Source organism: Phyllostomus discolor, chromosome 13, assembly GCF_004126475.2.
Source record: "Phyllostomus discolor isolate MPI-MPIP mPhyDis1 chromosome 13, mPhyDis1.pri.v3, whole genome shotgun sequence".
NCBI classification, from domain to species: Eukaryota; Metazoa; Chordata; class Mammalia; order Chiroptera; family Phyllostomidae; genus Phyllostomus; species Phyllostomus discolor.
This window is the reverse complement of record NC_040915.2, coordinates 6,945,101-7,231,575: the sequence shown is the minus strand read 5'-3', so window position 1 is coordinate 7,231,575 and position 286,475 is coordinate 6,945,101. Positions and strand designations below refer to the sequence as shown.

General features: G+C 44.2%; 9 protein-coding genes, 2 non-coding genes and 3 pseudogenes across 15 annotated transcripts; 5 read left to right on the top strand and 9 right to left on the bottom strand.

Moving 5' to 3' along the window:
* Positions 1 to 10,838: 10,838 nt before the first annotated feature.
* On the bottom strand, positions 10,839 to 50,936 carry HSPA4 (heat shock protein family A (Hsp70) member 4). The gene is made up of 19 exons (XM_028527527.2): positions 50,494 to 50,936; positions 39,554 to 39,611; positions 37,413 to 37,553; positions 35,498 to 35,620; positions 31,717 to 31,816; positions 30,926 to 31,059; positions 28,365 to 28,609; positions 25,256 to 25,332; positions 23,941 to 24,092; positions 23,293 to 23,399; positions 22,693 to 22,826; positions 21,518 to 21,699; positions 20,242 to 20,331; positions 17,741 to 17,893; positions 16,663 to 16,788; positions 15,990 to 16,097; positions 14,403 to 14,522; positions 13,146 to 13,307; positions 10,839 to 12,950 (listed from the first exon to the last, which is right to left on the bottom strand). The coding sequence occupies exons 1-19, from the start codon at positions 50,598 to 50,600 to the stop codon at positions 12,747 to 12,749; spliced, it is 2,523 nt and encodes an 840-aa protein (XP_028383328.1). The 5' UTR covers positions 50,601 to 50,936; the 3' UTR covers positions 10,839 to 12,746.
* Positions 21,206 to 21,335, bottom strand: LOC114510482. Its single transcript, XR_003685660.1, has one exon. It is a non-coding gene; the product is annotated as a small nucleolar RNA SNORA30/SNORA37 family (small nucleolar RNA).
* A 657-nt stretch (positions 50,937 to 51,593) lies between the features above and the next one.
* On the bottom strand, positions 51,594 to 51,734 carry LOC114510480. The gene has a single exon (XR_003685658.1). It is a non-coding gene; the product is annotated as a small nucleolar RNA SNORA7 (small nucleolar RNA).
* A 1,942-nt stretch (positions 51,735 to 53,676) lies between these two features.
* LOC114510508 lies at positions 53,677 to 53,774 on the top strand (annotated as a pseudogene).
* Positions 53,775 to 77,669: 23,895 nt separating this feature from the next.
* ZCCHC10 (zinc finger CCHC-type containing 10) lies at positions 77,670 to 90,272 on the top strand. Of its 2 annotated transcripts, none has more exons than XM_028528067.2 (4): positions 77,670 to 77,758; positions 85,741 to 85,899; positions 88,819 to 88,860; positions 89,508 to 90,272. In XM_028528067.2, exons 1-4 carry the CDS (start codon positions 77,718 to 77,720, stop codon positions 89,779 to 89,781), a joined length of 516 nt encoding a protein of 171 aa, XP_028383868.1. In that variant the 5' UTR covers positions 77,670 to 77,717; the 3' UTR covers positions 89,782 to 90,272. The 2 variants fall into 2 exon arrangements, with proteins under 2 accessions (XP_028383868.1, XP_035869760.1); XM_036013867.1 differs by lacking the exon at positions 77,670 to 77,758 and adding an exon at positions 82,498 to 82,845.
* A 22,392-nt stretch (positions 90,273 to 112,664) lies between these two features.
* LOC114510339 lies at positions 112,665 to 116,483 on the bottom strand (annotated as a pseudogene).
* Positions 116,484 to 119,252: 2,769 nt separating this feature from the next.
* On the top strand, positions 119,253 to 211,548 carry AFF4 (AF4/FMR2 family member 4). Of its 3 annotated transcripts, XM_036014859.1 has the most exons (21): positions 119,253 to 119,698; positions 148,598 to 148,724; positions 150,418 to 151,212; positions 152,759 to 152,803; positions 156,594 to 156,680; positions 181,540 to 181,576; positions 183,287 to 183,335; positions 185,264 to 185,318; positions 185,775 to 185,812; positions 185,932 to 186,094; positions 186,750 to 187,667; positions 191,040 to 191,128; positions 191,731 to 191,971; positions 195,954 to 196,048; positions 196,667 to 196,730; positions 196,848 to 196,984; positions 197,796 to 197,867; positions 199,270 to 199,363; positions 200,384 to 200,427; positions 201,869 to 202,089; positions 205,958 to 211,548. In XM_036014859.1, the coding sequence occupies exons 2-21, from the start codon at positions 148,602 to 148,604 to the stop codon at positions 206,083 to 206,085; spliced, it is 3,495 nt and encodes a 1,164-aa protein (XP_035870752.1). In that variant the 5' UTR covers positions 119,253 to 119,698; positions 148,598 to 148,601; the 3' UTR covers positions 206,086 to 211,548. The 3 variants fall into 3 exon arrangements, with proteins under 3 accessions (XP_035870752.1, XP_035870753.1, XP_028383194.1); XM_036014860.1 differs by lacking the exon at positions 156,594 to 156,680; XM_028527393.2 differs by lacking the exon at positions 119,253 to 119,698 and having other exon boundaries at positions 148,407 to 148,724.
* On the bottom strand, positions 119,408 to 147,344 carry LOC114509330 (annotated as a pseudogene).
* Positions 203,491 to 204,000, bottom strand: LOC114509205 (guanine nucleotide-binding protein G(I)/G(S)/G(O) subunit gamma-5-like). The gene has a single exon (XM_036014861.1). It carries the CDS (start codon positions 203,911 to 203,913, stop codon positions 203,707 to 203,709), a length of 207 nt encoding a protein of 68 aa, XP_035870754.1. The 5' UTR covers positions 203,914 to 204,000; the 3' UTR covers positions 203,491 to 203,706.
* LEAP2 (liver enriched antimicrobial peptide 2) lies at positions 208,514 to 213,322 on the bottom strand. The gene is made up of 3 exons (XM_028529057.2): positions 213,191 to 213,322; positions 212,859 to 212,998; positions 208,514 to 212,580 (listed from the first exon to the last, which is right to left on the bottom strand). The coding sequence occupies exons 1-3, from the start codon at positions 213,245 to 213,247 to the stop codon at positions 212,544 to 212,546; spliced, it is 234 nt and encodes a 77-aa protein (XP_028384858.1). The 5' UTR covers positions 213,248 to 213,322; the 3' UTR covers positions 208,514 to 212,543.
* A 5,423-nt stretch (positions 213,323 to 218,745) lies between these two features.
* On the bottom strand, positions 218,746 to 220,069 carry LOC114509904 (cytochrome b-c1 complex subunit 8). Of its 2 annotated transcripts, none has more exons than XM_028528496.2 (3): positions 219,940 to 220,069; positions 219,622 to 219,789; positions 218,746 to 218,946 (listed from the first exon to the last, which is right to left on the bottom strand). In XM_028528496.2, the coding sequence occupies exons 2-3, from the start codon at positions 219,773 to 219,775 to the stop codon at positions 218,852 to 218,854; spliced, it is 249 nt and encodes an 82-aa protein (XP_028384297.1). In that variant the 5' UTR covers positions 219,776 to 219,789; positions 219,940 to 220,069; the 3' UTR covers positions 218,746 to 218,851. The 2 variants fall into 2 exon arrangements, with proteins under 2 accessions (XP_028384297.1, XP_028384296.1); XM_028528495.2 differs by having other exon boundaries at positions 219,931 to 220,020.
* Positions 220,070 to 222,039: 1,970 nt separating this feature from the next.
* GDF9 (growth differentiation factor 9) lies at positions 222,040 to 225,114 on the top strand. Its single transcript, XM_028528515.2, has 2 exons — positions 222,040 to 222,445; positions 223,767 to 225,114. Exons 1-2 carry the CDS (start codon positions 222,049 to 222,051, stop codon positions 224,711 to 224,713), a joined length of 1,344 nt encoding a protein of 447 aa, XP_028384316.1. The 5' UTR covers positions 222,040 to 222,048; the 3' UTR covers positions 224,714 to 225,114.
* A 16,890-nt stretch (positions 225,115 to 242,004) lies between these two features.
* On the top strand, positions 242,005 to 251,591 carry SHROOM1 (shroom family member 1). Its single transcript, XM_028527996.2, is given in 12 exon segments — positions 242,005 to 242,342; positions 242,671 to 242,911; positions 244,981 to 245,065; positions 245,658 to 245,738; positions 246,019 to 246,644; positions 246,646 to 247,026; positions 247,120 to 247,175; positions 247,338 to 247,550; positions 247,721 to 248,293; positions 248,397 to 248,523; positions 248,631 to 248,903; positions 248,983 to 251,591. Coding segments are annotated over 12 exon segments (3,042 nt in total). The 5' UTR covers positions 242,005 to 242,289; the 3' UTR covers positions 249,316 to 251,591.
* Positions 251,592 to 254,433: 2,842 nt separating this feature from the next.
* On the bottom strand, positions 254,434 to 258,343 carry SOWAHA (sosondowah ankyrin repeat domain family member A). The gene has a single exon (XM_028528625.2). It carries the CDS (start codon positions 257,915 to 257,917, stop codon positions 256,190 to 256,192), a length of 1,728 nt encoding a protein of 575 aa, XP_028384426.1. The 5' UTR covers positions 257,918 to 258,343; the 3' UTR covers positions 254,434 to 256,189.
* Positions 258,344 to 286,475: the final 28,132 nt, after the last annotated feature.

Sequence of the window (286,475 nt, the reverse complement as noted above, 5' to 3'; positions counted from 1 at the left end):
GCTCGGTCGCTCCCTCCTTCCCAGAACCCAAACCGGCCTGGCTCTTGGTGCACTTGCACAGGACAAGTATAAAGGTGAGCTCTTGCACATTCCGGGTGTGATCTGCATGCAAGGTTATACCCGGTGTTCTGGGGCTCCCCTGGGCCAGCCACCAGGGGGACTCCGAGAAGCCAGGGTGCAGCGAGCTCGGCCCTCGTGCCTTCTCACCCAGCCGCCCACAGAGGAAGTGGGACGGGTGGGGGTAGGGGGCCCGCAGAAAAGGGTGTCTGGGAAAGTGGAGCTCCCCTGCCGGGAATTCTCACCGAAGTATCTGGGCATCTTTGCTCAAGCCCAGCAGCCCTTTCCAAATGGCTACCCCCGGGGTCTGCTCTCGGGGCAGCTCAGCCCCGTCTGAGCACGTGTGCCTGGGGTTGAGGGAGACCCGCCCAGAATAGGGTGTGCCATGGTCTCAGTTGTGTCCCTCAGAAAAGGGGGATTGAAGGCCCCAGGTAGTTCAGAATGGGATCTTATTTGAAAATAGGGTCTTTACAAAATTAACCAAAGAAACATGAGCTCGTTAGGGTGGGTCCTAATCCAATATAACTGGTGTCCTTGTAAAAAGGGGAATTTGGACACAGGGACAGACCCAAGCAGAGGGCCGACGGTGGGGACATGGGGTGGCTGCCACCCACAGCTAAGGCAGCCTCGGGAGCGGACTCCCCCCAGCCCCTCAGGGGGGGCCGGCCCTGAGGCCCAACCGCAATCCCCCACTCTGGCCTCCAGAACCGAGACCAGAAATCCTGCTGGGGAAGCCCCCAGGGTGTGCAGCTGTGTCACAGCAGCTGCAGGAGAGGAGTGCTGCACAGTCGCTGGGGTGCCATCAGAGGTCCAGGGCAGAGGGGCTTCACCCGAACACCCGGTCCCACAGGGCCACAGACGTGTTACAGAACAAACAAGGGGGGGGCCTGGGACGATATACTATTATTGAAAGAAGGCCCCAGGTCCATTATGTCCGCCGCCAGAGGAAAGACGTCTCTCAATGCCAGAGATTCGTGAAAAGGAAAGGAAATGTTTATTTAATGCTATACTAACTTAAAGTAGTGACCTAATGTCTTTACCAAAATCCCAAAGTCCCTTAAAACACCCACAAACAGACACAGTCCTTCCTTCCTTCCCCCTTCGCCCAGTCCAGAGTACCGTATCTCAGGAAAGGAAATAGAAGTCCATGGTTCAGGTAGTCCTCTGGTTCTTCCCAGTTAGTACTCGATCTCGACTGGGAGACCTCCCTGGGTTCCCGGCACCCTCGGCTGAGTCACCGGGATCTCTGCTAAAACCAGGTGGTGGTTCCCCCTTCTAAAGCTGTGGGGGTCCCCACTCTGCCAGGCCGTGTGGTTCCCTCTCTCTGGGATGCGGGAATCTCCACTCTGCTAAAGACACGTGGTTCTCTCTCTCTCAGGGCTGCAGGAGTCTACACTCCATCAAGTCCACATGCTTCTCCTCCCTAAAGCAGCATGGTTCTCCTCCTCAATGGCCACCAAATCTGGGTTTTTAAATCCCCGCGGCCAATCTTCCTCTGCAGCCTCATTTCCGACTCCTCCCACACTTGGCTTCACATGCCAGAACTCGTATCCTTCCAGCTTTACTGGGCTGCCATCCTGAGTCTGGGCAGGTGTGGCCCCATGTCCTGGAGCCAATCCTCTCTGAGCTCCCATGCAGGCGCTGTAACTCAGGGGACCCGCCCCCCGCCAGTTACATCTGGGTGGGGAAGTTACTTCCATTCCCCTGGCTTAGAGCTGGTCACAGCTACTTAACTTATCTATGCAACCAGTCAAAGGTTATAGATATGCCAAACGACCACACCAGAGCTTAGCTGCAAGGCTGTTGCTATGCTAAACAGCTCTCAATGGCCCTGCTCCATTTGTCCCTTCCCCCAACCCACACCCTGGGTGGGGGGGGGGATGGAGACATCTTAAAATCTCCTGAACACCTTAAGTTCTGGGCCCCATTTCAAATGCCTATTTGGGGCCCCCCTCTTGGCTGCACCCTGTAACAGACGGGGCCCTGGCAAGGGGTTCACGAGGGCCCATGTTCGGAGTGAAGTTGTAAACTGGGTCATTTTAACCCAAAAAAGGCTGAAAAGAAAGTATGATCACCACCACGTCAGCCAATAAAATAGAAGAAAAAGGCCCCAAAAGAGCTTTCAGGGGGCATCACCAGAGCCTCCACACAATCTCCTGAAAACAGCACCCAGATTGCCCCCCAGGACTCAGGGTGAGAGGGAGGCCGGGACATTGACCCACACGTTCACCGGGAAGAGAAAACTGCCACGGACACAGCAAACGTGGGTCCACCGGGAACAGAGAGAGGGGCGGAAGAGACACGGAGGGCTGGCCCGCCCCGTGTCCTCTCACTAGGAAGGCAGCCCTGTGACCCTGCCACCACCGCTGTTTCCTTGGCGACCCAGGACAGGGAGACCCCTCTTCTCCACCTGCTGAGAGAAAAGATGACACTGCCGGAGAAACCGCAACCAAAGCCATTTCACAGCTGGCATCGGAAACGAGGGAGCCTGGCTGAGCAAGGACAGATGGCCAGAGTGTCTGTGAGGGGGGCTCACAGAGGCCAGGGGCCCACTGGCCCCGGTGTCCCGTCAAACCTCCTCCACCCTCAGGAAGGCTTCTGCTCCAACAAACCCCCACCCCTCCTCCCAACACCCCCAACCCCCCTGCCTCATCAAGGGCCAACAACTGGAGAGGGTGGGGCTGGGGGGAAAAGCCACTTCCCGAATGGCTTATTCTGCTTGGGGCTGTTGCACGTGGGTCACCGGCCAGCAGTGACCACAGAACGCTGCGGATGGCTCGCCGAAAAACACACGAGAAACAAACACACATGCACAGAGACAAACTAGTTTCTGTGGGGAAGTAGGGATGAAATAGCCACCCCCCCTAGTGGGGAGGGCCCTGATTTACCGTCCACACCTGCTTTTATTGGGCTCATTTGCATAATAATTCAGGTAAAGTACAGTACTTATCAGGGGGAAGTAAGGAACTATAGAAAACAAGGAACTCTGCTGGTCTATTGAGTCGGGGTCAAAGAGCTGTAAGACTTTGAGAAACAAACTTCCTCCTTGGACCCCTCTCATTCATTCAACTGAGAGCATTCTAAACAAAGCAGGTTTCACAGTAATTTATATGTTCTTTCTTAGGCCTGATCACCCGGGGAATCCGCCATTTCGGCACAGAGCTGCACCACCCTGTCATTGTTTCAGGCTTAGCACGGGAACTAAGGCAATAAGGAGATTTTCTCCCAGACGATGAGAATTCAGGCTATGTCAAAGCCGAGGAGCGAGGGTCCATCACCCTCTTTTGCTGCAGCCCCCCAAGTCCTTCTTTTGGGGGGCCTCCCAAAGTGATCGTGCCTGGCTTAGGTCGTTCCCCCCGTGGGGAATCTTACCCGTCTTTGGCTAACCGACCAAGCTTTTGGGGGTTCAGTTACGAATAAAGCAGCAGAAGCAGCATTCCTGCCAGGGAGATACGCTTTTGTCTCCTTGCTGGCTTACGGTTCCAAGGGCATTCCCTTAGCCTTAGCCTAGGCGGGGGTTTCAGCTTCTGATACCAGTCAGGGCGGTTCCCAACATGGGCCCCCTCTGAACGTGTGCCCTGCTTCACACGTGAAACTGTTCTCCCTAAAGAGCACACCCCCTTGGATTCTACTCCCAGCTCCTGTGAGCCCCACTGAACCTCGGAAACCTGGGGTGCCCCTGGCCATGCCCCCTTTTCCCACCTAGCCTCAGGATCACCTTCTCCTCCTCGCCTCACAAGCCCTCCCCTCCCCACAAACAGAGGATGGCTCTACAGGGCAACTCAGACCCTGTGCGAAGCAGATGTCCTAGCTTAACAGTTTATCGCGGCTTACGGCACCCTCAGCCAAGGCCTTGGACTTGGTAGAAGGCCACAAGTGTTCCAAGCCCCAGGTATTCCCTCCTCCCCAAGGACTTCGGCCCCTCCTACAGGTTGCTGCTTCTGTGAGTGATGTACCTGCCTGTCCTGTGTGTCCTTCCGGAAGACCAGGTCTCAGCCCTGGCAGCCGTACAGTCTCGGGGCACCTACTGGGCCAGCTGACCTTTTGTTCTGCCTGTTCAAACAAGCCACACTCGGGAAGCAGCGGCCCCTCCCCCCAGCACCCCCAGCAAAGGCATCCGGGGCCAGGGCACAGCAGACCTGGGCACCAGCTCTCTCCACACACTCTCAGGTGCCCTGGAGCCGCAGGGCTCAGGGTGAGGATGCGCTCCTCCTGCCTCCTGGACCACCAGGCCGGATTCCTCCCTCCTCTGCAGGGCCGCTCAGGGGTCCCTGTGGCCTTTCCCATGGTCGGCCGTGCTCACCACCACCCATATCTCTGATGGTGCTTATCATTAATTTCAAAGGCCTCCCCAATACCTATCTAAAATAATGGCTACAAAAAGGGGTATCAGGAGATGCATTTTATGTGACACCACACACCAGCCCCTGGCCCGTTTTCTCTGGCCACTCTGCCCCAGGCTCTCCACCCTGAGCCGCCTGCCAGTCCCCGCACACCTTTGGTCCAGCTGCCGTTCAGTGACCTCCCCGAACCCCCTCTGTACTTGCCTACAGCCCCACCTCGTCCTTTACTGCTCACCCCAGGCTGCTCCACAGCTCCCTGGGCGTCTCCCCAGGGCTGGCTGCCAAGCATCTGTCCCCCTGTAGGCACCACTAAGCTAAACTTTAGCTCGGTGAAGATGGCTGTGGGCCCAGTGGTGTTTGCACGCCCAGGCCTAGGCAGAGCCCCGGGGCTGCTCAGAGGATGTCTATGGACAGGACCAACAAGCCAGCTAATGAACCTGGACTCCCCATTTGTGGCAGCCGCCAGGCCCCCTCAGACAGCTGCTGTGGCTCCCAGGTGAAGTGCCCCATGGCTGCTCATGGCAGCACGTTCCTGGGAGGTGGGCACCGCCACAGCGACACCAGCATGTCGGGTACCATTTCTTTTTGCACTCAAATTAACGGGAAGCAATTTCATTAACAGATAGTGCTGCTTGATGAGTTTGTTCCAACTCGGCTTATTTTTAAAGTGTCCTTAAAAGCTGTGGGGACCCAGCTGGAGAGCTGAATCTGATAGAATGGAAATTGTGTGACACTATGGCTCACCTGGGGACACAGAAGCCTTTCCCATTGAGCTGTGGGGGACCCCTCCAAGCCTCAGCACCCTCCTCCAGGTTGCAGAGGGGGTGTACATTCTGGACGCTGGGCTCTGGAGGCTGTGGGCCCAATTAGAGCAGGAAACTCAACTCAGCAAATGCTTCTCCCCGAGAAGCTCCTGGCCTGACCAGGAGGGACACACTCAGAGCAAAAGGCCACAGACTCACCTACAGTGTGAGGGCCTGGACGGGGGCGCTCCATGGAGATGAGCCAAAGGCCGGTCCCCCAGAGAAAAGAAGCCCATGCACTCCTGCCAAGTGGGTGTAGTATTCAGAGACTCAGCCCATGGTCCAAAGAAATTCCAACTTGACTTGGTGTCACTTAAGGAATAGTTTGCATTTTCTTCTCTTCCTGCTCCCCACAAATGTGCTACAGTTTCTCCCGGTCCACCCCCCAGCCACCATCACCTTCACCCTCAGGTGTTTATCACATCAGTGGGGAGCCTCATTTATCCCCCCTTTACCCAGACTCTCCGTCCCCAGTACAAAAGCAGCAGATCCACACCACTTGGGAACTTGTTAGAAATGCAAATCTCCGACCCCACTGCAGACCCGCAGCCAATCTCCCAGGGGAGGTGGGGCCCAGCAACCCGTGTTTTAACAAGCCCTGCCCCTGCAGGGACTCAGAGGCACAGCTGAGCCACTGCCTGACCTCCAAGGGGTGGGGGCGGGCCAGGAGCTGACCCACAGCGACAGTCCGCTCTCCCCTGCTGCTTCAGTTCAGTCCCTGGGCCCCATTCTCCTGACTGGGCATTACAGAAATCTGGAAGGCAAGCTGGCCAGGACAGAACTTAGGGTGGGCCGTGGCCGGAGACAACCCTCTTTGAAGGGATAAGACCCTCCTACCCCGGGGAACCTTGTAACTTCCACACACCACTCAGAACTGGGATCACTGCCAGGAGAGGAGACTCAGTGGGGTGTCCGGGGGGCTCACGTTTACCCGTCGTTCCCAAGCTGGACTTCGTCCTCCGCAGCAGACGCCCAGGACTCAGAGTCGCTCAGTCGCCTCCTGGGAATCAGTATCCAGAGCGGGAGACGCCCACCCTCTACAGAGGTCAGGGTCAGCCCCCTGCTGAGACCATGCTGAGTCAAGGGCAGTGGCCCTAGTCCACGGGAACGGTGGCACCTCTGGCACCATGTAGAATGGGTTCACGTGTCACTCCAGGGACGGGGAAGCAACTCTTCCCCCCAAAACCACCGCCCCCTACCCAGGGGCTAGTGACCACACCCCCAGGAGGTCAGTCCTCTCTGCTCATTAGGCTGCCTATCCACATTGTTTTTCTGCAGCCTGGGTTCCTGGCAGGCAGCGGACAAGGAAGCAGGCTCCTCCCAGCCCTAGGACCTGCCTGGGCCTGAACCAGCTGCTCCTTGTACTGCTGGTGGGACTGCAAAAGGCAAGTTTCGTTCCTCGTGCTCATTAACACCTTTACTCTTCCTGCTTTTCTTGAGCATCTTCTACATCCATCCTCTGCTGGGACACATGGAACTGGTGTGGTAAAGGACCTGGAGCTCCTGGTGGGAGCCAACATGAGGCCCATGATCAGCACCACCCGGGGGCTTGTTAGAACCATGGACACTCAGGCCCACCTCTGACCTTTCCATCAGAATCTGCCTTTCCACAGGGTCCCCAGCTCAGTGGGACAAGCACTGGGGTCACACCAATGTGCTTTTGTAACAAGTGATGCCCCACGTTGGATGATAAGGGCCTAAGGGGTTACTCGCAAAGGCCCGTAGCAGAGCCCCTGCTCCCCAGCCCCAGGCCTCTGTTAAACCACGGTTCTGTTTTCAGCTGCCCTGAATAAGACAGGGCCGTCTGTATCCTCCAACCCCGGGGGGGGGGGGGGGGGGGGGGGACGCCGGCCAGCTCCTCTCATAGTGAAGTCTTCACCAGCCTGACCCAAGGCAAAGAAGAGCGACACCGCCCTCCCGTGGCAGCTTCGACAGTGACAGCCGCCTACACGAGGCTGAGTCACAACAGGCTGGAGGGCCATCCAGCTCAGAGAAGCCAGGGCTACAATCCAAAACACGCTGTATACATACTCAGAGTGAATTTTGGGGAGGGCAAAAGCCCCATAGTCCAGCCACGCACTTTCCAGATTAACGTTCCTCCCGACAACTGGAGTCGGGATCCCCAGCTCCGCCAGCCACTTGCTCTATGCGCTGTGCCCCCTTTGCCCCTTCTCTCACCCACAAGGTGGAGTCAGACACGATCTCCAGTGCAGCTTTGACGTCCCGAGGGGCGTCTTCATTGACAGTACTGCACGGACATCTCACCGAGCACCTGCTCGACGTTCCGCACACATGCACAAGGGCTGCGGGGGCGGCTGCAAACCAGGCAGGGTCCCTGCCTGTTGCAGGATGTAGAAAGGGTGAGGACAGGACTGCTCACGGAGGAGAGGCCCCTCGCCCAGCCTGGGCTTCCTTTCTGACCACGTGGACCCTCTCGACCTTCCGAGTCCTCTCATGGTGCTCATGGCCGCCTCCCTCCCCGCTGGCAGCGCTGTAAGGTACCCCCATCGCTTGGGCCACCGTGTCGGGAACACCTACTGATCCCGCTCATCCTCAGAAGTGCTTTGCCGGGATTTACATCCTGGAGGCTGAGCCATTGAGGAGCTTTTCCAGGTGTTTCCAGCTTCCTCTTCCCCAAGCATTAGCTGAGTCTTAATTGAATGGTAGACCAGTGTATTTTAACATTTGAAATGCGCATAGAAAAAAAAACACATGTGCGATGGGGAAGGGCCTGCTGTGTTGTGATAAGAAAAGCATTTTAGGTATCTCCCTCCCTTCATTGATCCAGGGTTCAAGTCTCTGAGGCCACCTGGCCTTGGAGGAACGGAAACCCAGACAAGACTAATGAATGAAACAAGCCCCAAACTCAGTCTCTGCATTCTTTATTTTCCTGCGTGTTGTGCTTGAACCTGGCAAACCACACAGAGGGCTTGGAAGTATTTTCCCCAGTTTCCCTCCTGTCCTTATAAAACTGTGCCAAACCCTCCCTCCCTGTACCAAAACTGCAGTGACAAGGTCAGGGTTAGCCTGGTCCTCTCCCTCGGTTGCTAGACAAACCTGGAAGGCATTAGAATTTTTTACACCCTCTGAGGCCTTCCCTTCCAAGACCCCCCAGAAATGCACCGCCCCCGTTGTCCTGACTGCTGGTCCTACCTAAACACGCCGCCTTTCTGTCTTGCCTCCTAGTCTGCTGCTTCAGCGGTCACCTCCTTCCCTTCCACACGGATGGCACCTGCTCCAAGTAGCAGAGCCCAGCACACAGAGGACCAAGGCACTGAGTGTCACATCTGAGGGCTGCCCCAGCCAGAGGTACAGAAGACCCACTCAGGAAAGGAAAGTGCTGGCAACTCCAAGGCTGGCTGGTGGGAGCCATCCCCATCTGCACGCCGGGCAGTGGGCCCAGGGTACTGCCCCACCTCCTTCCATCTGGGCCCATTCCTTGTTTCCACCACGCCGAGCTTCTTCGCTCAGGACCCTCCACCTGAGGCCTGCCCTTACAGCCTGAAGCCCGGGCTCCACCCTTCTTGAGGGTCCCCACAGGACAGAACCAGCCTGGCCTCCGCCACCTCTCGCTTCCCAAACTCCTGTCCTCCCTAACATGCCTCATGCGTGATCATACCTGGCAGCTCCCGATTTCCTTCCAACACCCACTTTCTCTTCCTGATACATCCAAACACGACCCGCCCTTCATGGGAATGCAGCCTGACTCCCGAGGCTTCCCTCCACACCCACCTGTAGGCTCGATCTCGCAAACCCCCCTGCAGGACTGCGTAACCTTGCCCAGACCCCCTCCGACACCTCCACTGCCTCCCACAGACTCCCACAGACTTGAAGCTTCACATGTCCGCCATGTCTTTTATTCCAGGTGGGGAACCGTGGGGCCATTCTTTTACAAAGACATTTCTAGTTTTTTTAAAACATTATACAATTCCAAAACGCTAATTATAGACATATTTCTAACCACCAGGCAAAAAATTTATTTACAAACGGAAACCACCCCCAATCCCACCTTGGGAGAAAGCCATTTCAATCTGAAACATCCACCATCCACTTTCAATTTTTATAGAAACATTTCATGGGAAAGTGTGCACACGTTTTATAACCTCCATCTCTCACATAAAAATAATCTGCTCAGGCCACTTAAAGCAAGATGACTGGATCGGTTCAGCTGCACCGCAGTGTGCTGTCAAGAGCCATGAACACCCTTGGGCCCCTGAGGCCTGCCCTGCCACCGTCATCACCCACAGAGGGCAACCACTTCCCCAACTTCTAACAGCGGAGCTTTGCCTGAAGTCACTTCTAACATTCCCTCTTCCTCCAGGTACCAACACCTACTATTGCCCCCTTCACCTGGCTCATCCCCTCAAATATGAGTTATTTTAGAAGTCCCGCTACCTCCAATCTATACACATCAGAGCTTCCCTAAAACACCGTCACCCTCAGGCTAGAAGCTCTGAATAGCCTAGTGCCCACAATGGAAACCGAACTCTCAGCCCTACCACCTGACACCTGCCTGCAAAAACCACTTGAGTTGCTTGAAAAGCCTGTCAAAGGCCACTGGTTGAATGCCTCTGTGTGAATGCCCATGAGCCCTATGGGAACCCTCCAAGTTCTCTTTTTCATCGTCTCCTGAGGGCATGCTTACTGATTTTAGAGAGGGGAACAGAGAAGTAGGGAAACGATCAGTTCTCTTGCAGGTGCCCTGACTGGGGAACAAACCCACAACCCAAGCATGTGCCCTGATCAGGAACCGAACCTGTGACCTTTAGGTTTACAGGATGACGCCCTAACCGAGCCACAGCAGCCTGGACTCCAAGTTCTTCACATGGAGCTGAAGCTGCCCCATTGTAAAACCTTCACGCTGACCCTGGCTTTGCCTGTAACACCCTCTTCCCCAAGGACACACAGGGGACACTGGTACCACTTCTGGATAACCAGGGCTGAAACTGTCCTGGTGACCCCAATACCCCTGTGAAGTAGCTATACTCTGGATGAGGGCTACCTGGCTGGTCCCCACTCCTTTCCCATGGCGGAGACCCCAGGGAAAACCAACCACTCTACACACACGTCTGTGAAGGTGGCCGGCACAGCCTCTGCTGGTCGAGGCCCTGGCAGGTGAGGTCCTAGCACCACCAGAACACAGCGACCACTCAGTGGCAGGACTCAGGAAAGAGGCCCTGGGGCCATCCCCCCTCCAGGTCCCAAGCCTTGTGCAGCTAAGGTCTGTCTGTTCTGAGTGCTTCATCCCCTTCCAACACTCACACCCCGTCTCACACCACACCCCAGTGGCGGCAACTGCTAGCAGCATGCTGCCCTCCCCCCAACAGGCAGGCATCCATCCTGGCACTGACTCTTATGGGGCTGCAACCCACCCTCTGCTCTTGTCCACACTCTCGAAGTAAGGTCCAGTCACAAGGTAATAAGGAGGCCTACATCGATCGGAGGAGTGCGCAGAAGGAGCTCCTCCCCACCTGAGGGCCATGTGCCGAGCACCGAGCACCGCCCACCCCCAGACTCAAGGCTTGGGGGTGAGGACCAGGGCGGGGCCAGGACTCCCGGCCCAGCAGAGGTTTTCACTGAACACACATGCACCCCCACGCCCCCTCTCCAAAATTAAGGAAACCATTCCTTTGAGTGTAAGACAGGTTTCTTTTATTAATTTTTCCTAAACTCGTGTCATGTTTACTGAATGTTTTTCGTAGTGTAAGAATGTGACCTGGGACTTTAACAAACCAGTCTGGATAATGCAACCTGGATAAACGCTTGTCTGCACGAAGTCACCGATTATGATTATCACACTCTCTGGCCTGGCCTCCGAGTAAATCCAACTGGTCTTAATAGACAGCAAGCAGACCATATCACCTTATTTCTAGTTTAAATTTGAACCTTCAAATTCACCCCCATCCCAACACCCACGCCCTCCCCCCACAAAAAAAAAATGTATTAGAAATGGCTGTTAAGGACTGAGTCAGTTGCGTAAGAATTGGCTTGATCCTACAGCCAGCACTCCAAAGCAGCTATTGGCCTCCCTGCGGGCCAGCTGGAACTCTCGAAGTATGACAGGCAGAGAGCGGGTGGCGGCGGCTCTACGGGGCCAGCTCCTGGCTGCCACGCATGCGTATGCACCAGCATAAACACACTTGCACCTTCCTTTTCTCTAAGCAGTGTTTCTCTGTAGCACTTCAGAGGTTGTAACACCCTAAAATTTTTCAGTGTGCAGATGGGCAGAAACTTATTCTAAATGCACAAGGTATGATCATGTTTCTAACAACATAAGCCAAAATTAACAGAGAGGCACTCTGTTATACAGAAAATAATTATTGCAAAGATCAAAAACATAGCCAACAAAGCTTATAACAGTTTCTAAGGCAAGTACCAGCTCTGGCCTCTTAATATTGCTTCCCTTGGAGTTTCCAAACCGCCTCACTCCTGCCAACGCTGCCCCTACAGGCAGTCACCGGAAGTGCTTCGGTGCCCCCGACGCTGGCTGCACTGGAGGGAGGTGTTGCCCAAGTCCAGCACCACACTCGTTAACACTAATTTCAGACACATCCAGTACAACCCAGTGTATCTTAGTTTTCTGTATGATCTGTCAGCTGTTAACACATACAAAATTGGCAGATTCATGACAGATATTAACACAACACACAAGTGATTGTGAATGAGCTTTAAAAAAAGAAACAAACAAACAAAAAACTCTGGTCCTGGGACTACAAGATATACCTCAAATTTACAGAACATCTCTCAGCCGAACGCGCAGGCCAGGATACAAATCTTTACACCATAATGAACAAGAATCAACTCCTCGGGTAAATCTATCATGCCTGTAATCAATGAAACATACTTTCAGGAACGTGCTTCCCCAGGAAGGGCATCCAGGTCTAAGATCCTCAGTCAACAGCTCGCTCCAGTGAGGGCCTGTTTTCCCGGGGGGGCGGCACATGGCACCTGTAATGGGAGCCCCTTTACTGGGAGTGGGGGCTAAGAACAGGGTGGGAGTGGAAGTGAAGCAGAAACGCACTGGGACTGGAAAGTGGCTCAGAACACACCTGTGTTGTGCTGTTAGCCCATGCCATGCCACGCTCCGGCCCCCAGGAAGAAGGAGGCCCCACCCCAGGCCAGGCGGGGGACTCCATGGCGATCCCCACCATAAACTTCTGGGGCACAGTTACAGGTCCTGTCGCTTACATCCTAATAAGCGGTCTGCCTGGTGGCCAGTCATTGTTTCTGCTAGAGCTCAACTTCCCTGAACAAGCTTGTCTTTGTAGAAGCATGATTTAAACACAAAAGGAGTGAAGCATAAGCTCAGTAAGACTAACTGGACTTCTAAATAGTACCATTATGAAAAAGATAGAATGCACTTAATTTCTGTACCTAACTATTTAGAAGTCAAAATGCTCCATACATTACCTATATCCCTTCCCCCAAAATCCCCTAAAAACTAAGAAATGTCCAGTATTAGATTGCTCTAGTTGATGTTCAGAACAAAGTTGACAACTTAAAGCTTTATAATAGTCTGTTTTAATATAAACAACTGTTGGAATCAATCAATGTCCATCTCAGGAAGCTTCTTGTCTGAATCCGATGGCACAGCAGAGTCTGGGCCCTGCCCGGCGGCCTGCGTGCCGGGGCTGTCTCCTTGTCCGTCCACTGGTCCGTTCTGCTCGGCATTACTCTGCTCCTCCTTTGGAGGTTCCACTTTGGGTTTGGGCTTTGAAATTATAGGGTTACAGATACTCATCAGCTCCTACAATGGTAGAAGAGAAAATTGTGCTTTCTTATAAAATAACAAATTTTACATGTTACACAAAATCCAAGTCCACCCTCTCCCACCTAAGATGCAGTAATGAAGTTCCCTCCAAAATATCCCTTTAAGGACTATTAGTAATAAATAATAAGGCTGACAAGAAAGCACTATTTAAAAGGTAAAGCCATTAAATACCTTAATTTTAGCTTCAATGTCCTTTGTCTTGACAACCGGATCCAGGGCCAGACTCTGCTTGTTCTGCAGGTTCAGCTTCTTGTTCATCCACTCCATGGCCTCGTTCGTGCTCTTCTCCACCTTCGTCACGTCAGCAGCGTCCAGGTGGTCGTACTGGTCCTCCTGCAAGCAGCCGTCACAACGAGATGGTGTCAAAGGATGGCTTCCCTACCCGAGTGTCGCCTAGTGCTTCAGCCTTCCAAAAGTCACAATCTTTCCAAAATAGAGCACACCTTCACCCTCACGATCTAAATATTCAATTCCTTAGAAATCCAAGGAAAGGTAAACTCAATTTTTAAAACTTAAATAGATTTAAAGGTCAAAACCTTACATTAAGGCTGCAATGAGAAGGCCTCAGCGGTATAAACTGCACATACTTTACACAGAGATCTTAAGGAAACACTGCGTGTCCTCAGACACGAGAGCTAGGGTTTACACATGCCTGTCAGGAACCCAACGGCAGTTAAACACAACTCTTTATAGGAACCCTTCGGGAGGCAAAACTTAAAAACCAAAATCAAGGTGCCTTGTTAGCACAGTAGGCAGCGTGTCAGTCTCCTAAAAAACAAAAACAGAAAACCAAAAAACGAGTTCTATTTCTCCCTTTCAAAGTTTCTTACACAAACAATGCACATCAGGAAGCGAGAGCACAGTGGAGTGGGGTTAAGAATCCGAACTCTGGGGTCAGACCTCCAGCCAGGTCCCGGCACCCCTAAGTAATCTGGGGTGTTGCTTACGGACACTGAGGCTTGAAGAGCGGGACGTCACCCAGAACTGCTGGTACCACCATCTGCTCCATAGGGTGCTCGTGTGGACTCAATGAGCAATGTGTGCACGAGGCGACCCCACGCAGTGCTAGAACACTGGTCAGCAGCAGTTTCCTGCTGAGACAGTCCTGCATCTGCAGACCAAGCCAAATCACACGCCTAGTGTGTTCTCAGAAGGACCGGGCCCAAGCAGGCTAAGTCACCGAGGAAGCATGCACAGCGAGGAATGGAAATAAACAATACTGCTCAGTCCCAGCCAGATCCTACCTATTAAAGTGGCAAATCCCAAGGTTCTTAGTAAGATTTGATAAAATATGTACTACATTAACATCTAAAAAGAAAACAATATTAAAGAACACTCCAAGAGAACAAGAGAATAAATAACTCTACAAATGTCTTAAAGCTTTAAGTCTACCAAAACAGTAGTAGGGAAGAGGAAAAACAAAGATACCTTGTTTTTGAATGAGCTGATTACTTTCATATACTGCTGGATTTGTTTCCCTAGTTCTTCAAACAATTTTGGTCTTTCTTCGGATTCCTGGAATCTTATCTTAATAGGCTGACCTAGATTCTTAACAAAAGAGAGAACATACAAATTCTTCACAGGGCAGCTTAAACTATCAGAGTAGCACTGTTTCTACAATTACTAAAATTGATTATGGATTAAAGTACATTTAACCTCAATGAGCAATCTAAGAAATTAAATACTTCCCACGGCCCATTGAAAAGCACATACAGATTGGGCAAGGGTAGGTTTAGAGCTGTGAATACACACAGCGGAGTTTATTCTTTTATCATTCTTTCTTAATCAGTGTATTATTTCCCATGCGGACTGTAAACCCACTCCTGCTCCACCCTGTGTCCTCCCTCGGGTTAGAGGTACCAGTGTTTCTCCGTACTGTTCCCTGTGCAGCCAACACAACTGTCGCCTGAGTCCCCATTCTCAAAACCCCGTGAGAGACAACCAAATACCAGGTGCCTGCTGACAGTGACCCCAACACTAAATACGAAGTACCGCTGCCAAGAAGAATTTTAAGCCTGAATCTTAGGAAGCCTCTAGATCTATCCATCAATTACCAGATGTTAAACACCACAAAGATGAAAATCAGCAAAATCCAGACTGGGGCAAAGCCAATGGGACAGTGATCTTTCTTTCACGGAGTGACGGTGGAAGGAGAACCACACAGGCCGTGTTAGGAGACTCACTGTGCCAACAAAACATATGGACCTCACCTGCATCCTGAGTCAAACCTAACAAAATAATGCGAAATACCTGGAACCTGAAAATTGACTGTAGATATGGTGATGTTAAGGAATGTTTTAGGTGGGTTATGGCAGAGTTTAAGGTTACATCTTCTTTTAAATACCTACTGAGATATTTTTGGATTAAATATAATATGCAGAACTTGCTTCAAGTAACCAAGAGCAGAAATGAAACAAAATTGGCCACGAGGTGACAGCAGCTGAAACTATTCTTCTCTCTCCGTCCATGAGTTTGACATCAATGAAAAGTAAAGCAAAACCCTCAGCGGAAGAGCTCACTAGAGGCTCCTGTTTTAGTCACCACGGCCTAGTCTGACAAAAAACTAAGTAACCTGAAGAAACGGGGAAAGTCTTGTGCATTTGCATCCTCTCCCAGACACCTTGACTTCAGACAGCTCTTTGTTCTTGAACTCTCAGGCTGAACGATCGGATTCTTCAAGTAAAAACCTGATGCTTTGCTTTGCTGAGAACCGCAGCCACACCCACCGCCCTGCCCGAGTTCAGGACAGGGACACGTCTGGCACATCTTTGCATCTCTAGACACCAAGAAAGCACTCAACTCCAATACAGTAACATTTTAAGTCTAAATGTTCAGATAAATTCTTTTGTTACTCTAAGGTGAGAAAGTTAATGAACCTAAGCAATAAAACATACAGTTCTTCAATCACCTTCAGCCTCTCTTCATTACTTGACGTAAGAATTCCTCCCAACTCTGAGATGCTCTCCTTGGCAATTATAGCACCAGTTCAGGACATTGTTTTCAAAAGCCACTTACTTTTAACTCAGCCAATTTGTCGACGTAAACTTGCTTTGGCTGGTCTTCTCCGTCCTCATACAACCAGTTTTCGGTATCTTCTAGTTTCAAGGTAAAACTGTTACGATCCTAAAGATGAAGAAATATCGCAGTTAGGTCAGCTGTGATTCGCCCACCTAGCAGACACCATCGCTTCTGAAACAGCCGGTTCACTCGTGGAGTCACTCGTGGAGTCACAGGCGCAGGCTGCGATGCAGCGGCATTTCCTTTAAAATGTGAGGGGCATGTAGGAGATCAGAAAACAAGACTGGCCAAATGCTGTTCTGCTTGACAGGTCCAGTCTAGGGAAGTTTATGATACTCTCTGCTGTAAGCAACATTTGGGTATTTTTGAAAATTTCAGAATTAGAAACTCCATTTACAAATAAGTTAAAATAAATACCAGGGAAAAGTTAGCTGATTTAAAGAAAGACACCAGGTAGGTAACAGCATGCACATGTATCTAACAGCGATACACACAGACTAACCTTTAGGAAACAGAACACTCCACTAACAGACATGAAACGGTACTTCTGAAAACAGTGCACTTGAATCATTTCACTGTAGACCTACAAACGCACGCTCCCCTACTAACACATTCAGGGACGGTCCCAGAGACATGTAACAGGTGGAGCCACACTGTGGCCCTTACTTACATCCTCACTCACAAACTTCTCGTATTCACCGCTGAGCTTGTCTCGCATTTCATACACATACTCTTCCACTGCGTTCTTAGCGTCGTTTCGCTCCTTCTCCAGTTTATCCTGCATGATCATCTTACCCTGCGGACAGCAGCGATCCGTTAAACGTGCACGTAATTGTAAGACCACATCCCCTTAAATACTAAATAATGTAATTATTAAAACAGGAAATCCTTCTGCCCCAAACCCTTTCTATTCTGCAAACCATCCAAGAAAGCAGACCTGGAAGCATCAGGCCTCAGTGCAACATGAAGACCCAGCGAGAGTCTGTGGGTGTGCTTAGAGAAAAGGAGCCGCACAGGCGGTGGGGGCTGAAGGAAGGTGGAAACAGGTACAGGGAGGATAATTGGTGAAGGAAAAATACAAATTAAAAAAATAAATCAATACTCTTTAAAAAGAGCAACACAAATATCAAGATGTAGAAACTCAAAAGCAGAACTAGTAAGAAAAAGGATTTGCGGCGAGCACTGTTATGAGCTCAAGGGCACAGCGGTGCCTCCGCTGTGTGTCGCTCTGATGGAGCACCAAGAAAAACCAAACGATTCACACGGCGCAGATGCTGGAGGCCTGTAAAATAAAACCGTTCTAAGATCTAGTGAACAGATGATAAGAAACCTCGCAGGCAATAATTAATTCAATAGAAATGCTCCAGGGTCCCGAACCCTGCATCACTTATATCATTGACTGGCAACAGGGGAAGGAAGTGACCACCAACCAGAGCTACCGTCAGTGCTGCACAGAATTCCTCCCACCATCCACTTCCAGGGCCCACAACCGGACACGCCCCAACCCCTGGCGAGCAAACACACTCACACACCCAAACGTGACCGCCATGTTCCCTAAACCAAAGCCATAATGTCAAAATCTCGTAACAAAAATTCTAGCAACACACACATACTTTTGCCAAAATTCTAACATTTTTCTCAAACTCCAAACAACCAAAAATGCCTAACCTAGAGTTACTAGACACAGAGCTTAAACATTCTACCGTGTTAATTTGTTAGCTTATTGTTCTGAGACTTGAAATTATCACCTCATTTTCAATATACAAGTTGAGCATCTCTCTGTCTATCTGCCATAACAGCTGGTTCTCAATTGGCAGGTCCACGGTGCTGGTCTTCACTTTTGCCTTCTTGGCTTGAGGTGGCTGATCCATCTTCTTGTCTTTTGATCCAGCTTGGGAGGTCTAAAGAAAGAAAAATCATTAAGAATGAACACATAAACAGACTACATTAAATTTCTGAGTGGGTCCCATTTCCAAAGCTGTTCTTGCTTTTGTAGTAACCTTGTTGTTGTTGTTGTTTTTAAGATTTTTATTTATTTATTTATTTTTAGAGAGGGAAGGGAGGGAGAAAGAGAGAGAAAAACATCAATGTGCGGTTGCTGGGGGTCATGGCCTGCAACCCAGACATGTGCCCTGACTGGGAATAGAACCTGCAATGCTTTGGTTCACAGCGTAACTTTGTTTTTTGATGATTTAAGTAACCCAGGACTATTCTTGTAATATTTGGGGAAGTTAAAATTACAGTCAACTCCACAGGGACAGAAAGGCATGGTGACCGCCAGGGCCAGGAGAGGAGGCACGTGGAAGTCAGAAGAGGCTGTTCAGAAGGCACAGCGTTTCAGGTTGGCAGAACAGGAAAGCTCTGGAGAGGGTTGCACCACAGTGTGAGTGTGCTTAATTAACAATGCTGAACTATACACACACACACGCATGCACCCTCCCGTAATGCCGCCATCAACACATCACTGCCTCCTCTCTACCCTTCACTCTCATCTAAACATACAGACATGCACATGGAGTTAGTGGGGAGAGGGTACAGATTTTTATCGGTGTCTCCAGAACAGCTGTCCCCATTCACAGTGTCACAAGGAAGGGGAGAACCCACCCCACTGCGCCCCCGCCACAAGCAGGGATCTGTCACCCTCCTGTCACTACAATGCACTCTGGGTCAGTGACCTTCGTTTCCAACTGCCTGGTCATGTTCCACCCACCCTTCTTTCGGGATTTTAGTGGGGTTTTCCCAAGTGATGGACTCTTCTGGCTTTCTAAATTTTTTATTATTTATCTATGCAAGTTTTCATTGTTCAATCATCCCTCTCTTCCTCTTGCATTGCCTTTATGCTTTGTAAGCCCTTCCTGGCCCACAGATCAGAAAAATATTCATTCAACTTGTTTTTTTGGTTTAATTTTCAAATTCATCTAGAATTCAATCTGCTCTATATATGAGTCAAGATTTCAAAGTCAGCCCTGACCAGTGGTGTACCTCAGTGGGTTGGGCATTGTCCTGCAAAGCAAGGGGTCGCCAGCTCGAGTCCTGGTCAGAGCACCTGCCTGGGCTAGAGGCCAGGTCCCTGGTTGGGGACATGTGAGAGGCAACCAGTTGATGTTTCCCCCGCACACTGATGTTTCTCTCCCTCTTTTTCCTTCCCTTCCCCTCTCTCTAAAAATAAATAAAATCTTTAAAACAATAAAAGTAAAATTTAAAAAGTGGTATCAAAGTCACTTCCCCACCTCCTATCCAGGTAACTTAAGCCAGCTGCTGAAATGCAGGCGTCGTTGGCATCTCGTTCCCCTCAGGAACAGCACACACTCTGACCTGAAAGGCTCCAGTTCCCGAGCCACCTCATGGAAGAAGACTCAGCAACAACCCCACGAGACATCCCACAGCCCCTCGGCATGTGGAGGCAGAAGCAGTGAGGACGGCGGGTGGTGACTCTCCTTCCCCCTCCGACCTTCCCAGCCACACAGGACGAGGAGCACCTCTCCCTCCCACTGCCCCTAACCCCGCCACCAACAGGAAGGTTTTCCACCTTGGAAAATGCCTGTTAACAGACTAAAGCATCTGTGAGCATAATTTCCCCTGTCCGTTATTTTCTTTTTTATAATATTTACATAGCTAAAGGAAAGTAATTAAAATTTTTAAACTGGTATGACTATGGGTAACAGGTTTAAGCCACCTTAAGGCTCTGTCAGACTTTTTACAAGTGTCCCGATGAGAATACCAAGGGTAAGAGCATACACTGCAATATTATAAACAGCTGGAAAGAAAAGGTGTTTTCAATGCTGACAATAAATTGGACCATGAAAACTCAACTCAAGTTAGAATATTCATCTAAATAAACACTTAGGTAAATACATTATTTACAAAATATATTTAAATATATTATTTAATTTTTTTTGGACAAAAAAGACAAGCTTCATTCAGAGAGTTGACAAAAGTTGAAAGGTTTCACATATAGGTCAAGAATGGGCAAGTTGGCTTAGCAGCGGCCATTCAGAGCCCAGCACTGGACCATCACCAGTCCACTACAACGAGGGCTTCTGGGAACTTTCTCCTCATACAGCGGCCAGGACAGATTTCAAAGACCAGCTTGCCAAATGTACTTTCCAAACGCACTACAATACTTTGCTTAAGAACTCTTCAAATATACAAAGAATTCCTGACATAACTACTTTCCAAAACACAGTAAAAACACAGGCAGCAGCACACGTGACAACACTGGAACACACCCTCCACCACACAGTCATACCTCCATTTCTTCTGACTCGGCCTTATTTTCTGCTGGCATCTGCTGCGGCTGCTCTTCGACATGCGGTTCCTCTTGGTCCACTTGCATCTTCTGGAAAACAGGTCACAGTAGTTCATACTCGCGAACAACTAAGTGATCTCTGTGACACTCGGGCAAGATGACACGGTATCAAGTCCCCTCTGAGTGACCAGCCCTCAGAAGACCGAGACTCCACTCCAGCCAGGACACACGTCACCTACAACACAGACTGCTCTGCTCCCAGCTCTCAGCACCGCACCTGCCCACCGGAGGGAAGGCCAGGCCTGCTCTGCCCTCCCGTGCACAAGAGCAGCTGTGGAACTGTTCTACGAGCCACAAAGTGCTCAGCACACAGAAGGGTAAGATTCAACACAACACAATGGGAAGACAGCATGAGTTTCTACAAGCTTCCTTCATGAGCTAATTTCTCTCAAAAGCCTTCGCTTTTTCAAGAAGTTTTTTTTTCTTTTAATCAGCCTTTTCATCCTCAAAGTGCAACCACTGCATATATTAGGGCAAGTGAACACCTTGAGAATTCCGTTACAAGATGAACGATTAACCATAATAAAAAAAAAGGGACAACTTTTGTGAAGGCCCCGACTAAGCATCTTTCAATGCCCACAGCACCCGAGAATGACCTCGGGGGGCTTTAAAACTACTGACCCTGGGCCCTGGCACACCCAGGTGAGCTCAGACAAACCTCTGGGGACAAGACCCCAACATCTGCAGCTCAATAAAACCTTGACTGTAATGCACAATAAGGACGAGACAATGCACGATTCCAGCAAACGAATGTCAAATATATTCTACTTGAGAAGAGTAATCAACTGATGAGGCTCATGGCATTCTTCAATAATCAGAACAAATCGCAAACTCAAACTGACAAGGGCACAGGCTGAAGAAAGGAGCCGGTCAGTTACACTTTTCTTTTTTTTTCTCTCTTTTCTTCTGTGCCACTGAGTGACAGCTGCCACTGGCACAGTCCCAGGACAAGGATGCACCCAAGGGTTTTTCTTTCAGCACCAGCTACCAAATCCTGGCCCCACTGCCCAGGGGAGGACCTGTGAAAGTGCTGTAAGTGACACTTCTGTATGAATTCTGTGCAGACTTGCTGCTAGTTCACCTCTGCTGAGCGAAGGGGACACACGCAGACCCACGCTCAGCAGCTCAGTCACAATGCCCCACCCCCCCACCCCGTCACTCAGTCTATTTGCTGGAACCTCTGGCCCATCATAAATGGTCAAAATGTCCAAATTACCTCTTCCTCCTTTGCATTCTGATCAGTTTCCATTGGCTCCTCGTTTTCCTCAAACTTGTGCACTTCCACCAGGGATGCACTGGACACACTGAAAATGCCATGGACATTGACTCGAACCTTGACTTTGACTTTTGAGCTGGAGCCATCGGACTGAGGAGTGACTTTCTGAACGGAAAACTGAGCTGTGGACATACAAGCCAAAGGAGAACAGATAGAGTGAAGAGGAATTCAAACAGGAACGTGCACCCCCAAGGCCAGGTTGTATCCACTTCTCAGGAACAGGACATCTCAGAGAAACGAAGTGGGTGCTCAGAGTTGCACCACATCACCATGTTTCCTTCTCTTTCATGTACAGTCCAACTCTTCCCTTGTCCCAATCCAGGACTCAAGCATCTCTAAGCTCTCCAAACATTTCTCTGCCTCCAGCCCCTATTCTGACCCACCTTTTTATGCTACTGCCAGACAAACTCGGAGAACAATTCTGACACATTGTCCTCTACTAAAAAACCCCTAGTGATTCCAAAGTGCTTCCTTCTGTGGTTTATCAAGAACTTGTTGTTTCTAGATTAAGTTACCAAACCAACAATTTGCTTGTGTTCTTTAACTCACAACTCTGCAAAGTATGAATTATCATCTTTATTTATTTTACAAATGAGAAAAATAGTAGGTTAGCTTTCCACAGCCTCCAAGAGCCATTCAGGACAGTCCTAACCCTTCACCCAGGTCTGTAATTATCATGTAATTCATAGTTTCTCTCTCCTCAACTACTCCCAGATTATGAATTTCTAGAAGTCTATGAAGACTAAACAATATGGCCGGTGATACTGGTCTCTCAATTTCCTAGTAACTTTCTATGCTCATCTCTTAACTCCATATCAGGGTCAAAGAACTGAGTTTCTTCAGCTCCTTTCAACATCAAGCACCACGTCACACACAAGGTACAATGATAACACACATCAGCCAGGAACATGCTCCTACGGTAGGAGATCCAACCAAAGAAGGGCCACCTTACTGGTTCCGACCCTGGCAGAAAGGTTACAGAGGGCATTTTGTGATCTGAAATACCCAAATTTCATAACTGTGCTTGCTGTGCACTTCCCAGTGCGGAGGGGGGCGAGGGGGGGCAGGGAGAGGGAGAGAGGGAGAGAGAATTTAGTCCCCAACCCATCGCTCACCTATAGCAGGGTCTGGATAGGGCAGATCCTGAGGACAGCTGTAATAGGCCTCAAGAGTGAAAGGCTCCTTTCTATAAAACGTGAGTACTTTAGAGAATGGAGCAGAGTGATTTTTTGAAAAGACTTCACAGTCACTGAATGGAGAAAAAAAGACAAAAACAACTTTAGGATATTCCTAACACTTGTGCCCATGTTCTCTAGTTTTGTAATTATTGTATACTTTTATTCTTCTCAACTGGCCTCATTTCTAGCCCCTATTCTATTTATGAACACCACCTCCAATATCCATTTTAAAACAAAAGTTTCAGAGAACAAACAAGTTTCGAAGAACAAAAAATACACACACATTATGTGTGTCAGTTTTTCGAAGAGAAATATACTTTAATCAGCACAAAAAGGCAGCAATTATTTCCACATGATCAAATATAAAAAAATAAAGACATATATGTATTCTGATGACTAAAATAAGTAATCGCTTTGATTCACACACTGTAACAAAATGTTACAGATTTGGAGAAGTTGAAATGGAATGCATTATTTTACTCAGACTTAATATTGAATTTAACTTTAAGCACAAAAATAATTAATAAATGCTATTACCTTGACCCTTCTTCAGCTGGAGAATTCCATCTCAGAGATATTGGATATGGTACTACGTCAGTGATAGAAAATTCTCTGACTTTGAAAGCAGGCGATAAGATTGCACACTAGAATAATAATTTTTTAAAATTTCCATTTGACAAATATAAACATTATGAACTAATATCACAAGATATTAAAAAAAAGACCAGAAAACCATCATCAATGGTTCTTAAATATTTACATTAATAATTTAATAGAGTCTGAATAAGCAGTTTTATAAACTTCTAACACTTGTCAGATTACCAGTGGTCTAGCTGTTCCTTACCGTTTTTCCATTAACATCATTTATTTAATTGACGTACAATGCTACTTCATATGTAAACAATAGATAACATGTCAAGCCCAACAGTATTCCAGGCTTACCTATGTTTCTAGTAAGTTGATACATCTTCTTACATGTTATAGAGTTCAAATCTTTCCATGCTACAGAGTCCTAGTCTATTTATGACCACCACCTCTGATGCCCATTGTAAAACAGAAGTTTCAGACTGTTCCACCCCGAGGTCACCCCACGCTACCCTCAGGTTATTGATTGGAGAGAGAAAACCACTGCTAAACTGCTACCACACCCTGGAGGCGGCCTCCAAAGGAAGCAGGGAGACCCACCTGCAGCGCACAGCCTCGAGTGACGGCTTCGTCAGCATTCAAAGTTGTGCTGAGCTCTTTACCGAAGAATTTGCTGATCTTCTCTTTTACCGCGGGGATTCGAGTTGCACCGCCAACTATCTCCACTGCATAAATATCTTCTTTCTTTAACTCTGTTTTAAAGCAATTAGATGTTTAGATTTAAAGAATCTTTAAGTTAGTTATTTTACAGTGAAATAAAAAGTGAGACAGCATCTTATCACGACAAAACTCAGACGTATAACAAAACCCACTCCTTCACCCCCTCCACAAGAGCCGGCACACAATGCGTGCTCACACACAGGTGCACAGCACCTGGAAACACGTGGGTGTTTTGATCTCAAAAATACGGGGGCAGGGTGGCACAGAAATAGTGGGATTTAGGAGCTGAGAGCCAGGAATACTCAATACCCTACAATCGCTGAAGGAGTGCCCCACAGAGATGTGTTACAACATGAATAGTTAAGCTAGCCGTAAGGACGATAAGGCAGCCTTGAAATACTGGATCGCCCCTGATGTGACATGGGGGAGAAAAAGAGGTGCTGCAGCATTCCACCCAGAGTACACACACAGTCCAATCACAGCACACGTACGACCCCCTCACCAAGGCTCTGCTGTCACCCACACAGCAACTCTGAACACCACCTGAGTTTCTGGCCACAGTTCATGTAACAAACACTGACGACTGTTGAGAAGGGCTATACAGAACAGCAGGCGGACACAGTGTGGGAGACCACGCCCACCTGCCGTAGGTGACTACGGAGCCAAACCTGCCAGCCGACAGTACTTTTCAGCCCTTGGAAACAGCTAGCAGCCAAGATAACGGTGGGCTCTACGTGAAAGTCTGTCATTCAATTTGGGAAAATTAGTAATCTATTCGTAAAGCACACTTCCACCTTTTAGCCCAAGATAAGAAAGCACCCTGTGGAAGTAAATATGTGGCCATCACACCCTCCCTCTGCTCTGTCTTTGGCAAACGAAGACTCACTGACAGAAGAGCCCCGAGGCTGCCGCGGCAGCACCACAGAGGCAGTTGTCACCAACAGGAAAGAACTGAAGGGTTTACGGCCAGTTCCAAGTCTGAGGCAGGTTTCCTGGGGAACCGTTAGACTTCCCTGGACACTATTATCAAAAGGCTGCTTGGGGGAAATGGGAGTTCCAGAGGAAACATATAAAGAAGCCTAATACAGCACTAAAGTCATCTACACAATGAAAATTTGTGTAGCTGAAAAAAGTAACAAAGAATATTTGCAAAGAGTGGGAGACATACAAATAATTCAATCACAAGAACACTTACTGGCTTGTTCCAAAACACTACGAAGTGGCGGCTCCACTCTGGCTAAGAGATCATCACACATCTCCAGAAATTTGCCTCTATAAAGTAAACAACAGGTCAAATCACACACTCCACTTACGAGGAATAGACACACAGCTATGAACAAGAAGACATAACAACAAGCATTGGCAAAGAGTAGAGAAACTGGATCCCTCACACATTTCTGGTAGGAATATAAAGTGATACACCCACTTTGGAAAACAGTTTGGCAGTTCTTCAAAATGTTAAACATAGGATTCCCTATGACCCAGTAATTCTACTCTGAGTATATAATAAAATAAATTAAAAACATATGACCACACAAAAATCTGCACATGAATGTATGTTCATAGTAGCATTATTCATAAACAGCCAAAAAAGTAAGTATATCAAGTATACTCACAGCAAGAGAAAGAAATGAATACAAGAAAAGGGACTAACACATGTCAGAACACAGATGAACTTGGCAAACATTGGACTAGGTAAAAGAAACCAATCAGAAAAATCCACATTATATGACTCCATTTACATGAAAAGTTCAGGACAGATAAATTCAGAAAGAGAGTAGATTTATGGCTACCTAGGGCTAGGGGGAGAAAGAAGAGATGGAGAAAGAAGAGATGGAGAAAGACAGCTAATAGCTACAGTTCTTTTTTTTCCTTTTCCTTTGTTTTTTAATTTAATATATTTTATTTTGTAGATCAGTTTTAGGTTTACAGGGAAATAAACAAGAAGTATAGAGCATTCCCATATGCCCCTCGACCCCTCACAGTTCCCCTACTGACACCCTGCATGAGTGTGACCCACCGCTACCAACTAGTGAGCCAATACTGCTGCGTGATGGTGCGCCTTAGGGTTCTACGGGTTTTGACAAGAGTATAATAATAAGCACCCAGCATTACAGTATCATACAGAGTAACACCACTGTCCTAAAAATTAGGGGAGCTCCATTCATTCATCTGCCCCCCGCCAGAACCCTTGCCAACCACCCACACCTTTCTCCTGTCTCCAGTCTTGACTTTTCCAGAAAGTCATATAGTTGAACCATACAGGATTTATTTAGCCTTTTCAAATTGGCTCCTTTTACTTAGAAATATGCATTTAAGGTTCCTGCCTGTCTGTTCAAGGTTTTATAGCTCATTTAGGAGTTCTTTATGAGGCAGTTAATATATTCTAAAACTGGGCCGTGGTGACGGCTGCACAGTTCTGTGCATACACTAAAACCCACTAAAATAATACATTTTAAAAGAGTTACTTTTATTAATTACACCTCAACAAAAAAAAATTATAGAGATGCAGAAAATACCCATCAGAATGGCAAAAATTCAGGACCACTAATACAGTATCAGTGAGGATGTGCAGCCAACACAAACTCCTATGCGCTGGCAGTCATTTAAATGACAGTTGTATTACTAATAGCAAGCGATTCCTCATAAAGCTAAGCACAGAATTACCAGAGGACTCAGCAACTCCACTCCTAAGTGTATATCCAGAAGAACTGAAGGCAAAATAGTCAAATACTTGTTTGTGCCTCATTCACAACAGACAAAAGGTGAAACCACCACCAGTGCCCATCACTGGTCAATGGAGAAACGAAAGAGCACCATAAAAAGCTGCCATAAGAAGCGATGAAGTGCTGACCCGTGCTACAGGGAACTTAGAAAACATTATGTTAAGTGAAATAAGCTGGACACAAAAAGAAGCCAACACAAACGGGGAGGGGGACAAAAGGTAGGTTTACAGGTGAGTACACAAAACACAGAGCTCGTTACTGCATTATTATTATTATTATATCATTTTCCACACAAACAGCTGTAAACCTACTTTTGCCCACCTCTGCCTTGCATGACTTCAATTACGTGAAATGTCCAGAAGAGGAAAACCCAGAAATAAAAGCAGACTGGCGTGGCCAGGGGCAGCGGTAAGAGAAATGGGAAATGACTCCTTACTGGGTACAAGGATTTCTTTAGAGGTGGTGCAAACGGTTTGTCACTAGGCCGGCACAACACCACGGATGAACTGAATGACACTAAGTTGTGCATTCTAAAGTGGTGTAAGAATTTCACCTCACTTTTTAAAAAAAGTTAATTAGAAGAAATACTGTAATATCGGAAATAAATCATCTGGTTTCATTAGTTAAAAAGACAACAAGAGCACCAGTGAGCATTAACAATGATGAGAAGGCTCCAGGGTAGGGTAGTGGGGGCAAGGTGGGGAGCGGAATGGCTATGCCTGGACCTGGACCCTGACCACGCAGCAGGTGCAATACAACTACTTTTCTTCTCCAGTGGCGCACAAGCTACTTAGTGGTTTCCAACTTTTAAAAGTGTAACAAATATCTGCTTAGCTCTCATAGTTACATAACAGTCCACTTACAATTTCTGAAACAACACAGTATGGCCCCCACACCCCAGCCCCACTCCCAACACACATAAAACTGCTACTTGATACAAATGAAAACAATCACGTTCAAGCACAGGGGAAAAGCAACTACAAATCTTTTTACTAGGCACAATAATCTAACTCTAGCACATCAGGGGCAATTTAAATCCCACCTCAATTTTTTAAGGCCCCATTTCCCCAAATAAGCGTCAGTCTTGCCTGAACTCTCCAATACAGTCAGCATCCTAGAGAACGTCTCAGTCTTGCTACCCAAGCAACCCAACAGTCCCAGTCCCGAGGACAGCCCTGAAACCCAGTCACCCAGAATTCCTGTCACACTATACAAGAGCTGCTGTCCCAAGTGACCCTGAACTGTCCCAAAACACCAATTTCAGAATCGATGATTAAATCAAATTCAGCACAATTCTGCATTACAGCACTCTGCCTTGATTTTATGAAAACTGGTAATCATGTATAATTCATGCACGTGTAAAGAACTACTTCCTGCAATATTCCATTACTCAGAACTATTAGAATAACCAAACCCAACCTTCACATACAAAGCAGGATCCTGAATGGCCTCTAATTTTTACCTATAGAACTGAAGTGATACAATAACCATGATGATTTCAACAATTAGCTAATTAAGGCTAACAAAAGTAGAGAAAAATTACAGTTCAGCATAACGTCAAAATATTAATATCATTACCTATTCATAGTTCCTGACACGTCGACATCATTCATAAAACACTCAATGCTCAAAGGGAGGTCGGACGCATTTGCGCTCATCAATTTCTTGAGCTTCTCACACTCCTGAGACAGTCGCAACAATGCACGGATTTTGGACTTTATGTCTAGTTTGTACTTCTTTCCGAATTCTTCACAGAAGTGATTTACTAACACCTCATCAAATTTCCTGCCTCCCAGAGTTGTATCAAATGCAGTGGCGAGAACCTTGGAATAAAGATGATAATTAATTAAAAAATAAGGCAATTTTAAATGTTATTATGGTATGAATTTAACAGGTAAACTGTATTAATGGGGAACGTTAAGGCTAAAACAGGGCTATGAGTGCGTGTCACTTAGCACTGTGGCGAGAGACACTGTAACCCCCAGTTCACAGATGATGCTACAAACCCAGAAAGACCAGATAACCTGCAGGCCACACAGGTAACAAGTGGTGGACGTGGACTTCAAAACACAATCTCATTATTTTCAATGCCCACGCCCCTCCACTATACCAACAGCAATTACATAACCCAGGACCAAAAACACTAACATGCCACATACACAGTTCTAGTCCTCTTGCTGTCACAAAAACTGAGAACACCAAAGGCTTAGTTCTGTACAGTTTACCACCCAAAAGGATGCTAGAGCCCTAACTGCCAGCAATTTATTTCTACTGAACACAGGAGTCTCATTAGCTTGGGTGGGTTACCCATCCCCCAGATCCCTAGCAAATTAGAAGGGAATGAGATCTAACACTCAGTAATTTACAAGACAGGTTAAGTAAGCGATGACATCCTTATGAGGGAATAAACAGCCTCTTCGAGGAATGTTAAACATCATGGGAAAATTTCCTACATATGTTAATGAAGAGAAAGAAAAACAAGACACAGAACTGAAACAGTGTGATTCCAATTTTGTCTTAGATTGAAACACACTAAACTGTTAAGACTTTGAGCATTTTTTTTTTATTTAAATTTGTTTTAAATCCTCCCTGGAGGATTTGTTTGACTTTAGAGAGACAGGGAAAGAGAAAAACGTCGACTGGCTGCCGCCCACCCATGCCCCCACAGGGGTTGAACCCACAACCTTGCTGTGTACAGGATAAGGTTCCAACAGCTGAGTCACACAGCCAGAACTTGAGTGTTTTTTTTCTTTACACATAAATGTTTTCCAGGTTTGGAGAAGCTTTTATAGTTAAGTATTTTTATAACTAAACTTTAATTGTAATTGGAAAACTGACGAGTTGACACAGAGCAGTGAAAGACAATATGGGAAAAAAGAGCAGATGACCACTAACGCACATCACTTTGTCCCAAAGCCGAAGCTAAATATAACCATTATCTTCTGTTTAAAATGTTGAAGTATAGAATTTTAGAAATAATTCTACTAGTAATCCAAGTAAAGTTTAAACACCGATAATTACAATTTGATTCGGCATTTGTATCCATTAAAATCGCCAACTTCTTATTTCCCAACTATCCCAAAGGTTTGCTTTAATTTTATTAAAAAAAAAAAAAAAAAAAAAAAAAAACACACGACCCTAGCCCTGACTGGTGTGGCTCAGTAGGTTGGGCTTTGTCCCACAAGCCAAAGGTCACTTGGATTCCTGGCCAGGGCACATGCCTGGATTGTGGGGCAGGTTCCCCAGTGTGGGGTGTACGAGAGGCAACCAAACATCAATGTTTCTCTCCCTCTCTTTCTCCCTCCCTTCTGCTCTATGTAAAAATAAATATTTTTTTTAAAAAAGATTTTATATCCACCTGGCTGGCGTAGCTCAGTGGATTGAGCATGGGCTACGAACCAAAGTGTCACAGGTTCGATTCCCAGTCAGGGTGCATGCCTGGGTTGCAGGCCATGACCCCTAGCAACCGCACATTGATGTTTCTCTCTCTCTCTCTCCCTCCCTACCCTCTCTAAAAAATAAAAACTAAAAAAAAAATTTTTTTAAAAAGATTTTATATCCCACTGCGGAACTAATATAGGTAGCAGTAAATTTAACTGTGATTGTAATCATCTTCTGGTCCTTCCTCATCTTTAACACTGCTAGATTTCTCTGTATACAAAACTGTCTTCTCCAGAGGTCTATGCTTCCCAGAAATCTACAGTATCACTCCTAGTCTGGTTTCTTTGAGCCACCAAGTTCTAGTCCCTCCACTCTTTTCCCAGACCATGCAAAACCTTAAGAGCAAATAGAGAATACCTTCATCATAATCTCCTCAATCCTCAGTGTAAAACACCAAGGGACTACACACTAAAGAATCCTCCTAATAAGCCTGCAAGTAAGCCTTATTTTCTCTCATTACAGATAAGAAAAATAAGGCTCAGCAATTGCAGGTGCTTTTTCCCCACACCATGCCAGCTCTTAATTACTCCAGGCTCGCAACTCCCACCCCGCCCCATATCCCTAGCTTCTAGTTCAGATGGCTCACAGCGAGTTTTCATCAGTGCAACAACATCCTTCAACCATGTATCTAAATTGTCTCTCACAAGTTCCTAATTACCATACACTTATAGTCTTCCAGAAAAAAAAAAAATACTTACTTTAAGCTTTCCTCTATTAAATGCACATACAGAAACTTGATAAGAAGAATGCCCCATGTCTACAAAAACTACATTTCTTGGTTTCTCTTCTAATGCAGGGAGATCTTGCTTATAGATTCCATACGCAAGAGCAACTACATAAGAAAAAAATAAATAAATTCAACATATTATTGTCTAAGAGTAAACTTAAAATTTAAGTAGAAACATCTTGTATATATTGAATGGAGCTGCATCATATGCCGTTCTACAAAGAAATCCTTTACAAGCTTTATGCAGTAATTCATGAAAAACATTAACTTCAAAGAATTAAAGACTGCCATTCATTAGAGTTCCTTAATGTCTCCAAACCCAATTCCCAATTCCCATGACTTTGGCAACTGTTACCAAACCCCTTCCCCACTTCCCCTGACATATCCTGTAGGATTTCTTCTACCCTTGTGCCCCCTCAACCTTCCCACACTATCCTGTCCCTGAGAAGCGGCTTCCCGTTCCTCCGACTCCGCCAGTCCAACCATCGCAGAACAGGCCAACATTTAAGTCTGAGCACTGCTACGATCAAACAACAAATGTATCCCTTTCCAAACAACCCCGTGATTAAATACCCAGCGGGTGCTACAAAGATACAGAAAAAGTACTGGTCAGATGAATTCTTTGTAAGTGACAGTCACCAAAAATACTGTGACACATAGGTGGTAAGTGCTCCAAGCCAAATAAACAAGAAAGCCTAGGATTTTAAGGTTTCACAACCTTCATGATTAACGCATCAAAACTTCAGTTAAGGCTCCTCTTACCTGCAGTTGTGTCATTCATCAATCGCAGGCAGTTGAGACCAGCGATCTGTGTTGCATCCATCACCGACCGTCTTTCTGCGTCAGTATAGAAACCAGGAACCTACAAAAGAATTGAAGGTTTACTGTATTATGGAGATCCCTCATTTAAGACGCACCTGCCAGGGATAAATAAATGAAGTCTGGAAACGCCCTCAAACCCCTACAGCAATGTATGCCGCACGTGATCGAGGGAGCACTTCAGACCCGTGAGGAAAAGGGAGGACACGCAAGTAATACTGGGAGAAACGGACAGACAGCCACACAGAAAATAAAGCTGCATCCCTACTGCAAGCCTTATACCAAAATATAGGTCAAATCAAAGACTTAAATGTTAAAAAAAAAATAAAAATCAAGAGCACCAGAATTAAAGGAATTTTACCCTGAGTAGGAAAGGATTTTCTAAATATAACACAAAACCTACAAGAAAAAAAATTTTGACTCATAGAAAATTCTAATGACCAAATGGGAAAAATAGTTGCAGCTCATATCATAAAAGTGCAAAGAACTAATCTAATACATGAAGAACTACAGATCAAAATGAAAATCATAAACTCAAAATGAGCAAAGAACAGGAACATTTCACAAAGAGGGCAATACAAAATGGCTTTTCAAGTTTAAAATGTTCATCTCCACCTAAAGAGTAAAATATTAAAATCACATACACTTTGATACCATCCATTATTCACCTACTTAGAATTAGTTAAGACACCAATGAACTGTGCTAGTGAGGCTGTGGTCAGATAAGCCCGCTCTACATTTCAAGTGGATGTGTGAACTAGCACAAATTCTTTGAAGGACAATAGCTGTTAAAATTACAAATACAGCCCTGACCGGTGTGGCTCAGCTGGTCACCATCCTACAATGCAAAAGGTCACTGGTTCGATTCCCAGTCAGGGCACATGCCTGGGATGTGGGCCTAGTCCCCAATTAGGGAGCATACAAGAGGCAACCAATCAATGTGCTTGCACACTGATGTTTCCTCTGCACCCCTCTTCCCCTCTAAAAATAAGATCCTTTTTTGGAATTACAAATACAGAAGTCCTCCTAAGTGGGTATGTTCCAAGAGCTCCCATGGATACCTAAAGCTAAGGATAGTATTAAACTCTAATATACTATATTTTTTCTATACATATGTACCTCTAATATACTGTATTTTTCTATACATACATACCTGTGATAAAGTTTATAAACTAGGTACAGTAAGAGATTAACAGCACCTAATAATAAAATAGAACAATCACACAATATACTATAATAAAGAGTTAAGTGAATATGGTCTCTCTCTCAAAATATCTTTTTAAAAAAAGGTAAATAATGCCTTTTTAAAAAGATTTTAATTATTTATTTTTAGGGAGTGAAGGGAGAAATAGAGGGAGAGAAACATCAATGTGTGGTCGCCGTACCGCCTACTGGGGACCTGGCCCACAACCCAGGCATATGCCCTGACTGGGAATCAAACCAGCAGCCTTTCGGTTTGCAGAATGATGTTCAATCCACTAGGCCACACAAATCAGGGTTCTCTGAAAGTATCTTACAGTACTGTACACGTATCATGGATACGCTAGACAAAGGGATGATTCACAATCCAGGCAGGACAGAGACAGCAAAGCAGGACTCACAACAGCATGCAACTTATATAACTTCAAAATCATTTATTTCTGGAACTTTCCATTTAACATATCCCTGCATGTTAACTGAAAGCCATGGAAAGCGAAACCGCGAATAAAGGGGAGACTATTGCACACACACCTCTTGTCCCAGCAACTGCACTTCTAAAAATTTAGCCTATAAATCCCACAAACTTACAAGAGTGAAATAGTATTTGTTGAGGTTTACTCATTGCAGCATTCTTCACAATAAAAAAAGCAACAGATGTCTAACGAAAAGAGACCGGTTAAGTACATACCACATAAACTGGAGTACCCCACAGCCACTGAAAAGAATGAGGCACTTCCTTACTGCTACAGACCAAGTAGAAGACAAACTGTCCAAAATTTGTTAACAGAAAGATCAAAGTAAAAAGGACCTGCCCATATGTGCTCCATTGCATAACCCCCGGGAAGGTCTGTAACAGAGCGGTGGCAATGGTAACCCCGGAAGGAAAACCTCCGTGCTAGGCAGTGAGGTGCTGAAGCTTCCCTTACACCCTCCTTTCTACACAACTGAATTTTGAACAGTGGCTATTATCGGCTTTCTAAAGCAAAATTAAGTTTATGTTTAACAATAATCAATTTCTGTGTGAAGCAAACACACCCGGGCTCCATTTCCACAGCAGTCAGACGGGCCATCGGCACCAGGAGCCATAGGTGCTGGAGTGCGCATCCTCAGACAAGTCTAATGACCAGAACGGTTTTCTGAGTTAGTAAGAGATTTCCCCTAATGTTGAGAGCGGCTTGCTGTGCCTGCACTGTCTCTACAACTTAGTCTATGCGGAATATGTACTTTCCTTCCAGAAGTCTGTAATTTTGGCGCATGCTAGGCAAAGGGTACCTACATAACTAAACCCCAGGAGAAACCCTGGACTCTCAGGCTACAGACAGAACAGAACTTCCCTGGTGCATGACATTTTCACGTACGTTGTCACAACTTGTGGTTGGGAGTATTAAGCACAGCCAGCTCGACTTCATTAAAGGAGACTCCTGGAGGCTTGCGCCCCGTTTCCTCCAAACACTGACCACATGCCCTTCCCTTGTTGACTTTGCTTCATGTCCTTTCGCTGTCATCAACCTTGGCCGTCAGCACAGCTACATGCCGAGTCCTATGAATCCTCCTAGCAAACCACCGGAACTGAGGGTGGTCTTGAGGACCCCCAACATGTGACTTAACACACCACCTTCAAACTTGTTCAAAAGCTGACAAAGCCACTTAGGCAGTCCATCCTTTTACATAAACTTTACTTCTACAATGAGCATAATTAGGATTGATGTCAAAGGCACCACATGGGGAAGTGAGGACCAATGACAGACCAACGGAGGGCACAGGAAAGACAGAAGCATCTACAAAACAGTGTCTGTATGGAATAGTGTCTGTACAGAAGTAGCATCTTTACTCTCTGCACCCCCAGACTGTGGCCCAACAGCCACAATCCAGTCCCTCCTGACAAACGTCGGCCCTCCTTTGCTAGATGGGCAAGAACTAAGGAAAGGGCCAGACAACAGACTGTGGGGTGAAGAAGCCACCAAACACAGTCCCTGTTTTGCCAACCATTGCACCAAAACAAGAGACCACAGAGACAAAATGTAAGACAGCTGCAGAATGACAAGGTTCGGTGACAAAGCCAACAGGGCTGCCCAAGTTCCAACAGCTGCGAGGGACTCCCTCACACCACAAGCACAAAGCTACCAACAGCCAGGCTTCCACCTGATGAGGGGTATGGACAAGATAAAGTCGAGCCCTGCCTTGCCTTCAGTGCCAGAAACAGTGACAGCAAAGACACAGAGACAGGAATGGAGGAAGAGTGCGTTAATTATTGCGAGTAGTCACCTAATTTAACAAAGGAGTGGCTAGCAGAGACCAGCCGCAGGACTAGAAGAAATCCAGGAAGAAGTGGGCCCTGAGGTGGGCCTTTGAACAGGAAGAAAAACAGAGGCCTGAGCAAAATCTAGGGGCCAGAAAATAAAATTCAAGAAAACGAAAACTAGTTTGATAATAATCATACAACCTAAAGCAAAAACAGTAATTTGCAGTTAAAATGCAAATGCTTCCTCACATAACCCCAGTAGTGAGCGGGGCCCGCACTCACCGAGACCACACAGTCCACAACAGGCTTTTTGAGGACGCTCTCTGCTGTCTCCTTCAGTTTGGACAGGAGCATAGCGGTCACCTGCTCCGTGGTAAAACTCCGCTCTTCCTCCATGTATCTCACCTGCAATAAAGTAACAAAAGGATCTCGGCTTACAATTGTTCATGTCCTAAGTCTAAAATCCTCACATCATCAATGGAACACTATCTCAAGAAGGATGAGAAGAAAGCTGGTTTTGAAAGCAAAAGTAACATGAAGGTCACTTTTAGCTTTACAACACGCACCTGATAGTGGAAGATAAGGACCGCTGTGTAAACAGTGCCGTGACCACCAGTAACCCTGAAACAACCTACCTGCGCAGACATGCACTGATGGAGCTCACCGTGAGCCACTTCACCCCTGTTAAGAGGGATGGTGGTGAAACTATTTTAGCGCCTGACACAGACTATTTGTGTTTTACTTTGTTTACTGTGCTGTGTTATCATTGTCCCAGTTAAGATCCAGTCTAACCTGAGGGCATGGTCTTAGTCAGACTCATTCACTGCTGTAGCCCCCCCGCACCTGACAGACCTGACAGCACAAATACTTGGTGGATTAAAGAATAAAGAACAAATCTTCCAACTATCCTGCCCTGGATAAAAGTCTTCAAGTTTGACAAGAGCTGCAAAACTTTAAATGCTGAAAGGTTACTACCTAGGATAAGCCCCATTCCACATACACCCAGTCCCCAACAACAATCCAGACCAGAAAATGTCACTCTCTCCTTTTATGTACTGTTCTGGCTCAGCCTAAAAGCTACCAGCTCCTCACCTCCTCACTCCCCAGCCCAATCACAATGCGTTCTGGTTCACAACGTACCAGTTTCTCACTTTACTGCATGATAAAAATGGGAAAATACCCTCTCAATGAGTTTCACATCCCTGCTATTTGTCTAATCTTCGTCAACCCCTCTGCCCTTGTACTTGGCTACACTTAACGCCCAGGTCTTCTCCCTGGTCTCTCGCTCCTTTTCTTGCAATGCTTAGGACTAAATCGGCCGATGTCTGTCCTATTTCTTTCTCAACTACGAGCGTTGCCCCTCATTTCCTCAGCTCCCCTTTCCTTCTTTCCTCCTCTGCACTCCAGCTTTACCCCTCACTAGGTCATTCACACTGTTCCAACACTACTGCCACAGGTGTCCTCAGTAAGTAAGCCCAGAGATCATCCTTCAGTTATCAGAATTCTTCACTTCTAAAATCAACCGAATCCTGGGCTACAATGGTACAACTGATTACCTTTTTCTCCCAATTCCCATCATCTCTTGGATTTGAGCCTGTTACCATAGTCTTATTTCTCCAGTCAGAATGTCTAAAACACCAAATCTACTCTCTCTAAACTCACCTGCCTGGAAAGTTCAACCACCCTCCTGGATTCTTAGAGCCTCTGCAGGCTAGAGAGGCAGTGGCATGCACATGCCCAACCCCGGGTCTCTCACCTCCTTTGTCTGATCCGTTCACTGCATGCTTCACAAATAGACTCTTCTAGGTGTCCCAGAGATATCAAAGACTCAGCTCCCCTTTCCTCCCCTTCAAGAGTATAACTACCTATCTGCCTAGTGACCTAAAAACACTGATTTCTTTGCCTGACTTCTACAAGTCACACCCTAAAATCACACAGCAAACAAGACAAGCAGCAACGGCAGCATTAGCTTCATCACTACTTATCCATCCAAGCCGTATTAACAATGCTACCTATGGTTCTCGATCAAAATCCAAATCACTAAAAAAAATGCCAACTGGACTCTACTAGCAAGAGCTTTTCCTAAGCATTTATAAGCATTTTCATTCCAACAGGAAATCAGAACTGTATTGATATACACCGGTCCAATAAAAATAAAATGCTGTTTTGATCATAAGGCATTATCTTGAGACCTTACCTTTAAACCTGTTAATCCAGTAGGTAACTGCACGATATCATATGCAAGGCCAGACCTTTCTGCCTCCACAAACGGGTCAGAGAATGCCCGGCCATGGAATCTTTTGAACCCCTGGACTGTGTTCTTCGCATTGGAAATGATCTACGAGAAAGGATATCAGAGTCAGAGTAGAAAGACTGACAGCAATTAAAAGAGGGGGAAAAAAATTCAACAGCACCCGATTGAATTAACATCATTTTAATGCTACAAAGTTTCCTTCTGAGTTCCAGTTTCCTTCCACACTAAGCCTTTCAGAGTGACACCTGTGAGCAGCACGTGAGGCGAGGCTCAAGGGGTGATGGCCTCGAACAGGTAACGGAGACCACAGCCCCATGTGTCCTGCTTCTCCACAGACAAGTTGTGATACCTGTAAGAGTATTTTCTGTCTTAAACTTCTCATAAACATTTAGACATAATTCTTAGCCTTTAAAAATTCCCATAGTTTGTGATTCAATCTTCCCAGGCATCGGTTTGGAAGTTTGTGTCAATTCACAAACTCCAGTCAAAGAAACCTACCATAAAGGACAAACAGATGGCACCACGCACACAAAGATGAGCACAAAATGATACTGACAGAGTGCTGTTCACAATGCCAGGAAACTGGAGACAGCCTGAGTGTGCACAGGTAAACTCAGCACGGTGCAGCCACATGGGGCGAGATTATTTTAGGAGCCTGAAAGATGAGTACCTATACACTATGACCTCACTTTTGTAGAAGAGGAAATATTTATATGCTTAGAAAGAGTACAATAGGTTAACATTAAGATTCAAACTCACTTTTGTATAATGGTAGTACAATAAAACTTCCAAATGCCCTATCATATTATATCTGTATTTTTTAATTTCTTTCAATAAAGTATTATAATTTATGGAAAAAACAGTGGCAAAGACATTCAAAAAATTCCAGAATGAACTTGTTTTAAGATTCACAGGCTCCTCCTCCTGGTGCAGGAGTGCAGTGTGCCAAGCCCCAAGGAAAAGCTGCAGAGCTCCTCTGCACCAAGCATGTCAAAGGCACACAGAGAAGCCTTTTGAAAACAGCGAGGCCTCCCCAGCCAGGCCCTGCTTCAGCAAGCAGCCAAGAAGAAACTCAGTAGCACAATGACCCTGTCGACCTAGACTCAGCAGCCAGTGCAGTACAGTAACTATTCTCAACGATGACAGCAAATTTAAAACCAGGAAGAATTCACTGAAATTTCAGAAGGAAAGGCATTTCAATACAGCTGTGTATTTGCTATCTACTGCCTCCTAGATTGTAAAACACCCAGTTTTATTAATAATCAACTGGCCAAGCATCACTTTCTTGGGCTTATGAATTTTAGGCCCTTCCCAGTCCAGAAAAAGAGACAAGTATTCATTCTATACTTTGTTCCAGATTGAACCATAAAAAGGTCAAGCACGCAACTCCTCAATTTCACAGTAACCTCAGACACTCAGAATAACAGAACTCTTGGGATTCTGCTGCTTTGGTTACTCAGAAACCAGCAGATATGTCAGACTCCTAGTTTGCAGAGTAAACTAACGATAAGTTAATGTGCTTCTAGTGTTTTCCTTCCTTGAGAACCTTGATTGACAAGATCAAATCTAGAGACAACACTGACCTTTAATATTAGTAAGCAGAAAAGCCCATGCCTTGGCTGGTGTGGCTCAGTGGATTGAGCGCCAGCCTTCAAACCAAAGGGCTGCTGGTTCGATTCCCAGTCAGGGCACATGCCCAGTCAGGGTTGCAGGCCAGGTCCCTGGTAGGGGGCACCCAAGAGGCAACCACACATTGATGTTTTTCTCTCCCCCTCTTTCTCCTTCCCTTCCCCTCTCTAAAAATAAATAAATAAAACCTTAAAAAAAAAAAAAAAGAAAGAAAGAAAGCCCTAAGAGAAGTCTTTAGGGGCATTTAAAATATGTACTTCCTAGTAGTTTGTATTAAACAGATTACACCATTCACGCTTTTCACACAACCACCCATGAGCAGGGATCAGGTCTGTCTCTCAGCTGCATGGCCAAGGCCTACCAGTGCTGGGCACACAAGGGGCACTCAAACAGTTGAACAGAGGTCGGACAAACCGGAAAAATAGGTCGTTTTAGGGAAAAACAAAACCACCTACCTGGCTTTTAGCTGCTGCTCCAATTGAACGATTCTTAGGACCAAAAGAAATGCAGGCCCTAGAAAATATAACAAACATTTTACAATATAACCTTATTCCAACTTTATACCCCAAACCACACCAGGCAAGATTTCTCAGTCTTCACAAAAAAGCCATGTATTTTAGCAACACAAAGTCAGTCTCTAATTTTAACCTTTACATTGAGTAAAACTGTCCATGGGAGCCCAGGCTTTAGATGTTCAAGTTTTATGTGCTAACCGTCTGTCTAAAATACTGCAGAGAGACAGGCTGGCCAGTCTCCACTACCCTCTAATTCTTCAAGTCTGGTGTTCAGAATCCCAACATAAAATAATGTTCCCTCATCAATTCATCAATTAAATGTTCTTTTCTAAAATAGCTTACAACTGCACCAAGAGAACAGTCTATAAACCCCGAAAACTACTCCTGTCCTACTGCATATAAAAAGTAAATTTTCTAGAACTAGCTTCTGAGGACTCATTTTCTGACAAGGAACTTCATTCCCACTTCTGAACACATCTTTCCAAATCACCGATTCATATACTGCCTGCTGGGCTGACCTATTTGCTGCTTCTTTCAGAAAGCAAAACTAAAACCAGGTTCAAGGTACGACCACTTTAAAATACTGTGCTTAATTTAAGCTTAAAGTCATATCCACGTTGACGCCCCAATGCCTCACCCTACAATCTTCAGTCTAATTAATCCCTCTGGAACCTTGCCCATGTTACCTTTACCCTCACACATCTGTCACCTCCCTTCCCAAATAGTTGCTTTCTCTCAAGCTTCAATAAGATCAAATTCACCCAAAAGACAAAGCTCTTCCCTGAGTCCACTTCCCCCTCAAGCTAGTAAAGCCCTCTTCCTCATGCTTTAATCATAAATTCTGCATAGATTGTTTATGGGTAGTATCTCATTCGATCCTCATAATCACCCTGTCTTACCCCCATTTGATAGGAAGCTGAGACCAAAAAGGTATTAAGAAAATTTACCTAGGGTCACGTAATCTGAAAGCAAGAAAGTCAGATCATTTCTTCAAACTTTAAGTTCTAGCTTTGACCTTGACCTTCTCTATCCTACCCAGAACCATAGTTCTTTCCACTTTATAGCAGACTAAGAAACAGGGCTCTGGAGCCACACTGCCTTGGTCCAAATCAGACTACATTAGATGACCTATTAATTGAGTCAAACTGGACTAAAGTTTACTAGCCCCATGTACACTAACAGAATGCTGGGCCTCTCTGCACCTCCACGGCCCTTTGCACCCACTGGGGTAAGAACCCCTGTGAGCCAGTCTCTCCGAGCAGTTTGCAGGCAGTTAGCTGTGCCCTGACTGTGGTTTAGCTTGAGATCTCATTAGCCTTCCTGCAAATATGCCAATCACTAAACTGCTTCAGAATGTTCTGAGTACGGCTTAAATCTCTCAGGCTTAAATCTCTCCGTCAGTGCTTTTAGGAAATTGCCCAAGGCAATCTTACCCACTCCATTCACTCCACTAAGTCTATCCATTGGTAAAACTACCAGATCTATGGGGGCACAAAGGGGAGAAATGTGGGACAACTATAACAGCATAATCAACAAATTATAAAAATTAAAAAATAAAAACTACCAGATCTGCTTTTCTAAGGTATGTACCACCAATACCTCCATCTGCATAACTAGCAGGTAATATTAATTACGTTCCTTGTTTTCTGCAGCCCTTTTTCAAAACCTACATCTCAAAACAATTACTAGGTCTAAGAATAAAAAACATGCTCCTAACTTTTTTGTATGTCCTGTTAAAGGGTTAATTTCCTACTCTGTCTAGATAACTCTAGAAGCAAGAGCTTCTAATTACCTTCCCAAGAAAACCAATTACCAACAAATAGAGCCCAGATTCCTCACTGCCCCAACCCCATCCCCACCTTACAGCCGCCCCTCATGCACACAGTGACCCAACCCGAGCTCAACAGTCTTCCAACCTTCCTGCTTCACTCACACCACTTCTGCCACCTGAAAATGCTCCGGTCCCTAATGAATACCAGTGTTCTCCAGAAATATCACCCACTTGTCTGTGAAGCTTTCCCAATCCCCCCTCAAGTAAAAAGTAATCATTCCTACTTCTTAAAATCGGTTGGGCTTTGGGCAACTCGCATGTAGAGTATTTCCACTGTCACAGAATATACTGTACAGAGCTGCTCTAAGTAGTATTTTCCTTGAAATCAATTAACATTTTTACTCACTTTTAAAATCCACATCTGCCTTAACAGTAACAGGCAGTGTTTCATACATCTTGAAAAGCTAAATTAAAGTTTGTATCAATTCAAATTTTTCATGCTTTTTTTGGTCTGTGTACACACATACAACAAACAGGTCCCAACTCCTTACAAAGCAATCAAATGTCACTAACGGAACATCGATCTTCACCCCGTAGCACAGCAGCAACCCCTCAAACAAGGTATGTAACTTGCAAAATACAGAGCAAGTCCACATTTTCTTATCGTATCATAAGAAATTATCAATACAGTATCACTTCACAATATTTACATTCTGAAAAAGTTCTATAACAATGAGCCCACTACTGCACCAAAGAGACCCTTTGGAGTGGGGGAGAACTAGAGAAATCCTTGGCTTTTCCACTCTGCCGTCAACCTGACTGACCCGAACACACACAGTGAGAAGAGCCAAGGCCCTACAATCACACAGTCAGGGTCTGACCACATTCCTTCTCTGTCTTCCTAGCTGTGCGATCTCTCTGGTGCTTAATTTCTCTTGCAATTCAACTGTTCATCTATAAATTGGAACAATTACAGCACCACCCTCAACTGATTACTATAAAGATTAAATTTTGTTCATCCACTTTTAAAGTGCTCATAAGAAATAAAACATAGCTAAAATATAGCTCTTACTCTAGCTCCAATGAAGCCCTGGTCCCAGTTTCATACAAAAACAAGCCAACCAGTTTGCTCTGTAAATTCTGCTTCATACCCTGGCTGGTGTGGCAGAGTGGATTAAGCACCTGCCTGTGAACTAAAACACTGCTGTTTCGATTCCCAGTCAGGACACATGCCTGGGTTATAGGCCAAGTCCCCAGCTGACGGCATGATGTATCTCTTGTACATCAATGTTTCTCTCCCTCTCTTTCGCCCTCCCTTCCCATCTCTCTAAAAGTAAATAAAATATATTAATTAATTAATTAATTCTGCTTCACTTTCTCAAACCACCCAATAAATTTAGTCAGCCATCCTAAAATCACCTACCCCCAGAAAGGTAAAGAAATTTATTATTAATTTATGTCCCTGGCATTAATTAATCTCTTAAGTTTTTGCAAAGTATTCTGGCAATCTGTACTGAAACTCTAAGCATATATATATCTTTACCCTAGCAATTTCACATCTGGAAATCCATCCAACAAAAATAAAAGCATTAACATGTAAACATAAATATAAAAAACTACTTGCTGAAGAACTATTTGTAATAACAAAATATTAGAAATAACCTGAGCATTTGGAGAAAACATGTTACAGTCCTAATACAGAATTACATATTTAAGGAGGTAAATCCATATTTGACTCTGAAAGATGTCTAAAATACAGGGTGGGGCAAAAGCAGGTTTACACTTGTGAGTGCTTGAAATACAGTTTATTCTTGTATTATTTATTAACTACTGTATTTTTCATACACACAACAGTAAACCTACTTTTGCCCCACCCTGCATAAGTGGAAAAAGTCACAAAACAGAGTATGATCCTATTTGTTCAAACACACAATCTAGAAAAAGGTATGCAAGGGTAGAGAACAAACTAGAGTGAGAGGAACCTTAATTTTAACATTCCAGTGTTTTTACTGTTGCAGCAAACAAGTATTCTGTTAAGTCAGTTAGAAAAAAAAGTCTCAGGAAACAATTTAGACTCTAATGACAAAGTTCCTACCAATTTTACATGAGAGGCTGCTGTTCAGTTCCTCAATGATTTTAAGAAACTGCTTTCATAACCTTTCCCATGAGACATATGAGAGGAATGGTGTAAGCAGTCTGAAGCATTAGTTAACAAATCAGCCTCCTTCTTCTTTAAACCCAAGTCACCCCGCAGCTCTTTTTGGAACTACGTGACATGTAAAGACATTCACTTCATAGAGAAATAATTTTCTTGCACAAATAAAGTATCAGATATTTATTTGCCAGTCACCCAAAAATTATACTTTAAGCTTTTGCTCTGATGGGTGGTTATTAATAGTTTCATCTCTTCAAATTCCTAACATATTGCTTTATTAGGAACTAAATCCATCAAAATGATACTGTAAACAATTCATGCCTTACAACCCAGCAATTCCACTCCTGAGAATATATCCAAACAAACCCAGTTAACAGCAGCCAACCTATAGAAGCAACCCAAGGCCCATCAATAGTCAAGTGGATAAAAAAGCTGTGGCACAGCCCTGGCCAGGTGGCTCATTTTGTTGGGGGCGTCATCCCACTCACCAAGGGGTTACAGGTTCAACTCCAGTCAGGACACATACCTAGGTTGCAGGCTGCATCCCCAGTTAGGGTGCATATGGGAGGCAACCAATCAATGTTTGTTTGTTTCTTTCTCTTTCTCCCCACACCCCCCTCCCACCACCAAAAACATCAGTGAACATGTCCTCCAGTGAGGATTTGGAAAAAAAAAAAAAAAAAGGTGTGGTACAGTGGTAATACTCCACTGTATATATATACACGCACACATAAAAAACATAGATCTCACCATTTGCAACAGCACGGATGGACCTAGAGGATGTTATTATGCTAAGTGAAGTAACTCCATCAGAGAAAGACACATACCATATGACTTCACTTTATGTGGAATCTAAGGAACAAAATAAACTCATAAAACGTAAACAGACTCAGAGATACAGAGAATGGACTGAGGGCTGACAGCGGGAAAGGGAGCTGGGGTCTGGGTGAAAAAGGGTCAGGATTAAGAAGTCCAAACTGCTGGTTACAAAACAGTTGCAGGGATGCAAAATACAAAATAGAGCATATAGTGGATGATACTTAGTAACTCTGTGGTGCCAGGGTGGGTACTGGAAATACTGGGGGACAGGCTGCGCTGTACACCGGAAACTAATATAAAATAACATTAAATGCAAACTGGAATAAAGATACAATTCATACAAAGAATTATTTTCTTTTCTTTTTAATTCTCACTAGATATACTTATTGATTTTAGAGAGGGTGGGGGTGAGGGAGAAAGAGTGAGAAACAGGAAGAGAAAGAATGAACATCAATTGGTTGCCTCCCATATGCACCCAGACCAGGGATTGAACTGGCACCTTAGATACTGGGTTGGCCAAAAAGTCTGTATAGTTTTTTCCATAAAAGACACATTTTTCCTTTTCACCAATAACTTTACTGATTTGGATATTTTGAGTATGTTGACCATCTCCCCCTATTGGCTTCTAATGGGTAGAGGCCAGGGGTGTTGCTATACGTCTCCCAATGCATAAGACAGCCCTACAGCAAAGAATTATGGTATCTGGCCAAAATGTCAATAGTACCAAGAAACTTTGCAAATAACTTTTGACATGTTCAATCACTCACAGTACCTTCTCCATACACTGCACATCTTTTTTTAAGTTTCAACTGCATTTTTACCTTTCTTGAAATAATCATAATACACCAAAAATGTTGCATATTTTCTTCCATTTTCATTATTAAAATAGCTCCACAAAAGTTCACCAATTTGGTTAAGTTTTTTTAATGCACGCTGTTACCGCAGCTATCACAATACAATCTAACGAAATTGTTTCGAATGAAGTTAAAGACAACTAAGCACTACTATAGCCATAGTACCAAAAAAAAAAAAAAAAACAAACAAACAAAAAAAAACAACCCTAACAGACTTTTTAGCCAACCCAGTATGTGCCCTAACCAGGAATCAACCCACAACCTTTTGGTGTACAGCATCACACTCCAACTGAGCCACCCAGCCACGGCCACAGAATTACTTTCATAATTCATTTCTACACTACAAATTATTCATTTTGGAAAGCATAACTCAATTAACTTGCTTGACAGTCCAAAAGCATTCTTACTGCAAAAAAGCTTTATGGTTGTACACTTTCTACTGTAATAATCCAACTAAATATAAAAATAGACTTGCCAAGCCTATAGTCAAAAAACATCAACAAACAGCCCTAGCTGGTATGGCTCAGCAGACTGAGTGCCAGCCTGTGAACCAAAAGATTGCAGGCTCCATTTCTGGTCAGAGCACATGCCTGGGTTGCAGGTGCGTCAGAGGTACCCAATCCATGTTTCTCTCCCTGTCTTTTTTCCCCTCCCTTCCCTCTCTGGAAATAAGATCTTAAAAAAAAAAAAAAAAAAAAAAAAAAACACCAGGTACACTCATTTATAACTCCTCAAAGTTTATCTCAAATCCACCCACACATCTCCCCCTTCTACTACCCGCACTAATGGAGAGCTATTAAGAGCAATGTCCACACCCACATGGACTGAATATCGCACTAGCCTCCTAGTCATCACCCTGCTTCTTCTCTCGCCTGTCTCACATAAATCCTTGCTCCACCAAAAAGTCTCATATTTAAGATGGTAGATCGTCCCCACAGCATCTAAATAAAGCCCATCATTCACAAAGCTCGCCACACTCTAGTCTGCCCTGCTTAACTCCTCTCCACATTCATCGCCCACCAGCCTCTCCAGTGGCTCAAGAGAGGCTGTCGCCCTCTGAGTCTGTCATCTGTCAGGTCAGCCAAGCTCTTCCTGCAGCAGTGTTCCTCACCTGCTGTCCTTCTGCCCGGAACAGCTCTTCTTCAGGCCCCTCACCTGCCACGATAACTGCCATAATAAATTCCTACTCATCCCCCAGCTATCAGCCTAAATGACTTTTCTTTTTATTGGATTTATTGAGGTGGCACTGGTACTAAGATTACCTACATGTCAGTGTACAATCTATAACACACCATCTGTGTATTGTACTGTGTTCACCACCCCCAGTCACGTCTCCTTCCATCACCTTTTACCCGCCCCCCACCCGCTTCCTACCTCCTCCCACCCATTCCCTCTGGTAATCACCAGATGTCTGTGTTTGTAAGTTGGGTTGAGGTTTTTTTGTTTTGTTTTTGCCCAATCCCTTCACCTTTTTTCACCCAGCCCTGCAACACCCCTCCCCTCTGACAGCTGTCAGTCTGTTCTCCATGGGTCTGTTTTCTATTCTGTTGGTTTATTTTGTTCATTGGGTTCCACACATGGTGAAACCATACAGTATTTGTCTTTCCGTGACTGGCTTACCTCACTTAAGCATAATGCTCTTCAAGGTCATCACGCTGTCACCCGAGGTAAGATTTCCTTCTTTTTATGGCTGAGTAGTGTTCCATTGTGGTAAGTGTACCACAGCTTTTTTTATCTACTCTTCTACTGAGTCTTGGGCTGCTTCCAAATCTTAACTATTGTGATTAATGCCACAAGGAACATAGGGGTGCATAAATGGCACTTTTAAAAAGATTCTATTTATTTTTAGAGCAGAGGGGGAGGGAGGGGGAAGAGGGAGTGAGAAAATCAACGTGGGAGAGAATCATCAGCCAGGTGGTTGCCTCTTGTATACACTGGAGACTGAACCTGCAACTCAGATGTGTACTCTGACTGGAATCGAACCCATGACCTCTTACCTTGTGGGCCAACACCCAACCAAGCCACACCAGTCAGGGCAATAAATAAAATCTTAAGAAAAAAAAAAAGAGCACCTTCCATCACCTCTACCCCACACACAACTTAAATTAGGCCCCTGTGTTGTCGTGCCTCCACTTTCCCACCGGGGCCTTCCCCCCAGTTAGCATTCACATATGTGTTTGTTTAGCATCTGGCTTTTCCTCTTAGCCATGTCCATGATTGGGTGATCTTGTTTATTCAACATCAGGGCACGTCCAGTGGTTAGCACAATGGTTGGCATATTTGCTAACATAAAAGAAACCTAAATTTGGTGGAAAAGCAAGTGTCTCTTCTGGGTAAGAATCAATTAGCTCCTCAAAAACTGAATCCAGCCCCAGCTGGTGTGGCTCAGTGGACTGAGTGCCAGCCTGTGAACCAAAGGGTTGCCAGTTCTATTCCCAATGAGGGCATATGCCTAGGTTGTGGGCCAGGTCTCCACAAGGGGATGCTCAAGAGTCCAACCACGCATTGATGTTTCTCTTCCTCTTTCTCCCTCCCTTCCCCTCTCTCTAAAAAATAAATACAATCTTAAAAAAAAAAGAATGAAGTTACTCCCATCACAGCCAACCCTTGGAACCTACTCCACTCTCACAGTAAAACAAACATACATCACACACAGTCCTCTGTCTACCTGAGGTATGAAACCACTGTTCTATATTTTAATATTACTAGTTCAACTTCTGTGGGTGTGAAAATTTTCAAAATAAAAGTTGGGGAAATGTTAAAAATGGTGGTATACAGCCTATTTTATCAGTTATCAAAAATAAAAAATATTTAAAACCACACACACACAAAAAAAACACTGTTCCATAACCACTACAAAAGATCAACCTTTCTCACTCTCATGGTTACTTAGCTAGACGGACTCCACCACAGGAATCTCAGCTAATAAAAATCAGTTCAAAAAATTATTTGGCCCTGGCTGCTGTGGCTCAGTTGGTTGGAACATCAGCCTATAAACCAAAGGTCCCAGTTTCAATCCCTGGTCAGGGATCATATGAGAAGGCAACCAATCATGTTTCTCTCTCACACTGATGTTCCCTTCCTTCCCTCTCTGAAAGCAATGAAAATTGTCCTCTGCTGAGAATATTTAAAAAAAAAAAACAACTATTTGGTATATGGCATTCCTATAAATTCCTGAAGAATATAAAAGGAAATATAAGGAAAACACACAAGAAAACATACAAGTTAATATATCACTTAAAGAATTTAAAAAGCATTCTTATCACAATTACATAGTGTATCTGGTCACTTAGTCTGTGACACATATTTAGTTGTGAAATGGAAACATTAAGTTTTTTTCCTTAAAGAAAGCAGTTTAAAATAATGGAATTTATGTCAAAATCGTGGCAATTGCTGTTTGTCTTTAAAAAATTTAGAGCCTAAGGTAACAGCCTAAAGGAAAGGACAGGAAAACGCTCCATTATCTGGCATTCTCTTCCTCTGGCGGAGTCTGTTCAACTCTAGGCAGGAAAACACCCAGATGGTTCCACAACGAACTCAAGCACTCCAGCTCTTTACCAATGAGAAAACTAGGACCCAGAGAGGAAGAACGGCATCAAATAGGAAATTAATGCTTAAATACTTAAAAAACAAACTTTAATGCTTCAAAAAAAAAAACTTCAATATACAATACACTTCCCTGGGAATACAAATCAGAACATACCCCTTGTTAAAAACTATAAAAATAGCTAGGGGCACGAGGGAATGGGATATATTCTAACAAGTAGAGCTTTCCTTTGCGGAGTGATGAAAATCTTTTAAAATTGTTGTACAAATTTGTGACTACACTTCAATTTTTAAAACTGCACACTTTAAATTATATCTCAACAAAGCTGTTTAAAAAATAAAATTACCAGGGGCCATCAAAGTTCATTTTGAGATCTGGAGTGGTTTTTAGGGGAAGCCACCTGGGTTAGCTCTAAATAAGGGGCAGAAATTTGATAAGTGGAAGGGAGAATGTTGTGATCCTTCTAAGCAGCAAAGATCAGGCTCGTAGAAGGGATACTAGTTTGACTAAGTTGACTAGCAATCTGCTTAAGAAGTGTAACAAAAGTCGGGGTGAAAACCACATTTAGAACAGACGCTGGTGAACCACCATGCTGAGAACCTAGCAATAGTATAAAGCTTCAATATTTTGTTCAAGAGGAAGACAGTGGGCTGAAAGGTTTCTCTATGTACTCAAAAAGTAGATTATTTTACTCTAACCAAGTAAAGACCTGGGTGGGTCATGATTTTTAGAACCTGTGTCTGTACTGATCCCATATTTACTACAGGTTCTAGAAGTCAAAGTGAGCCCCTGAGTCATTCATTAACTGTGGCCTAGTCCTGGGCCGGGTACTCAGAGGGCAATCTTAGGTTGCAGTTCATCGCTGATAGGGCACATACAAAAATCAACCAATGAATGCATGAATCAGTGGAACAAACAAATCTATGTTTCTGTTTCCCTCCTTCCTCCCTCCCTCCCTCTCAAAAGTACGTATGTAAGTAAATAAATACATAGCAATTGCAGCCACACCCCGGTTGGAATATATTACTATGTAAGTGGATGCGCACAGAATAGCAGGGAATGACCCAACATAGTTCAATATACTGAAAGAATGTGAGAAAAGAAAGTGAATGCAAAGGTATCGACACAGCATCGATTTTATTAAGTCCTTTCCCGGCATCTGTTATACCACCACTCCAACCTAAGAACCCTGGTCGACCCGCAGCCGAGACTCAGGTTCTCCTGCTCCCCAGCTTCCGGGCGCCGCCCCGCCCCCACTCACGTGGGACTCCGGTCGCTTCACGTCCATGCCGCCGGCAGACGACAGAACCCGTTCAACTTTTAAGTGCCTGCTGTGTGCAAAGCTACGAACTCTGTGTTAAGTTCAAGAAACGTCAGTATGCCCTGTGCCTGATCTCTGCCTGCTGAAAGAGGATCTCGGTCCACCATACATCCCAGGCCTGCCTTCCCTCCAGCTCCCACCCCGGCTCTCCGCTGGTCCGAGTACCCCACTCACAGTCTTCCCTTTACCCACGAGCCACCAGCAAAAAGCCTCACTCCTGGCGCAGACCCACACGGCAGGCCGTGACAATTAGTAACCTGGCACCCAGCCGGGGTCCCCTATCCCCCCGAGCCTTTGGCTCGGAACGGAGATGACTCCCCGGCTCGTGTTCCCCAGCCGCGAGGGTCGCAGACCCGAGCAACTGGTACCTCCCCAAACCCCCAGCTCACGCGGCCGGCCTGGCCCACACTTACGGCGTGCAGCGATCGCTGTACTCATTAGCTATGGTCTCGATGCCGCCGGCGCGTGCCACAGCAACGTAGCAGCTCTGGAAGCCGAGGTCTATGCCTACCACCGACATGGCGCCAGCTAAAGCTCGGGCTCGAGCCCGGGTCCGGCCGGCGAGACAAGACACAGACCGCGGTGGGCTTGGAGCGCGGAGAGCGGGCCGCGTAGGCCAGGGAACCGGTGCTAGTGGGGACGTGGGAGTGCCCACGCGAGGGCCTAGGGCCTCTTAAATGGATCCGCTGCAGAGCGTGCTGCCCAGGCCGGCTCCGGCAGAGCGGCCACACTGGAGGAGCCGGGTAGCGGGGGCGGAGAAGATCTCGAAAGATCTCGTTGCGACGAGAATGAAGCTGCTGAGCGAGAACTGCGAAGGAAAGAAATGTTCTCGCGAGACCTCGGCTCAAACGTTTTTCCTTTTGAGGTCCCGCCCGCCAGTTACGTACAAACATACGTCATGTTCAGGCAAGAGAACCTTGGAGGATGGAAAATGGTTGAGAGGAGGAGCTAACCAACTGAACCTGCGCACGGGATCTGCCGCAGCTGCTTTTCATGAGGGCAAAGAGCAATAGAACTCCTCTACTTCCAAAAGAAAGGATAGTGGGTAGCCGGCTTGGAAGCAAAATAGTGAGGAAGTGCCGTTGGCCTACTTCCGCCGTTTTTCTGTATGTCCAAAGAAACATCCGGTGGTGGTACCTTCTGCGCCTCAGCCTGTTTTGGGACCCGAAAATGGGAGCGAGGTTGGCCCGTTGAGGCTAGGGCAACTGTAAGAACACGGCCCGGAGTAGGGCCTTAAGTCAAGCAATATCAAGGTTAAAGACAGCGCCCTTCCCGGCAGAGGGAAGGAATCCACTCTATCCCACTGCCTTGTGTGGGGTTTTTTTTTCCCCTTCAGCATATCAGGGTTCTTTAAACCACTCCCGTCCTTAGATAAGACTGAGGGGTCTACAAGACTTAAACCTTTTAATCCCTAGTATGTTCCAAGTACCTGTCCTGAACTGGATGCAAGAGACAGATGATGAGCTACCAGCCAGTAAAGTTTTAGGATTACACGAAGCTAATGAATTTTTTTTAACGTTGTAGAGTGTCTTCCAATCCCCAGCTACTAAGCAAGCGGGGAATGGAACGGGTACCTCTGCCAGGCTTGCTTTCCCTCCAGGTTTCAAAGCTGGCAGAATATTACCCACTCTCCAGACCGTGGTCCTGGGAAGTTGAAACTAATGAATCTAAACTTAAGATGCACCTGGGAGAGCAGGCGTGGCTTAGAGTTACAGTGTTCCAGGTGCCTAGGGGAAGCCAGCTTGCTATTAGGAAGCAATTCTGTGTAATAAACATATCTGATAAATTGCTTAATGAGGTTTCAGAAGAAGGGGAATCTGAATCTCCAAGTCTCCAGTAATTTGTTGTAATTTCTTGTTCTAAATATTTTCTTTGTGATTCTTTTAAGGGCCCCCAACACACAAAGTTGTATTTTTTAAAGATTTTATTTATTTATTTTTAGAGAGAGGGAAAGAAGGAGAAAAACATCAATGTGTGGTTGCCGCTCACGGTGGCCCCTACTGGGAACCTGGCCCACAACCCAGGCATGTGCTCTTGAAACCAGAAAAGACACGAGTTTGGGCTGCCTGTCACTACCAAACCCAATAAGCAGAGACAGGGATTGAATCTTTAAAGGGCGCTTTATTCAGATTGCCAGCGATCTGAGAAGATGGCAGGTTCATGCCCTCACAGGACATCTTGTCTTTTCTTTCCAGGCCAACGTTTTTACAGCAGGGAATAAACAAGGTGGGTGAGGGGTTTTGAAATTCTGGGAAATGTTAATTGGATTAAGAAAGGACGTCAGCATTCTGTCTTGGGCGGTGGTCATTTCACCCTGGAGCACAATGGCTCAGATACCATCTTGAGTTGCTTGTGGTCCACCTGAGGAACAAGGTGGAGCTGCTTATGGTCTCCTGGAGTCAGGGTGGGTCATACCCTCAGTTCCTGGAATAACAGTTTTTACATGCATTGATTACTAAGCTTATTAGCTATTACTTAAACTAAAAATTTCCAACTCTTAGGTCGGCTATCACCCTGACTGGGAATCAAACCAGCGACCCTTTGGTTCGCAGCCCATGCTCAATCCACTGACCTATACTGGCCAGGGCCAAAGTTGTATTTTTTTATAAGTTAGGTTGACTTTGACCTTCCTGTTTTTCTCCTACCTAAAGGGATATCAATAACAACAAGGAAAGTATTGACCTTAGTTATGACAGTCTGTATCCATTAGTCTGATCTGGGTTATTCAACACTGAGCAGAGGTCAGGCACCCTAGCTGCAGTGCCTAATCCTCCTAAAAGATCACTAAGTGGCTTACAGGCTCTGTCTCTGCCTTCCTTCTTGCAGGAGGCCTCCCCAGCCTTTAGCTAAACTGGCAAAAAGCACACCGATATCTCTTTATGTTCCAGTTTCATATCCACTTGCCATAATTGCCTTGGCACAGCTTTCAGTTTAAAATACCATCAACCCTATCAATCTTTTTAAGGATTTGTCCTTCTCAAAATAAAACATTAACATCAGTCACAGAGAGTACTCATCCTGCTATAAATAGTTTCCTGGATGTCAAACTTATAGCTCAGGAGGCTATTCCGGGGTATTTAAATAAATGAAGTCAGAAAAAAGTTATTTAAGAATTCTGAAGAATTTTTACGACAAGTTTCCAAGAATCACAACTGTGAAGCAACAAAGTTGCCAGAGTAATAAGGGAGGCACTATGGCTGAAACACAAGTTCTTTCCATTCAGCAGAGTTATTCCAAGTACATAAGAAGAAGGAGATTGTTAAATGCCTTTCTCTGGTACAATGGTTAAATTCAGTTCCAAGCAATCCAGAAGGTGTATGAAGGTGTGTGTGTGTGTTTGTTTTAAAAACTCAGTATTCGTAGGCTGCTCACCATGAGACAGAAGATGCCCAGATGAGAATTGATAATCATCCCTGCCAAGTGGTCTGTGGAATATTGTCCCACACTCTGGAGCAACTTCTGCAGGTCTTTTCTTCAGGGGGAAGCTAAATGCTCCGATAATGGTGTTTCCTGGTCTCCCAGATGTCAAAGTGAGTGGACTGGCGCCCTCAGTCAAGCCAGCACCCTTACCTTACCCTCTAAAACTCTAATTGTTCATTGCTTCTCAGCCTCTTGGCTAAGATCAAGTGTAGTATCTGTTCTTATCAGTTTAAAGCTCTAATCACTCAATAATAATTACCATATCCTACCTCCCTAGCCTTCAGCTAAGCTAGCAAAAAGCAGACCCATATCTCTTTATGTTCCAATTTCTTATCTACAGTATGTGCTATAGATATGCAGACATTGTGCTGAGCGATGTAGATGCTGTAATTCATTTAATCTTCATAGCAAACCCATTGGGTAGGCATTTTCCAATGTTATAGATGAGAATACTGGGACTTCTTGAGGTGGAGGAAACTGTTCAAGGTCACACAGCTTTTAAAGCTCTGACTTCAACGTGAGTTTCCTACAACTACACCACTGCTGTTTTTAAATTCATGTTCCTTATAGAGGTTCATTAAAGTAAATAATGAGAAAGAAGTAAAAGAAATAATTCAACTAGAAACATTCACTATTAACATTTTGGAACACTTTCCACCCTTTCAGTGTTTTCATCGTATATGATGGTTGAATTTGGTCATGCCTCTTTCAACATTTGGTTAAACCAGCCTTTCCCAATGTGCATTCCCCAGGACAGCATGCCATGAAACATTGACAGGTTCATGTTACCATTTTAAAGGCTCCAAACATCCTATAGAAAACCTGTTTCACTTTGTTTCATCATAAACACAAGTACGAATATAAACAATACTACTTACAGAACAGTGGAGCACAGGTTAGCCTCCTGCCTTTCCCCCTCAAGCACTTGTCTATCATATGCTGTTCTGATACAGAAACTGCTGTTACAGTTCACTTGTGACTCCAAATTGGCTGAGATCCTAGGGTCGGTCTTTCTTTACCCTATCACACTGTCTGTTTACATAGTGCCACTATGATCTCATTCTGAGGTTCTTCTCCAAAGCCCACGTTTTGCCCTTATTCAGGCTGATCACACCAATACATATGGTCTCCATCATTATCAGTCTGAACTCTTTCCCTCTTTCTAATCTTAAAATGTTGGGTAAGCCCTAGCTGGTGTGGCTCAATGGAGACAGTGCTGGCCTGCGAACTGAAAGGTTGCTGGTTCAATTCCAGGTCAGGGCCCATTCCCGGGTTGTGGCAGGGTTCCCAGTTGGGGGTGTGCAAGAGGCAACAGATCAATGTGTCCCTTACACATTGATATTTCTCCCTCTACTTCTCCCTCCCTTCCCCTCAGTCTAAAAACAAATAAATAAATATAATCTAAAGTAACATGATGGATACTTTTTTAAAAATGCTGGATGAACTTCCCCCAGATTTCTCCAAGCCACACAAGCTGATATGATCATGAAAATTTAACCCTTTCATCTAGGTCCCTTGATCACTCCAAATTTTCCTGGCCTGACTCACAACCTCCTTTCCATCAGCTCCACCCTCCATTCAGCCAGTCCCAGACACAGCTTTCCTCCACCTCAAGCAGCTGGCATTTCAGCTCCACCCCGAAGTCCTGCCTGTTGGTCTGGTCTGTTGAGAGCAGAAAGATGACTCTGGCCTGTTCAGCAGTGTTGTTGCTCTGGCTTGTCCTGTCTAAAGCACAAAGGGACTCCCAACCTGCCCCCACAACATCCACCCCACCCCCAGGGAGTTATCCTGCCATAGTAGCAGTTGCCATCTTGTTTGTACAAATTACAAAGCTTTCTCTCTACCGTCTTTTGTTTTAATTATCAAACCCATCAGAACTCGGAATATCCTAATGCTGGTTTCTCTTCAGATGTGTCATTTGTCTCAGGACAGAATGCTCTTTACTTTGTGCTCTAAGACTCAAAGACAATGACTTCAAAAGCCCCTGTGGCCTCTGATAATAATTGACTTTTCCTGGTTAAAAAGGAATCTGGAGCATGAATGTCTGTAATCTGATGCAGAATCAGTGTTACTATGAACAGTGTTACTATGAACAAGTTGATGTGGCATTCCACCCGAACACTGCTTCCCAAACAAACGAGGGCCATTTACTTTCTTGTTCACGTGTATTTAATGTTCAAATGCAATGTGAGCTAAAAATCTAAATATATCACTGGTGATTACAGCTCGATACCTGAATGCCAGCAGTAGAAGCCCTGACTCGGAGGAGCATGACTAACATGTTTTCCGGGCAGTGGAACAGGAATCCACCCCTAGTGCGAAAGGTGGCAGAAGCAGGCTGAAACAGGAGAAGAGGGCATCTGAGCTCACTGGAAGCATCAGAGTTTCTTTTCTAGACAAGACAAAGGCGAGCCTGGAAAAGGCGACCGAAAGAAGTTTCCACTATGAAGATATTGGAAAGACAGTTACCCCTTGGTAACCAAGGGGTTAGTTCCAAGGCCCCCACGGATACCTAAATCCACAAATACTTGAAGTCTTGTGTAATATTTGCCTATCACCTATGTACATACTCCCATATACTTTAAATCATCTCTAGATTACTTATAATGTCGAGTACAAAGAAATGCTGTGTCAATAGTTGTTATACTGTATTATTTAAGTGATAATGACAAGAAACAAAGGCTGTACACATTCAGTACAGACTCAGTGACAGTAGGCCTAACTACCTAGTATGTGTCATCAACAACATAACTTTTTAAAAAATATTTTTAGTCTGGGTTGGTTGACTCCATGGATGCTGCACCTGTGGACACAGAGGGCTGAATGTGCTCAGCAGAGGGTAGCAATGTAGTTAGTAAGGCATTTTTCAAGACTGTGTGACTGGCCCTTTAAGAATACTATTAAATATGAATATATTTGATGCCATTTCCACTAAAGGCAAAAGTTTATTTTTGGAGAAAGAGCAGTGACCCTAGAGATTCCAGCTAAAGAGGCTCACTGGGTTCTGTAGCCAGCACAAGTGAGGATGTCTGTTTTGATTGCAATAGTGTTGCATTAGCAGCTATCGAGAGTAGTGGGAGGAAGTAGCACAATCCTATTGGGCATGTCTACCTTACCTCTAAGTGAGAGGAGATCCAGGGGCCCAAAAGGACCCCCTGCACTAACAGATCTCTTCCAGTCCTTTAAAATGCCAGTAGAGTGCCAAAAATGTCCCCCTAGGCCTTCTTTCTCATATATTTTCACAGGGCTTCTTCTCTAAAAGTAAAATCCCTTCCAAAGTTGGGGACTGCTGCAACAATCTTCCATCTCCATGTAAATGAACAGAAAACATAACCACAGGATTGAGAGGAAGTCCATGACTGAATGAGCTTACCCACCCATTCTCCCACTTTCAGGTTGCATAGGTGAGTGTCCTCTACTTTTAAGATTTTCAATGGGATTTCCTAAATGTAACAGAGTTTCACTGCAACAGCAGAGAGTTACAGCTACTGGTGAAATTAGGCTGGTGGCCACTTACCCCACTTCTGTGAGGACTAACTCTTTGACCCAAGGCGTGGTTACTAATAGCAGAACCATCCTATCAGAACTGCAAGAGGAGCACAGTATAATTAAGCAGTAATAATTACAGCTGTGATACTGGTGCTATAAAGCACAAAGACAAAAATAAAAGTCCAGAAACAAATCCAAGTATGAACATTTAGTATATGATATATGGCATTTCAGTCTAGTGGGGGAGGAGGTGATGTTGAGACATTAGCTAATCAATTTGGAAATTTTTTCATATTTTTTAAAAATTTAATCTTTATTATATTTTTACATATACCATTTAGCTGCCTTATACCTCCTCTCCCCAGCAATCACCACATTATGAGTCCTTTTTCTTTGCTCAATCCCTCCACACCCTAACCTCCCCGCCTCCACTGGCTGTCATCTGTTCTCCATCTATGAGTCTGTCTCTGTTTTGCTTCTTGGTTCAGTTTGTTCATTAGATTCCACATATAAGTGAGATTATATGGTAGTTATCTTTCTCTGACTGGCTTATTTCACTCAACAGAATATTCTCCAGGTCCATCCATACTGTTGCAAAGGGTAAGATTTTCTTCTTTTTTACAGCCAAGTAGAATTGCACTATGTAAATGTCCCATAGTTATTTTATCCACTCATCTATTGATGGCCACTTGGGCTGCTTCCTTATTTTGGCAATTGTAAATAATGCTGCAATGAACACAGAGGTGCTTATGTTCTTTTGAATTAGTGTTTTGGGTCCCTTCAGATATATTTCCAGAAGTGGGCTTCTGGGTCAAAAGGCAGACCCATTTTTAATTTTTTGAGGTATCTCCATCCTGCTTTCCACAGTGGCTGCACCAGTCTGCATTCCCACACACAGTACAGAAGGGTTCCATTTCTCCACATCCTTGCCAGCACTTGTTACTTGTTGATTTCTTGATTATAGCCATTCTGACAGGTGTGAGGTGATATCTCATTGTGGTTTTCATTTGCATTTCTCTGTTGATTAGTGACACTGAGCATCTTTTCACATATCTCTTGGCCCTCTGTATGTCCTCTTTGGAGAAGTGTCTATTCAGGTCCTTTGACAATTTTTAATTGGAATGGTTTTTTGGGGGCTGTTATGTTTTGTAAGTACTTTATAAATTTTGAATATTAACCCCTTATCAGATGTGTCGGCAAATATGTTCTCCCATTCTGTGGGTTGTCTTTATTCTGTTAATGATTTCCTTTGTTGTGAAAAATTTTTTTAGTTTGATGAAGTCCCATTTGTTTATTTTTTCTTTTGTTTCCCTTACCTAGGGAAATATATCCAACAAAAAATTTCTATATCCAGTGTCCAAGATTTTGCTGCCTATGTTTCTTTCTAGATTTTTATGGTTTCAGGTCTAATATTTAAGTCTTTGATCCATTTTGAATTTATTCTTGTGTGTGGTGAAGAAGGTGGTCTAGTTTCATTTTTCTGCACATATCTGTCCAATTTTCCCAACTCCACTAATTGAATAAGCTATCTTTAGCCCATTTTATGTGCTCGTTTCCTCTGCCGAATATTAATTGACTATAAAGGTGTAGGTTTATTTCTGGGCTCTCTGTTCTGTTCCATTGATCTGCTCTCTGCCCTCAATACTGCAAATGGTTTTTGTACAGGAGAGGTGCAAATGATTTCTGTCTGGTAGAAAAGATACTACCAAGTATTATGCTTTTTTTTTTGCCCTGCGTAACAGTAAAAGTTTATATTTAATTTAACAATCTAATTTCAGCATTCTTTCATTTCAGTCTCTTAAGTTCTCCATTAAATTAGCTTTACTGTCCTGCTGGTCCCTTATTAATGAGTTAAATAAATCACTGACATGTCCTCATTATACATATTTATATGTTTTTAACATTTTTAAAAAAGATTTTATTTATTTTTAGAGAGGGGAAGGGAGGGAGAAAGAGAGGGAGAGAACCATCAATGTGTGGTTGCCTCTTGCACACCCCCTACTAGGGACCTGGCCTGCAACCCAGGCATGTGCCCTGACTGGGAATTAAACCAGTGACCCTAGGGTTCGCAGGCCAGCACTCAATCCAGTGAGCCACATCAGCCAGGGCACATTTTTGTTTCATTTTTAACTCTTTAAAAATTAAACTTTTTCTTTAAAAAGTTAAGCATAGAATTAGCATATGATTGATAAATTCCACCCCTATGTATGTACCCAAAGAAATTGAAAGCATAGCCCTGGCCGGGGTGGCTCAGTGGATTGAGTGCTGGCCTGCAAACCTAATTCCCCATCAGGGCACATGCCTGAGTTGCAGGCCAGGTCCCCAGTAAGGGGAGCATGAGAGGCAACCACACATTGATGTTTACCTTTCTTTCTCCCCGCTTTCCCTCTCTAAAAGTAAATAAGATAAAATCAGCCCTGGCTGGCGTAGCTCAGTGGATTGAGCACAGGCTGGGAAACAAAGTGTCCCAGGTTCGATTCCCAGCCAGGGTACATTCCTGGGTTGCAGGCCATAACCCCCAGCAACTGCACATTGATGTTTCTCTCTCTCTCTCTCTTTCTCTCTCCCTCCCACCCTTCCCTCTCTAAAAATAAATAAATAAAATCTTTAAAAAAAAAGTGAAACAACTGAAGATTTAAAACAAAATAAAACAGCATTTTTAAAAGTAAATAAGATAAAATCTTTAAAAGAGAAAGAAAGAAATTGAAAGCAAAGACCCAAATAGATAATTATACACCAATGCTCACAGCAGCATTATTCCCAATGGCCAAACAGTGGAAACATGACAAGTGCTCATCAAGAGATGAGTGGGCAAAGGAGATGCGGCATGGAAACACATGAGCATGTAAACACATGGGTGTGTAAACCCATGGGCGTGTAAACACAATGGAACATTATTCAGCCATAAAAGGATGAAATTCTGATACATGCTACAATATGAATAAACCTTAAAGCCATTATGCTAAGTGAAAAAGTCAGACACAGAAGGACAACTACTGTTTGATTCCACACATGTGAGATATCTAGAATAAGCAAATTCATAGAATGTAAAACAGAGTTTGCCCTGGGCTGTGGGGAGGGATGAATCTGGAGTCATTTTTTAAATGGGTACAAAGCTTCTGTTTGGCATGATGAAAAAGGTCCAGAAATTGATAATGGTGATGGTTGCACAACGTTGTGAATATACTTAATGCCACTCAAATGTACACTTAAAATGGTTAAAGTGATAAATTTGTATTATGTACAGTTTTTACCACAATAAAAAAGTTATTTTTTGACAACCTGGGAAGAAATATTCTTAATATATATGTCATCAAAAAGGTAACATTATTAATATACACGGAGTTATCATAAGTCAATCAGAAAAAAAGTACCAAAGATCAAAAGACAAAGGTCACTAAAGGATAATTACAGCCCTGGCTGCTGTGGCTCAGTGGACGGAGCACCACCCTATTAACAGAAAAGTCGCCGGTTTGATTCCCAATCAGGGCACATCCCTGCTTGTGGGCCAGGTTCCCCCTTGGGGGCATGTGAGAGGCAACTGATCAATATATCTCTCACACATCGATGTTTCTCTCCCCATCTTTCTCCCTCCCTTCTTCTTTCTCTAAAAATAAATACATAAAATCTTTTTAAAAAATAAATATCACCCTGGCTGGTGTGGCTCAGTGGACTGAGCATGGGCCTGTGAACCAAGGGGTTGCCAGTTCGATGCTCAGTCAGGGCACATGCCTGGGTTGCAGGCTGGTCCCCCAGTAGGGGGTGCATGAAAAGCAACCACACATTGATGTTTCTCTCCCCTCTTTCTCCTTCCCTTTGCTTCTCTCTAAAAATAAAAATAAAATCTTTAAAAATAAAATCTTTAAAATCTTAAAATCTTTAATAAATATCAACAACAAATAAATATGTAATGTTCAAACTCAGTTGGAATATTTTTAAATGCTAATTAAAATAACAATAAAATTCCATTTTCATACCATATCGGAAAAAATAAAACAAACCACAATACCCACTACTGACTAAGGTATAAGGGACATTATGATCTGGTTCAGTCTTTCTAGAAAGCATTTTGGGGAAAGTGTGCATCCATACCTTGTGGTAGTCATTCTACTCAAGGAATATAACCTTGAAAGAGCAATGGGCACGCACACCTCCCCTGTGTGTACAGGAGACGGAGGACAGTACACAGCTTACAGCTCTGCATCACTAGAGCCTGGTCTTGAACACCAGTTCCAGCATGCATTGTCTGAGTGACTAGGCAAGTGGATAATAGGCTACAAGCCTCAGTTTCCTCCACTGAAAATGAGGGGCATACAGGACCTACCACATAGGATCAATGTGATGATTAAATTAAATAAGACAGTAATATATATATTTATATATAGGGCAATATATAAAATGCCCTTTGCCTGATATACAGACATTGTTCAAGAAATATTAGAGATGGTTATTATTGTTGTTGCTCTAACAAGATATTGCATGAGATTTTCCCCAGTTGTCCCAGAATGAATGATTAGAACCCACAGGTGAGAACAAAAAAGTGTTAACTAGCCCTGGCTGGCGTAGCTCAGTGGATTGAGCGTGGGCTGCAAACCAAAGTGTCCCAGGTTTGATTCCCAGTCAGGGCACATGCCTGGGTTGCAGGCCATGGCCCCCAGCAACCGCACATTGATGTTTCTCTCTCTCTCTTTCTCCCTCCCTTCCCTCTCTAAAAGTAAATAAATAAAATCTTTTTTTTAAATATATTTTATTGATTATGCTATTACAGTTGTCCCATTTCCCCCCTTCTCTCCCCTCCACCCTGTACCCCCCTCCCACCCACATTTCCCCCTTTAGTTCATGTCCATGTGTCATACTTATGAGTTCTTTAGTTTCTACATTTCCCATACTATTCTTGCCCTCCCCCTATCTATTTTCAACCTACATTCTATGCTACTTATTCTCTATACCTTTCCCCCCTCTCTCCTCCTCCCACCCCCCTGCTGCTAACCCTCCATGTGCCCTCCATTTCTGTGGTTCTGTTCCTGTTCTAATTGTTTACTTAGTTTCTTTTGGTTTTGCTTTAGGTGTGGTTGTTAATATTTGTGAGTTTGCTGTCCTTTTACTATACATGTTTTTTCTTTATCTTCTTTTCTTAGATAAGTCCCTTTAGCATTTCATAAAATAAGGGCTTGGTGATGATGAACTCCTTTAACTTGACCTTATCTGAGAAGCACTTTATCTGCCCTTCCATTCTAAATGAAAGCTTTGCTGGATAGAGCAATCTGGGTCGTAGGTCCTTGTCTTTCATGACTTGGAATATTTCTTTCCAGCCCCTTCTTGCCTGTAAGGTCTCTTTGGAGAAATCAGCTGACAGTCTGATGGGAACTCCTTTGTAGGTGACTGTCCCCTTACCTCTTGCTGCTTCTAGGATTCTCTCCTTCGTTTTTACCTTGGCTAATGTAATTATGATGTGCCTTGGCGTGTTTCTTCTTGGGTCCAACTTCTTTGGGGCTCTCTGAGCTTCTTGGATTTCTTGGAAGACTGTTCCCTTTGCCAGATTGGGGAAGTTCTCCTTTATTATTTGTTCAAATATGTGCTCAATCTGTTGCTTTTCCCCTTCCGATTCTGGTACCCCTATAATTCGGATATTGGAACGTTTAAAGGTGTCTTGGATGCTCTTAATCTTTTCCTCAATTTTTTGAATTCTTATTTCATCATGCTTTCCTGCTTGGTTGATTCTATCTTCCTTCTGGTCCACTGTATTGTTTTGAGACTCATATTCCTTCCTTTCACTATTGGCTCTCCTCCGCGTGTCTTCCTGCATCTGTTTTATGGTAATCTGCATTCTTTCATCTAAATTTTGTCCAGAATCAACCAGTTCCGTGAGCTTTCTGATCACCAGTGTTTTGAACTGCGCATCTGATAGATTGGCTAGTTCTTGGTCGCTCAAAAGGATGAGTCCTGGGGGACTGATCTGCTCTGTTGAAAACATAGTTTTTTGGTTTTTGTTTTTTGTTTTTTCCCCGTCTCTCCTTTTTTTTTTCCGGTCTGGTTGCTCTTGTTACAGTGGGGGGCGGAGCCTTAGGTGCTCACCGGGGCTGGGCACTCCAGTCGCTAGATTGTGACGTTATATGTGGGGGCGGGGTGGGCGGGGGAAAACAATGGCGGTAGTTCCGTTCCCCTGGACTCAGACCCTTGTCTGGGCTTCTGGGCCGCGAGTTCTGCCCTGGTCCACAGTCGCTACCCCTCTGGGTCTGCCAGCCGCAGCTTGCGTACTCAGGGATCACCGCTGCCTTCTTGTGCGCCGGATGGCTTTTGCGCCAATTTCGCGCCAAACCTTCCCCCGACCTCCGTGCGCCGCCGACCCAAGCCAGCCCCGCGCCCACCCGGCTCGTCTTCTCCTACCGGTCCGGATGAACGCGTCTACTTCAACTTCTTGGCTGCCTGACTTCCATTCAGATAAATCCTCTGCCGGATCTGGGTGTTATTCTGATAGTAAATTATTGTTGTAAATTATTGGTTTTCTAATCTTGGTTGTGCGAGGAGGCACGGTGCGTCCACCTATTCCTCCATCTTGCCAGAAGTCTAAAATCTTTTTTTTTTAAAAAGTGCTAACTAACCCACGCCCTTAAGAAATTGCCAGTAATTGGAGCCAGCCAATCCCTGGAAGAGAGGAGGCAGAAGTGGCCTCGGGTTGGCAGCCTCCTCCCCACTTCGCCTGCCCTCCAGTCTCTGTGGAAGTGGTGAATGTAGGATGGCTTCAAGGTGAGAAGAGACTTCCTCCTCCATTAGGAGCAGGGTGGAAGTTGCTGTCCCTCCGAGGTAGACAGTTGAGAAGGAAGGCACTTGTAAAAACTAGAGAGAGATGCATGTGGGAAGGGGAGACCTGCATTCTGCATTTTGGGTTTCCATCTGCCAAGGCAACGTGCTTGCCAATTTCCCCCCTTGATGAAGGAGGGACAAATATGAACAGAGGAGTGGACTGGAGTGAGCTGGCTCTAAGAAAAGACCAAGAACAGAAAGTGGTCTGATGTGACAGGGAATATGTGTTTTCCCCAGGTCCCCTGGGCAATGGAACAGGTGGCTGGATTTGGGCCATTTCACCAGTCCCTACTCAAGACGGCCGCTGGCGAGGGGAGGGGACCCCTGCAACAAGGGGCAGAATTGAGAAGAAATGGTCAGGCTGGAGCTGGGCTCTTCCTTATCAGGGAACTGTGAAGTGGGAGGCCTGGACGGGCCCTCTGAGGGCACCTGTACTGGACACCTGTCATACAGTGGGCATTAACACAAAGGCCCATCAGCATAGACTAGGGAAGCAGGGATACCAACAAAGAGAGCTTTACAGACACACTCAGGCAAGCATGAAACCTCTTGAGTCAAGGGTTCTATGACCTTCAGCTAAAAGTTTCTTAACATACTTCTTTCTCCGTAGAAGAGATTTCTCTCTCCATTCTGGCCACTCCTCAGCTCAGAATGAACAGGCTTCAGTCCCAGCCCTCTACAGGGATAAAAATCCTGATTGGTCCAGCATGACTGGGAACACAGGGTCATGAGCACCCCGTCTCAAAGGACTGTCACCATGAGCTGGAAGCACATCCCAAAAGTTGTCTTACAGTGTCAATGTGATGACAGAAAAATGTTATGCCTCAGAATACTCAGAATTCCTAGAGAGCTAGGAATCCAGATAGGCTTGGGTGGGCTTTGAAATAAATGTTGTCTATGAGGATATATGGTGGGGGGAGCATTTGGGAGATCATTGATCACCAGAGAGAGGGAGAGAAAGGAAGAGAGAGAAAGAGAAAGACAGGTCATGCCATTTACAACATGGTTACCTTCCACTGCCCCCCACAAATCTTCAATAAAATCATGAGATTCTAGGTACGCTGACAGGATTTCTAATTGACACCTGCACGGTGGGGTGCAGCTTCACACCCAGCTAGGACCTAGGGCAAGAACAGGGATAGAGATGCCTGGGTGCATGTCAACCACTGAAAGTATAGAATGGTCTTTGAATTACCACAGACCCTGGGTATTGGAGCCAAGTTTTACCCTGTTCTTCAAGTTCACTGAAACCCCTAGTTGATATCTGATTACAATATTAATGGCAAAAAAAAAAAGAAACAACAAAGATTACACAAATAGCAACTTGATTAAAGAACATGTGGTTTAATTAAATCCCACAAACTACAAGTTGGAATCTGATGCTTCACAGCATGGAGTTTCTGGGCTCTGTTCCCTTCTGTCGTTGGACCAGTACAATGGACACATGAAGAGTGTCTCAACTCCTTTTTGCAAAAATAATAAATAAATTAGGAAAGTTCCAGCCAAGATGGAGGTGTAGGCAGAAATGCTTCACTTCCTCGCACAACCAAAAGAAAGATAACAATCAATTTAAAAACAAAGAACGGCTAGAGCTGCCAAAAAAACCCCCAAACATTTGCATGGAAGGCCAACAACCAAGGAGTTAAAGAAATATTCACCCATAGGGTAGGAGGGGCGGAGAAGGGCAGCTGGACAGAGAAGACCACCGCAAGGCGGTGCCTGGAGGACCACACAGGTGATCCTACATTCACACACAAACAAGCCCAGGGGAACAACGGGGGAGCGAGACAGACCATGAAACCCAGGGTTTCAGTGCTGAAAACTAAAGACTCAAAACACCAGACTGTAAAAAAATTTGTGGGGGTTGTGGCAACGAGAGAAACTCCCAGCCTCACAGGACAGTTTGTTGGAAAGACCTACAGAGTCCTAAAATGTACACAAACCCACTCACCTGTGAATCAGCACTTGAAATGGCACAAGCCTCTTGTGGGAAGCGAGGAAAGTGACAGAAAGTGGGACAACAGTGGAGCAAGCAGCATTATGCCCTCTCTGGCCCCTCCCCCACAGACAACACCCCAATGCACCAGTTGCCCCACCTGGTGAATACCTAAGACTCTGCCCCCTACCCCATTATAGGTGCACTGAGACAAAGAACTATGGCCCAAATGGAAGAACAGATCAAAACTCCGTAAAAAGAACTAAGTGATGAGGAGATAGACAACCTGTCTGATGCAGAGTTCAAAACACTGGTAATCAGGATGCTCACAGAACTGATGGAGCTCAGTTGCAAAATGAGGGAAGAAATGAAAGCTACACAAGTGAAATAAAGCAAAATATATGGGGAACCAACAGTGAAGGGAAGGAAACTGGGACTCAAATCAATGATTTGGAACAAACGGAAGATATAAGCATGCAACCAGAACAGAATGAAGAAACGAGAATGCAAAAAAACAAGAGGCTTAGGAACCTCTGCAACAACTTTAAACATTCTAACATCTGAATCACAGGGGTGCCAGAAGGAGAAGAACAAGAGCAAGATATTGAAAACTTATTTGAACAAATAATGAAAGAAAACGTCCCCAATCTGGCAAAGGAAATAGAGGTCCAGGAAGTCCAGGAAGCCCAGAGAGTCCCAAACAAATTGGATCCAATGAGGAGCACACCAAGACACATCATAATTAAGTTGCCCAAGATTAAGAATAAGAAGAGAATCTTAAAAGCAGCAAGAGTAAAGGAGAGAGTTACCTACAAAGGAGTTCCCATAAGGCTATCAGCTGATTTCCCAAAAGAAACCTTGCAGGGGCTGGAAAGAAGTATTTGAAGTCATGAGAGGCAGGGACCTACATCCAAGACTACTCTATCCAGCAAAGCTGTCATTTAGAATGGAAGGGCAGATAAAGTGCTTCCCAGATAAGGTCAAGTTAAAGGAGTTCATCATCACCAAGCTCTTATTATATGAAGTGTTAAAAGGACTTATACAAGAAATAGAAGATCAAAACTATGAAAAGTAAAATGGCAAGAAACAACTATCTACAACTGAACCTAAAAAAAACAAAAACAAAAACAAGGCAAACTACAACAGGAACGGAATCACAGAAATGGAGATCACATGGAGGGTTATCAGTGGGGAAGGGGAAGGGGAGAATGTGGGAAAAGGTGCAGGGGATAAGAAGCATAAATGGTAGGTACAAAAAAGACAGGGGGAGGTTAAGAATAGTATAGGAAATGGAGAAGCCAAAGAACTTATATGTACGACCCATGGACATAAACTGTGGGGAGGGTGGGGTGAGTGCTTGAGGGTGAGGCAGGCAGTGCAGGGAGGAGGGAGATAAAGGAGAGGAAAAATTTGGGACAACTATAATAGCATAATCAATTAAATATACTTAAAAAATAAATTATATGTAATTGGCACACAATATCCTATTCGTTTCATGCATAAAGGGTTTCAAAATTGTAAGCATTTCTTAGACCCTAAGACCTCCAGTCTGTACTTGCTTCTCTGGGCACCAGCTGGCACAAAGAATCAGATTGCCTGGAACCCCACGGCAGGGGGCCACTTTCTCACCATGCAGATTCACACACCTGAGGCCTTAAAACTCTTAAGCAGTGAATGAGGGGGTCTCTGGGTAAAGCATCTGAACATTTGCTGTTTCAATTTTATACAGTAAGATTGAAAAGAGCGAGGGGCAATTTTTCTGAAGGAGGAAACATAGGGTATCACGTGAGACTCCATGGAATGTTTCAAGGTCTAAAAACAATTCATGGCAATTTACCGGTGTCGTCCCTATTAAAGTGTCACTATTCCAATTTGAGTACAGGCTTGTGTTTTCTTCTGCTTTAAGGAAAAGTTCTCAGATTTAGGTCCATTGGAATTAAGCTGTGACGATGCTATAGAGCTGTTTTCTTTATCAGCCCGGTATCTCTTCTCCTCTCCATGCTGACAGTAGGAGGGAGTCATTCCCAGGCCCTCCCCCCACACCGGACCGGAGTCAGGCCAGGGAGCAGGTGACCAAGCACATGGTGCTCTTCCCAGAGATGTGTCTGCCGCCACTGGCGGGGCGCTGTCTTTCTTCTCTGTCTTCACAGTGTTGAACTCAACCTAAGCCCTGTGTTCTTGGAAAACTAAGATGGTTAAGAAGTTGCCCCCACCCTCTCATGTTCCAGCTTTCTGCAGAGGACTGCTCTTCTTCCTTTGACTTAGACGAGACTCACAGATGACCCCCTTGTTCACCTGTGATAAGGCCAGACACAGACACTCAAAATTCCATGCCTTCTTCTCGTAAATGCTTGTCTGAACTGTTTGTCCTGCCGAAGCTAGCTAGATACAAACATCTCCTGTGCAGCTGACTGAGACACCCAATTACAAAAACAATTCCCACTGTAAAATCACCCCACCTAAAGGTTGTCTTCAGTTCTGGGGGTGCTCTACCTGTTGCAATAGCCTAAGTGAAACCAGTTTGCTTGTTTGGTTTTCGCCTTTGATTCTTTGATAGGCTATGGAATTGTAAAAGGATGTGTTCCCGAGGTTCCAGTGGCCATATTCCCACCCACAGAGAGAAGTAAGAGGGAATGAGGGCTACTACTCAGAAGAAGGTAGAGGCTAGCTTGTCATGGTAGAAGATGTCACAACCTTGTTTTGGGCCAAGGTGCCCTGCTCTGGCGTCCACCAGTATCCATCCTTCAAAACCCCTTTTCTACAAGGGCTATTTTGATTTTGGTGTCTCTCACTTGCTACCTGAGTAGCCCTGACTAATAAATTCACCACATTTAAAACTCATCTTGCAATTGCAGTAAGTATCTTCATGTAAAAATGCTGGAGATTAAAATGTATTTTCAAGATTGATCAATGATCAGCTCTTCGTATGGTTGTTCAGTAGACTTATTGTGGTGACCATTTTGCTGTGTATAATGTTAACGAACAAAATTCAACTGAGTAAATTTGGAGATCCAATATTGTCTGTGATATTTTAAAATGGGTTACAATTAATTAAGATTCAGTTACCCATATAGGAAATATCTACATTTCCTAAAAGAGAATCTCAAAAATCTCTTTCTGTAGACAGTGGAAAATAACATGCATGATTTTTTTTTCTTAAGCTCTATTTTAATAATACAAGTTTTTCCATAATGAAAATGGATTACCTGGGTTGAAAAAAATGTAGGCGGGGGGGGGGGGGGGCGCGGTCTGGATTATTGAAGCTCAAACTGGAATTAAGTCATTTTAGCCTCAGGACCCATATCACTGGCAAAAGTGCAGTGCAGGGGGTGGGCAACCGGAGAAGTTTGATGAAAGGGATTTTGTGTGGAAGAAATAGAGCATCTTTCCAAATTTCACATGAACTTTAATAAAATAATCATCATAGATTTGGTAATTAAACTTGGATCTAGAGCACGGAGGTTTAACTTCAACAGAAAAAAGAGAAAGCTGAGAGGGGAACTTTCATTTCAGCTGATTTCTTTTCTTTTAATTATACTTAATTCATTATGCTATTACAGTTGCCCTGATGTTTTCCCCCTTTGCCCCTCTTCAGCCAGAACCCCACTCCTTCAGGCAGTCCCCACACCCTTGTTCATGTCCTTTAGTGATATGTATAAGTTCTTTGGCTACTCCATTTCTTATACTGTACTTTATATCCCCATGGCTATTCTGTAACTATCTACTGTATTTCTTAATCCCCTAACCCTCCTCATCCATTCTCTCTCACACCCTTCCCATCTGGCAATCATCAACACACTCTCCATATCCATGATGCTGTCTCTGTTCTTTTTGTTTGCTTAGTTTGTTTTTTAGATTCAATTGTTGATAGATTTGTATTTTTTGTCATTTTATTGTCCATAGTTTTGATCTTCCTTTTATTAAATAAATCCCTTTAACACTTCAAATAGTAATGGTTTGGTGATGATGAATTCCTTTAGTTTTTCCTTGTCTGGAAAGCTCTTTATTTGCCCTTTGATTCTAAATGGTAGCTTTGCTGGGTTGAGCAATCTTGGCTGAAGATTCCTGCTTTTCATGACTGAATATTTCTTATCATTCCTTCCTGGCCTACAAAGTTCCTTTTGAGAAATCAGCTGACAGTCATGGGAACTCCCTTGTATGTAACTAACTTCTTTTCTCTTGCTGCTTTTAAGATTCTCTATCTTTAACCTTTGGCATTTTAATTATGATGTGTGTTGGAGTGCGCCATCTTGTTTGGGACTTCCTGTTCTTCCTGGACTTATATGTCTATTTCCTTCACCAGATTAAGGAAATTTTCTTTCACTATTTTTTTTTTCAAATAGATTTCCAATTTCTTGCTTTCTCTTCTTCTTCTGGCATCCCTATGATGTGAACGTTGGATATCTTGAAGTGGTCCCAGAGGCTGTTTACACTATTCTAATTTTTTTTAATTCTTTTTTCCTCTTGTTTTTCTGATTGGTCATTTTTTTGTTTGCTTCTTATGTTCCAAATCATTGATTTGATTCTTGGCTTCATCCACTCTGCTGCTGTTTCCCTGCAAATTGTTCTTTATTTCAATGAGTGTATCCTTTGGTTCTGACTGGATGGGTCTTTTTTATGCTGCTGAGGTCCTCATTAAGTTCCTTGAGCATCCTTATAATCAGTATTTTGAACTCTGCATCTGTTAGATTGCTTATCTCCATTTTGTTTAGCTCTTTTTCTGGAGTTTTTATCTGTTCTTTCATTTGGGCTATGTTTCTCTGTCTCCTTGTTTTGAAAGCTTTCCTGTGTTTGTTTCTGTGTATGAGGTAGAGCTGCTTTGACTCCATGTCTTGGTAGCATGGCCTAATGTAGTAGGTGTCCTGTACGGTCCAGTGGCACAGCCTCCCCTATCACCAAAGCTGGGTACTTGATGTGTGTGTGCCATTTGTGTGGGCTGAGTACACCATCCTCTTGTAGTTGAGCCTTGGTTGCTGTTGGCAGACCAATGGGAGGGATTTGCCCATGCCATGCCATGCCATGCCTTGTAGCTCCATGCCAGTGAGCTACAAGAACTGGCTATGACCACTGACCACCAACCTTCCCACTCCATGGAGGATCAGCTGTGCAGGGACAGGGTGGTGGTGCTCTGATGTAGTCTGTTGCTGTCCACTGTCCACTGGGTATACAGGCCCTGGGGTATCCTGGGTGGTATAGGCAAGTGTCAGCCCCACCTGTGTTTTGCCTGGGGCATTCTGCCTGAGTTATAAAGAAACCTGAGATGGCTGCTACTTGTGCTGGGCTTGGAGATTCCCACATGAAGCCAAGCTGTGAATCTAAGCTGGCTGCTGCTAGTGCCAGGCCTGGGCCTCACTGAGGCCAGCTGTTACTTGTTTGATAGGATTTAGGAAGTTGTGAAACAGGAGCCAAGAGCAGCCATTCATATGGAAAAGCAGCTGGGTGGGCCTGTAATTTGGGTGGGGCAGAGTCTCTGGTGATCTCCAAAGAGGATCAAACAGTGTAAGCCAGGTTAATGGAGCCTCAGATATGGCACCAGCTTCCTGGCTCTGTGGGTGGAGTGTTTAGCAAAGAGACAACGGCCTCTACTTACCTTGATGCCAGACACTTCAGTTTCTCCCAGTATGCCATTGGTGCCTTTCAAGTAGCTACCACAGTGCTGGACCCAGAGGGAGTGCGTCTGAATAGGTGAGTGCATGTGTGGTTCTATAAGAGGAACTGCTTTGTACTCCAGAAGTTTCTTCCACCAAGTCAATCCCTACTGATTTTGCAGCCAGAAGTTATGGTGACTTATCTTCCAAGCACTGGAAGGAACCCTAGGCCGAGGGGCCTGGTGTGGGGCTGGGACTCCTCACTCTAGAGATATCCCTCCTGAATGTTTTTCCACCGCACGTTGATCTGGGACCAGCCCATTCTGTGTCTGGGCTCCTCCTACTGTCTAGATGGATGTGGTTTCTTTAATTCCATAGTCGTCAGACTTCCATTCAACTCGATTTCCAAGGGTTCTGAGTGATGGTGGTTCTATATTTTAGTTGTAATTTTGATGTGGTTGTGTGAACAGGTGAGCCATGTCTCCCTGCGCCACCATCTTGCCATTTCCTTTGCACATGTTCTGTGCCCTTTCTAAATGTTTGGCCACTTGTAGACCTTTGCAAAAACACTATGTTACCTTTACCATTGTATCTAGATGTGATAAATTTACATGGAAAGATCTTATAGAACAGTCCCACTACAGGAGATAATGTACATCTTTTGTTTTTTAATGCTCACCATTCATTCCTTGAGATATTGCACTAGTCTTCCTCACTCTGATGTGCTACTGATTGTGAGATACCAAGATCCTTACAGCTGTCATTAGCATCTAAAAAAGTTGTCACTTTCCCTGTGACTAGAGGGATGGGTACACTTTGAGAAGTCAAGTAAACTCTTACTGGGAAACGTGGCTATTGAGTTGAGGCAGGGGTAGTGCAGGGGTTCGGGCCCAACTGCCTGCTGGCAGAAGTCTAAAGACGAAGCACAAAGGTTCTCAGTACTAAGATCTGGACTTTTCTGGTTCAAGACCTTCTCAAGACTGAATGTGCAACTCCTCCTTCTAGATGTCCAAGAGACTGCCAATCAATTCTTTGTTTATTTAGCCAAAGTTTTGTTTTGTGTTTCTTGTGATTAAATCCTAAATGATAAAAGGGAACTAGTTCTGTAGTATCTCAAAATAAACAAAACCAGTTGGGAGGAGAGGGAGCTGTGTAATGGGAAGAGCTCCAGGATGCAGCTCTTGAATAAATTATTTAGCAAAGATGGCTGAGTCTCAGTAGAGACTTCTAGTAGGGGCTTCCATGGACTTACAGAACCGGGTAAACTTGGCTCCAATAACCAGGGTCTGATTCTCAGTCTCTTCTTTTGTAAAACAGAAGTAAATCCTACTCCCAAGGATTCTTTGGACCAACCTGCACCATCTTAATCTTAAAAGGGATTTACTGAAGGGAAGTTCTGATAACCCGAAGAATGCAAGGAGAAAACAATCGGATCTAGGTAGGTCTTTTTCTCTCTGTCTCTCATCTCTGCTTCTCTCAGCATGTCAACTTCCTCCACTGCTTATTGCAGTTCAGTTTAAACCACCAGAGAGGGAACCGGCAAATCCTGGACACACAACCACACAGCTTTACAATCATTTTATGATGCTAGGTCATCATAAAGTATTGCATCAGGTCCCAACGACTCCACAGGGCCCAAGTAGCTGTGTCTAAAGATAAGCGAATGTGACATAGCTTTCGAGTATTTAGTTGTCAAGCCCACTTAGAAAGTGGCAATAATTGAGGATGGCAGCTCTCAGCCCATTCCAGGGAACGTCAGGCACCACTCTCAGCCTGACACCCAGAGGCAGTTGAAAAAGCCACCCGTTTTTCACTCAGAGAAACAGCCTCATACCCACATAGGCCCAAGTGCCTTTCCGCCAGACCCCATGTGTGGCCACCGCACTTCACAAAACTGTGTTCTCCCTGTTTGGAACCTCTCCCTTATTCAGCCAAGTTAGTCCATTTTTTTTTTTTTTTTTTTTTACAATACTAGAAGGAGAGCTATTTTTGTTATTGTTGTATGCAAAGGCATGTGAAGGAAGAACCCACGTCCGATTTTGCACCAGGGTGAAAACAAATTTTTTTCAATAATGGCTACTGATCTTCAAAGAAAAGACTGATTCCAAATTCCAGGACAAAAGGGAGGATCATTTCTCTCTTCTCTTCTGATTCTGATGGAGCTAGTTTTTACTGAGCTCAGCGTCAGTGCCTTGTTAAAACACCTTTATTTATGGAGCAAGATCAGCTCCCTAACATATAGGGCCCAGTGCAAAATTCAACTACGGGGCTTCTCATTCAAAAGATATTAAGAATTTCAATGGCAACAGGAGAGCATTAAACCAAGTGTGGGACTTTACTAAGCACAGGGCCCTTTGTACTGCAGTTTGCCGGCCCACAAAGTGGGCCCTGGTCTGTGCTCAGCTCTCAACCACGGGTGCTCATAAACAGGTCAGGGTCAGGGTGGGGAACAAGCCCCTGATGAAAAGCAGCCCAGTCCAGAGAGATGCAACTCTCCCTTCAACGCGTGCCTTTTACATCCATCCCTATGTGAGTTCTTTGAGGCATTTTACAGAACTGGAAGACACTTGGACATTTTCCTAGAATTGAAGAATAGTCTTCTTAAAGATTAGTAAAGTGTTCATTCCTGCCAGATAAAAATTACTCTCAGCTTTCACAGTTTTTCATTTTTTTTAGCTTCTACCCATTAAGGTTTACAAAACAGTACCTGAATTTTAGCCAGGGCCCTCTGGACAAAACTGATCCCTCAAGCCCGTGGGCCTTAATGGGAAACAGCTACACCAGCTTGGTGTTGCCACTAAAAAAGCAAGTTGTTCTGTGTATGTGTGTGTCCCCGATGTTGAAGTCTCCTGAAGCCTTTTTTTTTTTTTCAGGTTTCCATATACGTTTATTGGGAGGTTTTGTTTTCTGTGAAATACACTAGAGATTGGGGAAGTCGAAGCTTTTAATTAATTCTTTTTTTTTTAATTTATTGGTTCTAGGGAGAGGGGGAGGGAGGAAGAAAAAGAGGGAGAGAAATATGTATGTGAGAGAGGGAGGTCGATTGGTTGCTTCTTGCACATGCCCTGACTGGGGACCAAACTCAAAACCTAGGCATATGCCCTGACCCGGAATCAAACCAGTGACCTTTTGCTTTACAGGATGTTGCTCAACTGAGCAACACTGGCCAGAACTTCTAATTAATTCTTGTAGGCTTTCCAGGTGCGCAACCAAATCATCACAAAAAAATCATCATTTGCCTCCTCCTTTTGATTTGTTATTATCTCATTCTTATCCTACCTTTTCACATTTACTATAATGCAGTTTTTTTTAATTAGCTAACAAAAAAAATTAATATTGTTTTGTGGGAAACTTAAAAACTTGAGAATAAAGTTCAGCTAGGAAAGTAAATGCCTAGGAGCAACTTAAAGATTGAAGGGGAAAAAGGACTAATTAGGAAAGACTTGCTTTAACAGGTATCAAATATCTTATAATTACCGCATGGAAATTAACACAATGACAGAAATCCCAGCGCAGATAGGTCTTTGGAAGAAAATACAATGACTAAACAAAATGTGTACTTATGGTATATGAGAGAGTGGCATTTCAAATCAGTAAAGAAGTGATAGATTGGGTGGGTGGGCTGGGATGGGAGTAAAGGACAGAAAACTGTACTTGAACAATGATTAAAATAAAATTTAAAAAAATACACAGGAGAAAAAAAAGAAGTGATAGATTATTTAGTAAATGGTGTTTCAAAAACTCAAAATTAGGATTAAGAATATAACAATTGTAATGAAAAGAATTACAATAAAATAAAATATTGTAATAATCTTGGGACATAGAAGTCTATTCTAAGCATGAGCCAAATCTAGGAACCCATAAAGAAAAAGACTGTTAAAAATGCCTATATAACAATTTAATGTCTCTGTACAGGGTAAATGATCACAAAGTTAAAAGACAACGAACAAAATAGGATGATATTTGTAAAATATAAAGCAAAGGGTTTATATGTAAATTATTAAAAGTTTTACAAGTCAATATTAAAAAGATAAAAATCCAGTAGAAAAATAGGCAAAGAATTTGAGCAGACAATTCATGAAAGATAGTCTTCAATGATACTATGAAAGGTATTTAACCTCATCAATAACATATCATACTGGCTTATTCGATAGGCAAAAGTAAAAGTTTGACCATTCCCAAGTCTCATGAGGAAGCAGTTCTGAGTACAATGTGTTAAAAGGGTAATAGATAATAATATCTTTCAAAATTCAAAGTGCTCATATCCTTTCATCCAGTGATTCTACTTCTAGGAAGTCATCATACAGAAACACAGTACATGCTTAAAAATCTGTTTATTCCATCTTTGTAATGAACGATGTAATTGTTCAACAATAGGATACTGGTTGGATAAATTGTGGAATAACCAGGTAATCCATATGACATAATCATAAAAAGAATGAATTAGATCTGTATGTGCTGATATGGAAAAAGATGTCCCTGAGTACACGGAGGAATAAACAAAGCAAGGTGAAGAGAAGAGCAAATACTAAGATTGCTTTTTTTTTTTTTTTTTGCAAACAAGATGTGCTCAAAGGTCACACAATATCACCTCCTGGATCTACCAATGCTAAATCAGTTTTCATCCCCTTACACGTAACTATAATACTTTGGTTTTGTTTTTAAAGATTTTATTTATTTATTTTTAGACAGAGAGGAAGGGAGGGAGAAAGAGAGGAAGAGAAACATCAATGTGTGGTTGCCTCTCAGGCATTCCCCACTGGGGACCTGGCCCCCGCAATGCAGGTATGTGCCCTGACTGGCAATCGAACTGGTGACCCTTTGGTTTGAAGGCCGGTGCTCAAGCCACTGAACCACACCAGCCAGGGCTTGTTTTGTTTTTAAAGACTTTATTTATTTATTTTTAGAGAGAGGAGAAGGGAGGGAAAAACAGGGCGAGAAACATCAATGTGCAAGAGATACATCGATTGGTTACCTGGCCAGCAACTCAAGCACGTGCTCTGACTGGGAGTCGAACTAGTGACCTTTTGGTTCACAGGCCAGCACTTAATCCACTGAACCACACCGGCCAGGGTTACAATATTTTTCTTTAGCGTATTGATGTTCATTGGACGTTGCCTTTGTTTAGTTTCTGATGAAAGCTCCATGTGCACAAGAAGTTTGTTCAATGCTTTATCCTCAGTTCCTAAAATATTTTAAAGTCTGTCAAAGTCCAGCTATTGTTACTATAACAAGAACATTTTGCACAACATCGATATAACCCAGCAGTTAAGGAGAGTAGACTGGACTGGACTGGACCTGTACTAGTCAGTTGGGGTAGTAGATGCCATTGAATGAGCATTCAAAATGCCTGAGGGAGTAGAACAAGTATCTACGTCACATTTTGCATTAAGCTTGAACAATCAATGTGGAAACTATTCAGATGATTCAAAAGGCCACAGCTATGGGCAACTGGTGACTGACAGCTACATCAGACAATGTGCCTACCTGCTGGTATATCACGTCTTATACAGAGTTTTTTGGTGAAACATCAAATCACCCAGGTGACTCCGCCCCTCTACAGCCCAGATTTGGTGCCCTGCAACTTCTGGCTTTTCCAAAAACTAAAATCACCTTTGAAAGGAGATTTCAGACTGTCGATGAGATTGAAGAAAATACGATGGGGTAGCTGACGGCAATTGGGAAAACTGTGTGAGGTTCCCAAGGTGCCTACTCTGAAGGGGACTGAGGCATCATTGTCCTATGTAGAATGTTTCCTTTATCTTGTATCTTCTTTAGTAAATGTCTCTGTTTTTCATATTACATGGCTGGATAACTTCTGGACAGATATATGTTATATCTTTCAAAGAATGTGGATTTAAAGCAATAAAATTTCTATAATCTGACACAAAATAGTTAAAATATCCTAAAATAATTATTTTTGTAATCTTTTACCCATTGGCAAAGAAGCTCTACTTATATAGTATCACTTGCCCTTTATAATGTCCAAATGAAATACATAAAAATAGAAAGTTAACATATATTTTCACTTAATAATTTGCTATAGTCAATCTTTCAACTGATTGTCTCCATTCAAGGTTGGTTGAAACTGCGCATACAAAGCCGATGGATAGGGAAGGAAACTGTATTTATCCGGGGGAAAAAATCCTTGTATAAGTGTATCCGCACAGTTGGAATTGGTGTTGTTCAAGGGTCAATTGTACGTCAGTCCTCATCCTTTAAAACCCTGTTCAAGACAGACCACCAGCCTCAACCTTCTGCAAACTAAAGACACACCCCAGACACTACAGCCACCGCTAGCCCCCAGAAGCCGAGGCTAAACTAGCTCCGCCCACGCCTGCGTCCTCCCGCCCAGGGAGTTTTCCCAAAACCCAGCGCGGCAGGCCTTAGCCGCACTAAGATGGCGACTCCCATGCATCGGCTCATAGCCAGGAGACAAGCGTAAGTGAGGGCCCTGGTCGGGTGGCGGGCCGGCGGCGGGGGGCGGGGAGAAGCGCGTCAGCGAGTGTCGGATCCTCAGTGGGGACCAGCAGAGCGCAGCCGTTTTTTTTTTTTTTTTTAATATGTTGCGTGCTCCTGGCTTGGGCGCAGGCAATAAATTTGGTGTCCCAGGGCTTGCGATTTCGTGGAAGACGGCTGCACAGGGTGCCCGGGGCGGAACCTGGGGGGGGCGGGGTCTAAAGGGAGCCTCGAGTTTGGTTTCTCAGAAGGGGACGCAGAGGAGTTAGTCACTATGTGGTTTGTGCCCCTCTGCTCAGCAAGCCGGCCAGCCCACTTGTGGCCAAGGGAAGCCTGAAGCCCTGATACCGGTTCCTTACTCTCGCTGCCACGTAAACCTTCAGCCTTGTATATGTAGCCGGGAGGCTTGCTGGCGTTTCCTCCTCCTTCCTGCCGCCTGCCCTAGGAACGCCTGAGTAAAATGCTGACTTTTCCCAAGCTATCGAATCACTTTGAGCCATTTATACTCTTATATACAACATTAATAATATCCATTATCTGCCACTTGGTGCCAGAATTTGTGTATAAAGAAAAAGATTTAAACAGACAAAACCCGCTTTGGGGGAGCTTACATTCTGGTAGTAGGGAGAGTCGATAAACTAAACATTTTTAATAAATAAATACAGTGGTGATGAGAACTTTGAAGAAACTAAGGTGGTGGAGAGAGAAAAAGCCTCGGTTAAGTTGTTTGGACAGGACTATTCCTGAAGAAGTGACGTTTGAACACAAATTGGGAGTGTGAGAAAGGAGCGAGTCATGCGTGGATTTGGGGAAAGAGCACCCAGACAGTGGGATAGGAACGAAGTTAGTTTTTAAGAACTCAAAGGTGGTCATTGTGGCCGCAGAGTGAAAGAGCTGGCAGAAGAGATTGGCGGTAGACAGATAACGCTGGAGTCATCCCAGATACCCCTTTCACAGAAAGCCGCCTTTCTTCTACCAACCTGCACACCCAATGTCTACTTCTTTTTCATTCTCAGCATTTCATGCCGTCATTTGCACATCAATAATACATTGCTTACATTCTGCTAACATGTATGTGTTTATATTTCTTTAATATTTATATTGTTTTATTCCAAGAGCCCTGTTCATTCTCATTTTCCCTCCACCAGACTGTCTCGCATGCCAGCTGAGAAGAGTTCCTTGAGCAGAGGGGTTAAAGACTTACAGAGTCAGAGCATGTGGTATGCTTGGCAGAGGAAGAAGGCTTTGAAGTCAGTTGTGAGATCAGGAATGCAGTGATAACAATAATAAGCATCCCAAATGACATCACTGGGGTCTACTCTCTCACTCTCAGGCTTGTTCTTTTAGGGCATTGGTCCCATACGTGTATAGGTTCGGTCCTTTGGTGTCAGCATGATTGCTGTATCAGAGTCCTTTGTATCCTCTCAGCTTCCAGTTGATGGCATCTCGTTAGTCTCAATTGGGTTAATTGCCCAGCCTGGAACCAAGCCTATGGAAGCTCGGATTGACTTATGCTCTTCCCACTACAGTTGATTGGATCTCTACAAATCAGTGGGAAGCTAGATGGGTAGGTCAGAGGAAGTGATAAGTGCTAGATTGGCAAAATGTCCACTCTGAATATGAGAGGGAAGTAAGACTTTTGGCACCTAAAAGATATTGCTATTTCTTGTTTCAGAAGTATCAAAGTTACATAGATGTTCTGTTTCTATAGTATACTTGTATTTGGTACACATCTACACAGAAGTAAGGGACAAATTTGACCTTGAGCACTCCTGGTCTTTTGGAGAAGTAAACACATGGTGTACTGAACCGTGAGTCCACAGGCAGTCGAAGGAGGGCCTTTAGAGGCTGGGGTGGGGGGCTGAGAGAATTTGGGGAATGTTTTTTGGGGAAAAGCAGAAAAGAGGCCTTTGCTTTTAATTTTATATATGTCAAACTGTTTTAATTTTAGTTATAAACCACATATATTATTTCTGTAAAAACAAGTTTTAAACTGCTTTTAAGTTAGCCAAGAGAAGTGAGGAAGTACTGTTGTTTCTTTTAAAGTCTTCGGACTATCAGGGAAAAATAAGGGGAAAAAAAGAGCCTAAATCTGAATGCCCTATGTGGCAGATCTTTCAGGGCGTTAACTTTAAATTGTTGGAAATTGGCTTATTTTCACTTTTTAAGTTATAATCACATGTACTCATATTCACGTAAGTAGATTATGGAATCTCGGCATTAGTGACATCATCTCTTCTGCTAAACCTTTTGCTGGATTCTACTGCTGCCTTTTCAGGGTAGTCATCTCGCTTTGGCCAAAAGACCTCTGGTAAGGATGTACATGCCTCCTAAAGTGGCCTGTTACATTTTTCAAATCTATCAAAAAGTTTATGCTGAGCTGAAATGAAAATAATATTTATGAAGCTAAACCCTGCCCCCTTCTAACGTCCCAGCTTATGACCTAACTGATTTCAGTTGGCTTCTTCCATTTGAATTGCAGTCAGATCAGACTTCCCCTGTCTTGTATTTCTACTGATTTTTCTGAACTTGAATATCAAATTTACTTTTACCCTTGTTAAATTTCATCTTGTTAGATCCAGCACAGAGTTCCAGCCTGTCAAGACCTTTTTGGATCCTGATTCGGTCACCCATTGTATTAGATATCCCTCCCAGCTTTGTGTCAACTGTAGAGTTGATAAATATGCACATCTGTGTCGTATATAACAAAGGTGAACAAGACCACACAGAGGACCAAGCCCTGCAGGCCATCCCTGGATACCTACCTATGTATAATTTATTTCAGCCTGTTAAAGCAGTATTCTTTGTTCATGATGTTTAACTGATCTGCTTAATTGTTCTGTTTTTTAATATATTTTATTGATTATGCTATTACAGTTATGCCATTCCCCCCGCCTTATCCCCCTTCACCCTGCACACTCCCTCCCATCCCCTTTAGTTCATGTCCCTGGGTCATACATATTAGTCCTTTGGCTTCTACATTTCCCATACTATTCTTAACCTCCCCCTCTCTATTTTCTACCTACCATCTATGCCACTTATCTCTGTACCTTTTCCTCCTCTCTCCCCCTCACACTCCCCTGCTGATAACCCTCCATGTGATCTCCATTTCTGTGGTTCTGTCCCTGTTCTAGTCGTTCTCTTGTGTTTTGTGTTTTTTTTAGGTTTGGTTGTTAATAGTTGTGAGCTTGTTGGCATTTTACTGTTCTTATTCTTTATCTTTTTCTTAGATAAGTCCCTTTAACATTTCATAAAATAAGGGCTTGGTGATGATGACCTTATCTGAGAAGCACTTTATCTGCCCTTCCATTCTAAATGAAAGCTTTGCTGGATAGAGCAATATTGGATATATAGGTCCTTGCCTTTCATGACTTGGATACTTCTTTCCAGTCCCTCCTTGCCTGGAAGGTTTCTTTTGAGAAATCAGCTTACAGTTTGATGGGAACTCCTTTGTGGATAACTGCCTCCTTATCTCTTGCTGCTTCTAGGATTCTCTCCTTATCTTTAATCTTGGGTAATGTAATTAAGATGTGCCTTGGTGTGTTCCTCCTTGGGCCCAGCTTCTTTGGGACTTCCAAGCTTCCTGGATTTCCTGGAAGTCTATTTCGTTTGCTAGATTGGGGAAGTTCTCCTTTATTATTTGTTCAAATAGATGTTCAATCTGTTGCTTTTCCTCCTCCCCTTCTGGTACCCCTATAATTCGTATGTTGGAACGTTTAAAGATGTCCTGGAGGTTCCTAAACTGCTCCTCATTTTTTTTACATTCTTGTTTCTTCATTCTTTTCTGTTTGGTTGTTTCTTTCTTCCTTTTGGTCCACTCCATTGATTTGAGTCCCAATTTCCTTCCCATCACAATTGGTTCCCTGTACATTTTCCTTTATTTCACTTAGCGTAGCCTTCATTTTTTTCATTTAATTTGCAACCAAATTCAACCAGTCCTGTGAGCATCCTGATTACCAGTGTTTTGAACTGTGCATCTGATAGGTTGGCTATCTCTTTGTCGCTTGGTTGTATTTTTTTCTGGAGTTTTGATCTGTTCTTTCATTTGGGCTTTTTTTTTTTTTTTGTCTTAATGTGCCTGTTATGCAGTGAGGGGCAGAGCCTTAGGTATTCACCAGGGCGAGGCAACCCACATTGCTGGATTGTGATGCTGTATGTGGGGGAGGGGTCCGAGAGGGAACAATGGCTCTTGCTCCACTCTCTGCTGGATTTTAGTCACTTCCCTTCCTTCCCACGAGCAAAGTAGACCCTTCTGGTGCTGATTCCCGGGTGGGTGGGCTTGCATGCATCCTGGGACCCCGTGGGCCTCTCCAACAAACTCTCCTGTGAGGCTGGGAGTTTTTCCCATTGCGGCCTCAACCCCCACAGGTGTTTTCAGTCCGTGTTTTGAGGCTTTATTTCCCTGCGCTGGAACCGTGGTTGCATGGTCTGTCTCGCTCCCCAGTTGTTCCTCCTGGTTTATCTGTATGTGAATGTGGGACTACCCACTCCACCAGCTGCTGCCTAGCTGGATCTGCCAGCTGCCAACTTTCTGTGAGCTGTCTCTGCACGCCTGTCTCCACTCCTCCTACCTGTCTGGATGGATGTTTCTTCTTTAATTCCTTGGTTGTTGGGCTTCCATACAGTTCGATTTTCTGTCAGTTCTGGTTGGTTTTTGTTTTTAAATTTTTGTTGTCCTTCTCTTGGTTGTGCGAGGAGGCAGTGTGTCTACCTATGCCTCCATCTTGGTCTGAAGTCTAATTATTCTGTTTTGTTCACAAGGATACTGTGACTTTCCAGGATGCCCTACTGAAATACAGTCACCCAAAAGGTGATACGGCATTAGTCTATAAAATTTCAATACCTAGTGGCCATGGCTTTTCTTTCTGAATCAATTTAATAAACCCAGCCAGAATTTTGGCTGGGATGGATGCTAAGTTCACTGGTCTAGTTTGTGGAATCTACCCCTTTCCCCACTTCTAAAATCAAAATGGCATTTGCCTACTTCCGGTCTTTCAACACCACTCCTGTATGCTAGAGTTCCTCAGGTTACCAGCAGTGGCCCAGCAGCCTCACCTGGAAAATCTCTGGTATGTCAAGGAGCAATCACCCGGACACGTGACTTAAACACATTCAGAATGCATAGGGGGCCTGTGTTACTTCCTCTTCAAATATCTTGGACTTCAGTTGTACTCTTTTCATTCTATGTATAATTGTATCTGGGTTCCAACTGAAGCAAAATAAAATAGTCCTGCTCATTCTCTTAGCCCATTAATGTGATATCGGTGGCCTGTTTGCCTAGTATGCTGAGTAGCAAACCTATCCCTTTTTTGATTCTTTGTGCTTTCAATATAACTAAGACACAAAGTGAAACAGTTTCTGGTGTTCTTGATATTTTTCACTAGTCTCAGCTCATTTTGGCAGGCTTTCAGATATTTCTCTTATAGGCCTTTTCCAACCAACAAACAAACCTGTTGAAATTTTATTGGCATTACTTTGAATCTGTAGGTCAGTTTGGGGAGAAAGGACATTTTTACAGTATTGAATCTTCCAATCTGTGAACAAGGTATGTCCCTCTATTAGCTGTTTGTCTGAATAAGTAATGTTTGTTTCTTTTCTACATAAAAGACTTGCATGTATTTTCTTCAATTTATTTCTAGGTATTTGGTATTTTTTAGGATATTATAAATATCACCTTTTAAAATTTCGTTTTAACTTTGTTTTTTAGATTTTATTTATTTATTTTTAGAGAGGGAAGGGAGGGAGAGAGAGAGAGAGAGAGAAACATCAATGTGCAGTTGCTGGGGGTTATGGCCTGCAACCCAGGCATGTACCCTGGCTGGGAATCGAACCTGGGACGCTTTGGTTCCCAGCCAGTGCTCAATCCACTGAGCTATGCCAGCCAGGGTTTCATTTTAAATTTTTATTATATAGAAACAATACATTTTCACACATTGACCTTGTATCTTTCACAGTGTTTGGCAGACTGAATCCTGCCTGCTGCATGTTCTTGTATGTGTACAAGCTAAGACTGTTACCTATGTGTGTACGTTGGTGTATGTGATCAATTTGATAATAGGGAACACTGACTTTGACATTCAGTTGATGAAATGTGATCCTTCAGAGAGGAACTCCATTTTCTTCCCATTAGTAAACATCTTCTACCTGAAATATTTTTATTAACAAAACATTTCTGGAATTTTGTTTGTCTCCTATTATATGTCTACATGTTACAGAACAGAACAAGGGGGGCCTGGGGTGATATACTATTATTGAAAGAAGGCCCCGGGTCCGTTATGTCCACCGCCAGAGGAAAGACGTCTCCCAATGCCAGAGATTGGTGAAAAGGAAAGGAAATGTTTATTTAATGCTATACTAACTTAAAGTAGTGACCTAATGTCTTTATGAAAATCCCAAAGTCCCTAAAAACACCCACAAACACACAGTCCTTCCTTCCTTCCCCCTTTGCCCAGTCCAGAGTACCGTATCTCAGGAAAGGAAAGAGAAGTCCATGGCTTAGGTAGTCTTCTGGTTCTTCCCAGTTAGTACTCAATCTCGACTGGGAGACCTCCCTGGGTTCCCGGCACCCTCAGCTGAGTCGCCGGGATCTCTGCTAAAACCAGGTGGTGGTTCCCCCTTCTAAAGCTGCGGGGGTCCCCACTCTGCCAGGCTGCGTGATTCTCTCCTCAGGGTTGCGCATGGTTCTTCTTCCTAAAGCAGCATAGTTCTCCCTCCTAAAGCAGCATGGTTCTCCCTAAAGCAGAAAGGTTCTCTTCCTCCTAATGGCCGCCAAGTCTGGGTTTTAAATCCCCGCGGCCAATCTTCTGCAGCCTCATTTCCAACTCCTCCCACACTCGGCTTCACATGCCAGAACTCGTATCCTTCCAGCTTTACTGGGCTGCCATCCTGAGTCTGGGCAGGCATGGCCCCATGTCCTGGAGCCAGTCCTCTCTGAGCTCCCACTCGGGCGCTGTAACTCAGGGGACCCACCCCCCCAGTTACATCTGGGTAGGGAAGTTACTTCTGGATGGGGAAGTTACTTCCATTCCCCTGGCTTAGAGCTGATCACAGCTACTTAACATATCTATGCAACCAGTCAAAGGTTATAGATATGCCAAACAACCACGCCAGAGTAAAATCTCCTGGACACCTTAAGTTCTGGACCCCATTTCAAATGCCCACTTGGGGCCCTCCTCTTGGCTGCACCCTGTAACATACATATTATCCTCACTCTTTCTTCTTGGTCTGCAAAGCCTAAAATATTTACTACATGACTCTTTACAGTTTGTGGACCCTAGTCCAAAGCCTTGCTAAACTTACTTCTGAATTCAAATTATTTCATAAATTTTAACCGTAGATTCTTTCGGATTTACTGTGTACGTAATATGTCACCAGCGAGGAATGACAATTTTATTTCTTCCTTTCCAATTCTTTCATTTATTGTATGTATGTATTTATTTTTGCTTTCTGCATCTTAATCCAATTGCAGGAACTGGGATTTTCCTCAGTCTCTAGATGTCTAGAAACTGGGCTGTGCTCTGTATGTGGCTGGTCCGTTCTCCTCAGAGACGGCCCCTCGGAGCCCTGACACTGGATACGGACTACGGGCCGATCTCCTGGGTTTCCATCTTCTTCCACATCTCGGCTTGGTTATTCTTTACCTTCTCCATAGCTCTCTGATGCCTCAGGCAAATGGTTTTCAATGTTTTGACTGTCTTTTCTAGCTCTCAGCCTCAGGGCTGTCTGAGTTCCCCAGCCTGCCTTGCTGCGGTGGAGCTGAGGAATAAAGGTTTGACCTCAGTTCTGTGTGAACCTCCTGGTCCTGTGCTGCCTTGTGATTAAATCTAACATAAGCCATTTAAAGTGTGAAATGACGTTTGTTTCTATTTAAAACTAAATCATTTTATACTTTCTGTTGTTGATTTTCAGGGCAGACTATGCCAAGTCAAAATTTTAAGGCCTATATTCTGATTTTTGTTCTGTAGTGAAGCAAATAAGCAACATGTAAGGTGTCAGAAATGCTTGGAATTTGGACATTGGACTTACGAATGCACAGGAAAAAGAAAATACCTACATAGGCCTTCAAGAACAGCAGAACTAAAGAAAGCTTTAAAAGAAAAAGAAAACAGATTATTACAACAAAGGTAAGTTTATACATGGTATCCAAAGGAATATTTTAATTTATATTTATAGAATTTATCAAGGGCCTAAAAAGTAGTAGTATACTTAAGTGTCAGTGTCAGAGCTATCACGTAAAGGTAAGTACTGTTATTAATCCGCATTTTACAGGTGAGGAAACTAAGGCATGGAGAGGTTCAGTAACTTATTCAGTGTCACATAGCTAGTAAGTGGAGACGTTAGGTGTTCAGTCAACCAGTCTCTTCAGAACACATGCACTTCATCATTTTGCTTTGCTGTCTTAACTACCAATGATGTGACAACAGAGTACTATGAGGTAGATTTTGTGAGCTAATAGGAAAAGATAACCAAGATAAGTATCCAAGATACTTACATTAAGTATGTAGGCCAAGTAAAGAACAGTATATATAATATGGTATCATTTATGTTAAAGAATTAAAAAGGAATAGTGGAATTTTTTTGAAGACATAAATGACCTGTAATAGTAGTTCCTTTCTAAAAGGAGAACTGGGTAGGAAAGAAGTGGAAATTTGTTATTTACCCTTTGATGTCCCTTGAATAGAGCCTTTAAAATCCCTATGAAGTAAGGGAGTGTACACATTCTAGAGAAACCGAGATAGGAAGGGGTTGGGTTGGCATAGGGCTACAGGTTAGAAGCTTCATCTTCAAGATCATTAGCTCTCTGACATTGTGATGAACATCTGGATTTATTAGAACGTCTGGATCCATTAGCTCTCTGACAGTGTGGTGAATGTTGGACTTTCAAGGCAGCAGCCTTCTAATTTGTGGGCATGAGGCTCTTCAAGGATTATGTAGGAATTAATCAGTGTCTAGATTATCAATATGCATATATACTTTTTCCAAAAATAAATCTGTACGAGAACTTCCCTCCTGGTTCTCCATGTCCATGTTCCGAACACCCTGATTTTCACAAGAGAAAGGCATACCTCACACCTATCTCTACTCTTTTCTTGGTGTATTGTCCTCATGTAAAAAAACCTAGAGATTTATCAAAATACTACTGGAACTTGTACTGAGAAAATGAATGGTCCTGATTATTGGGCATAAATTATTTTGTAAATTTTTTTTCCCAGCAAAATTGAAATAGGACCTAATTAAGTTGTCAATTTTTATAAGTATATTTTAATGACACATCATTATGTTACATGGGAAGAGGTCAGAGAATTGACTGGCATTACTACAATAAAACTCTATTTCCACCTACCTATTTAGGTTAACAAGGTTTATCAGGATTAAATCTATAAAAATTAACTATAGGAATTGAATAGATGCTGAACCTTGTCATAGTCTAGCAATAAGATTCATAGATACATAAACTGGAAAAAATCCATCCATGTCATTAAGAGATGTAATTTCAATAAATTATTTTATGTGATAGTTATTAAAATTTATATTTTTACATTATTTTAATCAATTTTATAGTAATGGTAATTCAGTTCAGAAATTTTAAACACTTTTAAAGCTTTATGATCACAGATAATTAAAAGATATAATTTCAGGTTATATCTATTTTTATTACAAAGAAGTTTCATAAGTGATCAGTAAAATTTTCAGGCATAAAAATATTTAGGATACATTCTATGGGAAAAGCAAAAAGAAGTTCAAAAGGAAAAAAAGGACAGTGTAAAAGTACCAACTGTTAAAGATAAGCTTGTTCTTGTGTTTTTTAAGTGAATTATGGTAGGTATCAAATTTTTGTGACATTTATTTTTCATTGGATACAATTATCAATGTCCTATAACAATTTTCTTCTTAAAAATAGCAATATATAATATGCCAGTGATTTAACCCTTTACAAATATTGAAACTTAGAATTAAAATACTATAAGGAGAAAACAGTTTTCCAACTTTTTTATTAGGAATGTAAGGAAAAAAGTTTTTCCCTAAAAAATAAAATATAAGAGTTATAAATAACTTCATTGCAACATTTACTTTTACTTGTGCTTTTCTAGTTGTATTACACAAGTGTCTTGATCTTAAAAATACATAGACTTACATGAATTTTAGATACGGCTCTGTTACATAAAGATTACTGATGTTTGGTTTAACGATAAAACTATGGAAGTGTATGAATTTCAGTGATCATGGATTCTTGTGGTGTGGTTTAGTAAATGTACTTCTCCCACTCATTTTAACCCCAAGATGACAGTTCAGTAATTCCATTGTGTAAAACAACTTTACATACGTATGTATTTATATTTGAAGACTCACGAAATAAGGTTAGAGGCATTATCTTGGAAATATAGAGAAGTCCAGAATGTAGAAATGTTAAATTTACATGATAGTGCTCTAATAATAGAAGAAATTTTGTAATTCGAAAGCCTGATTTAGTGTACATGCTGTTTGGCAGGAATACAACAGCAAGCCATTTGTATATTTTATTCAAAAGTCACCATACTTTATTCTTTGTAAATAATGTGGGGGGCATGTGGAAAAAGAAATGGCTATTTAAATTAAAGATTGCTTCTCTTTTTATATGAAATGGCCATTTATAATACACTCGGGAAACTCCAGTTATAAGTTATACCTGTTGTGCTGTGGTTCACTTCATCTTGTTATTCAGGATGTAGTTGATTTAGCCATATCAGCCTAAGTTCAAAACTGAAAAAGAATCCAGTTGGCACATTCAGTTGTCCTAACTACTAACTTACCTGGCTTCTGAGTTACAGGTGGTAGATGGCATGTCTTATGTCAGCGCTGGTTGACTCTTTGTACCACATATGGCCTGCAATAAGCAGGAAACTTTCCATTTGGTTGTGACAAGGAATACTGGACTCTGAGTCCATGTTATAATAGACAAAGTGTCTCTCCGATGTAAAATAGTATTGGGAGTGACAGGTTTGGTCTGAGCTGTGCATAATCACTCTACTAACAGGAATTTCTCTCCCCCATGTGTTTAACAGCCTTGAAGAAGCTAATGTAGAAAGAAAGGCCAAGAAAAAAAGGTAGGTGTGACTTCAAGAGTATCATATAGTCAGTATGTAATACTAGTTGGAGGTGGGAAGAGTGATTTTAAAATAGTAGTTATAAGATTTGGATCTGAAGTTTCTTGTTTGCAATTTATGATTAAACATCGTCCTATTTTCTGTGTTCTTCCCTTAACCTATTGGAATTTATTGCCTTTAGAATCTAGATGTCTCCTTTTTCTCTTACTTTTCAGAGTCCTTCTGCCTGGAAATAGTAAATAATTCCTCCTAGCTTAGAATAGGAAATGTTATTGAACTGATAAGAAATTGTTGACCAGCTGTATCTGTGTAAAGTATTTAAGATTATGAAACATTTACCACTCTTCATGAGGTTTAAATAAACCCAATTGTTATAATGCAACTTTATTCTAACATTATTTGCTGTGGAGCATATTAGGTACAATTAACTTGGATTCCATCCAAGAGAGCTGAATTGCCGAAGTAAAAGACCTTGCTAAGTGAGGGGAGCGTCTATGGTTACAATAGCCAGGCAGTCCCCGAAGCGTCCAATGTAGGAACAACATGCTAACAGAGCTTCACTATGTATGTGTACACAATGTTCCTAGGACATGAACATTCTATTAAACGTCAGCTTCCCATGCACGTAACTGTTGATTTTCTAACAGGTCTAAGAGCGTAACCAGTTCCAGTAGCAGCAGCAGTGACAGTTCAGCCAGTGATTCTTCATCAGAGAGTGAAGAAACATCTACCTCGTCCTCCTCTTCCTCCGAAGACAGCGACACCGATGAAAGCTCCTCTGGGTCCTCATCTTCGGCCTCCTCCACAAGCTCGTCCTCGTCATCGGATTCAGACTCGGATTCCAGCTCTTCCAGCAGCAGCAGCACCAGCACTGAAAGCAGCTCCGAAGAGGAACCCCCGAAGAAGAAGAAAATGAAGTAGAATCTCTGCACCCGTATTGGACTGATGGACAGAAAACTTTCCTCCGATTCTCAAAAGGGAATTTAGGATACGTCAAAGCCAAATAGGTTAACTGGCCAAAATTTTGAGAGCTCAAAAGTTTCTAAATGTTTTACATTGTAAGAGCATAAAAGTATTAATAAATGGATTATATATATATATACACTTTTTTATTTTAAGGGTAAATCCTGTTTTTCTTTTTTATCTTTAAAATATATCTCTAACCTTTAATCAAAAGCTGAAATCCAGTAAATCTGTTTTTTGTGATAAAGCTTTTCTCCCTGTGAAATAAATGCTGTACTTTGTTATGTTAGTGTTATGTATGAAACATATTTTTAGGATAATGCATCAGATTATCTGGCAGAGAATTCCTAATGCTTTCGTCTCTATGTTGTTACGTCAGGTTTAATACATTGTTATATAAGCTTAGGAGTTTTCCTACTGTTAATAAATGTGCTCTATTTTTATGTTTATGTTCAGAAGGTTATTTTGACTTGTCCTAAATGAAAAGGTCAAGGAATCTGTTAATATATTTCTACCTTTTCAGTGGTAAAAGTTTCAAGTCACTGTGTTGTATCATTTATTTTCTTCTGGTCCTGAAAGTTGCACTTTTCTGAGGAACATTATTCTAGAGGAACTGAAAAAGGAACAAAAATTCTGAAACAATTTAGGAATCTAATCTTGGTGCCTTCTGATACATTTGATGTATCAGAAAAGAAAACAGTCTTTTAAGGTTAGCAAGTAAAAGTGATATAAATATCTTTGTGCATTAATATGCTGTAAAGGTACCATTCAAAGGGGAAAGGAAAGTGGGAGGGAAAAAGATAATTTCTACAGAAAATTAGGGTGATGGTTGCCTTTCATTAAATTTTTTAAGCTTTCATAAAGATAGCCTTTTACCATTTTTGCAATTGCAGTAGGACAGTTTATGTGGTAACTGGCCATATACAGTAGTTTATTGCATAAATGTGAAAGACATGGATTAATCTGGTGTGGTAATGTAGCACATACACACTCGAAATCTACCACAATAGTTTAAAAAATACTACACTGTATTGCTTAAAAGGAAATTACTCTGCTGTGGTGAGATTCTTTTCTTTTCTTTTTTTCATATTGAGGTGGGGTTTATTTTAACTTTTTTAAGATTTTATTTATTTTTAGAGAGGGAAGGGAGGGAGAAAGAGAGAGAGAGAGAAACATCAATGTGCGGTTGCTGGGGGTCGTGGCCTGCAACTCAGGCATGTACCCTGACTGGGAATTGAGCCTGCGACACTTTGGTTTGCAGCCCGCGCTCAATCCACTGAGCTACACCAGCCAGGGCTGGAGATTCTTTTCTTTAACATCACACACTATTCTGTGATGCTTTTAAACTTTTTGGAAAGACATTTGTAGAAAAACCTTGATTTGTGTTCAATACAGGTTTTTAAAACTATAAATGTCCTTTTTACACTTTTACGAGAAAGTGGGAGAAAATTACTTTGGAAGAAAAGGCTACTATTTCAATGTTGAAATCTATACATTGTACGTTTAAGGAGCCTGCGACTACCTGTAAGTTTTACAGAGCCATCTGCTTTCAGTGCTTGCCAGTGAACTCTCCAAACACCCTTCAAAGGCTCCATACAGGATATATTAGTTGACAGGAAAATTTAATAAATTAGTAATTAAACACATTTTACAGTGTAGTCAGTCTCTTTAAGGGCAATTTCAGATGTTAAAGGGGAAGAGAAAAAATTGTGTACATAGGTTACATCACTTGCAATGAAATAAAACTCAGTTCGTGCTCACAGGCTTACACTTCTGTTACCTGTTTGCTGTTTTACTTAGTGTCAGTCTAGGAAATGTTTTCTTTTTCAGCTGCAACATTTTAAAAGGAGCCATTAGATCCTAGGCTTCCATCCCCAACATTTGTTGGTATGACTGTACAAAATGAAAATTTTGTCCTGGAATCAAAATACTGCATTAGGCCATAAGTTAGCACTGGATGTAGAAGTAAGTGCACAGAAGATGTACTTCATATTCATGGTTTTATTTATTGTTTTCACTTTTTATTTAGAGTTGCTTTTAGGTTTACAGAAAAGTTGTAAAAATATTATAATTTTCATGTGTACTTCAACTAGCTTCCCCTAATATTTGTATCTTATGTAACCATGGTACAATGATCAGAACCAAGAAATTAATGTGGTAAAACAATTTTAAGAAAACCTTATTCATATTTCACCAGTTTTCCCACTAATGCCCTTTTTCTGTTCCAGAATATTACTCAGGAAATGCATTTACTTATTTCTAAGTCTGCTACTGTTAGTAACAGCTCCTCCCTCTGTCTTTCAGACCCAAATCACTTTCGAACAGGATTTATGAGTTATTTTGTCTAATGTTTCTCAGTTTTGGTTTGTCTGTTATTTTCTTGTGATCAAACTGAAATTATAAAATGAAGTGTCCCTAGTCCATTATATCACAGAATTCCTAATATGTCATATATATTATTGGTGATACTGACCTTGATCACTTGGTCAAGGGGGCTCGCCCATTGTACAGTTCCTGTCTTTCCCTTTTAGTTAATAGATCTCTTGGGGGCGGTACTTGGAGACTGTGCAGACTTGCTCCTCATGCCTGCCAGTTTCAGTGGGTGTTGTCTCTGACAGTCATTTGTGGGGCGAGGCTGTTGTTCATTTTTTAAATAATTTTTTATTTTTCTGTTACAGTTGACATTCAACATTGTATTAGTTTCAGGTGTACAACCCAGTGGTTAGACACTTACATAACCTACAAAGCAGTCCTCTCAATAAGTCTAGTACCATCCACAGTTAGGACACCATCCATAGTTAGTACAGTATTATTGACTATATTCCCTATGCTGTATTGTACATCCCTGTGACACTTTTGTGACTACCAATTTGTACTTCTTTTTTTTTAAGAGTTTATTTATTTATTTTTAGAGAGGGAAGGGAGGGAAAAAGAGAGAGAGAGAAACATCAATGTGTGGTTGCTGGGGGCCATGGCCTGCAACCCAGGCATGTGCCTTGACTGGGAATCGAACATGCAATGCTTTGGTTCACAGCCCGCACTCATCCACTGAGCTACGCCAGCCAGAGCTCCAATTTGTACTTCTTAATCCCTTCACTTCCTTCATCTAACCCAAACCCCCTCCCCTGGGAAAACCATCAAAATGTCTTCTGTATCCATGAGTATGACAGGTATTACGATGGTGTTTTATCAGTGGTGAGTTTCTATTTCCTTCTACACTGATTGGAATTTTATACAGAAGAGCTGTCTCGTCTCCCCCACTTATTTAATCAATTCTTTTTAAAATATATTTTATTGATTATGCTATTACAGTTGTCCCATTTCCCCCCTTCTCTCCCCTCCACCCTGTACCCCCTCTCCCACCCATGTTCCCACCTTTAGTTCATGTCCATGTGTCATACTTATGAGTTCTTTAGCTTCTACATTTCCCGTACTATTCTTGCCCTCCCCCTGTCTATTTTCAACCTACATTCTATGCTACTTATTCTCTATACCTTTTCCCCCTCTCTCCTCCTCCCACCCCCCTGCTGCTAGCCCTCTATGTGCCCTCCATTTCTGTGGTTCTGTTCCTGTTCTAGTTGTTTACTTAGTGTCTTTTGGTTTTGCTTTATGTGTGGTTGTTAATAATTGTGTGTTTGCTGTCCTTTTACTATACATGTCTTTTCTTTATCTTCTTTTCTTAGATAAGTCCCTTTAGCATTTCATAAAATAAGGGCTTGATGATGATGAACTCCTTTAACTTGACCTTATCTGAAAAGCACTTTATCTGCCCTTCCATTCTAAACGAGAGCTTTGCTGGATAGAGCAATCTGGGATGTAGGTCCTTGTCTTTCATGACTTGGAATATTTCTTACCAGCCCCTTCTTGCCTGTAAGGTCTCTTTGGAGAAATCAGCTGACAGTCTGATGGGAACTCCTTTGTAGGTTACTGTCCCCTTACCTCTTGCTGCTTCTAGGATTCTCTCCTTCGTTTTTACCTTGGCTAATGTAATTATGATGTGCCTTGGTGTGTTTCTTCTTGGGTCCAACTTCTTTGGGGCTCTCTGAGCTTCTTGGATTTCTTGGAAGACTGTTCCCTTTGCCAGATTGGGGAAGTTCTCCTTTATTATTTGTTCAAATACGTGCTCAATCTGTTGCTTTTCTCCTTCCCATTCTGGTACCCCTATAATTCGGATGTTGGAATGTTTGAAAGTGTCCTGGATGCTCTTAAACTTTTCCTCGATTTTTTGAATTCTTATTTCATCATGCTTTCCTGCTTGGTTGATTCTATCTTCCTTCTGGTCCACTGTATTGTTTTGAGACTCAGATTCCTTCCTTTCACTATTGGCTCTCCTCCGCCTATCTTCCTACATCTCTTTTATGGTAACCTGCATCCTTTCATCTAAATTGCACCCAAAGTCAACCAGTTCTGTGAGCTTTCTGATCACCAGTGTTTTGAACTGCACATCTGATAGATTGGCTATTTCTTGGTCGCTCAAAAGGGTGAGTCCTAGGGGACTGATCTGTTCTGTTGGAAACATATCTTATGTCGCTCTTGATATGGTGGGGGGCGGAGCCTTAGGTGTTCACCGGGGCTGGGCACCCCAGTGGCTAGATTGTGATGTTATATGAGGGGGCAGGAGCGGGGACGGGAGCAGGGGCGGGAGAGAACAATGGCGGTAGTTCCGTTCTCCTGGGCTCAGACCCTTCCTTGGGATCCTGGGCTGCAAGCTCTGCCCTGGTCCACAATCGCTGCCTCACTGGGTCCCCCAGCCACAGCTTGCATACTCAGGGATCACTGCTGCGTTCTTGCACCCCAGATGGCTGTCATACTGATTTTGCACCCAATTTTCCCTGACCTCCGCGCGCCACCGACCCGCGCCAGCCCCACGCCCACCCGGCTCGTCGTCTCCTACCAGCCTGGATGTACAGGTCTACTTCAACTTCTTGGCTGTCCGACTTCCATTCAGATAAATCCTCTATCAGTTCTGAGTGTTATTCTATCTGTAAATTATTGTTGTTCTATTCTTGGTTGTGCGAGAAGGTACGGTGCGTCCACCTATTCCTCCATCTTGCCAGAAGTCCTTAATCAATTCTTTATAGTATGGACTCATGGATATTTTATTTTGTTATGTGGCTTAATATCCAATAATGCCATTATTTATTCTGTTGCTCAGATTGTCCCACTGTTGGCTCTCGGGAGAACTCCATCAGATTGGCTCTTTTGTTCTTTCAAGAAATCCTTTTTTTTTCTTTTTTAGGATTTTCTTACTTACTGGGACAAGACATTCCAGATTCATCTTGCCTCCCTGCCCCATCTTTGGAACCAACCATTTGTCCAAGGGATCTGGCCTGGTTTTAAATTGGAGAATAGTGTTTAGAATCCAAAGGGTTTTCTTGTTTGTTTTTCATGGATTTTGAATGAGAGTGTTCTCACGTAGGTAGATAAGGTGTGGAGTTTTGCCATTAGCTGGAAGAAATAAGGTGTCACCACCTTCAACATTTCTCATCTTTGCTTTCTTTACTTTCCTATCACAGGACTCTTCCTCAGGAGCAACACTTCTTTGACCAAAGATGGAAGAGTGAAAGTTTTCAACTAAAAATTGTTGTTATTGCCTCCCTTCCCCCACTCTACAATATATGTAAATTCAGACATAGGGCAAATATTCATTTTCTGACACCAGGGCATGTTCTTTCTTTTAAAATTAATTTATTTTTAGAGAGAGGGGAAGGGAGGAAGAAAGGGAGAGAGAAACATCAATCAGTTGCCTCTTGCACGCAACATGACTGGTGACTAAACCCGCAACCCAGGCATGTGCCCTGACAGGAATCGAACCAGTGGCCATTTGCTTTATGGGATAACACCCACCAGCAAGCCGCATTGCTCAGGGCTCCAGGTGTGTTCTCAACAGAAAAAAAAAATGTATAGATGAGAGATGGGGAGAGACAGAGAGAGAAGATGGGAGGCAGACCTTGGATCATGGTGCCTTAATTGAAAAAAGTTGACCCAAAGCAACATCTCAATTTCATTTCTGTGTACTGCCCTGCAGATTTTTACACAGGGAAAAATGGTGCCATAGAAAGATTGTGTGTGCGTGTGTGTACATAGTAAAGATTGAGAAAGACATTGTGAAAGAGTGAGAGAGCAAGGACAGCCAGTGTGATACCTGGGCTGTAGGCATTCTCAGTTGAATGTAAGGAGAGGGCACTGATGGAAGGTGAAGGCCTGGAAATTGCTGATGTTCCTGAAAAGTCTTTCAGGTACCCCCAAGGGTTCCCTGTGCATGCGAGTCAAGGCCATCTGGTAACAACCACAGACATTAGAACTCCCATTTGAAAAGTACCATACCAATATGTAAATAACATGACAACAGTGGTTTTCTTGAAATTAGCTCACACTCTCGTTGAGACCAGACAAACAATAAAACATAAAGAACAAGGAAAAGAGGACTTCCAGTTAAACTTGCCAAATTGAATTCATGTTTATTACCATTCCTGAAATCTAACTAAAATGGCAGAAAAGAAACAAAAAGCATAAATCCGTAAGGCAAAGAGAAAAAGAGGAGATGGAACAGATGAGAAATGACAGCTCTTTTAGAAGCTGGGAAGCTGATGGAAGAACGGATGCCAACTTCAACAACCAAACAAAGCCACACTGTAGGCTTGCAGTGCGGAAAAGCCAACAGAAAACAAGCCAGTTTATGCCACAGAACTCTGAAGAGGCTCCAAACTTCATGGCACCACCCACTTGCCAGCCAAGGTGCAGGGAGGGCTTGAAGATGGAAAGGCTGATGGAAAGTTTATGTAAGAAGCTGTGTCCCGCCCTGACTGATGTGGCTCAGTTGGCTGAGCAACGACCTGCAAAGCAAAAGGTTGCCAGTTCAATTCCCGGTCAGGGCATGCGCCTGGCTTGCAGGCTGTCCCTGGTTGGGGTGTGCTCGAGAGGCAACCAATCAATGTTTCTCTCACTCTCTTTCTCCCCTCACCTCTCTCTAAAACTAAATAAATAAAATCTAAAATAAGAAAAGAAGCCGAGTCCCTGTGTACCTTTCTCCTGTTCATGCTGTCTTTGTGGGTTTGTTTTTATTATTTTTACCCCTTTACTGTGATATTTTGTGGGTGAACACCTGTGTTCAACTTGCCACAATTAATAAGTATTATGTTCATTTAAAATCAAGTAAGACACAATGCAAGTTGCCATGTGCCTCTAGGGGTACAGATAATACAAGTTATTAGACCACATTGATGAATCCCCAGCACTAGATCTTCCTCTCCCAAAAATTCTGGACAAAATCGAATGTGAAAAACCACAGAATGGCTGGGTAACTACTCATTTATTTTGTTCGTTCTAGCCTCACCTGAGGACATGTTTATTGATTTTTAGAGAGAGGGGAAGGGAGGGAGAAAAAGTGGGAGAGAAATATCAGTGTGAAAGACAAACACTGATTTGCTGCCTCTTGTATGCACCCTGGTCCGCTATGACTGGGACCTAGCCCTCAACCTGGGTACGTGCCCTGACTGGGCATCAAACCTGCTGCCTTTCCATTTATAGGACAATGCTCCGACGAGCTAAGCCACCTTGGACAGGGCAACTTTTTTTTTAATGTGGACATTGTACTGTACACTTGATAAAATAATTCCCTTCCTTAAGAAGTTGTGAGAGCACTCTGAAAAGATGACTTCCATACGAGGCAAATCCATAAGAAAGTCTGGGGTCACTAAACTTGGACGCCAATACAGCCAGCTATTCGTGCAAAGAAAATCATCGCTAACCGGGTAACCATCTTTAAGGGAATCAGAATGCAAACAAAAGAGAAGACATTCATGCAAAATCCAACAGCTGTTACTAAGTACCTGTTTTTCCTCGGAGAATTCACTGGCTATTAATAAGCAATTATAGATATGCCTTAAGTGCTGCAAACAAGTCACCAGAGAGCTTCTTAAACAATCACTTGAAGAGTTTTCAAGGGTTTGCCTTTCAACGGAGGTGGATTTGGCTGAGCAGGAGTTGATGAGCATGGCTGGAAGCCTGTTTGTGCGGGAAACTGGTAGGGGGTGAGGCTTCCCAAGACCTGGGCAAGAAGATCGCTATATTACCAAGGGTATTGTATATCAGGCTAAGGAATTGGCATTCTATTTGGAAGATGACAGGACAGCCTCACATTCCAGGGACATTTAAAATCTTTTTAGGAGTGTCAAGACTAGAAGCCAGTAAACCAATGAAGTGACTTGAGCAGCCAAGCCCCTGACTCCACTAAGAATAAAATTGTGGCCCTGGCTGGCATAGCTCAGTGGATTGAGTGCGGGCTGTGAACCAAAGCATCGCAGGTTCGATTCCCAGTCAGGGCACATGCTTGGGTTGCAGACCAAGGCCCCCAGCAACTGCACATTGATGTTTCTCTCTCTCTCTCTCTTTCTCCCTCCCTTCCCTCTCAATAAATAAATAAAATCTTAAAAAAAAAAGAATAAAATTGCTTGTGACCCAAATTCTATGATCTCAGTTTGTCTGAAATGGTGTAACTTCTTAACTTTTCTTTTGGGTCTGCCAATATTAATGTGATTCAGGAAGAAATCAAAATAATCATACTAGATCCTTCAGCAATATCAAAAAAGAGAAAATAGCAGTGACAGTAGGAAGACACAAAGGTTAGTATAGAAATAATGAAAAAATTAATAAAACCCATGATGTTAATGGTGTTTAAACCCATGGTGTTAATAAAACCCATGATGTTAAAAATTAATTAAACCCATGATGTTAATAAGTGTGTGGTGTGATTCATACTCAGTTACAAAAAATACATAGCTATTTAATTAATTGAATAGCTTGTAGTCAACATTTAAATGCTCAAGGAAAATTATTTTTCCATATTTTATTAGATTTAGTTTGGTTTAGTATCCTTAGCATGCAGATAAAAGAGCAAAGACATTGTTGCAACTGTCTGGAAGAGAAATGAGGGCCAGTCCTGGTCATCAGAGCCTGGGGCACAGTGGGACACACCCCTGACCACAGGAGAGTCCCTGTTGTATGATTTTAAGACTCTTGTTTATAATTTATGCAAACCCAACATATTCGTGCTAACCTATCACATTGACAATGAGAATGAAAGGAGGTGGCAGACATAAGAGATACTGAGGAGGCAGAAATTGAGAGAACTTAGTGGTCAGTTGGTTACGCCAGTGAGAGAAATGTGCCTAGGAAGGTTTCAAGATCTGCTGTTTGGATGTCTGGATAAATAGTGAAATAAAAATACCCATTTTGTACAATCATAACAATAATAACAACTGCTCCCTTGACAAGCATAAACTGACCCTAGCAATGGAAGAAAGGTCAAATTATTTTTATTAACATAGTGGAGTACTACAGTTTTTGAAAAATGTCAGATACCACTTGAGTATCTGAAAAGGTAATGATGAAGTTCAATAATGACCAAATTGCTAACAGTCCTTCTATTTAGGTGATAACACTATAGACCTCATTTTTTCCCCTTACTTTTCCATTTTCTTTTTAAAACTTCGTTGGGGTCCAGTTTTCTCACAGTAATCTGCACATGTTCAAAGTGTATAATCTGGCAAGTGTCGCTCTGTGTGTACACTCACGAAATCACCACAAGCAAGATAATCAAACCACCTCCCTCCAAGCTTCCTTGTGCTCCATTGTAACCCTCTCCCATTGCTCTCTGCTTGTCTTAATCCCCACCCATCCCTAACCATAAACACAGTTTCTTAACCGTAGAAGAATTTGCATTTTTTAATTTTGTGTAAAAAGAATCACAGCATAGCATGCACTCTTTTTGGTCCACCTTCTTACTCTCAGCATAATTATCCCAAGAGTCGTTCTTGTCCCTACGTGTGTGCACGGTTCCTTCCGCTTCATTGCTGGGTGGTATCCCAGCATATGGACGTGTCAGAGGTGTGTATCCATTCATGTACTGATAAGCATTTAGATTGTTTCCAGCTTTTCGCTATTACAAATAAAGCTGCTATAAACATTCCTGTCCGAGTCTTTGTGTGGATATATACATTTATTTCTCTTGGGAAGAGCCCTAGGGGGAATGACCAAATATACTATGAACCCTAAAGCAACCAACAAAGTAGCAAAACAAAGGGTTATAGCTAATTATCCAACAGAAGAGATAAATGGAATCAAAAAAGGAAAGTAAAAAAGGGAAAAGACAACAAAAATCAATTAGGAAAAATAGATAATAAATATCAAGCTGATAGATTTAAACCTGATTATGTTAATAATGTTATTAGTTATAAATGGTCTAAACCAGCAGTCCCCCACCTTTTTGGCACCAGGGACCAGTTTTGTGGAAGACGATTTTTCCACAGTTTAGGGGATGTGGGGGAGATGGCTTTATAAACTGCTACCAGATGCAGCTTCATTGTCACTTGCCACTCATTGATACAGTTTTGATATGAGTCTGCAAGCAATGGATTTATGATGGTCCCTCTGCAGTCAAGCCTCTCTGCTAATGATAATCTGTATTTGCAGCTGCTCCCCAGCACTAGCATCACCGCCTCAGCTCCACATCAGACCATCAGGCATTAGATTCTCATAGGGAGCTTGCAACCTAGGTCCTTAGCAAGCCCAATTCACAGTGGGGTTTGTGCTCCTATGAGGATCTAATGCTGCAGCTGATCTGACAGAAAGTGGAGCTCAGGTGGTAATACGAGCATGGCATGGCAAGTGGCTCTAAATACAAGTGAAGTTATCTGTGCTCCCCTACTGCTCACCTCCTGCTATGCAGCCTGGTTCTTAATAGGTCACAGACTGCTACCCGCCTGTGGCCTAGGGATTGGGGGCCCTGGGTCCAAACACTCCAATTAGAAGGTAGGGGTTATCAGATTGGATAAAAGAGCAAGACATGCTGCCAACCAGAAATGCACTTTAAATATAAGCACACAAATATATATGCTAACAGTAATAAAAAGTAAACTAGAGAGGCTATGTCAGTATCTGGCAAAGTAGATTTCAGCAGAAAGAATATTACCAGGGCTAACGAAGATCATTTTGTATGATAATGTAGTTAATTCATCAGGAGGACACAATAATCCTAAACACTTATGGGACAACTGTAATAGCATAATCAATAAAATATATTTAAAAAATAATAATCCTAAACACTATACACCGAATAACTGATCCTCAAAATATATGAAGTAAAACTGACAGGAATAAAATGAAGAATAAAGAAGCCCACAGGTATGATCAGAGATTCCAATAATTGATAGAACAAGTGGACAGAAAATAAGTAAAGGTATAGAAGACTTGAAGAATACTACCAACTAGTTTGAAATAATGAACATTTATATAACAATCCACCTAACAATAACAGAATTCTTTTCTTTTCTTTAAAGATTTTATTTATTTATTTTTAGAGAGGGAAGGGAGGGAGATAAAGAGAGAGAGAAACATCAATGTGCAGTTGCTGGGGGTCATGGCCTGCAACCCAGGCATGTACCCTGGCTGGGAATCAAACCTGAGACACTTTGGTTCACAGCCCACACTCAATCCACTGAGCTATGCCAGCCAGGGTCACAGAATTCTTTTCAAATGCACATTCTTTCCGAAGTGCTCCCAGAACATTTACCAAGGCATATTTACCAGGGTACCGATGTTCCAGGTCATAAAACAGTCTCATTACAATTGTAAAAGAATTCAAGTCGTGCAAGGTATGTATGTGCAAAATATACCTGACCAAGTATAACCAACCAAGTACAGTACAATTAAACTAGGAACACTAACCAAAACCTCTGGAAAACCCCACATCATATAGAAACTGAATTTTATTCCCTTTTGAATTATTCCCAGTTTAAATTTTATTTCCCTTAATTTATAAATTTAAATGTTTATAAAAAGTACAAAAACACTTTTTAAAAATGGAGTTCTCTTCATCAGAAGGTTTTTAAGTACAAATTCGATTTCTTTAAAAAATACATGGGTATTTAGGTCATCTCTTCTTGAGTGAAACTTGTTAGTTTGTCTTTCAAGAATATTTTACACTCTGTCTAATGTTTTAAATGCGTAAAGTCAACTATTCCCTTGGTGCCTTTGTAATATCTGTGGAATTTGTAGTGATGTCATCTCTCTCCTTCCTCATATTGGTAATTTGTTGTTGTTTTTTCTTTTATCCTGAGCAGTCTGGCTAGAGGTTTATCAATTTTGTTAATCTCCTCAGCTTACCACATAGGAACCAGCCCTGAGTGGGTCTTCCTCTGGCCGGCCAGCAGTGTATGGGTGCTTGACTTCCTGCAGGAAAGATTTCGCAACACAAGTCTGGGGATTTTGAGAGCACGTTTATTAAAGCTGGGGATGGTGAAGCAAAGGCAGAACTTAGGGTAGAGGAAGCAGCAGGAGAGAGCCCGGGCGCCGCTCTGCTGCGGCTCCCTAGAAAAGGTATAGGAAAGGAGTGAGCCAGGGTGGGGCTGCTGTCGGCTCACCTGGAAGTCAGAGAAAGGGGGGCCCCAGGACAGGATCAGGGGTGAGCCCCATTCAGCTGCCACTGCCCACTGCTCGCCTGGTTACGAGTCTCCTAGAGCCCTTAGAGTTTAGGAGGAAGTAAAGGTTCGTGTCCCAGAAGCAGCATGAGCGTGCTATAGAGTGAGCCCACCTGAGGCTTTGTGCTGAGGGCTTTTTATCTTTTCTTTTCCGGGTGAGAATCTTATGGGAGGGTTTTAACAGAATATTCACGTGCTTTCCAAGTGCAATTTTAATATGCTGATGTGTCAGAGTGAGTGCACGGGCGGGTTGGAAATATTCTTTGGTCTGCTTTACAGTTTTATCTTGAGCCTGTCTGGTTTTAACGGGGTTTTCCTTATTTGTTCCCCTGACTTCATCTGTCCTTGGGGTAGCTGGCACAGATGACATTAACTGGGTCTCTGTTCTCTATTTCCCAGGCCAGGGAGATTTAAGCTCTGTATTCCCTGGTCAGGGAGGAGAGATATGACCCATTTGCTCACAAGTGTCCTTGGTTGGGGGAGATAAGGTCTTGCGATTCACCAGCTGGCTGGAAGTTGCTCAAACTGTTTGGCTTTGTTTAATTTTCTTGTCTCAGTTTTCCCATCCCACTTGCCCAGGAATTTTCCTAGCTTCTCACCATCCTGTCTGACTCATAGAACTACCTTTTGGATTCATCGACTTTCTCTGTTGTTTGTCCATTTTCTATTCTATTGATCTCTGCTCTGGTCTTTATTATCTCCTTTCTTCTGCTATATTTTGGGATTTATTTGCTATTCTTTTCCTGTTTTTTTTTTTTTAAGGTGCAAGCTGCAGTTATTGATTTGAGACATTTGGTTTTTTCTTAATATTCAGTACTATAAGTTCTCCTTATGCACTGCTTGCTAGAGAGGCACCCCATAAATAGTAATGTTTTGTTTTTATCTTTGTTTAGTTAAAAACACTTTCTAATTTTCCTTTTGAATTCTTCTTCTACCCATAGTGTATTATTTAGTCTCTGTGTGTTACAGAACACAACAAGGGGGGCCTGGGATGATATACTATTATTGAAAGAAGGCCCCGGGTCCGTTATGTCCGCCGCCAGAGGAAAGACATCTCTCAATGCCAGAGATTTGTGAAAAGGAAAGGAAACGTTTATTTAATGCTATACAAACTTAAAGTAGTGACCTAATGTCTTCACCAAAATCCCAAAGTCCCTTAAAACATCCACAAACAGACACAGTCCTTCCCTCCTTCCCCCTTTGCCCAGTCCAGAGTACCGTATCTCAGGGAAGGAAATAGAAGTCCATGGCTCAGGCAGTCCTCTGGTTCTTCCCAGTTAGTACTCCCTCTCGACTGGGAGACCTCCCTGGGTTCCCGGCACCCTCAGCTGAGTTGCCAGGATCTCTGCTAAGACCAGGTGGTGGTTCCCCCTTCTAAAGCTGTGGGGGCCCCACTCTGCCAGGCCGCGTGGTTCTCTCCTCAGGGCTGCCGCGTGGTTCTCTTCTCAGGGCTGCAGGAGTCTACACTCCCTCAAGTCCGCGTGCTTCTCCTTCTCAGGGCTGCACATGGCTCTTCTTCTAAAGCAGCATGGTTCTCCTCCTCAATGGCCGCCAAATCTGGGTTTTTAAATCCCCGCGGCCAATCTTCCTCTGCAGCCCCATTTCCGACTCCTCCCACACTTGGCTTCACATGTCGGAACTCGTATCCTTCCAGCTTTACTGGGCTGCCATCATGAGTCTGGGCAGGCGTGGCCCCATGTCCTGGAGCCAATCCTCTCTGAGCTCCCATGCAGGCGCTGAAACTCAGGGGACCGCCCCCCCAGTTACATCTGGGTGGGGAAGTTACTTCCATTCCCCTGGCTTAGAGCTGATCACAGCTACCGAACTTATCTATGCAACCAGTCAAAGGTTATAGATATGCCAAACAACCACGCCAGAGTTTAGCTGCAAGGCTGTTGCTATGATAAACAGCTCTCAATGGCCCTGCTCCATTTGTCCCTTCCCCCAACCCACACCCTGGGGGGGGGGGGCGCGGATGGAGACATCCCAAAATCTCCTGGACACCTTAAGTTCTGGACCTCATTTCAAATGCCTATTTGGGCCCCCCCCTCTTGGCTGTACCCTGTAACATGTGTATTGGGGATTTTCTGGAGATGTTTCTGTTAGCATTTCCTAATCTAATCCATTGTGATCGGGTATACCTAATCCATACCTTGTATGGCTTGAATCCTTTTACATTTCTTGAGTTTTGTTTTTATGATCTGGAATATAGGCTACCTTGATAAACATACCTTACCGAAGTATATTCTTTACAGGTATGTTCTGGGTGCACTTCAAAAAGAATGGTATTTTGCTATTGTGAGGTGAAATATTCTATAAATGCTAATGTAAACAGGCTAGGCATGTGGATAAAGACTGGAATGAAATCGAACCAATATTAAAAAATTAGACTTTAGTGTTCATTAGTGGGTTTTTTTCCCCATAGAGTAAATTGCTTAAAATCATTACAGCCATACGAGAGAAAATTATGTTTTGGATAGTGATTATTGTTAGACCACCAGCCTCCAAAGTGGTTCCCAAGGACCCTCATTTACTATTCTGTGCTTGTGCAGTCCCTCCCCACACTGAATCTGGACTAATCTATGTGACCAGTAGAATAGTACAAAAGTGGTAGTGTGTGACTTCAGAGGCTAGGTCATAAAAGGCATTACAGCTTCTGCCTCACCTCCTGAAACACTCGCTGTGGGGTAGACAAGCCTCAGTGCCATGAGGATACTCCAGCAGCCTGATGGAGAGGCCCCTCTGGAGAGGAACTGCATCCTCTGACCAACGACCAGCAACGGCCTGCCAGCCACCTGGGGAGCAGCGCCTCCACCCCCAGCGAAGTCTCCAAATGACTAGACCCTCCCGAGAGACCCCAAGCTGGAACTGCCTGGCAACACCACACCTGAATTCCTGACCCACAGAGATTGTGAGAAACAATAGTTATTGTTGTTTTAAGCCACTAAGTTTTGAGTTATGTGTCCTGTAACAATTTAAAAACTACTCAAGCTCCTGTGTTTTAAAGGAAAGAATTATTAAAAGGCCCCGTTCAAGTTTCTGCTCAAAGTTCATCTCCTTTGAGAGGCTCTTCCTAGCAACCTAGCTAAAATAGCGCCTGCGCTCATTCTATCCCTGTGCCCTGCTGTTTCCACTTTGTGTTTACAGCTGAAAGTTTAGTGTGTGTGTGTTTCTTTGCCACAAAAATGGAAGCCCTGTGAGGACAAGGACTATTTTACTCACTACTGCCTCTAAAGCCTAGAGTGCTTATAAAATATTAGCTGATATATGATAAGTACTCTATAGATAATGCTGAAAGAATGAATAAACAAATGATAAAGTCATAATATTCACATTTGCCTTAATAATATACTTGGATTTCATTTGGGGGGGTGGGGTGGGCAATACACGTGAATACCATGAGCCCTGTGTGAATTTGATCTCCTTAATGTTTCCATTAGAATCATGACAACAAAACTTTTTATTCTTTCTTAAATTAATTTTTATGAACACAAAACTTTTTAAAAGAAGTAATCATGTTCACATTTGTGCTTTTTGTTGATTCATGTTTCCTCAAAGGGCATTGCCGTAGGCAGCTCTAAAACGGCCCCAGGGACTCCTGAGCCCATCACTCCTGTTCTGTAGGGTCCCCTCCCACCCTTCGGAGGCCTGCCTCGTGCTGTCAATAGGATATTGCAGAAATGGGTGTGACTCCGGAGGCTAGATCATAAAAGACATTAAAAATGTTAAATGGCATATCATATTACAGCTTTATTTCTCCACAAAAAATAAAAAATGGAAAAGAGGCTGCAGCCAAAGTTTCTGAGTGATCCATTTGTTATTCAAGAAAGGAAAGCCATTTACTGATGGTTACTTCATTAAATCATGTTTGATTGTAGCAGCCAAAGAAATCTATCCAGAGAAAATTAACTTGCTTGAGATTAATAGCTGTTCCAGTTGCTTAGAGTTGAAGACACTGAGAGCAACATCAATAGTCAATTAAGAAACAAGGTAAATGATAGCAACCAGTTTTCTTTGACTCTTTTATTTTTTTAGAATAGCTTCCTGAGATATAATTAACATACCACACAATTCACACGTGCAACTATTATGAGAATTGATTTTAGAACATTTTTATTATCCCCAAAAGAAACCCTACATCATTAGCAATCATTACTGGTTTCCCCCACAACCACCCAGCCATAGGTAACCACTAATCTCTTTCTGTCTCTATAGGTTTGCCCACTGTGGACATTTCATAGAAATGGAAGCATTCATTATATTGGATTTTGTGACTCCCTTCTTTCATTTAGCTTAATGTTTTCAAGATTAATCTATAGTATAGCATGTATTAGTATTTCATTTTCTTTTCGCCAAATAATATTCTTTTGTATGGACATACCACTTTCTTTATCCATTTATCAGTCAGGCATTTGGGTTGTTTTCCAGCTTTTGGCTATTATGATAAATAATGTTGCTATAAATATTTTTGATAAAGTTTTTTAAAGTTGATTTTAGAGACAGGAAGAAACAGAGAGAGAGAGAGAGAGAGAAGGAGAGAGAGAGAGATCAGTTTGTTCTGCTTATTTATACATTCATTGGCTGATTCTTGTATGTGTCCTGACCAGGGTTAGAACCCACAACCTTGGCATATCAAGAGGACTCTCTAAACAACTAAGCTACCTGACCCAGGCTTGTACAAGTTTTTGTGTGGACACGTGTTTCAAGTTTCCTGGGATATATATATACACACCTAGGAATGGGATTTCTAAGTCACACAGTAACTTTATGTCTAACCTTTTGAGAAACTAACAGACCATTTTCCAAAGCAGCCATTTCACAATCCCACCAGCAATCTATGTGTTCCAATGTCTTCACATCTTATCAACACTTGTAGTTATCTGTCATTTTGATTTTAGCCATTGCAGGGGATGTGAAGCAGCATTTCATTGTGGTTTTGATTTGCATTTCCCTGATGGCTAATGCTGAGTGTCTTCACATGTGCCTCTTGACTGGCCATTTGTATATCTTTAGAGAAGAGTCTATTCAGATCCTCTGTCCATTTTTCTTAAACCTGAGTATTTGTCTTTTGTCTTTTCACTTTTTAATGGTGTCCTCTGAAGCACACAAGTTTTTAATTTTGATAAAGTCTACTTTATTTTTTGTTGTTGTTGCTTCTACTCTTGGTGCTATATCTACTAAGTCATTGCCTGATCTAGATCTTACCTAGATTCTCTTCTAAGAGTTTTGTAGATTTAACTCTTACGATTAGACCTTTGGTTCATTTTGAGTTGATTTTTGTATAGTGTAAAGAAGCATTCCAACTTCATTCTTTTTCATAGGGTATCCAGTTGTCCCAGCACCACTGGGGGAAAAGACTATTATTTTCTCATTGAATTGTATTGGAATCCTTGTTAAAAGTCACTGACCAGGCGGTTTGATGGCTTATAGTGGTGAAGGGTTACTGTGATTGTTTGAGCTTAGGGTTGAGCTAGAAATTTTTGCAATTGTGGTAAGATACATATACCATAAACTTTAGCATCTTATTTTTCAAATGTACAGTTTACTTGGTATTAAGTACATGCACATAACTGTGCAACCATCACCACATCACCACAATCTGTTTCCAAAACTTATTTCATCTTGCAAAACTGAAACACTATAGCCATTAAACAATAATTCCCAATCCCTCCCTTCCCCAGCCCCTAGAACCATCATTGTACTTTCTGTTTCTGTGAATTTGACTACTCTTGATGCCTCGTATAAATTAAATTATACAATATTCATCTTTTTTGTGACTAGCATGTTTCACTTAGCATTATGTCCCCAAGCTTCATCCATATTGTAGCATATATCAAGATTTTCTTCCATTTTAAGGTTAAATAATATTCTTTTGTATGAATGTACTACATTTGCTTCTTCATTCATCCATGGATGGACAGTTGGGTTGCTTCCACCTTTTCACTATAATGAATGATATTGTAAGATGGACGTTTTTATTGAGAACTTCCCTCAACCACTGTTGAACACTAAATGGTTTGGAAATTAGCTTTCGCTGAACACTCAATAATGCTTCTTAATGAGCTCAACCTAAAATTACAAGGTGAGCTGTTTATATGTGGAACTTTTATTGCAGTAAAGTTGTTTCAGTAACAATAACTTTTTTGAATCACAATTTCAAGTTGCTTTAAATACTTCCTGTGCAGTTAAAAGTTACAGCAAGAACTAAAATGTCCATTACAAGTAGGAGCATAAAATAGAGTAAAAATAGCCTCTTCTACGAATGGTGTTGGCAGATCTGGATAGCTACATGCAAAAAAATGAAACTTGACTACCAGCTTACACCATACACAAAAATAAACTCAAGATGGATAAAAGACTTAAAATATAAGACGTGACACCATAAAAGTCCTAGAGGAGAACATAGGTAGGAAAATTTCAGATATTTCACAAAGTAATATTTTCACCAGTATGTCTCCTAGAGCAAGAACTATACAGGAAAGAATAAACAAATGGGACTATATCAAATTAAAAGGCTTCTGCATGGCTAAAGAAAACATCAGCAAAATGCAAAGGAAACCAACCATATAGGAACATATATTTGCCAATGATACCTCTGACAAGTGTTTGATCTCCAAAATATATAAAGAACTAACATGACTCCACACCAGGAAGACAAAAAATCCAATGAAAAAAATGGACAAAGGACCTGAATAGACACTTCTCCAAGGAGGACATACAGAGGGCCTGCAGACATATGAAAGGATGCTCAGCATCACTTGCCATCAGAGAGATGCAAATTAAAACCACAACGAGATACCACTTCACACTGGTCAGAATGGCCATCATAAACAATTCAACAAACAAGTGCTGGCGAGGCTGTGGAGAAAAGGGAACCTGAGTGCACTGTTGGTGGAAAGGCAGACTAGTGCAGCCACTGTGGAAAACAGTATGGAAATTCCTCAAAAATCTAAAAATAGAAATACCTTTTGATCCAGTGATTCCCTGCTGGGATTATACCCTAAGAATCTTGAAACACCAATTCAAAAGAACCTATGCACCCCAATGTTCATGGCAGCACAATTTATAATAGCCAAGTACTGGAAACAGCCTAAGTGCCCATTAGTAAAATGAGTGGATCAAAAAACTGTGATACATTTACACAATGGAATACTATTCAGCAGAAAGAAAGAACTCCTACCCTTTAAGACAACATGGATGGAACTGGAGAGTATTATGATAAGTGAAATAAGCCAGGCAGTGAAAGATAAATACCATATGATCTCACCTGTAAGTGGAACCTAATCAACAGAACAAACAAGCGAGCAAAACAGAACCAAAGACATGGAAATAAAGAACAAACTGACAGTGACCAGAAGGGGGGAGGGGGATAACAGGGGAAAGGAGGAGGAAAGTCAAGTCAAGGAACATGTATAAAGGACCCATGGACAAGGACAATGGGGCGGTGTGGGGAGGGAGAATTGAATGTGGGAGGGCAGGTGGGCAGGGCAGGTGAGAGTAATGGGGGAAAAATGGGACAACTGTAATTGAACAACAATAAAAAATAAAAAAATGTCCATTGCAACACAAATTTGTAGCATATACCTTTTTTGAGGTTAAACTACTGGGCCTACAGTGTCGTTTCACTTCAAATGTAAAAAAACTTCATTTTTCAAATCCATTGAACCGTACAATTGAGTACCTCTCATTCCATCTTCAATTGGAGGTGATTAAACGTCAATGTAACGATATGTTCTCAGGCATGTGTCAAGAGAATAATTGAATAAAATTGTACACATTTCTTCAAAGCAATGAATTTTTTTTTTTTGCACAAAGCTATTTGAGTTTTATTTTCCTCAGGTCGGAGATTCATCTTAACGTGCATGTGTTTTTAAAAGCGTACCAAGGTCTTGAACTGTTCAGAGCAGACATTAGACAAGCACAGGGGGCTGAAAATTCCTATTTAAAAAGTGGGAATTGAGGTGGGAAGTGGGGAAGAGCACAGATGATGGGGTGACAGTTGATCCTGCTCCTCCCAAAATTGAATCTATACTTAATTCACATTATGGGACCCGGCGGTTGGGTGTGCTGAGCCGCATGCACTGGGTCCTCCCTCAAGGTTGTTGGTTCCCAGTTCCTTACCACGCGGCTCTGAGCAAGGGGAAAGGGCTCCTCCGGAAGACTCCTCTCCAGCCTCTGAAGGGTCTCAGCACAGCCCACAGGGAAAGCTGAGTCTCCTCTTCCCTTCGGAGGCACGTTGTAAGTGGCACATGTCAGAGGAAGGCTGGGCCACGTCATGGCCCCGGGGCAGAGGACTGGTATATTTAAGAACAGTTATTCGAATGTGTTTTCCCTTTGATGCCTGTGCTCAGAGTGGACTCGCCGCCCCCCCCACCCCCCCATACACATTTCCGCCAGAAAGAGGTGAGGCCCGGAGACTGGAAGCCACAGGTCTAAGGCCAGAGCTCTATCAGTTATTTACACACTTCCGGTCCCTAGCACTTGAGTAGCTCAAATGCGGGGGAGTGCTGAAGTTTTTCTCTCTCCCAGCTGGAACTGGTAAAAGGCAGCTGGGGGATGGGATTGGCTACAGAGAAAAGTCCTGGGTCTTTGGACCCCATACCCCGGGCAGGCTCTGGCAGACTGTGAAGAGCAGAAGGTCACTAGGGCAGCAATCTGTAGTCCCGAGGTCTGAGTGCCAGCAGGGGACCTGCTTGAGGCTAAAGCTCACGCAAGAGAAACAAGCAAAGTAGGAAGAGGTGCCTGTGGTGGGAATTTAGGGGGGCGCCACTGCGGACAGCCACAGACCAGTAACCCTTGAGCAGAGATGGAGCACTGTTTCTGTTTGTGCTCCTGGAACTGCTGGCTCCCCAGCCCTTTCTCGTACCCCCACCTGGGACACAGGGAGGATAAGACTCAGTGGTTCAAGAACAGGAACAAGGGCCAGAGGCCTTCATCTAGTGGTCTCGGTGGAGTTTGCAGACAGTCCCTCACTTTGGCTGGGAAACCTGGGAGACTGCAGTTTTATACCTGCACGCTTTCAGAAGGAGGGGCTGCAAGGGAGAAGCTGTGAGTGGTTAGGTGGTAGATGGAGGGGCTGGGAGGCAATCCTGCTCTCATCCCCCTCCATTCCTCACTGGGTCATCTAGATCCTGTTCTTACACCTTTGTTCTCCAGAGACCCAGAATTAGGCGAGGATGACATAAGGCTGTTGAGTTTCATGTCTCCGAAGAGTGAGGTCAAGGGCAGTTCCTTCCCTTCAGATGCTTTCCACTGCTCAGAAAGGGAATGGTGGGATTTGGCGAGCGGGGGGAGGGACAGTAGGGGCAGAGGAAAGCTTGGGGATCAGTTCACTTTCTCTACACTCAGACCGGAAACCAAATATAATATCTTCATCATTATAAAAGAGGAAGAAAACCTGTATAAACCAAGATAAATAAATAGTTTTTAACCACTCCAATGATGAAAGCATTAGAGGGCCAAACCTAAGGTTTTGAAAATAGCACAGAGAAAGACTTTAAAAAATATATAAAATTTACCAAATCACAGCTCAAGTGTTCCAACCCAATAAAAAACTATCAGAAACACAAAAGAACTTTTGAAATAGGATGCTACCTCTCGAAATGTGAACAATATACAAAACAACACAGAAACACAAAAATGCAAAGTTAAAGAAAGTAGGTACCCAGTGGCTCATCTTCAACTGACAGGAGTGTGTCACGCATTTCATATCCATTATGGCAACAGGATCGGCTGACCAAATAAGTGCAGGAAGCTAGAGGCAGCCTGAGGCTGCCACCAGAGGACACCTGCCCAGCTTTGGAGACTCTGGGTCTGCCTGTGAACCAATCTAAAATTTTATTCTTCATTGGAAGGGAGGAGAACCAAGTTCAAACATAATTCCTATATAATCCCTTCCTAAATCGATTTTGGTTTTTTTCCACGAGCAACTTGATTTCTACTCCTTTCCCAAGCTACCTCGTGATCTTACTGCTGATGTTCAGAGCTACCGATGGCCCTTTCTTGGGGCCAGGGAAGTTGTTTGATTCATCTGCCTCTTCCAGAAGGGTCCCAGCAGTCCCAGAGGTGTCCAAGAATGCTGTTTCCATTCCTTCCTGACCCAAACATTGTGAGGAGGGCACAGGGGCCGTGCTGGTTCCTGTTCCGAAGCTGAACTTGGCTGGGTTTGGAGGGAGCCATAGGAAACCCATCCACTCATTCAAACAAACTGTTCCGCCTCTGTGGAGTTACCAACAGCATGTTTCACCATATCTCATCCAAAATCCCAGTCCCCGGTGAGGAGTTGAGAAGATACAGGCATGTACCTCCCCCAGCGCAGGGTTGTCTTCTCTCCAGCCAGACCAGACTGCTCTGGTGTCTGATGTCATCCGAGAATGACACACAGCCCAAATCTTAGGGCGGGACAGCCAGGCTCAGAAGGGGGTGGAGGTCCTGAAGGAAGCTGCAGGATGCCACACCTGAGGTGGCGGAGGCACTAGAAGTCCAGAAGGGGACATTGAGGAAAACCAGCCCCAAGGTTGGGGCCAGGTCCAATCCCATATCAAGCCTCCAAATTGGATTTCCTGGGTCACACCCTCAAGTGACCCAGAAACAGCCTCAGGCTTGGGTGCCTCACTCCAAGGTGGGAGGCAACACTCCCTGTTGGCCCTAAATCCAAGTCCAAGTAACAAACCACAGGTGCAAGGAGTCAGACCACCTCCATGTGAGCTCCAGGGTGCAAAGAGGAATCTCTGTGAGGAGCACCCCAGGTGCCCCCAGCTAAAAGCTCACCTACAGGAGAGGGTGCCTGAGAGGCCAGAAGGGGGTCAATGGATGGAGGGCACAAACCCTCATTTGATATTCATTGGCTTCTGGGGTCTTCCAAGAGCGAGAAAACCTTCCAAGCACAAGTGGTCTTTCTAGTTCCTTGCGGTCAAGTGAGAAGCAGGCTTTATAGAGAAGAAGACATTTGAACTCCAGGGGCCGAGAGAGCCCGGGTCTTGAGTGATAATCAGGGGTTCTCTGAGAACCAGCTGTCCAGAGCCCCAAGGCAACCCCCACCCTTCATCATCCTGTGAGGGCCAGCTTGCTCCCCTCTGAGCTCTGTGATTCTGCTCCAAGATGACTGATGTTGATCTGGAGTAACACTTCAGGAGAATCGCATTCAGATGAAGAATCACTTGGATCCGAGGAGAAAAGGTGAAGGAAGTTGTGCACAATACTTCATAAAACTACAGTTACTCCAGCAGGAATGAGGTGTCTGACCTCTCCTCTGGGCACGTGGCTGTGAGAGGACCCTTGGCTGGGTCTGTAGGGTGTCTGCGTAATTGAAGGGAACTCAGGGCAGGGATGGGGAAGGTGGGCAGGGGGACATACATCATTATAAACAGCAAACCTGGAGCAATGAAATTTCAGAAAAACCCGAATAAGCCCACCGTCACCTCTAGCCCTAAGATATTTTTAAAAGTCACATGGCAACAAAAAAGGAAACCCCTTTACCCCTTTTAAACCTGGTCAAGTGGGGGGAAATCAAAGGTAAGCAGAAGAAGAGGCTACGTCCTGTGAGCACACACAGCACATCCCGTCCTCCCTAGAATCTCTTTCAGTGTCACAGGCTGCAGTCTCACTGCTAAAGCCCTCCCCACCTGGCACTCTGCTCCCTCCCCTCCCATGCAGCCCAAATACACCCTCTCCCCCTTCAGATCCTCAACACCAAATCTCATTCTGACTCTGGCTGAAAGTAGGAGGCCACCACATTCAGACGTGGGACCTGACCTTGAAGTGTCTGGAGTACTGCTCTGGGTTCACAGTCAAGACCTCAGCTGCTGCCCCAAGCTTCGCAGTCCTGGCAGCACGTGCAGCTTTCTTCTCAGCATCATATACGTTGTGAGGGAGGGGGTCCATGATGGCCATGAAGTAAACCTCCTTCTGGGGACACTTCCTTGGTTTTTCATGGCATAAACATCCACAGAAGGCTTGAATGCCCGAGGACCAAAGGACCGAGGAAAGCTGGGGAGGTTGCCGGGCCATCCAGAGGTGTGCCCCGAGAGCAAAGCAGGTTGCCGCCCACCTCATCATCCTCATACTCCCTGTCCTCTGCCCGCTCCTGCACCTCCACCTCCACCTCTTCCTGCTCTGCCTGGTCCACGTTGCGGATGCCTGCTGGCAGACTGTAGTCCATGATCTTCAGCTGGGCCAGAAATTCTATGTCCTGTTTCAGCTCTTCCAGGAAGTTTTTTTGTACTCTCCTCTCCCATGCGCAGCTTCTGCCCTTCATTGAGGAAGTCATGAGTCATTACCTTTAAATTCTGACAAGTCCTTGGCCTTCTCCTTGTCACTCGCTTCTCTGGGAACAGCAGAATGCTTGAGATCATACTTGCAGTGTACAGTGAACCCATGGCTGGATACCTTCCTGGTGACTGCCATGTAGGTTTCCACTCCATCCACCATCAGGCGGTACACACCCAGGAACTGTGGCACAAGGGTATGCCCGAGACACTCTGCTATGAACTAGTGGTACTTCTGTAAGGTGCTGTGCATCTCAGTCAATCCTCACCTGACATAGTCTTGATGACAAAGTGCCACCTCAGCCCTGGCTGTCCCTATTGATATGGGCACTGGGCATCCTGGTAATCCTGAGGCAATGCCAAACCTCTCCGGAAGATTTCGCAACACCACGGGCTGTACTCTTCAAAGTGACTGGGAAGGTTCTCCTTTTCTGAAGAGGTGATTGTCCACCTTGATCTTCCTGTATGCTTTGGAGTCATCTGGCATCATCATGACAGGGGCAGAGATGTCGCTCAACTTGTTGATTATGTGGCTCACTCCCCACATCAGGACACTGAGGATCTGCTCGCTGACCCGGAATTGCTTCACTTTCTAGTGCACGAAATGCTTCTTCTCCGGCTGGGTCTTGCTGGCGCTGCCTGGTGGTGCTAGTGCTGCTGGACCTGTGCAGGGATGACGGTGGCCACCATGTGGGGGCGGCCAAGACCACACTCCTGCCAGTGGCCCCAGGCCTCCTCCGCCTGGTCTCCGTGCTCCGTCACCACAGTCGCACCTGTCCCATTCACAATGAATATTATTAATTAATGTCACATGGCAGTGGATAGCAGTGTTTCCCATTATCAATCTGTGTGAAAACATGTTTTCAAAACTGAAATACATAAAACTGCGTTACAGATCAGCACTAACAGGAATATTTGAAATCACTTTTGATGATAGGAAATGCTAACTTTGAATCCCAGTTAAGTGAAATGTTACCCCCATTCTCCACTAAAAAAGAAAATGTATTATTCTCTTTAGTGGACTTGAGTTATAAATCAATAACTATATTTGGATTTCATTAAAAATTTTCAGAAAAAAGTAAAATCTATTACTATGTACCTGCATAAAAATAATTGTTTTTGACACTTGTCCTACAAAGCCTAAGATATTTACCATCTGGCTTTTGCAGAAAAAAGTTTGTCAACCTCAAAGAGAGAAAGAGAAAGAGCTGAAGATCAAGTCTTAGGACACCCCTATTCAGAAGTCAGGAAAAGGTAAAGGATCTCCAGCAATTGAGACTGGAAAGCAGCAGCCAGGGCAGTAGGAGGGAAACTCTGAGAGTGCGGCGGTGTCTCACAAACAAAGAGAAGAAAGTGTTTTCAAGTAAGGGACAGTGGCCCAGTGTGCTAAATGCTGCTAAGGTAAGGATAAAGGTTCAACTTTTGGGTTTGACAGCGTGGGAATGCTTGGTGATCTCGGTGAGTGGTCTTGGTGGCACGATGGTCGAGGACAAGAAGATCGAGAGGAAAGGGTCGAGAGGTTGAGAAGACTAAATAACACAGCCGAAGTGTTTAGTGTTGAGCTCAGCACACAGCATGCGCAGTAGTTATCACCGAAGCAGACACGTTTGGTGCTCCGCCCACTCCCCCTTGCCGCTACCATTTCAGGAACATCAGCCTGGCTTCTGACGGTGCGGATGTTTTTTATTTTATTTGCTGGAGAACTTTCTCTGGCCTCTGGAGCCTGCACTGCTCACAGGGAACAGGCTGGAGCTGTTGGGGAATTAACAACCCCAGGAGCAGCCAGTTGTATAAATACTCTTGCCCCTTGCTTCTCAGATAGGGTAACTAAGTTATGTGTTCTGCAGATCTCCCTAGCAGAATTAAGAATGGCACAATCTGGATTGTAGAATCACACACCTGAAACCTATATAATTTCATTAACCAATATCACCCCAATAATTCAATTAAAAAAAGAATGGCAAAGCTTGGCACTTGTGCAAGTTGAAACCCCCCCTCCCGAAGTTTGATTCATAATTATGACACCCCAGGTCACGGTGGAGATTTCAATTGAGCACGGCCCCAAATGTTAATGGCCCTCAGCTCAGGCTGAAGAATGACGACAGAATGGGACACTGAGAACTGAGACCCTCTACATCCACACAGATTACAACTGTGGTAGCTAAAAAAAGATATTAATACTTTCCCTCCCACCTTCTAAGTTCTTCTGGCTGGGCTAATAACACAACTTAGCAGAGACAGAGGAAAATCAAAGTTTAATACATGTGAATGGTGAACTCACATAGGCACAAGAATTCCATGAAAATTCCAAAGACAGTGAGGTGACATCAGTTATATAAGACATACTTGGATGAAGGAGAGAGTGGGGAACAGGGTATTAGATTTCAGAAGTAAGAATAGTTGATTTATAGGTGGTTGAGGAAGAACAGGGCACACGTGGCCACAGAACCCTTGCTAAGTGACTCAGAAACAATTCGATATACACGGGCACCTGCCTGGACACCTCATGTTGACCATGCTTAGTTCCAATTCATCTATGGCTGTCTCCTAAAATGTCCTTCCTGAAGCAGGTTTCTGTCTTGTGGGCAGGAAAAGTGGAAGGTCAAAGAGTCTTTCTGAGTCTCTTGTTTCTTAATAAATGGCTTATAATCAATACGCCCCCCCCCCCCCCCAAATATCAATATCCCCAAAGCAGCTTCAGGGTGGCAGGATTTTGGTTCCTCCATAGTCAACAATGGCATAATTTTATTGTGGTGTTGTCATCTTCAACATGATACAATTCCAGAAACATTTTAGCCAGGAAGAGAAAAATTGGAAGTAGCTTTATTGTTCATTTCAGGAATTTCTCAGAATCCCACTTAAATGAACATTGAACTCCTCAACTCTTCAGCTAATTTTAAATGACTGCTCATGCTGTGTGGTGAGCAGAAAAGCGCCCCCCCCCCCCCCAAGAAGTCCATGTACTAACCCTTGGAACCTCTGAATATGTTGTGTTATATGGCAAAGGGGAATTAAAGTGGCAGATGGAATTAAGGTTGCTAATTTATTTGACCTTAAAATAGGGAGATTATCCTGGACTATCTAAATTGGCACACAGTAATCACAAGGGTCCTCAAAATTAGGAGAGGGAGGCAGAATAGAAAGTCAGAGTATCTTATTTAAGACGCAAACAGTCACTGCTGTCTTTGAAGATGGAGGACGCAGCCAAGGACCTTGGGGCACCCTCTGCAACGTGGAAAAGCCAAAGAAAGGGATTCTTCCCTAGACCCTAGAAAGGAGTAGCCTTGCCAACACCTTGACCTTTACCCAGGGAGACCTGATCAGACTTCCGATTTATAGAATTGTAAGATCATAAATTTGTGTTGTTTTAAGCCCCTAAATTTGTGATAATTTGTTACTGCGGCCATAGGAAGCCAATATACTCTCCAGTGTTACGGGTACCAGGTTTGTGTGCCCAATGCTTCAAACGAAAAGTCCAATATTCAATAGGTCAGAGTCTAGAGCAAGGAAAGGTTTGTTGATCTAGAAGGCCTAGCTTGAGAAGAGGGGAGAACTAATTCTCAAACCCATTTTAGGAGAGCTCAAAATTCAGACGTGTTGTGGAGGGAGGATGAGCGAGGAAGAGCTGGGTGGGAACTGTAGACAGGAGCTGAACAGGATTAGGGATGGGAGCAGCAATTATTTCTCACTGTTTTGAGTTTGCTTTAATACTTTCTTTATATACAGATATATAGATAAAATCTATGTAGATTTACATAAGAGTGACGCTTAAAAGAAATAATAGGCGGTTAGTTAAGAATCTTAAAACAGAAAAACATATACTTAGACATGCCGGTTGAATTATCAGCTTTTAGGGCTGACAGGAACTTTTTCATATGCACACTCTTTGTAATTTTCACTTTTATTAAAAACAATCAAAATGTTTGCTTCAAATTTACTAGTTAGAAAGAAGCTTCAAAGTTTAAAAAAAAGCAGCTTCATGGAAAGAAAACAGGTGAGAGGCAGGGGATTATAAAGTGTTTTCCAAATGATGAACCAGAGGTAGTGTCTCTGGACAATTACTGTACAGGCTTGGATGAGACCCTTTGAAAATCCCGCCTAGTCTGTAACTATTATTTGACCTTCGATTAAGTTACAGCTTGCCCTGACTAGTAGGATGTTAAGCGGTGAAGGAAAGTGTTCAAATGATACCCTGAAGACGGGGATTAGTGGCGGAAACTGTTCCGATGACCAAAAAAAAAAAAGAGGGGGATTCGCTTGGCTTCCCGGGAGTTCAGGCGAGGTTGTGAGCACCCTCCCGCAGGAAGTGCCCGGAGGCGGCTCGACTACCTTTTCGGCCGGACCTGCGGAGGGCCCTGGACTCAGGGCTCCAAGTCAGCACTGGCAACAGGTCTCAGGGCTTCGGAGGCGCGGACGGCCTGAGCCCTTCCCCTGAGCCCCACAACCGGTGGATCCGGCTGGGCCCGGCACCGCCCCCCGCTAGCGGCTACGCGCAGGCCCCAATCTGCCCGTCCCGCCCTCCGAACGCGGCCGCCGGGCCCAGGAGTTGGGCCCCGGTATCCGGGGCCGGCGCGGGGCCCGGCCGGGGTCCTGGGCCCCGACAGCCCAGCACACCAGCAGCTCCACCGCAGCTCCGCGCACTGCGGCCGTGGCGGCCCACCGCCCCCGGCTTTTCCGGCGGGGAGGGGCGCGTCGTCGTCACGTGACGCCTCGCCAGCCCAGCCCAGGTCACATGGGCGGTGCGGCCGCTGCGTCAGTCACAGTCCTGGCTGCGGGAGTCGAGCCGTCGTCGTCGCCGCCGCCAGCTGACGGGGCGGAGATACGGGCGCCAGGTCCCGGTCAGCCCGCCCCCGCCGCCTCCGTCGGCCGTTCCCGGCCCGGCCCGACCGTCATGGAGCGGGGCGGGACCCCCGCCTGTTCCGTGTGAGGTGCGTCGTCGCCGCCGCCTGCGCTCCCCGAGACCTCGCCAGCCCCCGCCGCCGCCGCCGCCCGGAGTCCCTCGCCCTTGGCAGCTTGTCGCCGCCCCCCGGGCGGCATCGAGTGCGCGTCCGGTGAAGTGCAGGCCCGGCGCCGCCGCCGCCGCCGCCGCCGCCGGGAGATGGTTCGGGCCTAGCGGAGCCGGGACTGGAGGTGAGAGGGCCGACCGAGGGCCGGGCCGCGCCGCGGGGCCGCGGGCGGGCTTGCGAGGGGGAGGACAGGCTCCGCCTGGTGCTCGGGAGCACCCTCTGGGCCCGGGCCGCTCGATCCGCCTTCGTCTCCCACCTTGGCGTTCCACCCCTCCCCCCAAATAAATAAGCTAACCCAATCCTAACAAAAAATCCCAGAAATCCGTCTTTTCGCCGTCTCTCCCCTTCTGACCCTTCCCTCAGAAATTCCGTTCACTGTTTCGTGACTTCTTAATACCCAATTTCGAGTCATTTCTAGTTAAAAAATAGGCCTAGGTTTTGGCTATCATAACCCAACTAGTTCTCGCTTCTCGCGATCCTGCGCACCGTCACCCCCACCCTGCAAAAAAAAGGGGGGGCAGATTCCTCCTGTGAGCAGCGGAGGGGGCTAACTAAAAACGGGAATGGGGGGCGTAGTGCCCGAGTCCCCCGTAACTTCTGAGTCGGCCTGGTGGCCGGTCGCCCGGAGCGCGGACGTGGATGTTGATGTTCGCAGGCCTTTCCTCCAGCTGCCTGTCGGGGCCCGGGGTTAATCTCGTAATTGACGTCAGTGCTTTGTTCCTTCCACTTTGCTGCTCCTTCCACTCTTTGAGGATGGATCGGGGGCTATAGGAGTTGAAGGAGTGTCTTCACTGCCTTTTCTTTCACGAACGGTGTCGTTGATACTGGGTTGAAAGGTCAGATGCGAAATGCTTCGGGATGGCGTTCACACTAAGACGAGGAGTTCGACGCAGGGATCTTCGACTTTAGTTGCAATTCAGAATCGTAGGATCTCTCTCCTGCTGGCCGATCTCTCTCCTGCTGGCCGTAGGGTTTTAAAACTTAGGCCAAACCCCATTTCCCGTGACCGGTCTTTTTCTGGACGAAATCTAAGCTGTGTGCCTGAGTGAAGGGGAGGCTTGCAAACGTGACGTTTGAAATGGGTGTTACTTTTTAAGGCCCCGGTGTTAAAAGCTCAAACCTTTGTTTCATTCTACAAAGCTTTATGAAGTGCTTGTTGTATTTAACTGTTCTTTAACTTATCAAGATTGAAATATTTATGAGAACGTTCTTAATTTGGCATTTGATGAAGATCCTTTGTGGCCTCTGCTTCTGCCTGGAATCATCTTTGGTCGTCTGTGCATAAAGAGGTGTTGGCAAGTGGCCACTTGGTTTTTAACAAAGCTGGCTTCTTTAAATTTCTCAGGGTTTTTTTTTTTCCTTATTCATCATTGCGTTTTTCAGTCTCCAAACATTAAAATTTTTTTTCAAGAAGTTGTTTTTATTATATTTTAGAGTTAACTTAATCTGGAAGCAATCAGTGTATTTTTATTGTTATTTTTTAATACCAGCAGTTTCATTCAGTCTGTGGTGGCTTGCAGGCCGATGGACTGGTTTTCATTAGCTCTATAGGAACAGTAGGCAAATTTTACTTTCAGTAACATTTTGCATCAAGTGGGACAAGATAGGATGTCAGTGAATGACCCAACTTTTACTGTTTGATTACCAAAAAAAAAAAAAAAAGAGCTTAGCTGTGTTAATTGGAAAGTGGTCTGCAATTTTGGGGGTATCAAGGTAATTATTACAATGCTTTGGTGAAGCTATGCAATTAACAATTCTTAAAGATAAGAATATTTTCATTCAGATTCACTTTCTACTTGTCAGATGACATACATTCTCTTCTGTGCTCTTGAGTTACTCTATTACTTTTGTAACAGGTTATACTTTCTGCTTCGTGTTGCAGTTTTCTTATAGGTCTTTTGTAGTGTCTTTAGAGCAAGAGCCTCTCTGAATCCTCCCTGGTATTTTATACAATTATTAGATTGAATTTGAATATGATATCCAACCTAAGATTCCACTAAAAGGTAAGCTAAAGAAAACTAGATGAGCCAGTGACCAGTATTTGGAAAGTGACTGTCAGGTACAGAAGATGGCAAAAGATGAGACCTTCGGGAAGTTTTTTATCTGAACCCATTTTGAAGAGTTAAAGTAAATTTCATGGTTTTATATATACCTGAGAGGAACAAAGAAAACAAGTATTTCTTCTTTTGTGGCCATCTACTGGTTTAGAATGGAGTCCAAAATATATGAGCTCTCTTAGTAATATTTTTCATAAAACCAAAGAGGCACTGTTTAAGTATTAAAGGTACATGTGGTCAATGACCCAGAAGTACAATGTGAATTACAAAAATTGATGCCTTAAATTTTATTTTTGCTCTATTTTACGGATATCTTACCATAAAAATTTTCTTGTATAATGTAAAGGTTTCCCAGCTTTCGAATGCCCAGTCCTTATGTCTTAACCATTTCCTTTTTCATTTCTTCTGACAAGTTGGAACCATTATATTTTATTTCTGGGAGGGTGTATTCCAGTCTCGGTTATTGTGAAATAAGGTGTAGTCAGTGACTTAAAGACTGCTTAAAGCTAACCTGACTTGTTACCTTGCCGCTTTTTCCTTTGGTTTAAGAAAAGCACTCCTACTTGTAGTATCTTCCTACACTCAGTCACGTTGGTTATTTGAAGCGATATTCTCATATGTGGAAGAGGGCAGTAATAAACATTCCAGTTACTAAGTTTTGGCTGATCATGTGCATTCCTGTTTGTCTTGATGTTCATTTTCACTGGCATCATATCCTGAGACTTTTAATGGTACTGGCACATAGAAAATGTTAGAACCTCTGAACTCATTTCCAAAATATTCCAAAAACATTTTAATATTGGAACTACTCATTCCATTTGTGTAAAATCTACCTGTTTCATCAGCTATACTTTATTTTAAAAATCTGTAACCTGAGGAAAGGCATTTCATGTAATTTTATCTCTCTTGGAGTGCCTGATGAGCCATGGTGGTGGCTTTGAGACAGGTAGACAAAGCTTCTTAGTGGGTGCTATTTTAAATTAATTATTTTGATCATTTTCTAGGATAGGTAAAATAACTTCATGCATTCTTTTTCCAAAGTGTGTGTGTGGGGGCGGGATGGGGCTGAGGAATCAGGGGTTGATTGATATGAATAGATTGTCCTGGAAAGCCAGTATGGTTTCACTGTTCAGATATGGTCATGGTCTGTCCTGGGACTGGGCTTGCTGGGACTGCTTGGGGCCCGAATGAGTCTCCTTTGATACTGTCTGTTTGGAGCTGCGTGGTGGGTTGTGACTTTTCACTTTGTGTTTTTTTTCCTCCTGTCATTATTAGGGTAGGGACAGTTTTATGGAGAGTTGAGTACAGGTGAATACTTTGCATAGACAGGTTTTCCTACCTCTTTGCAATTGCTTTGATTCTTCCATCAGGAATATCACTTTTCTTCTCTTGTTCTTTACCTGTTAAAAATTACCATCTTTTTAAGACCCAGTGCAAGTACCATTGCTTTCCTAGGGTTTTACTTGATTTGATTTCTTCACCCTACTCCACTTGTGACCTACTTCCTTGGAATACCTGTATCACTTTGTATCTCATTTATTTGTTAGGCAGCCAACTCTGGGTCTGTAGCCTGCAGTGACACAGAACACAATGTATCAGGGAATACACACTAGTAAAATAAGGATCGTTACACTGTTTCATTATGTTATCTCTAAAAAAGTAACACATTCCTCAATATCATTACATATCTAGTCATTGTTCAAATTTCCCAGATTACGATTTTAGCTTTAACAGTTTGAATAAGGATCCAAATAAAGGGGCATATATTACACTGTATATGTGTCTCAATCCTTTTTTTCCTTCATTCTACAGGCTGCTGTCTTGTCTTTTTGTTCATGTTCCGGTACAGGTGGTTTGTTAAAGAAACCAGGTCTTTGCCCAATGACAGCAATGTCAAACTCATTTTCACCGGGGGCCACATCAGCCTTGCGGTTGCCTTCAAAGGGCTGAATGTAATTTTAGGACTGTATAAATGTAACTACTCCTTAACAGTTAATTGAGAGCTCGGCACTGCTGCTGGGTAGAAACAAGGTGGTGGGCGGATGAAACAAGATGGAGGCCTGAATTCAACCTGAGGACCTTGTGTTTGCCACTTGTGCCCTGTGAGATTTCTCAGAGTCTGGATTGTGTTGACTGCATCCCTGTGATTTGGTGTAACATGTTCCTTTGCCCCCTGTTTTTCCTTTATTAGTAGTTTATATCTAGAAGCTTGGTCCAATTCAGGGTTGAAATTTTTTAATGGCAAGAATGCTTCAGAGGTAGTGTTGTGTGTACCTCCTGTGCACTGTTTTTTAAAAACAATTTTATTTGTTTTTAGAGAGAGGGAGAGAAGAGTGTATCAGTTTGCAGGAGGACGCTCAACTCACTGAGCCACACCAGTCAGGGTTCTGTGCACTCTTAAACCTTCAGCTTGGCCTCTCATCCTACCATGCCAGTGAAATTGCTCTTACCAAGGCCACCCGTGACTTTTATATTGCCCGCTTGTATAATCATTGCTTACTCCCACCTCTTTTGGTACTTGTATTGTTAATCATTTTCTCCTTGATGTTTTTCTTCTCTTTGATATTTCTTGCGTTTCTATCTACTAGCTGCTGCTTTGCAGACTCTTTTTTTTTTTTAAATTTAATCTTTATTGTATTTTTTCATTACCAGTTAGTCCCATTACACCCCCTCCCCCCAGCAATCACCACACGGTTGTCCATGAGTCCTTTCTCCTTTTTGCTCAATCCCTCCACCCCTAAGTGCCCCTCCCCACTAGCTGTCATCTGCTCTCCGTCTGCGTCTGTCTCTGTTTTGCTTGTTAGATCGGTTTGTTCATTAGATCCCACATATGGATGAGATCATATGGTATTTGTCTTTCTCTAACTGGTTTATTTCACTTATTTTTTTTTTTTACAGCCAAGTAGTATTCCATTGTGTAAATGTCCCATAATTGTTTTATCCACTCATCTTCTGATGGATACTTGGGCTACTTCCATATCTTGGTGATTGTAAATAACACTGCAACGAACATAGGTGCTTATGTTTTTTTCAAATTGGTGTTTTGGGTTCCTTCAAATATATTCCCAGAAGTGGGATTGCTGGGTCAAAAGCCAGATCCCTTTTTAATTTTTTGAGGTATCTCCATACTGCTTTCCACAGTGGCAGCACAAGAGTGCATTCCCACCAACAGTGCAAAAGGGTTCCCCTTTCTCTACACCGTCAGCATTTGTTTGCTGATTTATTGATGACAGCCACTCTGATAGGTGTGAGATGGTAGCTGGCAGACTTTTAATTCTTGCCAATTCTTTGCTATATTGATAGTTTTGGATTTTAGTCTTAGCATTCCCTTTTCACTCCTCTGTGTGATCCTGTCCATCTGTGTTGCTTTCGCTATCATATCTAAGTGTTTTGTGGGCATAAGAACTCTTTCATCCAACTGAATACCCTCCCCCCCTTTAAATAGTCTAAGAGGCAATTTGTTTTATTTAGGAAAGAAGAATTTGTTGGGAACATGCTAGGTATCCCGTGAATTCTAAGAAAGGCAATCAAACCATAGGAGGACAAGTAGAACTCGGGAATAGCTTGGATCCAGGGGCTCCAAATATGGTTAGGAGTGCCTGTCTCTCATAAGATGCTCTTAGTATATTCAGTTAGTTTTCTTGCAGCAGACCAACTTTAACATTTACTGCTATTCTGAGTTTGAAATCTTGTATCTTCTGGTATCAGAGAGACTGACCTGAATCTCAGTCCCAAGCCCCAGAAAGGGGAGTCATTAGGTTATGTGTCCACCTCTAGGCTACAACTTTGGCTAGGGGACTACATTGTAATATGTAGTCCCCTAGCCAAAGTTGCACCATCCCAGAGACAAATGGAGTAAAGGGCACTCTTAAAATGTAGTTGGTCTGCCTCATTCCTCCATGACTATTCAGTGCACACACACCCAGTCCCACTTTTTCCCGTATGTATATTAAATATGTTAAAAACAAATTTTATTACAAGAATAGAGAGAGGGGAAGGGAAGGAGAAAGATAGGGAGAGAAACATTGATGTACAAGAGAAACATCAATACACAAAAGAAACATCGATCAGTTGCCCTTCTCACGTGCCCCCAACTGGGGAACCAGCCCATAACCCAGGCATGTGCCCTGACTGGGAATCAAACTGGCAACCTTCAGTTCACAGGCTGGCAATCAAACCATTCAGCCACACCAGCCAGGGCTAAACATAATTTACATATGCCAGCAAAAAACCCTCATCTCTTCTATGGATACAACCCAAGTTCACATCTAGCTATATCATCCAGAGGTCATTGTTCTCTGAGTCCAGATTCTGAAGGTGATATATCCTCTGTCCATCAGCCTAGATATCTTTTGTCATGTCTGAAAATTGTGGGCTAAAGACTAAATTTAACCATCCTTAGCATAACTTATACACAGTGGTTAGGAACTAAAGTAACTAAAGCTGATCCGATAGTCTCTGTGTAGACATCTACAATTGTAGGAGTTCATTATGTGTAGGTTAACTATTCTACCACCTCTCAAACCACTCACCCCCAATCCTGCCCTTTTCCTGCCTTGGAGAGTGTATGGCTATCATCACTTTTCCCAGAAACCTGCATGTTGTCCTTGATTCCACTGTTTTACTTCTCACATATGATTTGTCCCAAGATTCTACTTCCTTAATATCTTTGAATCCAAACCATTTCTCTACATTATCTACATTCCTACTATTACTACCTTAATCCAAGCTTTCATTTGTCACCTGGACTATTCCAACAAGTCTTCTCATCTGTTTGTTATTGCCATTCTGATCTACAGTACACCCTGTACCACAATGATTTTTCCCTGGAAACTGCAAATCTGATTTCATTAGTTCTCTGCTTTAAACTTCTTAGTGGTGGTCCATTTTTTATAGTATTCTTCTAACTGGGGATTCTTAGACATTAATGAGTTTTATGTTACTTTCTAAAGGACTGCTTTATAGCCAAATACTCCCTTGGGAGTTTTGTTGCTGGGTTTAGATTTTGTTTATTGTTATGTTTGTGCCAAACTATAGTGCCTTTACTAAGATGATATTGCAGTGGCTTAGGAGGGAAAGATGGTAAGTAAAATTGGATCGTGTCACAGTATGTGTTAGTGTGGGCAGGCCAAATCCAAAAGAGCCCTGGCATTGTAGGTGGTATCATAATTTCACTGAGAGATGTTTCTGGTGAATACCATCTTTATAATTGATCAACATGAAACAGTTTGAAGTATGGGTATGTGTTACCAACTTCAGCAGTGGTACTTTGTATGCAATTAATGTAGATTTCAGTAAGGTAGGAAATCACAAATGAACAAGATTGCCAGAGTTAACAAGTGAGGCCTCTTTAAAATTGACATTTAAGGACTGCTAGCTGGTCTGGTGTATAAAGTTGTATTTTCCAAACTAACAAATAAACACAGTTATCGAGTCCATTTTGTTTAACATATTTATAAGCATTTTCTGTATTAGTATTATTGAAGTCAAGTTAAAGAAGTGGTTTAAAAATATAGAACCAGACCTGAGATAATGTATTCCCAGGGTTTAATACATCATTGGTCTAGTTCCTGTAAACCAATGTAATCTGTCACGTTCATGTTATTTTAAATTTTGTTTTATGTTTAATATGTAAAATTCTAGTTTTGTAGTTACATAAGAGCTATAAACATAATGAGTTCATACCTAGTTTTATACTTCTGCTTTTTTATTAACATTATAATAAGTCAGAAGACTCTTGGAGTGTTTCTCGGAAAAAGTGGGTTATGTGGTAAGCTTTAAAAAGGATGTAATTAGAAATGGATGTAATTAGAAATGGGGAAAGTGTGGTACTTACTAAGTAAAGGGGCCAGTCTGAGTAAAAACCGGGATCTGAATGTGTGTAGGTTATTTTCAGGCTCAGATAAATACTGAAGGCTTTATAAAAGTAGGTAAGAATTGAACTGTAGACAGCTTTAAATCCTGTTATTAATGACTTAAGCATAAGAATATCTTCATTAGACCTATTTTTTATAAAGCTATAAAAGTAATTATCAGTGCATAAACCAGAGTTTCCAGTAAGATGTCTTGTGTTTTAGATCTTTGTATGCTTTTAAAATAAAAAAACTGAATCAAACTATTTTCTTTATTAAAGGAACTGTACATTTTGACCTTTAACCATTCTGTCTGCCTATTTATTCATCTTGGAAGATGATTGGGAGCAACAATTTTTGAAATAAGTTTAGACTAGTTAAATTTGGTTTACACAGTTCTCAAATATTAGTGAAAGGAATATAATTTGATTTGGTTTTGGTTCTGAAACATACATAGTATATGTAACTGCTTCTGAAACAGATACATTGTATGTAACTGCAGGGACAGCGTGGGAAGAGCATGTGCTATTACTGAGATACCCATTGTCTTGAGGGAGGCAGCTGGTTACATGTAATAAAAAACATATTCTTAGATTTACCCTTAATTTGTGAGCATACTTGTGTATGTAATAAACATTTCTTCTCTTGAATTGAGGTTTTACATTGTCTTGTATTTTTAAAAGAACATCAGTTCATTAGTAATCAGTCTGGCAAATATTGTTTAAAATTATTTATTGAACAGTTGAATGCCTAATTAGATAATAAGCATTGCTTGTGATACTGTTTGGTCCCTAAGATGAGGAAGTAAAGTTTTGCTTTACTAAAAAAGCTTCATGGAGAAAGCGAATTGAGTTATAGTTAAAGGATAAGAATTGTAGAGTTTAACAGATGAACAAATAAATGTTTCAATACTGGTTTGTCTGAAGTAATTAAATGCAAATGTTAGAGTGCTAAATTAAAATTGCAGAATAGTTTCTGATTTTAGTGTAATATGAAGTACTAATTATTTCAATTGTGAAATATTAGTATTTTTTTTAAATTTTATTTATTTATTTTTAGAAAATGGGGAAGGGAGGGAGAGAAACATCAATGTGTGGTTGCGTCTCGCAAGCCCCCTACTAGGGACCTGGCTGGCAACCCAGGTATGTGCCCTGACTGGGAATCGAACTGGTGATCCTTTAGTTCACAGGCTGGCACTCAATCCACTAAGCCATACCTGCCAGGGCAGTATTTTGTAATGTTAGGTACCTAATGTCATGATGTTTGTGTATTATTCCCTAGTAAGTGAGACAATGTCTCCTTTCTAACCAGGCTGTGAATTTCATTAGATTACTCATTCAAGTGATTGTCTATTGGGTTATGTTATAGACATACAGTGCTAAATAAAACAAACACATTCCCTGATTGTTGTCTAGTGGGAAAGGAAATATTAATGAACATCAAAATAAATATATACTTGTGATCGAGTACTCTGAAGGAAAAGGGAATTGTCTGCATGAATCTTCTGAAGCTGGAAGAGCACCACAAGTTCAGTAAGCCCCCTAAGAGGCCCCTGGTGGGAACCAGGGGAGGGTTGTAAGATATAAAATGAATCTGATGAGCTAGGCAGGAGTCAGATCAGATAGGCCAGATCAAGGCTCTGTAGGCCCTGTTAAAGACCTTAAAGTTTATCTTAAGGTAAGTGGAAAGCTTATTAAAATTTTATAAAGCTGGGGGTTGGATATCATGATCTGGTTTGTGGTTTAAAAACATCACTTTGGCTGTTGTATGAAATGTGGACTACAGAGAGACCAGGGGAACCAGGAGTCTAATTAGAAGGCTGTCACATTTGTCCAAGTTGGAGACAAAAATGATGGCTTTTTTTTTTTTTTTGAACAGTGGAAGTAGAGAAAGAAGTGAACAGATTAACTCAAAATATATTTTGGAGGCTGTGGTTATGGACTGGATATGGAGAGAGGTTGAAAGGAGGATTCAGCAGTAGAGGTTGGTAGGAGAGGATCACTGGAATGGGAGATGGTGGAGGCAGGGGAAAACAGATCAAGAAATCAATTTTGGATGTATGAAGATTGAGATTCCTCAGACCAAGAACATGATCAAACAGGTCTTTAGGTGCTTGGCTCTTTATCTCAGAAGAGAAAGGTCTAGTCTGGAGCACATTTGGATATTTGGATTGTAGGCATTTAGATGCCATTTTAAGCCATGAAATTGTAGGGAGAAAATGTAGACTAAAGCAGAATAAGACCCATGGCTGAGCACAGAGGAGCGAGCAAGAGGTACTGGGAAAACTGGGAGGGCCATGGTTACAGAAGCCAGAAGTATATTAAGGAACTTAGTACCTGAATGTGTTGAATGGTAGGTCAACTAAAGCAATAAAATGTTTTTTGGCTTTAGCAACATGGAAATCTCTAGAGATCTTGGCAGAGGGATAGAGTATGGGAAGTTGGAAAGAATAGTGTGAATAGTGATTGGATAAATTTTGGGAAGCAGTTTATATATATCTACTAAATTTGAAGATGCTCCTATCCTGAAATCTAGCATTGTTACTGAGAGAAGCTATGTATAAAAATAATCATTATAGCATTGTTTGTAATAGCAGAAAAAGGGAAAACTACCCTAAATATCTATTAGCTGGAGAATGGACAAGTAAATTGTATGGATACACAATAATGAAAATAGATGAACGTGGATTAACCTCATAACATAATGCTGAGAATTAAAAGGCTCAGTGTTTTGAGTATACCATTTTTATCAGTTGAAAAACATGCAAGACAATTCAGTGTCTTATTTAGGGGATACATACATACCATATTTTTTGGACCATAAGACACACCTAGGTTTAAGAGGAAAATAGGAAAAAAAAATTTGAAGCAAAAAATGTGGTAAAATAGTTAATAACATAAATAACATAATATTTCACCAACATAAATATAAACAGAACTCAATAGCAGCATTAACAACCATTATTTCTCCCAAATTGGGGGGTGCATCTTATAGTCCAAAAAATACGGTATAAAGTAAAAGTACAAATAATCTTATGGGAGAATACAAGGGATTTGTCCACTCTAATGGCAATGCTATATTTTCTAAGGTGCTTTCAGAGAAAGTAGAGAATCACCAAGAGTACTTTTGAGAAGCTTGACTGTGACCAAGAATAGAGAAGATAAAGAGTAGTGGTAGCTGGAGAGAAGTACAGGGTGAAGTCTGTCTTAACTTTTTTTTTCTTTTTAAGAGGAATATGTTTGAATGCTGATGAAAAAGATTCACTAGAGGCAGAAGTTGACGTTGCTGGAGAGAAGTCAGGAACTAATGAAAGTCTAGAAAAAGACAGGAAAGTGGGCACCATTGTTCTCTGGTAGAAAGAGATGCTTTTTCTTTCTTACCCAGGGGAAAGAGAATGGATGCAGATGCTAGTGCTTCAAAAGTTGATGGTTGGCGAATGAGAGGATTTCTCTTTTTACTTTTATTTTTAATCTTTGGTAAAACAAGGTTGTTTGTGGAATGGAACTTAGGAGGGAGAATCACAGAATCCATGAAATATTTGTGAGGAATAGAAGAGAGCACTCATTAGAGATAGTAAAATTTCTTGGAAGCTTTGAGGGCTTAGTTGAGAGTGATTATGAGAAATTGAGATAATATATAAAGATATCTTTTGGGCAAAGGTCCTTGTGTGCAAAGTGCTGAGTTGGGAGCTGATGTTTTGTTACTGTTGGCTTGACCTCCAGGTGTTGTACACCTCTGTCTCCCTGCCTTGTGGAAAGTGACCTCCTCAGACTCTCATGGGTAGAGAAATTATACCAAATGAGGCCAAGAGGGGTTTCTTTCTGCTTGGGGCCTTTGGCTTTAACAAATTGTGCCTTATGTTAGAGTCACAGCTTAATAGCAGTTGTAAGAAACTGGATTCTAAAATAATCAATCTTAGCTCAAATCTCATTTTGACTTTTGAAGTTTAAATGATTTAATAATCTGGTAATTGAAGGGCTTCATTTGCAGTAGGATAGTTTTAAGGCATTCACTGAAAAAATCATAATAGGTTCTGAGCACTTTAAACTGCTTTTGAGTTTTCTTTTTTCTTCCCCCTTGGTCATTGCAACTAGATTGTCAATTTTTTTTTTTAATAGAAAGAGGAAAACATCAGTGTGTGGTTGCCTTTTGTGTGCCCACTTCTGGAGATATGGCTGGCAATCCAGGCATGTGCCCTGACTGGGAATTGAAACAGTGACCCTTTGGTTTGCAGATTGGCACTCAGTCTACTGAGTCACAGCAGCCAGGGTTTAAGGTTTGTCAATTTTCTTGATCTTTCAAAGAATCCATTTTTGGTTTTCTTCATTTTCTCTATTATTGGGTTGGCCAAAAAGCCTGTTTAATTTTTTTCTGTAAAAGACACATTTTTTCATTTTCACCAATTACTTTATTGATTTGGATATTTTGAGTATGTCAGCTATCTCCCACCATTGGGTTTCTAGTGGTAGAGGCTGGGGTGCTGCTAAACATCTTCCAGTGCATATGACAGCTCCACAGCAAAGAATTATTTGGCCAAATGTCAGTAGTACCAAGAAACTTCACAAATCACTTTTGACACATTTGATCAGTCACAGCCCCTTCTCCATACACTGCACCAATCTTTTTTTTTTTTTGCATTTCAGCTGCGTTTTTAACCTTTCTTGAAACACTAAAGCATAATATGCTGAAAATGTGTATTTTCTTTCACCATTAATATTAAAATGGATGCACAAAAATTCACTAATTCTGATGTTTTTAAAAAATGCACACTGGTCTGACAGCTGTCACAATACATTCTAACAAAGTTGTTTTGAATGAAGTAAAAAAAACTAAGCATTACTAGAGCCATATTACAGAAAAAAAATGAACTTTTTGACCAACCCACCATGTGCTATTCTCTATTTTATTTATTTCTACTTTAATCTTTATTATTTCAGATCTTTCTCCTCACTTAATATCAGTGTTTAAAGTGAGAAATTTCCCTGTAAGCACTGCTTTAACTGCGTCTGATAAGATTTAGTATTGGGTTTTGTTTTCATTATCTCAAAGGATTTCCTAATTCCCCTTGTGATTGCTTCTTTGACTAATTGGTTCTTTAGGAGTTTATCTGTTAATTCCCAATTGTCTTTCTCTTCTTGATTTGTAATTTCATCCCAGCATGATCTGAGAACATACTTTGTATGATTTTAATCCTTCTAAATTTATTTAGATTTGTTTTGTGCCCTAACATAATCTATCCTGGAGAATGTTCCATGTGCACTTGAGAAGAATGTGTATTCCACTTGTTACCAAAAGGAATGGTTACCAAAAAATTCCCCCTTTGGGGACCCAGAGACCTCCCGGCCTATATCCTGTTACAAATCCCCCCTTTCAAATACACCCCTTTGTAATCATATAAAGGACAATGGGGGAAGGTCTCTTCTTCTTGTAGGTATTTCCTGCTGGACATGGCTGCCATCCTACCCACCCTTGGTTCCGGGAGTCTCTAAAAGAGTTGGGGGGGGGTGGCATAGAGGGTGGCCTTCCCATGAGGGGAAGGACCTTGCAGGGTCCAGGTCAATTGGCTATTATTCGGGAGAAGCAGGCTCGATGTCCAAAGGCTGGCATTACTGGATATCATATTATGGAGGTGACGGATTTGGCAAGAGGTTAGAAGGCACAATTAAACCATAATCACTAAATCACAAAGGCAGGGGCCAATTCTTCAATGCCCCACATTAGGAAAAGAAAAGTTTATCTGGGGGAAGGTATGCAAGGCATGCTACACTTGTCCAAAGAAAGCCCTTTGCCCACTATCCTTAGCTCAGGGTGAGAGGAATATTTTAGGATTTCCCCCCTTTTCAGATTTCTGGGCCCTTTCTGTCCAAGCCATTAGGGCAGAAAGGGAAAATCAGTTTTAAAGTGGAGTCCACAGACTGCCCCAACACTTCACTGACCCAGCCACTTAGTTCAGCCAAACTGTTGAGTCTCGGGTTGGTGATGAGGATGGGCTCCTTAAGGGAGGTCTATATTGCAACTAGCCACTAAGGTAATGAGGTCATAGGCATACGGCCTATGAGAACAGAAGATAGAATGCACATGTTAATTCATACAACAACCCGCAAGCCAGTCTCTGTGCCTATGAGACTGTCTTTTGGGAAGACATCCAGTTTAAAGTCTTTGCTGAAATGACATTTAACAGCAGCAATTTGACCTGTCCTTCATGCCTGTAAATTAAACATCTTTGGTGATATTACAAACTCAGTTTCAACTTCCAAATGAAAAAATATTTTCAAGACCGCCGAGCTATTCTGATGTCCAATATTGAGCATTGTGATTGTCCCTGAACGATGATTTTTCTCAAGGTCACCCTCATTATCATTAAAAAGAATACACTGAGTCTAGTTTTTAATTTTGCCTGTTTGTTAGCATAAACATGCCAAGGGCAGCCTGAATCACCTATGATACTTTAAGTTCACTTTGCTGGAACTTAAAGCAGGGAACCAACCTGTAGATTGACCATTTAGTTCACCCTTCAGGGTACAGAAGCTGAGCCACACACCTGCCATCTGGCTTCACCTGTACCAGTTGTTTCAGTGAAGTCCTTGAGGCTTCTACTGTGTCTACAGGTTCCTTTTCAGCCATCTTTCAGGAAAGCAGCCTTCGTTCCTTCCCTGGAAAGACTGCCACGAACCACATAACTGACCATGGTACCAGGCTTTTTCTCGTGGGCTTTTACTAGCTTCTCAAGTCAACCCCAGTTCCTCAGGGCTTTCTGGTGACAACCAGAAATGCCTCCTTTCGGCATGACATTCCAGTCAAAATCTTGGTTAACAAAACCACCATTTAATGACTGGTCTAATTAATTTTATGCAAAGAAACCTTATGTCATCACTCATTCCTTCAGAATGCCAAATTCTGAGGGGATCAGGTAGAGAGAAAAAATACAAAGCATGAAGGAAAATCCTCGTCCTGATATCCACCAAGATTGCACCTCCATGCTTTATGTCTTCCACTACTAACACCACATAATTTCTTTCCAAAACTTTCAAACTTCTGTAACCTTCCTCATTTCCCTATCTTGCACTTTCTTATGTAGTGTGAAGTTTTAACTTTCCCTGGGAAACCTCAGTTTCCTTTTCAGAGCAGATACAGAGCAAAATTCAAAACACAGAGTTCCAGAAGATCAATACACAGGTAGAGGCATTCTCTTGCACCAGTACGTCCACCGGTTCCCTGGCAGAAACATGCTTCTTTGTCTCAGGCTGAAATACTCATCAGCCCTGAGTGACCCTTCCTGGGTCCTCAGTCACAAAGGCATTCTCCCTAACTGTTTACAGGTGACCTTTCCCAGGTCTTTAGATACAGAGGATTTCCAGTCAGAACCAGAGCAAAATTCAAACCACATTCCCATAAAATCAGAAAACAAGTAGTTGAGGTTTCTTTTCCTCCAGGTTTAAAACTGTGACAACCTTCATACATATTTTTACCCATCCAAATTTAACCATAATTCACTTTTAATTCCTGTTCCTTTCCACATTGGGAAGGACTTTACTTAAACTCAGTACCTGGCAGCTAAGAGTCCCTAGCAATACAAGCATCTTCCACTAAAAGTGCCTAGATTTGCAGGGACATCCTGCAGCTTTCTGAAGCTTAGACCTTCCAAACACCCTATAATACATATGGTCACCCTTGGACCCTGGTTCATGACCTTCAGAACCAGAGCCATCCCTATCAGAACCAGTTGCACAGAGAACCCGACTGGTGCAATGCCCACACAGCACCTAATCTAAAGAGAACACTTAGCCCACCACCATGCTGGATTCCAAGATGATGGAACTCTCACGTGACCCATGATCCACAACAGCAGAGTGGCCAGGTGCCACATCCAAAATGGCGGCACCCAACACAAACTGGGTCGTCCAGGATGCCGACACCCATGCATGGCCCATCTGCCACAGTGGGACACTCACGTGACTCATTCTCCATTTTACCCAAAATGGCGGGGTGCCCACATGGCTTGCTATCTGATCCCCAACATGAATACAGGCTTGACTTACAGAGCCTGTGGGTTCCTTTCCTTTCCAAACTTGCTCCTTTACACCATTCTGGCATTCCTGGCAACCAGTGCCTTGAGCTGGGGTGCTGGGCAGTTACCTGAGACTGGGAAGTCCCCACAGCCATGCTCCAGGGGTGGGTCTGCCCCAGGTGGCTAGAACCTGAGTACGGGTTCCCTTAGTCCCATCAGGGCTCACCAAAACTGTAAGCGAGCAGACAGGGCAGCCTGGAAGCAGCATATTAGCCAAACCATATCTATAATCCATTATTCCAAAACAGTGTCAGAAACAAGTTTTCAGCTAAACCACCACACTTCTCTGATGCCTTCCCAGATCCATTTCCTTTTTACTTTTCCGGGCGTGATTAGGTGGCCAATGCCCTCAAGAAGGGTGCAAAGAAATTCTCAGAGACTGGGATAATTCTGCAGCCTCATTTTCCTACACCTGAGGGGGTTGGTCTCCCACGCGCAATTCTCAGCCACGTGTCAGGCACCAAAAACTGTTACCAAAACGGGGAGCTCAGATACTATTATCAAAATAAGTCCCCTCCCCTGGGGTCTTTCTAGACAGGTTCTTCTTGCCCACCACCAGGGTGTTACGAATTGTGGCTCTCAGTGCCAGAGTTTGGTAAAAAGGAAAGGAATTATTTATTCAAAAGTTATACAGGTTTAAAGTAATGGCGGAGTGTCGCCATTAAAATCCCAAAGTCCCTTTAAAACACCCTCACGCACACAGTCCTGCCTTCCCTGCTTTGCCTAGTCAGGCCAGCCAGGCGTCCCGAGTCTCAGGAAAAGAAATAGAAGTCCGTAGCTCAGCTAGACTCCTGGTTCCTCTGAGTAATCCGTGCTGGGTTGGGCAGGTCTCCCGCAGTCCCCAGCAGCATCAGCCGTGTTGCTGCCATGATTGCCATTTCTTAGCCCAAAACCACGTGGCACCTTCTTTTGTTCCTTTCACCCCTTTCCTTCCCAGATGATCTCGTCCTCTGGTCTATTCCTGCATTGTCTCCCTCATGGAGGGCCTGCCTTTCATTTAAATCTCAGCCTGGAACCTCCTCCTTAACTCCATTTCTGACTCCTCCCACAATCGGCTACACCTGCCAACACTCCTGCAGTTTCTGCGCTTCTTGGCCATAGTTAGTCTGGGCAGGTGTGGCCCTATGGTGTGGAGAGAACCATTTCAAGTTCTTGTGCAGGTGCTCTAGCCAGGGGAAGCTGCCTCCCAGCTACATTATGGGTTAAAGTCCCACCCACCTCCTCACCTAGGCTGCTGTTGATATGCAAAATAACTTCCCACAGATAGGTGTGAAGCTAGTTTGTTACTGATATGCATAATAACTCAACAGCTCTGTTCCATCTCTCCCATCCCCCAGCCAGGTCTATGGGAGATATCCTGCATTCCTGGACACCCTAAGTTCTGGACCCCATTACAGATCCTCCCTTTGGGGGACCCTGGGGACTCCCAGCCTACACCCCATTACATGCTGACGATGAGTGGAGTGTTCTGTACTTAATCGGTTAGGTCTGTTTATTTTAGTATTATTCAAGTTCAATGTATCAAATCCTGAGAGACTGTAATATTTGTTCCATTCATATTTACCTGTTTTAAAATCCTCACCTGAAGATATGTTTATTGATTTTAGAGGAAGAAAGAGGAAGGGAGAGAGAAGGGGGAGAGAGAGATTGAGGGAAACATTGATGTGAGAAACATCGACTGGTTGTCTCCTATATGCACCCCAGCCAGGGATCAAACCTGCAACCTAGGTATGTGCTCTGACCAGGAATTGAGATACTGTTACTGAATGGACCACCATTTCTCCCGGGGTCCTCCTGGTCTAGGTTCGCCTTGCCCACTGCCAGGGAATTATAGCTCTCAATGCCAGAGATTGGTGAAAAGGGAAGGAACTATTTATTCAGAGGTTATACAGACTTAGAGTAATGATTTAATGTCTTCATTAAAATCCCAAAGTCCCTTAAAACACCCACAAACACCCACAGTCCTTCCTTCCCCCCTTTGCCTAGTCTGGGGTACCGCATCTCAGGAAAAGAAATAGAAGTCCTTGGCTCAGGTAGTCCCCGGCTCTTCCCAGTACCGTGCTCAGCTGGCAGGCCTCCCGAGGTTCCTAGCACCATCAGCTGTGTTGTTGGGATCTCCAGTTCCTAATCCAAACCCACATGGCACCTTCTCACGGCCCACCACCAGCATGAGTTCTTTCACCCCTTTCCTTCCCGCAGCATCCCTCTGCATTATTCCAAACTGCTAGGAGAGAGCTCTGCATTGTTGCTACATCTTGCCTTCTGGCTTCCTAAGCTGCATGGCAGAGGGAGCCCCAAAGCCGAGTGGTTCTCCCTTGCATGGCTGCGTGCTGGGTGTGTAGATCTCAGTGCCAGTCTTCTTCTGCATCACCATTTCCGACTCCTCCCACAATCAGCTACACCTGCCAGCATTCCTGTATTTTTCCAGCTTTTGGGCTGCCTTAGTGAGTCTGGGCAGGCGTGGCCCTGTGGTGTGAAGCCAGTCACCTGCAAGCTCTGGAGCAGGCACTATAACCAGGGGGGTTGCCTCCCAGTTATGTCATGGGTCGAAGTCACTCCCATCTCCCTGGCTCAGAGCATGGGCACAGCTATTTAACATATCCACAAAACCAGTTAAAAGTTATAGATATGTTAAATGACCATTTCTGAGGTTATTTGCAAAACTGTTGCTATGCAAAACAGCTCTCAATGGCTCTGCTCGGTGTGTCCAATTTCCCAGTTCAGACTTGTCAGGGTGAGGACATCCTATATTTTTAATATTTCCTGGACTCCCTGAGTTCTGCACCCCATTACCCCTCCCTTTTTGGGGGGGCCCTGGCTGCCCCCTGTTACAAACCATCAACCTTTTGATAGATGGGACAGTGCTCAACCAGCTGAGCCACCCAGCCAGGGCCATATCCTTTATCTTTTGAATAACATCATATTATTTAAATGATGTGAGACCTCAGTTGTTTCTGATAAGAAAACAGATGGTTTAAGCAGAAGGTTGGGAGCCTCAATTATTTAAGGGAATGTACTGGTATGAAGCCCATCGGGAAGGTAGAGGGAGAGTTGACAAATGATAGCAATCAAGGATCCTTTTCAGTCTGATAACATTCCTTTAAAAAACCCCAGCTCTGTTGAGGTATAATTTGCAGTCCATAAAATTCCCTTCTTTTTAAATGTACAAAGTAGTGATTTTTCATCAGTTCATAGAGTATGTAACTATCCCCACAATTTAATTGTACATTTCCATCACCCCAAAAAGATTTGTGCTCATTCGCAGTAACATTTCATTCTTTGTTTTACACTCTATTCTTGTACAGTGTTAAATAATCAGATACATTCAGGCACTTCTCTCGTCTAATCCTTATCGTCACATTAATATGGACAGTTTACACAAAATAAAACTGAGGTTCAGGGAGGTTACTTACATAAGTCATGTATCTATTATGTTACATAACCGAAACTAAAAGTCAGCTATCCTTAATTGCCCCATTTACTAAATTGTAGTGCCTCTGTTACAGAACATGGGGGAGCCAAAGGCAATGTACTGTTACCTGAAAGGAACCCCACCAGGTTTGTTATGTCTGCCGCCTTATAGGAAAGACATCTCTCAATGCCAGAGATTCGTGAAAAGGGAAGGAAATGTTTATTTAATGTGATACAAACTTAAAGTAGTGACCTAATGTCTTCATCAAAATCTCAGAGTCCCTTAAAACACCCACAAACACACATAGTCCTTCCTTCCCCCCTTTGCCCAGTCTGGGGTACTGTATCTCAGGAAAAGAAATAGAAGTCTGTGGCTCAGGCAGCCCCCAGTTCTTCCCAGTAATCCGTCTCGGCTAGTAGGCCTCCCTTGGTTCCCAGCACCATCAGCTGTGTCTCCGGGATCTCTGCTAAAGCCAGGTGGTGGTTCCCCCTTCTAAAGCTGCGTGGGTCCCCACTCTGGCAAAGCCGTGTGGTTCTCTCCTTTCTATTGCCACAGCCACATGGTTCTCTCACATGTCCACAGCCGCGTGGTCCTCCTGGCACAATAGCTGTGGAAGTCCCCACTCTGCCAAAGCTGCATGCTTCTCTCCTCCAATGGCTGCCGTGTCTAGGTTTTAAATCCCTGCGCCAATCTTCCTCTGCAGCCCCATTTCCGACTCCTCCCACAATTGGCTACACTTACCAACACTCTCATACCCTTCTGGGTTTACTGGGCTGCCATAAAGCAGTCTGGGCAGGCGTGGCCCCATGTCATGGAGCCAGTCATCTCCAAGCTCTCGCAGGTGCTGTAACTCAGGGAACCTGCCCCCCAGTTACATCTTGGTGGGGAAGTTACTTCCATTCCCCTGGCTCAAAGCATGGCTACAGCTATTTAACATATCTATGTAAGCAGTTAAAGGTTATAGAAATGTTAAATGACCACACTAGAGGTTAGCTGCAAAGTTGTTGCTATGCAAAACAGCTTTCAATGGCCCTGCTTCATTTGTCCCTTCCCCCAATCCACACCTTTGGCGGGGTTGGGGGGGGGGGCGGTGAGGACATCCTAATATTTTCTGAACACCTTGAGTTCTGGACCCCGTTCCAAATCCATATCTGGTGACCCCCTCTTGGCTGCACACTGTCACACCTCTACTGTTTACAGTTCAATCGAAGTTACATTAGTAACTTCTAATGTAATAGAACTTACATTACTTTGTTATGATATTTCAGAAGTTAATTAAGAGATGATTGCCTGTGTTGGTTTTTGGTTACTAGATATTTTATGTTTGAGAGTTTTTATTAGCAAGGTTACCACTCCACATGTGGCTTATCAAATAGTCCTTATACTAAATCAGCTGAATCACCTGTGACTTGAGGAACTGGGTTTTGGGAAACAAGGGGTCATCTTCAGAATTAATACCTTAGCCTCTCAGATACTTACTATGGACAAATGAGGGAGGACCTCTCTTCCCCCAAATATTCATCTGGTAGATAATTACTGCACATGTACCATATGCTCTGAACTATTCCTGATGTTCTGAGGTTGCCCTTCTTAACCCCTCTCTCATCACCTTCCTTTTGTCCCTGAGAGTTCCGAAGGCTCTTCAGAGAAGTATAGATGACTGAGAAGTGACCTCTTGTAATTTGTCTAGCTCCCTGTAAGTGCAGTTCCACTCAGATGGAGCTACTGTTAGTAAGTGGATGGGATTTACAATAGCAATGGTGGCAGAGACTGCCTGTCAAAGGCAGCTTCTCCTTCTTTCAGAACAGTGGTTATTTTTCAGCTGGCGTGCTGCAAGAATTTTTAAAGCACACAATACTTGACTATTTATTTAGTTAGGGGCACTGATCTCTTTTCCCTGAGATTGCCAAATCAAAGAATGACAGCAGGCTACACAACAATAGCCATCCAGTGTGAATGAATCAAAATTATACCTCTTTTTTGGGTTAGATCAGCAAATAATATATTTTTTGATGTGGCACAGAATTTTAGTGATTTTTTAATGTGTGCCATGTGATGAAAAATGTTGAAAATTGCAGCCTTAGTACCCTAATCTCATGTTGTCCGTAGTAAAATTCGCTTCTGATCTTTTTGGATACTAGATAACTGAGAAAGATATAGATAGCATCATGTCTGTAGTATAGAAATTTATTATTATTTATTTTTAATAGTTATAGTTATTTCACAGAAATAAAGAATGTAATGCTCTAGAGAGGCTGTGCAGACGCAGATCACAGTCTAGGGAAAGACAGACAAAGAGAGACTTGGAGAGATGGGGACAGATGTCAGCAGTGCCATGAGGCTTGTATCTTACCAGGAAGCCATTGAGGAGAGTTTAGGCGTGGCCTGCAGGCAGAGTTCGGGAGTGCATTGACAGGAGGAGGCAGAGGATTCCAAGAGGCTGTCAGTGTAGCTAACATAACAGTTTAATATACGATTTAATGCTAACCTTGTGTTTCTCAGTTAAGATATGTGACAAACTGGGAAAAGCATAGTTATTACATAATCAAAAACTATTGCTTCAGTAGAAAAATGGGCAAAAGATATGAAATGGCATTTCACAAAAGAAGAAATTTGAATAAATGACACATAAAATGATGTGCTATTTAATCGTCAGAGAAATTCAGTAGGATGCAGTTGATCGTGAGTTCTGTAAGGTCAGGGCCCTCTGTGTGTGTCTTTCTCTTCCATGTTACCCCTAGCTTCTAGTGTGGTGTGTAGCAATAGTAGATGAGCTCACATATTTGTTGAGTAAATGAAATAAACAAGTGACATTGGAATAATTTTCTTTTTTACCTCTTCATTGGTGGTACAATTTAAAAAGACTCAGGTTGATTAGGAGTAAAAGTGGCATGGTTGAAGGGCAATCTCATACTCTCTTGGTGGGGCTGTCAGCTGACAATCTTTTTGGAAAGCAATGTAGTGATATGTACTAAAATAGCACAGCAGATACCCTTTGACTCACCAATTCACATCTAGGAATTTATCTGAAGCTAAAATAGAGGGCATACATACACACCGTAACATTAGTAATACTAAATTCCTGATACAACCCGATCATCAGGGGAACTAGTTTATTGTTTATTAAATGAAATAAGAATTGCGTATATAATTTGTACATGTATGGCTATATGTGACTCCTCACAGTGTTGTTTATTTCAGGGGAGTAAAATTATTGGTGCCAGGTTAGAGTTTTTGAGCGCAGAGAGCCAGTATTATTTTTATAATTGGAACACCAAAACCATCAAGGTTTCTCTCTTTTGGAAAGTAAATAGGTGGAAAAATACCTTTTATTCGTATTTACAGGAACAGTCAAAACATTTACTGAGGGCCAAGAAAAAAGATTTAGCTAAATCGGGAGACCTTCTGCAATCTTGTGTATGAAATTGGACATTCAGAGTTCAGTTTCCTTGTGTTTAGCATGTGAGGTTGTTAGTTGGCACATTCTGATGTTGGTGGAGTTAGTTGTATCTAATTCTTACTAATATATTCAACACCTGACAATTCTACTTCTGAGTTTATTGTAAAGAGATAGGTGATCAGTCATATCACATACATATTGCATCTACTTTTTTTTCACAAAACAACAATTATGGAAATTCCTCCAAGTTAATTGGCAAAGATCTACCTCATTTATTCTAATAAGCCATAGTTTAACCATTTACTTATCCATTTCTCTGTTCTTGAGCACTCAGTTATTTTCGGTTGTTTCATCCCTAAAAACAGTGCTGCCTGTACGTGTCTTTGTAGCTCTTGACTGTGCTTTATTCCTATGGTACATAAACTCCTTCGAGTGAGGCTGCTAGGCTGGATGATTTATTTTTTCTGGCTGAGTTTGAAACATGGCTTCACCATTTTAAAAACTCTGCTCTTAGAAAGTACTTGGTTTTTAATTATTGTTATTAAATAAAACATTCCTTTCTCATTGAATTGGATTTGTTAACTATTAAAATCTTATGTATCTCTGGATTGATTTCTGGTCTCTATTTTACTGATTGGTTTGTTCATTTCTGTGCACTGTCATGCTATTTTGATGGCTTTGTGGTAAGTTTAGTACTTAGGGTGGCAAATTCTTGTTCTCTCCCCAGTACTAAGTATATAATAGGTGTTTTTGCATATTGGTTAATAAGTACACTTAGTAAATGATAAATATTAAATGAATTTGGGATGCCTATTTACTTCTCTGGAAACTGAAGTTGGCATGTCGATGGTGTCTCCTCCTAGCCAAGAATGGCATTGCACTTTCTCAAGTGTAAATAGTGACAAAGGAGGAGTTGAAGAGTATTGGATGATCAGTGTGAATTTGAAGGTGCAAGGGGGCACACTTTAGGGATGAGAGGAGTATGTGAAGCCCTAGAGAAGAGAATCTCCATAGTAAATCCCAAGGCTGAAAAATGCTGGACAGCACCCATATGCTCTTTTCCTTCCATCTTTTATCTCAAAAAAATTTCAAAACTACAGGAAAGGTATAATATATTGAGTTGGCCAAAAAGTTCATTTGTTTTTTTTTTCTGTAAGATGGTTCTAGCAGCACTTAGTTGTCTTTAATGTTATTCAAAACAATTTTGTTAGGTTGTGTTGTGATGGCTGTCATATCCGTGTGCATTAAAAAACTTACCAAATTGGTGAATTTTTGTGCAGCCATTTTAATATTGATGATGGAAGAAGATACACAATATTTTTGGCATATTATGCTTTATTATTTCAAGAAAGTTTAAAAATGCAACTGAAATGCAAAAAAATGGGTGCAGTGTATGGAGAAGTACTGTGATTGATCAGATGTATCAAAAACAGTTTGCAAAGTTTGGTTCTGGAGAGTTCTTGCTGGATGGTGCTCCACGGTTGGGTAGACCAGTAGAAGTTGATAGCAATGAAATGGAGACATTAATTGAGAACAATCAATGTTATACCACGTGGGAGATGGTTGACACACTCAAAATATCCAAATCAATAGTAATTGGTGAAAATGAAACATATGTATTTTATTTTTGGCCAACTGAATACATCCATATATCCTTTACCTAGATGTACCAGTTGTTAACATTTTTACTATAACTGCTGTTGGTACTCCTCCTGCTCTTGTCTCTCTCTCCTGTCTCCCTTGCAGTATACACACACACACACACACAAATATATGTAGATGTATATTCAGATAGATGCTGAACCATTTACGAGTTGCAGGCATGATAATATTTCAACCGTGTATGTCCTAAGAATCAAGGACATTCTCCCATATAACCAAATGCAGTTATCACAGTTGGGAAATGTAACATTAACATGATTTTCTGAAATACTGTCAACATTCATATTTCCCAGTAATGTTGTTCACAACCATTTTTTCCTCCCCAGATCCCGGATCTGGGAAATGAAGGATACGTGCATGTAGCTGTGTCTTGTTCATTGTAGAAGGATGTAAAAGTGATCTGTAGCCTGTTCTGTTTGTGCAGGGTATCTCGTAATACTGATACTTTTGAAGAGTACAGGCCAGTTTTACAGTATGTTCCTCAACTTACATTTACCCATATGCTCTTTACTCATGATTAAATTCAGATTAAATATTTTAAGCAGGAGGAATACCTAGTTGGTGATGTATGTGTCTTATGTGTATTACATTGGAAGGCACACGATGTCAGTTTGTTCTCTTATTGGTGATGTTAAATCCGATCACTTGATTTAAGGTAGCGTTTACTGTACTTCTATATTTTAAAGGGTTTTTTTTTTGCAATTACTCTGCTGGGGAGTGATACTGAATAACTTCCCGTACCCCCTGTATTTCCCACCCAAAGCTTTTAGCATCCATTGATGATTCTTGCCTCTTTAATTACTTTAGCATCTGCAAAAAGGCAATTTTGTAATTCTTTTGTTTCTTCTACATTTATTGCTGGCATTCTTCTATAAAGAGGGACTTTTGTTCCCAGCTTTATTTCATTCTCTGATATTATTGCTCTGGACTCAGGAATTCTATTTTTATTCAACTGGTTGTATTCCGTTCTTGTCTTCATTCATTTTGATGTTCATGTTTCTAAATATGACCAATGGGAGCCCTTTCAGGCTGGTTCCTGTGCCCTTATGATGTCTTCATCTGTTTTTGAGCATTTTCGTGCTGTTACAACAATATGTTTTAGGCACTCTTTGTGTTTTTCCTGCTACAGCTGTGGAATTAGCTATGCACCAAATAGTTCCATTCCATTTTTACGGGGAGTGATGTTAGACATACAAAACTGGGTGTTGATAGTACTTCTTTTTGCTGGGGCATCACTCTTTCAATGGGCAGAGCTAGAGACTCTATGCATTTTTTTAATATAAGCATGAATTCACAATACTACTATTAACTTCTAATCTAATCCCTAGAGGTTCTTTTTCTTATTCCATTCTATATTTGTATCTCTCGTTTCTCATGATAAGATCCCTGATTCCCTAAAAAATCTAAATATATCTACTCATTTGCAGTCTTGTAGTAATGAAATTGCTACATGATTATCACTACCAACAACAAACCAAAGTTGAAGATTTTTTGCATTTCTTTCTGTTCATGAACTGTTGTTTATAATTGTTTATAATTAATGTATAAACGTAACATACATAGTTGATGGGTACTTAAAACAATTTACCTTAAGTGATCAAAAATTTTAGATGGAGAACCCTCCTTTCTCCTTGACAGTTTTCTTTGTTTTTTCCCCAGAAAAATGTAGTTTGATATTTATTTGTTAAAAAAAGGTTTGCACAGTGTAATAAATACAGTTTTTTTATAAATCTATTTTGAAAAGGTGGGTGTTTATTTGGGTTTCATACTCTTTAATTATTGGGTTGGCTAAAAAGTCTTTAATTTTTCCATGAAATAAAAAATACACTTTTTCATTTTCACCAATTACTTTATTGATTTGGATATTCTGAGTATGTCAGCTATATCCCACTATTGGCTTCTAGTGGGTAGAGGCTGGGGTGCTGTTAAACATCTTCCAGTGCATATGACAGTCCCTCAGTAAAGAATTATTTGCCCTAAATGTCAGTAGTACCAAGAAACTTCGCAAATCACTTTTGACACATTTGATCAGTTGCAGCCCTTTCTCCATACACTGCACCAATCTTTTTTTTTTTTTAGTTTCAGATGCCTTTTTACCTTTCTTGAAATAATAAACCATAATACACTAAAAATGATGTGTATCTTCTTTCATCTTCTATATGAAAATGGCTGCCCCCAAATTCGCCAATTTTGATAAGTTTTTAAAAAATGCACATTGATCTGACAGCTGTCACAATACAGTCTAACAAAGTTGTTTTGAATGAAGTAAAGACAACTAAGCACTACTAGAGCCATCTTATGGAAAAAACTAAACAAACTTTTTGGCCAACCCAATACTTCATCCATCAGTTGTTTTACTTCTTTGTGTCTTGTAATTGCTAGGCTTATACAGTCCTGAAGCTTAGCCCTAGTCAGCCCACTTCCACCTGGTTTGTGAAGACAGCATAGCTTGCCTTCCTCATCCACTAATTCTGTTAGGGTTCTAGTTGCCAGATGTTCCTCCTCTCTGGCAGGGTCAACTGTAAGCAGAGTGTTACCAAACACTGTAGAGGAAAGAGCAACGGGATGAGTTTTAATGTTCAAATAACTTTTCTTTTTTAAATTAACTTCTACTCAAGCAGTTTCTTCATTTGTAGTAATTTCAGACAACTGTACATTTTTAAAAAGCTGTTAACAAAGCAAATGTACAGGCATCTGAAATATTTCCATCATAGTCTAGGCAAACGAGACCACAGTGTAGAACCGAAGTGTGCTGTTCCGGAGAGATGCGCAAGTCCTCTTTCCAAATTATCCGTGAATTTTTGATGACATCTGCAATGAACTGGTAGCCACTTGCATCTCTTCTTCAGGTGGTCCAGGCTGAAATCTTGAGAACACAGAGGTAGTAGATCCATATTAGGAACAACATATCCTTTATTAGGGGCATCTTTGATGGTGCTGCAAATTCTGCAAATTACTGAAGTATTTCCCAGCTTCACTAAAGCAGAACCATCTGCAGTACTAATTGAACCTATATTGACAGTGTGGTTCCAAATTCACTAAGTTCTTCTCCATTGGGATGGCAGTTCTCTTTAAAATTCTTCTGTAATACTCCAGAGGTTCTACAGTTTTGAACCCAGCCGCCATCTTCCATCCTGCATGCCTGCCCCTGACAGTTTTTTAAAATTAATTTATCTGATAGTCCCATAGGTTTTGTTGTAATATAGCAATTTGCTAATTTTAAAAACAATCCTATTTTAGCACAATAGTTTTACATACCCTGAGGGATATGTTATAAAATAGTTTTGCCTGTACTGCAAAGATACACTTCAAATTGACTCATTTAAATTTTATGTTACTTTCAGGGGAGCTCAGATTACTGGAATGATTGCTTTTTGGGAAACTTTATTTTACCTTAGGCAGAGATATTGATGTTCAAAGAAACAGGAGGTAAAAAGTGGAGCCTATGAATTAGATGCAAAAATAAGTCAGACCAGAAAAAAATTAGAAAATAAGAGCTACAACTGGGATATTTGTTCCTCTAAAGAATCAGTTAATTTAATTCTGATTAATGACAGTCTTGTTAAAAGAGGAAATATTCAGTTGGATGACTTTCATTGTATAAGAAAAGAAAACAGAGTTTTTGTAATTGTCTAGAAATGCTGCACAAGTATAACCTATTTATTCCCTTTGGCCTCCAGCAGGAGTTTTGTTGTTGTTTTTTTAATCAAAACTAGGACATATTGTTTAATCTATCTCTAGGGAAGAGTGTTGTGCAGTCCCTGGTAATTCCTTGTCCAGGGTTTGAAAACCTTTTGCAAAACATTATTATCTTTTTAACCAAAATCCCTGCTGCTGTAAATAAACTATTTTCCTTAGTTTATTCTTAGCGAAAGCACAACGTACTGTTGTGATTATAGAAATGATATCCTCGTTTTTTGTTTATCCTAGAAGACTTTTCAACACAATTTTGACTACTATTACTAACCCAAGTTAATTTTAGATTCTATTGCTAAAAGCCTCAGTTTTGCCATTTATTGGTGTTAATTTAAACATTAATGTATTTAGAGCAGAAGTGTCATATTTTAGAGAATCTAGAGCAACAGCAAAGCTGAGGTCAAACTGCTATAAGGATGGACACCAGGGAAGCTGTGTTTGGGACAACATAGATGGCAAGATAGATGACAAGGAGGGAAAAGCACTGGACCCCGGTATGGAGGGGTTGGTAGGTAGGAGTAGGTTGTTTGCCTCTATTGGCACAGAACAGTTAGATTTTTGAAGAGGAAGCCACAGAGAGCTTACAGGAAATATTAAGCATTTGGGTTGAAGTACTTACCTTTCCTCTGCATGTATACGTTTTGGCTGACTTTTAGCTAATAGGGTAGTTTAAAAGTTTATAAGGTTAAGTGTTTCAGTGAAGTGGTGTTAGTTGATAAAACCATTGCCAAAACTCAGTTTCAGCACTAATGCCTGTTATTGCTTGGAAGTCAAAAGGAAATCTCTGTTTGAAACATTAAATTGACAAAATCAGTACAGAAGACTTAATATTTCCTTTTTTGTTTTGTGGTGTAAAGACTGTGTTTCTCTCCATAGCAACATGAACCGTGAAGACCGGAATGTGCTGCGTATGAAAGAACGGGAAAGGCGGAATCAGGAGATACAGCAGGGTGAAGACCCCTTCCCGCCTAGCTCTCCTCTCTTTGCTGAGCCATACAAAGTCGTAAGTGCTTCTTCTCTGAATGTTGTTTTTCCCTGATAGCATGGCATTTTTGCTTTAAAATATTTAAACTTAAGTTTTTATATTAGAAAAGAGTTGTTGTACATACCATTTAACATTTTTTTTCTTTCCTCTAAGTACACTGTACTTTGTTGGAGACTTTTACTGGATATAACATGCATACAGAAAAATACACAAACTGTATTATATATATATAGCTAGAAGAATTTTCACAACATGAACAACCTGATGTAATCAGTACCTAGATCAAGAAATAGAGTATTACTAGGGCCCTAAAGTCATCCTCATTGCCCCCAGTCCCGACGGCTGTCCTATAATTTTGAGAATGTGTTCCGGAGTAGCACAGACAATTATGTCTGTGCTCCTGGCTCTGCTACGGACTCTGAGCAGGCACTTCACCTTCCCAAGCCTTGAATTAAATTAAAGTTGTGTGAAGCAGTCTGCATTGTCTTCTGTTTTCTAGGTTCTTCAGGTATAGCATCAATCAAAGAGAAATATATTTCCTAGAGTCTTGTTTTTCCCTATTTGCTTATTCAGTGAACTAAGTTTCAGTGACTTATTAGTGTGTTTGAATAAATATATCTTCAGTATCTATTTCCTGTTATCATATGCTAAACTCTCTGGTTTTCTTTCTAGTGTATTTAATGCTTAATTAACAATATCAGAGTTAGATGAAAGCATGCTGTTAGAAGTGTTCAATAAACGGAACCAGTTGCTTTCTTCGTAACTGCCATTGTGCTTGGTACAGGATTACACGAAACACTGAACAGTGCCACTTCCAGTGACTCTGATGTATATTCATCTCTTGTTTAATAGGGGTCAGATTGATTTTCAAATAATTTAAAGTCATTATTGATTTATGCCAACCTCAGAATAAAATAGTTGTGGCTCGGTCTGGATTTCCTTTTAACATAATTGGTAAGCTTTCTTCCGTGTGTGAATATGAAAGAGTGCTCAAGCTTGTAGATATCTTAGACTTTCTCATTATTCAAGAGTAATTCTTGAAGTTTAAAGTAGGTACTGTTAACTTCAAATGTTAGAGCATTTATTGGCTAGAATTAATAGTCAGGATTTAAAAGTTATTTATTTTTTAAATTGAATTTATTGGGGAGGATTTAAAACTTTGATTAGTGGATTTTCCATGTTTAATTTGTTGCTGGGACTTTTAGCTTAATGAATCAAAGTAAAGAGGAATTAAAATTTAAAAAACAATCAGTTGGGTATAACTTGTTTCACTAAATTTTTGTTTTTGCTTCTGACTACAGATTGGATCATAAGGAATGTGTAATGTCTTCCTAGACTGCCAGTGTATGAACACTGACTAGTTTGCTGTCCTGACACCTAATTACATAAAAGACAGATTGCTTTTCCTGCTCTTCAAAAGATTTTCACTACTGTTTCAGTATATTGATTGGTGAAATATGGGTTTTCTCCCTCTTGGAATCTATTATATATACATATTTCTCAGTGTTCTACAGAATATTTGTTTCGGTGTGAATGTTTTTCATCAGTGCTTTTTTTTTTCCACTATAAAAATTACGTATTTGGAGTTTGCTTTGAGATATTAACTGGAAGATATGAGGAAAGACCATATCCATTTGAAATTTGGAAAATCAGTGTAGAAACATCTTTTATTTGCAGTTATGCTAATTGTATATTTTACATTTTTTTGTAGACTAGCAAAGAAGATAAGCTATCAAGTCGTATTCAGAGTATGCTTGGAAACTACGATGAAATGAAGGATTTCATAGGTGACAGATCTATACCAAAGCTTGTTGCAATTCCCAAGCCTACTGTACCACCGACAGCAGATGAAAAATCTAACCCAAATTTCTTTGAGCAGAGACATGGGAGCTCTCATCAGAGTAGCAAATGGACTCCGGTAGGACCTGCACCCAGCACTTCTCAGTCTCAGAAACGGTCCTCGGGTTTGCAGAGTGGACACAGTAGCCAGCGGACCACTGCAGGTGGCAGTGGTAGCACTAACAGTAGTAGCCAGAGGCATGACCGTGACTCATACAGCAGTGGTGGAAGCAGTAGCCGAAAAAAAGGCCAGCATGGATCAGAACACTCCAAATCACGCTCTTCCAGTCCTGGAAAACCCCAGGCTGTTTCTTCTTTAAGCTCCAGTCATTCCAGGTCTCATGGGAATGATCACCATAGCAAGGAACATCAGCGTTCCAAATCACCTCGGGATGCTGATGCAAGCTGGGATTCTCCTTCCCGTGTACCTTTTTCCAGTGGGCAGCACTCAAGTCAGTCTTTCCCACCTTCATTGATGTCGAAGTCCAGTTCAATGTTACAGAAACCCACTGCCTACGTGCGGCCCATGGACGGACAGGAGTCCGTGGAACCAAAGCTGTCTTCTGAGCACTACAGCAGCCAGTCTCATGGCAACAGTGTGGCTGAACTGAAGCCCAGCAGCAAAGCACATCTCACCAAGCTGAAAATCCCTTCCCAGCCACTGGATGTAAGTCACACAGTTAGAGCTCTAAACATTGTGAAGCAATTTACTATGAAATAATGGTTGAGCTTAAACTGTGTCTTTGTTTTAATACTAAGGAGTATAAAAGTTTGAAGGAAGGCTTGGGATTGAACCCCAGGTGGGTCCGTAGAGCTGGTGGCTTCCCCTCCTGGGCGGTGGGGGAAATGTCATTCACTGTTTCAGACATGAAAATGGTGAGTTGTAGAACAAAAGTATGATTTATGAATATCTTCGATTTCTTCCTTTTGATTTTATGGAATAATACATCTTGTGTACTTTTGTTTAAAAAATTATAAATTGTATTTTCGTAGTAATACCATGAATGATATGTGGGCCATGATTCATTATGATAGATGCTGGAAGTGTTTGGGTCCTTGGAGATGGTAATGTTACATGATTTGGATCCCAGCATTCTTTTCTGTGGTTATACTTAAGGTTTGAGGCAGCTTCTCCAGACTCATAGTAGTGGTTTGAAATTTACAGTGTTTATAACTACATGCCAAAGCATGGTATTTAGAATACAGAAGTGAAATAGCTGAATTTTTCTTTTGATGAAGTTTTTGCAGTAAAAAAAAAAACTTTAAAGGTAATGTTAGTGGCTGAAAAATCATAACTCATAGCTTAAAACGGGGAGGGGGGATCAGGTATGGGTAAAATGCTATTTTGAGAACATTTAAAAATTTTCCTGTGGACTGGGGAAACTCATTGTTCATGGCATTTGTCATCTGAGTACTCCTCTCAAGAGAATAAAGTGGTAATTAGTTTTTTCTTCAAACAACAGGATCCTTAGAGTTAGACTTGAGTTGAGACTCCAGTTCTTTATTCTGTTTTTGCCTTTAAATATACAACTTCCACATTTAAGAAAGGCTAAAATGTCCATCATGTTCCAAACAAGTAATCTTGGATAATACTGGTTTTATTCTGCTGGTTTATGTGAAATGAAGAATCTCAATATTGTGGGTATATTTTGTATGTAAATCTTTAAATTTTTTGATAAGCTGCTCACCTGAAAAATTACATTTAAAAAATTATTTCTAATCTAAGTATAAGAAAGTTTAAGCCCTGGCTGGCGTAGCTCAGTGGATTGAGCACGGGCTGGGAACCAAAGTGTCCCAGGTTCGATTCCCAGCCAGGGTACATTCCTGGGTTGCAGGCCATAACCCCCAGCAACCGCACATTGTTGTTTCTCTCTCTCTCTCTCCCTCCCTCCCTTCCATCCCTAAAAATAAATAAATAAAATCTTAAAAAAAATTAAAAAAAAAAAAAGTTTAAAACTTCTGAAAAATAATACACTTTTAAAGTCCTACATAGTTTAGTGATTACAGTATTTTAGTTTTTGAAAAATCTGTATTTAAGAAAATTAATCCAAAGATTCCAATTAGTGTTCTGATGTGGAATTGTGGGATCATAAGTACTTTTTTAAATTGAATTTCATTTCTAATAATGTTGAATTTGTGCAACAAATGGTAAAAGTCTAATAATAAAGGAATGACTTAAAATCTAATATGTGTTTCTTTCCCTCTTTCTTAAGGCATCTGCTTCTGGTGATGTGAGCTGTGTGGATGAAATTCTTAAAGTAAGTTGTGTGTTTTCTTTTTAATAGGTTCAGCTCTCTTACGTAATTACACTCTACTATCCTCTTATCCTCCCCCCATTTCACAAAGGTTCTGAAGCAACAGATTGCTCACATGTCTAACTTGTGTTCATCAAAAATAATTAGTTCTATTATGCTTATATTCATACATGGGTTCTAAATCACTTGGTTTATTATTTTTTCTCAAAGAGCAGTTTTTGTTTGTAAGTTAAAAAATTCATCTTAACTGTTTGCCTTAAAAAGAGGAAGAAGCCAAATATAACTGTACTTTCTCAGGTTTACCTGTTAATTTGAAGGGCTAAAAACTCAATAGTTTTATCAGTCAAAGCATCACATTGAAAATGACTTGCTTTATAATTCAGCTGTACATACTGATCAAATCCTACACTGATAGACCTCCTCTGAATACTGCATATTTTGAGTGTTTAATGGAATATGTTTAAAATTAAGACAGGACCAAAAAGTATATTCCTCTGTTGGGAAAAGAAAAAGAGAAAGTCCAGTAAATTGATGAGTGACAATAACTACTTTGGACTCAGTAGAGGAAAACCATCAGAAACATGTTACATATGCTTTGTGCAAAAGCTCCTAAATTTTTGTGTCTGTACATTTTGGATACCTTTGAAAAACTGCTTGTGTTGACTGCTTTCGCTTTATTCTCTCCTTTCCTTTAGCCCAGTATTTCTCTTTTACCTCTACCATTCTGCTGAGTCTGTTCTGCAAGGTCATCAGGGATTTCGTTTGAGTTCTCTGCTCTTTCTGCTATTTTAAAAAAATGTTATTTTTTTTCCTTTTGGAAAAATCATTTTTCCTTCCTTTACTGTTGTTGTGCTTCATTGTTTTTATTTCCCACCCACTTTTCTTACCTCTCATTCTTTGTCTTTGGGGAACCCTCGTGTCTTCTCATATCTCTGAAATATGGGCGCATTTTCTAGCCCCTCCTCTTTTTGTTCTTTTACTGCCTTTTTTCTCCATTTTTTGTTCTTTTACTGCCTTTTTTCTCCATTTTTTGGCTTTGTCTATTAGATAGCTATTCACTCCTCTCTTCTGCCTGGGTCTCCTTCGGATTTTGGTTTATGTCACCTAATTGCTTGTTAGCTGGGCCTCCATTTGGATTTCTCCCTGCTTCTTCATTTCCTACCATTTCCCCATGCTTGTAAGTGTAGAACCCTAATTATCTCTTATTTTTTCCTCTCATGTTCTATTTAATCACAAAGCTACATGTAGAGTTTGAAAATTCCTTGAAAATATTCATCCCTTTATTTCCATTTCTGCCACCCTGAGCTTCGGTAATAGCAATGTACAGTCCTCACTCTTCCCTTCTGCCTTTGGTTTCCTTGCTCATCCCTCTTCCGTATCGCTGCCCTATTCTTCACCTCAGTCCTTTATCTTCATAACTTAACGTGCTTCCTGGAAATTTTCAGTGGCTCTCTAAGGCCCATACAGAGAATAGTGTCCAAACCTAACATTCCAGACCTTCTACTGGCCCATGCTAGCCTCTCTCCCTACTGATTGACCAAACTGGTTTCCCTAAGTCATACACTTTTTTGCTGTTTTACCTTTTTTTAAAGAAAACTTCCCATGGAATGTGTTTCTTCTTCCTCTTCAGTTACATATAGATTCTGTTTTTTTCCTAGAATCCTAATGAAATTCCTCTTCTCCCTATATCAGACTATCAGAAACCACAGTAATAAACTCTTTCCTTTGATTTTCATATGGCACTCATTTTTTAGTTCCCATGTGTATAAAAAGCCAAGGGAGCATATATCTTTTCCCCCAAATCCTCAAACATGCAATGGCATACTAGAAGAAATCTTAGATTTTCTCACATTCAATTATTTCTTTGATGTTCTTGACAATTTATTCTACATTTCATTTATACAGGGTGGCACATGGCCTGGGGGAGCGTTAAATAGATTTTTTATTGAGGGTATTTTGATGTTTGAGGTGTGAAATGCCAACACTGAAAACCTGGGGTGTATGATTTTCTGTTTTCTCCCCCTTCCCTCTGCGTAGTGTGCACTGAACTTCAGGTCCTAGTGCCCTTCATGTTTGCTTGATAGTTGTCATCATACTGTTTCTAGAAACAGGCTTGAAGAATAAAAATTTTTAATGTAAAAGTAATACATGTTTACTGTAAAAAAATTTGTTAATTCATATTTTAATTGAACACCTGCTATGTGTCAAGCACTGGGGATACAATGGTGATAATAATGATACTGTTGCACCCTTTGACCTGGCATTCTAGAGCAAGATTTAGGAAATCAGCTATGTAGTATTATTTCAGTAAGTGAAATACCATTAAAAAATAAAGCACCATTGTAATGATAAAGAGCAATTACAGTGCAGGTGGCTGTTCTGGCTCAAGCAGTAGAGACTGTGTCAAGCACCTTTGTCTTTTGCCCCTTCTGTTATTCTCTTGCCACACCTTTGGGTGTAGCTACGGTTAACTATTTTCTAGAGATTTGTTTTTAAGATTTTACTTATTTATAGAGAGAGGGGAAGGATGGAGAAAGAGAGGGAGAGAAACATCGATAATGCAAGAGATACATTGATCGGTTGCTTCTTGCATGCCCCCAGCTGGGGACTTGGCCCACAACCCAGGCATGTGCACTAACTGGGAATTGAACCAGAGATCTTTTGGTTCACAGGCTGGCACTCAATCCACTGAGCTACACCAGCCAGAGATAGAGGTTTTTTTCATATATAAACATTTATTGTGATTTGCATTTGTCAAATAATATACCGTGGACATCAGTGTTTAAATTTCTTATTTTACTGTCTGCTTGGTGTTCTGTCGTATGGGTGTCTGGTAATTTAATTATTCCTGTATTGTTGGACATTTAGGTTGCTTCCATTTTTTAAGTGTGAGCTGCTTGAATGTGTATCTTTATATGTGTGGATATAAGCTATAAGGTAAATTCCTAAAAGTTACAACACCTTTATTATATTTTTTCCGTACACCTGATGGTTTCCTTTGACCTAAATGCCAGAATAAATACCTTCCTCCTTATTCCAAGTCTGATACCTCTCTCCCCCCTGTTCCCCTAACATGCAAATTGTGATCTTAATCAAACCTCTACTTGGACTTACTTGGCATATACTTTGACAGAAGGTGTTGAATAAAATCAGACTATGGCTTTGCTTGTTTGTCTTCCTGCTCATGTGCTTTAGATAATCTCTGTTCCGAATTTCCTGACCAAAATTTCCTGTCAGTGAATGGGCTCTGTGGCCAGACTTGTAGGATGAAATTGTGTTCCTTACTTACTGAGTGTGTGACCTTGAATAAATAACCTCTGTGCTTCAATTTCATCCTACATAGACTAGGATAGTAATGGGATTTACCTCATAATGTCATTGTGAGCACTACATGAGTAATAGACATGTAAAACACTTACCACAGTATCTGGCTCACTATAGGTGCACAAATGTTAGCTGTTTTTATTATTTTCCCAACCTCCCACAGCAAGCTCGTCCTTGGTAGCATTTTACTATGTGCCTTGTATTTGATTACAGGCTGATTTCTGTAACTATTCACAGGTTTCATCATCTTAATTCAAAGCTTCTTGAAGCCAGAGAGTATATATTATTTTTATTACCTGACCCATAGTGCCTTGCACACAGTTGTGCTTAATTAATATTTATTGATTAAATATGTGTACTTTGGGAGGAGCAATCATGAAACCAGCATTTATAATATAAATCTGGTTTTTAGCTGTGTAATTTTTATCCTTGACCTGGTTGAAAACAAACTGTAATAATTACATTTCAGGAGATGACGCATTCATGGCCTCCCCCTCTAACGGCTATTCATACACCATGCAAAACAGAACCTTCCAAATTTCCTTTTCCAACTAAGGTAAGTAAATAAAATGTGTCTTTGATACTATAAGAAAACTCAAAATGGCTTGACTAAAATTACATGAATTCAAAATTGTCTTGCCATTCCCATTCTAGTGGGAGACAGACAACAAACAAGAGAATAAATAGATAAGTTCAGCAAGTAATAACTGCTATGAAGAAAATAAAACCAGATAGTGGAATCAAGAGGGATTTACATGGAGAGGTACTTGAAAAGGTTTGAAGGCAATATGGGGAAGAGACTTTCAAGTTTGTTACGAACTATTAATGGTGTTCTAAGGTTATAGGTGGTAAGATTTTGTTGAACTGTTGTCTGAGAAACTCCTTTCCATAGGACATAGAAACCGTCTTTATGTCATTTGAAAAAGGTTCCTCAGACAAAAATTCCAAAGCCAACTTTTTTTTTTTTTACATTAAATTGTACAAGAATACATTCTCCTTGTATAGTTTGACCAGGTCGTCAAATAATAGCCTTCCTCAGTTCTGCCTTCTCCATCTCATTGGAGTTCCTTTCATACATGCCTTTGTAAGACTTTTGCTTTCTTTAATCCTCACTCTAGGATATATTTATTGTTTTAGGGGGGTGGGAGGGAGAGAGAAACATCAGTATGAGAGGGAAACATCCACCAGTTGCCTCTTGTGTGAGCCCCAAACTGGGGATCGAACCTGCAACCTTTTGGTGCAGGACAACACTCCAACCAACAGAGCCACCCAGCCAGGGCCTTTTGTAAGACTTTTCATATGCATTTACACACATATGTATGTAATAATTACATGTAGCCATTTTCTCATCAATTTCTTTACAGATTATTCTGTATTTTTAATCAGCAATAGATCTTAGAGAACTTCCTTGTTATCACACATATATATCACCTATGGATTATAAATAGATAATATATTGCATATAGAGGTATTTCATCTTTTCAAATTGCATCAATGGTGTAAATGTATCTTATTATTTAGCCATGTCCCTTTGGTTGCCAAGTTTTCATTTTTGGAAATTTTGCATTAGTGGATATCTTTGTTCATGCCATTTTGTGGGCATGCAAGTTTCTTTTGGGAAAAAAGCAAGAAGTAGAATTACTGTGTATTAAAAGCATATGGTTAATATATACTCTCATATTCCCTCGATAGTGTTTGTATCAGTCAGTGCTCTCACTTGTATTCCCTGTTTTTCATCTCATGCACACCCCCATTTGTTATTTTAACCACCAATCTTTTGGATGAAAAATGGCATTCTGTTGCTGGGATTGCTAGTGAAGTTCATCACTTCTATGCATTTGCCACTCCCTTGATTTCTATATGGCTGAATTTGTCAATTTCCTCTAATCTTTGGGGTTACGTCTTTCAGCTATGAGTTTTAGGATTTCTTTGTTTTACATTGTTTTGTTTGAATTCTGGATTCCAGTATTTTCTTTTGCTACATGTTGCATATATATTTCCCAGAGTCCTTTTGAGTTGTATGGTCTAGAACAGGGTGTCCAACCTGCTGCCTGTGGGTTGCATGCAGCCCAGGATGGCTATGAATGTGGCCCAACACAAAATAGTAAATTTACTTAAAATATTACCTAGTTTTTTTACTAAGTTTTATTACCTAGATACATACATTTTCTATATTAGTGATCACAAACTTGGAACCTGCTCAACTATTTTAAAAGATTATCAAAAGCTGCATAATTAGGGTTATTATGTGAGAACTTTTTTGCTCATTTGTGGTGGCAGATATCATGAAAATTATGTATGGAGCTTTTTTTTTGCTCATCAGTTTTCATTAGTGTTTGTATATTTAATGTGTGGACCAAGACAACTAACTCTTCTTCCAGTATGACCCAGAGATACCAAAAGGTTACACACCTCTGGTCTAGAAGGTTTTAATTAAAAAAAAAAGATTTTATTTGTTTATTTTTAAAGAAGGGAGGGAGAGGGAAAGAAACACTGATGTGCAACGGATACATTGAGAGGTTGCCTCTCCCACGCCCACAACTGGGGACCTAGCCTGCAACCCAGTCATGTGCCCTGAATGGAAATTGAACTGGTGACCTTTCAGTTCACAGGCTGGCGCTCAATACACTGATCCACACCAGCCAGGGCTAGGAGGTGTTAATTTTGATGAGTAAATATCTTTTTCTCTCTTGTAGCTTTTGCTTTTTAATTTCTTATTAAAGAAGACTATTCATTCCATAGGATTATAAACACATCCTTTTACTTTTCTTTTAGTGTGATTGCAGCTTTGTTTGCTATGTTTATGTTTAACCCAATTGATTTTTGTGAATGATGTTAGGTAGAGACACAACTTTCTGTGTGTATGTGCGCCACACCACTCTTCTACTCACACCTGATCTTAGCCAGAAGGCTGAGAAGCAATCTTTTACTTTTGAAATGATCTTTTACACATGAAAAATGCATGTGTATTTAATATACAGTGTGAGTTTTGATAAATGTATGCACCTTTGTAACCACTACCCTGATGAAAAATTATAACATTCCCATCACTCCCAAAGTTTCCTTACATTCCTTTGCAGACCACCTCACTCCCACCACTGGCCCCACACAATTGCTGATTTGTTTTATGTCATTTTAAATAAGTTTTAGTTTTTTTGAATTTCATACAAATGGAATCCATTCAGGTGTTTGCTTCCTTTGTGTATGTGATTACCTTCTTTTGGTCAGCATATACTTTTGGAATTCTTTCATGTTCTTGAATGTATCAGTAATTTGTTCCTTTTTATTTGTGTTGTATGAAAATACCAAAATTTATCCATTCGCTTGTTGATTGACACTTGAGTTTTTCCCAGATTTGGACTATTAAGAATAAAGTGTAAACATGTACTTACTTACAAGTTTTTCTTTGGGTAAATACTGAGTCATATGGTAAAAAGTAGAATTACTGCGTCGTATTTTTTTTAATTAAAAAAATTTTTTCAGTCCTCACCTGAGGATATGTTTTTATTGTTTTGAGAGAGACAGACAGACAGACAGACAGCAATTGGCTGCCTCCTATACATGCCCACAGGGGATTGAAACTGCAACCCTTTGGTGTACAGGATGATGCTGCAACCAACTGAGCCATTTGGCCCAGGCTACTGGGTCATATGTTGGATACACGTTAAATTAATACTAAACTGAAAACTATTTTTTCCAAAGTGATTTTATCACTCCTACTTCTCCCCACTCCTGTCCCCCAGCAGGGTATGATAGTTTGTTTTCTGTCCTTGCCTTCATTAGGTATTGTCAGTCATTTATTTTTAGCCATTTTACTGGGCAGGTATATAGATATCTCATTTTGGTTTTAATTTGGTATTTCCCTGGTGACAAATGACGTTGAACTTTTTTTGTGAGCTAATTAACTGTTTTTTAAAAAAAGGTGTCAGTTCAATCTTTTGCCTTTTTTGTGTGGGTGGTGATGGCGGCGGCAGGGTTGAATATTTTGTGGGGTTTTAAGGTCTTTGGTTTTGGTACCAGGGTAGTACTGGCCTCCTAAAGTGAGCAAGGAAGTGTTCCCTTATCTTTACTTCCTGAAATAGTTTTTAGAATGTTAGTATTAATTCTTTTTTGAGTGTTTATTATAATTCAACACTGAAGCTGTTTGGACCTGTAGAGTTCTTTATTGGAAGGTTGTAAATTATAAATTCAGTTCCTTTGTTGGTTATAGAGCTATTCAGATTTTTATTCCTTCTTGTGTGCATTTTGGTAATTTGTTTATTTCATCTAACTAGTCAAATTTATTGTCATAGATTTATTTATAACATATACTTATTCTTTTAATGTGCATAGGATCTATAGTGAAGTCCTTTCCCCCCGTGATATTAATGACTTGTGTTTATCTTTGATCATTCCAGCTAGAGATTTATCACTTTGAGTGATAATTTCTGAGAACCATCTTAATTTTTCTCAGTTTTCTATTTCTTTGATTTTTGCTTTTACTGTGATTATTCTTTCTACTCATTCTGGGTTTTATTTGCTTTTCTTCTAATATCTTAAGGTGGAAAATTAGATCATAGGTTGTAAATATTTCTTGTTTTAAGTATTTAAAGCTTCTAATTTCCCTCTTAAGCCCTGCTTTAGTTGTATCTCAAAAATTATGATATATAGTGTTTTTATTATCATTCAGTGAAAAATATTTCCTATTTGACTTTGATCCATGGGTTACTCAAAAATATGCGGTTATATTTTCAACTACTTAAGGATTTTCCAGATACTGTTTTGTTAGTTCACTTCTAATTTATATGTGTTCTCTTCAGACAATATGTGCTATATAATTTCAGTCCTTTTAAATTTAAATGTTGATGGCCTAGTATATGATCTTTCTTAGTGACTGTTTCATGTACACTAGATACAATATGTTCTATATTATCAGTAGATCAAGTTGGTTGGGAGTAGTTAAGTAATCTGTATTTCTACTGACTTTCTGCCTACTCTTTCAGTTACTGAAAGGAGAGTGTTGACATCTGTATCCCTATTTGCAGATCTGTTTCTTTCTTTTTTGTCTGTTTTTTAATTCATGTATTTGCAGCTTTGTCATTAGGTTATAACAAGATTGCCATGTCTTTCTGGTGAATTGATCCCCTTTTTACATTATAAGATGTCTTCCTTTATATCTGGTTTTAATGCTTGTTTTGAGATTTCCTTTATCTGATATTCAAGTCTACTTTGTCTGATATTCATATATACACTCCAGCTTTTTTATTCTATCTCTTGTATTATCTAATAGCTATGCCTCTTTTTTAATGGTAAAATTAAAGCTTGAATTTATTAGAAGACTTTGAATATAAGTTCATAATTCTGGGGTAACAGTTTTATTGAAATATGTGTCATTCAGTTCATCCATTTAAAATGGACAGTTCACTGGTTTTTAGTGTATTTAGAATTGCGTAACCATCAGACAGTTATTTCAGAACATTTCATCACCCCAAAAAGAAACCCTGCTGAAGGGTTTTAGCAGTTACCCTTCTATTTCTTCCAGCCATTGCCCACCTCCCGGCCCTAGGCAACCATTAGTCTTAAGTTATCTCTCTATAGATTAACCTATTCTGGATTTTTATGTAAATGCAATCATACAATATACAGTCTTTTGTGACTGGATCTTTCACTTAGCATGATGTTTTCAAGGTTCATCTTGAACCCTGTGATAGTATGTATCAGTACTTCATTTTTTATGACTGAATATATTTTATTAAAGGTTTTTAAAAATTATTTTTAGAGAGAGGGGAAGGGAGCGAGAAAGTGCGAGAGAGAAACATCGATTGGTTCCCTCTTGTACACACCCCAACCAGGGCAAACTGGCGACCTATTGCTTTGCGGGATGATGCCCAACCAACTGAGCCACACTGGTCAGGGCTGACTGAATATATTTTACTGTATGGATATATAATACTTTGTTCATTTGATTGACATTTGGATTGTTTTCAGTTTTTGGCTAGTAAGGCAAATGCTACTGTGACATTTGTAAAGTGTTTGGGTAGACAATGTTTTCAACTCTCTTGTTTATATACCCAGGAGTGGAAATGCTAGATCATGTGGAAACTCTGTTTAATATATGAGGAACTGCCTAATGATTTTCTGAAGTGGCTGGTTCATTTTTCATAACCCACCAGAAGTGTGTGAGAGTTTGAATTTCTCCACATCCTGGCCAGCTTCTTTTGGATTATAGTTAGTGGGTGGGTGTGAATTGGCATGTCATTGTGGTTTTCATATTCATTTCTCTGATGGCTAATGATGCTGAGAATCTTTTCATGGGCTTATCAGCCTTTGTGTATTTTATTAGGTGATATATCCAGATATTTTGCTGATTTATAAGTTAGATTGTTTATTTAACATTAAGTTATAGGAGTTCTTTATGTATTTGGAGTGCAGCCCCTTATCAGATGTATGATTTGCAAAAGTTTTCTCCCATTTCTTGATGGTATTATTTAAAGGCTTTATATATTTAGTTTTAGAGCAAGGGGAAGGGAGGGAGAAAGTAAGAGAGAGGAGGGAGACAGGAAGGGAGAGAAACATCCATTGGTTGCCGCTCTCATGTGCCCTCACCAGAGGTGGAAATGGTAACCCAGGCATGTGCCTTGACCAGGAATCAAAATGGCGACCTTTCGGTTTATGGGATGATGCCCAACCAACCGAGCCACACTGGTCACAGCTTGATGGTATTCGTTAAAGCACAGCAATTTTTAATTTTGGTGAATTCCACTGTATAAATTTTTTAGTGTCATAGCTAAGAAACCATTTCATAATCCAAGGTAACAAGAGATTTATACCTATTTTTTCCTAAGAGTTTTATAGTTTTAAATATTATTGGGTTGTCTAAAAAGTCCATTTAGGATTTTTCCATAAAATGAAAGACACATTTTTCATTTTCACCAATAACTTTATTGATTTGGATATTCTGAGTATGTCAGCTGTCTCCTGCGTGGAACAATGCTGATTAGTCTCAACCTTACCTGGTTTACCTGACTGTGGAGCTTCGTCCATTGAGAAATCTCTGACTCGAAACTTCTCAAACCACTTTTGACATGTATTATCAGTCACAGCATCTTCTCCATACACTGCACAAATCTTTTTTTATGTCTCAGTTGTGTTTTTACCTTTTTTGAAATTATAAAGCATAATATGCCAAAGATGTAAGTTATATCTGCATACAAGTGAAATTATATTGGTATTTGCTTTTCTCTGTCTGACTTATTTCATTTAGCATAATAATATCCTCTGGGTCCATCCATGCTATTGCAAATTGTAAGATTTCATTATTTATTATGATCAAGCAACATTCCATTGTATATTGTTTATTGATGGGCACTTGGGTTGCTTCTGTATCTTCACTGTAAATAACACTACAGTTAACATAGTGCACATATATTCTTTGCAATTAATGTTTTGGGTTTCTTCATATATATACACAGAAGTGAAATTGCTGGGTCATAAGGCAGTTCCATTTTTAATATTTTGAGGTATCTTCATACTGCTTTCCACAGTGGCTTCATCATTCTAATTTCCTACCAACTGTGCGAAAGGGTTCCCTTTTCTCCACATCCTCGCCAGCACTTGTTGTTTTTTAATTTATTGGTGGTGGCCTTTCTGACAGGTGTGGGGTGATATCTCACTGTGGTTTTAATTTGCATTTCTCTAGTGATTAGTGACATTGAACATCTTTTTATATGTCTGTTAGTCACCTCTATGTCCTCTTTGGAGAAGTGTCTGCTCAGGTTCTCTACCCACTTTTTAATTGGATTGTTTGTTTTTTTTGGTGTTGTGTGAGTTTTTTATAAATTTTGGCTATTAACCCCTTATCAGATGTATCATTGACGAATATGTTCACCCATTCAGTGAGCTGTCTTTTCATTTTTTTGATAGTTTCCTTTGCTCTATAAAAACTTTTTATTTTGATGTAGTCCCATCTGTTTATTTTTTCTTTTGTTCTCCTTGCCTGATGAAATACATGAAAAACAAAATATTACTAAGAAAAATGTCTGAGATTTTGCCATCCGTGTTTTCTTTTAGGATTTTTATGGTTTTGAGTCTAACATTTAAGTCTTTAATCCATGTTGAGTTTATTCTTTATGTTGTAAGAAGGTGATTTAGTTTTGTTTTTGGCATATATCTGTCCAGTTTTTCCAAAACCATTTATTGAATAGACTGTCTTTACCCCATTGTATGTTACTCCCTCCTTTGTTATATTTTAATTGATCACGTAGGTGTGGGTTTATTTCTGAACTCTCCGTTCTGCTCCATTGATCTGAGTCTGTTTTTGTGCCAATACCACACTGCTGTTCTGATTACTATGGCCTTGTGTAGGTGGACACCAGATAGCGTGATACCTCAAACTGTTCTTTTTTCTCAAGATTGCGGTGGCTGTTTGGAGTCTTTTCCAAATAACTGTTGAATTATTTGTTCTAGTTCTATGAAAAACACCATTGGTATTTATACAAATTGTGTTGCACCTGTAGATTTATTGGGGGTATGGATATTTTAATGGCGTTAGTTCTTCCTGTCTGTGTGCATGGTATATGCCTCCATTCATCTGTATCTTCTTCAGTTTTTTCTTCAGTGTCTTACAATTTTCCAAGTACAAGTCTTTTACCTCCTTGGTTAGATTTATTCCTAGGTTCCTATTTTTTTTGTTTTTCTTTTCTTTCTTTTTTTGTGCAATGGTAAATGAGATTACTTTCTTAGTTTCTCTGCCTATAGTTCATTATTGGTGTATAAAAATCCAATCAGTTTCTGAATATTTATTTGTATCATGCTACTTGAATTCATGTATTGGTTTTAGTAGTTTTTAGTGGAATCTCTAACCGTTCTCTCTACGAGGTCTGTCCACAAGGTATCCAACCATGTAATAGGAAAAATAGAGACATTTATTGAAGAAGATACAAGAAACATTGAACATAGGACAATGACACATGGGTCCCCTTCAAGGTAGGCATCTTGGGACCTCACATAATTCTCCCATTCTACATCAGCTGCCCCATTGTATTTACCTGAATCTCATCAACAGTCTGAAATTTCTTCCATTTCAAAGGTGATTTTAGTTTTGGGAAAAGCCAGAAGTCACAGGGCGCCAAATCTGGTCTATAGGGGGCCTGAGTCAGCTAGATGGTTTGATGTTTCACCAAAAAAGCTCTCCTCAGGACATGATGCATGATTGGGCACATTGTCGTGATGAAGCTGCCAATCACCAGTTGCCCATAGCTGCAACCTTCTGAATCATCCAAATAGTTTCCATAGAGGAATGTTCAAGCTTAATGCAAAATTTGGTGCAGATTTGTTGCTCTACTTGCTCGGTCATTTTGAAGGCAATGGCCACACAGCACACATGCTCACTCAATGGTGTCTACTGTTCCCACTGACTAGTACAGTGAAGTTGTCATTGTTCATGCATGTGCATTCCAGTCCACTCTTCCTGGCTGCCAGGTTACACTGATGTCACGCAAACCATTCTCATCATATTAACAATGACTGGGCTTTTTCTGGACAAACCTCGGTGTATAGCATCGTGTCTTCTGCAAATAATGGCAGTTTTACTTCTTCCCTTCCATTTGGATGCCTTTTATACTTCCTTCTTGTTTGTTTGTTGCAGCTTGGGCTTCAGGTACTGTGTTAAATAAGAGTGGTGAAAGTAGACATCCCTGTCTTGTTTATTAATGGAAATAATTTTAGTTTTTCCTCATATAGTATGTTAGCTATTGTTTTGTCACATGTGGCCTTTATTATGTTGAGTTATGTGCTCAGAGTTTTTGTCATAAATAGTTGCTGGATTTTGTCAGATATTTCTTATATTTTTAAACAGTTGAATATCTTTTCAGTAGTTTTATTGAGGATTAATTGATATTCAATAAACAGTACCAAGAATATAAAATTGGGTGAATTTTGGCATATGTATACACCTGTGAAACCATCACCTCAGTCAATATAATTAACATAGCAATCACCACCCCTCCAATTTTTTAGTGATTCTTTATAAGGCTGTTTTCCTTCCAGCTTTGCCCCTTCTGTCCACTACTTTGTTTTGCCACTATAGATTAGTTTGAATTTCTGAGAACTTCGTGTAAATTATGTACCTTTGTTCTAGTTTCTTTCATTCCACTCAATTATTTTGAGATTCATCCACATTGTTACATGTATAAATCATTGTTTTTAATTGCTCAGTAGTGTTCAATTTTATGATTATATAGTTTATCATTCTTCTATAGATGGACATTTGTATTTCCATTTTTGGCTATTAAAATTGCTGTGAATGTTTGTGTACAAGGCTTTGTGTGGACATATGCTTTTAATTCTCTTTGGTAAACACCTTTGAGAGAAGAAGTTGGGTATCTGATAGGTGTAATATTTAACTTTTTAAGAAACTTAAACTGTTTTCCAAAGTGGTTGAAAACAGTTTGAGTTTCAACATTTTATATTTCTGTCAGCAATGTATGAGTGTTCTAGTTGTTCCACATCTTACCAATACTTGGTATGTTCAGTCTTTTAAAGTTTTAGCCCTACTAGAAATTTTGTAGGGATGCCTTACTGCAATTTTAATTTGCATTTCTCTAGTGACTAATGATATTCATTGTCTTCTTCATGTACTTATTTGTCATTTTTATGTCTTTTTTTGTCTGTTTGAATCTTTTATCCATCACTTATTTGATTGTTGTCCTCTTCTTAGTGAATTTTGAGAGTTGTTTATAATTTCTGGATGCAAGTCCATGATCAGATATGTGGTTTGTAAATTTTTTCACCAATATGTGGCTTACCTTTTTATTGTCTACACAGTGTCTTTCAAAGGACAGAAATTGCTAATATTGGTGAAGTCAAATTCATCAATTTTTTCTTTCGTACATCATGTTTTTGGTATCTAAGAAATATTTCCTTAATTCAAATTCTATGCTGTTTCCTAGATTTTCTATAGTTCTAGGTTTTACATTTTGATCTGTGATCCATCTTAAGTTAATTTTTGTACGATAATAAGATATGGGTCATATTTCTTTTCTCTCCTTTAATTTCTCTTCTTTTTGGTATGTGGATGTCTAATTCCAGCATCATATGTTAAAAAACCTTTTCTTTCTCCACTGAAATGCTTTAGCAATTGCAGTTGAACATATCTGTGTTGTAGATTTCTGACTATGTTTGGTTTCATTAATTTCTTTGTCTCAGCACCTCTACCACGCTGCCTTGATTATCTGATATCAGATCCTCCAATTATATTCTTATTTTTAAAAATCGTGATTTTTCTAGGTCCTTCCTATGCACTTTCATATGAATTTTACAATTAGCTTATCAGTTTCAGCATAAAACCTTTATGAAATTTTGATAGAGATTGTGTTGGATCTGTAGCCACTTTGGGAAGACTTGACATCTTAGCAATATTGAATCTTCTGACCCACAAGCGTTCGTTTATCTTCTCAATTTAGGTATAATTTAATTCCTGTCATTATTGTTTTCCATTTTTCATTGTCTAGGTCTTGCACATCTTTTATCAGAGATGTCTCTAAGTATTTAATTTTGATGCTATTATTAATGGTATTTTATAAATTGTGCTTGACTTTCCTTTGCTAGTTTATAGAAATACATTTTATTTGGAATTTTATCTTTCATCTTGCAACCTTTATACATTTTCTTAATTGTAGTAGCATCTTTGGAGATATAGAATTTTATAATTGGACAATCATGTCATCTGTGAATAAAGCATGTTACAGTTTTTTCTGTTTCAAACTGAATGCCTCATTTCTTATTCTTGCTTCATTTCACTGGCTAGAACCTCTATTACAATGTTAAATGAAGTCATGAGATTAGACATGTGTGATCATAGACAGGAAAGAATTCAGTCTTTCACCATTAGGTATGATCTTAGCTGTGAGATTTTTGTAGCTCTCATTTATTAATTGAGGAAGTTCCTTTCAATTCCCACTAACCTGAAAGTTATTATCAAGAATGAATTTGGAGTTGGTTGAATGTTTTTGTTGGATTTGTGATATAATAGGATTTTTCCTTTTTCTTGATGTGTGTATAACATGTGAATTACCTTAGTTAATTTTTAAATTTAAAATCAGTGTAACATTTCTGGTTAAAAAAATTTTATTCTGCCTTATGTAGTTTTGAATTTGATTTTCAAAACCTCTTTCTAGAAAGAATTTTTGTATCTATGTTTCTGAGGGATATTGGTCTGTAATTTGTTGTTTTTATGTGTCCTGGCTTTGGTGTCAGTAATTCTGATTTCATAGAGTGAGTTGTGACATAACTCCCTTCTCTTTAATTTTCTGGAATAGTTCATGTAGCATTGGTATTATTTATTCCTTAAATTTTTATTAAAATTCACCAGTGATACCCTTTGGAAATTGAGCTTTCTTTGTAGGACAGGGAGGGAGATAGGGAGAGAAACACTGATGTACAAAAGAAACATTGATTGGTTGCCTCTTGCAGGCCCCCAATCAGGAACCTGGTCCACAACCCAGGCATGTGATCTGACCAGGAATCGAACTGGCAACCTTTCAGTTTGCAGGACAACACCCAACCCACATATGCACACCACTCATGGCTAAAAAAAATTCTTGAGGTGGAAACTAAGGTCATTGATTAGAGATCTTTGTAATTTTCTACTCTACACTTTTAGTATTATTAATTTCCTTCTAAGTAATGTTTTATCTGCAACCCACAAATCTTAGTATGTGTTATCATTTTTATTCAGTTCAAAATCCCTCTTGATTTTTTTTCATTCCTTCGTTCTATGGGTTATTTTTGAAGTGTCATTTAATTTCTAAATGTTCCATGTATTTTTTGTTATTGATTTGTGGTTTAATTCCACTGTGATAAATACTTCATGTATACTTAAAGAGAATGTATATTCTGCTGGTATTGAATGTTGTACCCTATAAATATCAATTAGATGAAGGTAGGTTATAAGATTCAAGTTTTCTGTTTTTGTTTTAATTTTAGTTGATCTATCAATTATTGAGAGTTGTAATTAATCTCCAACTATAATTTTGAATTTGTTTTTGCTTATCCATTTCTTTATACTATTTAATCTCTGTTGTGCTTAAGTGCATAAGCATTTGGAATTACCATTGCTTTTGATGAATTGACCTCTTTATCGTTATGAAATGATCCCTTTTAATCCTGCTAATATACTTTGTCTCATATTAATAGAACTGTTCCAGCTTCCTTTTGATTACCCGTTTCCATCCTTTTAAGCTGTCTTTATATTTAAAATGCATGTCTTATAGGTAGCATATCATTTTATCTTGCTTTTTAAAAAATCCAGTCTGACACTATACTTTTTTATTAGGGTATTTAGGTCATTTACATTTAATGTGATTATTGTTATGGCTGGGTTTAAATCTCTGTCCTCTTGCTTTTTATTATCTACTTGTCACATCTAGTCTTTGTTGTTGTTGTTTTGGCCTTCTTTTGTGTTGAGTATTTTTCATTCTTACATTTATTTTTGGCTTATTAGTTATAACTCTTTGTATTATTTAATGTTTGCCCCAGGGTTTATAGAATATGTCTTTAACTTATCAGAGTCTATCTTCAAGTAATAGTGTACCATTCTTTTCTAATACTTATGAACCTTTCTATATTATGCCTACATTTCTCCCTTCCTAGCATCTGTACTGTTACTACATATATTTTGCTTTCATGTAAGTTATAAACCCCACAATACTGTTACTATTTTCCATTTAAGCATTCTGTTATCTTTTTAAAATATTTAAATAACAGGAAAAAAGTCTTTTGTATTTCCCCAGATTTACCATTTCCTTTGTATTTATCCAGGTTCCTCTCTGGTATTATTTTCCTTCTCCCTAGAGGCCTTTCTTTAACACTTCTTTTAGTGCTTGTTTGCTGGTGGTGATGAATGCTTTTAGCTTTTTGGTATGTCTGAAATAAATAGTTATCTCACCTTTCTTTTTAAGGTATTTTAATTGGATGTAGAATTCTATGTTGAATACATTGCTCTGCTGTCTTCTGGCTTGCGTTGTTTTTGATATGTAATTTATTGTCATTCCTTCTGTCTTTGTGATGTGTTTTTTTTTCCTTCTGGCTTCTTTTCAGATTATTTTTTGTTACTAATTTTAAGCTCTTCAGTTAAGATGTATCTTAGTGTGATTCTTTTCTTCTTACTTGTGCTTGTTTATTTATTAGTTTCTTTGAACTTTGGGTTTATAGTTTTTATCACATTAGGAAAAATTTTGCTCCTATTTTCTCAAAATATTTTTCTGTATCTTCTCCTCCCTTATTCTCTTCTTCAGGGACTTTATTTTTATTTCCTGGTTTCCACTGATTTCTTTTTATTTTTAAAATATATTTTATTGATTATGCTGTTACATTTGTCCCGGTTTTTTTTTTTTTTTTTTTGCTCCCTTTTGTTCTTCTCCGCCCTGTATTGCCCCTCCCACCATCATTCCCCTACCTTAGTTCAAGTCCATGGGTCATAACATAATAAGTTCTTTGGCTTCTCCATTTCCCATGCTATTCTTAACCTCCCCCTGTCTATTTTGTACCTACTATTTATGCTTCTTATTCCCCGTACTTTTCCCCCTCCCTGCTCATAACCCTCCACGTGGTCCCAATTTCTGTGAATATGTTCCTGTTCTAGTTGTTTGCTTAGTTCGTTTTTGTTTTTATTTTTTTAGGTTCAGTTGTTGTTAGTTGTGAGTTTATTGTCATTTTACTGTTCATATTTTTTGTCTTTTTCTTAGATAAGTCCCTTTAACATTTCATATAATAAGGGCTTGATGATGATGAACTCCTTTAATTTGACCTTATCTGGGAAGCAATTTATTTGCCCTTCCATTCTAAATGATAGCTTTGCTGGACAGAGTAGTCTTGGATGGAGGTCCTCGCTTTTTATGACTTCAGATATTTCTTTCCAGCCCCTTCTTGCTTATAAGGTTTCTTTTGGGAAATCAGCTATTAGCCTTATGGGAACTTCTTTGTAGGTAACTCTTTTCTTTCCTTCTGTTGTTTTAAGATTCTCTCCTTATCTTTAGTCTTGGCTAATGTAATTATGATGTGCCTAGGTAAGTCTCTCCCGGTACTTCAACCCCCACAGGTTTTTTCAGTCAGAGGTTTGATGCTGTATTTCCCTACACTGGGACCCTGGGTTGTGCGGTTTGTCTTCCTCCCCAGTTGTGCTTCCTTGGGTCCAATTTCTTTGAGTTTCCTGGACTTCCTGAAAGTCTATTTCCTTTGCCAGATTAGAGAAGTTCTCCTTCATCACTTTTTCAAATAAGTTCTCGGTATCTTGCTCTTCCTCTTCTCCTTCGGCCACCCCTATGATTCAGATGTTGGAATGTTTAAGATTGTCCTGGAGGTTCCTAAGCCTCTCATTTTTTTGAATTTTTGCTTCTTTATTCTGTTCTGGTTGCATGTTTATTTATTCTGGTCCCAACCATTGATTTTAGTCCCAGTTTCTTTCCCTTTTCCTGTTGGTTCACTTTGCATAGCCTTCATTTTTCCCTCTATTTTGTGTCCATACTCAACCAATTCTGTGAGTATCCTGATTACCAGTGTTTTGAACTCTGAATCTGATAGGTTGGCTATTTCTTTATCACTTAGTTCTATTTTTGGAGCTTTGATCTGTTCTTTTTTGGCTAATTTTTTTGTCTCCACGCAGCTGTTTTGTTGTAAGGGGTGGAATCTTAGGGGTGAGGCAACCCATGTCTCGCTGAGTTTTGGTGCTGTATGTGAGGGAGGGGTCCAAGAGGGAACAGTGCCACTTGTTCAGCTCTCTGCTGGCTTTCAGTCACTTCCCCTGATACCCACAAGCAAAATGGACCCTTCTGATGCTGATTCCCAGGTGAGTGGGTTTGCATACGTTCTAGGACCCTGTGGGTCTCTCCAACAAATTCTTCTGTGAGGCTGGGAGTCTCTCCCGGTACTTCAACACCCACAGGTTTTTTCAGTCAGAGGTTTGAGGCTTTATTTCCCTGGGCTGGGACCCTGGGTTGTGTGGTTTGTCTTCCTCCCCAGTTGTTCTTCCCAATTTATCTGCACGGAAATGTGGGGTGGCTGGCTCCACCAGTTGCAGCCTTGCTTGCCCTGGTCCTCCAGCCTGCCACCTTGCTGTGAGTCTTCTCCACCCAGCTGCCTGTCTCTGCCCCTCCTACCAGTCTGGATGAATGTTTCTTCTTTAACTCGATTGTCAGACTTCTATATGGTTCGATTTTCTGGCATTTCTGGGGGGTTTTTTGTTTGTTTTTAAATTTGTTGTCGTCCTTTTAGTTGTGCAAGGAGGCAAAGTGTATCTGCCTCCATCTTGGCAGGAAGTCTCAGGGACTTTAATTACTTGTACATTAGGCCTTTTGAAGTTGTTCCACAGCTCAGTAATGTACCATTCTTCCCTTTTTTTTTTTTAAGTTTTTTATCTTTTGCTGTTTCATTTTGGGTAGTTTCTATTACTGTATCTTCAGGTTAAGTAATATTTTGTTCTACAATGTCTAATCTGTTGGTAATCTCATTTAATATATTTTTGATTTCAGAATTGTGGTTTTCATCTCTATAAAGTTGATATGTTTATGTGTTTATTTATTAAACAGATACTTGTAAGCTCTCACTGTGTTCCAGGTATTAGATTTGACAATGTAGTATTTATTGGTGACACAAACACTTTTGGTTAGAAAGTGGAAGGCAAAAGAATGATTTCAGGTGGCTCACAAGATGTTGGAGACTGTGAACACATAGATTTTCTTTTGATGCATTGTCTGTAAAGGGGAGAAGAGAAATGTGATTTCAAGGCGGGTATGGTGATGTCAGGTGAGTATTTTTATAAGATGATGAGGGTATTTTATCATATTTATATGCTAATCTTAATGATTTAGTAAAAAGGAAAAAACAAATGACAGATGGGAGAGAAAGAAGGTAACCTTGAGAAATCTTCACAAGAAAGGTTGAGATTCAGCACCCAAGTAGAGGGTGTTAACCTTAGTGTAGAGCACACTTTGGTCATCCTTCATCACAGGGAAAGCAGGGTGAAGTTGGTGATACACTGGTAGATTTTCCAGTGGTAGTTGGGAGCATGCTGAAACTTCTGACTGCCCTTGCACATATTCACGGTATGCTTGGAACCACTCCTGGCAGTGTTCTAGGTGCTGTATGTATAGCACTAAACCATTTAGATGTTGCCCTACTCTAACTAAGCTTGGTATTTAAAGAAGCAATTAGAATAGTATGTGACAATGCGTAGAATAGTTCCTGGCACTATAATAGCTGTTCAGTAAATGTTTGTTCACTGAACTTTTATTGAATATATGTGCGTACACACACATTACATACACATATACTGAGGTAGCTGTTTAGATTTTTGGTATCTCCTAAATATCTCAGCTACTTACTGATTATTGCTTCATTTGGGTTGCTTTTACAGGTCAGGTTTTGTGTTTTTGTAGCTCATCTCAGTCTCTGAATTTTTCAGTGACTACAACTTCATAGTTTAAAGCCTATAGGAAGCCTAAATAGGTAACTTTTTCTCCTTGTGCACTAACCATATGGACTAGGTCCAATGGGAGGACAGAAAAGGGACAAAGCTTTGCTACGCAGGAAATTTTGAGATGGCATCCTAGCAAAGATCACAGTGACTGGTGCTAGAAAAGGAAGTGTGGGAGTTCTGAAAGCACAAGGGAAGATGAGGAACACAGCGGAGGGGACTCACACCCATTGGCAGAAAGAGCAGTTTACAGGCGGCCAGTGGTAGGTGACAAGTTGAGTTGTGAACATGTTTGAGGAACTAGTTTAGTGAATCCGTATTATCCACTTGAACATCCTTGATATATTCCATTTAAAAACAAAGAAAAAATTCCCTGTATTCCATGTCATTCTCCAGCCACTCCTCTTTAAACATAATAGAGTGATTCATATCCGCTGTCAGTATTCTTCCTCCACCTCACTCTTCAGTCCAGTCTGATCTTGTTTCCACACTTAATGCCTCACGAAGACCATTTTTATTAAGATTATCAATGGCCCATTTGGACAAATCCAGTTAACATTTTTCTTCTTTTTTTAATCTTCATTGGGCTTCTCATGAACCCAATGTTGTTTTAACTTATTTCTTTTCTCTCACTGTACATTGTTTATACAGATTTAGTTTGTTTCTCTGACCATTCCCTTTCCTCCTCTGGGTCTACCTCTACCATTAAAAGTGTAAGTTTTTCAAACCCTGGCTAGTGTAGCTTGGTGAATTAAGCATGGGCTGCAAACCAAAGTGTTGCCAGTTCAATTCCCAGTTGGGGCACATGTGCCTGGGTTGCAGGCCCACCTCCCCAATGGGGGGACCATGTGAGAAGCAACCACACATTGATGTTTCTCTTTCTCTCTGTCTCCCTCCCTTCCCTCTCTCTAAAAATAAATAAACCAGCCAAAAAAACTCAAGTTTTTCAGGCATTGTGCTAGGTACTATAAGAGAATACAAAAGAAGAAATGTGTTTTGCCTCAGTGTGTCAAACATTTAGTTAGAGAAGTGAAATAGGACAAAAGAAAAAAGAATTACACATTAGTGTTTAATCAGATGCACAGTTGTCAGCAGCATACTTAGACCTAAGTTGTCTTCTTTTTGAACTCTATCCCTCATTACCTAGGTATTTCACAAATTTTTATCTTAAGAAAAATGTTTATCTGAATTGCAGATACAATATATCCAGGTATTTACTTGACTTTTCTTAGATACTGAGTTTCAAGTGACCATGAGACATCTTCCGGGGAGAGCCATGATTCTCCCTGCTAGTTCCCAATAAAAAGCAAACAGAAAACAAGCATGCCCCTCTTCTCTGTTTCTCATTCTGGTGACACCAGAAGAACCTCGTAGGGGTTATATTTGACACTTTCCTTGTCATGACCACGGACTGTCACAAGTCCCAGTGATTTTACCTCCTTTAATGCATTCAGTTCTACTCATTTTCCTCTATCCTCGTTACCACTGTGTAAGTCAGTGAGCTCCAAAGTGGAAAGCATATACCTTAGTGTTGTATGCATTGAAGACTGGGTCGGGGGGAATGAAAATTTTGTTATTTTTAATTCTAAAAAATCCTTATTAACTTTTTAGTCATGGTAGGGGGAGAAAAATCAGTTAAGTGTTGTTTCTCTTGATCTGAATGGCAGAGGGCCCCATTTTATTTTAGACATGTGAGATATTCCAAGAGTTTAGGTCTTCCTGTTGTGGAAAGGTTGATAGACTTGCTCTCCTTCAGTTGCTCTTCTTAGCTGTAGTGTACTGCAGGTTTAAGAGTGTTTGGTTAAGATGGTTTACAGATTATATTAACTGGTTTTAATTCAGCAGTCTTCACTAATGCACCAGTGGCTTAGAAATATACCTGCAGTGAACTTACTGAATGAAAATGACACTAAAATGCATTTTCAAGCAAACATGGAAATGGCAGAGTTGATATTTACCTTCTCCTAGGATCTGCCGCAGTGTAGAGTAGAAACAAGGATGCTATAAACAGAAGAAAAAAAAGACCCCTATTATCATTATTGGCTTGACTATGCACTTACATCTTTAACCTTGATTTTCATGTATAATATACCTTGAAGTATTAGTGATATTTTGAGTTATGTGATAATTCAGTTCAGTTCTCAAATATACATAAAAATTCAGTAAAATTTTATTAAACATGTCTCTTGATGTTGCCCTCAGTGTTCTATACTTTTGTTAAAAAATTTGGTCTTTCTGCTTTTGTGAAAATGACTGAAATGTACAGAAAGAAACAGCAAACATACTAAAATGCATTACTTAGGAAACTATTGAAACAAGCTTAAAAAAACAGAGCTAGAGATTTAGGACACAGCTATTAGAATAAATCATAACATTATGCAAAATGAAATAAACCAGTCAGAGAGAAAGACAAGTACCATATGATTTCACTCATGTGTGTAATCTAATGGAGAAACTGGTTCAACATGCAAGTAGAGTCAGAATCACAGAGAGAGCAGGCTGACAGCTCAGGGTGAGGGTGTGGAGGGTGGTTGGGTGGGTGAAGGTGTTGAGCAAAAAGAAAAAAATGAAAATTCAGGGATACAGACTACGGGATGATGATTGGTGGGGTAGAGGTGGAAGAGGAAGGTGAGTGGAAGTGGAAGAAGGAATAGGAGAGATAAATACAATTCAAAAAAAAAAAAAGAAAGTTGCTGGGTACTGTCCACCAGCTCCCCACAAAAAGAACAAATCATGCATTGTACAAAATTAGCTGTAGTGGATGACACTACAGGTGCTTCTGGTAGTCTCCATTTGTGATTATCTGTTACATTCTTTTCAGTTACAAAATACTTAAAGAGCCACTATGTTGTGTACCACTCAAGGAAAGATAAAACAGAAGATAAATCCTAAAGTATAATAATTTCACCTCCTTCCTTCCCAATCCTGTCTCCTCCTTTTCTCATGGAGAATGTCTGTGACACTCCTGAATATCTTTCAGAACAGGTAGAAGTTCACTGTTATTTAACTGCCTCATTTAAAACAAAATAATCTCATTACTATATATTTTTTATTGTAGTTGAGAAAAACTGATGACTTTACACACGCACACTTTAAAGATTTGGAAACAATTTTCTAAATTTAGTGGGTTTTGAGTCTATTTGGTAAAAATATTGAAATATAGTCTTTATTTTCCAAAAAAATCTGATTATATCAGTGAAAATTGGAAACCTACTAGCTTGGTTTTGAGAGAAACCTTTGCACAATTAAGGTATAGGATTGAAATTTGGTATCATGACTTAGTTAAGTATAGCAATTCTTTTATTTGTGTAGTAGTGTCTTTGTAGTATCCATTGAAGCCAAACATCAAAATAAGCCATTTAAAAACATTCTTGTTGACTCTATTGGGGTTATATTGGTAAATAAAATTATATAAAGTGTGTACTTATTTTTTAAAGATTTTATTTATTTATTTTTTAGAGAGAAGAGAAGGGAGGGAGAAGGGGAAAGAAACATCAGTGTGTGGTTGCCTCTCAAATGCCCACTACTGGGGACCTGGCCGGCAACCCAGACATGTGCCCTGACTGGGAATTGAACCTGCATCCCTTTGGTTTGCAGGCTGGCACTCAGTCCACTGACACATACCAGCCAGGGCTAAAGTTTGTACTTCTGTAATACATCATTGTATTGTGTGCTCACCACCCAAACAAAGTTAAGTTTCTTTCTATCACCATTTATCCCTCCTTTCTCTTCTTCTATCTGCCCCCTCATAAACCAATGTTAGTGGTAAACTTTGAAACACTATTTTTTGTGTGCAAGAAAAATATTATTGTCATTAATATAATTTAAAAATCAATCTAAAATATTTTTTCACTTTTTCCGAGCCCTGTAAAATTTCAATATTTTGGTCATATATATGTGTTAATTGACAATGAATAAAATACAGAGTTGACTTTTATGAGGATTTTTTAAAAATCCGTGTATTAAGTGGATCCATACAAAGACAAATTTGTGTTGTTCAGGGGTCAACTGTACATATTTTTGAGATACAAATGCAAAAATTTTTGCCCTGGCTGGTGTAGCTCAGTGGATTGAGCTCGGGCTGCAAACCAAAGTGTTGCAGGTTTGATTCCCAGCCAGGGCACATGCCTGGGTTGCAGGCCATAACCCCCAGCAACTGCACATTGATGTTTCTCTCTCTCCCTCTCTCCCTCTCTCCCTCTGTCCCTCTCCCTCCCTCCCTTCCCTCTCTAAAAATAAATAAAATCTTTTTAAAAATTAAAAAAAAATTTCTTAGTGATGGGGAGTACATGATCAAAAAAGCTTGAACCCCCTTTGTTTAAACTATAGTCATTTCCAGCTTGGACCGCTGTGGTAATCTCATTGATATCTTTACTTCCATGCTAGTTTTTCTAAGCTATTCTCCACTTAATAGCAGTTGTGATCCTCTCAACATGTGGTTGTCAGTTCTTTTGCTTAGTAAACTGCATACACACATACATCTTTAACATGGTCTGTAAAGTCTAAAAGCCACGTAATCTAGCTTCTCAGGGCTTGAGTCTCATTTTTCACCCATCTTCTTCCTTCTGTCCTGTTTCCTCCCACAGACTGCATTGTTCCTGTCCTTTTTGGTCTTTCCACATGCTGTTCGTTCTACCCTGAACACTTACCTTTACTTTCCTTCCCCAGTGTGCTTCCCGCATATCCTTCAGATCTCAGTCTGAACAGTTAGTACTTGCTCAGGGAAGCCTTTGGTAATCTTCCTGGCCAGATTTATGTTCATATTCATGTTCTATTCTCTCTCACACACAGACACGCAATTATAAATTCTTATATAATACTGTTTGTATTTGCCCTTCCTTATACTTATCACAGTTGCCATTTTATATTTACTTGCATGAGCAGTTGCAAAGATAGTCATGAACATTATTTGCATGGGCGTTAAGCTCCATGAGGACAAGGCCCTTGTTTTTGCTTATCAGTCCGTTCAGTCATTTATATGGGTGAATGTCATGCAGCAGAGTTCGTTTTATGCTTAGGAAAGACAAAGAGGCATTGGAGGCTCTATGAAAATAGAAGAGTAATGATATCACATACTAAAGCTTGGCCTTTAGAAAGGTTAGCTAGAGGCTGCAGCTGAGTGAAGGAGAGACTGGAGTTAGATGGCCATTGTAGGTGAAGAAAGATAAGGACCTGAAGACTTTGCACGGAGAGGAGAATGTTGCATCTAGTAGATGTTTTGAAGACAGGATCCAGTAGCACTTGGTGACAGGCTACTGGAGTCAGAGGTTACTTAAAAGCTTGGGCTATTAATCCTTAGACCACTTATCAGGTAAATTAGCAATCCAAGGTGATGGAGGATTCTTTTCATTTTTAACACAATTCACAGGAGTGACCTCTTGCACACTGCTTTATTTATGGGTTTTAAGATAGCATTATTAAGATATAATTCATATACTATACAGTTCACCTATTTGAAGTATACAGTTAAATGGTTTTGAATATATTTATAGACATGTGCAACCATCACTACAATTTTAGAACATTTCATCACCTCAAAAAGAAAGTCTCTATTCTTAAGCTATTATCCTCTTCTCTCTTGATGCCAGCCCTGTGCAACCACTAATCTACTCTGTCTCAGTAGATTTCCTCTTTCTTGCCATTTCATGTAAATGGAATCATACCATATACGGTCTTTTATGCCTGGATTCTTTCACTTAGCATGATGTTTTCAAGCTTCTTTCAAGTTGTAGCATGTATCAGTACTTCATTCCTTTTTTTTTTTTTTTGGCCAAATAGTATTTCTTTTTATAGATGTATGTCATGATTTTTATACATTCATCAACTGAAGGACCTCTGTGCTGTTTTGAGCTTTTGGTTATTATGAATAATATCACTGTGAATATTTGTGTACACATTTTTGTGTGAATATGTTTCTATTTTGCTTGCTCATGTGATAACTCTTAATGTTTGGTCATTTGAGGAACTGCCAGAATGTTTTCCAAAGCAGCTAGCCACACCGTTTTTACATTTCCATTGAGCTTTCAGTTTCTCTATATCCTTGGCAGCACTGCTTGTCTGGCTTCGTGATTCTAATCATCCTACTGTGTGTGAAGTAGCTGTCCCATTGAGGGTTTGCTTTGTATTTCTTCTGATGAGAAATGATGGCAAACATCTTTTCATATGCTTATCAGACATTTGTATATCTTCCTTGGAAAAATACATATTCAGATCCTTTGCCTATTTTTTATTGGGTTATTTGTCTTTTTGTCTTTTGTTCTTTTTAAGTAAAATTTACTTTTTTTTTCCAGAGAACTTTTCTTCAGTCTTTAAGAACTTAGCTCCCTACATAGGCTTTGGTGGAGGTTGTGGGGCAGCACCTGAAGGTCAAAGTCAGGGTGGGATATCTGGTCCTTCCATGTTTCACAGGAATGATTCCCGACTACCTTTCTGTGAATGGCACAGCTCACACAATAATGTAGTTTCACATACAGCCTGGAAGCACATAGGTGTCAAAGACACTCGCTTTGGAAATGTCTGTAACAGCTCTGTTTTGAACGATGATTTTTTTTTTAAGATTTTATTTATTTATTTTAGAGAGAGGGGGAAAGGAAGGAGAGAAACAGATCAATTGCTTCTAGCAAGCTCCTGACTGGGAACCAAACTGGTGACCCTCCAGTCCACAGAACGGTGCTCAGCCCACTGAGCCATACCCAGCTAGGGCTGAATGATGAACTTTTTAATGGCCTGGTCCTTGGACATACATCGGGTGCAGTTGGTGCAACAAACAGGATGCACATGGCTGCAGCCTCTTCTGGCACACTGGTTGTTTCTTCTTTTCTTGGTCATGTTGGAAGTGAGGACCTGAGAAAGTTGGGTTATTTGTAGTTTTATTAGTAAGTGGTAAGAGCTCGTTATATATTGTAGGTGTCAGTTTCATCAGACACATGATTTGCAGATATTTTCTCCCTATTTTATGGGTTATCTTTTCACTTTCTTGGTGGTGTCCGTTGAGGCACATAAGTTCTTAATTTTGGTGAATTCTCATGTTATTTGTTTATTTTGTGTCTTGTGCTTTTGGTGTCATGTGTAAGAATTCTTCCCCAAATCTAAGGTCATTAAGACTTGACATGACATTTTCTTCTAAGAGTTTTATAGTTTTAGCTCTTAAATTTAGGTCTTTGATTCAGTTTAATTTTTTTGTATTGTCTAAAGTAAGCATCCTGCTTCATTCTTTTGCACAAGGCTGTTCAGTTGCCCCAGCATCATTTGCGGAAAAGACAGTTCTTTCCCCCCTGGCTGGTCATGGCACCCTTGTTGAATGTCAGTTGACCACAGATAAGGGTTTGTAACTTTTTTTTATTAGCAAAACTGTATTTGAGCTGTCACACTGTTTGTATTTCTCTTTCATGGATAATTATGTAATTAAAGGAAGATTATGTTTATTTTTAAATAGGCATTTAGGGATGTTTGTGTAATTTTAGTAGTACATAGTGTACCACCGACATAACCTAGGAAAATGGTCATTTACACATGTGAATCAGCTATTTCGATCGTGACACTTGAGTTTGGAAACCCTGACTGGAGAGCAAACCCACAACCTTTTGATGTACAGGATGACGCTCCAACCAACAGAGCCACCCATCCAGGGAGAGACCAAGAATCTTATATTTGCTCTTCTGTGCTCTGAATTAGGATATGAGTACCGTGGATGCAACTGAAAAGAAAGGAGTGATAAAGAAAGACTATTAGGTCGCTTTTTCTTTTTGTGTTAAGTTCTGGGAAAGTCCGTTGTTGACTACAAAATTTCTGAGGCTGATTAGATGGAATCATTAACTTCTTTTGTGTTTTTTTATGCATTCTTAGGAACTTGGCATAATCTTTCATTGAATTAGCTGGAATTGAATTATTTAATTTAAAGCCTTTTTTCACTAATGAAACTTTTTCTCTTACTGTTACTGTATAATTTGTATCCCCTTTATCTTAGGAGTCTCAGCAGTCCAGCTTTGGCCCTGGAGAACAGAGTGAGTATTTCTTTCCCTCTTGGTTTTCTTGAGCAGTCATTTCTCATGGTCATATCATATATCGCTTTAACAATTTTTTGCATTGTCTTATCCCAGTTTTTATGATTTGATGATTAGTGAGGTTGAACTGAATCTTGATATGCTTTAAACATGAAGAATTATAGCATTGGAGAGCAAAGTTAATTACTTTTTAAATTTATTTATTTTTAAAGCGGGGGAAGGGAGAGAAAAAGGGAGAGAAGCATGGATGTGCGAGAGAAACACTGATTGTTGCCTCTCACATGGCCCCAACCCTTGACCAGGCTGCAACCCAGGCATGTGCCCTGACAGGGAATCAAACAAGCAACCTTTTGCTTTGTGGAATGTTACCCAACCCACTGAGCCAAAACGGTCAGGGTGAAAGTAACTACTTTTATTATTGAGTATTTGAACTACAAAGTTCTTGGATTCAGTTTGATTGTCATTTTATAAACTCAAGAGCCATTCTGTCTTTCCATCTCCTTCATGAAGACACTTGGTTCTGTAGTAGCAAAACTCCATCCAGGTAAGAAGGGGTCACTAGGTTACAATGGCTCTTCTCTTCCTGTGTTTATATATTTACTCTTTGGGTATGGGAAGAAAGCCTGCTGTTAGCTACATAAACCCCCTCCACCTCCATTCCACCCTCTTGGCCTCTCAGAGAAACTTGTTTGAGGGGAAGATAGCCTTAGGGAATTCAAGCCCAGGAGTAAGGCAGGAACTAGAACAAATGTCTAGGCGTCACCGTATAGCTCTGCAGCAAAACATGCTCTCTTCACCAAGAGCAATGCCCTCTTAAGTAAGGTAAATTAATACTGGTAATAAGCTATTTTGGGAGGTAAAAATATGAAACTTTTTGCTACTTAGTGTGTTACTTTGAGTGATCTTAAAGATGAAACTAGAAGAAGATCCCTTTTATGTTAACAAATTTTATCTGTATATCTATTTCTTCTGTGTTAAAGCCGTTGTTATAGGCAAAAGGGACCTGACATTGTGAATATACAGAAAATAGGTAGCTATGGACCGGAGAGTTTACATTTTCTGTCTTAAAATCTTTTAGGAATGCCTCATCCTTCCTTTTACCCACTGACCTCTAGTCTCTCTCCCCAAAACTGACTATTGGCAAATGGGATCATAAGCTGCCCCTACTTGCTATTACCTCTGTTGTTCACTTAATTTATTTTAGAGCTGTTTTCATACCAGTATAAAGCTCTAGCTTATTCTTTTTAGCATTAAAATTGTGTTATACTGAATGAAAGTACCATAATTCATTTCAGTAGTCCCCTCTTGATGGACATTTGCTTCCAGATTTTGCCATTATAAACTATATATTATATAATAAACATCCATGCATGTGTTCATGTATTCCTCCAGATATATGTGTTAGGTAAATTCCTTTTATTATAATTGGGTATGTGGATGTGTGCATTTAACAGTACTTCTAAGATAATATTACCAGATTGCCGTCTGAAAAAATCACCTGAGTTTATAGTTCTGCTAACAGCACAGGGATGCACAGGCCTATTTCTACCAGTATCTCACGTTATTGGCCCTTAAAGTGTTGCAGGTTTGATGGATGAAGAACTGTATCTCGTTTTTTTAATTTATATTTTCTTAAGGGTATATTGATATATATTTTACAATCTAAATAACCCTACTTCAGTTGCTGATTCTGCATTCTTTTTATTCTAGAAAGATATAACCCTTCTTCTAAAACCTCAAATGGACATCAGTCTAAATCGTAAGTTTATTGATTAATAAGCTTAGTGTTTGTCTTTTTTGCTAAACATCTATATGTAGTATCTGTATATTTAGAACAACACTTAGAAATATGCACTTAATCTCTTAAGACAGGGCTAGGCACACTTTTATGTAAAGGGCCAGATGGGGAAGTGTTTAGGCTTTAGGGTCTAGATGGTCTCTGTCCACCTGTTCATCATTGCCATAGACCATGGCAATCTGTGGCTGTGTTCCCATGAGTCTTTCTTCACAAGTTGGTGGTGGTCTGGATTTTGTTTGCGGGCCATAGTTTGCGTACCTTTGCTCTGAGATTACAGTTGTTTTCCCATCTCTCCAAGATGTGTGTTTGTGTTGGTAAGTTGTTTTTAATAAAGAAGACATTAAAAAAGACAGGATTCTTCATAGGCCCTCTATTTAACCACTGAATATAGACTATTAAGGCAATGTAATTTGTACTGTTACTAAGTTTCCCTACTTTTATTTTGTAATGCATCAAAATTCCATAGGGTAGTATATTAGGTGACAATAAATTCTAGATTAAAGAATAAACTCCTGAATTCTTGAGACCACAAGTCACCTCAGTGAGTAGAACAAAGTTCTGAAAAAACTGGCCAGAAATAGTGCCAGCTTTATGCCATAACCACAGTCTATACTGATAACCTCAGCCTCTTATATGTGCATATAAGCCTGCCATATATGTGCATATCACTTTGGTTGCTGAGGGAAAAGCAGGCAGGGCCTTGAGTAGTTTGGTAAAAGCTTTGACATATTCACATGTCAAATCACAAGAGCTGAGGGAATTTAAAGTAAGCTACTTGCTTACAGGAAATCAGCTGTGGAGATGTGCTAAGCTCTTGTCCAAAAGGAAACTCTTGTTTTTTTTTCTATCCCACTTTGTTGAGCCAGCCTTAAAACACTTCTCATAAATCTGTAGTTACCTGGTTATACTTTATTTCTGTGTGAACTTTCATGTGATACTCTGAATTTGGGGTCAGATTTAGAAGATCATGTTAAACTTTGAGGAGAAAGTGTAAATAGTTAGTAGAGTGAAAGAAGATTTTCCTTCCACTGATTGGAGACTTATGAAATTTTAAGAAGAAAAGTAATGGGACTACCGATAATGAGAAATTAAAACTTTTTCTAGTTGTATTTCTCCCTAAACTTTGTATTAACTGTTCTCTCCTATAAAAAGGCAAGAATGTTACTCATTCTTTAATTTTAATTTTGACTTTACAGCCTTAAGAAAAATATATCTTGGTGTTTTTTAAATTGTTTTGAATTTGATCAATAAGGATTTGGAATCTGGAGCTTGTTTTTAACACATACATTCTGCAGTATAACCAAGTTTTTTACCCATAATTCTTTCTTCCATACAGGGCGCTCATCTGTCATAGTGAGGTGTTTATGAACTAGAACTTTGATTTTATGTTCTGGTTTTCACATTTACTCAGTTGTGCAAATCTCTTCACGGAACATTGGCGACAGTGAAGGAGAATTGCTGATGCTTTCATTTTATCTTCCTCCCTTTTTTAGGAGTTATATCTCTCTAGTAAACTGTTGGGTATGAGTACGATGATTTGTCTTAATAACGAATGGGTGTGTGTGTATGCAATTAGAGAAAAATTAGAGATAACAAAAGTGAGTGTAAAAGTTAATAGAAGGTGGCTTTTGTTTAATTAGAAAAGATAGATGAATATTTTACTTATGGAAAAGTTAGAGTTTCTGAAATTGTAAGTTACTTATTTCTGAGGTTTAACTCTGGATATGAACCAAACCAGACAGAATAAGACTCTGAATTTTTTTTGTTTTTCAGTTGAATCTTTGGCTACAACAGTGATTATTTCTGGAATTCTTAGAAGTTATTTAATACTCTGGTATGGCATAATAAACTGTTTCAAAACTAATAACTCTCTCTGCCTTTCCTGCTAGGATGTTAAAAGATGACCTAAAGCTGAGCAGCAGCGAGGACAGCGATGGGGAGCAGGTGGGTCCGCTCCTGCGTGGCTTCGCCAGCTTCATGCAGTGTTCGTTCTCACTGGTTTTTAGTGAGAATTACAGTAAAAGGACATCTGCCATCCAGTTGTTTAAAATAAGTTAATGCCTGCTTGCCAACATTGGAATGTTGTCATTTTCTGGTCTATCTTTAAACCTCCGTTTTCTTTTTTACTTAAAAAAAATGGTTTTTCCTTAATACTTATGATGGATCAGAACATACTAATGAAGCATGAGATTGTTGACAAGAACTATTCACAAAGCTTTTTATCATATCCTGGCAATTAGTTATTCTTTAGGTTGAAACAGTATGTTACAAGTGTTACTAGCGTGGATGCGCCCACTAGAGAAACTAGTTTTTCTGTGAAACACTCAGATAATTGTTCACATTAAGCATATAGAGTGCTTATTTATTAATTCATTAATTCCTTTCTTGTTTTAATTTTAGGATTGTGATAAGACAATGCCAAGGAGTACACCAGGAAGGTAGGCATCATTTTATTTTGTAAAGTTGGTTGGCAGATTTGAATGTTTTCCTGTTGTCATTGTTTAAAAAAAAGAAAAGAAAAACCTCTTTGGTCGCTTATGTGTTTTATCTCTTTTAGTAACTCTGAACCTTCACACCATAATAGTGAAGGAGCAGATAACTCCAGGGATGATTCCAGCAGCCACAGCGGGTCTGAAAGCAGCTCTGGATCGGACTCAGAGAGTGAAAGCAGTTCCAGCGACAGCGAGGCCAATGAGCCCTCGCAGAGTGCATCTCCGGAGGTGAGAGGGAGGCAGGGGCACCTTCCCTGGGCCCTCTTTCGGCCCCTGGTGATGGCCAGGTGAAACCTGATTCAGATATAAAAGGTGAAGGAAAGAAGGGTACATATTTTGACAAAATGGAAAATCGAACTGTATATCTTGGAGGGCACCTAGGTACTTTGGTTTCCTTGTTATTTAAACATAGTCTAGATTGGGAACTACTTGAGGTCATATTTCAGGTCATAAAAATACTGGATTTTTTTTTGTTTGGGCCTTATTTTATATTTTAATGTGGTAATTCATATTGTGTAGTTATTGTGGCTAAAAAGAGTCTTATGATATAATTTTACTGTAGGTTGATAAAATATGATTAAAATCTCTGTTGGTACCTATATTATTTGTTTGCTCTCTGGATACTCTATGGTATTTCAGATTTTGCCTTTGAAAATAGATTGCTGAGAGGAATGTTTACTATTTAAAGGCCATGTATGACATTAAGCTTATTTTCTCATTCAACTGATTAGACCTAATAGTCAATGTTCAGCCTTTGGCCTTGGTTTAGGCAGAACTATGAAAAACAAGTTCCACTAGGCATTGTGTTCTTCCTCTTCCTGAGACTATAAAGGAGGGAGAGAAAGCCACAATACTAATGAAAGCATACTTCTCTGTCTTTCAGCCTGAACCACCACCAACAAACAAATGGCAACTTGACAATTGGTTAAATAAGGTGAACCCACACAAAGTGTCACCAGCTTCTTCTGTGGACAGTAACATCCCATCATCTCAAGGCTATAAAAAGGAAGGCCGGGAGCAGGGTGCTGGGAACAGCTACACTGATCCAGGTGGACCGAAAGAAACGAGTTCTGCTACCCCCGGCCGGGACTCCAAAACTGTCCAAAAGGGATCAGAAGGTGGGCGTGGGAGGCAGAAGTCTCCTGCACAGAGTGACAGTACAACACAGAGAAGAACTGTAGGCAAAAAACAACCCAAAAAGGCCGAGAAGGCAGCTGCTGAAGAGCCCCGGGGAGGTTTGAAGATAGAAAGTGAAACCCCCGTAGACATGGCCACCAGCATGCCCTCCAGCAGACACAAGGCCGCCACCAAAGGCTCGCGGAAACCCAACATAAAAAAGGAGTCCAAATCCTCCCCTCGCCCTTCAGCAGAGAAAAAGAAATACAAGTCAACCAGTAAATCTTCCCAGAAATCAAGGGAAATCATAGAAACAGATACCTCATCCTCAGACTCGGATGAAAGCGAGAGCCTTCCTCCTTCCTCACAAACTCCTAAGTACCCCGAGAGTAACAGGACTCCTGTTAAGCCCTCCTCAGTGGAGGAAGAAGATAGCTTTTTCCGGCAACGAATGTTCTCTCCTATGGAAGAGAAGGAACTTCTTTCACCCCTTAGTGAGCCTGATGACAGGTACCCACTTATTGTGAAGATTGACCTGAATCTCTTGACTAGAATACCAGGAAAGCCTTACAAAGAAACAGAGCCACCCAAAGGGGAAAAGAAAAATGTGCCAGAGAAGCACACAAGAGAGGCTCAGAAACAAGCCTCAGAAAAAGTTCCCAACAAAGGCAAGAGGAAACATAAGGTTTGTAAAAGGTTTTGTTGTTATTTTCATTTTTAAACATCAAAATCTAAAATGCAGTGGAAGTCTCAGCCAAGAGTGACTAGTTGAGTCATGGCTATGAGGGAAGCAGAGGGTGAGCCCAAGGCCCAGCTGAGGCTGCAGACAGAACAGTCTCCTGGGACCCCTGTGCCTCTCCCTGGCGGCTTTCATAGAGCAGCTTAGCTTCTCGTTGGGTCACAAGTGAGCCAGTGCCTCTGTTCAGAGTGCATGCTGGCCAGTATGGAGGTGAGAGGAAAGCAGAGATTGCAAACTGGCCTTCACAGCATTCTTCAAATTTTGGTTTGAAATGTCTTTAGTTGGGATATGTACTCTCTAGGTTGTCATACTTCTCTTATACTCAGACCAAGTCACATTTTGTAAATGACTAATTCCAGCTAAAACATGGACTCACTGATTTTGGCAGGTCCTCAAGAACTTCCTTAAGTACCAGTCCACCGTCCGTAACTGTACCCCACCTCTTCGCCCCTTCAGATGCCCAAATCTGCAAGTTCAGAAATAAAAACATGTGCCAACACATAGGTAGCTCTCATCTCTAAGTACTTCCCACATAATTCGGGTTTAGAAATGCAGCTTGGTGTATATATTTGTCAGCCTTTTTTAGACCCAGGAAATGTGAAAACTCACAGATGTTTATGATTGGAGGGTAGTAGACATAATGGAAAGAGCTGAACTACTTCTATATTTAGATAGAGATTGAGAAAAACACCTTCATCTTTTCATGCCTAGGGAGGAATTTGTATTTTATTTATTTTTAAAATTACTTTCAAGATTTTATTTTTAGAGAGTGGGGAGGGAGGGAGAAAGAGAGGGAGAGAAACATCCATGTGTGTGAGAGAAACATCAATCAGTTGCCTCTCATACACGCCCCCGAGTGGGGACCTGGCCCACAACCCAGGCATGTGCCCTGACTCAGGATTGAACCAGTGACCTTTTGCTTTGTGAACTGATCTGATGCCCAATGAACAGAGCCACACCGGTCAGGGCTAGTGAGGAATTTTCAGAGCAAAGTGAATTTTAATAATCTGTTTTAAAGAATAGTGTAATTTCTTGATACATAGATGTGAACATAAGTATAAAAGACTGGAAGTATGAGCAGGTGAACAGACAGGTACCCCAGGTGGTCTTGGAGTAAAATCCCAGTCACAGTTGACCTTAAGAATGTCACACAGTAGGACAGGAAGAATACAGCATTTTCTTAACATGAAGTAAGCTAGAGGTTTTTCCTCTCTTGAAAGAGTACTGTGTGCAGATGATGAGGTCTATTTGGACAAACTAGAATAATACTTGTCTCTCCTTATTTACTTATTTTTTGTTGAAGATATTTTAAATTTTTAATTTCTGGGAAACTGAAGCTTACTGTGTCAGTGCTATAGGGAACACGTCCCCATCACTGTGATGTAGGGATGCTTAATTCAACTAGTGAGCTGTTTCCGGCTGCTGGCCCCTGTAGCCCCCAACCTCTGATTGTTGAGTCTGATTATGGGACTTCATTTGTAGAATTACATGAAGTAAGAGCTTGTGTATGATAGGCTCTGCTCTTCAGAAAACTAAGATATGGGATAAAAAGATGGTCCTTTTGTGCTTAACAAGTGTTACATGTTCTTTATCAGATTTTCAAATGTTTACAATATAATTGAGCAAATGAAGGTCCTTTTTACTCTTTGGTTTAAAAAGATATTACCTATAAGAAAACATCTCCTTCCTCTAAAGTCGTTCCTATGTCTCCTCTCCTCCCTCCGTCTCACTGGTGTGTATTCCTCCCAGGTTTTCTGTATCAATGCTTGTGAGTCAGATTTTGATTTTACAAAATATGTAACAGCAGGAAACTTGGTGATGCTTTTTGAGATTGGTGGCTTTGGTAAAATTAAGTTTTGGGCAATTCCTAAAGATAAAGCAGATGACAATGACAGGAGACCCAGCCAAGGGTAATGAGGGATGTAGATGTCCTTTTTCTCATGTTTTCGTGTGTTCATCTTTAATCATTTGTGTAGGGCAGTGATTTTCGACCATTTTCATCTCATGGCACACAAACTAATTACAGAAACTCTGCAGCACACCAAAAATATGTTGTTTTGTTTTTTATTTTGCTGCTCTGACAAAAATAGGTATAATTTTGTATCATTCACACTGAATGGCTATTGTTGTATTGACTGTTGTCATTCTTTTATTTGATAATCTCGCGCCTCTGACTAAAGAGTCAGGTGTTGGCGTGTTTTAAAAATTCTTGCAGTCCTGTGCCCTGATGTTTAACACAAATATCAAAAAGGAAAACTTAGATTCACCCAGAAAAGTAGTATTGGCAATTATAGATGTGCCCATAGGTTTTGTTTTAACAAAGTTTTTCAGAAATCATTAGGCTTGGCTTATAATAAAAAAGATGGACAGTAGCAAGTGTCAGAGATGTGGAGGATTTGGAATTTCCAAACTGCTCAGGGGAATGTAAAATGTAGCAGCTTTGGAACAGTTTAGCAGTTCCTCAGAAAGTTAGTGTTACCTTTTGTCCCAGGTCTTACACTCCTAAGTGTGTATTGACCCAAGAGAAATGAAAATACATCTGCACAAAAACTTGTACTTGAATGGTCTTAGCTGTACTATTCCTATTCGCTTAAAGGTAGAGAACAGCCTAAATGGCCATCAGCTGTTGAGTGGATAAATAAAACGTGGTCTATCCATATAGTGGGGTATATTCAGCTGTAAAAGGAAGTGAAGTACTGATAAATGCCACAACATGCACGAACCCTAGAAATGTGCTAAGTGAAGGGAGCCAGACACAAAACACCACCCATATTATATGTTTCCATTTGTATGAAATGTCTACCATAGGCGAATTCATAAAGACAGAATGTGTGGATTGGTAATTGCTAGTGTTTAGGGGTGGAAACAATGGGGGGTGACTGCAGATGGGCACAGGATGTCTTTTTGTGACGACGAAAGTATTCTAAAATTGGTTGTGGTGATGGTTGTGCAGCTTCTTGTGAATACACTAAGAGCCATTGAGCTGTGCACTTTGGAAGAGTGAATTTTATGGTGTGTGAATTATATCTTAATTACAATTTCATCTCCCTCTCCCTGAAATCATTGGTCTGAAAAGATGCCATCTAAAAGATACAGGAAATTTGTTCTAATATTTGGGCTCTGTTTATCTAAAATAGGAGATTACTGAGCCTTAATACCTAACTCACTGAACATTGGTTAGATAATTCTTTTCCATCACATTTGTCTTCTTGCTGAAGTTTATCAAGGATAAACTATTTGCAGGTGCCTAGTTCTAGAAACTAAAATCAGATAAATAAAATTCAAACCTAGCAGCTCTGTTTTCTGGTTTTTATCTAGAATGAAGAGGATAACCGAGCCAATGAGAGCAAGAAACCCAAAACAGAGGACAAGAACTCTGCAGGCCACAAGCCATCCAGCAACAGAGAGTATGTCTCTAAAGCATGTTACATGCATGTTAATGCATGTATGCCCTTTGCTATCGGGTACTTTCTAACATGCTCTTGGGATGTCTTTTAACATGTGTGTGTCATATACATATATACACATACATATACCAAATAGTGGGAGCTTTTGCTTTTAGCTAATAGGGATGGAAAGCATTTAAGGTTCAGTCTTCCTCTGCTCTTTTTTTAGTGGTCTAGGGGTAAGTATAAGGATACAAATTAAAGGAAGGCTTTACCACCCTCTGGCTAGGTGACAAGCTTATCTGTAACTTTCAGGAGACTGATTGGTAACTTGTGAGCACTAATATCTTCCTTTACCATTCATCTTTTTGTTCAGTTAGTTGAGCAGCATTTATTGAATACTTGTTGCATGGCAGGCCAGAGGTTAGGCACCATGGGGGGAGAAAAGCCAGACAAGATGCATGCCCTCATGAAATTTGCAGCTTTGTTTTGCAGAAATCATGTGTCCTAGTAATCTTACAGGGGAAAACAAATTTGTGTGGAGATCAGTCAGAGAGAAATAGGTGGACTCAGTCACCCCTCTGACTGTGTGGAGAAACGAGGCCATTCCTTTGGTTTGGCAGGTCAGCTAAGCAGAGTGCGTCGAAAGAAAAGGATTTGCTGCCTTCCCCTGCTGGGCCTGTTCCTTCAAAAGATCCAAAAACAGAGCATGGCTCTCGGAAGAGGACTATTAGTCAGTCTTCTTCCTTAAAGTCAAGTAACAACAGCAACAAGGAGAACAGTGGCAGCAGCAGAAACAGTTCGTCTGCATCAAAGCAGAAGAAAACCGAAGGGAAGACTTCCGGCAGCTCTAAGGAGGCCAAGGTAAGACGCTGGGGGCCTGGGTCTTTCGAAAAGCAACTCGTTGCCATGTGACTTCTCTAAGGTAACACTGTGCTTTGAAAATTTTGTAAACATTTCATTAAATTTATAGGCCTGTGCATTTTTACTCTCAAAATGTCATGTTCTTGATAATAAACTTCTGCAGTGATCTGGGACCATGAAAGCAGCAAGTAAGCTGGCCACATGCCTAGTTGGAAAAGTTAGTTACGGGTAAACAGTTGATTGTGATCTAATAATACATAGCTCCAGTTGCTTCTCTGTGGTTTGAAATTGGATTGAGAATTTTTAAAATTGGATTTTATAAGCAAGTTATATTGCATAAAGTGACAGAGCAACCATTTGGCTTTGATTCATGAAGAAAAATTTCTTTTCATTTAGTTACCTGGTTAACTCAGCTAACACTGGAATCATTCCCAGAGTGTGATCAGATGTTGGGGAATATTCTTACATGTGTGGATGGAAATGAGTGCAGCCTTGAACAGCCTTCTTTGAACTGTCACCCTCAGTTTAATTTACCAGGTTATTTTCATTGCTTTCTAAACTGTTCTGAACCAGGAGCAAACTCTCTGACAAAGTGAAGATAATACCTAGATTTTATAGAATATAATTCACTGGATTATAATTTGTAACTTAAGTGAGCAAAGGTTTGAGAGTTGAAAAATTAGACTGTTTTAGGCAGTTAGTTGTGCTTATTAAATGTGGTGATTAAGTCTTTAAATTGAGGTAATTTGAATTGTGAACGTCTCAAACGGAGACAGAGAACTCTTTCTGCAGCTGGGCGCTCATCTGCAGGAGTTCGGAGAGGTGGTCCTGGTGGCCCCCAGGGGCCCGAGTGGCTGTCGGCTTCCTTCACTGCTGCAGATCTGCACTGCCAGCTCGCTGGCTCTTCTCCGTTTCCCTCCTTTAACTCTAGGAATTGGAGACCTGTGTGCTTATTTCTTGAAATCTAGGATCTTTTTTTCCTTTTTAAGCACTCATTGAATAAACTCACTGCTCATCTGGCTTCTGTTATTTTGTAGATAAAACTCATTGCCTATTCTCTTCCTGATTGGTTTGTTAGCTTCTGGAAAGCAGGGATTTGTATCTTACTTGTTTTGTATTTTATCCAGTGTTGAACGTAATGAGTAATCAGGAAATATTTGTTGAATCAGATGTAGTTATTTGGTACTCTGTTATCAACAAACTAAAATAAAGACCCTGATCACTTTGATTTCAAGAGCTTATGGCACTTACTGCTTGTTAAAAGTGTTACTGTTAGTCTCGGCAATTTCAAATTTAAATAATTATGTATGGGTTTATTAAAGAAAAATGTTCTTTTCTTATTTTTCTTACTGATTAAAGAGAGAAAGGAAGGAAGAGAGAGATCAGTTTGTTGTTCCAATTATTCATGCATTTGCTGGTCTATTCCTCCTGTATGTGCCTCGACCTGGGATCGAACCCACCATGTTAGTGCATCAGGACAATGCTCTAACCAACTGAGCTACCCAGCCAGAGCTAAAGAAAAATCTTTAATTTAGTTAGAGAATATGCTATTTTTTATATCAACTAAAGAAAAATCAACTAATAAGGCACACCAAAATTACATATAATTTTTATTTTTTCTAGATACTTGATAATATTTTCAGATTTATGAAATTGGCATATAGCTGTTTATTGTAGTGTTCTACTATGTTTTTGATATCTACAACATTTCTACTTATATTCCTCATATTCTTAATATTAGCTGTGTGCCTTCTGTTTCTTCCTCTATCATTCTCATCGGAAGCTTAATCAATTTTGCTTGTCTTTTTGAAAAAATAGCCTTTGTTTTTGTTAATTCTCTGTAGTTTATTCTGTTTTCTATTTTGTTAATTAATATTCTTTATAATTTCCTTTTTCGTTCTTTTTGTTTTGCTGTTCTGTTTCCTAATTTTTAGAGATGGATACCTCAATTTTTAAATTAATTTTAAGCCTTTTTTCTTTCTCTACTAAATACAGATTATATAGTTCCCTCTAAATACTACTTTAGCTACATTGCACACAGTTTGGAACATAATGTTTTTATAACTCAGTTTAAAATGTTTTCTAATTTCCATTTTCACTTCATCTTTGACCAACAAGTTATTTAAAAATGTGTTACTCAGTTTCCAAACATACAGAGAATTTTCTAGTTATCTCTTGGTTGGTCCCGCTACCTTCGTGATGCTGCAGCTAGAGAGTGGTCTGCTTGGCAGTAAGCTTAAAATTTGCTAAGATGTGCTTTATTCTTATAAAGCATATGGAAGGTTTTTAAAATATCCTATATTTGTTTGAATAGAATGTGTATTCTACAGTGACACCTCATTGGGGACAGGACTTTATAAAACTCAATTAGATTAATCATGCTTTCAAACCTTCTTTGTGCTGACTGACATTTGGTCAGTTCTGTTGTTATTTACTGGAAGAAGTGTGTTTCACTCTCCTGTTGTTTCCACAAGTATAAAAATTTTTTTTGTACTTCTATAATTTTTTACATTGAGATATACTTTATATGTAACATATCAGTTTCAGGTGTACAACATATAATGATTTGATATAGGTATATTTTTGAAGTACTGTAATCACCACAATAAGTCTAGTTAACATCCATTACCACACAGTGATTTCATATTTCAGACATAAAATTTTTATATTATAAAGTCTATTGAAATATCTGGAAATTTTTTTTATTTTTCAGAAATTTCAGTTTTCCTTCAGTAAAGCTAAAGTTAGGCACTGTGAATCTAGAAGCTGTCCTGGTAATGGTACATTGCAATGTGATATTCAGGAAGCCATTGCATAAACATGTAAACTTGACCATGAAGAGCTTGGAATTTTGTCAGATCTCAGGACTTTTATTTTCATTCCTTGAAGTAAGCTGTAATGAGTGGAACTGAAAAGCTCATCATATAAGAAAAGAAAGAAAATGGTTACATGATTCCTTTTAAGTAGATTTTAAGCACCAGTAGTGAAATTATTACTGGGTTTTCTGACGTTGAAACATTCATGCATTTGTAGGGGAAGGTCTATTTATTTAGGATGCTTTATTACGGAAAGTGTATATTCATTCTATTAAAGACAGGACTAAGGGCTAGATGGGGAAGCAGTCAGCCCTGGCCCATGGGGCTGTGTTGATAGAAGGCAGAATAAAGAAAGTTTAAGAAAGTGGCTAGCACCTTGAAATCTGACAGATCTGGATTTAAAACCCACATTCTAGGAATGCCACTTAAAAGTTGTTTGAACTCGGGGCAAGTTACTTAGCCTCCTTGAGCCTGCTTTTTATTCTGTCCTCCTAGCAGTGTGTATTTCATGGGGTTGTTGAAGGGGTGACGACCGTGCTACGTAGTTAGCTCACTTAGTGCCTGGTGAGTAGTAAGTAAGCACATAGTAAATGTTAGATATTATTGTTACTGTTTTTATTGGTCAGTAATTACAGTAAATTTTGTCTTAAGTAATGCTGTTATTTTGATGTTAGGTTTGTGTCTTCATTTGTTTTAAAGATTTTATTTATTTATTTTTAGAGAGAGGGGAAGGGAGGGAGAAAGATAGGGAGAAAAACATTGATTAATTGCCTCTCGCATGAGCCCCAACCAGGGACTGGCCTGCAATCCAGGCATGTGCCCTGATGGGGAATCAAACCAGTGACCTTCCACTTTGCAGGATGACACCCACTGTGTATTATGTTTCAGTAAGTGCCTCAGTCACTGCTGGACACACAGGAGACCCCTAATGTTAGAATGAAAATTTTTGATTATGGATTTGAATTTGAAATGGATTCAGTCTATAAAAAACGTGTGTAATCTGAAATTTAAAAATTTCATAACAAGAAAATTAATTACTGAAATAAATGGAGTTTTGTTTTACCAGTGGCTCAGGAAATATTTTTAGTTTAATTTTAACCTCCTTACAACTTTAAACATATATATATATATATATATATATATATTTTTTTTTTTTTTTTGGTCAGGAAAAGGCTTCAAATAGCTCCTCTAACTGTCCTACATCTGCACCAGCCCCTGACGTTCCTAAGCCTCGGAGAACAAAGCTCGCCTTTGACGACAGGTGAGGTTAATAAGGTTTTTATGCATTCAAGAAATCGTACCAGTCAGCATATAAAAAGGTCATTTTAATTTCCGTCAGTTGCTAGAAGAATTCATACTTGCGTTGTAATTTACAGAATAATCAGATTTTAATTTGAAAGGCACCCACTAGCCCCAAGTGTTGCTCCTTTGACCGAACTCCACAGCTCCCGTTGGGGGCGTGCGTGGCATGTCTCCCGTAGAACCCCACTGCTGCTGCTGGCACCACTGAAAATCGGGGCTTCCGTAACTGTGTGAGAGTAATGTTGGCTTGCCCTCCGTTTTGATAAAAGATTATTTCTCCTATTTAAGCTTTTATTTACTCTAAATTTCTCATCTTGGGTAAGTTAGTATTTAATACTAGGGCCCTTGATTTCTGTTTCCTAATAGAAAAATGTTGCCATGAGTTGGCCAAAACTATTTCTGCTCTTAACCCAATGTAAACATTGATCAGAAAAAAACTGAATCAAATGTCTTAGTAATGGCTTGTTTTCTTTATTTGAAGACATGAAAACTGAGGGATGCTAGAGACTAAAATGAACTAGTGTCATTTTATGAAAAATATTTACCACATTATTTAAAATAAAAATTTGCATTGCAGAAATTACTCAGCTGACCATTATCTACAAGAAGCAAAAAAGCTAAAGCACAATGCAGATGCATTGGTATGTAAACATTCTCTTCACCTTTCCGTATTCCATCAGATTAACTAAGTCTTCACTGGTGTTTGTTCCCCTGCCCTATCAGTGCAGCCCTCATTGCCTCTTTTCTCCTTTCTCCAGTCCGACAGGTTTGAGAAAGCTGTATACTACCTTGATGCTGTGGTGTCTTTCATTGAATGTGGGAATGCGTTAGAGAAAAATGCTCAGGAATCCAAATCCCCGTTTCCCATGTATTCAGAGACGGTGGAGCTCATTAAGTAAGTGGGGAAACTTGTCACAGTGTTGGCAGTACTGTTTCTCTGGTCTGCCTATCTGGGAAGGGGCTGATGTAACTAAACAGTCATGCACTGTGTAACAACGTTTTGGTCAATGACAGATCACACGTATGATGCTCCCACAAGATTATAGTGGAACTGAGAAATTTCAGTCTCCTGGTAGAGTGGGTCCATGGCAGTGTCCTGGCGCAGAGCTTTGTTTGTAGTGATGCTGGCGTAACCCAACTTTACTGCCTGTCTCATGCAGTTACATACAGTACAGAACACTTGGTGGTTTATGTGTTGACTGTACTTCTTACCATTATCTTAAAACGTACTCTCCTTACTCAACACAAAAGATGTTCATTGTAAAACAGTCTGCCTCGTTACACAGGCAGCTGCTTCACACATCTCGTATTCACTGCTCTCAACTGCATCATTTGCTCTTGCACTTGATTTGCCCTCATGTTGTTTTGTACAGTAGCATGCAGGCCTGTGCCTGGGAGCTGGAGCCTGGAGGCTGTGTTATCTGTGCTGGGCTATACCATCTAGGTTTGTGTGAGCGCATGCTAGATGTTCACACAGTACTGAAATTGCCTGATGACATGGACGTGTCCCTGTCATTAAGCAACATGACTGTGTGTAATAGAGCTAAAGAGAATGCTTCACCTTTATTGTGTTTGCATAGGGAGAACTCGGTATGTCAGCAGGTATTTTTGCCTTTATGTAGGTTAGATTCTAGTGGTTTAAGGATTAAGGAAGAAGATCAAGTTGAAATACTTTGTGTCATTTGTTTGTTACTTTTAACTCGCAGATACACAATGAAGCTAAAGAATTACTTAGCACCAGATGCCACAGCTGCAGATAAAAGACTCACAGTACTTTGGTAAGTATTGCGTATTCTCATCTCTCCTAAATGACAGGTACTTCCATCATAAATTGTTCTGTGTATGTGCTTCTGAAAGTTACCCTTGAATCAACATACCACAACCCATGTGTAAATCTGTTCTTGGTGGGTAAAGTAGAAAATAACTTGAAATTCCTACTGAAACGTTTTAATAGTTGACAGTCTTTGATCCATTATCCTCTTGACAAAAGCCTTGGTAGGGTGGAATTAATAAGAACTCTGCATTGTCTCAATGGTCACTTTTCTGGGCTCTTCTTTCGGTGTCCTCTCTCACCATTCACATACACGAGTATGCCTTTCCTTGGGAGCAAACATTTGGCTTGCTCAGAATGAAGAATGTAATTGGTTTGCTTGTGTTCTGGGAAGATGCAACAGTTCCTCGTTAGAGGTATTCACTGTACCTGGCACCGTGTTTAACAGCTGGGAGTGCCCCGTGGGTAAAACTGGCATGGTCCTATTTGTCGTAGAGTCTAGTGTCTAGCGCGGGGAGACAGAAATTAATCAGACAATCACAAGTATTAGGTAAGCAGTGAGAAAGGAAAGTACATGTAACGGTAAGAGTGGAGTGTAGGGAGACCTAATCTTTAGGTAGAGGGAATACGCACAGAGGCTGGGCCATGCAGCGAAGCTGGAAACTGGAGGAACCATAGAAGGCCAGTGGGACGGGACGGTGACTAAAGAGTTAGGCAGTGACAGGGCCTTTGAAAGTCATGTTAAAGCCCATATATATTACCTCACAGTTGTAATATTTATAGTTCAGTCTACTAGTTTTTGTTTAATTTCAGATTACTTATCATTTGATCTAGAGTCTGCCCCTCAGCGATTTTTTTTTTTTTTAGATTTTATTTATTTTTAGAGAGGGAAGGCAGGGAGGGAGGGGGAGAGAGAGAGAGAGAGAGAGAGAGGGAGAGGGAGAGGGAGAGAGAGAAAGAAACATACATCAATGTGTGGTTGCTGGCGGTTATGGCCTGCAACCCAGGAATGTACCCTGGCTGGGAATCGAACCTGGGACACTTTGGTTCCCAGCCCTTGCTCAATCCACTGAGCTACGCCAGCCAGGGCGATTTTTTTTTTTTTTTTTTTTTTTTTTTAATGCATAGGTTGCAATTCCATGTTGGGTCCTGTGGGTGAGGCTTTAATTTTTGAATATCAACAAATAGGAGGCTAGTCCTGGGTCTGTTTCCCTTCTTTCCACCCCTAGGGTGCGTGCCATAGTAAGAACACAGCTTTTGGTTTGGCCCAAGAGTTAGAGTTGTTGCCCTTGTGCCTGGGTCTGCTCACAGGAGCCAGCTCTGCACTCTTGAGCGATGCAGAGGTGGTCTGTACAGGTGAGGCCAGAGTGTGTTGTCCTGTCAATAAGCTGCCCTTTCCTGTTGACCAGCCTGAGATGCCAGTCGTTGCTGTACCTGAGGCTGTTCAAGCTGAAGAAGGAAAATGCTCTCAAGTACTCGAAGACACTGACAGAGCACCTGAAGGTAAGTGTGCCGAGGAGGAAGGTCGGTTTGCTAGGAGACAGATTTGTAAAGTCTTCTGTCCCCTCCCCAAAAGTGCCCTCATGTTTCACATGCCATGGCGGGAGCGGGGCAGGGGGAGCTGCTGTTTGGGAACTTCCCAGTAAGTTTGAGGTTTCCTGGTAAGTTTTCAAATGCACATGTATATCCGATTATAGAACCTGTGCAGCCATATTCAGCAGGGCTTAACGTTCACGAGGTGTAGGCCATCTTTATCATGAAACCTAACTTACACTTTTAAAGTGGTCTTTTGTATTCACTCCCTTCTTTCCTTAGACTTAAGGAAAGACTGTAGTTTTCTAAAATGTGTATGATTTTTTCCTTTAATAGCAACACATAAATCTTCCTCAAATCCTGCCCTGATTATGATTTGGAACCCATCAGTAGCTTCCTGTCCTGACCTGCAAGGTGTCTCCCTCTTGTTCATCTAAACCTGTGCTCCAGGGAAACTCGGCAGGTCACATACATTCTCACCCTGTGCAGCCTTCGCACGGGGTGGGGCTTCCCTCTCCCCTCCTCTTCACTGGCCTGAGGATTACTGATTCTTCATGCCTCACTGAAGTCTTCTAGAACACCCCAGCTCTTTTTTTTTTCCTTTAAGATTTTATTTATTTAATTTTAGAGAGAAGGAAGGGAGGGAGAAAGAGAGGGAGAGAAGCATCAATGTATGGTTGCCTCTCACGTGCCCCCACTGGGGACCTGGCCCACAACCCAGGCATGTGCCCCGACTGGGAATCGAACCGGTGATCCCTTGGTTCATAGCCCACCCTCAATCCAGTGAGCCACACCAGCCAGGGCTAGAACACCCCAGCTCTTACACAGAACTTACTTCTACTGCATATTTACAAACACACTTTGTTTTTTTTAATTTACAAGGCATCTTAAGATCAGTTCTGGCCCAGTGCTTTTGAACATATTTAGTACTTTATGAATAGTGTTTTTTTCTAAAAATATTTTGTTAAGTACATTTTATTTTCTCCACAGAATTCTTACAATAATTCTCAAGCACCATCACCTGGTTTGGGAAGGTAGGTCAATTTTAGTCTATAGAATATTATTTGGGACAAGTTGTTTATTTTTATGCAAAATGGAATGGGTAGGGTCTAATTTCCAAAAATGGTAAGATGAGACAACCTTTTAAAAAATTGGTAAGATGGTTAAAAAACCATGTCTAAGTATTTTAAAATATTTTCTCTTTTTTATAACTTGAAATAGGATAACAAACATAATATTGTAAAGATTAGAGAGGAGGGGCCATTTCACCTGCAGAAGTCTGCGTTTCTCACAGCACCTGTACTCTCCTCGCACATTGGCTTCTGTAGTTACTCGGGTTTTAATCACAGTGGGTTTAACGTTACTAAAACCCTGACACGTCGGAATTTAATGACAGAGGCCTGGTTGTGGTTTCTCCTCCATCTCTGTGTCACTTTCATACTACACTCCTCCCAAAGTGAGGAAAAAGACCACAAAACCCTTTTTCTTAAGTTTATCTGTTCAGTTAGTATGTTCCTGGTAATTGGCATTTTGTCTTAGCCCTTATGGGGTTTCTTAACCAAATTTATAGTGCCAAAAGTGCCGATAAAAATATTTTTAACAAATAGCTTCCTCCTCCCAACTTTTGTTTGACTTTTTTTTTTTTTTAAAAGATTTTATTTATTTATTTTTTTTAGGGAGGGAAGGAAGCGGGGGGAGAGAGACAGACAGACAGACAGACAGACATCAATGTGCGGTTGCTGGGGGTTATGGCCTGCAACCCAGGAATGTACCCTGGCTGGGAATCGAACCTGGGACACTTTGGTTCCCAGCCCGCGCTCAATCCACTGAGCTACGCCAGCCAGGGCTATGTTTGACTTTTCTTTTTCTTTTTTTTAATGGTCTTGGGCATTCCACAGATTTTCATACTACTGAAATGAACCTGCCAGCTTTCCACATGTGTTTTCTGAGAAACATTTAAGTGACAGGAGCTTGCAGTTCCCTGAGAAAGCTATGCCTCTCTGCCAGCGCTGAGTAACTCAGTTAAATTAGGAAAGTACCAGAAACTACGGAATTCAAAATAGGATGTTCCCATCTACCACCCGCATTTTTGTGTGTGCTAAATTGTTAATTCCACCCAACTTTTCACAAAACAATTTGAAAAGTACCTAAATATTTGCCCATCAAAAGTGTGTTGAGCTGGAAGTGAGACCATCTAATTAAGTCTTTGAACTATGAACATTTCTTTCCCATCTCTTCTTCTATTGCCATTTATTAAAACAACAAGTGCAGATAAAATGATAATTCACAGTGGTCTTTAATGAGTGAAGTACTTACTTAGAAGAAATTGTACTTCTCTGGGAACCCTTGTAAGTTTAAAAGAATCTTTAAATTTTAAAGACCGTCATATGGGCTCTTCCTTAAAGCCCATAGTACATTGATTTCCTCAGGTCTACTATATCCATATGAATAAACATCCCGTTTCTTTGTTTGTAGCAAAGCTGTTGGGATGCCTTCCCCTGTTTCTCCAAAGTTGTCACCAGGCAATTCAGGAAATTACTCTTCGGGGGCCAGTAGCGGTTCAGCAAGTGGTTCTTCGGTGACCATTCCACACAGGATCCACCAGATGGCAGCCAGCTATGTGCAGGTTACATCCAACTTCCTCTACGCCACAGAGATCTGGGACCAAGCCGAGCAGCTTTCCAAAGAACAAAAAGGTAGGATGTGCTCTGGAGAAACTTTGAGGGTGGGGTTGTTAGAAGGACGTTTCGTGATCTAGTTTAAAGTAAGCTCCTGGTCTGCATTTTTAGTTTATTTTCTAGTCTAGAATTAGTTATAATCAGTTTGCTGATTTCTGGTGCTTAGCAGTCACACTGAATGGTCTGCATTTGGTCAGACATTCACTATACTCTTGACACAAACTAAACTAAAAATAGTTTTTGGTCTAAGACAAATATGCCTTTGTTCTGGTATATTAAATGCAGCTCATACTATAAAAGTAATAAAATACATGTTCTGTTCTAGGGTGATTAACAGTAAGATTGGCTGTAGGCATAGGATCACATCCAGAAATCTTATACATATGAGATATCATAAGAATGCATGTTCATACAGAATTTTTAGATATATTGAAAGAGACTTATGTGATAAGAGACTACAAAATGAATTGATTTCTAGCGTTTAAAAATACATTTTTTTACTGATTTTAGAAAGAGGAAGTGGGGAGGGAGAGACAGAAACATGGATTTGTTGTTCCGCTTATTCATGTATCATTGGTTGATTCTTGTGTGTGCCTTGACTGAGGATTGAACCTACAGCCTTGGCATGTCTGGATGACACTCTGACCAGCTGAGCTACTGGCCAAACTCTTAACATTTTTTAATATTAGATCATTTGAAACTTTGCACTTTAAGTTTGTTATTTCCCAAATTAAGAACAGTGAGAATTATAAAGTATTTAAAGACCTCGCAGAGAAGTTCTGTATAAATACTTATTTCAGTGGATGTTATTAGCGTGTGTGTGTGTGTGTGTGTGTGTGTGGCATCTATTCAGGTAGATCCTTTGTAGAGAAACACTAAAGTAGTCAGTCAGGTGTTCTTTCGGCACAGGGTACGTTTGATTACCAGATGATCAGATGAAAATGAAGGATTCCTATTTCTAAAGTTGGATAGTGGTGAAGAAAGTTGGAAGAGGAACCTCAACATTTAACATGAACTTGTGTTTTTAAAACTTACTTTGTTTTTAATATTTTAAATATTGTCAGTATTGCTCAGAAACCATCACAAATCTGAAATTCTTCTTTAGTCACAGCTACTTTACTTTCCATTCTTCTCCCTAATTCAACTTTTGTAGCCACTCCTCCCCTCTCCTCTCCCTATTGCTCTGCCCTTTCCTGTCCCCAGTCTCCTCCCCTCCCCTCTCCTTTTTTTCCTTTTTGTATGACAGTTTTTCAACATTGACCAAAGGAAACAGTGATATAATGAGCCCCTGTACCTTTCCCTCAGCTTCAGCTTCACTAACACAACATTTTGCTAATCACGTTCCATCTCCCCACCCCCACCCCCCATTCTTTTCTCCTGGAGTATTTTTTTTCCCTTTTATACTAAGTATTTATTTGAATGCTGCTCTCAGTGTATATAAAATAATCATCCTTGTGAAATAGAAATTCATGAAAATTCAGAGAGGTAGATGTTAAGGACTGACAAAGCAGAAGTTTGTATAGTGTGGCACGTGTTATAGGGATAAGCTTTTTGTACAAGCTTCAAATTTAGCTCTCTTCGAATATTCACTGGTTCATGAAAAGTGGTTTAGAACACCTTCAAAGATTCATTTCACTACAAAAAGGAACAGACTTTCTGGGGTCTGAAGGGGTTGGTACTTGAAGATACTCCAGCCAGCAGGGGGTCATGTTGAGCATTCTGCAGACAGAATTGTTTCAAATCTGCAGCTGCCTGGGAAACCTTCACGTGGTTGAGCCCAGCCTCCAGCCGGAGCTGTTGAACCACCTTCTTCATAGTGGTGACACTGGAGGAACCAGACATGGTGCACGCAAGCTAGGCCGATTTGTCGGTAGTGGGTCAGCAAAGCCAGATGGCGGGGAGCAAAGCCAGGGGCGGGGCTCGGAACTTTGTCTCTCTCTCCTGGAGTATTTTAAAGCAAATACTAAATCATGACATTCTGCCTGAATACTTTAATATGCATCTTGAAGTGATAAACTTTCCTCCATCCCTTCCCTCCCTCCCTCCCTCCCTCCCTCCCTCCCTCCAGGACATGCTTACTGATTTTAGAGAGAGGGCAAGGGAGGGAGAGAGGGAGGGAACCATCAGTGTGAGAAACATCAATCAGTTGCGTTTCCTGCACACCCCCACTGGAGACAACCCACAATCAAGGCTTGTGCCCTGACCAGGGATTGAACCTGTGAGCTTTTGGTTCATGGGACAACACTCGGACCAACTGAGCAGCACTGGCCAGGGCAGATGATAGATTTTTCAAAAACATGGTCACTAGGGCTTTATCACAGCTACCCAAATTAACAGTAATTCCTTTATACCCTCTTATACCTCGTCCACCGTCAGACTCCTCCGCTGTTTAGACATACCCCCTTTTAACAGTTGATTCGGTTTAGACAGGATCTGAACACTCACTGATCAGTCTCTTAAGCATCTTCCCCTCTCCCACTTTTTTTGTGGCTGTGCCATTGATGGTCGGGGAGAAACTGGGCCATAGACTATGTCATTTCTGCGTTTGACTGCTTATTTCTCGTGGTGTCATCTAGCTTGCTTTTCTCTGTCCTCTTTATTTCCCTCACACTGAGAGTTACATCTTAAGGCTTGATTAGACTCAGGTTTATTGTATTAGATAAGAACGTTTCATAGGTAGCGCTCTAGATTTTGTGTTACATAATAGTATAAGGCATGCAATGGTTATCTCTTTTTCAGTGATAATAAAGTCTAACCATTGATTCACTTCCATGGTGTCAGCCTGACTCAGTTTGATGTAAGATTCCCTATTAAATTTGAACGTATGCTTTAGCATACATGGATGATCATTACCTACATTTATTATTCCATTAGGAAATAGAAAATGCATCAAGAATTTTCTATTTTTGTATTCCTTCTACATTAATTAGCTGGCATTCCATAAAGAAGACCCCTTTCTTCTCAACTGTTTGATTACTTCTTGCCCTATTTGAGTGGGCCAGTCTGTATCATGACAGTGACCCCTTTTTGTGTGTCAACTCTCCATATTGTCTGAGATCTGAGTCCCTCTGTCTTCTCCCAACATTGCACTGGGATCAGATGTTCAGGTACTATTCCCCCCACACACACACCTGCCTCACGTGCAGCTCAGCCTATATTTGTTTGCATGGGGAGAATCCTTGTACTTCCATCCCTTATATATTTTTTAAAGATTTTATTTATTTCTAGAGAGGGAAGGGGGGGAGAGAGGGAGAGGGAGAGGGGGAGGGAGAGAAATGTCAATGTGTGGTTGCTGGGGGCTGTGGCCTGCAACCCAGGCATGTACCCTGACTGGGAATCGAACCTGCAACACTTTGGTTTGCAGCCAGCGCTCAATCCACTGAGCTACTCCAGCCAGGGCTCATCCCTTATATTTTTAAGTTGTTGTCTGAAACGTGGGACTGGCCAGTGGTGCAGGGCATGTGACTGGAGCCAAAAGGCCAGACACAGGCTGCTGTGAGAGTCTGACCTCACAGGGCTGACACGGGGAAACGTGCGGCTCACACGAAAACAGGGCACCAGGGAAGTTTTGAGTAATAATGTGCTGTAGTCTAGGTCTCCATTTTAATGTTTTACTGCATATTAACAGTTTATAATTTCCATCAGCAGAATTCTGCTTCTATGTATAGCACTTCATTCCTGATCATGTAGCTCATTTAAAATGTTTTGTGACTTAAGGAAAAAATGTAACTTTAGAGACTCTGTTCTAAGATATGGACAGTTACTTTAGTGTAAGAGGGTGTGTTTTCTGACTGCACATGAATACATTTCATAGTCTAGACTAAAAATTTTAAAGCAGTGATTCCACAAGAGTGCACATCATTTAACGAGTGTTTTGGTTTTCTAGAATTCTTTGCTGAACTGGACAAAGTGATGGGCCCTCTCGTCTTCAACGCGAGCATCATGACCGACCTGGTGCGCTACACCCGGCAGGGGCTGCATTGGCTACGCCAGGATGCCAAGCTGGTGTCCTGAACTGAACACGTTCTCGTTGCCTCTGATTTTCTCCACAACACTGTGTTCCATCACGAAAGAAAACTGCCACACACGCCACCCCGTCGACACTCAGACTGAGGAGTGGCGTCCTCCTCCCCGTCCACGCGTTCCTGGTTTTTACAGCCCGGAGCCGGCGTGTCCACTGGCCCCTTCGGTCGTCCCCGTGTGAGAAATTGTGTGAATGCTTTTAAATCTGCAGCGTGTTGATCGGATGGTTTCAGTGAGCTGTAATAAGATGGAAATCCAGTTGCGATTCATAACTAATCCATTGAAAATCTATTTATTTTAATTTTTTTTAAGTTCCCACATTGGGGCTAGTTTAAAACTTGGTTATTTCCGCCTATAAATTTATCCTGTTAAATATTTAGCATAAATTTAATGTAAGCATTTTTTATTTATGTACTTTGGGAGTTTTGTTACCTTACCATACCTTCTTTGGTAGCTCTTCAAAGAGTCATAGTTGTTGGTTCATCTAAAATATGGACGTGTTCTTTCTATACCTACTACCTGAGGATATTTCAAATCTTAACTACAATTTTATTAATGCAGAATTTATACTTAGTATTAAGGATATTCTTCTATATGTGAAAATCACTTAAATAGGAAACAACAGCATTCTTCATGGGTGTAAAACGAAACCTGTAGGGTTTGGTGTGCATTATTCCTGGAACTGTGAATGTGTGTTAATAACACTAACAATCACAAGGTGACTACAACGTGCATTTAATGCATTACAGAAGGGGGCAGGCAGACCTTCTAGGAGAAGCATATATGAAGGGTTTCATAAAAGGACAATCTCGAAATTTATGGATTTTACTAAAACCATGTGTTCTTTTTTGTTGCTAATTATTTGACACTTGATTGGAACAAAGTAAAGGATGAGCAAAGGATGAGCAGACTTGAAAGTTGCTGCCTATACCTTTTCCACTGATGATGTTTAAAGGGTAAAATCTCTCTTCAGAATTCTTGTTTCAAAAATCTTCTTCCACACTCTGATGGGGGCAGGCAGTGACTGGGACAGGAGTGAGCTGGAGCGCTGGTGTATGTGTGTGTGTGTTCTACAACCTAAGAGTTCTGATGCCTGATATACAGGTGATGAGCCTCTCCTTTTAGACCTGTTTTGTAACTAGTCCCTTTGTATTATGAAGGCCCTCATCAGTGGTACCTGTTTCTGATAGGATCAGAAAATTCACACTAGAAAAGTACCTAACTTGGTTCAATGGGAGCTCTCTTGGGAAGGGGTGGGGAGTCGGGGGTGTTGCTTAAAAAGCCAGCTCTGTAAGAGTTGTATATTCAAGTACCTTTTCCCTAAGGTGCATATAGGAGTCAAAGGTGAGAAATACGTCCTCTATCTTGTTTCTAGTGCCCCTATCATGTCTGGTGTGCCTTATGAATCTTACCTTTCAGCGAAGACTCCGGACTGTTTACAGGTGAAGTCTCACACTAGGACCAGGGCCCACACACGTGCGGCTGGTCTTCTGCAGTGACAATGTTAGATTCTCTCCCCTTTCAGACTCTGCCTGTAGGGCTGCTTAAAGATTAATTCTTTCAGAAAAGCTGATGTTTTGGTACATGACTTAGTCTGACCTATTGAATAATGCTGCTTCAAAAAATAGTTTGTCTTTCTCCCCATTCCAAAAATGAATCCCTCCAATCAGAAAAAAAGGATTATCCTGCTATTTACAGATGATTGCTAAGGCTTGAGATGGAAAAGAAGGGATAGAAAAGTCCCCAAGCCCAGCTGGTGCAGTGGACTCTCTGTGTTAGTCTCTTTCACACTTCCTCTGAAGCTAGAGACCTTCCATCGTCCTGTGGCCTCCTGTTTATAGAGCTTTTTAACTGCTTTGGACTTCAAGTTGTTTTTGTGTATCATTCAAGGATAGTTACCAAGTACATTGACCTTATTTCCCTTTAAGAAATAGCCTCAGATATCTTTCCAACTTAATCTTTGTGTGTTTTAGGAACAGTTTTCCTTATGAGGACAACTGCTCAGTGGCCGCGGTAGTCATTCAGGAAGAAACCCACCACTGTTGGCCCGTGGATGTGTGCCCTGGCCTTCTCTGACCCCTCTGACCCCAGCTCCCTCTTCCGCAGAGATGTTCTTGAGAAGGGAAGAATGTCCTGAGCATTAGACAGTCCGCAGCACAGCCTCCAGGCACCCTGTGTCCCAGTGTGTCCTGGTCCCTCATATGTCCTGAGAGGCAGCAGGAAAGTGTTCAACGCAACCCTGATGTTCTGTTAAAGCAGAGGTCCCTGCATGCTTTATGGTGCTGCTTTAAGATACTCTAAAACTGTGTCAATTCTTAGAGAATGAATTTCTCAAGCTGTGGTGGGCTTTTCCCACCAGGTGGTAATGGGCAATGGATCAAAGTCCTATCCTAAATAATTGAGTTTTTAAGGTAATGCATTGTCTGTGGAAACACCACTCCCTCTCCTGAGTCCATCCCGGAAGCTCTGTCTGTGTCTTTATCGGCTCCAGCACGTGCTTTGGGCTCCACTGCAGGTGACCCTTCCTCTTCCTCAGTAGGTGTTTCAGTGTTCTCCAGCCATTTACAACTGAATTTGACAAGTGGCTAAAAACTCACTTAGTCTGAGACTTGTACTTAATATATAGCTAACTCTAGAATAGCAGCTCTTTACAACGCTCTGTCCACTGCTCTGTAGACCACACTTGTGTGCCAGCAGGCAGCAGCCCGCACCTCTGGGCACCTCCCGGGCAGCCAAGGAACAGACTGCATGTAGGGGAAGCAGGGGCACTGTGGCCTTGCAGCCCGGGCTGGGCTGGGGGGGCTGCCCTCCAGGCCACGTGAGCTTCTACAGTCCAGCCTGCGCTGGAGAGCATTCAGCCCATTTCTTGCCTCAGTGCCACCTTTTTTGGGGCGAGTAGCCAAGAACTGACTTTAAAAGCAATGAATGCTTCCAATAAATGTATGGTTGTAAGTCGCTGAGGAGCGGAGAAGGTTGACTGGCACCAGTTCTCCGGCACAAAAGCATCCAGAGCAGCGTGTGCATCTGCCCGCGCTCCGAAGGACACACTTATGGCTTCGTTAGATTCACTGTTGTTTTTAATTGTTGTTTGTTTCCTCTAAAGAAATGTTAATCAGCCAGCTCAGACAGCATCATTTTGTGTTGAGTGACAGAAACCTTGGGAGATGACACCTTTATTGAATGAGCTTGCGCAGCGAAGCAAGCGCTTACAAAAAGGCACCTGTTCTAAAGGAACGTTCCAGCCCTGGGGGCCGGCAGCACTCCGCGGGGGTTCAGAGCAGCTGGTGGGCTCTCCAGCCCGCGGTGCCTGGTGGTGCAGAGGAGAGGCACACTGTGCCTCTGCTGGGTGTGAGGGTATGCAACTCTGGACTTTAAGACTATGTACACATGCTTTATATATATGTATGTATGTATGTACGAAACATGAAATTAGTTTGTCAAAAATGTGTGTGTTTAGTATTTTAGCTTAGTGCAACTATTTCCACATTATTTATTGAATTGATCTAAGACACTTTCTTGTTGACACCTTGAATCTTAACGTTCAAGGGTGCAATGTGTATTCCTTTTAGATCTTTAAAGCTTAATTACTATGATTTGTAGTAAATTAACTTTTAAAATATATTTGAGCCCTTTTGTAGAATAATAGGGCTCTTACAGGGTGGGAAAAATTTTGCTTTTCCAGTTGTTAATTGGACAAAACGGCCTCATGTATTTTGAATTATAGGAGTTTGCTTCTGGGTCTCAGGAACATCTTCTGGGAATGACTGATTTTAGGCAGATTGTGGTGATGTTTTTAAAAACAAACAAAACCTAAGAAAATTAAGAATGCATCTCAAATCTATATATATACTCCTATAACTCGTGTTCCCTAATTACTTGGAACGTAGACTTCATTTCAATGTCATATATCAGTGTGTTGGAGGCAGACTTTTTTCCAGTAATAAATAATACTGCACATTTAAGGTTGCCATTCTGTAAGATAACTAGAAGAGCTAAGTATGGAATGAGCTAGAATATGTAGTGACAGGAGGCCACATTGGTCATGTTTGTGGCATGTCTCTCTCCTACTCAGCAAAGGAGAAATTTAGTTCAGATCCCCTAAACCCTAGAACAAGACTGGCAAGTGACAGGAAGCAAGTTTTAATAGTTCGTAAAGCAGTTGCTGATTCCATTCAGTTGAACCCTATGGTGAATTAAAGAGAACTTACTGTCTTTAGAAAAGGGAATGGAAAGACTACTTAAGTCTCTTCTTTTTGGTAGAATTTGGGGACAGAGTAAGGCGTCAGAGTTAAGTCTAAACCAAGTCGTGTAGATCTTGAAGCATCACAAAATAGTCCAACCAGTCCTCTCGTAGTGAAGATGACTTTTGGGAATGTCAGTAGTGACCTCTCCTTGCCACCATTGCTCAGCTAAGCCTCCACTGCTGTTCTTTAAAAAGAAACAAAAAAGTTCTCTAAATAAGGGGGGGGCTCCCACCCAGAAATTCTAGTAATACTCAGTTTTCACCTCTTCCTGCTTGCACATGGAGCTGCTTTTCAGCTTGTCACCGCTGGAATTTTCTCCCTGCTCTGTTCTTCTCTGGAAAATATGTATCTCTTTGGAAATGCTGCCTTTCAAGTCAATGCCATGATCATCCACACTGTCGACTTCGTCGTTGCTGTTCAGAAGTGTCCCTATTTTACAACCTTACGCACACACCTGGCAAGCCATTGGCGTGAGCATTCAACAGTACTGGGGGCGGGTGGGGGCGGCCAGGGCAGGGCTCACAGCCGGGGCTGGGCTCACGGACGGAGCAGTGCCTGAGCCAGCACCGGCTTTGAGGACCAGACATGGGGTTGGGAAGCACAGTATGAAAATTTCTTGTCTAGCCTCCGTTTTGAATGGTTTTAAGAAATTTTGTATATGGAGGGTGGAGATGCTTATATATTTATTGAAAATCCTTTTATCTTATTTGCAATTAAAGTTATTTGGTGAATAATGGTTTGATATTTGGGGAGGGTTTTGGAGGGGAGGTGGCAACGCCAATAAATTAGAAGCCTCGTTGATTCTGCAGAAAGGTACTGTTAGTGTCCAATTGGATGCCTTTGTTTTGTACATGACCCAGATCTGTGTTTTACATTTCTCTTATCCGGAATATTTAGGCATCTGACATTTTCAACCAAAATTTCAATTATATACTGTGATTTTTATTTGTTGCAATATGTTAAAATTTCAGAGGTACTTTGGGGTTCAAAAGCTAGGATTTCTAAGTCAGTATGTGCATTTCACATAATAAAGCTGTTAATGGTGAGCAAAGTATTATATACTAACTAGATTTTTCCACATCTGTATAGTATATTATATGTATTTTGTGGTATTGAGATTATAGAAAGTTTAGAGTGTCAAACATGCGTTTAATGTGTATTTTTAAATAAATTTATGGCAATTAAAATATTTGGAGACAAGGGTATCACATTTCAATTTGTAAAGATCTTTTTAACTCTCCTGTGTCATTAAAGATGCTTTGTATAATGCCAAACCATAGCTGGAGAACTAAGTTTAATAAACATCAAATAGATTTTCTGTATTAAAGTTTATAAGCACTGTCGATGCTCACTCTGCCCTTTTCATGTAATTCCTGCCTTGCGTTTCAGGGCCCAGTGCTACTCTCCCTCCAGAGTCTGGTCCCTCCAATCTAGGTCTTGCTTTCTGATCCCAGAAAGCCGGCGCTCTGCTGCCCCCTCCCCCCCCCCTCGGTCCTTGCACATAGATCAGGGTTCGCCCTGCTCCAAGCAAAAGCTCAGAAAGGTCCTTTTTCTCCTCTTGGTGCTTGGGCTTTTACTTTTTATTAAACTAGAGTCTCTTCCAGTTCTGCCTTCTATTCAGTCAGGCAAACGTGGGCACGTCATCAGGTGGCTAGTGGCAACATTGCCCGTCTTCAGCACCTTACTGAAGAGTTATTTCACAGGGAGTGAAGGGCTGGGATCCAGGGCCACAGCTTATGAACTTGCTGATCACACAGCTATTACTAAACTTAACGCCTGTAGCCTGCCGGTGTGGCCTTTATTTCTTGAACAAAAACGTTAACCCTCACTACTTTTCATTACTACTCACTGTTAATTTTCAAGATGGAGAAGTAACATGTTATTATTAGGCAAAGCCGTTTTCTTCTGTAGTACACAAAGTGAACCCTTACTCCACTCCAATGCTGAAATTCCAGACTGCCAAAATTTCACATTTGAGACGTTTAATGTATACATAGAAAAATAAACTCTAAATTGACAAGTTTAGATACGCTCAACATCAATACTCTAAAAAGAAAAGAAGACCAGTTTGAAGCATATATCTGTCTTTAAATATTAAAAACACGAGATTGCTTCACCTAAGTGTCTCCAGCCAGTATGCAGTGAACCAATATTCCATAGAACGGAGCATGGCTGTGAGTGCTGTCCTCGCCCCTGGTGTGTACGTCACTCCTGGGCCACGCTTAGGGAACAGCGTCTCTTTCTAAGGGAAAAGAAAAGGTTTTTAAGACGGTAGCACTGACGGTAGCAAGGCCAGCCTGCTTATCCTCCCCTGGTCGCTCCATTCGGTCCCAGGGAGAGCGTCGCTCTTTCTCGGCATCTGTGTGGCACTGTCCTTGGCTCTTAACTCCTGCTGGAGGGATCCTCCAAGGCGCACCCAGCCTCAAGTCCACCCTGTCTCATTCTTAGGTCTGTGTGTGCTCATCTCTGCCCAGCTTCCCAGGCCCCTCCCTCAGCCGTGCTCCCAGGCTTGTGGGTTACCTGCATAGCTTGGTGACGCACTCAGAATCATCCCGGCAGGAGGCCCCAATGGGCCTGAGGGAAACTCCTCTCCAAAATGGGGTCATTCTCCGCAGCCTTCTCTTTGCTGAACTCAGTTGCGGCACTGGGGAGCTCTCTGCCTGTAGGGCAAAGACAGATTCCCCTCAGGCTGTGGAAGAGCTGACGCCCTGCTGCACGCCTTGGGAGGGGGTCGTTCCCAGGACGCTGTAGACTGAGAGCAGAGGAACCCTTCCTGAGGACCGAGTCTGGCTCGGGGTTCTGCGTGCAGCTCCGCCATCCCCCACACATCCTCACTCGGATCTTTCCCTTACCTGGCCTGACAGCAACAGGCAGACCATGAGCACTGCGAAAAGTTTGAGGTGCCACATCGTGATGGGGGATGCTGGAGCCTGAAAACCAGAGACAGTTGCCACCTCCTTTTATAGACTGAAATCTGCCCCTCGTGGTTGCCAGGTGAGATGGGGCAAAGTTTATTTTTGCAATGGGGCTGATTTAATAAGTTAATGTCTACCAGAGGAATGTGCTCAAGGCCTGCCTTTCAGGCACGTTGTATTTACTGATCCCTGATCTGGACTTTGAGTGATTATGTTGCTGGCTTGGACACTCTCACCCATTTTAGCAAAAGTCAGCACTGCCCCTCCCCTGCGAGAGCCACATGAAGCCATTGAGGGAGGCTAGGCACCTAGCCACATGGAGATACCAAAATAGCTCAGTGAGATCACTTTAATCAAAATAGAAATCTGAAAGTAAGTTCTTCAGAAAGAGTGTTGACCCTTTCTAGCCTCAAGAGGCACCGGTCTCGTTACAGGAGGTTGGGTGAGGCTGTTCCCTCCCTGCTGTGGGACGATGCAGCCGCAAGCATGGTCTGCAGTGCCGCCACCCCTCATTTGTGTACAGTGACAGTCACCCTAATTCTCTGCTCCAGACCGTCCCCCTAGAAGAATGGAGACCCAGCTGTGGGAAGTCAAAATCATGTCTACCTGTCCTCTCCCTGGGGAATGGCCATCAAGACTGAGGTGGGACTTAGGTAAACCACAGGTGAATTGAGTGAATGAGTGTGGTCTGGCTTCTTTCTTTTGTGAATGAGTTGGGAGCAAGGGCCCCTAAAATAGTGGGAGAGCTTGTGCTGGTAACAACCCACATTGCAAACTCTTGAGTTCCAGGCTTTCTTCTTGGTGGGTGACTACAGCCTCCTAAAGGGCATGTCCTCCCAGCAGCCTCAAGGAAACAGGCCTAAAGCTGAGCCGTCTCCAAAGCCCAAACTCCTGCCGCCTTCTTGGGGCGTGGACCTAAATCATGAGTAGTTATGGGTACTCGTTAAACTACATGGGCATTTTAATAAATTTGGGGGGGGAGGTATGAATTATGAGTAGGGAGATTAGAGGACTTTAGATCTTCCTGTGACCTAGAAGGATTAGCCAACAAAACAAATGCAACGATTCCTTCTCTGCCTGGTGTCTCCGTGAAAACTGCTGATACCTGTTCCCAAGGCCTTTGTCATCTCCAAAGATTGGATATTTGGTGAGAGCCTGCCTGTTGGCCAAGGAAAAGTGGAGGAGCTGCAGGACAGCTGAAGGGGAACAGAAGGTTGCCTGTTCTGCCACAGGAGACGAGGGTGGGATGGAGGGCCTCAGAGCTGGCATTGGGCAGGGTGTGGCCCCAGATCTGTCTGTCCTGGTTCCAGTCCTCGAGGGACCTTGGAGCTGGGCCTAGAAGGAGACACCACTGCTTGCACTTGAGGAACTTTGAGAAACAGGCCTCTGCCAAACCCACCTAAGCATTCCTGCAAGTTTGTGGCTAGTTAGCTGTTCCTTCCCTTTACCCTGAGCTGGGGTCCCGAGTGCCCTCAGGTAGGGGCTATCTAGGAGCTCCTGTGGGGTGGGGACAGGCTACGTGGTGACCTAGTGAACATTGGGTAAGAACAAATCCGATTAGATAAGCAAAAGACCGAACAACGTGATGTCCTGGAGCCTGCTGGGTCTGTGGACTCGGCACCAGCCTCCCGTAATCAGCCTGGAGCCACGTGCCAAGTGGGATTTGAAATGGCTTGTTCCAAAGGTGGGTACTTCTCCTAACCCCTCCGTTTCTGCCTTCCTGTACTCCAAGCAAAACCAAACTAGTCTTTTGTGTTAATAAAGCCAACACCACAGCCAAGGGGAGGGTCTGTGCCCCAGTGCCCTCCCTGTGCACGGAGGAAGGAGCATTCTGACACACCGCAGAGCCCTCTGTGGCTCACGCCTCCCTCTCATCTGCCCCCTCCTCCCAAAGCAAAAGAACCATCAGTTACTGCTGGTGGAAGAAACTGTTAGGGAAAGTATTTCAACATAGGTTTAACGTAACCCTGCTGTTGTTTTAAGTTAACTATGGAGCAAAAGTCAAACGTTTAAACAGAGCGGCATCCAGGCAGCACTAAGCTGCGGTGGCAGTTGTCTGCAGCCATCCTACACCCCGAGTGGTTGCAAAGGCCTATTCCTGAACTTTGAAAAGAACTAAAATGTCATGGGCTCTCTGCAATCAAGTATTTTGCTGACTGAATAAACACACCACTACACGTTCCTTCCTCCAGGGAAAGGCCTAAGCAGCCTGTGAGAATTTCAGCCATAAGAAGAATGCTTGGCTGTGGGGTCAATGACCACAGACCAGACCTTCCCTCTCTGGGCCTTCAGTGTCTTGTCCTGTCTGTGAGGTAGGAGGAGGTTCCCGGGGCCTCTCAGGCACTGACGTTTGGGGGTTCGAGTGGCAAAGTTACAAGAAAGTGAGACTGAGGCACGTTTGATGGTTTACAGCTTGGTTCGCTCCGAACACAGCTGCCAGGGATTTTTCTACTTTGGAGGCACGAGCCTGGGATGAAACGGGAGAAAGAGGCTGGAGTACACGGCCAGATGTTTGAACACGTTCCAGGTGGAGGGGTTGTTAGGGCTTGGCAGTAACTGGAAACTCCTGTACTGTCCCTGAGCAGGAGGTGCCTAATAAAAAAATGAAAGACTTTCCTGAAATGGAAAAACGTTTCCAGGTAAAATTTCAACAAAGGGTCAAAGTTTATTCGCTTTTTTGCTGGCTGGAACTGGCAGACTTCTGGGCCTGCAGTAGGTAGACCTGGATCCCCACGCCACGTTCCCTTTGCCACGTTCTGCAGTCCGGAGGTGAAAGCCCTGGTTGACGCATGAGCGCTGCCGGGTGAAAAGAGGGCAAAACGAACAAGTGGTAGTGCCCCCAGCGGCGGGTGAAGGAGCTGCACCCAGGGCTGGGGACTCCAGGTGGGCACGTTAGAGATACTGGGGTCCACAGCAGTGGTCCCTCGTTTTTAAGAGACTTCACCCAAGTTTTCCTTTTCTTTATGGATTTCTAAATCCATAGTCCCTAAAATGATCCCAGATCCCGGATCATGTGCAGAAGCAGGGAGCTAGGACGACTCCTCACATTCTACCCGCACCACCACCTCAGCGCCGCGCCACACAGAGCTCCGTGCCCCAAGTTCAGAGGGACGCCCTTCGGTGAGAGGCAGGCTCAACAGCAGCCTCCGACAGCTTTATCTAAAAGCAGAAGCTCAGCACGTGTTACAGGGCTTACAGCTGGGGCTTGCTCGTAGGGCACTCTGGGATGCAAAGGAGTCAGACCCGCAGGCTCAGCACTGAGAAAGGCCCTTTGGTTTTCAGCTGGTATTTCCAAAGCAGCCAAACTTTGAGGGTAAAATGAAGCCAGGAAGGCGGGAGAGGACAGCCAGCTCCCTTAGGAGATTTTAGCTCAGGGCTAAAATCAGAGGGAGAAAGTGAGGGATCATGAATGGCGTGGTCCTCCCGATTCACTGTTAAGTTATGGGTGGGTGCGTTTACACCTTTCGGTCCACAGCCATCACGACTCCCCAGGTCCACGACCCAAAGATGCTGCAGATGAGGCAACCGCTGAGAATAAATTCGGACAAAGAGCCAAACGGGAAAATTAAACCACGTTTGGTGAGTTTTCATCACATAGATGACCTTTGAGTCCACACTACCTTGCCAGACTCACTTTGTGTTACTCATTTCAAAGCAACCCTATGACTCTGTTTTAACATACTGTTTGGGGGGCAACAAGTTTAATGCTCAGGAATGCAGGTTTCTCGCCTGTATCCCGGAGAGGTGGTGACAGTTAAAGGACATGGGCCCAAGTGTGTCACTCAGCCATTTCTCCTCATCCTGCCTCACAATCTATGCAATTTATCTTACCACTTTTTCCAGTTGTTTGGAAGTATTTTAACTTGGTTCCTAAAAGGCAAGACTAATCCTTGGAATAAGAAGGAGAGACAGTCTGGGACAGAAGGTGAGCTACAGTTGAGTTATTGCTCTGGACCAGCAAGTGTTCTTAGAAGAGAGGAAATTTCTAGAAATGGAGCAGGGAAGCAGAAGCACAAAACGGCCTCCTGTTGAAAGTAAAAAGGTACCTTTTTGAGTTAGTGGTGTTCTTCAAGTTCCTGTGTCCCTGCCAGTGTTGCCCTGATAGCTTCCCAGAACTGCAACCCAGCCGGCGGCAGCACTGCTGTCGCCCTTGGGACCCGTGGGCAAGAGAATGGTGGGAAAGTTACAGCAGCTGATGACCCCCATGATGCCTGGCAACAAAGGAATTTTCACCTTTCCTAATCGGACTACTTTTCAAATGGGTGGGGCCATCCCTGGAACAGCTGTCATGGTAAGGGAAGACCTGAGGAATAAGCTCTCCCTGGAGCTCCCCTGCGGCCACCTGTGCAGGGCACCCACAGCGAAGTTCCTCCCCTCCTACCACCCCAGTGCGGACACCAAAAGTGGCAGGTGCCTAGACACCCTGAAGGACAGACGGTCCACCCTGGTTGACGTCAGGACTGGCCTGCTCTCCACCCGCAGCCTGCGAGAGCTCAGTGTGAACAACCTGTTGAACACTCAGGCTGCGGAGCTTGGGAGGAACCTCGCCACCTTGGAGAGGTACCTGCGAGAGCCACGCAAAACACATCTCCAGCCAAGAGCCCCGACCCTGTGCCCCAGCCTGCTTCTAGAGGTCTTCTTTTTACTTTTCCTGTAGATGGTCTGTCCTTGCCTTGATTTCTGCATAGGACGGTCTTCAGCTGTTGTGCCGAATTTGTTTCTTTCAATTAGTCTCTGGTTGAGCCCTTGTGATAAAGTTTTTTTTTAAAGGTGGCTTTTCTACTAAAAAGAAAATTCAAAGGCTCTAGAACATGGGTAAATTTTTTCCATAAAGGGCCAGTGAGTAAATATTTCAGGGTTTATGGAGCATGTACGGTTGAACACCACTGTTAGCAACCTGGTACAAATAGCCGGGGTGCCGCCCCAGGCCTAGAGGTCAAGGGGTCACCTCACCCCCCTTTGTAGCTGACTCCAATCTCAGGCTGGGGAAGGGTGGCGTTAGCAGGACAGGCAGGAACAGTGTAACTTCACTGGCATGGATTTCAGTGCCCCACTCCACCTTTTACTGCCTTTCTAGTTGTGGGCAAATTACCCTCTGTGCCTGTGTATTCATCCGCAAAGTGAGTGTAATAGTGACAATTCAAAGGCAGTTCTGAGGTTTAAAAGAGCTTATTTGTGTAAAGGGCTAAGAAGAGTACCCAACACATAGTAATTACAATATAGTTAGGTGGTTTTATTCTAATTACAGGAGCAGAGGCCAGGAACCAACATCCCCCCAAGCCTGTGCCCCCCACAACTGGCCAGCTTGCGGGAACAGCTGCAGCTACTTCCCTGTAGATTACACTGAAGAACAAGGGGCACGCCCCGTTCATTCACCAAACTCCCAGAGGAGCCAAAATCGTTCATGGCTCCTCTGGGGAATAGCGTTCCTTAACTTGAACATTTGCAAGTCACACCAAGGACTCTGCTCGCAAAAACGCAAAATCACAACATTGCAACCTGAAAGAAGTTTATTGTGTCTTCAAGACACTACAGTGTAGACTCCTCTTCCAGAGAAGGCTCTGTCGGAGACAGGGAACCATCCTCCAGACGGGTGGCTCAGCTGTCATTTTCATAGGCAGCTGGGTTCTTCCTCCTGGACCTCTCGAACTCCTGGGTCCCCCACGTGTAAAGAAGGTAAAACGCCACAAACGCTTTAAACATCAAAAGGGAAAAAGAGCAGTGAGTACATACAAGACCAAGGGGTCCCCGTCCTCTTCTCTGAATCACAACCGAGTTTTGCCCTCCTGTTTCTTGTTTAAAAAACAAAATACAAACCCGTTTTTAAACCAGATGATCAAGAAACGTTAACTACACACCCATTTGATAGGCGACCAAAGAGAAGGGTACCTGGGGAACTGGGTCATCACACCTTCCCCCTCTCTCCCCTATGGCACATTTAACATATTTAATGTAAACGAAAAGAAAAACAAAACAGTAAATTTTTTTGATTAATGGAGGTAAAATTAACAGAAACTTTACCATTTAACCAAATTCACAATGTTGTGCAACCACCACCACCATCTCCTGCACATTAACACAAGACAGATGGTCGCTAAGAAAGAAATGGATGAAGATGACCTCAGAGGGAGGTCATCTCTCTCAGAGACGGTGGGAGGGAGACGGAGTCACGCAAGTGACCTTGGACCTTCATTTACGTCTTCCGTGACTCGGTTTCCTCATCGGTAAGATGGAGACGACGATTTGACTAGTTCAAGGACCCTGAGGAATTTCCAGGGAAAAAATGTGTGTCTGGAGAATGCTCCGCGACGGGCCCGCAGTCACCACGGGGACCGGGGGCTGACCACCGCCCCCGCCGAGACACTCACGCGGCGCGGCGCGAAGGATGGTCGCCTGAATGCGGCGCAGCACGTTGGGGACGCCTTTGCTGAAGTAGTGCGGGAAGGCCTGTTGCTCGAAAGGCGACAAGCTGTAGCTGATCACATGCCGCACCCTAGACAGCTTCCCGAACTCGCGGCCCATGGTGGCGACGGCGCCTGAAGGACCAAGGGCGGACAGGAGCTGGGCTCAGGCCCGGGCCGCGCCGCCCGCACCCGACAGGCCCGCCCCGTCGCCCGTCGTCCGCCCCACCCTCCTGGGGGCCACAAAGACTGCGCGACCGGACCCCACTCCCGCACCAGGGTCACCTAGCCCTCCACAGTCGCGGGATCCACCGGCTTCCTTTCGCCACTTCCGGTGGAGCCGGAAGCTGGCCTAGGAGGCTGAGAGGCCACTTCCGGGGCATACCATTTCCCGCTGTCTCCGGGGGGGCGCCGGCGCCCCCGTTCTGGAGAAAAGTGCGGCGGCCGCGCGACTCTGGGTGGGCGGTGCCTGGGCCCCGGTCCGGGACCTAATGGGGGACCAAGGTCGGGCGGGCTCGGCGGCCGCGGGGGGTACTCCCTCGGGCTCTCAACCTTCCCGTCAGCTTCCGCCTTTCCGTGGGGCGGCGGGAAGCGACCGTGCGCCGAGGGGGACAAAAAGGTGAAGAGCAAGGGGCCCGCGGATCCGAGGGCCACGCTGAGCACCTGCGAGCCCTGCACCTGCAGAGAACGCCCCCAGGCTCGAGTGGGCGCCGCCCCCCGCAGCGAACGCGCGGTTTACAGCCTCTGGGGCGGCGGCCGAAGCCCGGCTCGACCGCAGTACCGAAATCCGGGACTCAGGTCCCGGACCTCTTCCGGCCGCCGCCGCCTGAGATTCCCACTGGCGGGGTGTACACTTTCCCAGGGTCGAATAAAAACGTTTCCGCAGATCCAGCCACAACAGCCCCCCCCCCCAAAAAAAAATTGTCGAGCAATTGATAAAGGGCTGTTAAGTGGCGGTAAGAGGGAAGGACGAGCTCGCCCCACTTTCCCGTCTCCCCGAGATGGTTCGGCGTGGGGGCGGGGCGCATATGTCTTGATGCCCTCCGTTCTCCCCCACTTTCCAGCAGGAGAGGCGAGGGACGGTGCCGGTGCCGTGGGCCGTTAGGGTGTTTTCAGAAGGAGCTTTCTACTTAAGGACGCCGCTGCCCTGTTCTGCTGGCTGCGGTGTCTGTGCATTTGTCGTCATGGCATTGCCGGCCACCTGTCATCTAGGACTAAGGTTTTCAAAAGTTTGGGTGTTTCTTATAACCCTGCTTCCTAGGTAGCCAGCGTCCAGATAGGCTTGACAGGGGAGGAACTTAACATGTACAAACACACCTCAGTTGTACCGTCCTAAGTAGCGCAGACAGGCTCAGTACCTAGTACCGGGAGTGTGGCTTGCCTCTTTGCCACACGGTCTCTGTAGGGGTGGCCCTGCGTGTCCCCCTGTTTCTGCTATTCATGACGCGCCTTCGTCTCATTTTTGTAAAACGTGATCTCTAGTCTGGCCTCACCTCCAAGAACATAAATACTTCTAACAGTTAAGAACAGTAATATCCTAGGAAATTCGACCGCCATTTGAGTGATTAAGAAAATAATAAGTAAATTTTTCATGTACTTGCTAGCACCTGCAAACATCTCTAAACCTTTTGACCAAACTGTGTACAGGTGAATGTGCAGACAAAGACATCAAGAAACTATATTTAAAAATGAGTCAAGTTTAAAGTGATGTCCTCCTTGTTTAAGCATATGGCAGTATGCCAATTGCATATTCTTCACCAAGCCACCTGGGGGAACTGGGCAACCTAATAGTTCTCTGCTCTCTGGAATTTCAGTGCCAACTGGATTTTCTCTCACTGTCCAGATCAACACACAGTAAATAGTTATTCCAAGCCCCCAAAAGTGGGAGAGGTGGTGAGGATGAAGGGAGAGGAAGAGTAAACCTAATACCATAAATTGTATATCAACAAATCAATAGTCATAAATAATTAGTTAGCTTTTCCACGTGCCTTGGGAGTTTCAGCAAGCACCTAAGGAACGTTTTAAGAACCCTAATCTCAAAAAATGGGTGGTTTTCCTTTAAGATTATTTCTTAATTTCTCTTAGCCTTTGAGCTACATAGCTTGTGCATTAGTACAACGACAACTTAAGAGGTTTTGAATAAATGAAAGAGGAAAGCAAAATAACCAAAGAAATCCATCTCTAATGAGGACAAATTGGATAAAATAGGGTGTTATCAGCTGTTTGATACACAGCTGATAAAAATTATCTTCAGCTAAGCACCCTTGAGGTCTGATTGCAGAAGTGACGCTAGCCCACCCACACACCTAACATTTATTTAAGGGATCAGCCTAGGCTCTTGCTGGCTTTTAGGAAGAATGGTATGGTTGTGTTCCTTGCTAGTTCTTGCAAGCCATGGTTCTTCCCAGCAAATTCCTTTTTTGGTTTGGCTGCTTTTCCTGGCTGGGTTTTCCCATTAGCCTCGGTTCTCAGGCTTCTAGGGGAGAAGCTCAGATTGCAGCTAGTGCTGAGTTAGAATCTGAGGCTGAACCTTGGTCCTTGCCGCAGCCGACGGGTAGGAGAGACGGGTCAGGCCTCCTCTCCCCTCTCTTCAAAGTTCTGTGTGATGAGCCAGGCGGGGCACAGAGGCTGCAGCCAGACTCCGGAGCTTTGCGCTACATGAAGAGGCTCTATAAGGCATATGCTACCAAGGAGGGGATCCCCAAATCCAACAGAAGTCACCTCTACAACACTGTTCGGCTCTTCACCCCTTCTGTCCAGCACAAGCAGGCCTCTGTGGACCAGGCGACAGGTGCGTAGGAGTAGATTGGCTAATAGGTGGAGGGAAGATGATAAAGGGGCCTGCACTTCAATTACAGAAAGGAGCTGGGCCTTGCTCCTTGAATGGCATTTTACTCTGCATGATAATGAGAATCCAAATTCAAACAAATCGGATACTTGGTCTAATCGTTCCTTCTAGTGCCATCATGGAGTAAGGTGGGCTAATATGATAGAATTTCAGAGCTGGGAGGGATTTAATGGCTCTAGAGGCCAAGGGAAGTGCTGCTGGAGCAGGTCAGCATCTTCTCCAAGGTCACAAAATCAAGACTGGAAGCTGCACATTTTGGCTTTCCAGTTGTTTATTCTCCCCATTCTGCCAATGCTGGCCTGAAAATGTGCCTAAAATACTTCATAGCTATTGATGTTCTTTGTCACATGGGCTGTTTCCCCCTTGTTTGTTACTTTGTGTGGGGGGAAAGCTTACATCCTGATTCGAAACGAGGTCCTTTCGAGAGCAAAGCCGGCAGTTCAAGCTGCACCTCGGTGAGTGTGTGCGAAAGCAGCAGTGCTTGGAAAGAATCCGTGTTCACCAGCTCGTGTTCCGAGCCCACAGGTCAGCGGGGGCTGTTACAACTCTCCTTCCCTACGGTCCTGTTTCATTTCGGTGGTTTTAGCACCTCCGTTTGTCGTCAGTCTCAAGTGTTTCATATTAATGTAGAAAATTAAGCTTGCTTTATTGATGCAGTCCATTACACAGGGGTGTCCAACCTTTTGGTGTCTGTGCACTGCACTGGAAGAGGAGTTGTCTTGGGCCACACAGTAAATACATTGCAACATGTAATCACACAAAAAATCTCATAATGTTTTAAGTAAATGTACGATTTTGTGGTGGGCCACATTCATGGCCATCCTGGGCTGCATGCAGCGCTGGGCTGCAGGTGGAACGCCCCTGCGAGGCTCAGACTGCGTAACAAGCCTAGTCAGTGTTTTCAGTATAGTTTTCCCTCTAGAGACTTCCCAAGAGAAAAATATGTTCCTTTATTAGCTTCCTCTGTGTTTGGGGAAAATTAATTAAGAGTCTAAAACTTAAGAATGTGTAATAATTCTGCTGTTTGAATTCACCACCAAAGCTATTCTGACTTTTGGTGAGAAAATATCCATTTGCAGTTGCTGGGACGTAGTTGTGGTCCCAATTACCTGTATTTTCTGTATAACCCCGCCCCCCTTTGAGTTTTGAGGAAGAGGGAAAGAGGAGGGAGAAAGCACATTCTGAAGTACTGATTCCTTGATTTGACTTGCCATTCTGTTCTGTTCGTATTCAAGCACTACTGGTGGATTGTTTTTCTCCCCAGGCGCCATGCCATCAGTGGGCCTGCTGTTCAACCTGGATCGAGTTACGGCTGTGGAGCGCCTCCTCAAGTCAGCCCTGCTATACACTTTCAACGACTCGGTGCCTTTCCCCTCTGCCATGCAGTGCACGTGCCACCTGCTGCTGGAGGAGCCAGAGTCATCTGGCCAGACTCTCCCTAGGGCTCCATACTCCTTTCCCTTCGCATCACAGTCTGAATTTAGAAAGAAACACAAATGGGTTGAGGTGGATGTGACTGCCCTGCTTCAGCCTCTGGTGGCCTCTGCCAAGAGGAGTATTCAGGTGTCTGTGAATTTTACGTGTGCGGAAGACCGGCTGTGGTCCCCTTCAGCACGGGACAGTCCTGTTAGCCTCGTCCCCCCCTCATTGCTTCTGTATCTGAATGACACGAGCACTCATGCTTACCAGGGGTGGTATTCCCTCCACAACAAAAGGAGCCCTCCCCAGGCTCCTGGCCAGAGAGGTCCGTCTGCCTGTCCCATGGGAAGAGAGGCTGCCAGAGGAGTAAGAGCCCGTCACCGGAGAGGTGAGGAGACTGTCAGCTCAGAATTGCAGAAGCCTCTGGCTTCCTTCAATCTGAGTGAATACTTCAAACAGTTTCTTTTTCCCCAAAATGAGTGTGAGCTCCATGACTTTAGACTTAGCTTTAGTCAGCTGAAGTGGGACAGCTGGATTGTGGCCCCGCACAGGTATAACCCCCGATACTGTAAAGGGGACTGTCCCAGGGCCGTTGGGCATCGCTACGGCTCTCCGGTTCACACCATGGTGCAGAACATCATCTACGAGAAGCAGCTCGATGACTCCGTGCCACGGCCCTCGTGCGTGCCTGCCAAATACAGCCCCTTGAGCGTGCTGACCGTGGAGCCCGATGGCTCCATCGCCTACAAGGAATACGAAGACATGATAGCCACTAAGTGCACCTGCCGTTAGCACGCGGTCCTCCGAGCCAAAACACTGAGCTTCTTCAACAAAGCGAATGCCTACCTGTGCCTTCAGGACAAAGCTTCATGTGTCAGATTGCTAAATGCACTGCAGTGTGTCTTGCATGAGGAGGGACCTGTGCAGATTGGCAGTCTGTGGCACTTATTGATGTAAAGGGTTAACCTCGGCCTTTTTTATTTGCAAATGTAAATAATTATTTTGGAGAGCTTTCACTTTCTTTCCCTAAGCATTTTTTGTAAGAGTATTGTTTTTGATGTTGAAAAAACTTCATAAGCATTAATCTTGGATGCAATTACACTCCAAACAGACAATTCCAAGTGTCGGAGTCTTATTTAATGGGAGAATAAAGTCCTGTCACAGCATGGGTTTCCTGTGCGTGTGTGTATTAATAAAGACTGCTTCTATACAGTGATTTGGGAGGCAGGGGAAGTGTGTCTAAAAGCTAGTCTTGGCTCAACTTGTGATCTCTCTTTCAGAGTAAAAGAGAGGCTGACTTCTTCGCCGTCGTCCCGATGAAGTGAGGCCCACTAGGTGCAGGGCGCGTGCAGCGGAACCCACGGCTGCTGCGGCCGTGCCACTGGCGTGCGCCACACGAACTCTGCTCCTCAGATGGCTTGCATAAATGGGTCGATTCATATCAAACAATGTGGTGTTTGTTCTGTTTACTTAAAGAAAATTGCCTTGCAGAATTTTTCCAAGCAGATGCAGTGTTAAAGGTTTTTAAAATACATTTTCTTCTTTATGTGTTTAGATCTCTGACCCTATGGAAGGAAGGCGAGGAGCATTTTTGTTTTTTTTTCCAGTTTCCCTTAGCTCCCATGCCTCCACCCCCTCACATTTTTTTCAGGTGGACTTTGGACTGCCCCCCCCCACCACCATCCAAGCTGGCAGTGACGGGGCTGCAGTACAGAGGGGCCTTGTTTGGATGTGAGGGCTTATGTGTGAGTTTTCGATTTGCGTTGAGAGAGCTCTAGGGGCACAGAGGGCTGATGCAGTGACTTCTGTTTCAGGGTTTCTAACACCCTGGTCTACAAACCAAAAGTAACTCCTAGGTGCAAGAAGCACTTTCCATTCTCGGAAATGATGTTCTCTTAGTGCTTAACTAAATGTCTAACTAAAGAATCAGCTCGGGTTTGGGTGGGGATGGTGTTGAATCTGTAGACCAGACGGGGGAGTACTGCCCTCCTAACAGCGCTGTCTTCCTACCCATGACCATGGCATGTTCCCCCCTTTACTTAGATCTTCTATTTCTTTCAAAAATGTTTTGTAGTTTCTAAGTGTGAGTTTTACACTTTTTATGTTAAATTTCTAAGAATTTTATTCTTTCGATGTTATCGTGCATGGAATTGCTCATTTAATTTTGGGATCATCTGGTGCTACCCCACATGCGCACCGCAGACCTGCACACACTGACATAGATGCTCTATTTTATGCTCAGGCTTTTTTCCTCTCAAAACCGTTTTCAGAAAAAAAATGCGACTGAAGCAAAGGAGACATTCTAAGAAGCCCATTTTCCAAAGAACTTTACTATCTTGTGTATCTCAAAGGCGCCTTTATTCTTTGGTAAAGGAGGTTGCAAGTTTAAGAAAGAAATGGTGTTTCAGGGTCTTGTATCAACTGTCATTCTTAGGAGTAAAGTATCTAGAAAGACCTTGAGTAATGGTGGCAACATACAATTAAACTTTTTTGAAAGTTGAATTTCAAAACTAAACATGGCTGTTTCCAAATGAATCACATGAAACACGAACTTAAGGGATTTCTCAGAGTTCCTCAGTTACCCTGAGCTGACTTGTTTTTTGTTTTTCTGAAATAGGAATTTTTGTTTGTTGTTAGTTTTTTCATGGCCTGGTCCTGTGGCTGAATGTGGAATGTGCTCTGCAACCTAAATATTTCGAAAAGAAGAAAATAAAGGGGAAGTTCTGATGGACGGACGTTAAGCATCTGGGTCAATGCCAAAATTAGGACCAAGAAAAAATAGTTCACCCTTACAGGTTAAGTTCTGAAACTGACTGACTTAAAAAAAAAAAAACACTTTTGCATAGTGTTTGGATGCTGCAGCTGAGTGATGACAGCTTGAAGAGCTAGAAGCTTGGCTTTTTTGTCTTATTTTTAGGCTTTATTTGAACATCTAGCTTCTCTCATTCATAAGACAGCACTAACATTCAGGGCTGGTATGTCTGCTAAATTTAAACTTCAGCGATTCTCTTCTACACAATTGAGGATAGACTAGTCTCCCAATGCCTCTGCCACATGCAACCTGTTTTTCTTGGGTTACTCTTATAAAAGCTGCCACTTTAGAAGATAAATGAAAAAGGACAACAGTGATTGAAATCTGGAAATTTAAGGATGAGGCCACATCTGCCTCAAATAGGTGCTTTCAGCTTTGGTATTTAGTCCAGATGAGATAGAAGGTCGCCCAGTGTGATGAGTACCCCGGGAACAAAGGCGCACCTCGAGGGCTGGTTTCCCCACAGTCCTGAGTTTCCTGCTCTTTATCGGTCTAAATCAGCTCCTGTGTTACGTTGACTACTTTGTATTTTGCTATTCAGCTTCAAGAGCAGCGGCTACTACTCAGACTCGGTTTAGAGCTCCGTTTAATACAGTCTGGGGGGGGAAATAAAGTTGCTCTTCCGTGGAATATGGAGGAAGTGTTCATGGTTGTATAAGTGATCAAAGAAAAATGCTCAGATAGAAGAACTTGGTTTCTATCAAAACTTTAGTTAATTTTAGTTTGTAACTTTGGAGTGGTGGCAACTTATGAAATGATCAATGAAGGGAAATTATAAAATTTAAATATTCTTTTAGAGGCTGTGAGTCCCGATAATGTTCATTAAGTGTGCAGATTGGCTGAATGGATTGGCACGATAGAAACTCGTGCTGTTCTACCTGTTAACTGTTATCTACGTGGACGGAAAGATAAACACAAGCAGGAGGTCGACACTTCCTCCTTTACCAGCACCCACGAGTCAGGTAGGTTCTCCGTGCGTAGTCAGTCACTTCCTGTTGCAACCGTCCTTCCCAAACCACAGATTTACTGGTCAATTTTTGGGTCAGGCCTTGGGTTTTTTTTTTTTTTTTTTTTAGACCAGGGCTATTTCAGTATCTATTTAAAAAGCAAGATTTTGTAGGGTCTGACAGTATTTTTTTGGCTCTACCTTACTATGTAATGCAATTTGTATGGGAGAATTGAGTAATTTGATATGTGTGGGTAAGTGTCAACTGTACATTTTGGACATCACGAATGGTCTACAAGCAATTTACAGAGTTATTTATAGACCTGGCTTTCCACGTTGGAGTCCTGTGATAGGCAGTGTTGTGAGTTCACAGCCTGTGCCTGGATGTCATTTTGGCATTCTCAGAAGTCATTAGCTCATTGAATAAATATTTATTGAACATTGACTATGGGCCATTTGCCTTGTGTGGTTAAAAATAGTCTAATGTTCTCAGCTTCAGAAAAATGATATCCTCTATCAAAAATGGCGACTTCCTTTATCAGCCTGAATTCCATCACTGTGTATCTGCCATCACAGAATATTCTGTGGAGGAATAAATACATTTTGGGGTGAGAACTTCATAAGCAGGCTGAATAAATTATTAAATTGTCTTACCTTAGATTATAATTTTTTTCTAATCCTCACCCAAGGATATGTTTCTTGATTTTAGAGAGAGAGAGAAAGGAAGAGGGAGAGAGAAAAACATGGATCAGTTACCTCCGGTACGTGCCCTGACCAGGGACTGAACCCACAAGCTAGGCATGTGTCCTGCCCGGGAATCAAACCCACGACCTTTTGGTGTACCAGATGATGCTCCGATCAACTGAGCCACCTGGCCAGGGCCAGATTAGAATGTTTTAATTAAATGCTTTATTTTAAGATAATTGTAGATTCATACACAACTATGAGAAATAACATCTCATGCGGCCTTTGTCCAGTCCCCTCAGTGACGACGCCCTGTGAAAGCACAGCGTGCTGTCACCACTGGGGTCTGACACGTAGTAGACTAGAGTTGTCCACACTGAAACTCACTGGGTTGAGGGATGTGCTGACCCTAACATCAGTAAAGTTTTGCTGTCTCCTGATGGCATTAGGGGTTCAGTAGTTTTTCATCTTTGTCACACATCATTTCTACCCATGAATCTTTTAGCCTTTTAAATGACAAATGTACTTATTCAATAAGTATTTATTGGGCAAATACTAGAAGCCAGGCATTCTTCTAGGTGCTGGTGTAACAGCGGTGTATAAGAGAGACAGGCACTTGCCATCGTGTGCCAGTGGACAGAGGCAGACAATAAACAAGCAGGCACCGTGAGCAGCCGTGTGTGGGGACCTCTAGGCAGAGCAAACTTGTCTTCTGACACCGGAAAGGCCTGGGCACGACTGGCAAGTGGGGAAGGAGGAGGAAAAAGGGGCATGGCAGGTGTGGTGGAGGGGATGAGGTGGAAGAACAGACAGGCAGGATGATAGAAGACCCTGTTGGCCAGAGCAAGGAGATTGCATTTTTATGCCAAGATCAATAGGAAGTCATTTAAAAGGTTTAATCAGGAGCCTGAACTGATTGCATTCTTTTTTTTTTTTTTTTAAAGATCTCTCTAAGTGACCCTGGCTGGATGGTTCAGCAGGTCAGGGCATTGTCCAGTACACTGGGGTGGGTTGCAGGTTCAAGCACCTGTTGGAGCTTGTGACCTAGGTTGTGAGTTTGATTCCTGGTCAGGGTGTGCACGGGAGGCAGCTGATTGGTTTCTCTCTCTCAATGATGTTTCTCTCATGTACTGTTTCTCTCTCCTTTTCCCTCTAAAATCAATAAGCATGCCCTCAGGTGAGAACTTAAAAAAAAGATTAATTATTCTGTGTAGAGACATTTGGCAGAGACTAATCTGAAAAAGGGAGAGTTCTGAGCATCCAGCGGCTCTCCTCCTGGTCCAGGTAAAAGGTGATGCTGGCGTGGACCACAGCAGTGCAGACGGCATGCTGAGAAATGAGCTTGGAATCCTTTCTGTGGCTCCTCTCTCTGTTCTTTGGCCTGTCTCTCCCCAGTTGCAGGGTGGCAACCTGCATTAGTAAGAGAAGAAACCGAAGTTTCTCGTGGTGAAAGGAGAGGATAAAATGTACCTCATTTCCTGGCGTCAAGTTCCCATCCGCATGAGGTGCTTCTTAACCATCATTTTTCTTTGTTCTGTGTTTTATTCAAGCCCTGTTTTGCTTCTGTTTTTTTATGGGCTTGGCCTTTCACATGTGTGTGTAAGTGTAAGGCCCTAGGACACTGCTGGAAGCTGTGCACGAGGGATGTGTTAATTTAATGGGCTCGTTGGTTTGAGGCTTCTATCAGTTTCTACAGGTTTCTCCACAGAACAATTTTCCAATCTTCTTGTGGGAGGAAGAGGGGCAATGATACACACTCAGCTGCTGGTGGTCTTAGAGCTCAGCAGTACAAGGGGCTGTGAGCTCTCACCTCACCCCTTCCCCCAACCTCGACCCCATCTGGAGTTCATGTGTCTGGATTGACTTCTCCACAGAAACAACTGCTAGTCTCACGCTGGGCTGGGGGAGGGGTGGTCACCTCCCTGCTTGGGGTGGGGGGGGTGTACACTGGGGTCCAGTGATTCCATCCACAGATTCAGCTGACACCCACTGATGGTGACAGCTGGCACCGCTGCCTCCGGGCTACATGGCATCTTCATTTCCTGAGCTCTCCCAGGATCCTCTGCTCTCCTCGTCTGTTCTTGGCCCCGTGTGTATATTTGATGTTCACTTGTCCTAATGTTAATGGGATGTAGCCGAGATAAATGTGTGTGTTCAGTCCTCCACGTGAAACAGAGGCACTGCCATAAGTACCATGTGCAGGCCTTGTTGAAACCTCTGCTTAGAAAAACGGGCAGGAAACGCCGACAGCAAACTAACCCCTTCGTGACCTGCAAAGAACTTTCTACATGTTCTCTGTTGGGTGGCTCCCTTTAGCTTTTCCCTCTTATTCTTGTCCAGTTTGGGGTAAGAAAAGTAGAGGTATTTCCAAGGCTGGAGCACATGCAATATTTGGATTGCTTGCCAAATTTAACACAAAAAAGTACCTCATTAGAGAGTATTAACTGGCAGGACCTGACTACTTGTCAATAAGCAACCTGAAGCTTTGTCTAAATGTAGGGAAACTGAGTTCAATGGTTACCTCCCGAAAAAGGAAAAACAGACTTAACAGTTTACTAAAGTCAAAATAAAGATTAATGTGCCAAGCTCCAACTTGCATCATTTGCCAGGAAAATTTGTGCTGAGAACTTCACAAATCATGGCATGATTGCAGAAGAAAGTGATCAGGACCACAGGTGTTCACTGTGTCCACGCACTTGACCATGACCAGCCTGAGAAATATCTGCGAAGGGCTGACGCAGGGTTGTGGAGACAAGGAGCCTCGGAGACTTGCTGGGCTGATGCCACATGGTGAGCGCTTCCTGGGGCTGAAGGCTCACGGCTTCCCCTCGCTCAGATCCAACAAAACTACACGCAAATGAGATTAAAAAAAAACACACAAAAAAACCCAAAGAGTAGCACTTGGTTGATACCACTCATCAGATCAGACTAGAGAGAGAAACCACAGGCACAGGCTAAGGAGTAGAGCAGGCTAAGTGGAAGCACGGGCTGTGGGACCGCACTGGCCATGACTCTGGGCAGTGAGCCTGCCCACCGGCAGAACAGGGTCCCCAGAGAGCCGACGTCACAGGGATGCTGTGAGAACTGCATGGGTTAACACATGTAAAGACCTTAGAACATGTCTAGCAAATAGATTCTCACTAAGTGCTGCTTTTATTATTATTATCTCAGCTAAGATGCTCAGAAGCTGGGCTTTCCAGGACAGCGGTCACTAGCCACATGGGGCCACTGAGCAGTTAGAACGTGGCTGATTGAACCTGAGCTGAGCGGTGTGTGTGGAGCACACAGCAGATCTCAAAGATGAGTATGAAAAAAGAATAAAATATCTCACTTTCTTACATTGGTTACACACTGAAGTGACAATATTCTGGTATATTGGACCTGTTTGGATATATTAAATATGTATATGTGTTAGTATATTAAAATCAGTTTTACCTGTTTCTTTTTTAATGTGGCCATCAGATCATTTAAAACTACACAGGTAGTTTACATTATATTTCTATTGGACAGCGCAACTCTCTCCTCACATGGTTTCACTCTGAACTCTACCCTGATATTGCCCCCCAAGGTGGAGCTTGTGACGCTTCTAAAGTCCACACGTTATATATTTATTACTCATGTGATACATTTCCTTCCTACGCGGCAGCTTTCGCTTTTGAACAGTGATGCGTGAATGCCCTTTTTTTCCCACCATTGAACTGCGCAGGGCAGAATCACTGACGGCAAAAAACAAATCACCGCTCTCGCTCGTGAACGCAGCCGCAGCTGGAGGAGCGAGGCGCGGAGCGAGGCGCAGACCGAGGTGCACGTGAAACGCCCCGTGATCGCCTGCAGCCGCCTCAGCCCTGCCGTCCTCAGGGGCTGTCTGATTCCCTGCCCCCTCAAGTCCAAGAAACGGATGGGAACACAGAAGTCTGCCTGCCAGGAAGACGCTGGACCCAGTCCCGCCAACGTCCTTTGTCTTCCACAAAACTACACGCGTGGACCTGGGAACTATTGTGCCGTGTAGATGGGTGCACACGTGGAATCAGGGGGGGGATAGGCCTTGGCTAGGCGGGTCCTGAGAAGAAGTCGTGTCTTCCTTCGACTCACGATGTCATCCAGTCAGATGGAAATCGGCTGATGGGTGGCACTAGGCTATGTACTTCTGCATCACTGCTAAAGACTGTTTTTAAAATAATTGGGAGGCTTAAATTCACCTTCAAAGGTAATTTTTAAAGTCATGTGACCTTCATGCATCTAAACATCAGAACACTTGGCCCACAGGAAAAACGGAGATCATGTGGCTTGCACGGTGCTCTCAGGTCTGTGGGCAGATGGGGCTCTAAACTTGTGTGTAAATTAGTGTGAGGATGTGTGAGCTATCTTTCTGCATCTAGAAACACACAATTACAATGTCAGGGTGATGCCCTGGCCAGGTAGGTGTGCAGCGGGTTGGAGCGTCATCCCATACACTAAAAGGTTTCAGGTTCTATCCCTGATCAGAGCACATACCTAGGCTGCAGGTTCAATCCCTGGTCAGGGTGTTATGGGGGCAGCCAATCAATGTCTTTCTCTTTCTCTTTCCCTTCCTTTCTCTCTTTCTGAAATTAATAAGCATGTCTTCGGGTGAGGATTAAAAAAACGCCAGGGGGATTAGAGCCTGTGGAGGCCACCTCTGGCTGTGTATGTGCAGATCTTGAGCAAGAACAGGCCTCTGTCAGCACGTGTGTCCGCCCTTACACACACACACACACACACACACACACACACGTGATCCCAAAAAGGCCAGGAAGCGACCCCACATGTACACATACAGAGCGAGACACTCACATACTGTTAAATTTACCATTTTAACATGTACAGCCCAGTGATTTTAGCATTTCATAATTTTTAGCACAAATCACAGCATTGGGTACCACTGTCTAATTCTAGAACATTTCCATCATCCCAAAAAGAAACTCCATACCAAGTATTCACCCTCCATACCCCCTCTCCGAGCCCCTAGCAACTGCTCACCTGCTTTCTGTCTCACAGATTTGCCAGTTCTACACATTCCAGATAAATAGAATCATGTAACGTGTGGGCTTTTTTTTGTTTTCTTCCGCTCAGCATAATGTTTTCAAGGTTCATCATATTGCAGCAGCACGTATCAGTACGTAATTTCTTTTTATGACAGTAATATTCCACAGCACAGAAATGTGACGTTTTGTTTATCCATTCATCTGTTGATGGCCTCTTGACTTGTTCCGCTTTTGGCCATTATGAGTAATGGTGCTACATTCATGCACAGGTTCCTGCTGAACATAGGCTTTGATTCTCTCGGTTACGTACCTGGGAACAGACCAGCTTGGCCGTGCGGTAACTCGGCCTAATTGTCTGAGGAACTGACAAACTGCTCCCAGAGCTGCCACAGCCCGTCACACCCCCCAGTGACGCCCGGAGACTGAGGTGTCTGCGTCCTCGCAGGCACGTGATGTCTGCCTTTTTGAGTGTAGCCATTCAAGCAGGCAAAGTGGTACCTCACTCTGATTTTATTTTTATTGACTTTAGCAGGGTGACCCTGGTTAACAAAATGACATAGGTTTCAAGTGCACAGTTCTGTCACAGGTCTTCTGTGTGCTCTGTGCTGCCCATCCTACCCATCGAGGTTTGGATCCACATTCGATGCTGAGTGCCTTTTCCTGTGCTTACTGGCATTTTGTGTGTCTGCTTGGGAGAAATATCTACTCAAATTCTTTTGACCATTAAAAATGGATTATTTATCTTTTGATTGCTGAGTTGCAAGCAGTTGAGCATGTGAAGTGCTGATTTAAATAAAGCGCTCACTGCTCTAGAAGGAAAGAGGGTTGTGGTGCGACTTTGCTTTTGATTCTTTTCCAGCACTTACAGACTTTTTGAAAAGAGTCTATGTTTGCAGACTGTGAACTTGAACCTGCTGCCTTCATGAGTATAGGTTGTTGATTTAACCTGAAGAACCCACGCAGAGGATCTGGAAATCCAAATGAACTCCCTTGGAAATATTGGCTCCCACCCACGGCAGCGGCTCCCGGGCTGCTCTTCGCTGTGCCGGAGGAGTGGCTGGAGCACTTGACTAGTGCATGGCCAGTCACAGCTTTTTGTTAAAGCCACCCAAAGGGGAAAGTAAAAAAAGAATTGCAGGGGCCTGAAGGCAATGACTAGTCCAGGACTCAAGGTTGCCTTACACTGGTTTTCCCCGTGAAGGCTGAGGGGGCCCGCCCACAGGCAGAGACACCAGCCCCCGAGGATGGCTGAGGCCAGGACCCAGAGGGCTCAAATGCAGCAGGAGGAAGGAAGGGTGCTGCTGGTCTCCCTCTGGCTCCTGGCTCTCAGGATAGCGTCCTCTGCCTCTCACCTTCAGCTATGGGCAGGTTGGTGCATGGATGCTCAATGACTGCTTGCTAATGAAAAGATGCCTTTAACACAATCACTTCCCTAGGAGGGCCACTTAGTGTCTAGAATGCTGTTTGTACAGGTTGTCCCTCACACCTCCCTGGAGCACAGGTGCACACACACAGCACTGGTTCAGGAGACCAAGGCTGTTGAAGGGATGTGGCTGTGGAGTGTGAGCTCACAGGCGCGGGAATGGCACCGCTGTGGGTCTGAGGGCTGGTGGCCCCCACGCCCTCAGCAGCAGCACCGATGTTAGTTCTGAGCATGGGGCTGCCAGGCCTGGCTTTCCCTTCGAGAGCTCGCGCCCTGTCCAAAGGAGCAGACAGAACAATAAATGACCACATACTCTGCAGTGTGGGATTAGGTGGAACAGGGAGCCACAAACTCTGCCTGGGGATACCAAGGAAGGCTTCACTGGGGAAGCCACACTCAGCTCGGGGCGGTGTGTCTCAGCACCGCCCATCACTCCCATCGTGATGGGCCCTTTACCAGGGACCTTTGCGAGTGGAAGAGGAAACTTCAGCACACGCTAACGCTCTCTGGGCCGCTGTGGGAAGGGAGCCGATGCTCCCGGGTCTGCAGCAAGCCCACCTGGGCTCTACGCAGGTGGGGGGAGGAGGGGCAGAGGGGGTTCCACCTCTCAGCCCATGCTAGTGTGAACCACCTGGCTGCACCAGGCCCAGCCCTCTTTAGAAAAGGCACCAATCTCTAAATTGTCTAAACTTTGATTTTCTCTTGAGCAAGAAAAATCTTGTTTTTGTTTATAGAGCAATGTTCATGCCTTTGAACCAGGAACTTGCCTGCCTTGTGTTTCTCCCGCACGGCTCGCTCCTGTTTCCTGAGCTGCTGGTTTCGAGACTGCGTGAGGCCTTCAAGAGGGCAACCAGCCACATCGGGGGCCGGGCCACACCCCAGGGCCACAGTGGGAGAGCTCTCTCGTCCTCTGGCCTGTGGTTGCTTCTTCTAAGGTGAGAGGAGCTCTGAAATCCAAATCTGGCTAGATTTGCCCAGCCCTGCCTTCTCAATATTAGTAGGTATTAATAGGTTCTGTATATGAAACTTCTTAGTTTTAAATAACAGCCACCAGCCGCGCCTGACTCACTCCAAAAGGAATGTACTGGAAGGAAGTCTGGTGGTTCACGGAACTGACTAGGAGGCAGGAGGACCAGGCTGTGAAAACAGGCAGGAGCCAGAGGAGGCTGGGCAGCGAGAGCAGGACACACGTTAGAAACACCACTGAGGTGAGGATCGATAGTTTCTCACCTGCCCTGCCCCTCTGCATCCCCCCAGGACACTGCCAGTTCCCCAGGGCTCAGGCCTGCCCTGTGGCTAGGCTGGCTTCGCTGTGGGGGTGGGGCTCTGTCTCCCCCAGACCCACGCAGTGTGGGAGTCCCCAGGACAGGAGCGTTCAGATGGCCACTGCGGCTCTGTCTCGGGGGCAGTGAGCCGAGTTTAGGACAGAGGCTACCGGAAGCGGCAGCAACACCCATGGGAGGTTGTTGGTATGCCAGGCCGTCCTTAGAGATGAAAATGGGGCTGGGGTTCAGTCAAGGTTGTACTGCCCCCCCAGGCGCTAACTCGAGGAGTAACAATGACAGCCGACCTCATGACCTCAAGTATAGATGGCCTCCGATGGGCTGAGACTGTGGGAGGGAATCACTTCCTCTTTACCTGGCCATTATGCAGTAGTGCCCCTGCTTTTGGATGAGACTCGGGCAGGCTGGGCCATCTCCAGGGTCCTGCAGTTCCCGGCCATTCGCACGTGGGCCCGCTGGGTGCTGGTTCGCACTCTCTCCCTGCGCTGGCCTCCCTTTCCTGGGGTGTGCTGTTTGGGGTGAGACTCACCACGTGGCCGGTGAGCCAGTGCATCCATGTCTGCTCCTTCCAGGCAATTGCCCCTGGTTGCTCTTTGCTCCCAAATTCCTTCGGTGTCACCCAGCTAATACGTACAACCTGCCTGTATCTTGCTATTTGATTTGCTAGGAAAGTCAAAAGTTTCTTTCTATTTATCTTATTTTAATGTCTCTTGATGCTTCCCATGAAATCCAAAGAGCTGCCAGCTAGATTGTGTGTGTGTGTGTGTGTGTGTGTGGTCCCGCTCACCCCTAGCAGGGTCCTACAAACACACGGACCATGATGAATAAAGTCTCTTCCATGTGGGAACCTGACCAAACAGTTCAGTTACAATCGGCAGGGTTTTCACCCTGGCCGGGTGGCTCACTCAATTGGAGCATCGCCCCCTTCACCAAAAGGTTGCGAGTTTGATCCTGGATCAGGGCGTGCGCCTAGGTGGCATGTTTGATCCCCTGTTGGGGCGAGTACAGGAGGCAACCAACAGATGTTTCTCTCACATTCTCTCTCTCCTTCCCCCTCTCTAAAATCAGTAAACATATCCTTGCATAAGGATTTAAAAAAAATCAGCAGGATTTACTTGGTGAACATTAAGGATATGCATTGTCTGCTTCCAGAGCCGATGACCAAAATTTCACCCCACATGCACGTGGCATGCTGGGAGCATTCTGCCCAAGTCCAGCACACGACTTCTTTGCACGGCCCTGGACCTGGAGCTCTAGAATCGAGTTCTTCCCTTGAAAATGCTGAGCGGGTGACTCCCTGGCAACAGAGTCCTGGGAGGTTCAGCTCAAACAGAAGGGCACTTTTAGGAGTGGGGCGTCTCTGTAGACCCTGCCACCCCTGTGTAAAGGCCTGAGCCACGAAAGGGCAGCCTTCGCTCCTGGCCATGAGCCAGCTGCTGCCCGTGCTGAGCAATGCTGCGGTGGGGGTGGGGGCTGGTGCAGAGCCTGAGTTAATTTCTGTGCCTGCAAACTGAAATGAAACAGCAGGGACACTTTTCATGTGGGGCCCAGGAGACCAGAATAACAAAGCAGAAAAGCTCACCGGACCTCCACTTATCTGTCCTGGGTGCACAGGAGTGGGCCGGAGAGAGCCTCTGTTCATCTATCCCATTTGTCCTCTCCTGCCTGAGAAGTGTGGGTGGTGTCTGAATAGAGTAGCCCAAGGGGATGGAATGGCCCCAGGCCCGGGGCTTGGGGCCAGGCTGGAGGAGAAAAGCTGTGTTATTGTGACCAAAGCAAACAGAGGCTGGCATGGACACGTGTCTGTAGGAAAAGGGTGGTATATTTGCACTCAATAAGAATGTGACAGCCCCACATTCCTTTCCAGGACCTGCTGATCTGAAAGGGAACTTGGGTTCAATCCCTGGGACAACCAGTCCCTGCCCAGCCAGGCCCAGAGATCCTGCCTGTTAGAAGCCGCCACAGAAGAGGGGGAGCGCCACGCTCCCTACACCTTCTTCCTGTGGCTGCCTTTCTGTAAAGCCTGCCCTCGGAGCAATGTGGTGAACTCAGTGCATAATTAAAAAGCAAACAAACTCGCCCCAAGGGAACATTTACAATTTAAGTAGACATTTGTGTAGAAGCAATGATTCATGCTGTTGTATATCTGAAAATAGACAATAGATTTCATGGAAAGATTTCTGGCCTCTGATGTACTTCGGCCAATACATGACCATCTCTGGATTATTAAGACCTCCAAGTAGCTGCCGTCTAAAAGAGAGATACATCTGCATCAACCATGGGGTATAGATTCACCACTACCATGAACGAAGTAAAAAGACATGAATTTGGGGAAATATTTGCCACACAAAGGGAAAAATGTTAATTGCCTTAACATATAAAGAGATTTTACAAATCAATAAGAAAAAGGCTAATCATCCAATAGAAAAATGGACAAAGGAAATAGACACATCACAGAAGTTAATACAAATGGCTTTTAAATGTACAAAAGTATGTGCGATTTTATTTTTTTTAAAGGAAATTAAGGCAGTGAGATAACATTTTAGCCTTTCAGGTTCCAGAGATCAGCAGTTTGATAACACGCAGTGTTGATAAGAATGTGGGAAAATCGGGATTCTCATATGTTGATGGAACTGTAAATGGGAAACTCTTTTGTAAGAAATTTGGCAATAGTCACCAAAACTGGAAGTGTACACATCCTCTCACTTTGTAGCAAACTACCCCCAAACTTAGTGGCTTATGCATTCACAATTATTTTGCTTATTATTTTGAGGGCTAGAGCTTGAGGGAAGGCCAGCTGGGGTGTTTCTTCTCCGATCCATAGGCTGTCTGTCAGCTGGGGCAGCCGACACTAGAGGATGTACTTCCCATTCATCCGTTAGGAACTTACCGTACAAACTGACCAATGTGACCAAGGGCACTCACTACAGAGTTGGAAACAGCAAAAGACTATATTAACCTAAGTGCCCATCAGTAGGGGATTGGGTTAAATAGTTTATTTGTGCCCATGCAATGAATAACAATGCACCTGTTTAGAAAAATGTTACACTGTATGAACTGATATTGAATGAGCCCCAAGATATAATTTCAAATTAAAAAATCAAGGGGCAGAACCTCTTGCAAAGGTACCTACAGAAAGAAATGTTTTGCAAGACCCTTTGAGTAAACCGCTGGAAACCAGACAGGACGCGGGCCAGGCCTGTGTTGAACTGTTGAGGACACACACAGAGCAGGAAGCCCTGACTGGGCGGGGTCTCTCTGCTGCTCCCTTCCCGCCTTGCCGCCCGCTTTCTTGTCCTGCTCAGTCTGAAGTTCAAATCCTGCTCTCCTAGGAAGGCGGTGTGCCAGCCACATGTTGCAGTTCTTTCCTCTGGTCATGTGAAAGCCTTGGGAATCAGCCATCATGGGGTCAAAATTTGCCTCTACTGATTAGGACTTACTTGGCCTTGAGAAGATATTTAATCTCCCTAAGCCTCTGTTTTCTCGCCTATAAAATGGGCCATAATGACACCCACCTCTCAGGAATAACTAAGTGAAGCACTTAGCACAGGGTCTGGCAGCAAAGGCGTGGTCTTCAGCATTCAAACCATTGTCACATCGTGTTCCCTGAGTCCAACAGAGAGTGGGTACCAACACAAGAAGTCACAGACTTGTGCAGTGGATGGTCGCTTTGCTGTGGTGTCCTCAGTTCAGGTTCCAAGTGTCAAACTGCACGGAACGGAGGCCCGGCACCTTCCCCGCCCATCAACTCCTGGAGCTGGAGCCTGGCTGGAGGATCGAGGACTGTGGCTGTTGCCCTGACTAAGCCTAATCACCTGGGGGGCTCTTTGAAAGAACTCTCCGGGGCCTGGGAAAGCACCAAGATACGGAGGTGCCCCAGCATCTGCCTTTTCAGTAGCAGAGAAATGTGGTAAATGTGCGCATGCTCCATCCCACAGACCACTCAGGGAGACTCTGGCTCTGGCTTGGCTTCGGCTCGGCAGTAGTTTCTTCCCCTTCTCCAAGATTTTTTGGGCTTTTGTAACAAAGAGGCATGAAATCTCCTGCAGGCAAGGACCCCCAGGAAGACTCCTGCAGTTGAAGGAATCAGGTTTATCACCCTTGCAGTGAGGGGGACACCCAGCGTGTGAAACGTGGGCCATCTCGGTAAGAGGGCCTTAGGAAGTACTCACGGGGTTTGGGCTTGTGTCAGTGGGTTAGGAGCGAGCCCAGGAGGCAGGGCTTTTCTCAGTGCTGGGTGCTGTCGAGAAGCAAGTGTCGTCTGTGACTGAGCATCTCAGCAAATCTTTTCTGGAAAGACGAATGACTGGAGCAAAGCTGAAGCTGCAGCTGGTCAGGAAACATCAGTCACCCCTATCAGGCAGGACAGGATGATGGATATCTGGTCGTTTTCAGGACATGGATGATGTTCCTGGTTTATTGTGTCCAGATCCAGCTACAGGGTGGTCTTGGTTTTTGTCTCGAGCCCCCCTGGTTACACCTCATCTGATGTTAGTGTCCTGTAAAATGATTTAGGTGCAACAGAACACCAAAACCTTGACTATGCACATCCGATGGGCTCTGAGCAACACCAAGGTCAGGCTGACAGCACCAGGCCAACTTCCGGAAGTGGGGGTCTGCTTCTCTCCTCCTTGGGAGACAGGGGTTGGGCAGGGCGTCTGTGTTCTGGGGCGTGAGGCGGAGAGCTTCTGCAGCGTGCGCAAGGAGGTACGGGGCAGGGCGGTGGAGTGGGTTCCTAAAAATGACTGTGGACAACGTGTGCACTTCATGGTTTTCAAGAAATATGTTTCTTTTTAACATGACATTTAAAATATAAATTTAAAATGAGCAATTTTGAATTGACTTTTAGTTGCTGGCTTGTGTTCCTTCTAGGTGAAACTGCTCCGAGGCCAACCGCGTGAATCAGGGTCTTCAAAGGGCAGGCTCTCGAGGCCCAGAGGGTCTGAGCAGCGGTCGTGGAGCCCGCCTCCTCCGGCTGCAGCCGAAGCGGACGGCGGGGTCAGGCGCCCGTTGGAAGCAGCAGCAGAGCCGGAAGGGCACCAACCACAATCCAGGCTCACTTGCCTGCTGCCTCTGCCTTAGGAGAGCAAGAAGACAGAGATCCCCAGGCTCCCAGAGAGCAGCAGCCTTGACCCTTGGGCTGAGTTCTGGGTCCCAGTTATTCCCACCAACGACCCTTACCATTTAGGCGTGACGAGATGAGGGACATGGTCCCCGCCCCCAGGCACACAATTCTGAGGGAGGATGAGGGCAGCCCAACCAAGAGCAGAGAGACCCGAGAGCTGAAGGGGTCCCCCAAAGGGCCCCCTGCCCCCTTCCAAGGATGAAGCATTTCTTGCCAGAGCCAGGATCCATGGGACAGAGGTGTGCAGAGTGGGGGTGGGAGAGACAGAGGGCACCTCGAGGGAATGGAGCAGAGGGTGGATGAATGCAGAGCATACTTTGAAGACAGAGGTGCCCAAAGGCAGGACCTTGACAGCCAGACTCATCCAGCCTGTGACCCCTGCCCAGGCCATAGAGCGCCTGCCTATGTCCAGCACCTGAAGGATGCACGGAGGGCAGCGGGAGTGGACACACAAGCCAGCAGACCCTCTCTGGTCCAGGCAGCTGGCCAGGAGGGCCTAGACAGTGCAGGGTAGTGAAAGGAACGGAAAGAAAGGGGGTAAAAAGGACGGAAGAATCACGGTGGGAATGAAAAAGCTGGAAGAGTTTTGGGAATGGGGCCTCTGCAGAGCTGGTCAACAGGGTCAACGGTGTGTGACCCCGGAACCCAGTGGTGCTCAGGGACAGAGGAAGAGCCCTAGGCGGGTCTGTTTTCTTGGCCGCGCTTCAAAGGAAAGAGGTGGCTGTCCGGAGGCCTTGGGACCCGGCCTGGCACCCGCCTCCAGAGGGGCCTGTGGACGGGGAGGGGGGGTGGCAGGGACCTGGCCCCCCTACCCCGGGCGCTGATGAAGCGGGCAGGGCAGCCACCGCGTGGCTGACCTTCCTCCCGCAAGGTTCTTGCGCCCCCGGCTCAGAGCAAGAGGCCTGCGCCCGACAAGGAACTAGTGTCCACCCCTGAGCCCGGGGCCAGTACGTTCAGACACTAAGAAGGGACGGGCAGCTCCCGGGGCAGCGCCGCTGCTTCGCGCTCCCGCCCCCGGTGGCCAGAGGTGGCGCCTCCCCCGCGGCGACCGGAGCCGGGAGGTGGGGTCCGGAGCCGGAGCCCGGGGCTCTGATGTCACCGCGCGGCCGCCGGCGCCCAGAAGCACCTCTCGGGCTGGAGCTCAGGTACGTGGCTCAGCGGCGGGGTCGGCCCCCAGCTTCCCAGGAGCAGGCAGGGCGAGCCCCACGGCCAGGAGGGCCGGGGGCCGGGGGGCTGCGGGCTGCTGCGGGCAGTCGGTGCCACACTGAGTGCGAAGGTGTGGATTCCGCGCGTCTGGGGGGCCCATGTGCTCTTCGCAGAAGGCGGCGGGGGGGGGGGGGCGGGGATGAGACCCGCCAAGAGGCGGGAGCCGCGGTGGGGTGCGGGGTGACGGGGGTGGAGCGCTTGGGTGGCCGAAGACCTCTGAGGGTCTTACTCCACGACCCTGCGTTCCCGCCCCTCGGGCAGTTGGAGAATCCGGGTCCCTGCCGCCCATGATTGCGCTGCCCCCCCAGCTCCGGTTCCGAGTCCTCCCCGACGGCGAACCCAACAGGAAAGGCGGAGAAAGGAGCCGGCCTGCGGCCATGCGCCCTCCCAGCGTCCCCTGGACCCCGATCCGCGGCAGCACCGCGTGACTCTGCCGCCCCCTGCGGTCGCCGGTCCTGCGCCTTTCTCCTCCCTCGCGTGCCCCGACTCTAAGAGCTTGAAGCGTCAGGTAGGTGATCCGCACACACCACGGCCTACTGTCCCTGGTGCCACCATCGCCCCGCATTTCCTGCGCTGCACTGAGCTCGAGGCATTGGGAGAAGGGGGTCGGGGCGCTGGGGACTGGGAGAGCCCTGGGCCTTTCCAGAACGGCTGCCCGTCTAGACCTGGCCTGGGGTGCTTGGATTCAAGACGCAGCCCGGGACCCGGAAACTCAGTCTGGCAGGGAGACGGCCTTGCAGGAGTGTCCCCTCAGTGAGCTAGCCCGGCCGGGTGGTCTGGACAACCTCTCTGGAGAGGTCAGATGTGAGGGGGACTTGGAGGGAGGTACCACTTAATTCCTAACGTTGTTGGTCGTGTGAGTTTGTCCGCCTTTCTGGTCACCTCACCTGGATCTGTCTTGGTATGGTTCCACCCACTGGAGCTGCCTTCCTCTATTTCCCCAGCAACCTCTAACTGAAAACCTGGGTCAGCCTGCTGGCCTGGTCCAACCTCTGCCCTGAAGTCCTGGCTCACATCCCAGCTTCTCCGCTGCCAGACCTGCGGCAGGCACTGCAAAACCCACAGGCCCGGGACTGAATGAGCCCTGAACCCCGTGGTTGGTCGGACTGGGCTTCCTCCTTCCTGAGCCTGGCACCACCACCTTCCAGCCCCCAGCTCTGCACGCTGAAGTCATCTTTCTCTCTTTCCTCTCTTGCTCTTTCTTTCAGGTGACACTTTATTGCACATGCCCTCCCCCACCCCCCACGGGACCCTGATCTGGTGGTCTTCTGGCAGGGAGCCCATGCTGCCCCCCTGTTCTGGGTAGGCTTTGGCAAAAAGGCAGTTCGAGCTGCAGCCTCTGGCCTTCCCTGAAGCCCAGCCCTGCAGCCCAGCCCCCTCACTGACAGGAACGCCCATGCTGAGCCCTTGGGCTGTGGCTCCCTGCAGCCAGACAAGTGCGGGAACTCCTTACTATTTGTGCTGAGGCCCCAAAACATAGTTAAGGAGCCGGACCCTCCTGGCATAGCAGGTATGCAAAGGTGTGAGCGTCCTGCATGGGTGTCAGCCTGCCGGGTCTGCCGCTGCAAAACATCCCTGAGCCAAGTTAAGAGCCATTGGGAAATATGTACCACGTTTTTATTATCCACTCAAACTGTTTTTATTTGGTGAACTCAGAATTCTTTTGTCAACACAGTGACTCATAAATAAGATAAAACTTTCTAGGCCTTTTTTGAGGAAGCATCTGCAAATGTGAGTGGTCCCGTGCCTGTAGTTGCAGCAAGCCGGCTGACACGGGCAGGTGTGGGTGGCAGGAGCTAGGGTGAGCCGTGCTCCCAAGCTGGGCCCAGAAGAGCAGAAAGTTCGAGGACTAGGGTCGGGGCAGCTAGGATGGGTTTCCTAGCGGAGGTGACCGTCCTCACAAGGCAGGGCTGCTTCTTAGAGTAGCTTGTCTTCCTGGAGTCCAGGGAGTGGAAACACTTTGCAAGAGGCCCCCAAGCCTCCATGGGAGGCCACAGCTGCAGGGTGAGGCCATGGCCTCCGTGAGCATGAAGATGCCTCCAGGTGGGTGAGGTCAAGATGGTCTGGCTCCCAGAGGGTCAGCTGAGAGGCCATCCAGGGAACATTGCAGGTACTGTCTCTCCCCTTTAGGAAATGCTGTCATACCCTCTCACCACTAACCTCCCTACCTGCTCTGGCCAGCAATCCATAGCATGTGGGGTCTCAGGAAAGGGAGTGGCGGGTGATCCTGAGCTCCTAACAGTGTCTAGGGGGCTCAGATGAGCTTGCGTTTCTGTTCCTACACCAGCAGGGGGGCCCACCCTCCTCTGCACCCCCACCAAGCAACTCAGGGAAGGTGAACACTCCTCCCAAGTCCCCAGAGCCCAGTGGGAGCCCCAGTTTCCGGATACTCAAAGTTGCTCTTACCCCTGACTCAGGTACACCCACCCAACTCCTGCCCCCGACCCCTGCACTGGGGAAGTATAGATTTCTAGCCTGTTCTGCTCTGAACTGTGTCTCTTCTCTCCACCCTCATCTGCTCCTTAAAAGTTGGCTCCCTTGCTTGCCATTCAACACATTTTTTACCATTAACCTCAGGCTGGGTACAGGAGGGTAAGGAGATCTCCAGCTCGTGGCCTGTCTTCAGGCAGCCCCAGGTGGGACTGGGAAGAAAGAATTACAGGCAAGCCAACAATTACAATGCAGGGTGATGAGGGCTGTGAGGGGGAATTCAGGACACTGTAGGGAGCCCAGAAGATCAGGAGGCCTCTAAGCTGAGCCCTGTTGGAGCAGCAAGAGTAGCAGGACAGAGGGGGAGAGCTTGTCAGTCCCAGACAAAAGGCAGTCTCTGGAGGCAGGGACCATGTTATCCTGGAACCTGCCAGGAGCTTGAGGGAAGGTGGGGCCACTGTTTCCCACAGTGGAGTTTGAGCTGCCTTGGAGGCTTCAGGAAGCTTGGTGCCCGCCCCCCCCCCCCCAGGGTGGGGTGGGGTAGGGGGAAGGAGGTCTGGCTTTCAGCTGAGTTTGCTTCTAGGAAATTGATTCTGGCCGCAGTAGGGTTGGAGGCAGGCCCAGATTCCAGGCAGGGCTCTGCCTCCTAGCAGCTGTGTGCCCCTGGGCACATCATTTCCCCTCAGAGCCTCAGTGTCCTCCTCTGTGAAATGCAGATAGCAGTCGGGAGGAGCAAGATAAATATTTATGTAAAGTGTGCAGGGCTGTGAAGCTGCCCCCACCACCTGACCTGGGTCCTCCCCGCCCCTTTCTTGGCTCCCCAGTGATCTCAAAACGTTCTGGACCATTGTTCGTCCGGGAAAGATCACACGGAGAAGCTAACAAAGCGCCAGGAAGCGGCCAGGGTGGGACAGGTCTGGGGAGGGAAGGAGCGTGGGTGCGTTCTCAGCGCTCCAGGGGGTGCCAGCCTGGAGAGCCCCAGCGGGGAGCGGGCCAGGGGCCAATTCCTTTCCCGGAGCCGGGGCCCTCCGCCTCCAGAATCGCTCCCTGGGGCTGGTCCTCTTGCCCATGCCATCCCTGATCTGGGGGTAATGCCAGCGCTTGAGACTGTAAGAGGGGAAGTGTAAGCGGCCTCTCCTATTGCTCCGAACTCCTCGCGCATCACGCCGTCTGTGTTCTCGAAAGGCCCGGAGGAGCTAGCCTGCCCAGCGCTCACCCGCACAGCCATGGAGGCCCTGGGTCCCGGGCGCGACCGCGCCTCCTCAGCCTCATCCACGCACAGCCTGGACCTGCGGCGGCTGTCCGTGCGCGCCGACTCTGCCTACGGCTCCTTCTCTGCGGCCTCGGGCGGCGCCGAGCCGCGCACGCCGTCCCCGGGCGGCGACCTCCTTCCGTACCTGGACTGGGACTACGTGCGCCTGGTGTGGGGCGGCCCGGCGCCCGCCCGGCCCGCTGCCGCCCTGCACGCCTCCCCGCAGCCCCGGCCCGCAGCCGCCGCCCGCAGTGGGCCGTGCTCCCCGCAGGTGCAGGGCGCCCCGGGGGCACTCAGCAGGCAGGCCACCCCTCTCCTGTTTGCGCTGGCGGCCGAGGCGGAGGCCGCAGCGCGGGCCGCGGAACCGCCCAGCCCTCCGGCCTCGCGGGCCGCCTACCGCCAGCGCCTGCAGGGCGCACAGCGACGAGTCCTCCGGGAGACGTCCTTCCAGCGCAAGGAGCTCCGCATGAGCCTGCCCGCCCGCCTGAGGCCCGTGGCCCCCGCGCGGCCCCCGACGGCGCACTCGCGCTCCGCTTCGCTCGGCCACCCGGGCGGCGAGGGGGGAACCGGCGCGCTCCGGGGTTCTCGTGCCAGGAACCGCCGGCCGGGGCCGCCTCGCCAACCAGAAGCAAAAGTGGTGCTTCTCCGAGCCAGGAAAGCTGGATAGCGTGGGCCGGGGCGCTGGGATGACTTCGGGGTACTCGGGTGGGGCCTGCTCCAGCTTTGGCCAAGTCGGGCCCGAGCCCCAGGAATTGCAGCATCGGGCGTTGGCAGAGTTCGAAGGTCTCCAGATCAGATGGCCACCCCGAGGCACAGGGGACCCAGAAACCGGGTCCTTGAAGCTCGACAACGCCTACAGGCCTGCCCGCAGGAGTCAGAGCGCTTCAGGGGAAGCTTTGGGTCCCTGGGGAGGTCCCGGAGGGGCCGTGCCCATTATCCAGGTATGAAAGAGAAGGGCCGCAGGCTTGGGGCAGGGGGCTTCTGGGAGACTGAAAACTCCAGCCACATTTCATCCAATCTCGTTGCCTTTCCAGGCCGTTCCTCAAGGAGCAGAACCCCCCAGACCATTATTTCAAGCCAGACATCCCAGGTGAGACATGGATCACTCTCAGGAGGCGGGGCTTTCTAGCTCTTGCCCAAGAGAGCAAAGTGCCTGGCACCTACCCTCATTCTGTGCCTTCTGATGCTGTCTTTTGCAAAGCAAATCCTTCCTTCCTGGTCACTGTGGTCAGCGTGGGGTCTCTGCCTCCAGGTTCCCGACTCAGAAGGAAGCTGCCACAGTGGCGTGTCCTGCAGCGGGTCCCCAGAGCAGTCCCACTGACTGCCAGCACAGGGTCCCGGAGACCGGCACTGCGTCTGTCCGGCTCCCCTCCCTTCCTGATGATGAGGTCTTCCTGGAAGAAGCCCCGCCGGTCAGAACGAGATCACCTCTAGACTCCTCTGTACGCCCAGGGCTCCCAGCCAGGTGAGTTTTCTTTTGCTTCCAAACGGAGGGAGACACCCACTTCCATACGTAGCTACAGGACACTGGAGGGCAGCCCTCCCCTGCTGGAGCCTGGGAGCCCGGGTGGTGGGGTGAGGACCCCTGGTCTTCAGCCAGAGCTTTTTCCACTTCAGTGTCTCTTCCTCTTCCAGTGTCCATGCCTCTGACCTGCCGTGTGGAGCTGGCTTGAGCCAAAGGCCTCACCGGGCTACCGTCCCCTTAGAGCACCCCTTTCGCGAGAGCCCGGAGACTGCAGGGGCAGATGCCCGCTGGCAGGGGGTAAACGGCTGTGTGGGCGTCTCCAGGCCCACATGCTGTAGCCCCACTGGGACTGCAAATGGCGACATCCCAACCACGGACTGCATTGGGTTGCTGATGACTGACTTCCCTGCTGCTGCAGAGAGCAACCCCCTCCAGCCTCTCCCAGGGGATGCCTTGGGACCACCAGGCGATGACACCCAAGGGCCTCGAGATGACGAGGCCCTGGCTTGGGGCACTGGCCAGCCTGGTTCCCAACTGACGTGGCCCAGTCCCCGCCTGGAGGAGCTGGTTCAGGAGCTGGCCAGACTGGATCCCTCTCTGAGTGACACTCTCACCTCCTACCCCAGCCCAGAGCCTCCTCTGGATCTGCTGGAGGGGCTGATTCCTTTGGCTGAGGTCTGGGCTGCCATGAGGCCAGCCTGTGGCAAGACTGGAGAGGAGGCTGCTGGGACTTCTGAGCCAGGGTGAGTGAGGGGCACCAGGGACTGTGGAGATTCTAAGCCCCTGTAGCCTGGGGCATGACAACTCAGGGAGCGCTGGCTTTATCCCCCGGTCCCACTTCTCTAGATGCACCCAACTCCTGCCAACTTCTCAGGAAGAAACGAGGTTTGAAAGCCCTACCACCCATACTATGCCTGACCAGCCATGTGGCCGGGGTCTCCCAGAGCCAAACAGCAGCATCCAAGCTAAGAAAGTGAGTGTGGTGGGGCTGGTGGGAGCTGGGTGGGACAAGAGGCAGGAGTTTGGCCTAAGACATCATGGGCCTGGCCCCAGCTTTAAGTACCCATGCCCTCCCTCCAGGTGGAGCTAGCGGACCTCCTCCAAAAGGCACTGCAGAACCTTCAGGCTGAGCAGGAGCAGCTGCAGGGGGCAGCCCAGACCTGGGCCAGGCGCAGGGCTGCTCTGGAGGCCTCAGTAGGCAAGGCCTGTGCACCCCGAGACCTAGAGCGGTTCAGCCGGTTCATGGCCGACCTAGAGCGCGTGCTTGGCCTTCTGCTGCTACTGGGCAGTCGCCTGGCTCGCGTGCACCGCGCCCTGGCCCGGACAGGGGCAGACATCGACCCTGACGAGCAGGTAAAGGGTTCAGGCTGGGGAGAGTGGGGTGGTGAGGTGCGCTCGCCCAGCTCACAGTACCTCTCCCTGTGGGCTCCAGGCTTCTCTGTTGCAACGTCTCAGGCTCCTGCAGCGACAGCAGGAGGATGCTGGGGAGCTGAAGGAGCACGTGGCACGGCGAGAGCGAGCCCTTCGAGAGGTTCTGGTGCAGGCACTGCCTGCTGGGGACCTGCGCGCCTACTGTGCCCTCCTGGCCAGCAAGGCTGCTGTCCTGGCCCAGCAGCGCAGCTTGGACGAGCGTGTTCGGCTCCTTCAGGACCAACTGGATGCTGTCAGGAGCAGCCTTGCCCATCGACCCTCATCTCCCAGGCTGGCCTCCCCGCCAGGGACCCAGCCTCCCCATAAACCTCCCTTCCCAGCCCTGCTTATTTAGTGACAGCATGGAGGTGGGGAGCATTGCCCCTGCTGTTCCCTCACGCTGCTGGGGTGAAGTTGGCTTGTTGGGTGCCTTTCCCCTGGGGTGGGGATGACCCAGGCTGGGCCCTTCCAGGATACTTCTTCCAAGTGGTGTCATGTAGCCTTGCCCACATCTTGTGGATTATCTGGTAATTAATTTATGGGTTTTATAAACTGCAGTATTCCCCGTTCTTGTGATGAGAGAGAGGGTTGGTCCGAGTGGGCTGGAGGGAGTGGAGACAAGCAGAATCTCAACTTAAGATGCAGAACAGCCTCTTTTCCCTCAATAAAAATTGCTGTGAGGAGTGTGTATGTCAGCTAGAATGCAGTTTGGGGAAGGATCTTGTTCGCTGGTCCCAGAGGCCAGCCCTCCCTGACGAGGGCAGAAGAGGGATTTGTTGGAGGGTATCAGTGAGGTCTGGACATCTCTAGAAGACTGAGCAACCAGGTTTCAAAACAGCTGGGACCAGGGGGGTGCTGGGCCCCCAGCTCCATTGCCGCCAGTGATTCCTAACTATTCTGGGGACTATGTCACCACTAACGCCAGGCCTGATTGGCCAAACCCAGGCCTCCTTCGTTGGGTTTACCCAAGCCCCCAACCCCTGTAGTGGAAGTGGGGTACTGCCTCCCTTCAAGACTCAGTGGATAATGTCCCCAATGGAAAATGGGTTCAGATGCTTTACTGCCTAAGAACCCTGACAAATGCCCAGCACACTTGGACATTTGGGGACATTCATTCCAAGAACTTCCTTCCTCTTCCAATTGTGTTATCAAACTTGAGTTTATCCTGTTCTCCTTTAGAGACTGCACTGGGTCAGGCAGGCTTGAGAAGGGCATTCGGGGGTGGGAGTAGGAGGTGAGGCCTGGGGGTCGTGGAGACCTATCATGTGAGGGCTGGGGGCCTGGAGAGGCAGCTCAGCTGTGCTAGAGGCGCCTCTGGGGGTGGGTTGGGCTGGGAAGGAGGAGTCAGGGGCTGAAGCATAGGACACACACACTCCTTTATTTGTGCATCAGTCCTGTATACACAGAATCAATGTCAAGTTCTCAAATATACATGTGAAAATCAGCTTTAGTATTTATAACTGCAAGCACCAAGGAAAACATTGTTCTTGCAAAGGTTTGGCATATTTTTGGAACCTGGGTACATTAAAAGGCATGTATATGTGTATTTAAAGCCAACTGACCCCAGAGTGAGAAATCTCTGCTTCTGGGCTTGTTTTCTGATTTGTATTGTCACCAAGTGCAACTGGTTGGGAATTTTAAGTGGTCGTATTCATAGCAAAAGCATTAGTTGTAACAGTCGTGCTATTGAGCACAGAACAATGCTCACATTGTGCCATTTTATAAAAAACATATGGGGCTCCTGCTGAGGCAGTTGCGGGTTCTAACATTATGCTTTGAACACTGGGCAGGGCCTCCGCTCCAAGGCCTCCAGTCCAGCTGGGCAGCTGGCTTCGGGGTGCATTCTAGGTGGAATCTGCTTATTTCTGCCTTTTGGCCTGTACAGGCCCCATTGCATTCTCTGGCTGTGATATTTTTAGAAAGACTTGATGGGGTCCCCTGGGCCAGTGGAAACAGTGTATTTTAGACAAAGCACTCCCAGGCCGGGATGGGCCTGGGGAGCAGCATCTGTCATTGTCCAGCTAAACTGCACTTTGCTTCTGTGCTGAGTTTTGCCCTGGGGAAATAACAAGGCTTCTCTGCTTGTCCCTACCACATCCGGGGAGCCACCAAAATAGGTGGACACCAACTGCGCCTGTCCTTTCATGTGGCCTCTGTCTCCTTCCTTCCCTGGTGTATTTCCCTCCCACTCCGTTATTCCTTCAGAGGGCAAGAGTGAGCTCACCATAGCTGTTGCATGTTGGTACCACAGACCAAGAAAGACGAGCAGGGCCCGGGAGCCTGGTGAATTTCACCCTCCAGGACACTGTCAGCAGAGGGCACTGTTCTCACGATTGAATCTGCCACCTGTACCTGACCACCTGCAGCCCCCCGCAGCTACCAGGCCCTCTGCGCTAGCCACTGGGACTTTGCCTGGCCCTGCACAGCAGTGTCGCTGCTGAACATGAAGACTGGGGCTGGGCCTTCCTGCTTCAGTCGGAAGGCAATTCTGGCTAGGCAGCCCTGGGAAAGCTGGCTTGTTTTCCTTGGTTGCTGGTTAATGAGAAGTGAGGAGGAGGGAAGCCGGGGTTGTTATCTCCAGTATCAGTATCGAGAAGTCTTACTTAGTCCCCACCCCCGGCTGGAACACAGGGGCTCGGGACTCTGGGTCGGGGTTTCTGGACCCACCTCCAGAATCCGCCCGCGTCCCCCAACCCCCGCTTGCCCGCCCGCCCGCGCTGCTGACAGCGGAGCCTCCACGCTCTGCCCAGGGCGAGCTGAAGCTGGGGCTGTTGCTGGGCAACAGGCAGCCCTGCGACCGCCTCCGCGGCTTGCCTCACCTGCCCTCGCTGCTGCAGCTAATGTGGATGTAATTAGTGTACTTTTACCTTCAGACTGCGATTGGGAACGGAATAGGGAAGCAGTGTTCCGCGTGCCCGAGAGCGACGCGCCGTGTGCCGTGAACAGCCGGCTGCGCACACCGTTGTACCTCCCGGAGCAGCGGCGAAAACCGCGGGGATCCTCGCCGCCACAGCCCGCGGTGCTGCTCCCTCACATGCAGATCGGAAGCTTAAGAGGGAATTTAGGTCAACCGTAGCTGAGGGCCGCAGAGGGGCCCTGCGAGCCGGGAGGCTAGGGGTGGGAGTGGGGGGAGGCAATTGCTCTAACGCAACCTTCTCAACCACCCTGCAGTTGTGGCAGATCGACCGCAGTTTAGACGGTCACCTTGGGTTTACCTGTTGTCTTTGAAATTTAAATCAGCGACAACTTCCTACGAGGACTTTTTTTTTCTGGAAGAGAGGTCTGCGCATACCTCCTTGTGGTCTGTCTGTCTGTCTCCCTCCCTCCTCCCTCTCCTTCTCCCTCTTCCCAGTAGTCACACCTGAGGCCACCTGTACTTCAAGGTTCAAGGCCAGAGGTGTGGCAGTTCCGAGTGCTGAGGCCAGGACCGAGGTTCACGGCTAAAAGCTCTCTGGAGAGCAATAGAGTTTATGTAAGCAAACATTTTTAAGCGGTACAATAATTTCTTCCAGGAAAAGGCCCAAACGAGGGGAGAATGTGTGTCCTGGGTGTGCCTACCTTGTAACTGGGCGCCGAGGGCTGCACCATGACTGTCCAGTTCTGGGAGGTGGGGGTAGGGATTCCACAGGAATGTGAATTAAGAAAGACATTGTAATATCTATTTTAACTAAACGCACCTTACATAAAGAGTATAGAATGATTCCCCTTTTGTGGGAATATGTTTTTCCTAGTAAAGTTGGTTATTTCTGTACACATTTATTAACATGGCAAAAGAACGGGGAAGCAAAGGTGCCAGCCTGAGCTATTTCTTTTTGCAGTGCAGCCAGATGCCCCTGTGGACCCAGCTTGGTGCAACTCCTAGTATTTCAGGTTGGCTTGCAGTTCAGAGACAGCTCTACCTACTCATTTCCTATGCCCCTCTCCCCACAGTCTGCAGGGTGGGTACTGCCAGTCCTTTGTCCCACAGAAAAGGGAGACAGCATCGGGAAACTGGGTGACTGGCCTGAGGTTGCTCAATGAGTGAAGGACCGAGGCTGAGACCACCAGCCGTGCTTTTCCGCAGCAGCGCGGCAGTGGGAATGGGATGCCATGCCGGCTCGGGCGCTTGCCTGGCTGTGGGGCCTGAGCAAGTCGCTGACGATTTCTCCAGGCTTTGGTTTCCTCGCTGTAACATCAAGATGCTAACAGTGCCTGCGTTTAAGGTGGTGGCTAGTACCTGCAAAGCGTTCAGAGCCTCGCCTGGCATGTAATGAACATAGGTCATGTGAGCATTGCCCACGCCCCGGTCTCCACCAGTAAGTGGGACACGCTCAGCGACAACTTCCAACCTTCTGTGAAGGAAGTGTGAAACTTTATAAAAAGCCCGCGCTGGCCACGGCTCAGGCATCCACTGTACATCAACAATTTTCCCCATTAAAAGGAGTGATTCTCAACCCTGTGAGAATTCTAACCAGCTCAACTGCCTTAACTTACACACAGTCATTCTTATGTGTGTCATTGGAAATACCTTCACAGGTGTACCTCCTGCTAGGCAATATATGGTTCTTGAAAACCTTCCATATGCACTTCCATCCGTAATTTCCTGCTGACTTACCTTATAGTTTCAGAAAGTCTTGGCCTGAGATGAAAAAGTGGTGGTTTCTAACACCTGAGCTTTAGACTTATTGGTTCTAAACTCTTGCCAAATGTTTTACCTCATTTAGAAGGCTCCCAGCGCACCATTTGCAACATGAAGATTTTTCTGGTCATTTGAGTAACCCTCCTCTGAGTTAAGTGTTCAATAAACACTAGCTATTGTTATTACTACCCTCTGGTTTAGATTTTGATCTTTCTCAAGGTGGGTCACGGCTGTTGGTGACCTTTGTTACCTATCTTAGTCAAGTCAAGCCTCTCTTTTACCATGGAAAATCTCTAATATTTTATTGTCTTTTAGTCTCTCAGCCACTCGGATTGCTATAATTATTGCCTCTCACAGTTTTCCTGCAGGGGCAGAAGGTTTCATTTACATTTTAAAATAATTTATGCAGCTTAGGAAGGTGGGAAGGGTCAGACTAGAGCTTACATTTACCTACAGTTTTGCCTACCAGAGCCACATATGGTTGACTCCTTTTATTTTGCGGAGCTATTCAAACTCTTTCAATGACAGAATGCTTGAAAGTGGCAGAAGAAGGATGAGGAGAGAAGGAAGAAATTAAGTAAATTAAAGGAGAAGAAAATAAAAATACAGTGGCAAAGGGAGTGGGGGGAGGTGGATGAAGGTCTGTGGGGATAGAGGGTGATGGAAGGAGACTTGCCTGGGGTGGTGAACACACAGTACAGTGTGCAGATGATGCGTTGTGGAACTGTGCACCTGAAACCTGCATAATTTTGTTAATCAGTGTCACCCTGATAAAGTCATTAAAAAGGAAAAATCATAAAAAAATAGTGGCAAGAGCTGTAGAAGATTCAAGGAAAGTACATCATCACACAAACAGAAACAAAATGGGAGGCTGTTTATTTCATTGCTTAAATCAAAACAGTTTATTCATACCTGAAATAATTTCAGAGGCCTCGCTGATACAAGTACCTGTCTGTGGCGGGGCGCCACGCTACCCCGTGCTGTAGAAGCCGTTTGATATAACTAATGACATGCAAACACCATGTGCAAAAGTGGGCATCACCACCGTATGATGTAAAAAAAGGCTGAGCAAATAGATTCCACATCTTTAAAACAGAGAAAGAGCCATTATAATCACACTGCCTTGAACCTGGGAAATGTTGGTGATACCTACGAACCTTCTCAATTACAGAGAAGCAAAGGTCCCGAGACATTAAATCAACCCTCTAAGGTCACTGAGCAAAGAGATTCTGAATCTACTATTTTGGAATAAAGTGCTGGCTTTCAGATGAGTTTTTAAAATGGATATCACACACTATTTGTACAGAACTTTCATATATAATAGCTGTTCTTTCATTGTATCCAGTACTATTTTACTAGTTATTTTTCGGGTGTGATGCTATAACTTTTTTTTTTTAGTGGTGGCCCAACTTGGAATATTTACATACTTTATTGAAAGGCTCAGCCAGATTTGAAAAAGACACAAATTCAGAAACGAGGTATGACAGTGCAATTCACACAAAACACACTTAAGGAGATATTCATGCTAAATCAAAATGCCACCCACCAGTGCCAAAGACATGTGTTTATATTCCACCATAAAGAAAACCACTAATTAAAAGTATCTGTCCAAATGTCTCTTTTCTTTTGTTAAATCGTCTTTTCTCCCAAGATGCACTTGTTTCCTATATTTAGCATTCACAGTACCAGTAAACGTAATTCCATTTACAATGGTCGTGTTCTGTGTCCAGGATTCTCTGGGACCTTCATTGTCTAAAACGAGGTAGATAAATGTTTAAGGGTTTTGTTGGTTGGGGCTAATTTCTTTTAGATTTTTTAAAAGAGATTTTATCTATCTATCTATCTATCTATCTATTGAGATAGGGGAGGGGAGGGAGGTAGAGAGGGAGAGAAACATCAATTGGTTGCTTCTTGCAAGCCCCCAGCTGGGATCTGAGCCACAACCCAGGCACATGCCCTGATGGTGACCTTTTGCTTGGCAGGACAGCGCTCAGCCCACTGAACCACACCAGCTTGGGCAATTTCTTTGAAATACTGATCATTAGTTTTTTTTAATAGAATTCCAAAACCTTTACCAAAGACCAAAAATGTCTGAGCATTTTGCCTAAAATATGGAAAAATATAATTTCACAAGGTTATTATAAAAGTTGCTTTGCCTCATTTCAATTTAAAAACAGGATAAAAGCATCAAGTTACAAAACCACTGGTATCTTCGAGCTGGCCCACCACCCGACCTCACACAACACCGAACGAGGCCCTTGGGACTGGCCCTGGTCTGGGAACGTACCGAAGCAGAGGCACTGGGTTAGCTCACTCAGGGGCCAGACCAGCTGCCACCCCTTAACCTTCAATCCTGAATTTCAAGTCTCTCCCAGAGTTCAAGCCTGACTTCTGGCGCTCTTCAAAGGACGCTCACTGAGATCTCGAAGCTCCAGAGACAGGTGAAGCTTCAGCAGAGGCTGGAGGCCTGGGCTCCCCTGGGTGAAACAGACTGCAGTGGACAAGGCTGGAAACCGGATGGAGGGAAAGTGCTGGGCCGCCGCCGCGGGCAAGCTTGGACTTGGGAGGGGCAGGCCCAGCTAGATCAACCGAGCCGGAGCCTCAGCCACTATCAGGTGGCGGGGGGCAGGCTGGGCATTAGACCAGCGAAGGGCCCGGGAGTGGATCGACGAGAGATTTCCGAAAAGGCCGGCACGCCACCGCGGCTCTTCGTCTTTTTACGAGGAGGTAGGGGCGAGGCCCCCAAGAACTTGGTGAAGGAGCCCGAGCCCGACTTCCTCAGGCCTCGAGCCAGGTCCTGGAGCATCAGGTCGTCAGCCAGGACGCCCAGAAACGCGCTCGTGGTGGAACTTAGGATGGTGGCGGCCACCTGCACCGGGCGCCGGGCCGCTAGACTGCCACCGCCACCGCCGACCGCAGTGGGCTCCGCGGAGCCGGGCAGGCCGGGGTCGCCCAGGAGACGGCGCAGCGCGTAGGTGGCTCCCGGTGGCAGGTACTGGTAGGCCCGCCGCCCGCTGTGGTCGCGCACGTGCACCTGCGCACCCAGGCCCACCAGCAGCACCGCGGCGTCCTCGTGGCCGTGCAGAGCCGCCAGGTGCAGCGGCGTGTAGCCGCCGTGCGAGCGCGCGTTCAGGTTGACCGGCGCGCCCCCGCGCCGCGCCACCTCCACCAGCTGCAGAGCCATCTCGCGGTCGCCGCTCTTGGCGGCCCAGTGCAGGGCGGTGAAACCAGACATGAAGTCGCGCTTGGCGGCCAGACCACCGTCGCGCAGCAGCAGCCCGTGCAGCTGGTGGGTCCAGCGGCCACTGGCCGCCCGCACTAGCCACTCGTGCTCGGCCGGCTCCAGGGGCACGGTGGACGGCGGAGGCGCGACCGGCTGCTCCTCGGTGTCGGGGCTCAGCAGGCGCGGGCCGGCCCGCGACAGGCGCCGCAGGTGCGGGGAGCGGCCCGGGCCCAGGCCGGGGCCCAAGCCGAGGCCCAGGCCGGACTCCTCCACCGAGAGCCGCCGCAGTAGGGGCGGGGAGCTCCGCGGGCTCGGCTCTTCCGACAGCTGCCGGCGCAGGCCCTGCTCTTCGGCTCGGATTCGGAGCGTCGTGGGGCCCGGGACGCAGCGCACGGGCAGCATGCAGGGCTTCTGCGGAGGCGCGCGTCGCGGGGGTGGCGGCGGCCCTGTTGTCGCCCCAGGCCCCGATTCCGGGTCAGGCGGCTGTGCGTGGAGTAAGGCCGCCTCCGACGGTGCCCTAGACGGTGCGGCCACGTCTGCAGAGAGGTCCTCGGAGGGGTGGGCTAGCTCCAAGGCTGGAAGCCCCGGGTCGGACGGCCCCCCTGACTGCTGGGTAGGGGGGCTTAACAACGGCTCCGCAGTCGGCTGAGTGAGCTCAGAGGCCGGCGCCCCAGCAGTGACCTGTGGCTCCGAGGGAGGGTCCAGGTCCCCAGGTGCATCCACACACAGTTGCGCCGAGGCCAAGGATGGAGCCCCGGAGGCAGCGGTTTCCACATGAGAGAGGGACGTGGTCTTGGATGGCGGGGCCAGTGGCTCGGCGGTGCTGGGGACGCGGGAGGGCAGGAGCTCTGGGCCCTCTCGGGGCCGCGGCTTCTTCCTCAGCACCACGAACTTGACGCCGTCGAACTCCTTCACCACGGCCACGTCGTTGACGAACTGCTTGAAGCGGTCCCTGCGGGCTGCGCGGCTGCGCGGGTCGCCAGCGTCCAGCAGCGGCTTGAAGCGGCTCAGCAGCTCGGAGTCGCGCACCTTCCCGCCGTGCTCGTGCAGGAAGCCCAGCACCGCCGCCTGGCTCACCCCCACGGCCGCCGCGGCCGCTGCCGCGGCCAGGGCCATGGCCAGTGTCTGCCCCTTGCCGCCCCTCCCACCGGCCTCCGCCCGGGGCTGCTGCTGCAGGTGGACCGCCGGGCGCCCGCTAGTACGCGCCGGAGCCGGCGTTCCGGGAGTCACGTCCGCCTCGGCCAGGCTCACCTGGTCGTTTCCACGGAGGCTGGGCGGGCGTGTGGCCGAAGCTGGACTGCGGTCAAGTCAGCGCCGCAGAGCCTGGGAGTCTCCGGGGCCGGGGTGTGCGGGGAGGAAAGGCACGGGGCCCGCGGCGCGCTCCCACCACCGCCGCCCCGCCGGCCCCCAGTCTTCGGGGTAGGTTTCTGCCTTTATACTTTATCCAATGGGCGCCGGGCTCCATCCCCCGCGTTCGGTGCTCGCTTTACAGGTGACAGCTGCCACCAGGGCCTTGGGGGAGCGGAAATTCTCCACCACCGCCCCACCCCAACCCGGGAATTAAAGGCGCAGCGCAAGGCTGCAGCTCGGCTCCCGTTGCTAGGTGGGTGTGTTCCCCAGGGGTGCGCGGTCGACTCACGAGGCTAGGATTTTATTCCTGTAAGAAATATTTAACCACCACAAAATACTGGGCAATTACTTAAAAGCAGTCACATCTTTAAAGACCATCAGTGTCTCCCCAATAGCCGAATGCCTTCCATGCAATTTACAGCTAAGATATTTGCTGTGCGTGGCAGTGTATGTTCCTGAGGTTTAGAAGAGACATTTTAAAAAGCAATTTTCTCATGATAAAATAATACATTTTCACATTGGAATAAAACCACAGGAAAATATAAGAAGAAGAAAGAGCATGCCTTGAAATCACCATTAATGTTTTGAAATATTTTATTTCCCCCATACATGGTACACATGTTTATGCTTTAAAATCAGAGTGCAAAATTGCAATCATGCTGTATTTTTAAAACTTCACTTAATCTGCAAATGTATGTGGAGCACCGTGTTTGTGCCAGCACTTTCCCAGGTTGTGACACGTCGCCCATCGGCCTGCAAGATGGATGGGAACGCCTAACGCGGGGAGCTCACCTGGTGGTGGGGCGGGGCGCAGGGGCGGGCGGTGCACGGAATCAAACCGGGACTCTGAAAGCTGTATATTATGCCAGATACACACTGTGCAAACAATAAAGCAGAATGAAACACAGGAGGGGCAGACTGCAATTTTGAACCTTGTGCTCAGGGTAGGACTCCTTGTGAAGGTCACCAGGAAGCAAGAACTTGAAGTGATCAGGAGGTTATGTAGCTGGGGGGAGGGAGAACCACCAGGACAAAGGTGGGATCGATTTCTTAGCTTACAAACACAGCACTATAAATATATAGCCAGAGGCACTGTACCATAGTACTATAGTTAGAGAGAGCAAGATTCGGGAGTCAAACTTCCCAGCTTGGACCCCTCTGCCTCAGGGCTCTGCCTCAGGCTTGACCCCTCTGTGCCCCAGCTTTCTTCCCTGTAAAGGGCGATGACGATGGTGTTGTACTTACTTCACTGGGCAGCTGGGAGGTTAAGTGAGAAAATAAACACAAAACACCCAGAAGGACAGTGCTCTGCCCACAGGAAACAGTCGAATGATTACCAGACACATAGCCACTACCGATATTATTACTTGTTGAAAAGAAAAACAGAGCGATAAAATGAGAAAGATTCCCCTTTCCTCATTCCCAGAGGCCATTTCTGTCTTCAGTCCTGTTTCCAGAATGCACATGATTTAATCTTTTCTCCTCACTTTAAATTTTATTGCAAGCATTTCCCCCAATGACAATATTCTTTTTAAAATATATGATTTTCAGCCCTGGCTGGTGTGCCTCAGTGGACTGAGTGCTGGCCTGTGAACCAAGGGGTCACCAGTGGATTCCCAGTCAGGGCACGGGCCTGGGTTGTGGGCCAGATCCACCTCAGGGGGCGCACGAGAGAAAACCACACATTGATGTTTCTCTCCTCTTTCTTCCTCCCTCCCTGTCTTTCTAAAAAGAAATAAAACTTTAAAAAAATATATATGATTTTCAGTGCGAGCATTGCATAAACGTAGTATCACACTTTGTTTTCTCGTAGTCGATAATCGGTACTGTTTCTAGTTTTTAATTCTTATGAACAGTGCTGCTTATATATAAAACTGTGTGCACATTTTTAAAATCAATTCCTTAGGATAGAATCCTATTAGTAGAATTACTGGGCCAATGGGAATTAATTGTTTTTAAAACTTACTGCTAAATTGTTTTCCAGGGAAGTTACAGCCCCATGAAAATACCTTGCCTTTCACCCCGGCACTGAGTAATATTTTTTAATTTGTCAATTTGAAAGACAAAAGAGTGTTATCTCACTCTAATTTCCATTTTATTACTAATAAGTTAAGCTTTCCCCCTCTTATTTATTATCTACTTGGATTTGTTCTTTTGTTAGCTGCCCATTTATTAATAATTTCTTACAGTTTGGAAATTATTGAGAATTGGGAAAACAACATGTGTTCCTAACCCTTTATTATTTGTGTTGTAAATATTTTCCCAATTCATCATTTGTCTTTTAATTGGTGTTTTCTGATAGCGCTTTCATTTTCAGGCAACTAGTTTTTCATAGTCGATATTGTTTCCTTGTAGTTTAAGTACGTAGGTACAAAGCAAGAAGGCACATCTCTCATTTAAAGGAGAGCTTTAGGAGTGACTTACCCTGTGATGTGATATGAAGCCCTCCACATGCGGATGATGACGACACCCTCGGAGGATGTCTGTGTCTTCAACATGCAAGGATCGCTGCCACCAGCTGGCGCTTCTGTCTAACATCACCCCTTCTTTAGGGGCTCTCTAAAGTGTTCCACACCTGCCCCAGGTGTATTGTCCTCTTCACTCCTGTAACTTATTTCCACAAACATCTATTGACAATCTTTGGGTGCAAGGCAGTGAGCCAGGTACCCGGGAAGAAGGTCCCTGTCTTTGAAGAGATTACCATTTAGTGAAGGAGAGAAACACACAGCGTGTCCACATGAAACGATGCCCCAGGCACTGGCAGCAGGTCGGCTCTAGGGGGACGTCTTCCGGAGGCAGGCGTGAGACCAGGGAGCTGGGCGGCGAAGGCTGACTTTGGGGTAAGCAGTGTCTGGTGTGTTTCATTTGAGGACAGGAGTCGGAAGATTGTGCTGGAGACGTAATCTGGGGTCATGGGTGGTGGACCTCAAATGTCAGGTTGGACTTTTTCCTGATTGCAATAGAATACCATTGAAAGCTTGCTTTCTTTTTTCTTTTTAACAGCTAGCTTTAATTTTGTTCTGATTACAAAATTAATAATATTCTCCAATTCTCAGAAGCTACCAAACTATAAAAAGAATGGACCACATGTTACAGAACCACTCTGAACATTTTGGGTTTATTCTATGAGGTTTTCTGTACATACCCAGAGAGATGAACTCAGCTGTGCATGCTGTTTACACAGACGGAAGGGCACACACGGTGTTTCATAGCCCACGCCTCTTCATGGCCCACCGGGGCAGATGCTGGTGTGGGGGACGGGTGCTGGTGTGGGGGAGGTGGTGAGGGCCATGGAGCTGGCGCAGTGTGGGCAGCGGGGCCGGGACGGATGCCAAAGACGCTTCAGAAACAGAACTTGTGTTATGTTGCCTGTTTTCATTTTTAAAGTCCCATTTCTTTCACTGCGATTTTCATTTCAATAGCCACCTTTTTATATATTTTCTTAACTTTTTTAGGACAAATTGTTCGATCCCTTGGAAAGATTGTTTCCATGACCTCATAGGTAGTGAGGCCTCGATCAGCTTGGAATTGTGTTGCTGCTCCCTCTCTCCAGCGGCGCGGAGGGAGAAGGTTCAGGATCATTATTGATTCATGTTGGTTTGAACTCATTTTGGCTCTGACCACTGAGAATAGACAAGGGATTAGATACTGACTGAAAAGGAATTGCTGGTACAAGCAAAGTTCATTGACAATGCTTTACAGGCTTCGGGCTGTGAGCTATACAAAGAATTGAGCCAAGGTCGCAGTTAATTGGCTGAGCCCAAACTTGAACCCCAGGCTGACTCCAAAGCTTGTGCTCATTTACTGTGTAAAATAAGATCGCCAATTAATTAAAATTGATGTTCTGAGTGTTAATAAATAAAGAGGAAAACTCCTCAAGTCAAAATCTAGCTTAAACCTTTATACTTGGGCATCTGAATATGCTGTGTTCTCAGATTGTCCATCACCGGTTTACCATTCATGCAAACGCTAGGGCAGGGTGCCCGTGACATTGTGTTGCCCAGGCCGCTTTTAAATTTTGGTGCCCTGCTGTCACTGAGGCCCTTGAGTCAATCCTTCCAGTGACCCACAGTGTGCCCATACATAACACTGGGAAAATCCAATACAAAATGCATGTTTCTGGCAAGGATTAAAGTCTCAGTGTGTCGAGTGTGGGAGAAAGCAGTTAGAAGGCCATGTGTTCCTAGTTCAGTATCTTAAATTTGGAGGCAGTCACGGTGGCAGACACTTTGCATTTTTGGTTTTTCAATCCTCTCCCAAGGATATGCTCATTGATTTTAGAGAGGGAGGGAGGGAGAGAGGAATCAATGTGAGAGAGAGACATCGATCGGGTGCCTCCCATATGTGCCTGACCAGCGATGGAATCCACAGCCTAGGGATTGAACCCACACCCTTTGGGGGGCAGGGGGTGTATGGGACAACGCTCCAGCCAACTGAGCCACCCTACTGGGGCTGCACTCTGTGTTTTTTAAAGTTGCATTATTAAATATAAAATTAACCCTCCATAATCCGCATTATGCTGTGTTGTTGTATTGCATTGCCTGTTCCAACCCACACACACCCATGCACCCCACCAAGAGCTGTGGTGGGAGCTCTGTGCTGGGGAATGTCTTGTCTTGCCCTGTTGCCACGGCACGCACCATCATCTTCCGGTGGGCGCAGTCCCCCACAGTCTGGCTCCTCTGTCCCCTGGTGTCTCACCAAAGCATTGTCCCCTGTAAAGGAGATTGGTGTCTGGGGCCCCAGTAGGCCAGGGCTCTAGGGGCCTGAGGGGGATGGGCTCCCCAGAAGCTGTAAAGGGACTTTGTCCAGATACCAAATCGTGCAGCCAGGACTTCCGGAACGAATTGGGTTTTGTTCCTGCTTACCAGCCCAGGGACGCGAGCAGGGTCTCTCTTTCTCACGCCTGTGACATTTTAAGCCCAGTCCTTTCCGAGGTCAAAGAGACTTTATTCCTAAATCTCAGTGACAGATGTCAGACCCTTCACCTCTGCTGTGAGCTGAGTTTTGTGTCTGTGACTGACTGTGCAGGCGGCTGCTCTGACTCCTCAGACGGGTTTGGCTGCTGGGCAGGGAGCCAGTCGTCCTGGCCCACAAGGCCGTGGGAGGAGGCTGTGCCCTGGCCAGGAAATCGGGCGCTAATGTCGCCCTTTGCTGCCTTCAGCTACTCCTTCTTGGCCTGTTTTTCTGACAGATGAGTTTTGACTTAAAAGATTTTCCCCCTCACACCAAGAGGGATGTTTTGAGGCTCCATTTTCCTTTCATATGGGTCAGTGTCTAAATCAGGAGAGCTTAGTTTTAGAGGCCTGCAACATGCTATTTTAACCACTTCTTAAAGTTTTTAAAAAAATTTAATGTATTTATTTTTAGACAGAGGGGGAGGGAGGAAGAGAGGGAAACATCAATGTGTGATTGCCTGTCATGTGGTCCTTAGTGGGGACCTGGCCGGCAACCCAGGCATGTGCCCTGACTAGAAATCCAACTGGCTAACCTTTGGCTTGCAGGCTGGTGCTCCATGCACTGAGCCAAACCAGCCAGGGCTGTTTTAACCATTCTTTCATTGTAGAGTGGAGTCCCTGCTTGGGTTGGGGTGGACACATCAGGAACCCAAAGGCCTGACTTGCATTCTGTTACAGAACACCTTTCGGGTGGGCTTGGGAATGGCAGCACCAAATGCTGGAAGTACAGGTCCACTGACAGCCTCTGGCTTTACGGAGAGACGGGTGGAACCGGCTCACCCCCCCACCCCACCCCCAAAGCTCTGGCACTGATGCACCTGCATGTTAACCTGCCTTCCGGTTAGCAAAGGTGGCAAGAGTCCCTGGATTTCAACTTCTCCAGCTTCCTACTCAATGGTTCTAAGGGCTCTTTAACAGAAAGCTCAAACTAAAATTTAAACTAACTTATTAAAATTTAAACCCGACTGGTGTGGCTCAGTTGGTTGGGTGTCATCCGGCAAAGTGAAAGGTCTCGTGTTTGATTCCCGGTCAGGGCACACATCTGGGCTGTGTGTTCAGACCCTGGTCAGGGTTCGAGAGGCAACCAATCGATGTTTCTCTCTCACATCCACATTTTTCTCCTTCTCTTTCTCCCTTCCTTCCCCTCTCTCTAAAAAGAAATAAAATATTTAACCTAAGTTATACGAAGAGACTGAAAGTCATGTGTTGAGTGAGACCTAACTCCTAGAGGGAGCATGTTGGGGGAGGAGTCTCCCCGAAGTCATAGCTGGAGAAACTGAATGAGGCAGCCGGTAAGGTGGGCAGGCAGCCAGAGGGTTAGCGCCCAGAAGATACACTCGCCTGCTGCACTGAGTCTGTTGGCTAAGTCAACACAGAACAGTCTTACTAACAGCCCTCTGAGCAAACACTTGTGACACTGGGCAATGAGCAAGAAACAGGAAGATGAGTTCTGCTGCTGTGGCTGCAGGGCTGGGGAAGCGTCCTGAGCAGCGCTGCTTTGGCTTTCCTGACTAGGCATCAGTGAAACACTGGCAGTTTGAAATGACAACGAGGGCCCTGCGTGGTGTGGCTTGGTGGATTGGGCGCCGGCCTCCAAACCAAAGTGTCACTGGTTTGATTCCTAGTTGGTGCACATGCCTGGGTTTCAGGCCAGGTGCCCAGTAGGGGGCGCTCGAGAGGCAACCACACATTGATGTTTCTCTCACTTTCTCCTTCCCTTCCCCCTGTCTAAAAATAAATAAATAAAATCGTTAAAAAAGGAAGGAAGGAAGGGAGGAAGAAATGACAACAAGGATCACAAGGGTCTCTTTCTGGTATTTATCCCCGAGGTGGTTTACACTCCCAAGAGCAAGGAGCTGTGTTCTCATCAGCTGGGATATATTTCCAAATGTTCAATAAATATTGATAATGAGGGAGTGGCAACAATTTGTCACATAATAATGACCTTCATTGCTTTGATTTTTCTTTGTCAGAGTGGGGTCACAGGGTATCGTTGTGTTATGTAATGAGTTCAATAATTACTGATAATAAGCCAGCATCAATTTGTTCTTTTTAAAAAGGGGGTCAGAAAAAATAAGAAACCAAAGACAAGAAAAAAGAAAAAAAATAAAATAAAATGGGGTCAGAGTTTTCTGTCTGCAACCTATTGGATGTTACAACAGGTTAACATAGTTCAAGAATTTTAATCCTCACCCGAGGATATGTTTATTGATTTTGGAGAAAAAGAAACATCTACCTGAGAGAGAAACGTTGATCAGTTGCCTCCCGTGTGTACCCTGACTGGGGATTGAACCCACAGCCTAGGTATGTGCCCTGACCAGGGATTCACCCAGACGACGCTCCAGCCAGCTGAACCACTGAGCCAGGCCATAGTTCAAGAATTTTAAAAGCCAGGAGTGAGACCATGGAGAGGGCTGCTTTTCTGGATGTTTTGGAGTATAAACTTCCGCTCGCCTTCTCAGATGGCGAGGGAATGGAGGGGAGTATAGCCTCACTGGCAACATAAACACCCGGGCTAATCCTGCAGGGCATCGACTGCGGGTAGAACGACTCCAATAAGTACAGAGGTGCTGTGGCGCTGGCTCGGCGAGAGGAGACGCCGGGCTTCCCCACCCTCCTCCAGAACCCACGGCCCCCAGCGAGGGCCAGGCCGCGTCCCCGGGGAGGGAGGCTCTCGCTCGCCGTGTGGCAGCCTGTTCCTTCCTCTCTTCCTCCTTCTCCAATCTTTCTCGCCTTCTGCAACCACGACAGAACTTACTGGGCAAAATGACCCTTTCTTTTTCAACTGGAAAATTTTGTCAAAATGTCACAATGTTCCAATGTCCTCCGAGCTGCACATAAGTGGGCCTTAGAGACTGTCCAGGGGAGAGACAATAAGACCACAGTCCGCACAGTGCCTCTGTGTGTGCGCGACAGCGAGGACACAACAATCAGGCCAATGTGGCTGGCCGGGGCTTGGCTTCTTCCTGCTGCTTCTTCACCATTGTTTTTCGCTGTTCAGTGTAAATTCTTAAAGAAAATTGCTTATGTCTCCACGAAGAGGGATTGTTTAAGTCTCCAAGTTAGCAAACCCCATGTCCTGTCTGTCATCTTCCACCTAGAAGGTGCAGTAGGTTTAATGGTGGCCCCCAAAACATATGTCTCTGTCCGAGAACCCGAGAGTATGACCCTATCTGGAAAAAGGATATTTGCAGATGTAGTTAAATTAAGGGTCTCGAGATAAACATGGCTTGGGGCAGCTGTCCCCTACTGGGCGCCAGGGCTGCCCTCAGACCCTTGTGAAGCCCGAGATGGTGGGAGAGAGGACCAAGGAGTTCCTCCGGCACCAGTCAGACTGGTACGTCAGACTTAAGCGTGACTGGCAGAGACCCAGAGGCAATGACAAAAGGGTGAGCAGCAGATTCAAGGGCCAGACCTTGAGCCCAGCGCTGGCTAGGGGAGCAACAGGAAAACAGAGCCCATGCTGCCCCGGGGGCTTGCGGAGGTTCCTGGTCCACGACGTGCCGAGGATGCGCAATAAATGTCACTGTGCTGAGACACTCACAACGCCTCCTCCTGCCACCGCACAGCCACTGCGCACAGAGCAGCCCAGCTGGCCGTCAGGGTCGCCAGCCCCAATGCCAGGCTGTGCAGCGAAGAAAATTAATAGACAGCTTGTGTGCACACTGTGTTTGTGTTAGTAAAACCATAAAATTCTGCCAAAAAAAACCAAAAACAAAAAGAACACAGCTTGGATTATCCAGATGGGTGCTAAATCCGATGACAAGTGTCCTGATAAAGGATAAGAGGGTAAGACACAGAAAAGGGAAGCCGTGCACAGATGGAGGCCGAGATCGGGGTGATGCCGTCTGGAAGCTGGGAACACCTAGAGCCACCAGAAGCCGGAAGATCAGGGAAGGACTCTCCCCCGGAGCCTTTGAGAGGCCGTGCAGGCAGCTGGCACCTTGGTTCTGGCCTCCAGGACTGGGAGAGGACACATTTCTGTTGTTTTAAGAGACCCAGTTGTGGTCATTTGTTAAACTAGATATAGGAAACAAATACAGAATATTAGAAAGAAATGGGGGATTTATCCAAATCTTGCTGAATGGAAGATTCCACCCTGAAATGGCATTCCTCAGGTCCTAGGACTCAGATGACCCGGGGCTGTGAAGACCTGGCCCAGGTGTGTCTCAACTGAACCCCACCATGTGGCTCCATGGCACAGTCCCAACATGTGGGCCAAATTTTGGGAGCAGAAGTCCCCACGGGTACAAAAGTATCCATCTAGGTGCAGAGGTAGGCACCTCATCCTACGGGATGAGATGGCCGGTCAGCCAAGCACTTTTACTCTGCATGGGAGGGGTGTTTCTTCCTTTCTTTCTTTTTAATCTCTATCAGAGGATGTGTTTATTTTAGAACAAGAGGAAGGGAGAGAGAGAAACATTGATCAGTTTCCTTCCATACGCACCCTGGCCAGGATCGAAACTGCAACCTAGGTTTGTGCCCTGGCGAGGATCAAACCCACAACATTTTGGTACACGAGACAATGCTTGAACCCACTGAGCCACTGGGCCAGGGCAGGAGGGGTGCTGCTCCCTGAGTCCTCCTCCCGCCTCGACAGACTTTGCTTTCCCCGCACCTCACCACCACCCTGCACTGCCTGCACCCCCGGAGCCTCTGCAGCATGGCATTCCAGGTGGCTTTCTCAAGCTGAGTCGTCCAGACAAGATGGCACATCCTCAGGCCTCCAGTACAAAGAAGCAAAGGTTCCCATCCTCCGCACGATGAAGCAGTCCCCTGGCGGGGAAGACAGCCATATCAACAGAGACCTGGGGGAGGGTGTGCCTGGGACTGACAGAGAAGGGCTGTGTGCTGGGAGCCCAGACGAGCAGCTCTTCCCCCTGGGACACGCTGCAAGCTTTCTGGGAGGCAAGGTCCTGGAGGTGAGTAATGAGCAGGAACTGGCCCACTGAGGAGGGCGGGGCCAGGCTCCTCGCCCTGAGCCAGGGCGGGTAGGTTGTGTGTTTGTGGGAGAGCGGGAAGCTCAGGGTCACGAGAGAACAGGAGTGGGGCTGGGGAGTGAGCGCAGAAACAGGTCGGAGAAGGTGCTTGGTGCCAGGCTGCTAAGGGCCACACACATCCCCGATGACTCACGGTGAATGTGTCCAAACCAAACCGGTTGTCTTCTGGAACCCTCCTCTTCCTCCTGCCCACCAAAGGGGTCCTCACCCGCCCAGCTGGCAGAGACCTGGGCACCGGGCGTGAGGCTTCGTCACCCTCTCCAGAACCTCTGGAATCCACCCGGCCCTCTCCCTCCCCGTGCCAGGCCGGCGTCACCGCCAGCCTGGCCGTGGGCCCGCCACTCCTCCTGCGCGCCCGCCCCAGTCTTAGTCTTGCTGCCCCAGTGACTGCCTCCCTCCCTCCCTCCCTCCTCACCTGCGGCCGGTGATCCGTTCAGAGCACAGATCGAATCATATCACGGCCTATCTGTGTCAAACTCTGTTTTAAATGGCTCACGAGACCCTTATCATACAGCTTCTGATTAAAAAAAAAAAAAAAAAACATGCAGAGGAGCTTATGATGGGACGTGGGAGTGCCCCGACCTTCCCCTTCCGCAGGCTTCCTCCCTGCAGAACCTCTTTGGGCCGGTTCTGGGTTTGGGCACTTCTGGGGGTTACCTGCACATAACCCCAATATTGTGCCTGTACTGAAGTTTCTTGATTTCTCAGTCTTGAATATCTTAGTACAAGAAATAAGGGTTTAGTGGACTTCTATCACCTTTTGTCTCTTTCTGATCCCCAGACTATTTTTAGCTCCCCCTCAGGTCTGTTTGGAAACCTCAGAGAATGTACTTAAACCTTAATTTCTTGCTTCTCCGATCCTGGACAGACTTCCCACTTGGTAAGAAGGGAACTCGAGAGGGCCCACCCTACTGAGCCCCGACCACACGGCGGCCGCTCCCTGCTCCACAGCCACCTTCACGTTATGCAGTTTGGTGGCATTTATGTGCCCCAGGACCGTAGTGGAGTCTTCTGTAGGTTCTTCCCAGGTTGATTCTAAAAGGCAAACAAAAGTGTTTCGACTTTTTGATAGCCATGAAGAACTGTTCACTGCAGCTCACCTCTGTGCTCTTTCAGTTTGATTCATGTTTGACCTTTGCCTTTCTCATCTGTTTTTGTTTGTTTGTTTAACTGGGAGTGTAACTGTTACCATTTCTTCTCCCTCTCCCGCTTCCACTCCCCATCCTCCTCCCCTCCCCCTCCTCTCCTCCTCCTTCTTCTCCTCCCCTCCCCCTCCTCTCCTCCTCCTTCTTCTCCTCCCCTCCCCCTCATCTCCCTCCTCTCCCTCTCCCCAGAACAAAAAAGGGGGGTGGGCTGGGACAATACACTATTATTGAAAAAAAAAAAGCCCCCAGGTCCGTTATGTCTGCCGCCTGAGGAAAGACGTCTCTCAATGCCAGAGATTCGTGAAAAGGAAAGGAAATGTTTATTTAATGCTACACAAACTTAAAGTAGTGACCTAATGTCTTTATCAAAAATCCCAAAGTCCCTTAAAACACCCACAAACAGACACAGTCCTTCCCTCCTTCCCCCTTTGCCCAGTCCAGAGTACCGTATCTCAGGAAAGGAAATAGAAGTCTATGGCCCAGGCAGTCCTCTGGTTATTCCCAGTTAGTACTCCATTTCGACTGGGAGACCTCCCTGGGTTCCCGGCACCCTCAGCTGAGTTGCCAGGATCTCTGCTAAAACCAGGTGGTGGTTGCCCCTTCTAAAGCTGTGGGAGTCTCCACTCTGCCAGAGCCCCGTGGTTCCCCCCCTCCACCCCCACACAATGGCTGCAAGGGGCGGGGGTCACCACTCTGCCAAAGCCGAGTGGCAGTTCTCTGCTAAAGCCGCATGGTGATTCTCTCTCCTCAATAGCTGTGATCTTCTCTGCACTTCCACAGCCACATGGTTCTCCCCCTCAATGGCTGCCGTGTCTGGGTTTAAATCCCCATGCCAGTCTTCCTCTGCAGCCCCATTTCCAACTCCTCCTACACTCAGGCACACTTGCCTTCAATCTGCTGTCTTCTCCAGCTTTTCTGGTCGCCATCGTGGGTCTGGGCAGGTATGTCCCCATGTCATGGAGCCAATCATCTCCGAGTGCCTATGCAGGCGCTGTAACTCGGAGGACCGGCCTCCCAGTCCCATCTTGGGGGGAGGTCCCTTTCCATCCCCCTGGCCTTGAGCATGGCCATAGCTATTTAGCATATCTAAGTGATCAGCCAAAGGCTATAGATATGTTAAATGACCATACCAGAGGTTAGCTAAGAGGCTGTTGCTATGCGAAACAGCTCTCAAAGGCCCTGCTCCATTTGTCCCTTCCCCCAACCCACACCTGGGTGGGGGGGCGGTGAAGACATCTTAAAATCTCCTGGACACCTTAAGTTCTGGACCCCATTTCAAATGCCCACTTGGGGTCTCCCCTCTTGGCTGCACCCTGTAACACCCTCCCCCTCATCTCCCTCCTTCCTCTCTTCCTCCTCCTCCCCCACCTCCCCCTCCTCCTCCCCCTCCTCCCCCTCCCCCTCCTCCTTCTTATTCTCTGTGTTTCCAAGCCGTCAATCATACTATCTAGTCTATTGAATTCCTCCTCCCCTGGGCCTCAACAGTCTCCAAGAGCCTTCTGTCTGTCCTGATGTCCATCCACATGTGCTGCCCAGCTCCCAGCTCTCGGCCAGGGACTCCCATAGCTGCTCCTCTGGGTTGGATGCACAGTTTCTGTGTGTCCCATTTTTTCTTTCTCCTGGTCACTGCTGAAGCATGCTATAAAAGTAACTTCCAAAGAAAAGATGCTTAGAGGATAATTTATTTATTTTTACTTTTTTTTATGGAAAACTTCAAACACATATAAAAGGAGACAAGATAATGTAATGAACCCTCAGAAATTCATCAACCAGCTTCAGTCGCGATCAGTTCATGGCCAGCCTAATTTCATCTCTACTCCTGGCTGCTTCTTAGCGCTCCCAGATGATTTTGAAGCAAAGTACAGATACCATATCACCAGCAAATATTTAATTAAGTATCTCAGAAAGGTAAGGGCACACCTGAAAGTTAGCTATATTTTCTTTGCATCATCAAACAGCCAGGCGGTGCTCGAATTTCCCCGATGCCTATAAATGCTGGCTTGTTTGAATGAGAGCCAGTTGCTGCTACTTGGTGTCTCTTGAATCTCTTTTAGTCGGTGGTTCTCCCTCTCTTTTGTCCTTTGCAATTTATTTGTTGAAAAGAGAATCAACAAAAAAGAGAATCTGTTTTTCTTGTAAAGTTTCTCACACTCTGGATGATGCTGACTGAATTCCCGCTGGGACACGGGACAGAACTGTTTACCTCCTGTACTTCCTGTGCATCAGTCATTAGCTCCAGGATCTTCATCAGATTTTAATGGATTGTTCTGGGCACACCTTCGTAGATGGTGCTGTGCGTTTCCAAAAGGAGGCACAGCAGGTTGACTTGTCCCCTTTTTATAATGTGAATAGCCACTGACGGTCCCTGCCGGGGTTATTTTATTGGAAGTTCCAACAGGGTGAAATTCTATCACTCCTTCACTTATTAGCTGGAAGGCTTCTATGTTAGAGAAATTCCCTCTCATTTGCTAATTAGTTGCCCTGAGCTCCTGTGGGGAAGCTCAGATAAATTCCCTTTATTTATCACTTTTTCAGAATAACGTGCCCCTAGCATCTCCCATAGGGACCTGTGAGCTTTGCAAATTTTTACTCATAACTTTGAATATATTTGTTTTGATCCATCACAGTTATGAGCCTTAATGATGCTCACATCTTCTTTAGCCAGTGGAAACTTTGTTCTCTTAAGATTTTATTTGTTTAAAGATTTTATTTATTTTTAGAGAGAGCAGAAGGAAGGGAGAAAGAGAGGAAAAGAAACATCAGTGTGTGGTTGCCTCTCACATGACCCACACTGGGGACCTGGCCTGCAACCCAGGCATGTGCCCTGACTGGGAATCCAACCAGTGACCCTTTGGTTTGCAGCCAGAGCTCAATCCACTAAGCTATACCAGCCAGGACTGCTTCCTTATTTTAGAGAGAGGGGAAGGGAGGGAGAAAGAGAGGGAGAGAAACACTGTGGGGGAGCTCCGCCCACAGGGCCCTCTCCCTGGCCACCATGGATGAGAGTAAGTCTACCAAGACACGATCTGCTTGGGGAGGAAAGGTGGCTGATCTCTCGCAGGAGAAGGACTAAGAGCCTTTTCCTCAATGGCTTTTATTGGGCTCCTTTACACAGGAATTCAGGTAAAGCCCATTACTCATTGCCGGGAAGTAAGGATCAAATAACAAGGAACTCTGAGGGCCTATTGAGTCAGGGTCAGATAACTAAAGAGCTATAAAACTTTGAGGAACAAACTTACTTCTTGCTTGAACCCTTATCATTTAATTGAGGGCATTCTAAACAAAGCAGGTTTCACAGGATTTTACATATTCTTTCTTAGGCCCGATTGCCCAGGCAACCCGCCCTTTCCAGCACAGAGCTGCAACACCCTGTCATTGTTTCAGGCTTAGGTGGAGCAAGGGAAGTAAGGCAGCCAAGAGATTAGGAGATTTTCTTGCAGACAATGAGGACTCACGCTATGTCAAAGCCAAGGGGCAAGGGTCCATCACTCCCCCCTTTTTTAAAGATTTTATTCATTTATTTTTAGAGAGGGAAGGGAGGGAGACAGAGAGAGAGAGAGAGAGAGAGAGAGAGAGAGAGAGAGAGAGAAACATCAATGTGTGGTTGCTGGTGGCTGTGGCCTGCAACCCAGGCATGTGCCCTGACTGGGAATTGAACCTGCAATGCTCTGGTTAGCAGCCTGCGGTCAATCCACTGAGCTACGCCAGCCAGGGCCATCACTCCCTTTTGCTGTAGCCCCCAAAGTCCTTCCTTGGGGGCCTCCCACATGATCATGCCTGTCTTAGGTTGTTCCCCCCTTGGGGAATCTTACCTGTCATTTGCTAACCGACCAAACATTGGGGGCCAGGTAGGGTGAAGTAAAAGGAGCAGAAGTGGCACTCCTGCCAGGGAGATAAACCTTTGTCTCCTTGCTGGCTTACGGTCCAAGGTCATTCCCTCAACCTTAGCCTTGGCGGGGGTTCCAGCTTCTGATACCAGGCAGAGCGGTTCCCAACCAAACACTGATGCATGAAAGATACATCGATCGGCATGCCCCCAACTGAGGACTTGGCCTGTGACCCAGGCGTGTGCCCTGAACAGGCGGCCTTTCGCTTCACAGGCTGGCCCCCAATCCACTGAGCCACACCAGCCAGGACAGAAACTTTGTTGTGTTGGCTTCTGAGCCTCTTCCTTTGTTCTTCCTTGATATTAACCATTTTCATCATGTATATCTCCTGTCCTAGACCTGGGACAAACCATTTCTCATTATTACTGGGTTGATCACTTTTTTAGGCCTTTTCAGTAGACAGAGCTAGAAATACATTTCAAAGAGAGAAACTACCTCATAAATTCACGCTAAATGTCTAACTTAGCCTCCTGGACCTTCTAGCTCCTTTCTCCCACATCCAACATGAGGTAAGCTTTGTACCTTTTCAGATGTCCGAACATTTCTTTATTCTCCTTTATGCTGAATTGACAACTCGGCTTGGGATAGAGAGCTCTGGGTTGCAAACAGTTTTCCCCAAAAACATTGGAGGCATCACTATTTTCTTCTAAGCAACCAATGTTGCTAATGAGAAGTACAGTGCTGTTCCAGCATTTTTCTTGCATGTCGGTTTTCTTTTCTTTTTTCTTTTTTTCCCCATTTAGGGGAGATTTTAGGGTCTGTTCTTTACCCAGACAGTTCTGAAACCTCACTAAGACATGGGTCAGTGTGGCTCTGTAAAAAATGACTTTGATCTACACTTGCTAGATCAAGGGAGGGTAGATGGGGAAGAATATCCAATATACAAGAGACCACTTAGTCTCTGGCTTTTAGCTCCTCTCCCGATGCCTCCGTGGCTTCTGCATCTCCGGAGTCCAGGGCCTGAACTAGGGACACAGCCCTTCTCTGAGGGCTTGGCTTCACCCACTGCACCGTGTTCCTGAACGCCATCCTGCCCCCTTCTGCCTCCTATCCTTCATTACAGAGCTCTCCTTCTCCCCACTGTGGCAGCAAGAAACGTGCTTCAGAACTTTTCCTTACAGTTGTTGTAAAGGGGTCTGGAAAAGAGAGGAGGGAAACCGGAACTGGGCGTCTTGGCCTTGCCCCCAGCATTCTCCCTGACCTTTAGCTCTCCTTAGCACCTGGGATATGTCTCATTTTCTCTACATTCTCGTCCTGCCTCTTGGACTATTCCTCCTTCTCCACCTCCATCCCACACAGACCGCCTGCCCATCTTCCTGGCTGTGCTCCCCCTTCGAGGTGGTCTCCTCTCACACTCCCCCAGATCGGGAGCCCCTGCCTTGTTCAACGTGATACTCCTGCTCCGAAGAAGTTCTCTGTGAGCCCTGGCCGGGTGGCTCAGTTGTCTGGAGCGTTGTCTCCGCACACCACGACGTTTCAGGTTCGATCTGGGGGGCATCCAGGAGGCAACTGATCCATGTTTCTCCCCCTCTCTCCCTTCCTATCTCTCTAAAATCAATAAACATATCCTCAGGTGAGGATTTAAAAGGAAGTTCTCTGTGGGCAGCCAAAGCACGACCAACATGGCTTGGAGGAAGCTGTCCGGTGGCAGTGTGGGTGGGGAGCTGCAGAGAGCCGCGTGGGGCGGCGGGTCCAGAAGCTGTTGCTGGAGCATGCAGGAGACCGAGGGCCCCCGATGAGGCAGCGGGGGAGGGTGGAGAGAGGCTGGCCGAAGGGGTGTGTTGGAGGACACCATCAGGATTTGGCGCCCTTTATTATCACAGTGATGAGGGAATGTGGCTGTTCGAGGTTAACTCCACAGTGTCTATCCTGACAGAAGAGGGAAGCAGTGTTGCTGTGTGCTGACGGAGGAAGATCGAAGCAAGGCAAGGCACAAGTTGAGTCTGGACAGGTCAAGTCTCTAAGCTGAGGGGTGGGCCCCCGGGGAGGCAGCTGCCAAGGAAGCTCTAGAGCCCAAGAGAGACCTCTGGGCCAGACGTTGGGCGTCATGAGCTTCGGATGGCGGCTGACTGAGGGTGTAGGCGAGCCACCCAGGGGGAAGGGGTAGAAGGGCAGGAAGGAGCAGCAGAAGCCTGGGCAATCTCAGCCCTGAAGGGGCTGGCAAAGGAGCAACCCGTGGAGGCGCAGAGGAAGGAATGGACTGAGAAGCAGGAAAGCCAAGGGAGGAAAGAGAGTTAGAAATAAGGACGCGGGGCAATAGCTGAACTGTGACAGGGCTGCCCCCTTGGAACAGGAATGAGGAGAGCCGTAGGCGCTGACAAGGATCAGAGTGCATGCGTGGTGTTTGCTAAATGAAGCCACAGCCTCTTCGTGCAGCCAGCACTTACTTACTGAGGGCCACTGCGTGTCCAGCTCTAGGGGTTCCCCAGCGAGCGAAACAGGTTCGAGTCCCTGTCCTGACGGAGCTCACAATACAGTGGGGAACACAGGTGACACAGACGGAGAAGGAAGTACACAGTATGATAGAAGGTGGCAAGTGCTTAAGAGAAAAATAAAGCAGGAAGGAGGAATGGGAAAGGCAGGAAGAGTTGCAACTTCACAGAGGGTTGCCCAGGGAAGGCCTCCCTGAGAACAGACTGCGGGAGGGAGTGAGGAAGCAAGCCGCAAGCCTATGACGGCGCGAGGTGGGGGGTGGGGGGGCACAGCGGGAAGGGCAGGGCACAGGCCAGGAGTGCTCTGGGACAGCAAGGGGCCGGTGCAACTGGAGTGGAGAGGTCTGGGGGCTCAGATCGCTGCAGCCTTTCGGGCTGCGATGAGGACTGAGGCTTTTGCTCCGTGGTGGAGGGAGCCGTCGCAGGCAGATGAACATGGTACCGACAGAGTCTGACTGGTGCCTCCACAGGGTCGCTCATCGAGCAAGCGAGTCCACATTGGAAGTTCCTGCCGAGAGGGCCCAAGACACTGAGAGCACATAGAAGAAGGACATTCAAAGTCCCAGGTGCACTCCAACAGGGCGGAACATTTCTGTGGGCCAGAAGCAGAGCACAAATTCAGAGACTCCAGCCACAGTGGGGACCTCCAGGAGTCTGGCTCTTGTGATCTTCTTATCCAAGGGCTAAACATACTTCTCCCGAGGTGGAGGCTCCAGCCAGACTCGCTGTGGGAAATCTCCGGGTGGGATGGAGCCTGTGGAATGAGATGTAGTTTTTCACACTTTTAAAAAAAAATCCGAACTCTCTGCATGAATTCCACTTTTGTTCATTTCTGGATAAATGTGTGAAAAGACACGTGTCCGCCCAGGGAGTGGAGTGGGAGGCTGGGGCGGTGTCTCCCACTCTTCTTACGTGCTTCTGACGCATCTGGCTCTCTGTCTCGAGGACTACGTGCAGTGTTAAGAGGACGTAACAGAGCCCTAGTGCTCCGTGGGAGGGGTGGAAGCGGAATTTAAAACAAGCCACTGGAGTGAGCCATTAAGAGGTGGTGTCACCAAGAACAGCCTCCATGGAGCAGTGGAAACAAAAGACAGATTGATAAAAGACTGGAGACACAGGAGGGAGTTAAAAAGTAGACCTGTCCAGAGGTTGCACAGGGAAGGGAAGGAGAGAGAGATAAGGAGGGGTCAGCCGGGCGTGGGGGGTCCAGACAGGCTTTTTAGACAGAGGAGGCTTGAGGGTGTTGGCCAGATAAGAGGGGGAAAGGAGGAGGGAGGGAGAGATTTAAGATCTGAGAAAAGGAAGGAAAAAGAGCTTGGAGCCCAGAGGGAGAGTGGTCCAGGCAGCACCGTGGACACCAGTGTTGGGCGGGGCGAGTGGCGGACGGTGCAGTTGGGGCGAGGGCCTTAGCTGGCCCATGCCTGGCAGCTTCGGTGACCATGTGGCCTGTGGGCCCCGAATCTCGCCCGCCTGTCCTTTTCTGACCCTGTGTTGGACCGTGAGGGCAAGAATGAGGCCTGACTTATCCCCATGGCTCTAGCACATAGTAGGCCTTTGGTTGACGTTTGTTGGCTGAATGGATAGATCTTCCTCGTGAACACGGGTCCAGGCCCCAGCTGAGACTGAAGGGGGATGGGGCGGGGGAGAGTGATGAACCTTTGGAGCAGCTGTCTCGGAGAATGGGGCCCCGCTGGTGATGAGGAACGAGCGCAGGACTTCCTAGCGACTCTGGGAGGTCTGCTGAGCAAGGGACCGTAGGGAGGCAGCGCTGTCAGGCAGGGAGGAACATGCCGAGAAAGCAGATGGGGTTTTGTAGTGTGAGTTGACCTGCTGTCATTCTCTCAGCAGAGGCCTGGAGGAGTCGATGGAGCTTTCCAAGGCCCTGGCTTCATTCCTAGAGAGTGTTCTTGCCTTGGGTGGGCCCATCCTTTGTGCTGCTAGCTGCTGTGACCAGAGCAAATTAGTGAGTGAGCCTCAGTCCAAATGTTATCTCCAGGGAAGCCTTCTCCTTGACTCTCCCTCCTATGGGTCCTGGGCAGGGGTGCTGTGAGCCCTGCTGGGAAGCCTGGGCTGGGGGTCCAAGAGCTGACAGGCCAGGGCCCTTCCCGGGAGGGTGGGAGGCAGGTCAAGCCACCAGGCACCCGCCAGCAGAATGGGTGGGACCACCGGGACAAGGTGAGGGAGCATCAGGATGCAGGGGCTGGAGGCCTAGAGAAACCCCAAGTGCCCGGCACACCCGGCAGGCGAGGGGAGCGAGTCGGTGTGAGGGGGCAGGTGGGGGCTGGCAGTGAGAGACTGGGGTGGGCTGCTGGCACAAGCTGGCTCAGGACTTGGGCTTAATAACGTTGGGGCGTGTGCTCTTTTATGTGACTCCCAGCATATTTCACTTTGCTGAGGGAAGATTCTTAAAGGGGCGAGTGGCCAAGTTCAGCTGTAAATGCTTGTAGTGAGTAATATGTACATTTGCCCTCCTGTGGAACCCTGATGTTTGGCAGGCTATAACCATACCTTCTCACCCTCATGCCCGCGGCACACAGGAAGTGCTCAGGAGATCTTTGTGGCTCGAATGACTAAATACCACAGAACTAGTCAGTCCAAGAACTTCTGTAATCAGAACAGCCTGGGCCAGCAGGACCCTGAGAAGTGAGCCTGTCCTGCCCCCTCCCTCCAGGAGGGACTTCACGGATGAGAACACATTCCAACGGCCCTGCGTCGGCAAGTTACCAGATGAGTGGACTCATCTGAAATGAGCTCAGTGTATCTAAGTGAACTCTGTGACTTCAGGCCCCCACCCAACAGCCATCCTTCCCTCTGTCCAACAAGACTCCAGTTTTGTCCAGATAGCCACGTGCCCAGCCCTAGGGACCAAATCATTATTGTTTGTCATTGGAAGTTGTCTGTGTACTTCCAAGTACTCTATCGGACAAGTGGTCCTAAAGTCATGAACAGGAGGACTCGACCCAGTAAGATCCTGCCCCTCAGTGATTTATTCTAAAGCTTGCAGTGAGAAACAAGGGGAAAGAATGGGGTTGTGACCCCATAGGCTGGGGTGTGGGGGTGCAGAGGGAGCACGTTGGCCAAATCCTGTGTCCTCTCCTCCTGCCCCCTCCTGCCCCCCAGCAACCTTCCCCACCGACAGCGTGGTTATGGGGAATAGAACTGGGACTGGGCGAAGGGGCTCAGCTCACAGACACTGCCTGGAGCCAACACACAGTGTATGGAAGAAACACAGGCAAGTACCCCGGCTGCAGCCGCCGCATGCCGAGAACCTCGCAGGCATCTAGGGAAGGGCACACGAGGGTCCAGGATGGGATCGTAATGGGGGTTCTCAAGGGGGCTGATCTGGGGATGGCAGCTGTCCATCTGGAATTAGCATGATCCTCACCTTGCAGCTTGGTTTTCCATCCCTTTTTACTCACAAGCAATGCTCTTGCCCCCCGCCCCCCCCCCCCGGCACCCTTTCTGTCTACGCGCAGCACCCACGTGCTTCCTTCTGTCTAGCACCTCTCGCAGGTTACCAGCTTACTGTCTGTGCTCAACATGCCTTAGGAATTTTGCCTGGTGTTTGCTTTTCTGGCCTTCTGCAGCAAATTTAAATATTCTCCCTAACACAGCCGTTGCACATTGCATTAGTCTGAGCCAACCTGAAACTTCCGTGTGGTCATGTGACTCGTTTCTGGTCTGAGAGACCCTAGAGGGAGATTTTAGGGGGCATCTGGGAAAGATTTTTCTCCTTGACAAAAGACAAGAGCGATGCAAGGAGAAGTCCTTTGTCCCCCTTCCTCCCTCTGTTCTCTTCAGCACTGGAACTGCAGCTGGCACGGAGTACACACTCAGCAGAAGGCCGGTTGAAGAAGCAAGTGAGCGATGCCGGTGTCCACACTTACCATCTGTGGCGCCGAGGTCAGGCCTTAGGAAGCGGAAAGCAGGGTGGGAAAATAAATTGTATGACGATTATGTAATAATAACAACAGTAGCAGCAGCTGACATCTATTGAAAGTTTACCCTGTGTCAGAAATGGTTCTGAGCATTTCCCACTTACTTTTCACAATAGCCCTGTAAGGCGGAAAGGATGATTGCCCTCATTTTGCACTTGAGGAAACTGAGGACCAGACGATCGGGGAACTTACCTGAGGTCACTCAGCTGGCAGTGGGTGGCCCTGGAGCTTGAATCTGGACATGCGGAGCTGAGCGTACCCTCTGAGACACGATGTCATCTGTTGGGTTTCCTCTTGCTGCTGTAACAAATTACCATGCACTTCATGGCTTCACACACCTCGGGCTTGTTACCTCCATCCCCAGAGGCCCGCAGTCCCTTGCAGGGTGATCACTGAGGCGCCGTGGGTCGGCGGTCCTCCTGCAGGTGGCTGCAGGGCGGTGCTCGGAGCCTGTGCCCATGTCCCGACCTCCGTTGTTCCGTCTTTGACTCCCGGTTCCCTCTTAGCAGCACACGTGTTTGCACTGGGCCCACCCGCATAGCCCAGGGTGACCGCCCCATCGCATGCTCCTTGACTTAATCCATCTGCACAGTCCCTTCTGCCACATGAGGGAACGTGCTCGCCTGTCCTCGGGATGAGGACAGGGCCATCTTTGGGGGTCGGTGTTCTGACGGCCGTGCCGTCCTGCTGGTGCAGGTCCAATATCCTGCCCCACATAGAGGACAGGAGGGGTGACCCCTCAGACCTCCACCTGCCTTCCTCAACGCTTCTGGCTTGTTCTCCCTCCTAAGTATGTCCCCCAACACAAGCAGAGGAGGAATGCTTAGCAAACCCATGGTATGAGCCAAATAGGTGTGTTATGAACCAAACAGGTGCGTTATGGACCTCGGCGTGTGTTCGTCTGTCCATCTGGATTGGGTTCTCTACGTTGATCTGCCCTTAGTTCCACTTCACACCGCAGCCAGCTGGTCCCATCCATGTGTGTGTGAGTGTGTGTGTTTTCCATGTTGCAAATTTACTTTTATTTCCACCTCTAATTCACATTAGAGCAATTTCCTCTCAGCTCCCTTCAATCCCTCCTCCCGATCTCCCCGGCGAACCCCTAGGTTCCGGGCAATCCCAGCCCCTCGGCCGTCCAGACTCCAGCGCAGTGGCTTCCAGGGACCCCTTCCGCAGCAGCCTTCTCCAGACGCGCGCTGCCCTCCTCAACCAGTCCCCCCAGAGATGTGGCTTCAGACTCACTGTTAGCTGCAGGAGGACCCTCTGTGGAAATGAAAGCCCAGTTTATAAAGCAGATGGAATGGAATGGAGCTGTCTGGGGAGGAGGTAGAGCCCCATCCCCAGCTGAGCCCCTTCTCTGCCCCACTCTTCCCATGCCCCTCGGGGCCCAGTCGGAAAACCGTGCTCTGCAGCAGCCCATCCCCCCCCCCCCCCCCCCGGGCCCTTTACAAGCCTGGCCCTGCCCACTGGCTTCTCCCCAGCTCAGGGTCTCCTTCCCGGAGGGTGTCCTTTAGTGCCTGGGTCGGCACGAAGCATTTTGTCCTCTCTTCACTCTCACCATGTTCTTTGAAGGTCACATTTTCCTCCCCAAAGCACAACATTTTAACTTCCTTGTCTCTTCCCAGTGCATTACCCTGTGGGGCGTCCTCTCACCTGCTGCATCCCACCTGTCCCTGGCCACAGGGGTGGAGGCTGTGCCGGGCGGGCTGGCTGGCCCGACGCACGGCACCTGGACGCTCCACTTACACAGACGGCAGCTCTCTGATTACTGGACAGTTGACCCATTTTTTTTTCCAGAGAATTCTTTTTGGTCAGAAGTATTCTGGAGAAGAAATGCTTCCACCTCAGGGAGGCCCAGGTTTCAAGGTGCCTACTGGGGGCAGGGCGGGGTGGAGCCATGGGCCGGACCTCCCGACAAGTTGCCTGGAGTCCCTTGCCAAGTCGCTATCAACCCCTGTGCTCGGGCTCTGCAGGCCAGGTGGGGAGTGGGGCTTCCTCCCCAGCAGGCAGCTCTGGACCGTGGGGGTTGCCTTGGGAGTCCCTGTAGACTCGGGGATCGGGACCTGTGAGTGTCTCTTAAATTTCAGGCCTCTCCCTTGCACAGAGTCCCTTGCCAGTTCTGTTCTTTTCCCATTCTAGAGAAATAATTACTTCCATACCTGATCTTGTGTTTATAATTGTGCTTTTTTTTCCCCCTCCAAAGAAAGCCTTCCAAATTCTATATGCTATAGGCCCAACCAAACCTGGATGTGTCCCTGGGAAGTCTGGCCCCGGGGCTCTCCCAGGGGACCCCTGTGTTAGGGGAGCCCCTCCTGCGAGAGGAGGCAGAGACCCTCCTCGGCAGGGCTTCTCGAGGCTCTCCGGGTGCTGTGTGCGCAGGGCGTCGGCGCCAGATGCTCTGGTGGATGGCAGCAGGGACTCGGTTTTGACACGCTGCCCGGCCGCCTGCAGCATGCAGTTTCCACTGTGGAAGCCTGAGGCAGGGGACAGCCGGAGGCCCATGTGGCGGGGGAGGGTCCCTGTCTGCTGGTTGCTCCCCTGTACCACACGGCTCCTGCCTCCAGCCCTGGTGCAAACTCTGGCCAGTCTTCCTGGAAGAAGGGGTCAGAAAACTGCCCCTTCTCTCTGGAACAGCTATCCCATCAGGCCAGGGCTCCTGGCCTAGGCCTCAACCTGGCCACTTGACTGCAATTCCTAAATCTTGCTTTTGAGAGCTGTGTTCTGCCAAGTGGGAGAGATTGCCTGCCTGGTTGGGATGTCTTGGGTCTAGTGAGCTCCGTGCTGAGGACCCGGCGGGCTCCTTGGATCTACTCCGGCCCTGTATTGCCTCTTGGGTGTTAGTAGAGTCAGACTGAAAGCCAGAGACAGCAAGCACCGCTTTAAAAGTGTGGGGGCCACTTCTGGAGACAGATGGTGGATCAAAGCTTCCCTCCAGTGCTGCGCTTTCTCAGCTCCTCACAAAATAAAAGAAAGTAGATAAGACCACAGGAGAAACTTACTATCAGCAACCAAAATAATACACTGCAGGTCTGGCATCCAAGGAAGACACAGGAGGCCTCGGGGTGGTGAGGAGTAAGTAGCTCAGCACCTCGCTGCTCCCCAGCTGGTCCTCGCCCTCAACGCAAGAGATTGACCAACTCCTGAACATGCTCCCTAGTGCCCAGAATCTGACAGGAAACAGATGTGAGTCGTGCCCTCGTGTTCTTCCTCTTCTGAACGCACAGGGTTAAGGAGTGCATGGGGAAGCAGAGGGGAAACAGGCAGCACGAACTCCTATGCTGACTCGGCCAGTGGAAATAAAGGTGCCAGAGTGGCACTCCTACCTGAGAAATTGATCTAAAGCCTGGGTTATCCCCCTTCCTTGGGAAGCCACACAGCGTCCTCCTCTCTGGCCCCAGTCAGGGGACAGGAGCCTCGTGCAGGGCATTCATCAGAACCTCAGGACAGGAGGTTGCACAGGTGTTCCAGCACAAATGGTGCTTTGCTTCTGCTGAGCTCTCCTCTTCCCCTTCCCCCCTCCAGACTTCCAAAGCATGGAGAGGGTCCAAACACCCAGACTCGCATTTGCTCCAAGGGAAAAGTAGGCCGGTCTCAAGCAGTGGGGTGATGGTCAGTAAACTTCCCCTCTCCTATCTTGTTACAACAGCATAAAGAAAGGTCTGTGCAGCTCTGGCTGCTGTGGTTCAGTGGATTGAGCACTGGCCTGTGAACTGAAGGTCTCTGGTTCAATTCCCAGTCAGGGCACATGCCTGGGTTATGGGCCAGGTCCCTGGTTAAGGGCATGTGAGAGGCAACTAACTGATGTTTCTCTTACATGTCATTGTTTCTCTTCTTCTCTTTCTCCCTCCCCTCCCCTCTCTCTGAAAATAAATAGACAAAATCTTTGAAAAAGAAAATTATTATTTTTATAGAACAAGTAAACAAATCAGAACTAATAAGAAAGAGAACTGACCCCACTGAAACTCAAATGACTGAGTTGGGGCATCTGAACCATATAAAGAGATTTAAGAAATCAGAATTAATAGAAATGGCACACAGACAAAGATGATCCACTATAAGGATTATTTGATATCCCTGAAGAAGGGAAACCAAAAAGTAGAGGAAAAAAGAGCATGTCTAACGTGGGAAAAACAAGACTACAGTTGCAGATCGAAAGACACATTATATTCTAGAAAAGCTTGACTCAGAATGTTTAACACTAAGACATATCTCAGTTAAGTTGTTGAAATTAAAAAAAGAAGAAGAAGATTGACTTCTTTAGGAATGCAAGCAAGAAAAAAGAGAAAGTGATGAGGGAGAAGAGTCAGGGTGGCCTCAGACCTCTTCCCAGAAGAAAAAGGAGCTAAGCCCACCACATTCTATGGGAAAGAAAGTGAGACCCAAGAATATTTCACCCAGCCAAGATGATCCTAGAGTAACGGCAACACAGATATGCTTGAACAGCCAAAACCCTTCTAGAAAAACAGTTTAACAAGGAAATTCAGTCTTAATAAGAGATGAATTGAAAGAATTTGCCAACAGAAAAGCCTCGATCAAAGAACCAGGGCAGAGCATGGAATCCATTGAAAGTTAGACTGTATACTAAGCATCGAACAGGAAGTTTAGGCTGTAAAAGAGAATCAGAAGCATTTATTTGAGCAAAAGGGGTTGCAACCCAGCAGACAAATGTAGGTAGCAACCCAGTCTTCTCTGGGGAGAGAACAAAGAAGGGCTGGGTTTATAACATAACGGGAAAACCCCACAAAATGCAATTCTTTCATGCACATGGGGTTGCTGTCTCGGTGAACAGGGATTGGTTCGTTCCAACATGCAAATGAGGAAGATGAAAACTACATGGAAGATGTAAAGTCCATGTATGCCCCACAGCAGTTCCAGAGTGTTTATGACTCAGCTTTGAGTAAGTTCAGCAACAGTTTGGCCACTGAGGCACCAGCTGTGCATAGGCCGCAGAGGCCCCCTAACCTAATTGCCTCCTGACTCAGTGTTAAGTGACTCTCGGTCATGCTTATTCCATGCTTTTCATGATCACAATGCAATTGCTTAACTGTGCAATTCTGTTTTTACAGAACAGATAATGATGATCATAAACATGGAAAATGCAAAGATAAGATAACAGTAGCCCTGGCCGGAGGCTCAGTTGGTTGGAGCATTGTCCTGTGCACCAAAAGGTTGGGTGTTCGATTCCCGGTCAGGACACATACTTAGGTTTCAGGTTTGATCCCAGTGGAGGTGAGTGTGATGTTCTCCTCTCACGCTGATGTTTCTCTCTCTCTCTCAAAGAAAAAAAAAAAGAATATAGTACAAGTGACAAAGGTCAGGAGGCAGGGTCAAGGAAAATGGAAGGAATCATGGGAGCTGATACATGCACATAATTGAAAAGTGTCACTTAAAAAAATGACTGTAACCTCTCAATGTCTTTCACATTTTTGTTTAACCTCAGAGGTATCTTTTAGGAAGTAATATCTCTTGTGGTCAAGACACATTATTTGAAGTTCAACTCTTCCTTCAGTTTCACTTCAACTTCTTTTAAAGTCAAGTAAAATTAAATGTCATACTTTTTATTAAAGGGGCATATGTATTATGGTGCCATTCTTACAAAAACCTATGATCTTTCCACCAGTCTGTAAGCAAGCACAGGAAGCTTTCTGGGGTGATGGAATAGACGGTCATTTTTGCAGTTGACTCTGGAAGGTGGTATATAGCTGACTATTTTCTTACTAGTCACTTTTTAACACTTTAGTTTTCTAATGAGTAAGCAAAAAGTTTTAAATATTAAAAAAATGTTCAAGCATTTCATTGGAGTAGGATAAATAGTCCGGACACAGGCCTGGCAGAGACCGCCGCTGCCTTTCAGTGCCAACTCTCCCCGAATCTCATGGGGCTTTCATTGCCCACACAACGGCTGGCATAGAGACCCCATTTCCCAGCTCTGGCCAATCAGATGCGTGTAGACTTCCCATGTGGCAGCTTCTAGCATCATCTGAGAGTGTTTGCTCATTTTCTCCTTATCATTTTCATTTCCTCCTGCAGCTTGGAATGCAAAAGTCACCCTATGTGACCATGAGGTCAAGGCCTTTCAAACCAAAGCAACGTGAAGGTGTGTATAGACTATCATGTCACTACGTCACCAGTCCAGATGACGAGAGAAAGACTGATACTTCTCTCTTGGTGGAGCAACTGAACGTGATCCTGACTCACCCACAGACCAACACACACGTGGAAACTTAACTTGTGATGCTATCTGTGTCGTAGATCATTGGGAAATGAAACAGCATGGCACACACACAAGCAAATCATTGATGGACCTAAATGTGACAAAAATACTTTTTAATGTTTTATAGGAAAATACCGTCCTGGCTGGTGTGGCTCAGTAGTTTGAGTGCCAGCCTGCAAACCAAAGGGTCGCTGGCTGGATTCCCAGTCAGGGCACATGCCTGGGTTGTGGGCCAGGTCCCCAGTAGGGGTCATGGTAAGAGGCAACCACACAGTGATGTTTCTCTACCTCTCTTTCTCCTTCTGTCTAAAAATAAATAAACTTTTTTTAAAAAAGGAAATACAAAGAGATATCTTTATGAATTTGAGATAGGAAAATGTTTTTTAAAAGAGGTGTTATGGTGAAAATCATAAAGGAAATAACAGGAAAACTTTATAACATCAACATTTTAAGCTTTCGTATGAACAGAAACTATACCCAAAAGTAGAAGAGACGCAATAGTGAGGTCTGTCATCTTCAAGTTTGCTGTGGTGCTGGGTGTGTGGGGGGTGCGGGCAGAGGGGTAATCGATGAAGTCTGAGGGGCGCTGCCTATTCCTGTCACCTCCCAGGCAGTGGCCGTGCCTACCCGCTAATCACATGCTCCGAGGATTTCCACAGGCATCTTCTTCTCTGTGCAGCCAGCATTCTGCACAGGTGGGTACTTGCCCGAGGGACCACTCCGGGTGTGTATATAACAACTGTGAACGTC

What these genes read in the sequence shown, in the direction of transcription:
- AFF4 (XM_036014859.1), top strand. Translation starts at nt 148,602, where the DNA reads ATGAACCGTGAAGACCGGAATGTGCTGCGTATGAAAGAACGGGAAAGG. An exon ending in CACTGACAGAGCACCTGAAG is followed by an intron (nt 199,364 to 200,383) that starts GTAAGTGTGCCG and finishes TTTTCTCCACAG; the next exon opens with AATTCTTACAATAATTCTCA. An exon ending in GCTTTCCAAAGAACAAAAAG is followed by an intron (nt 202,090 to 205,957) that starts GTAGGATGTGCT and finishes TTGGTTTTCTAG; the next exon opens with AATTCTTTGCTGAACTGGAC.
- ZCCHC10 (XM_036013867.1), top strand. Translation starts at nt 82,787, where the DNA reads ATGCTAGAGTTCCTCAGGTTACCAGCAGTGGCCCAGCAGCCTCACCTG. An exon ending in CCTCACCTGGAAAATCTCTG is followed by an intron (nt 82,846 to 85,740) that starts GTATGTCAAGGA and finishes TTTGTTCTGTAG; the next exon opens with TGAAGCAAATAAGCAACATG. An exon ending in AGAAAGGCCAAGAAAAAAAG is followed by an intron (nt 88,861 to 89,507) that starts GTAGGTGTGACT and finishes ATTTTCTAACAG; the next exon opens with GTCTAAGAGCGTAACCAGTT.
- SOWAHA (XM_028528625.2), bottom strand. Translation starts at nt 257,917, where the DNA reads ATGGCCCTGGCCGCGGCAGCGGCCGCGGCGGCCGTGGGGGTGAGCCAG.
- GDF9 (XM_028528515.2), top strand. Translation starts at nt 222,049, where the DNA reads ATGGTTCTTCCCAGCAAATTCCTTTTTTGGTTTGGCTGCTTTTCCTGG. An exon ending in CTCTGTGGACCAGGCGACAG is followed by an intron (nt 222,446 to 223,766) that starts GTGCGTAGGAGT and finishes TTTTCTCCCCAG; the next exon opens with GCGCCATGCCATCAGTGGGC.
- HSPA4 (XM_028527527.2), bottom strand. Translation starts at nt 50,600, where the DNA reads ATGTCGGTGGTAGGCATAGACCTCGGCTTCCAGAGCTGCTACGTTGCT. An exon ending in CTGGATTAACAGGTTTAAAG is followed by an intron (nt 35,621 to 37,412) that starts GTAAGGTCTCAA and finishes ACTTTATTGCAG; the next exon opens with GTGAGATACATGGAGGAAGA. An exon ending in ACTTGTATATTGAAAATGAG is followed by an intron (nt 16,789 to 17,740) that starts GTGATAATTTCA and finishes TGCTGTCCGCAG; the next exon opens with GGTAAGATGATCATGCAGGA.
- LOC114509904 (XM_028528496.2), bottom strand. Translation starts at nt 219,775, where the DNA reads ATGGGCCGCGAGTTCGGGAAGCTGTCTAGGGTGCGGCATGTGATCAGC. An exon ending in CATCCTTCGCGCCGCGCCGC is followed by an intron (nt 218,947 to 219,621) that starts GTGAGTGTCTCG and finishes TGATGTTTAAAG; the next exon opens with CGTTTGTGGCGTTTTACCTT.
- LEAP2 (XM_028529057.2), bottom strand. Translation starts at nt 213,247, where the DNA reads ATGTGGCACCTCAAACTTTTCGCAGTGCTCATGGTCTGCCTGTTGCTG. An exon ending in GCCTGTTGCTGTCAGGCCAG is followed by an intron (nt 212,999 to 213,190) that starts GTAAGGGAAAGA and finishes TTTGCCCTACAG; the next exon opens with GCAGAGAGCTCCCCAGTGCC. An exon ending in TGCGTCACCAAGCTATGCAG is followed by an intron (nt 212,581 to 212,858) that starts GTAACCCACAAG and finishes CTTTTCCCTTAG; the next exon opens with AAAGAGACGCTGTTCCCTAA.
- LOC114509205 (XM_036014861.1), bottom strand. Translation starts at nt 203,913, where the DNA reads ATGTCTGGTTCCTCCAGTGTCACCACTATGAAGAAGGTGGTTCAACAG.